The 215,911-nt window shown below is 40.4% G+C and overlaps 6 protein-coding genes and 3 long non-coding RNA genes across 14 annotated transcripts; 5 read left to right on the top strand and 4 right to left on the bottom strand.

Annotated features, from left to right (window-relative positions):
• Positions 1-384: 384 nt before the first annotated feature.
• Positions 385-44,675, bottom strand: LOC124279026 (tyrosine-protein phosphatase non-receptor type 1-like). Its single transcript, XM_046714818.1, is given in 10 exon segments — positions 385-2,475; positions 20,907-21,166; positions 21,478-21,636; positions 21,638-21,676; positions 26,548-26,757; positions 27,843-27,992; positions 29,933-30,031; positions 31,346-31,446; positions 32,482-32,590; positions 44,528-44,675. Coding segments are annotated over 10 exon segments (1,386 nt in total). The 5' UTR covers positions 44,594-44,675; the 3' UTR covers positions 385-2,282.
• Positions 44,676-46,120: 1,445 nt separating this feature from the next.
• Positions 46,121-58,397, top strand: LOC124279041 (homeobox protein Wariai-like). Its single transcript, XM_046714837.1, has 4 exons — positions 46,121-46,206; positions 52,122-52,278; positions 54,565-54,696; positions 57,433-58,397. The coding sequence occupies exons 1-4, from the start codon at positions 46,153-46,155 to the stop codon at positions 57,879-57,881; spliced, it is 792 nt and encodes a 263-aa protein (XP_046570793.1). The 5' UTR covers positions 46,121-46,152; the 3' UTR covers positions 57,882-58,397.
• An 18,062-nt stretch (positions 58,398-76,459) lies between these two features.
• Positions 76,460-119,231, bottom strand: LOC124279042 (magnesium-dependent phosphatase 1-like). Of its 4 annotated transcripts, none has more exons than XM_046714838.1 (8): positions 118,732-118,820; positions 106,861-107,078; positions 103,533-103,596; positions 97,681-97,741; positions 93,515-93,625; positions 91,238-91,345; positions 90,556-90,641; positions 76,460-76,733 (listed from the first exon to the last, which is right to left on the bottom strand). In XM_046714838.1, the coding sequence occupies exons 3-8, from the start codon at positions 103,564-103,566 to the stop codon at positions 76,639-76,641; spliced, it is 495 nt and encodes a 164-aa protein (XP_046570794.1). In that variant the 5' UTR covers positions 103,567-103,596; positions 106,861-107,078; positions 118,732-118,820; the 3' UTR covers positions 76,460-76,638. The 4 variants fall into 4 exon arrangements, with proteins under 4 accessions (XP_046570794.1, XP_046570797.1, XP_046570796.1 ...); XM_046714841.1 differs by having other exon boundaries at positions 106,861-106,998; positions 118,732-118,805; XM_046714840.1 differs by lacking the exons at positions 106,861-107,078; positions 118,732-118,820 and adding an exon at positions 118,976-119,231.
• A 22,772-nt stretch (positions 119,232-142,003) lies between these two features.
• LOC124279021 lies at positions 142,004-142,881 on the bottom strand. The gene is made up of 2 exons (XR_006899267.1): positions 142,739-142,881; positions 142,004-142,662 (listed from the first exon to the last, which is right to left on the bottom strand). It is a non-coding gene; the product is annotated as an uncharacterized LOC124279021 (long non-coding RNA).
• A 599-nt stretch (positions 142,882-143,480) lies between these two features.
• LOC124279043 (phenylalanine--tRNA ligase, mitochondrial-like) lies at positions 143,481-158,624 on the bottom strand. The gene is made up of 6 exons (XM_046714842.1): positions 158,508-158,624; positions 156,840-157,410; positions 154,664-154,823; positions 150,955-151,086; positions 144,613-144,773; positions 143,481-144,158 (listed from the first exon to the last, which is right to left on the bottom strand). Exons 1-6 carry the CDS (start codon positions 158,516-158,518, stop codon positions 143,874-143,876), a joined length of 1,320 nt encoding a protein of 439 aa, XP_046570798.1. The 5' UTR covers positions 158,519-158,624; the 3' UTR covers positions 143,481-143,873.
• A 179-nt stretch (positions 158,625-158,803) lies between these two features.
• Positions 158,804-183,217, top strand: LOC124279044 (LYR motif-containing protein 4-like). The gene is made up of 3 exons (XM_046714844.1): positions 158,804-158,905; positions 166,289-166,409; positions 182,440-183,217. Exons 1-3 carry the CDS (start codon positions 158,820-158,822, stop codon positions 182,512-182,514), a joined length of 282 nt encoding a protein of 93 aa, XP_046570800.1. The 5' UTR covers positions 158,804-158,819; the 3' UTR covers positions 182,515-183,217.
• LOC124279045 lies at positions 161,594-162,482 on the top strand. Its single transcript, XR_006899280.1, has 2 exons — positions 161,594-161,999; positions 162,128-162,482. It is a non-coding gene; the product is annotated as an uncharacterized LOC124279045 (long non-coding RNA).
• A 2,944-nt stretch (positions 183,218-186,161) lies between the features above and the next one.
• On the top strand, positions 186,162-194,991 carry LOC124279046 (protein phosphatase 1 regulatory subunit 3G-like). Of its 3 annotated transcripts, none has more exons than XM_046714845.1 (3): positions 186,162-187,873; positions 191,792-191,883; positions 194,341-194,991. In XM_046714845.1, the coding sequence occupies exons 1-2, from the start codon at positions 186,606-186,608 to the stop codon at positions 191,853-191,855; spliced, it is 1,332 nt and encodes a 443-aa protein (XP_046570801.1). In that variant the 5' UTR covers positions 186,162-186,605; the 3' UTR covers positions 191,856-191,883; positions 194,341-194,991. The 3 variants fall into 3 exon arrangements, with proteins under 3 accessions (XP_046570801.1, XP_046570803.1, XP_046570802.1); XM_046714847.1 differs by having other exon boundaries at positions 186,163-187,873; positions 194,626-194,991; XM_046714846.1 differs by lacking the exon at positions 194,341-194,991 and adding an exon at positions 194,116-194,332 and having other exon boundaries at positions 186,163-187,873.
• Positions 194,992-211,917: 16,926 nt separating this feature from the next.
• On the top strand, positions 211,918-214,092 carry LOC124279022. Its single transcript, XR_006899268.1, has 3 exons — positions 211,918-211,958; positions 212,424-212,526; positions 214,056-214,092. It is a non-coding gene; the product is annotated as an uncharacterized LOC124279022 (long non-coding RNA).
• The last annotated feature ends 1,819 nt before the right edge of the window (positions 214,093-215,911 follow it).

A 215,911-nucleotide genomic window follows, 5' to 3' on the forward strand; every position in this document is an offset into this window, starting at 1 on the left:
ACTCAACATCATCCTTCAATCTCTTTTCATTCAGCTGAACCTCATCTGCTTTGAGCATCATGTGCTACTATAGTCTACTGTTGTCATGTTTTGCAAATAAAAAACTGTCAAGTTGTTTCCTAGATACAGGGATTTACAGGACGCGGATTCCTGCGTCATACACGCATAATAATGGACAATGGACGCAACAAAATTTATTAGCGTGTCCACAGGGACTCAGACAAAGTCCAAATACTTTTTGTAAAAATTCCATTCAAGTGACAATAAGTTATCACTGAGTTTGCTACTAGCTGGGTTATGGTATTATTTGCAATTTAATTACTGTAATAATGTGACGATCATGATACAAAATACAATAACAGTACTAATAATAATATTGAAGTGTCTGGGACACACATTTTGTTGTCCAGGAACCCTGATAATTAAGAGTATGAGTCCAAGGGACACTCAAATGCAGGAGTCCATGTAAATCCCTGTAGATACAAAGCAAACTATCAATGGCCACTCATTGCCTTGTTAAAAACAAAAGATACCTTATACAACATATTGATGTCATTATGATTGAAATGAGATCACACTCAGGACTGCTATGAGTGGTGTGTACATTTGAGGGCCACAATATACTAACAATCCTAAATGATTTCACCACCCCTGTCAGAAATTTGTAACTTATGAGTATAACTGCAAATTAGACAAAAGTGTGTTAATAGTGTATACAAAATCATCCAAATTGAACATTGTTGTTCATCCTTTGAATTAGCAAATTCTGAGTGAATGGAGCTTGTCCATGAATAAGCTGGGCATCCTCCCAGCATAACACTGGCTTTATGTGTATGACAAATATTGTCTATTGAGAATGCTGTTAGTATTTACTGAAAATTAATGTGAGTAATGAAAACAATCTTGGGTAAAACAAATTTCATGGAAAATTCTCTTTCTGGTAATTCAGACACTTTCAGAATAACTCCACAACCATAAGATAAGACAACATTTTCAGCTATGTCCAGTCATGATTTGAAGTCACAGTGACTATCAAGATATTGCATATGGTAGAATACACTACACGTTCTATAAATCTCAACTTGATGTGGAGTACTAATGTGAGATGTTGCTCAGACAATAAGAAGGCCAACTGAACATAAAACACAAACAAACTGCCCTGGACATAAGGCATTGAGCCATGTAAATGCAATACAATCACATTCAAGAGCAGCTTGATATCAACATTATAAAATATAAAATTCATAACAATAATGAACAGTTTCCTTTCTCCCATATGCAAAACAGTGACATTTTGAGTTTGTTTGTCTATTCATGGAGCCTGCACTTATTTACAATTGTTGGTATGTACATAAGAAGCAGATATAGAAGTAAGTAATTTCATTATGACAAGTATCTCTACTATTTAATTCACCTGTTATCACTAATAGTGTCAAACAACTCCGAAGATCAAAGCTTAACACAAAGCAAAATGTTCTCCACTGAATCACAGTAACTTACTTCCATGAGACAAAGTATTTAACTAATGTAACCAAAGACTCTTCAGAATATTGAATGAGGTTCTTCATATGGTCCTACTACCATGATTATACTGAATGATACGTTTGGACACACTGAACATGCCTAATTTCCAGCCACACCAATCTCTACCTGGAGTGTTGAAGAGTATGTGGAGTAAACATGGGGAAGGAAGGAATGTGGCAAGTGTTTCATTTACCAGTACTGTGATTATTAATCTACAAAGTACATTCTTAAACTTACATTCAAAAGTGTTATTTTCATAAATAAGTTGTTATTCTTCTCCTTTGACTAGTGTCAACATTATGAGTAATTATGGCTAAGGAAAGCATGTCATATACTCTGCCAGCTGTGAACATCTAAGAATAGTGTTTCATCATGTAGCTACAGTAACAGAGTACATTGGATATATTTCACACTCGGTCCAGTAAAGGTACAATCAGCTGCCTTTAAATGACAATATTATGAGATATGATGAGTCCACACTGACCATGGCTTGGCAGGTCATAGAGGTACCAACTGTCCCTTACATCATGTGCAGCAGCAGCAGCAGCACCCTCCAGCTGGCCTGCAGAACCACCAATGTGGCTGGCCAAAACTGTATTCTGTAACATCCCAGCTGCTTGACATGTGCCTGATTTCTGTGTTGTGGTCAGTTGACACTACTGGGCAGTTGCTGTCTCAATTGCTCTCTGAGTCTCTCCCTAAGACTATGTTATATACAGTAGGCATTTTATGTGTCAGCTGGGGGGAGTCATTACCCCTCAGTATCTCCAGTAATACTTGTAAAGTAGGTAGCTCCCTAGCAGCAAGCCCAGGCCTAAACATATTGGCTGTAGGTAGCTCTTGCGTTTCTTCCAAGCTTCACTATTTTTCTGCCGTTCTTTCATATCCTTGATCTTCTCTTGAGTATGTTTCTTTCTTTCTTCACGTATTCTCTTCCTCACTTCATATGCACTGCAAACAAAACACATGGTTCTTAAGCACATGTTGTACAGAAGCATCAAAAGACCACTTCGACTGAAAATAGTGTGCAGGGCTGTACAAAATATATATATTAAAAATAATAATCATCATCTGTAAACCATAATAATATACTACACACAACAGAGCAAACAGCAGAGTCTGCTGTCACAGGCATTGATGAAAAAGTAGGAAAATGCATACTATTGTAAGCCACCATGGAACTGTTTGGATGACAACAACCTTTCCCTGAATGTCCCCAACTACAGACAGTTAACATATCATCATGCCTCAAGCATCACAGCCACTTACATCATTTCAGAAATAGCAATTCTGTAATATGATCATTATCAATGATTTTAAATTCTTTTGTGTGTGTGTGTGTGTGTGTGTGTGTGTGTGTGTGTTGAGATATACATAAATCAAGCGTTCTGTTCCAAGTAAAATCAATAGGTTTTAAAAAAATAAATATATATATATATGCTGAATTCTAGCTTTATTTCAGTTATTATTAAAGGTTACTGGTATCCAGAAAGTAAGTACACTTGCAGGTCACTTTCAGTCACTAAAATGTGACATTACTTCTTACTGTTTACCATATCCCTATTGTAAGGGATATCCCAACACAAGCTGAATTCGACGTTCTGGTGTTTTCGACGATTGCGTTGCTAACGCTATATCGGGGGAGTCATGCGCGATTGGTGAGCAAAAGCAATTTCATCGGCAGGGTGGATGCCCAGTCACTGCCGTGAGAAGTTGTATTGACAATTGAAAACCGGAAGTTAAGTTGTTTAAAAAGCAAACAAGCACCAATATTATTTACCCGAGATCGTTAATGACACTTCAGATGCAAAATCAATTGCCTTCATAACAAAAAATAGCAGGCGAAAATTCAGTGAGATCATTCGTCTGCTGGTGACAGACAATATTTAAATAGAAAGCCACGTTATCACAACACTCCCTCGCAGTGCGGAGCGAAAAGTATGGCTCATCGTCGAAAACCCATACAAAATCCACGGATGTGGCGAACGGCAACAGTTTCGCCGACACGATGTCATCAACCTTATTTTTGTAGGAAACACTTGATATTTTTGTGTGAAATAGATGAATATATCCTTTATCACCCAAGGTTAGTAAAATTAAAACTTCAAATGATATTACAGATAAAAATTACGTTTTTGTCTTATATCGTCGAAAACCCCTGATACCGGGATATAACAACTCTGATTGTAATGATCATCCATGTGTTGATAGAATAAGAGTTTGGTTGACACATTTGAAATGGGTGATCAATATCGAATAATGTTACAGAAGAAGAAAAACTGTAGTGACATGAATGGTTAATTTTGGTAAATTGCAATCCAAACAGCATTTTATAAAATACAAAAATATAAATCAACTGAATGAGGAAAAGGTGGTAATAATGTGCTGAAACTTCCTTCATATGTACCACATATAAATACAGACTCCACCTAAGTTTCCCAAGAAAGGAGTCTTCAACTCAATTTTGTCCCATTTATAAATAAAATTACACTGACTCAAGCCTTTCACCCTGGTCATCAACGTCAACTTCATTTTGAGGCTGTGGGAATCTGTGTTGGGAATTGCTGGCAGCCATCTTGATATATAAGGGGAGGTAATAAACAAAGGGGGACAATTTTTCACCATGCCATTGACCTCTTGAATTCTTGTTGGCAACAACTGGCATTTGTACATGAGCTATAAACACAACCCGTTTCACATAATTTCGGAGAAGTAGTTAGTGACTACACCAATTTTACTCCAATAATATTTCTGTATAGTGCAAGCTTGCAAGCTTAATGTGGGAGGAAAATGTCCATAGTGACTTGGGTCAGAGATGTTTCCAACATTGCTTAAACCAGGGGAACTAGTGTGGTTTTGGATAGTTACAACGTGTGAACTGGCTGATTGTGTAGATTGTTACACACAGTATATGGCCATAAGTGTCATCAAAATGGCTGCCGACGTTACATTTAAAAAACATATGTTTATTACATTGTGTTTTTACAGGTAAGTGAAGCAACGACATCAGATTAAATTTTTCACATATATTTTGGAGCATGTAAGGGGAAAAAATGTGTATACTCTTCCTAATTGAGGAAGAAATAACATACACTGTATTTCCTGTCGTCTGCTAGCCATGGCTGCAAAAAGTAAACAACTGACCCCTGACCAGAAAAATACCATTATAAATCTTCATTCAGATGGTAAATGTCAAAGATACATTGATGACGTACTTTGAATATCCCAGTCAGATGTCAGTAAATTTCTCAAACGTTTCCTTGATCGGGATGATATAGAAAACAGACCCCGAAAAGGCCGTACACCGTTGCACAACGTCCGTGCAGATCATACAAATATTCGTAGTGTGAGGGCTAATAGAAGGCTTCCTTACAGTTTTAATTGATAGATCACTCCCTCAAAAATTGTTGGGAGAAGATTACGTTCCCATGGGTTTACAAAAAGGAAAATTCAGAAGACCCTCACCGTCAGTCCCATCAACAGAGAAAAGCATGTGGTGTGGTGTAAACAGAAACTCAGTTGGAATGTTGATGAAATGTGATATTTGGTGATGAAACTCAGGTGGTTATTGAAGAAGTGTGTCAGTGTTTGGTGTAAACCTAACAAAATTTGGAGACCGAGTGTTTGGGTCAGCGAGGCGGCCGTAAAATATCAGTGTTTTGGGAGTGTGTAACGTTTAGTGGAGTGGGTGTTTTGATGCCTGTTGATGGCACAATAGACTCTACTAAGTACATTAATGCACTTGATGGCAACCTTTGGCCTGCTATTGCCAAAAATCTATTCCCAACAGATTACACCATGTCATTACAGCCAAGGGTCATATAACAAAATACTAAAAGATTCCAGGTCAATCAACATACGTAAATCAGTTTATTCGTCAAAAGTCAAAAACCTTTTCATACGTCCCCGTTGGTCATAATGCCGGCAGCCATTTTGATGACTCACTTATATTGCAGACTATGACAGCAAACAACATTACAAATGAAGTAATGTAATTTTCTGAGTAAAATTGATATTTTATACTTATCCTGACTCATGTATTATTGCTTGTCTCCTTCCTTCCCGAACATTAGTGGAACACTTGTATCTCTTTTTGAAGCTCCCTTCAATAAAGCAGACGAAAATCACTACTCACCACGAGTTGTCTCCCTCTCGGTTTTGGCGGAAAACGGCGCCAATCTGCCTTCCCACGCTCACTCTCTCTCCGAATTGCAAGCCCGACACTTAGATTTGCTGGGAAATCCAAAGTGCCTAGCGGGGAGGTTGGGAGGGCTTAGCTCATGAGTCAGGATAAGTATAAAATATCAATTTTACTCAGAAAATTACATATTTTTCCTTATCCTGACTCATGTATTATTGCTTGTAGAATCCTACAGATTTGGTGGTGGGTCAAGCCACTTCTGGATTCCAATTTGGTGATTTACGTCTTGCATACCCCCCTATGGGAACTTCCTGGTAGCACTTCAATTTACTGCTAGGCTCTGCTGCTGCTGTAACCCTTGCTTCCAGCTTTCTCTGATGGGGACCACAATTGTTAACTTTGGTCCTTGCTTCTGTTAACATTATATGTGGATTTTAACAACTCCATCTCTTGATGCATGCATCAAGTGGAGAAGCGACCCTTTTATGTAATGAAAGTACGCCCTTACAAGTACTGGGTCTTATCACTTATGCTAGTCTGTCTTAGACGTGCATATGGACTCTAAAGCTGTAACTCTCCTGAGTGTTGGCTTTTGCAAGTCATGTGATAAAAGGGCGAGACTGACTGTCTCAGCGCCTCTGTGGAACTGTCAATTGTTGTGCTACAACAAGTGGGCGAAATGGTGAATGCCAGAGACGCCCTCAGTGGCGATGTCTCTCAGGTAGTGGTTGGCAAACACCATGTCCTGATTTCCAGAAGCAGCCCTCCATTATCGTCATGATAGAGCAGTTTCCATGTAGAGCGAAAGTGTTGACGCCAGAGCTCTAATTTCATGTGGATTGAGGCTCTTGGAGGATCAAGTCCTGCTGCTTTGTAGGCCCGTGAGAATGACAGTTCTCATCCATATTGATATCGTGAGTGCGAGAGATCTCCGTCTGTGTCTCTGTCGATATAGGGATGAAAAGACGCTTTGAATTTTCGCCTCCTGGTCCTAGACCTTTGTAGGTAGACTTTCAATGCTCTTACTGGGCATAAGGATAGGTCCTGTGTATCCTGTGGCCCAAGGACTGATGATAGTGCTGGGATGTGGAATTGTCTGTCCGGGTTGACCTGGCAGTTGATTCTTTGCTATAAAGTCCCATCTCAGTCCCATATGCACGATGTTTCGATTTTCATCAAATCGCGGTCCTTTCAAAGTCTAGAGCATGTATTTCCCGACATCCTTGCTGCTGTTGCTAAGGCAATCAGGAATAGAGTTTTCTGTGCCAAGAACTCAAAAGATGTCCTATCTAATGGTTCATAAGCCGCCACTGGTGAGATGTCAGAGAACTATGTTGAGGTCCCACGCCGGAGCTTTAAATCTCTGTTGTTGGTCCTCCAGTTTAAAAGAGCATAGTAAGGCCAGTAACTCTGGTACCTTAGTCAGTTTTACACTCCCCTCATAGTGATAACTGAGCTCAATGCCGCTAGGTATGTTGAGAGTGTTGACCCTTTTAACCGCTTCGTTTGTCTTAGGTGACAAAGATAGTCCGCCACTTGAGGGTGTGTCGCTTTATGGCTGTGAAGCCTGTTTTCAAAGCGTAGGTCTCAAAGCTTCGCCATTTGTCGCCGCACAAGTTGCGTGTTGACTTGGCGTAAAGCTAGCGTGACCGCTTTAGCTGCTCTGGCGGAATATCCTCTCTTATTCAAGCACGCCTTTGATACGGTCCACGCTGTAGTAGCCGAACACCTGTGGGTTGCCGTGGTGCTTGCTTTGTGTGTGGATGTACTAGCAAGTTCGGCCCACTCTGGTAGTTGCAGTTGAGGCGGTCCTAGTTCTTGTATGAGAATGGGGAACCATATTCTCGCTGGCCAGTAAGGTGCGATCAAAATCAGTTGCAGGTTCTTCGCCTGTATGATTTTCTGCAACACTTTCGTATTAGAGCTGGTGGTGGGAACGCTGTAAGCGCTTAGTCCTTCCTAAGAGATGCTTAGAGCATCTGTTGCCCATGCTCGTGGATCTGGTATTGGAGAGACTAATGTTACCAGTTGATTGTTGAATCTTGTGGCAAACAAGTCTATTAGTGGCGCCTATCTCTTGTATGATCTGTTTGAAGATCTCTGGATGTAGCATCCATTCTGTTGGGGATGGCTGAGTTGGACGAGATAGTGCGCCTGCTATCACATTCTTGGCTCCTGGAATGTGGCATGCTTTTATGTGGATGTTCAGATTGTCTATTATGCTGAACAGTTGAAAGCAGAGGTTCAGAAGGTTTTGCCGACCTTGTTGATCCTTGTCTGTTTATGTAGAACGCCACTGTGGAGTTGTCCGTGTGTACCGTTAGATGAGCATTCTTTAAAATGCTGGTCCAGTGGAGTATGGCGTTTATCACTGCTTTCATTTCCAGCATGTTGATGTGCAGATCTTTCTCTTCTATTGTCCATTTCCCAGCTGACACTTCGTTGTCGAGGTGTGCTCCCCAACCTTGGAGAGATGCGCCCACATAGAGATGCGCTTTTGCACTGCTCTGCTAAGTAGGTGCCTCCGCAAACATTCGATCTCTGAGTCCACCATAGTAGATATGGTTTTAGTCTGTCCGGGAGTCCGAAGGGGTCCGGATCGTCCAGATGTACATTCACGAAGACCTGTAGTGGGCGTAGTTGTAATCTCCCTCTGCGCGTCATATCCTGTGCTGATGTGAGGAGACCCAACAGACTCTGCCACTGTCGGAGTGGCCACGGAGAGAGTAGAGCTTGCGATACCATCTGTTGTATCTTTAGCCAACGGTCCTCTGGTACTGTTATGCGGTTTTCTGTTGTGATGAGCCGAATTCCTAGGAACTGCAGGTCCTGTGTAGGCTCTAGTTCCGACTTGAGGAGATTCACTAGCCACCCTAGTTGAGTGAGAAGCCTGATGGTAAAGTCCAGCTGTAGTCTGAGATGATTGGGATCTTGATGAGCTTGAATCCCATCGCCTAGGTAGAACGCACTCGCGTGAGACCTCGATGATGTAGGTATGTGACTATGGGCTTGGCCACTCTTGTAAACAACCAGGGGGCCGATGATATTCCAAATGGCAGGACTTTCCATTGGTAGTGTCGTCCGTCTAGTACGAATCTCAGGTACTTCCTTGATTCCAGATGTATAGGAATATGCAGGTATGCGTCCTGTAGATCTATGCTGGCCATGTGGTCCAACGGACGGACGAGATGTAGTAGTTGTGGTAGATGAATCATGCTGAACTTTGCTGGTTTGCGTAGATAATCTCTGTTGAATGTCCTCATGTTGTAAATTAGTCGGAACTTTTCTTTGGAGTTTTTCTTTGGTACGAGGAAAACTGGGGAGTAGAATCCTGGTGAGATCTGGTCCTGGTCTATCACCTCTATGGCATCCTTCTCTAGTAGAGATGTGACCGCTTCTTGTAGCCTCTCTGTCCGCTGGGTTGCAAAGTTGAACCCCTGTGGTGCGCTTGTTAGTGGAGGGGCTGCTTGTAGTTGTATGTGATATCCTTCTCTTAGGATGTTGGATACAAATTGGATCTTGAAGAATTCCCCAGTTCTCCCAGTAGTGTTGTAGACGCCCACCCACTTGGGAAGGTTGAACAGGAACGGCTGGGGTGGAAGACTCCAGTCGTTCGAACCCGCCCTTCATCGCCTATAGCCTCTGGCACCTCTGGGTGCCCTGCCTCGTCCGGTCGCCCTCTATAGTTGCCGGATGGGCTTAATTTAAAAGAATCCTTTCCTCCTTTGGAGGTCCCCATTTCTTTTCTCTTGCTTTCTGGATGCCTGCAAATTTTGATTTGCCAGAGTAGCGCTTGGGACGCCTGTCTGATGACACTGGCTAGTGTATCAATGGACTTTATCATCAAGACTTCCCTAGATTCCTTTGTGACTTCCTTGGCAACCTCGCCAATCTCCCTGCGAAGATGGATGTTGTAGACCATGGAGCTCTGTACAGAGCCTTAGTGAAGCTGCTCACTCCAGTTACATGACGACAATAGTCCTTGTCTTCTAGCTAGCTAGGCCAATGCTGCTGATATGGATGATAGATGCTCTGACATAAATTGGTGGTCCTTTTCATGCTAGTAGGGCAGAATAAATCATCCGGTCTTCCTCTGCAGTAGAGTTCCTAAACTTGGTGATGAGCGCCTCATTAACTGCCCTGGATCTGTTAAGTCCCAAGAACATCCTTCTGGTCATAGTGTCTATCTGTGCCAGCTTTTGTCATCAATCTTGTAAGATTTGGTCCGGGAGTCGTTGATGATTTTATAGTTCTCATCTATTTCTTGTGCCTTCATGAAGGGGTCCATGTTGTGTAGTGAGAACTTCTTATGGCGCTGAACTGTGGGATATTAGGAGACTGGAACTTTGTTGCCTTCCTGAAGGCTGCGTCCAAATCCTCTGGTACTTCCCGAGATGGGATCAATTGGAGGTAGAGTGATTGTGTCCACATCATCGCCCTTCATTAGGTATGTGAATGCTTCATTCTCTTCCTTAGAGGGTGACGCTAGGTCCAGTCCATTAGCCATCCAATATTTTATCTCTGAGAGTAAAAAATATAATACCGCCATCGCCCTCTGTATCATGTCCACTGGTATAAGATCGTTGAATATCCTTTGCCTGGAGATCTGCGTGGAGATCTGTATGGCGACCTACGCGCGGAGGTGATGAGCTTCTTGAACCGGGGTAGCCTTCTAAGAGGCAATGTATTTCTATGTGGTGGTGAGCCGCTCTTCTAGTCCGGGATTGCCTTCCTGCGTTGTTGACGCCCTTGATGATAAATCAGAAGACCTTCGCAAGAGGTGAGAGAGATTTTGTTGAGGGTCTGAGTCCGAGACGTCTCTCTAAACCTTCTAGGAGGTGTAGGTTTCTTCCTCTGTGAAGTGGGTAGCCTGCGCGTGAAGGTTCTTTATTAGCCTCATCATCTGATGACGATCTATTCTGGTCTGAAGAGCGTGCCCTCCTTGAAGAGGATGTCGCGCGCGCAGGTTTGTTGACGCCATGTAGGATAGGTCTGCTCTTAGTCCTAGAGCTAGATCCTCTGGTAGGCCTCTCAGATGTATCATCAGTGTGGGGTCCTTCGTGCAGCACTGGATCCTCTCTGAGGTTGATGACTTGAGCATGAGAGCCTGGCTGTCCATCATGTGAGGTTCTTTCCTGCACGCGAAGCTTCTCCATCATTTCCATCATCTGTTGAGAGAATTGCTGCATGAAGGCCCTGGGGTTGAAATGTCTGCGACGACTGTAGATGATGTCGATCTGAGATGGTAGCGATATGGTCCAGGGATCGCTGTGCCTCATGGATCTCTGCTATCAGTGTTGAAGGTAACTCGGACTGCGAGAGAGGGTTGCTGACGCTACCGCTGCAGAGGCCTGCTTCCTTTCTTATGCTGTATCTCTGGGATGAGTATCAGCGGCTCATCATATAAGTCCTTTTCTTCCATCGGGACGATTTCAGCAGAAAAAGTCCTCGTAGTCTGTGAAGAACTCCCCAGTAGATCTGATTGAAGCCTTAGGGGTGTAAGGCTTCTTCTGCGACGAAGATGGCCTCTTCTTCTTCATATGGGTTGAGGAGTTGTCCGGATGTAGAAGATCTTTTCTTCGACGTAATGGCGGACCTCATCCCACGCCCATCTTCTGAGACGATTCGCAGGTCACTGGATGGAAGTATGTCGCCTGACAACGATAGACAGCTCCTTAGGGACTCAGCCGGTTTAGCCATGACTTGCAAAAGTCGCCTGGATTTATCCTTAGCACGCCTAAGTACAGAGAAATAATAATTATTAAATTCAATTTGTGTTAATTGCTGACATAATTTACAGCTTAGAGCTGGAAGTACATATTGTTGTGCAACTGGGGCACAATAAATGCGGTCTGCAGCAGAGAACCTAAACCTACAAACGAAAACAGGTTTTCATGAAATGTAAACAAACTGAACAATCACGTGAAACCGTGAATAAACAGTCAAATTTGCTAATAAATTTCAAACCATATTGTAGAAGGATACACCCTGAAACCTTATAAAGGTAACTTATAGGGTAATAACTAAGTTAGCAAAGGATATAGTGCCGTGTTGGAGACACAGGTGCTCTCCCAACCGGCCACTAGGGCGAAGAAGGAGAGAGTGAGGAGTGGGAAGACGGGTGGCGCCGTTTTCCCGCCAAAACGGAGAGGGAGACAACTCGTGGTGAGTAGTGATTTTACGTCTGCTTTATTGAAGGGAGCTTCAAAAAGGAGATACAAGTGTTCCACTAACGCTCAAGGAAGGAAGGAGGAATGAGTCAGATAAGGAAAAATAGCATAGGTGTAATGTTTATCATACAAAATGCAGTTCTGTAAGAGCAATACTTTGTCAGTTGGAATATGTGACAAATAAATTCAATTGCAGCTATGATATGTTTGAATTTGGGATATGTTTTGACAATTTACATCCATATCAGTTTCATTATAGTGTGGCAGAATGGATGAAATATCTGTGTTGATGAATAATAGCAAATTATGTTGTGGATATGTTTTATATCCTGATATCAGCAAGAATTGGGATAAGTAAGCACGTACACATGGGGTACTGTCATCAGGCTTCTCAATAGGGAAATGTTTTAATACTTGTCACATAATGTATGTATACTGCTTTTTATATTACATTTCATTTTATTGTAAAGACGTGTGGAAAAGTTGTCCCTTGAGAAAGAGCATGCTCCTGACCAAAGTTATAACTGTTTGCCCAAACATGTCCTGCCCTCACTGAACCAACTGGTACACATGCCACTCTCCGTCTTTGAGAAAGCAGTACGGTCCACTTGAATATGAGCAGAATGGAAGGGCCAGCCAGGAGACCCATTCGTTAAATAATGCTAAACATGTATTAAGTATAAAACATATTAGATATTAATATTATTAAGTTTACCTTTTCGTGCATTCCATATTGGCATAATGCTCGATAATCTCCAGGGTATACTAGTACATTCTGATAAATCTCTACCTGTGGAGTGGGATTTATCGGAACATATACCCTGGAGATTATCGAGGATGTATTGGTATTTGAACCACTCGAATTGAGAATGGGGATTTTAGACAGGTCTGCTACTAACATAATAAAGCTTTACCTGGATGTGAATATTGCTTTGGCTTCAAGCTGTGGTACAGTAATAATAGACAGATATGTTCAGTGGAATACAGAAAAACAGGTTGGAAGTATCCATGATGGATGGTAATAAAGATCCTATAACATAGGCTCACATTGACAATGTTATGGTGAGCTAAAAATTGATGAAAAACATGTCTCGATGTGGCTCTAATTATTGTGACCATGTCTAATGTTTTATTAGGTTATTCTGTAAACTCCACTTCTGAGATCATATATGAGTCATTGTCCAGTATCAGGATTAAAAAACCTCAATAAAACCGTCAAATTTTACCAGTGTGTTAAAAATCTGATTTCTCCTTCATTGCCAATATCTAATCTTACTTGGGAATTTTTTTATCACAAACAAAAGGACCAAATAATATTTATTTTTTCCTTTTTTGTAACAAGGGACATGCATTTTGTCATGTATCCAGGTGCAAAAACCTAACATCATGTGTCTGCTGTGCACTAAATTTTATGTAAAAAGGTATTGTTTCTGGAGTGGTTGAAAAGAATAGACCTTTTTCCCATTCCTGGTAGATGTTCAGGATTTTCAAGCTGAATTTTGATATAAAAAACAACCTTTTTCTCTTGTATTCAAGAAAAATGTCTTTCCTGTAACAGTTCCATAGAATTATGAAATAATTAATGACCCCTCATCCTGTGAAAGTGGAACTACATGTTATGCTTATTAACAACTTCTGGATGAGAGTGATGAGCATGTGGTGTTGTGTTCAAGACAAAATTTTCAAAGAAAATCAAGTTTAAAAGGGCAGCATTTGCGAGTATTTTTTATCGGTGTCTTTTAGATAACATCAATTATCAAAAAAATACCCAATTTCCCACAAGTATGTTTTTCTCTTTGCATTTGGAACCATAATTATAACATAAGAATGTTGTCTGAAATGGGAAAGGGACTGGTCATTATTTCTCTTAATTTACTCTTACAATTTGTCTTTCATATAACCAGACTTTTCTGTAACAGCTATTTTGTTATTGGAAAGACCTTCAGTGTTACTCTCAAAGAAACATCAATATTGATTAGTCACATATTCTTTTATGTTAATGTCAATGTCATTAACAGTTCACTTGTTGTAATGATCGAAGGTGTATGTATGCTGAGGCTGAAACATGTTTTACACGTTTTTGTTCGAATGCAATCATACTAATTTTTGTCAAAGGTCGTTATTGGAAAGACAAATTCTGTAACTGCAAAGACAATTCAATACAATTTGAAATAAACGTTATCTCTGGTAGGTCCTTGTTCATCTAGATTTGCTATGTGCTCATATTAGGACCTTTAAGATAATATTTTGTGTAATAATTCATATTTTCCCTAAAAAGTTGTATGCTATATGTCTTTCAAAAATAGCTGTTACTTAAAAGACTTATGTTGTAACTGCAAAGACAGTTTAATACTAATTTCATTTTTGTCTTTCTTTCCTGATTCATTCAGATGAGCATCAAATATATGAGATAAGATTACCTTATGCTTCACAAAGAAGTCTGTTCTAGAAACTTTGAATGCTTTTATGCACTATTTAAAGACTGTTATTTGAAAGACACTGTGTGACTGTGACTATAATAAATATGACATCGTAATGATCAGTCTGCAAAACCATCAAAGTGTTAACAACTAGTTTCCTATATAAAGTTAATGTGTCATAATCTGAAACAAAATTTCAATGAAATATTCACTTCTGTATGTTTCTCAGAACTGGCAAGATGGGTATGACAAATGCGGAGATTAATTTAAGTGATTGATTTGTTACTTTGACAGCTTGAGGGAGATGATCAAAACTTTGATACTTTTGTTAGTTGCACAGTTTTTTGATGATCAAAACTTGGATACTTTTGTTGGTTGCAAACCTGTTTGACAGTTTGAGGAATGTGATCCAAACTTGGATACTTTTGCTAGTTGCAAACCTGTTTGACAGTTTTATAAATTCGTGGCAATTACAGTCAAACTTGTTGTGAAATGAGTTTCTGAGTTCCTAGAAAACAAATTTCAAAATGGTAACTGCTACTTTTATTGTTGTTTATTCAAAGCACACTGTCTAAAGTTTTTATTGAACATCAGAATTTAATTCTTCTTTGTCTTCCATCAACTTGATCTGAAATGTCTTTCCAGTAACATTGACATGTCTTTGGGGTAACACATAGGCTAAGTTCCAAAATATAGACTATATATTTTGCACTTCAAGTGTGGTAAAATCAATACTTTTATAAATTGATTAATGTGAACCTATGTTATCTGCACTGCCATAGATGTATTCTTATCCTAACTCAAATATACGATTGAATTGTCTTCTCTGTAACAAACATGTCATTGTTACTCGCCTTATTTGGAGATATAAATGTAACATGTAACACTTACTATACAACTGAGGGTAACAGGCAAAAAACTATTCCTTTCACTACAGATAGATCAAATATATTTGCTACAATTAAATCGTTTTTCAAATATACTTGATATACTTTCTTTCCAATAACATTGGGTGTCTTTGGCATAACGATACTGTCTTTCATATAACAGGACTAAAAAGTAAATGTTTTATTATCTAAAGAGTAAGACATTGTCAGAAATGACTCAGAAATATCAAAATGTTCTCTTCAAATCACCTTCAGTGCAATGATTTTTGAGGGGAGACAGTTGAAAGGATGTCAAGAGTATTGCAAAGTACCCACAGATTTCACTTTTTCATCTGACACAGTATAGAACAGGTTTATTTAATAAAAATACAATTTTAGAACTGATTTTTTAAGTGTGAGTAACAAAATAACACATAAGGTAGATTTTACAATACAATATCTTTACATATCAATGTATTTTTAAGAAAAATGTGGATATTACTGTTGTTACAGGAAAGACATTGTGTCTTCGTCCTAATTAGTGTAATAAGTTTTCATAAAAATATGGGACATAATTAAGCCTCAAATACTATTGATATGTGAACCTTAACAACGTATCTTACCATTTGTGAAAATAAAGATTGACGATTTTGTATTTCAATTATGTTGTCTTTTGTACACCAAGTAGCTGCAACTTTTGAGAATGACTCATTATATACCAAACGTCAGCTTTTCAGTGTATTTCACAAAATAGCAATGAGCCAAAATGGCATTTCATATTGCAGCTGTTCTTAAAATCAGAAATCTGGGAGAAATTTAAGGCAGAGCCATCAACCTGTATAACAGGGCTAAGTGGAGGCCCAGTGTGTTTCATATTACTATATCATATTATTCCATATACAACCTACTTACTGAATTTCAAAACACAAACAAATGTTAGTGGTGTTGCGATTTATTGAAATAATCAATGATTGGTCACAGTGACAAAACAACCATTTCTCAGAATAATGAAACACAAATGATTTTGGAAAACTTTTTTAGCATTAAAACTATTTTTCATAATGTTTTTTTTAGCTGTGCGGTTAAATTTACATTTCATAAGCACTAGTAGCTTGTTGGTTGGTGAAACCAGTGTCAAGACAGCGTAAGTTTCAAATTCTATAGTACATGTACATATTTTCCGGAAAACATATGCTCGCATTTGTCAAACTTCAAGTTTCTGCATATTGGTCAAGATTACTAACTTATGTGGCAAAACATGTGGAATAGTCAGTTTACATAGAGGTTTTATAAAGTTACGTGTCTATATTACTTATTTGCATTTTCAGAACATTATTAGAGTATAGCAAGGTTTAGTTTTGTTTCTCATGTTAGTTCCTGTATGAGAATGACCAAAGAAAATGGCAGATACCATACACAGTAATCCCGGGCCAAAACCTTCACTCACAGGTTTAGGAACATTTTGGATTCTGCGCCACACAACAAACTGACAAGACAAAACAAAACTGTCCAATGCGATTTAGATATTTTAGATATGAATCATGCCATCTGTAAATTCTGTTGGATGTCATACGCTTATAAAGGTAAGTGTTCGCGGATTTTGTAAACATGTTTAGTCTCAAGCTCAAATTCCTTACTCTTGAGGTTCAACTAATTTTATTAAATATAATGTTCATGCAAATAACTAAAAAATATAACACGATGCATAGGGTTGGGCGATAATACCGGTTAACCGGTATATCGCAATTCGAACTTTGCAATACGATATATTGCGGTACACTTTTCGCGAACCGGTTCACCCGATACGATCAGCAATTTCCGTGACCATGATCGGTAAGGTTCGTGATGTACCGGTAGTTTAAAATACTAATAAGATTTGTATTTCCTTTATATCATTATACATTAATAGTTTTGAGAATGTATATTGGTCAATCACAACTGTGTCCTGACAGTGGCCAGTGGCATTGTTTCAAATGAAAGGAAGACAGTAATTTCATCACCGTAGTTAACCCATTCAACACCACAGACTGGAAAACAGGCCAAGACGTCACAAGTCCCCAGACAGTAGGCGCATCAAAATGGTATATAATTTTAGGAACCTACCTAACATATGATTCACTTATTAAATCTATCACTTGTCGGAAAATACTTATTGCATTTCAAATGAACATATATTATTGACAGAATTAGAATTATAAACTATTTTTCGCAATGTTATTGAAAACAAAAAACTATTCGGCAACGGGTCCACATCAAAGTTGTCAAAGAGCAATGTAGCGATGTTTCGAAGAAATAATGAAACAAACTGAATAAACTAAACAATAAAATCAAGAACAGTACTCATAAAAGTTGTCAAACGTACATCATAAGTTACTATTTTCCATCTTTTTGAGCGCGATCATGAAATGTATGCCAAATAACATTTTGGCTTTCGTCGCCTCGAACTTCATGCTTGCACACGATGTTTAATGCTAAAATATATGCTTGAAGCATTTTTGTCACAGGTCATAACCAAGCACGATCCGACAACTAAGTTCCATAAGGTGGTGATTTTGTGCGTAACCCCTTCAGAATAGGATGATTTTACCAAAAAAATTCGTCTAAATCTTTAAAGTTTTCATTTACAAGGACGGTATCCATTGCTGTAATAATATTGGTTGCCTTAGCTCACTTTCATGATTTTGACCAATCACAAGCCTTATAGCAGACATTCGTAACTACTCGTATCGTTCCGGCAAGCAAGATTGCAACTCGTACCTGGTACGACTAGTCTAGGAATAAGAAAAGCAAGATTTATGGATGTCAACTTCTTTATTGTGGACAACACGTCGTGTCATCTTGCTTTTCTTATGCATTCCACTTCTAAATGCCCTTCCAAGATTTAGTCTAGGAATATTTCCAAAGAAAGATAACTCTGAATTTCCAAACATGGCTACTCCTTGAAAGGCATGTTAAATAAGTTTCTTATGTCATTAACAAATATCAGTAAAAAGATAATTTTATAATCCCGGAACTAATAATGAAAATCGATAATCACAAAGAAACTATTTGACTCCATTCCTAACTACTCGCCTCTTTCAGTGACCTACGCTATTCGGCTTGTCCGGAATAACACGAATTGGTCATGAATGTATTTGACTCATTTCACATTTTACTACACGCGATTTTATTGGATTGCCACGATTTTTAGCAATAATGGCGTACTATACAGGTACGAGTCTTCTTGTAGGTCACGGAAAGAGGCGAGTAGTTACGAATGTTATAGCAGATTGTGGCGAAAAAGCGTCATTAGAAACCAATGTTTAACCAATAAAATCGCTTCTTACAACTGCGAAAACACTCCTGTTACTCCGTGTTATTTATAAAAACCTTCGGAAAACGGAGGTATTTCCCGCTGTTGTGTCATGTTACCGAGCGGAAAGCCAGTTATCGGGAAAAAGCCGTCCATACATATTATTTCAGATACCTTTGTATAATAATTTTCGTAAAAATGAAAATATAGAATAAAAAGGTAAGGGGATATTATGACATATTACAAATGGAAAAAAATCGCTGCATGTTTTGCTTCCTTCGTGGTTTATCTAGACATTATAAAGTGTACACTTACATTTTCATTAAAACTTAACTTATTTTAATTGTTATTGTATTATTTGAATACTATGATAAAAAATAACTTTCATATTTATAAATATGTTAGGATTACTGGTAAACCTTTCAAATGGTGCATGACGTGTAGCAGTAATAATGTTTTACAAGCTGATATTTTCCTTGATAAACATAGGCCTCATCTATGACCTCAGAGTCTCTGGGAACTCAGTGTCATGGCAGTAAAAGCCTCTGGTTGACTGGTGTTGAAAGCACTAAACCATGTGTCACACTTTCACAATATATTGCAATACGTATTGCAATACGGCAACACATATCGCAATATATCGCAATACAAAAATCTTGGCGATACCCAACCCTAACAATGCAGCTTGCAAGTAGCATGACGTATGATCCTTAAACTGAAAATCTTTTAATCTTCAGATAGGTAAGATGACTTTATTGTATCATGTGACATATATGACACTAAAATGAGTTCCAAAGAATAGAAAATGCTCAGGTATATATCTATGAAAATGGTTAATACTGTAAAATGGATTTGGAAATTTAAATCAGTAATAAAGTTGGAGGGACTACTATTTTAGTATTTCAAACACTAGATAATAGGAATAACTGCATAATGTTTCACTAAGAAACCAGAACTGTAACTGACCTATCCTATTTAAAAAAATGATTTATATACCAAGCTGAAGTGAACTGAGATGCTATCAAACATGTTGAAGTCATTTAAGAGTTGAGTGAGTAAGGTTTTACACCCTTTTAGCAATATCATGGCAGTGAGTGAGTGAGTTTTACTCCGCACTCAGCAATATTCCAGCTATATGGTGGTGATCTGTAAATAATCGAGTCTGAGGAGACAATCCAGGGATCAACAGCATGAGCATCAATCTACGCAACTGGGAACTGATGACATGTGCCAACCAAGTCAGCGAGCCTGACCACCCGATCCCGTTAGTCGCTTCTGACAACAAGCATGCGTTACTGAAGATCAATATTCTAACCTGGACCCTCACAGGTTTATCACGGCAGTGGACACCAGAAATGGGCTTCACACATTGTACCCACGTGGGGAATTGAACCCGGATCTACAGCGTGACGAGCGGATGCTTAACTATTAGGGTACCCCACCGCCCCTTAAGAGTTGTAGTTGGCTTAGTACCCTACACATTCAGGCTTCTATTTTTTCAGTTTTTGTTACAGTGGTTTGTTACAGTGATGATGCAAAAGCAGAGTTGGGGCATGGTGGGCGAGCTTGCTAAGGTGCCAGGCTAGTGATCCATCGAGCATGAGGTGCCGGGATCGAGCCCATCTGTGACCAGGTGTAAAAACCTTGGAGTCAACTTTGTGTACAGATTCTTGCCATGTTGCCACAACCCCTAGTGTACAGTACAGAACCCTGTGCACTTAAAAGAACCCACTAATCCGTTGGTAAATAACCAGACGGTGGCCACATGAATACGTGTAATCACCTATTGCGGGTACAGAAACGTGCAGTAAACTTGGACAAAGTACTGTGACTATGTGTCCCAGTCCACCCAGCTGTGAATGGGTACCTCGTAAGGATGAGAATGCTGCAATAACTCGGTGCGCCTAGTGGCTGCAAGAGTTGTATGATCCCCAGGGAGTTGAGATTGAAAATACGATGTGCCGTTGAGATTGACATCCAATGACTGTGGGAAAAATTACCAGCGCCTTGAGAATGTACTAGTTGAGTGGGTATGTGTACTATATAAATATAAAATAATAATAATAATAATACTTGTTCCATCAAAGAGGGTTGCTGTTTAAATACAAGTGCTTGGTGAAGTGCTAAGTTTCAGTGTTTAATCAGACAAATCATGTTGATCATTACTGAAACTGTCCATATCTCAAAAGGTGTCAGCCTGTTCTGTGAGAACTCACTTCACTTATTGACAAGTTGTGACTGAATTATTAGTCATCCATTTAAGGTCGCAAGATGCATCACTTTAAGTTGACTGAAAAATTTGCAAAAGCATTTTGTGCAGTTTGCAAATACAAACAATGAAACAGAGATCTACATGTTATTTTAACCTGAACCTGAACAACCTGAACAGGAAAGTTTGAAAAATGATGCAAACCAATCAATGAACCAATCTTCAATTACGCAATTTCAACTGATTCCCAACACTAATACATAGCTGACACTAGAATTCCTTACCTTTCTTGTTCTTTGTCAGGTGCTGAGTTACACAAGAGTCTTGTGGTGCCTGTCATGTCCATAAAGTCATCTTCATCTTCCTCCTCCTCATCATCATCATCACCATCATCATCATCTATCAGCTTATCCAGTTCAGCATCAATATCTTCCTCATCCTCGTCATTCATTCTTCTCAGTTTGGGAGGTAATGGTGGTGGAGAATCATAGACACCCCTCTTAGGTGACAGACTGGTAGTGCGCGCTCTGGGGGTGGGGGAGGACTGTCCTCATGGTCATTGTGGTTCTGAAAGAACAGATAATCCCAAAGTACAGGGTAAAACCAGATGAATCCAAAGTACAAAATAAAACGAGATAAACAAAGAAGCCTCAAAGGTGATTGGCACAACCTCATATGATTTGTCCTCAGATCTCCAGGGAAAGGTATTTTTTTGGAGTAAAAGATTGACAAAATCATACAGCAAGAAATTTCTTTAATACCAGTAGGTTTAAGCTGCGTTTTGTTTGTGTTTTTTAGCTTTGATGTAGTTTGTGACTGGTGACATTTATGCTTGCAGAACAGAGATTGAAATACCGAAAATTGCCCATGTCGTGAGTCTCTGACATTGGAGTTGGCATCTGACATGTTGAGTAGATGCTTCCCTCCTTCTATAATAGCCAGATAGGAGAAGCGAAGCTGATCTGGTGTCTGTATCAGTCCCATGCGGTATGACCGCATTTCAATCAGCATCCCCCCTAACATCTACACAATCCAGGTCTTGATTCTTCTCGATCTGAAGGAATGAACATTGTGTATCAGTTCATTGGTGCTTTCAAACAAAACAAAAACACTGTAAAGAAGACAGGATGAAAAATTATATAACCAAAACATGAAGCTCACCTTAAAAAGATTACATGAAACTTTTGAGGATCTGTAGACTGCGTAATCTTAGGTTACAATAACTAATGCTATTCAGGTGTTTCCTTTTCATGCAATGATGCTATCTGCACCTTCCCAACAAATCATTTCTTGAAAAGACGTATATACATGTACTATACAGAACATTCTTTATGAATGAAAAGATTTATGAGTCCAATAATTGTATAAGTTATCTGTCTGTCTTTTACATTGGTCAGCAGCACACCAGTCATATTACAGCATGTGTATAAATCATAAATGAGAACAGGCCAGCCAAGCCAGGAGTTGATATTACTTAATGTTCCAGCAATCTTAACATTTATGGTTGGAGAAAAAACAAGTTCGAAGAATGAGTTGCTTCTCTTGTAACATGACATCTTCGAGTCCAAAAGCACTAGGGACAAGGGACGTATCACACTTGTATACATGAGATCAACTCATCCGCCTGACATCATCACTGCCAGGTACTGATCACCAAGGCAACAAAACAGAATCATATTTGACATAAAACAACCTCTAATTAGAATACCCATAACCTAAATAATGTCTAAAATTAGCTCTTTATGGAAGGATCTGAATACTGCTGAACATATAAAAAAGATCCAGTAGTCAAGAAATCTGGAAATTGGCAGTGCAGTCCAGAATTCGCCTAAAATCATTGTATTGCATTGCTCTATTGCCATCAAAGTACTAAATGTGTATGGAATAAGATGGTATACAGCACTGCATTATAGTGAGTGAGTGAGTCCAGGTTAATGCTGCTTTTAACAATATTCCAGCTATATCACGGCGGTGGACACCAGAAATGGGCTTCACACATTGTACCCATGTGGGGAATCGAACCCGGGTCTTCGGCGTGACGAGCGAGCGCTTTAACCACTAGGCTACCCCACCGCCCCCACTGCATTATAATTGAACAGACAGGCCTGAGGTATTTCACAATGAGAATATGAAGTGCCAAGATGATGGTTTCTAAAGTAATGTAAAAGGTGAAATAAGTATCTTTCATTTTGCAGTGGCTTTTCTTTTAACTTCAATACAATAACAATTTAAAGCATAGATAAATCATGAAATCCAAATTGAAACAAAATAGTAAAATAAAAATATTTTTATATTTGCATCCTTATCCTGCATTACTCCTTAATGCATTTACTGCTTGTATTTTGACAGAAAGAACAAAGCTGTGAGAGGTCAAACTGAAAAAGAAGCTGTTCCAACCAGTTGTGAGGCAGACCTCCAATGTGACTGAAGTGTGAGGAAGCAAATCTGTTACAGCTGGGCCCTTAGACACAGTAATGCAGGATACAAATTATAATAACTATTGAGGTTTTACTAAAGTTATCCTGCATTACACATTAATGCATATGAATCAGACAGTATGGCAGTGGGTATACTCTATGACTGAAAACCGTGTCCAAACAGGTGTCAATATAAATCTCAATCCTGTCCAAAGCAAAAGTGAAAATGTCCCAGAAAAAGACAGCAACAGAACAATAGCTAGGCCATATAGTCTGAGTACACTTTCAGTGTCTTCCAACGCTACATTTCGCAGGTAGTGACTGGGAAATCCAGAAAATTCTAGGAATGACAGCTGAACAGTCTAAGTAAACTTAGGCTCAGTATTATTCGTTACACTGCCATACTGAGTCTAACAAAACCTTGTGGAAGGTCGCGTCAGGTAACCTTTGGCGACCTATGACCGTCCAATCAAAGGTGAGACGGCCGAACGGATTTAACCAATCAGACAATGGCTACTATTTAGGCTTCGGCGGGACTTACAAAATGGATTTTCTCGTCCCCAGTCGCCAACACTGATCGTACGGAAAATAGCATTCGGAATCGTTTGGGTACAAACTTTTTCAAAGGTAAAAGTTCAAAAGGTATGTGCAAATGTCCACTTTCGTGATTTGGTAAGCTGTGTTCTGATTGGTCAATTGGAAAGGTTACCTGACGCGACCTACCACAAGGTTTTGTTAGACTCAGTATAGCAGTGTAACGAATAATACTGAGCCTAAGTTTACTTAGACTGGGCAGCTTAAAAATCCTGACAGCAGACACAGAAATATTTCTTCATCTTAGCATCTATGATCTGCCCCTACCAAAGCTTAGAAGATGTGAGGTTATAAAAATATAAGCATCAAAAGAGCTCCTTGGGTTTCAGAGGCATGGCATTTTCTTTGCGGCTTTGTCAAATGAACCCTGCTGCTTTCAGCTTTTAATAGGGCAATTCATTGCCATACCAATGAGTACCACAAACCAATTTCTCGCTGAATATCAGAGCACAACCAAAGTCAGAGCTAACTCTTTATGGTTTTGATCTTCTGTAATATCTGGGAAACAGTACAGGAGGTGGAAAAACATACACTCATAGCCTTTCCCAATGTATGCGGAGATAACACAACGTTCAGACAGTTCATTAACAAAAAGAACCAAAATGTTCATTGAAGTAGGGATGTGAAATGAGTGTTTCCCTGATACTGCGATCTGTGGAAATGGCTAGTGGAGCATCCTTCAGACTTCCCTGCCATTGCATGATTGCCTGAATCAGAGCCTCTAATACTAAACTGTTGATGTGACAACTGTAGTGTTCATCAAAACATAGAGCCATGAGGCAGTCATGTCTTCCAGATGAGTGTCCCTTACACGGATTTAGCTCTGTCAAAGAGATTCCTCCAGAGATGTTCAGTCCCCATGTCCACCACAAGAGATGTGATCTAGGATGGGATGGCAGAGCAAAGGAGAAATCTGGGTCCTGACACCAGATAAAAGGAGTCAGAAACTGTTGCATCAGGTGTAGCTGAAGACCTGCCATTTTAGATCTTTAGGCAACAATGAAAAGCCAGCAGTAAATGACACTGGTCTTTTTAACCATTGATCCACTGGTGGAGAAAGAATACAAATTGGGCTGGTGAAAAACCACAGGGGGTCAAAGAAATTACGTGCCCCAAGGACATGATCAAGCCCTTTAATATAAATCTGGACTGGGGATCACCGCTTCCAGCCTGTCAGTCATTCAGTTTTGCAACCTTGGATAAGCTGAGTTGTGTGCTTTTCCGGGGAAGTTTCATATATTGGTCTGAAGGATCTCTCAGATGAGTCAGAATAATAATCCTGTGTATAGTCTGTTTTTGCTCAAAAGCGGACCGATGAATTGCAATATAACTTGAAAACTAATAAACATATAAAACTCAATCAAACGCTGATCATCATCAAAAACATCACACCAACTCTGTGATTTTTTTGCAGAATTTCTGGAAGAGCACTTCAATTTATGACAAATTGATGAAGTTGATATAGTGGTTCATTAGAATTTAGATTAGGCAAGTGTTGAGGGGAAAATCGCCCTACTCGGAGAAGGTGGAACACACTGAAGGTGCCTATGGCGCAACAGATTTTGAAGGCACTTGTAAAACATCTCAGGTTGGCCCAGAGGCACATACCTAACATCTGGCATACGTGCTTGCATGACAGCTGGCACCTGAGTCACTAGAGACACTGTAGTACTCACTGCTGCAGAGTGAAGCCTGTCAGGACCGAGAGCACTGCCTGCAGTAGACGCAGATTTGCAGGCGTATTTGCAGGCTTATTTCCAGGCATATGCCTTGAGGCAGAGTCATTAGAGGCCCAGTGATGCCAGGTTAGATAGCCAAGGATATGCATTATTTTCTGACCTCCTTGTAGGCATTGGAGGTTTAGATGGGCATAACGCCATCTTCTTACACTACCTGGACTGGAACTAGATAATTTCTTCTGACAGACCCACTGATATTTGTTAAAGCTAGGCAGAGACAGAGACACACACACACAAATATTGTACTTGGAATTTAGCAGACTGACTTGCAAATAATCGAGGTAATGAGGATGAGGATCTTTAGAAGATCTCTAGGAGTGTTGTTACCTCAACACTTTTGACAATGGAATAGCTAAACAAACCCAAATATGAGGAAATGGAGTGTTGCCGAAAGTGATTTTTAATTTTTATGTGCCAAATGATGCCTACATACAGGTGAACAAATACCTGCTTAACTATAAAAACGTGAATGAATTGTAATAAACACAAATAACAAGCCATGACAAGGATAATTAACGTGAAACTTGATTAACAAAAAACACACCAAAATCCAAGATGGTGAACAATAAACACACGAGAGTCTAAGACTGACCAAAGTCACCATCCCCAGCAAAACAATGAATGCTGTTGTATAAATACATGATAAAACATTAAACAGAAGCCAGTTCTTTGAAGAAAAACATATATAGGAACAAAAAGAAAAAGAGGCAATGGTTTGAAAAATTGCAGGAGCACTTTATTACAACTGCTTGGAGAAATATTTGGTTTAGCTGGACCTCTCACAGCTGTGTTCTTTCTGTCAAAATACTAGCAGTAAATGTATTAGGAGTAATGAAAGATCAGTAATGAAACATTCATCAAACTTGAAATCCTTTCTGTATATAAAATGACAACCGCCCCTGAAATATACAGTGCATCCACTGGGATACAGAAAATTTGTATGCTTGTTCTGAAATGCAAGCTGCTGTTGCTTTTATTTCAGATAAGAAACTCCATAATCTATATTGCATTAAGAGCTCTTGTGATATGGTTTGTCACTTATGATAGAGCACTGTATTCAATTTTATAAATTTCATGGCAACCCAATAATCTTCCTAACAAACCGATAAATGTCATGTTAATTCAACAATCCTGTAAACACCATGATGGTGGGAAATGTCAGAAAAACAACTAACCAGTACAAGGCATGAATCAACCAGACAGAAGGTTCCTGATCTCCCTATTCCAGCACTACAGTGTATCACTGCAGGCCCCACTTCAGTGTTGAGGGCTCCAGCTTCTCGCACTGCAAACAGGAAACTGAGGAAGGAAGTTGGGGATGCAGGGACACAGAAGTCAGGCCATGTTGTGTAGTGAAAGTGTAACACCTCTCGTCTTTCCCCTGACTAAAACACAAACCAAACACAACAAATATCAATCAAGATTACTTGTAAATTGCTTCATATAACAAGAGAGAGAGAGAGAGAGTGCTATTACATTACCACTGAACAGTAATGTCTGAGCTGTAAACAAATATGCATGTTTAGTTGCATCCATGCCTTTATGCAACACCTACACATCAGGCGACATTTTATTTTACTTGCTTCATGGAACTTTGTCAGTAGGACAGACAAAAATTCAAATTGTTTTCAGTTTCTCATTTAACTAAGACTGGTTGGCTGGTTGGTTAACGTGGGAATACAACTGTTGAGCAAAACAAACCTGACAAATCAAGCAGGAACACTATTTAGACTTAGAGATACTGTCTGCATTGCCAGTACAATCAGTTATGGTCACAAATACTTGTTTGTCTCCAAATACCTGACTACCTGAGCCAGTGATACACTGATAGCAACAAATCTCTCGTAAGCCTTGCTAACGAAAATAACTTGAATTCATACAGAAATTTTGGAGGGCACTGATAAAAAACTACCCACTGAGGTGACTCTGTTGGTGTTTCTTTGAAAATTATGACTCTAGTTTGAAAAACATGGTCAAAGGGAACTGGAAGAACCACTTTCCCCTTGTATAATAATGTACAGAATAGTTCAGCATTTGACTGACAGATGTCTGGGCTAGGAGAGTTTCAGTAATGTTTATATCAGGTGGCTAGTTTAAATAATCCTTGCAAACACACATAGCTTCTTTACGTTTTCACACAAAAATCTTGTTTGTATCTTAAAACTGATGCATAATTATGAATAGGTGGTCCTTGTTTAGCATGTTTAGTAATTACAGTAAATACCTTTATAACGAACTCTAAGGGAACACTGAAATCAGTTCGTTATATCCGTAGTTTGCTATTCACTTTTTTATATGATAATATAAGGTTTATTCAGGACTTTTAAAACAGTTTGCTATAGCCGTCAGTTCATTATATCCGTGTTCGTTATAAAAGCATTCTACTGTATTTGACAACTTTTGCCTTGTTAAAATTTTAGCAAAGCAAGTAAAAACATGTTGCCTAATTGAGACATTTTGACAATCTGACCTGCATATCTTCTAGGTAGAAGGACCGAACAGTGTAGTGAGCTCCTTCCTGTTCTCCATTTAGAATCACCTTCAGTTCTACTTCATCAAATACCATCTCATCTTCATAGCCCTGGTGAGATCCAAGGGGCCAGTATTGGTGGCACTTGAGCTAGAAGAGAGATAACTTGTTGTTGACATCCTAAAGCTAGTATATTAGTACCATATTACCTATAACCTTCAGCAGATGACATAGAATAGGTAGAGATGTGTGTTCAACACTAGCTTTTTCACATAGATCAGCTGTATGACTTTTATGGTTACTTATTATGTTGCTTGCTGTTTTGAATGTAGTTAATTTTGGCTGTCTCTTATCAGCATGATCAGTGTGCAGGAATCCTGACTACCCCTTAAACGTTCTAAATACAAAGTTTGTTCAATAACATAGGCCAGGTATAGTTGATTACAAAAAAAACACTGCTATTTTAGATTAGGCTTTGGTGACCATGTTGTCAAATATATAAAACATGGTTCATAAGCCGTTGAACATGTTCAAAGACAACTGTTTACTGTGTGATTGCAAACACAGATTTAGAGAAGATCTACCAAATATAACACCCAGATGATAGTGGCAGTCACAGATAAATGTGGTAATCCATGAAAAAAGGCCAAAACATTTAGCTCAGTAGTTTCCATCAACTTACAACTCAAAGTTGTCTGATGACTTGAAGGGAAATGTCAATCGCCTTGGTGCATCAACATCCCACAGAACTTGCATAATGAATGGACAGAAGTTGAAAAAATATTGGTTAGATAAAGGTGTGGAAGATAAAGTGATTTTGTTTAAATGTGAGGAATTGTGGTTGTTTAATTTGGTAATGCTTTTGTGTTAGAGAATATATTAAGGAACGAGATATGAGTTGAAGCTAATGATTTGAAAAAATGCCAATGGACTCAATGATAATATGTTGCAGTATGTACTTAAACTTTGTTGAACTCACATATGGAAGGAAAAGTGAAAGTGTGTAGCATTGCTACATTGCAGACAAAACATTATTTTATACCCCTTAAAGATATGAATTTCCCAAGTGATGTGTCCCTAAAATCAGCTATTTCAATCAGAGGTTTATCATGTTTATATTGTGAATAGCAATCATAATTACAGTCATGGTTATCAGATAAACATGTGTTTGTTAGGTGAACCACAAACACTATCAGGATACATCCAATCACATACTGCATCCACCAGTGGTGTTGACAAAATGATCCCAAACTAATTTGCATCTCATGGCATATATGATGGTAATCCAGTGTTCACGAATGGTTTTTCAAAGTAACAGGACATTGGGTCCTGTAAGTTTCAGATGTCTGTCTGACCCACTGAAAATTCACAGGACCCATAGAAGAAAGTTAACATTAAACACACATTTCAGATTTAACATTTCTTATATCATAATTGGCGTCGAAATTACTAACAAATGTAAAATTTATAGACAGCGAACAAGTGTGACAAATATAACAACTTCAGTCAAAGTCATTGTGAAATATACAGTCGGACACTGTTGCCAACGGGTTGTAGACTTCCATCAGACAGTCGGTGAATCTGCCAGATTTGTCCGAGGGTCAGACGCTATTCATGAACACTGGTAATCACGGTGAAACTACTCTGTCAGAATATTCATTTGGATAAATAACCACATCTGAAGTATTTAAAGACAAAAACATACCAAAATAAGTTCACTATTCTTACTTTGACATATTCTTCATATTTCACGAATGCAGTCTTCTTCATCTAGTTCTAAACATGTCAAATATTAAATTCGCAGTCAAAACAGATACACATTGAAGCTAGCCCGCTAGCTGTTCTCAGTTTGTCAAATGTTGATGGCTTAACAAGGACAGGTAGAAATGTCCAGGTCTTGTTGGTGTCTGAAATTGTTATAACAATTCAGGAAAGTAAATGTTTAGGCTAAAAGTTGCAATAAGATATAATCTTCATGTGCAAAGTGAACATTTTTTCACATTACTCATTCTGACTTGTCTAAGACGCAAGATTATAGATAATGATTAATGCACATCAATTCTCTGATAGATAAAATACATGATACTTACAGTCCCTTTCTCGATGATTCTGTTGAGCATGACAATAGCTTTACTCTTCTGTTCCCATATCATCTGCCAGAACTGTGGAGTTGTGTGATCCAAGGGGCCCTGTATTTGACAGATCAGTTTATTAGTGATATATAGGATATTATGAATCAGAAAAGATAAATAGAAAAGAACATTTTCTTAAAAGAGATTAAAAAAGGCTTTAATCAATGCTCTGAAGTATTTGTTCTGAAGAAGGTCCCATTTAATATGTTGAAACAATATGTAATCTAACTACCCATATAATTATTCATATGATGACTAGAAATAGCTACACTTGCCAAATATGAAACATGAGTGTAAATGATTTAATGCCAAAATGCAGACGTTTTAAGTTCAAATGGTTACATTGTGTCACCTTGCTCTTGACATTATATAGTGTATACAGTTACTGCAGGTCACCAGATACGATACCATACGATTATGGGAGTATAAGTTAATGTGACTTCCTGAAATAGTAGCTCATGTTGCCCTGAAACAGGAACTGGAGCTGTTTCTACTTGAGACGTGGAAGATTTGACTGTAGGCGGAAGATCTATGGCCGTTGTGTTTACCAGCTTAATACACATAAGTAACATTATTTGAAAGGACTTGAAGAATGTTATGAAGCTTTGATATTTTGTGGACATTACAAACACCCACTATACATAAATTATTTTTTACTAATTGTTTCTCCAAAAATGAAATTAAAGATTAATCACTTCTCAACTTATCATTTGAAATAATAAGCATGCCATTTAAATTCACACACGTTTTCACCGATGTTACAGTAAACTAGCGGTCCATGGATAATGAGGCTGCAATCAGTTCATGATTGTTGATAATATGTCATATTGGTGCTATCGTGGTTGGAGAGAAAAACGTACCCTCATGAACATGGTAAGCGGAAGTTGTACGCACATGGAATGGGGTAAAATAAGCAAGCCAGTTTGTTGACATGTGATCGTCCAGCTACAATAAGTATGATATTTAGCGAAACAAAATATATTATCCATTTTCTGTCAACTACACTTCATTTCGAGGTGCGAGTAGACACAATATGATTGTGAATTCTTTGAATAATGCGGACCGAAGTTGTAATTATCGGTAACTGCCAGTTGTCTGTGGTCTGAGTTTGCCGCAATTAGGACCCTATCACTGGGGGTTGGCTTATGTACGAAACATACCATTTTGACACTGATTCTAAGGGTCAAGTTAGGGGGTCGGATTAGCTATGGTAATATACGGTACATTTTCATAGTGGTTGGGTTTTTTCCACACATCTCTGCAACTTGTAAAACTGTGCTTAAGGAAACACACTGTGATGCTGACATCTGAAGCAGAGACTAGCTTTCTTCCACTCCCTTTGTCACATCTATGGCAACCTCTTAATCTAACCTGAGTAAGTATGTATTTCCTTCTGGCCTCTGTCACTTGAATGTAGTTAGCATTGATGTAGTCTGTGTCACCCTGGCTCAGCACAACTCGACTGTGGTCATCTGAATCACAATGGAAATAGTATATAGTGAGAAATATAGTCATAGTTAGCTGGTTACCACTCATAACCTACATAAATAGATCAATATTTTGGAAATTGCATCACATTTGTCAGTGTATGAAATAAGCCAAAAACCCAGCATGACATCTGGGCTGGTAACTTCAAAAACTTACCAGCCCAGAAGAGAATTAACCAGTCCTTCTTAAATACTAAATAGACAGTGCCAGTGGACTGCATTTGTTTGAGGACTAATGAAGTCAAGCAGCAGAAATGACTACAGTAAATACCTTTATAACGAACTCCGGGGGACCACTGAAATTAGTTCGTTATATCCGTAGTTCGCTATTCATTTTTTTATATGATAATATAAGGTTTATTCGGGACTTTTAAAACAGTTCGCTATAGCCGTCAGTTCGTTATATCCGTGTTCATTATAAAAGTATTCTACTGTATTTGAAAAATAAGGGGATAAAGATCAAAAAGGGTGACATTTCAACAAAGGTAGTATTTTTATACTTTATATTTTGATGGTTATTTTACAACTATGATAACTAAAATTGACATTGTAAATTCCCTGTAAATCACTACAGGAATTAGGGGCACTTATAAATTGCAGCAAAACAAATTCGAAATTTCCTTATGGTACTTCCCTCCGGTAATAGCAGAAGGCATCAGGTAAACTACTATTTAGCCAACATCATTGTTTAACCTTAATCTACAGAACTGAAGGTCCAGCCAACCCTCAAAAATTAATTTCAAGCATTGTTAAACATGCTAAAGGAAATATTAGGGTCTGTAAAGTAATCAAATGGTGGTGTGCAGAAAATTAGAAAGAAGAAAATTACTTAAATTACAACACCTTTGTCATTTTCTCGCCAAGAACAGGGTACAATCTTATTGGGAAGCAAAGTGTTTTTTCTGCATCTATTTGTGCATACTGGATGCAAATTTCTGCAAAGTATTTTCAATAAGACCACACAAACCATGAGTGACACTTTGTATATTGCCAGGATTACAAAGAATATGACTGACTCACATGGGCTGACATCTCTGTATCTGTTTTTATGTTTGTTTTCTGGCTTCCTTGCTTCTGTCACTCCAAATTTGTTGTCAAGTGTCTTTAAAGATGCTTCGTTTTTCACTCTCTGGGAAAAAACAAACATACACTACTAGTAATCCATGTTTGAAATAATATACTTACAAAGTTCAAAGGCTCAATAATTTGTTCTTGAAGTTTTTTATCAGTAAGCATGTTATGGTTATGTTGAAAAGATGATAAAAATATACAGAATAACATAAGTTCCTTCATAAAACATACTCATCATGTGCCTTGCACGGTAACTGAAAGACAAGTCACCATGTCCAATAATACAGTAATCTGCAGTTTAGAATGTTAGGAGAAGAGCAATAGCCATGGTCATCCAGTAATACCAGGGTAGTAATCAAGTTATAGCAATAGTGCGTTTAATAGGACTACAACAAATACACTATGAGGCAAATACAATACGTTTTACGAATGAATATGTAATTTTTAGAGTAAAATTGATATTTTATACTTATCCTGACTCATGCTCTTTTGCTTGTTTTCTTCTTCTTGAGAACATAGTGTAACACTTGTATCTCCTTAATTGAAGCTCCCTTCAATGTAAAATCACTAATTAGTACTCACCAAGAGTTGCCTCCCTTTGCCCCCTGCGCGTGAAAGGCGGCGCCACCTTCTGGCTTCATGCTTCACTCTCTCCTGATATAGCGAGCCCAACACTTGAATTTACAGGGAAATCCAAAGTGTTATGTGGGGAGGATGGGAGGGCTTACCTCATGAGTCAGGATAAGTATAAAATATCAATTTTACTCTAAAAATTACATATTTTTCCTTATCCTGACTTATGCTCTTTTGCTTGTAGAATCCTACGGAAACGGAGGTGGGAAAGAACAGAATACTTTGGATTTATAAAATTAATTAGTGATTTATATATATATAACTGTAATAACCCCCTAACGGGAACTTCATAATGGCACTGACTTAGGATAATTCCTCTACTATAAACCATAAGTTTATACATTGCCATAGATGGGGTATTACAATAATAATATACTATGATAATAGCAATAAAGATATAAAAGCGACTCCGACAAGGAGAAGCTATACAACTGAACATAATCATCAGTACAAGCTTAAGGCTGAGTAGACCTAAGCTAAGTATATAAATAGCCCTAAAACTCCGTAGAGTTATAAGCTAGATAATACTGGTATGAATATATACATAATAATCTCGTTAAGACTATGTGTTAACGATCTCACGAGGGACTGTCAACTGCTGTGCGAGGACCAAGGGACCGAAATGGTGAATACCTGAGACGCCCTCGGTGGTGATATCTCTCAGATAGTGATTAGCAAACACCATGTTAGATTTCCAAAAGCATCCTTCCATGATTGTATTTAATGAACAGTTACCGTGTAGAGCGAGTGTGGAAGGCAATGCCCTGATCTCATGGGGATTTGATGCTGTTGGAGGGTCGAGTCCTGCCGCCTTGTAGGTGCGAAGTATAACAGTTCTTATCCATATAGATATGGTGGTACGAGAGACTTCTGTCTGAGTTGTTGCCGATAAGGGGATGAATAATCGTTTGAGAAATCTTCGCCTTGTTTTGGAACGTCGTAAAAAGATTTTGATAGCTCTGACTGGGCATAGAGATAAGTCCAGTGTATCTTGAGATCCGAGAATCGAGGAGAGTGCAGGAATATGGAATAATCTGTCTGGTTGACCTGGCAATTGATTTTTGGCGATGAAATCCCATCTTAATCCCAGGTGCGCTGTGTTTTGATTGTCATTAAACTGTATCCTCTCATAATCTAGTGCGTGAATTTCTGACATCCTGGCTGCCGTGGCTAGAGATAACAGGAAAAGCGTTTTCTGTGAGAGAAATTCAAAGGTTGTCGATTCCAACGGTTCATAAGCCTCACTTGTGAGGTGTTGGAGCACTATATTCAGATCCCAAGCTGGGGCGTGGAACTTCCGCTTCTGATCCTCCAATCGGAAAGCACGTAGTAAGGCCAGTAACTCTGGCGTCTTGGTTAGCTTGACACCCGTTCTCATAGTTATCACAGAACTAAGCGCGGCAAGATATGTTGACAATGTCGAGCCTTTTAAATGTTTGTTTTGGCGTAGGTAACACAAATAATCTGCCACTTGTGGATGTGTAGCATCTCGCTGTAAATCCCTTATTTGCTGCGTAATTTTGAAACTGTGCCACTTGTCGTCGCATTGCCACGTGTAGAATAGCGTGAAAGGCAAGCGTGACTGCTTTTGCCGCTCTGGTTGAATACCCTCTCTTGTTTAAACACATTTTAATACAGTCCATACGTGAAGTTGGAATACTTCTGGGCTTCCATGCACCTGTTTGGTGTGTGGATGTACTAATAGATTCGAGCGCTTTGGTAGCTCTAGTGTTGGTTGTCCGATTTCTTGAAATAGAATGGGAAAAACCACGTTCTGGCTGGCCAGTAGGGGGCGACCAAAGTGAGTTGGAGGCTCTGTGTTTGTCTGATTTTCTGTAACACTTGAGGAATTATCGCTGGCGGCGGAAACGCGTATGCATTGAGGCCTTCCCAGGATATGCTTAGAATCCGTTGCCCATGCTTGTGGGTCCGGGACTGGTGATACTTAATGTCGGTAGCTGATTGTTGAAGCGAGTGGCGAATAGATCTACTAGCGGAGCTCCTATTTGCTTGATAATCTGTGCAAAAATTTCTGTATGGAGCATCCATTCTGTCGGTGACGGTAGATGTGGCCGAGAGAGTGCGTCTGCTAGTACATTCTTGGCTCCGGGAATGTGACATGCTCTGACATGTTAGTTGAGATCGTCGATTAGATCGAACAGTTGAAAGCTTAAAGTCAATAGGTTCAGTGATCTCGTTGAGCCTTGTTTGTTCACATAAAACGCCACTGTCGGTTGTCGGTATGAATCATCAGATGCGCATTTTGTAGAATGGTGCTCCAATGAAGTATGGCGTTGATTACCGCTTTCATCTCTAACATGTTTATATGGAGCTTGCTTTCTTGCTGATTCCATAACCCTGAAGCCGTCCGGTTGGCGAGATGAGCTCCCCAACCTTGGAGCGACGCGTCTACATATAGATGGGTTTTGAATTCCGGCTCTGCTAAACAAATACCTTCGCAGACATTCGACCTCCTGGTCCACCATAGTAGATGAGGGCTGAGGTGTTTCGGTAGACTGAATGGTTGTAGGTCGTCGAGATGTGCATTGATGAAGACCTGTAACGGCCGTAACTGTATTCTGCCTCTGACTGTCATGTCTTGGGCTGACGTGAGGAGACCCAACAGGCTCTGCCAATGTCGTAGTGGTAACGGAGAGAGTAGGGCTAGAGGAATGGTCTGTTGGATCTTGAGCCATCGGTCTTCTGGTACGACGATACGGTTGAGAGTCGTGATAAATCGAATGCCTAGAAATTGCAGATCTTGCGATGGTACTAGGTCCAACTTGAGTAAGTTTACTAACCATCCTAGCTGTGTTAGTAGCTTTATGATGTAGTTTAACTGTAGTTTGAGACGCTGTGGAACTTGATCTACTTGTATCCCGTCGTCGAGGTAGAACGCACTGCGTAGCCCTAGACGATGTAGATAGGTGACGATAGGTTTCGTTATCCTCGTGAATAGCCAGGGGGCTGATGATCTTCCGAATGGGAGTACTTTCCATTGGTAATGCAGCCCGTCTAGTGTAAATCGTAGGTATTTCCTGGATTCGGGATGTATCGGGATGTGTAGATATGCGTCTTGCAGATCTATACTGGCCATGTAATCCATGGGATCGAATCAACTGTCGTAACTGAGGTAGATGTATCAAGCGTTGGCGGTTTGCGTAGATAATCTCTGTTGAATATGCTCATGTTGTAAATGAGTCTGTATTTCTCCTTGGAGTTTTTCTTGGGTACTAGGAAAACTGGGGAGTAGAAGCCTGGTTCGACGTTTACTTGATCTAGTACTTCTATGGCCTGCTTGGTTAAAAGCGATGTAACAGACTCTCTTAACTTTGGTAGTTGTTGTGCCTGGAAGTCGAACTTGTGAGGGTTGACTGTCAGCGGAGGCGTGGCCTGTAGTGGGATACGATATCCGTGTTGAAGAATGTTGGAGACATAAGGGTCTTGTAACATTCCCCAGTTCTCCCAGTGTAGTTGAAGGCGTCCACCCACTTGTGACGGTTGTACTGGAACGGCTGGGGGTGGAAGACTCCAGTCGTTCCGAACCTGTCTTTCAACGTTTATAGTTGCGGGAACCTCTGGGTGCCCTGCCTCTTCCTGATCCTCCTCTGTAGTTGCCATATGGGCGACGAAAAGAATCTTTTCCCCTGGAGCTGGCCGTGCTCTCGGTAATCCAGTGAATTTAGATTTCCCTGAATATCTTTGTGAAGTCTGCCTGATGACGCTGGCTAGCGTGTCCATCGACTTAATCATAAGGACTTCTCTAGAATCCTTAGTGACTTCCTTGGAGACTTTCTCTATTCCTCCGTCAAAGATGGATGGGGAGGACCACGGGGCTGTATAGAGTGGAGCTGTAAAGTTCTCACCCCAGCTGCAGGAAGCGAGGAGGCCTTGACGACGAGCTAAGGTTAGCGCTGCTGAGACTGATGTGAGATGATCCGTTAGGAACTGCTGGTCCTTCTTTTGCATCAGTAGGGCCGAGTAGATCATCCTATCATCTTCAGAAGTCGCGTCACGAAATCTGGTGATAAGAGTCTCATTGATCGTTCTAGAAAAGAACGGCGTCTGCATCGTCCTCCTTCATCAGGTAAGTATGCGCCGAGTTACCACTCTTGGAAGGTGAAGAAAGGTCTAGGTTGTTTACCATCCAATATCGTATCTCAGCGTCTGAGAAAATGATGCCTCCATCATCTTCTACCCCAGGATCGCTGATGAGAGGTTGATGCTCTTCAGATGGTGGACTGTGTGCTTCTACCACTGTACCGGGTGACGTTAGGGGAGACCTGACTGTGGACTTCTGTGAAGACTTGTGTGGTGACCTGCGAGGAGATCGACGTGGTGATGTACGAGGAGATCGGTGCGGTGAACGGCGAGGTGATCGGCATGGAGAATGGCGAGGGGATCGTCTTGGTGAACGTCCTGACGATCTGCGTCTATGGGTTGACCTTCGCGGAGATCTGTGAGGTGAATGTTGATAGCTTCGCGAAGCTCTTGTGGAATCCCTCGATGTCCTTCTGGACGAAGATGATTTGGAGCCTGATAAAGGTGCCCTTCGCGAAGCTTCCTCTGCATCCGGTCCTGGGGAACGGCGACTTGACCTTCGCGAAGGCTTTCGTGAAGTCTGGTGGTCTGAGTCCGCATCTAAGGATGAAGCCGAGGTAGGTGATGATCTATCCCGCCTTCGCGAAGGCCTTCGCGAAGGCTGTACATCTGGGTCCTTCGTCGAGGTGGTCTGTGACTTCCTTCGCGAAGGTGGCTTCGTCGTGGCCGCTACGTTGACGGGGGGTCCCTCTGGGGTGTCGTCTGCGTTGGAGCCTTCGCGAAGGCTCAGGCCCTGGGCTGGTTGTTTCTCCAGTCTGTAGTGGTCCTCCATCATGATCATGATTTGCCGCATCAGTTCATCTGGGACGGTCTGCGACGATGTAGTCGGTGCCCTCTCTGCGATGTTAGCGGCGGGGCCCTCAGGGAGATCGTCCGACATCGGTGTAGACACATCAGGCTGCATGGCGATCTCTGCTGACGTCACTGTAGCTGTCACCGGTCGTTTCTTGTGGCGTAGGTCGGGGATGATGATCGGCTGATCATCGTAGAGGCCCAGTTCGGCGGCTGGAACGATCTCGGCTGAGAAGGTTCTTGACGACTTCGTAGACTTTCCCTTGGAGGTAGATGCTGCCCTGGGGGTATGGAGTCTGCGTTGAGTAGACGTCGAGGCCCTCTTAGACTTTGGCTGCGATGATGGGATGTCTGGGGAAGCAGGACGCTTCTTGGAGGCGGCGGACTGCATCCCACGCGCCCCTCCTCCGAGGGAAACTCTAGCGGAACACCAGACGGGAGGGGGTCGACCAACAGCAGCTGACTGGCTAGGGGTTCCGATGTATCGGCCATGTCTAACCCTTGTTTGCGTGACCTATCTGCTGCACGTCTCAAGACGCAAAGATGATATTTATTAAAAGCAGAATTAGATAGATTAATGCAGTAACTGCAACGTGAATCAAACGCACAAGGCGTAGAACAACTAGGGCATATTACATGCGGGTCAGCAGCAGAAAAACGTAATCTACAAATAGTACAGATTTTCATCAACGTAAAACTAGCTGAACAATCACGAACTCCCGTGAATAAACAGTAGAAATACGAGTAATTATCAATACATATTAATGAAGGATACTAGCTATACCTCTATAGTAACCTATAGGAGGTAACTAACTAAGAATAACCAAAGGATATAGTGTGTAAGGAGACACAGGCGCTCTCACATCCTGCTCACTGGGCGAAGAAGGAGAGAGTGAAGCATGAGGCCAGAAGGTGGCGCCTCCTTTCCCGCGCAGGGGCAAAGGGAGGCAACTCTTGGTGAGTACTAATTAGTGACTTTACATTGAAGGGAGCTTCAATTAAGGAGATACAAGTGTTCCACTATGTTCGCAAGAAGAAGACAAGCAAAAGAGCATGAGTCAGGATAAGGACTGACTGACTGACTGAGTTTAGTTTTACGCCGCTTTTAGCAATATTCCAGCAATATCACGGCGGGGGACACCAGAAATGGGCTTAACACATTGTGCCCATGTGGGGAATCGAACCCGGGCCTTCGGCGTGACGAGCCAACGCTTTAACCACTAGGCTACCCCACCGCCGTCAGGATAAGGAAAAATATATATCTTTGAATACAAGTGAATATGAATACTTTATGTTTAATATCAAGAAATTATAATAAAAAACATGTCATGTAATTACTTAAGTTGAAACATTTGATTAATACCTTCTACAAAGCAAAAAGAGCTATACATTGTAAACAATGCTACTTATCGTCTTGTAACAGAGCCGAAAGGGGCTTCAGCAAGATAACACAAGTGGCTTGGATATATTCCATTTTGCCTACCTTTCTTTTCTTGAAAATAGTTGAACAAGAAACTATTTGAAAGGAAAAACTCTCTGAACAATATTTGCAATTATTTGATTCTAGTAACCATGAATAATGAATTGAAGGGGCATGGTTTGATTCACCAAATACACGAGTGAATCTTAACAGGACTAGTATTTAACTATCACCAAAAAAATAAAAAATAAAACATACAAATTTAGTCCAGTGCCCTTAAACAGACAACAGAAAATGGTTTCTCTAATCTCAGATCATGGTTTAGAAACTAACACCAGTCTGACAGAAAGACACTGACAAGTACAATATTGGAAGGAAGTGACACCTCCATATGGATTACTGATGCTATCATTATTATGCTTGCTAGCATTGCAGCAAGTTCAGGCAGATGACGACATAGTGAATATTTTTTTATGATCAGTAAAATGAATCAATTAATCTTGCATGTTCTCAGTTCAGAACATGCCTCAGGTTTCCAGGCATGATATCAACAGAATTGTTCCTCAATCATCAATTGATGTATAACATATAAAAAACGAAATTTTCATTTGTGGAACATTTTATGAAAACATCCTGACAATTGTCACAGGTCATTTTCAGCAGCAGAAAATGGTACAAAAATGTATATATATCCCAAGGAAGACTCTCTTCAAAGAATTGAAAACCCCTTCAGATTGGGCTACATTTTTTCATTTTCAGTTATGAGTATTGTTCCAACAAAAAATGTCAAGTGAGCAGGATAAGGAGGTTAATGTCAAATGTTCTGGCTACAGGAAACTGTCTTGAAATTCATTACACTTTGTCAGTAATGGCTTAAACCCTGTGGCATCAGCAGCCACGATTATGCCTTTCTCGTTCTTTTCTGTGATCCCATACAATGTTCCCTCGCATATTTTTCTGTGACCCACATTTTCATGCGTACTTGTGACATCAAAGAATGATGCTTGAAGTTATTCACTCAATACTGTCCCATTCCTCACAGCTTGGCATCTTGTGGATCACTGTAATAATTTGTATGGGACGTAAACATTCATAGACACAATGCCTACCTTTTAGGTGTCTGTCATATAGCTCAACCTTTCTGTCCATTTGCGTAACGCCTGATACACAACTTAGAAATTTGAACTAAATTTAACAATGAGGCCGTTGCTCAATCAATCAGTACATATGTGACCTACAGCATAGATCACCTTCAGAAGGATTTGTGGGACTGTATTCTGAAGGGGTTCCAAAATATATAACAGTCTTTAGTTATGTTCTGAAAACCAAACCTCAAGGGAACCCAAGTCTAACTTATGGCATCTCATGGTTAGACTCATGGCTTGTCTCACATTTCTGCAATTTTTAGTTAAAAAATAATATACAGAGTTATGCTCTGAAACTAAAGCACAGGTGATGGGGCAGGTTTAGGTCTAGGATCAGAGTTGTTGAGGGTCTGGCGGATGGTTTTGGAAATTAGGTGGGCAGGGTAATTGTTGAGGGAAGTTAAAGCTTTCTTCAGATAGTTCAGTTCACTGCTGAGGGTGTCTGGATAGCAAATGGATTTGGCACGTTGGGTGAGGGTGGCAACTCCGATCCTAGACACAAACCTGCCCCATCACCCATCAGAATCACCATATCCTATCAAGGCCCTGTCACTCATCAGATTCCCTGCCCCATCCAGAACAAATCAAACATTGATGACACATTCTCTAGCGGCAAAACCATCAAGACCATCAAGCCAATGGCAGAGGCCCCAGCAGCGCTAGCCCCAAACCCAGAGGATGTATATACCAGATCCCCTGCAACTGTGGTCACCAATACCTCGAAGAAACCCTCAGACCCCTTAACACCAGACTCAAAGAACACCTGTACTCTGTCAACAAACTAGACTTGAAATCTGCCATCTCTGAATACATCTTCAAGAACTAAGATCACATCAGGCCAAATAAAAATAATGTTGTGGTTCCGATTACACCTCTTTAAAATTTAGGGTAGGTATGATTTTTTTTTTTACATATTCTTTTAGAAGGAAAGTACAAACTAATAACACATGTATCAATGTGTAACTGTTTATTCAATCAAGCTTGCGGGCAATCATGTTGACTTTCTCTATCAAAATGACCGATATCTGTCGGTGCCGGGAAAAAACAATGGTATCTGAAAGCTTATTTTATTCAGTCCGCTTAGAAAAAATAGGGTCGGCACCAGAAATCAAGGGTCGGTTGGGTAATTGGAACCACAACAAATATTTTTAGGCTTCATGTGGGGAGGCACCAAAGTCCTGTCCACCACCACAAACAACTGGCGACAAAGAAAACCAGTACAAGAAGCCACAGACATCAGGAGACACCTGCCAGCCATGAACCGTGACCAGGGAACCCAGCTGCCCAGTGCCTGGGACTTATTGCTTCGATCGTTGTTTGATTGTTGTCTATACTTATTAATTTATCAATCTATATCGGTGCTAATTTGTTTGTTCTGGCCTCAATTTATCAATGTCTATTGCGTTTATCTGTTACTATTACCTCCCATCTGCCCTTTGTCCATTTCCAATAATTTAATCCCTGCTTCCAGCTGTCCACTGTTCATCACCTATCAACATTATTTAACTGTTAAGTTTTGGTTTCTATTCAGCACTAATTAACTGTTAAGTGCTGGCTTACATTTGTCCTTTGCCAATCATACATCAACACCAGTTAACTGTTGGCTTCCATTATTTAGTGTGCATCTTTGTTGTCTTATTACTTTTCTTGTTCTTACATGTACATATATAATGCTCTCTGCCTCATACCATTCATTCACCCGATGAAGGAGTAATACTCTGAAACGTTGTGTTCCTCATAATAAAGAGGTTGACATCCATAAAAACTATCTTCCTTATATCTTACAGCTCAGTAATTGATCAAAAATTGATTGTAATCGTAAACCCCACCACAAGACTCATGTAGACAATAAAAAGGACACTGTTTTATGAGTCAGGAAAATGCAACTGTTTATGTCTTGATTTAAACAATACAATACAAAACATACTTTCTGAACGTTAATTTGATGGTTCATTTTTTTTATGAATATTGAATAGTCTCCAAAGTTCATCGACATTCACTGATTAATTGGCTGATATCTCAATCAATCACTCCAGCTCTAATTGACAAAGTAATGCAAAATCAATTTATTGTAATAAAAAGTGCTTCAATATAAAAAGGAACAGTGTAAAACGAAAGTGAAAATATAAGACATCAGATCAAAGCTTCATTATGATCACTTAAATTAGTAAGATCATGATACCCATTGAAGGGTTGTATCATGGCATGAAGCTTATTTTAAGACTTGGTTATTCTAGTTTTGTTGCCACATATTTCTCATGTTTTTCTGAATATGTTTTAGATCAGAACATGGAAAAGTACTGATGTATACTGACTTCTTCAGACAAGATTAAGCTGCAGAATCTGCTTTAGAATTTCCCAGAAAATAATGAATAAAAGACCTTAAGAAGAATGTAGTTTGTTAGCACTCTCCTTATTTATGTCATTTGACAATAAAACAGTAACTTAAGAAAACCCCATGTTTGGATTTATTATTGTTAACAATTGTCATATTTTAGCAAAACATCTGCAGATCTGCTACAATTGATAACACCAAGGTAAATCAAAGGCTGTCTGTTTAAAGATGTGTACATTGACACTGACATTGAATTTTGCTGTACAGAAGCAACATTTTTTTCTTAGGCATCAGAAAGCCTGCACCACAGAAAGTTCTGCATTGGGTGGGCGCAGATTTCTGGATTTCAATTAGCAGTGCGAGGAGGATCTAACTCACTGTGCCAGCTTGAACCTAAGCTTCCCTCATGATTAATCTAAGAAGCTAATAACCTGCCATGTGAGACCGCCTCTGTGGTGTAGTGGTTAGAGCGTGTGCCCGGAGACCGGAAGGTCGCAGGTTCGATTCCTGGCTGCGTCATAGCAAAAGACGTTAAAGTATGGTACTTGTTGGTCCCTGCCTGGCGCTCGGCATTAATGGGTACAACAAGGACTGGTCGGCTCAGAATCAGTATAATGTGTCTGTATGGGGTATTCATGCTGAACTGCGGCATGATATGTCAGTAAACTAGCAGTATAAAACCAACTTAAGTCTGGGCTAGTACAAGCAGCCACACATACATACAGATGCACATCATCATATGAGCGAAATAATCTTAATGGTGACGTTAAACCCCCCTTACCTGACCTCCTACCACGTGACCAAGGGTGCTATTGCAAATAACTAGTGCTTGTTTACCAAGTCATCAGCACCCAATAGATTACCTATTAGCACATGCACAGTAGCCAATTACTCTGTGACATTCCATGAAAATTCATAAAAAGATACAGAAATTCCTCAACTTGCACTGAACTTATTTGTTAAAAGCAGCTGCTTAACCACATGCTAATTCATTGCTCATCAAATGCTCATAAGGGGTGCCCAAACCAAAGGATCATAAAGGAAAGTTTGATCGGAAAGGGATACAAAAACCAAATGACCGTAATGGGGGTGTTTGATCTGGGAAGCTAAGAATAAAGTTGGGTATAACCTACCCTTATACTAACTAACCCTAAAGATCAAAGAGGCATGTGAGATCTGTGAAGCAAGGGCTTGACTCGCAGTTTGAGCGAATGAGTGCTACATTAAGCTGTCAATGCCTGCTACAGTAAAAGACAATGTGAACTTTCTAGTTGTCAAACCTGCCGAAATCTAAGGCTAGCATCCACAAGAACTTTTTACTTAAACTATAGTTACATAAAATGGTAAACTAAGTATAATAATTTAATGAAAGCGTTTCTGGTTGACGTGTTGATGAAAAGTGTAGCCAACGTTTGGGTGAGAAATCCTATTTCCATCTTCCACTAAACAGCAGGAATTTTAAGTGAAAGGAAACTTATCATTTCCTTGAAAGTTGTTGTGCCCGAGCATTAACATGTGAACGTATCAACCACACTAAATATTTCAGAGGTGCCAACAAAGAGATCAAACCTGGTACACTTCGTTCCATATCTTAGCGGAATCATAATCCAAGAACTCGTTTTCCAGTCTCGACATTATTGTCCTTGCCACGTGATTATATCAAGAAAAGAGGAACCGTTCCCACTCAGTTCGCTGACACCGGACGCTCGCTACGCCATGTCTGTACCGAGTTGAATATTCCAATTGTTTTGATTGGTGTAGGTATTTTTGGGTTATAGCTAAAACGGCACCACAGCAGAACGGCACCAAATTTGTGTGGCGAAAACGGCACCATATTGGCGAAAACGGCTCCTGATTTTTGGGCTAAAACGGCACCATATATAAAACAAAGTATGACGTTGACTCATGTTTTATTTCATTTCATTATAACATTAGCAAGATTAGCAACATATGAGTCATTCTCAAAATCCGTGCATATTTATGTCAGATGTTTGTATCCGACAAACTTAAGTCAAAATCAAACCCCAAAAATTATGGTAACTAACTTATCACAATATTTTTCTACACTTTACAGTAACAAGTGTAGGGAAACTATATTTTTATATTTACTTTACACCACCCAATTTTACTCAATGTTCATGTGTCACAACTCCAGTGGCTTATGTCACAGATGTGGCATTTGAATTTTTTTGTCTTTTTCATAAGCAATAAATATACAATTTCAAAACTCCATGTTATATTGTAAAACTAGATATTTTAATATATATGTACATGAAATAAATATTATCTTTGGATTTTTTCTTTTCAAAATGATGTTACAAATTTCAGGAAATGTCTAATAAAAATGGTAAAATATGAAAAATGAAATATCATTAAGCTTGCATAATATATGTTATGTATATTAAGAAAAATTATTATGTTATGTATACCCCAAAAAGAAAAAAAATCCCCATAAAACCAAAACTAACAAACAATGGGTTGTCTTTCAGTGGCATTTAGAAGTTGTAATATTGAAGTTCAAGATATTTTTATGGATAAACTTTTACTTTCATTAACGTTTCGAGACCATTCCAGGTCTCGAAACGTTGTGAGAGAAATTAAAAAGAAGTTTAATCCATAAAAAATATCTTGGAAACAATGGGTTGTTGTTATTTGCTTTATTTAACGTTGCACGCACAACTAAGGTATTTCGGCGACGGTAAACAATGGGTACATTTGTGCGTTTTAAAAACAATTTCATTTTGACACTGAGTTTGACACTGGGCGATTTCAGTTGAGTAAATGTACTTAAAACATCAAAGGTTGCGATGTTTTCACGCTAAATTGGGATGCCCTTTCCAATCACTGTCGGCACAGTAGATGTATTTACTATCTACACATTCTGCGATCCGATTGTCAGCTATGGGATGCCCACTTCCAATCACTGTCGGCACAGTAGATATATTTGGTTTGAGCACATTTTTATTTCGTCAAAGAAACCTGGATAGGCAAACAAGCCTAGTGGCTTATATAGACGCAACTCCATTATATTGTTCCAATAGCTGGATACATAATTGAAATAATTTGACAACAAAGAAAAATACTGTGACAAAATAACAGATTGGTGTAGGTATTTTTAACCTGTCACATACCGTTATCCATTCACTGCTGCCTTACGTCGAGAAAAGCACCGTCTGCTATGTAGTGTTGACAAAATGACAAGCCAAGAGGAAATGATCAAAGCTATAAAAAACAATGATTATACAAAGGTATTGCCATAATGTTTATCAATACAAAGTGATGGCAAATACGTACAGTATATACGACTTTGGTGATAGCCAAGCAGTTGCGTTCTACATTAAATGAATATTGAATGAACGATCAGCTGGTAATTTCAGATGTGTCAATAATTAGTTGGCAACCTTTGTGTATGCTGGTCCATGTGTGCGCAAGTTCAGTAAATAGTTAGGTCCAGACATATGGAAGACAACTGAATTATCGTGGCTATTGGTCATGTGAACATTTTCGTCAAAATTGTCAAGTAGCATCTTTGTACATTTTTTCAACTACTGACAATATAACTGTACATTGTATCCATAGTATTTGTTTAATCTACATATCTTCTATTCAAGCATTATAAAACTTCGTGGCATTCCTTCGTTGGAGATTGTCATTTACAAATGCCGCTGTAGAAAAGTTAGATGAAAAAAATTGCATTAATTAGCTCAACATGAAGTGAAGTCATTCAACCAGAAGAACATTATTTAAGTAGCTGAAGTAACTGGGCTTGCTGTTTCATTGTCACACTGGTTATTGCATATCTTTTCTCCATCCTGAACTGATGCCATTCAATATGAAGTGCTTATAACCTTCTTATTAAGTAGTAAAAGAAAGTTCGCTAGTTGAGTCTAAAAGTTCGACTTAATGAGGTTTGGTGATGGAAGCCAATGGAGGAAATAGGAGCAAAGCTAGTTGAACAAAAGATTTAGAGCAGAACTGGAATGGCAGTGTAGACTGACATTAAGTCCCAGAAATAAGGTTATCTAATGAAAACATATATATTTCTATGAGACAAAAGATATTAGCAAAAGGAGCCCAGGACAATTCTTAATTTCCAAAGCCGAGGCAATCAAGACTTGTGAAATCATTCTAGACTTGAGTGGGGCCCCTTTATTAATTTACACACTCATGGATAATTCAAACCTCCAAAGAGGTGCAAGACTAGAAACAGTAGTTCTGCATATTTGATTAAACCTTAAAGGCCACTGACCCAGAGCAATTTCCGTGGACTGGTTGTTGCTTTTGTTATTGTTTTTCTCCAATGAGTACCCGGATGATATCCCAGAATTCATGACTGGCTCGTTACCTCTGCTGCGCCACCCTCATGAGCAATTGATAGTATAAGTATAGACTGATCAACAAAGATGAAATCTTTTTTACTCAATAATCATCTGTTGATTTTGTTGTAAAATTATGTAGACATTGATGAATAATTTGGTTTCTTATAAAAAAATATTCACTTTGATGAAAATGCTGATTTTGATTTAAAATTTTGATTTCATAGTAATGTTGACTTTATAAAAATGTTAACGTAAATGGATGTAAAATTTGTTTTAAGAAATAGTTTGACCTTGAATTGGGCGAGAAGCCTGATACAATAGCATTGTTTGAAAGTAAGGCTAACTATGTACATGGGGAGTCTTGGGGAGTGAGCTTGGGTTCACTACTAGTCAATCTGAATGTTGTATTAAATGGAATTATTTTGATAACAAATGAAAACATTTTAAGTTTAACCATCTGCCAGTGGTAAAAAATGTTAGGACTGAAATCAATGAAGTCAATGTATCTCTATATATTTTGTCTTATAATCCTAATTAGTTTATTATCATATTTGTATGTATTTTGAAACTTAATAAAATGCACACAATCTCCTTATACTTAATGAATTTATAACATGATTGTAATATCTAGACATTTTATAGATTGCCAACGTGTATCATATTTCACACACACACCCTGAGTGCAACCTAGTGTATGTTGTCTGTCTCATTACACTTCACGGCAAAAAAAATGATTCTGTTGAATGCCATAACAAATAAATATAAACAAAATGCAAATATTAAAATTAAAACAGATGAAAGTTATAGCAACAATATCTGGGTATTACCTTGTTCGGGGAATGTATCAATCAATATCCACATAAAGGAATGAGATGCCATTCATCTGCAGCTGACAAAGTATCATGTCATGTTCCATGTCATGCGTCTTTTAACAGTCTAATATGCAAAAACGTGATCTATCGTTTCAGGTTTTTCACATTGGTATATAGTCCCTTTGGTCATCCTAGATAGCACACCTGGCAACTAAAGTACTGTCGGAAATAGTAAAAAAACTGTTTTTTCGCATTTATATCTACAGTTTAAGTAGTTAACATGTGAAAGTATGAAATATCTGTTAAACTAAGTTCGGCCTAACTACAGTCTCAATGGTGGGGAGATAGAAAATGTAGGAAAAGGACTTTACTGAGGAGAGATTAGTGCAGAAATGAATAATGCGGGGTTTTTTTAAGTCCAAAGCGACTTATTTGGAACAGACCATGGCTTTATGCAAATTAGTGTGCGATGATATTGTATTACAAAGGACACTTTTTAAATTCCCATTTTCAAATTAAATTTATTATAAATGATAGCTGATGTACAAAATAATAACTTTAATACTGAAACTATTAAGGATGTAGCTACCACGGAGTCTCACTGTCACTATAAAGAAACAGGTAGGAGGGGTTGTCTCAAAATCAAAACCACAACGAGTGTCGCAGACGGTGGTTGGTATCGGGCTGGGGGAAAGAGATAAGATAATCCTTGAGGGGAATTAAACTGTGGAAGAAAACAGCATGTCATAACAATTTACAAATAATATCCAGTCCTGTCAATCTTCAGGTGGTCATGCCACCTATATATTTTGAGACATTTAATACGATGGCTGATTTAAGCTTTTCTATGGGTATGGGTATCATCCTATTTTACATATCTCAACTGTCGTTATAAAAGAAAGACACGTAAGATGTTAATCAATAGATGAGACATGTTCAACACACAACATGAAAAAGCATAAAATATCATTGAGATGACCCCTTGTGCCTGTATGCAGAACATGCATTTCATGCCAGGTGAGTCGATGGTCCGTCGTCATACCTGGCTGAGCGACCTAATTGACATCTATAGTCTGATCTATTGTTTTCAGCAGCTATTTGTATTTTTTCTAAGTTTTCCCTGATTTTACGAGTAAATGTGCATTTCTGGATATCCTATTACTCATTCCACTGAATGCCCAGTTAGGCCGATGTGGGTTATTTTGACATATGCTATTTGCAATTGTGTAAATTTTAGGGATACAGAGTAACAGCCTAAAAACAGGTTTTTTTTCTATTTCCGACAGTACTTTAATTGCATGATGTCCGCCATTCTTTAAAAAAGTAATTTAGTTAGCCAATAATAAGCAATCAATCAGTATATTGGTGGTTAATCCTTTGAAGGAAGGACATTGTTTTTACAAAGAGACTTTACGACAGGGTGTATTCAGTATAGATTAGTAAATCTACATACATAAACACTACCTTTTGACAAATCCGCTGTGCAGGATAAAAGCAATTAATCAATCAGCGTGTTATCGGTTAATCCTTTGATCGATGTTTGTTTTGTAACTCAGCTGCACTTCCATGCGCATATTACATAAGATGTAATACATTTGCCTCATTAGACCTCAATTTATAATGAGGAGTATTTACTCCAGACACAAGAAATGCCAAATGGGAACCTTTGTCGGGTAATCTGAGTGGTGTTATCACTAATTATACCTGTTATGAATTCATTAACTGACCATCAAGTGATTTTATTGATGACAAATAATGTGTAGGTTTACCACCAAACAAGGGTTACAGCAAGAGAGTAGTAATTGGGGTCTAGGACAAATGCCACCCGGACAAAAACCACCCGGACAAAAGCCACCCGGACAAAAGCCACCTAGGACAAATGCCACCCAAATAAAAATATAAACCACCAACACAATATCATGTTTCCCAGATGTATTTGCATGATAATTCATTTTCATTGACACACTTTCATTATTGCTTTCATTCTCATCTTTTTTCATTTTTCATTCACACTTTCATTAATATTGCTTTCATACTCCTTTCCGCGATGAAACATATTCTTGGTTGTCCATATTGGAAGTGAAATGGACAGTTAGTTAGTTATTTGCTTTATTTAACGTCGCACGCACAACTAAAGTATTTCGGTGACGGGGAAGTACATTTATTAAGAAATGAGGGGGAACAAAAAAATTGAAATTTTGAAAGAGTGGTGTTACTACCCACAAAACAACAAACAACCAACAAAAAACAACAACTGAGTATTAAGGAAATTTGAATGGGAGGCAGAATTAAAAAGGTTAAAAATATGAAATAGGTAAAGAGTAATAGAGATTTGGAATTTAATATAGATGTAGTGTTGTGAATGGTTATTGTTATTATTATTGTATTTTTTTCAACCAACCCATGTTTAAAAACATATTTATTATGTGAATAGTGATAAACATATAAAAGGTTACAAAAATGAAGTTGATAAAAAGAGAGAACTCATTTGAATTAATTTGTGATTTGTCTGGTTATGGCGACATCAATTCGGCGTGTTTGGTGATAATTTTTACATTTTGTATTTCGTGTTTCTTGAATTTGAAACAGTGGATAATGTTTTCTTATTATTTGCCAGTTATAATTGAATTTATTTATTATTTTACTGTTAACTTTATTTGGTAGGTCTGTTTTGGAGTAAGGTATTTTTATTTTGTTTTTGAGTGGAGTCCAAGTTTGGCAGCTTGGTCTACCATTTCGTTGCCATGGACTCCGATATGTGACGGGACCCAGGTAAAATGTATTTGATTATTTTTATTTTGGTGGTATAGTATTCTTCTGCATATTTTATTTACATACAATCGTTAAAATTAATCCTCCTTGCTTACATCTTTTCATAACATCTCCTCTTAATGCTACTCCAACAGGCTAAGTAGTTTTGTTAACCAAAGGATTTATTCTATTTATCTCCCCATGTGCTTAGTTAGCCTTACTTTCAAAACAATGCTATTATAACAGGTTTCTCACCGAATTCAAGTTCAAACCATTTCTAAAACAAATTTTACATCCATTTACTTAACATATTAAAAAAGTCAACATTACTATGAAATCAAAATGTTACATCAAAATCAACTTTTTTATCAAAGTGAATATTTTTTTATAAAAAAACAAATTATTCATCAAAGTCTACATAATTTTACAACAAAATCAACATTAAAGTCAAGATTGGTGGTAATTGTCCTCTCTGCAATGGCAAAATACCTGGGTGGCTTTTGTCCTTGGTGGCATTTGTCCGGGTGGTTTTTGTCCGGGTGGCATTTGTCCGGGTGATTTGTCCGGGTGGCTTTTGTCCTGCTCCCTAGTAATTGTTGTATTGCATGCAAGTTTGATTGCCTGGAAAAAAAACTTATGGGCAGACATTGTTTTGAGGATACGAACAGAACTTCATTGTTACATAAGAAATATATATAAGCATTTGCTTTGTACTTAGTTAAAAACTGTATATACCTATGTACCTAAGTAAAATTTCAGATTTATATTGCAATGGCAATTAAGTGGGGTTGTTTAGTTTATGGATTCAAATATATCAAATGTGTGTTTTTGATATCATAGCATACGTAATAGACATAATATGTTTACATGATTAAATATTGAGGTAAAAAACACAGAAATAGGATCAAATTGGATCAGTCACTATACTATCCAAACATTTGAAAATCTGAAAAAGCCTACACTGCTGGGATACTTTATTACAATCAGACAAGAACTACGGGGGATGTTTTCAAATAACGGCATCTGATGGGCATCCACCCTTCCTAATGTCCCACTGATTAGGTTGAAGAAATTCTGCCAGGGTGGACAGTAGCCCAGTCGAGGGAGCAGACACTGACCAGTTTGCATCTAGGTTTTGTAATTAGACTGTTGGCTGGAAACAGTAATCGCTCTGGATCAGTGGCCCTTTATGAACTGAACCTGTTGTTGCTGTGAAAGGCAGCTGTGTTATATTTGTGCACACCCTTGCCATTGTACTAACAATTTTGCTTTGACCAACAGATGGAGGAGATGTTAAATAGAACATTGAGATCCTGCATCAACAAAAAGTTGAAGATACAAACAGAGGCATATATGGGTGTGATGTCCCCACTCTGCCTGGCAGTCATTGAGGGAGACCCAGCTGACACAACCATCATACAACTGCTACTTAGAAATGGTCAGCTGCATGCTCTATTGCATGAATTTTAAATTGCTATGGTGTTATTATTTCTCAGTAGTATACCCTCTGTACAGAAACCTGTATCTGCTTCAGTGTAGTACAGTGAAATTTAATTGTTATATTTTACCATTGATGAAGACATTTGGTAGCACCACTGCTGCTCCTCTCTTCCGTTTACAACAGCCAGCAGCTCTTCAGGTCCTCATGTTTGTATAAATTGAAGTGCAAGCTTTTTTAGTCATTCAAACAAATATGAGAACACCTACATATTGTCCCATACCACATTTATATATTATGTAACTTTGTTTCTTGAAACATATTGAAAACTGAACATCCCATGCCTCAAAATGTGATTTTAGACTGGCAAACATTTATGGTTGTGCTTGGGAGATTGGTACCAAGAACAGGTTTAGGTTAACATTTGGCAAATGACAAGGTCAGGTGTGACTATAAAGAGGATAAGGTTCACCCAAATGCAACAATGCACATACTTTCCATATCATCTGTGGATATGCTGCATACAAGGTTGACACTGCTGAATCCTGTCATTGCACTGGTTTAGTCACCAGGGCACAGATATGACTATTAAGAAAAGTGCAAAGCCTTTGGAGAAGTCACCAGATGGCTGCAAAAGGTGCCATGTGCAGATCAAGATAAATACCAGTGCTGGACAACTGTTATAGCATTCTGACAGCTTTGTGCCTAAGATTCACAACTGCAGATGTTACTTTGACTGAGTCAAATCATGCATATGAATATCAGTGCACAGAACCATCAAGAGCTGTTGGTATCAACAGGCATACAGCTGGAAGACCACCAGTTGGCACATAACATAACTGCACAGTGTGCATGGTGTTGAGCTTGGCTCTGCTGGGATAGGCAGCAGTGGTTGCAACATTTGTTCACAGATGAGTCATATTTCTGCATGCAGTTGATGATGGCCATGTGAGATGGTGTAACATTTGAGAACAGTTTCAAGATGCCACAGCATGCTAATAGGATCAGTTTGTTTGTGACTCAGTTATGGTGTAGGGAGGTTTCACTTTGAATCACAGAACCCCACTGTATCATGTCAATGGAAATCTGATAGGTAGTCACCAAAGGGATGAGATGATCCCTTGCTTGTTCTCCCTGCTTCGACAACCATTGGTTTTTGTGCAATGCTTCGGCAGTCATTGGACCTAGTGCCATACTCTCGGATCATTGGACTTGGTGCCACACTCCAGGATTATTATCCCCCACCACGAAGTGTGGGGAATATGGGTTTGAGCTCCAACCGTCCGAGATGATTTTCTCAGAAACCGTTATAAACCAAACTTGGTATGTGTTTTCTGGACATGAATGCCTTGATGGAAAACGTGTTACAATTTGTTACAGAATTATGGCCCTTGTCATGTGTTTCTGGACTTAGTGCACGGTATCCCCAATGGGAACAGATTTTCTCAGTAACCGTTATAGAAGGGAAACCAAATGTGGTATGTGTTTTCAGGACATGAATGTCGAGGTGGAGTTAAACAGGAACAGGGGTTAGGGGATATTGATGACCATGTCTTCGTGTTGGATCTGGTGCCGTACTTCAGGAAGATAGTGATAAATAATAAATATCAGAATGCAGTTGCCTGCCTATTACCCAGATTTGGTGCTGATCAAACAAGTATGGGACATACTGAACATGCAAATCATATCTCTGGTCACCCTTCATTAACCCTACAACAATGTACCAGTGCAGGATGGTCTGTGGAAAGCGATAAGAACTTAAAAACTTTGTCAGGTCCACAAGGAAGTGGTGCAGACACAGTGTCAGTTCCTTGGGTGGTCATACATGTTATTGACACCCTTGTCATTCGTGTGACTTTATGAAATACCACAACTGGTTTTGAAGGCAATATCTGGGTTACCTTTTTCATATATGACCACCAGATGTCTTTTCTTGATGGATAGATTCTATTAAAATCATCAATTTCTATCGATTGTATTTTGTCTCTTTGTGTCTCAACACAATGCATGGTGCTGCCATACTTGTTTGAATGAGTACAGGATTTGTAGTTTCCTCATATTCGCCAATCAGATGTGGAATATAACTGAAGTAAGCTTTCACACAAAGCAAAATGGGTTATTTATCACCGCGTATGTTTAGTCATTTAGCTGTAAAATGATGTGCTTGGTGTGGGAGGACAGCGTATCAATCTTGTATCCGAAAGAGCTGAGGAGTTTGCCAGTTTCAAGCTAAATTCATTGTTTTTCAGTCTATGTCTATATCTGAAAGACAACAATTGTTTACAGGGGCTAATCCTCGGAAACAGAGAGACTATCGCATTCCTACTATCCTCCCCATTATGACGGAGTACTTATCTCCAGTGTTCATGGCCATCAAGGAACAGAACATCGCTGTGCTCAAACTGCTTCTTGAGGCTGGTGGGTTTAGTTTCAGAACTTCATTTAAGAGAATGCATGTCATGTTCTCTTGGTACCTCCAAAGTAAAAGGGGCGGTGGGGTAGCCTAGTGGTTAAAGCGTTCGCTCGTCACACTGAAGGCCCAGGTTCGATTCCCTACATGGGCACAATCTGTGAAGCCCATTTCTGTGTGTCCCCTGCCATGATGTTGCTGGAACATTGCCAAAAGTAGCATGAAAACCCAACTCACTCACTCACTCAAAGTAAAAACATGTATGTCAAGATGTGTAAATATATGGTGTTCTAAGTATTTTTAAGATTTTGACAGTTAATTTGCCACGACATGTTTGTTCCTTCAAAATTGTGCTGTTACAGTTTTACAAATCTCTGGAAACAAGTACAATACTTATCATTTTCTTTATTTCGTCATTATACTGCTAGTGAAAAAAACATTTGGGTTGAATTTTGACCTGTGACCATGTTACCAAAGACCAATGTAAGTGGAACTTTGTAATGTTCTGGAGAAAGTGACTGAAAATCTTTACCATGAGCAGAAGTACTACCAAAACAACTGCCTCATACATCAGAATAGTAAAGCAGTTTGTGTCAGTTTATATACCAACAGAAAAAAGTAACTGTGCATAACATAAAATTGCGTAAAACGTTATAAAAATAACACTTATTCACTTTTTGCATGTTTTTTGACACCTGAAGTTCACACACTTGATATTGAAAATTGAAGAAGGTTGATTATTCTCAAGCCTCTGAATGTTGTGGAAAACATGTTAATTTAAAACTAAACTATAGTCTGTTTGCAGTGAAAACGTAGCGGTGAATTTCACTTTAAACAAAAAATGTAAATGTAATAAAGTGAAATTAAGATTGCAAATCCCCATAATTCTACCTTGCCAATTGAAAATTTAAATCTTAGAATTTTATTCAACTTAGGAAAAAAGTTGTTTAACAAACGATCATAGTTTCAAATCGCATATATTGGTTTGTATTACAAGGGGGTAAGCGCAGTTGTTGGAACAGTGAAACAAATGCACGTGCTGTACGTGATGAGCGTTAACTTAGACCAACCCTCCTTGTTCTCGGTATTTCATTTAATGTGCATACCCCCTTGTAATACAAACCAATAATACCTACTTGAAACTATGATCGTTTGTTAAACAACTTTTATCCTAAGTTGAATAAAATTCTGAGATTTAAATTTTCAAATGGCAAGGTAAAATTATGAGGATTTGCAATCTTAATTTTACTTTTTTTGATTTACTTTTTTGTTTAAAGTGAAATTCATCGGTACGTTTTCACCGCAAACAGACTATATGTGTACATCATGCCACGGCTTACAGAAAATCAGTGTCGCTGCGCCGTGGGTATGCTGGAGACTAGAATGGCCCAAAAAGAAGTGGCCAGACATTTTGGTGTCCATCGAAACATGATCTCATCTCTATGGAGATGTTTTCAACATAATGGGAACACACGAGAGATTTGCCTCGGACTGGCCATCCACTCGTGAAGTCATGTCAGCAAGACAACCAGATTCAGCTGACCCATCTAAGGAATTGATTCCAGATTGCCAGTTTGACTGCTTGGACCATTCCTGGCTTATGTCCAAACAGTTCCAGGACTGTACGGAACCAACTGAGGGAGCACAACATATCCAGCGCCGATGGCCTGCAATACATCTAATTTTGCTCCAACACCACCAACAGGCACGTCTTGCCTGGTGCAGACAGCATCTATGGTACGGGAGACAAGATTGGGGTGGTGTTTTATTCGCTGATGAGTGGAGATTCATCTGGACAGCTCAGATGGCAGGGCTAGGGTGTACAGACATCGAGGTGAATGGTATGTTTACGTGTGCATTGTTCAACGTCAACAGTTTGAGGCGAAAAGCGTTATGGTTTGGGGAGGAATAACATCTCATGGTCTGACACAACTTGTCATTGTCAATGGCAATCTGACTTATCTGTGATACATTGATGAGATCATTTTGCCTCATGTGCAGCCGTCCGTTCAAGGACAGAGACGTAACTTCATGCTTCAGCACCATAATGCCCGTCGACATGTTGCTTGTGTGTTGTGACAGATTTCCAGAGACAGCAGAACATTCTGGTAACCCCTGGCCAATTGCTTCTCCGGACATGTCCCCTATCGAGCACATTTGAGATGAAATGGAGCGACGTTTACATCAAACCCAGGATCAGCCATTGACGTAAGCTGAATTCCGGCAAGCCTTGGTTCAGACATGGAAGAACATTCAACAAGCTTTCTTTAATCGCTTAGTGTCATCTATGCGGCGGCATTGTCAAGCCTGCATCAATGCCAATGGTGGACACACACGATAGCGAATTTGTGATACTTTGGACACCACATCTCTTCAAGGGCGTGTCATGATGCGTAGTGTCAAATCATACAGATTTCAATATTATCCCCTGTCAACAGTTAAACAGTGATTAAGGAAAACACCACTAATCATGTTATGGCATAACATCAAATAATGCACAGTTACTTTATTCCAGTTGTATATTATAATTAGATAGTGACTCAGGATTGAAGTATTCATTACAAATATGTGTATCAGTCTTGCAGTAATTTATTAATTTGGCTTCTTAGAAATGAGCGTTCACTTATCGCTTTCTCTGGAACATAATAAATAATAAGGTCACATTTATTATTAAGTTTCCTTTATATATGTTATGCATGATGTCTCAAACATGTTCTCTAATTATCTGTGTATGTATTAATTAGGTGCAAGTGCAAGTGAAACCTCTCCAGAACTAAAAGTTCAGGAAGAAGAAGGGGGTTCAATGCTGTACTGTGATACACAAGAGACGTGTCTACATAGGGCTGTACTCATGAAAAATCCTGCAATGGTGGAACTGCTTGTCATGAAGGGTGCAGATGTCAATGCCTTAAATAGTGATGCCCAGACTCCTCTACATAGTTGTGGGTATCAGTACCACCCACAGGTGTTCAGGCATCTTGTGTGTGGCGGTGCTATGGCTGTCAGTATGGACCAAGAGGGACAGAGTGTGCTGGGCCTGCTGCTCAAACCACAGCTGTGTGATGGTGGTGTAGAGGTCTGCACCAGCAGGGAAATCCAAGACAGGATTGAGAGTGTTCACCTACTTCTGTCGGCAGGATATGACCTTCAAAGGGATACTCCTGTCAGGAGGATGTGGATGAAACAACCTTGAACTCGAACATCAGTGGGATTTGTCAAGATAAACAATTTTTGGTATTTATAACCCACAGACTTGCGAATCCTCCATCTCTTGACTTTTTGTGTTGTATTGCAATCAGACGTCTTTTGAGGTACAATTGTCATTTATCTGTTGTTGAATTTCTGCCATTGCCACAAAAGTTTAAAGACTACATTTTGCTAAAGACATATTGGAAGTAATATATTTGGTGGATGCAAACAGTATTTGAAGCACAATATTTGGTGGATGCAAATAGTACTGGAAGTAAGATATTTAGGGAAATAGTGTTGGAAGTAAGAATGTTTGGAGGATGGAATTGGTACTGGTGTAGATATCTGTGGTCGGCATGTTGTTTGAGCACTGTGCCAAGTTTCCAGTTTATGCTTCCTGAAGACCTTTGAACACATTAGATGTTTTCCTCGCTGGACAAAGGCAGGTGACCCTGTTTCTGTTTGAAACCATGCAGTGTTTGAATGGACTTAAGGAAATAAATTTGAAGTATCAATTAAAGGGGTGGGATTTTTTTCAAGTAACTCATCACTCATATCAAGCAAGTCTTGAATGACAGCTGCAGAATGTACAACCTATTCCACCCAAAATGTCTGATTTACGCATGTACTTCAATGGAAATGCAATCTCAGCAATCTATTGGATATTCCAGAATTATTTTGTGGTCAGTTTTCACATTTGAATGGACGTTTTTCAAAGTGTAGCGTGGAAGATAAGTTTGTGGAAGTTGCATTCTGACAGGCTAATGTTGACTTTATAGCAAACAAAATAATTTCTTTTTTCTTTATCAGACAATAGGTCCTCAAGATTTCTCTAACTTCACTTTGCATTAAATATACTTTGAGAAAACCCAGAGTATTTTTACACCATCCACACATCATTTCAGTCTGTCTGCAATTTCAAAATGTGATTTGTATATTGTCATAAGGCCAGACCAATTTTATTTCTTGTTTTATGGATTTTTGTCCTCAGAAAACCCTTAAGGCAAGACGGGGAAAACAAATAGAAATAAAATCGCCAGTCAAAGTAAATTTTTAAACTTATCCTATCTCACGACTTGCACCTCTCTCTCTTGCTTCAACTTTAGTGGAACGACTGTAAACTTTTTTCCATAGGCCTCCTTGTCCATTCGCCTGTGCACTCCATGCTGCTCTACTAAATTAGCTTCCTAGTTTCTAATAAAGCTTGCAGCATGCTCCACTAATTGCCCACGTGACTACCTTGAATGATCATTCTCTTTCTTGTCGCACGACGGTGTGGACGTGCTGTATATTAGGGACATTATTTCACCCGAACATCGTGGGGAAAACTGATAATCAGTCAAGGAAAAGGAAAGTTTGTGCTCAATGCAAGACGAATTATTCGTCCCTCGACCCTCACTCGTCTTGCAGTGACTGTATTGGACAATGTAAATGGAACAAACGATGTGGCAAGTGTAATTCACTAAAAGATGAGGATTTTAAGGCCTACCTTCGTGTTTGCTCCCGGAACATCGCCGATAGGGACAGGAAATCAACAGAATCTGATCCCACTCCCGCCAAGTGTATCAAGTTACAGCGACAGAAAATCGTACCTTCACGCAAGAGAGTGACGTCTGTGGTTCAAGAGGATTTTATGGACACTTCATCAGATTCTTACTTATCTGAGGTCGTTCGGCACCTATTACGTACGCATCAATCACCTCCTTCCATAGCGTCAGATCACTCGCGGGTGGTTGTGATCGATAATTCTTCGTCGCCTGTCCCATCTACACTACCAGGGGACCTTAGATCGACACTATCATCATCCAGATCATCGGTACATATCCCCTCGACTGTCTGAGTTTGTTTGGATCCTGGCCAACCGGGCTCAACCAGCCAACTGTCTCCCCACCGTTCATTGAAGTGGACAGAGCTGGCTACAACAGCGTCGCCGGGGGACGTTCATCATGAATCAACACTTCAGGTTTCGTCACCTAATCACCGATCCAGATCACCACATCATTTTAGATCACCACAACGATCTAGATCACCTTCACGATCCAGATCACTATCACAAGCCCGATCTAGATCACTGTGCCGATCAAGATCACCGGATCGATCCAGATCAGAGTCATGATCCAGAGCACAACTAAGATCCACATCACCTGATCAATCCAGATCACCTAATCGATCAAGATCACCCAAACGGGTCCAGATCACAACTTCGAATCAGATCACCGGACAGATCCAGATCACCGAACCGATCCAGATCACAACATCGAAGTAGATCACCAGACCGATCCAGATCACCATATGGATCCAGATTACAACTTCGAATCAGATCACCGGACCGATCTAGGTCACCTAACCGATCCAGGTCACAACATCGAAGTAGATCGCCAGACCAATCCAGATCACCAAACCGATCCAGATCACAACATCAAAGTGGATCACCTAACCGATCCAGATCACCAAATCAAGCCAGATCGCAACTGCAAACCAGATCACCTGTTCGATCCAGATCACCTTATAGATCCAGATCATGATCACAGTTTCTAGTTAGTGCATCGAATCGATCCAGATCACTTTACAAATCCACTTTACCAACCCAGGTCACCTATATGATCTAGATCACCTTAGAGCCATTGACCAATCGGGATCACAGTACAGATCCACATCTCATGGCCAATCCTATTCAGATGGTCGAACCAGAGCTCCAATCAGAACCAGATCACCAACTAGGACTACAGCGAGCCAGACTAGTTCTTTATATCATACAGGAGCACCTAGCCATACTAGGGAATCCAGATCACCAGCTTACCAACCTACTTTGGTACTTACCACATCGAGATCTCGATACAGTTCCTCTGACCAACGTTCGGGTGATCATTGCTCTGATACCACTAATAGGCCTACAGTCTCTTACGATGTTCCGTCTACACGCTCTGAGAATCCTTCGACTCACTCTAGGATCATAGCTGAGTCATAGGAACCTGATAACAATCCCACTCCTACAGCGACTCCGGATCTTAATATGATGATCAGGGTGCCGTTGTACAAAACAACCTTAGAGCTAAGGCTACCTTAAGTCTACGTTAATGAATGTGAGTTACGGTAACCTTAGCACTAAGATCGCTTTGTACAACGGCACCCAGGGCCATAACCTCAGCCTGGAACCAAATACAGCCTTCTACGCCAGCCCATCTGGCATCGGTAGCTCCTGGCTCGATTGATGCAGTCCAAATAGCCATGCCTGCATCTCCCCTTCACCCTGAGTTATCTACCCCTGGGGGTAGCTTTGCAGCAGTTGAGACACCTCAGGTACTCCTTTGGATTGTTGAGAAGCTCCAACTTCCCTGAGTACTTCAGCAGATGACCTGGATCACTCTTATACTCTTAGGAACCAGGATTGGTCTACCATCACCCTACCACCTCGACCTTGTATTCTGAAAGCATCAAGAAGTATCTAATAAAGTTGATAAAGAAACCCACTTTCAAGTCTCGATTGAACTGTTAAAGATACAGAAGTCACAGTTCAGGACTCATTAAAACAGCGTCGAACTGCACAGTTCATCCCTACCAATCAGATTTCTGCAATCTTTTTAGGTGAAGCATCCACTCAAGGCCGTGGCAGAGGAAACAGATCTGGCCGTGGTGGTTGCTCCGTCGCCCCAGGACCAACTCTGGCCCAGGGACCAGCCGGGGAAGCAGTGGCGACTTGAGACAATCATACGATTGGGACCTCCCACTCCCAGTCGTTCGATTTACAACACTCCGGTAGGTGGGGAGATTGCAGATCTTAAGCCCGAATTGGACCATCCTCAAAATCCGTTACATCACCAACCTGCTACTTCATGGCTATCAGCTACCCGTTATTGGCAGTCCACCTCTGGCGTAGCATCCAGCTCATCGCTCATATCCTGTGGACCAGCTTCAGACTCTGCAATCCACAATAGATGCGGCTATTAGACAAACTTCGCAATAGAGCTCCTAGGTCCATGCGTAGCCTGTCACTCAGGATTCTACTCCCCAATCTTCTTGGTTCCAAAGACTTCCTCATCAGCCTAGATCTTCAGGATGCTTATCTTCAGCCCGTTCGATACATCCAGAACACCGGAAGTACCTTAAGCCGTGTTCAGCGGGAATCACCTACCATTGGAAAGTCCTACCATTTGGAATTTCCGGCGACCTGCATGCTTTTACCCAAATTACCAAGCCAATAGCGAGCTTCCTCCACTTTCCAAGGGATCACCGAAGCTACATAGGCGATTGCATCCAGGCACAACAGGATCCGATCGTATTATTGCTTGCATCAGCTACACTTCACCACCATGCTGCTCAGACAGTTAGGGTGGCTGTTGGTATTGCAAAATCGGAACTAATACCAAGTCAGAAACTCCAATTCATCAGACACTGTTACGACACTTCGTCAGGGGATGATGTTAGGTACCTCAAGACAGGGTGGATAAAAAGATTCAGCAATGCATTCCTCCAGGACTGTCTCAGGCAAGAACCTTCACGACAGTGGCAGGGGCTACTGGGCCTTCTGGCGTCAGCTCAAGCCTTAGCATTACAGAGGCCGATTCCAACTTTCGGCCGACACAGTGATTTCTACGCCCGTACCTTCAGGCCGACAACCCCAAAGGAACTAATTTGCCTTCCAGAACGCCCGACCAGTCTTTCAATGGTGGCAGCAATGAGCGGAATGTTTCGCCGGAGTCTCTATGATGCCCTTTGCACCGACTCATTACCTATTCGTCAATGCATCCCTCATGGGTTGGGGAGCTCACTTCCTCGACCATCAAGTGGCCGGGCTGTGGTCATCTGATGAACGGGTACTTCATATAAACGAGCTGGAATTCAAGGCGGTAATTCAAGCCATCTCACATTGCGCAACAGAGCTTCAATCAACCAGTCTGTTGATCCAATCAGACAATTCGACAGTGGTTTGGTATATAAATCATCTAGGCTCGATGAATCTGCTACAATGGGTGATCACGTTCTTCCATCTCATTGACTCACTCAACATCGTAGCCAGAGCCAGACACATTCCGGGGGTAAAAATGTGATCGCCGATGCCTTGTCCCGATCCAACCCGACCGTCCCCGACAGAGTGGAAGTTACTGCCCCAGATCTTTCAGTCGATGATCTACCGTTATCCACGGCCTCAAATGAATCTGTTAGCCACAAGGTTCAACAACCAACTTCCAAAGTTAAATTATCACCAATCCCAGACTCCTTGGCGTGGGACCTCGGCTAGCGTTGGCAATATCATGGGAGGTCTCAATGCCCTCGCATTCCCCCTCCAGCTCTGCTACCAAAGTAATACAGAAACTATTGGCCACCAGCAACATAGCATACTACTGCTTTTGGTGCATCCTTCTGGCCAATGAGGAGTTGGTTAACGTCAACCTAAGAAGACTGGCAGAGCCAAAGCCAGTGCGGCTTCCAATGGGCTGACCTACTTCTTCACCCTCACTTTCGAGGACTGCATGCGGGTCACCTCAGACCCTCAATCTACCGTTGGTGGCGTCTTGGCTAAAGGCTACTCTGCCCGGTAGCCATAGCTATCACTTCAGCGTCGTACTACCCCGTTCCTTGTACGACAACAAGTGGAAGAAGTTTGAAGACTATTGCAAGTTTAGGGGAATTGCATCTCCCACTTCCACCTCGGCTCAGGTCGTTGCTGAGTTTCTCCAGCATCTCCGCACTACTAAGAAACTCAAGGGTACTATGTTAGCTACCTACTTAGCTGCCATCAACTCGGTTTGGGCTACCACAACGGGCACGAAGATTTATAGACTCTCTGACCAGTCGAGGAAGTTCAGACCTCCGGCCTGGGGTCTGTCCATCGTCCTTCGTCATATGATTTCCACAGGTTATGAACCTTTAGAGACAAGGACTCGAACAAGTGACATTCAAGACATTCTTCCTGGTAGTTTTGGCTACGCTAGCACCGTATATCTGAACTGCATAAAGCGGTGTCAATCCGGGTGCGGTTCGGAAGAAACATGGCAAGGCTTTCCTGGGTCTCCGCTGGGACTTCATTGCCAGGGCAACCGGACCGGATGTTTACCATTCCCCCGTTGTCAACCATTCTTGGGCCTGATGATAATGAAGATTTGACACTCTACACGTTTACCTTGCTGCCTCAAGGATCATCGGCTGACTCACCGAGCGCCTCTTCATACCCTTATCGAGGCAGCTTTAAAGAACTGAGGTTTTCGGACCACAGTGGCCTTCTGGATGCGTGCCACGATCCTGCGAACCTCCACCTTTGCAGGGTTGCCTCCTCCAGCCGCTTCCAATCCTCATGGGACTCGTGCACTAGCCTCGACGATGGCCCTCTATAGCAACTGCTCCTTGACCGCTATCATGGAAGGTTGCTTCTTGCGTTCTGAGACAGTCTTCTCTTCACATTACATGCAAGACCTGTCTGTCCCAGATGTCCAGGGACTACACCAGTTCGGACCTCATGTACTGGCTCAGCAGCTTACATTGGCCCAACAATGCAGATGAGGGACGGTTCCACATTCGCGTTACTACTTCCTTGTATATGCTGAATAAAAGTTGAACTGGATCTCAACCTTTTGTTCTCATTATATGGGTTTAAGAACTACTTCACTTGGCCTCCATACCAAGGCATCAGAATACGGCCACCTAGCGTGGCCCTACGGACCTGAGGCACAATCAGTATGACGATGCAGAGGTGTTCGACATTCACGCTTACTGACCTCTACGTCAGTGAAGTGTGACACTCCTGAATTCTAGTGGATTTCATTGCGTTCTGCCTCCAAAATTGCCGGCCACATCCTTTGACTAAGCTTAGGCAAAGGAGTGAGGATCAATTTGATGCTGCCCTGAACTGAACGTTAAACCTTGGAGATGCCGAGTTGTGTTTCTCTTTCACCCGCCCCGGTCGGTGTCTTCTTGAAGCAGGGGCTGGCCCGATTCTAGTTGCAAGACTTAAATTACGGGGGTACCTTGTAAATCGTGGATAGGCGAGGCTTACTTGCCAAGTTGCGTCCCTTGTCTTGTACAAGGTTGCAGCCAAACACAACATCGCGCGGGAGCACCCATCTCCCTGGGAGTCATTGTGCTTAGTAACTTAAATATAAGTAAGCCAAGGGTTTCCGGAGAACCCACTACAAGCATAGGAGTTGCGTGCATGCGTAACAGGCTTCCCTTGTACATCGCTATCTACGGTTGCCATCAGTCCACACAGCTCTAAGACCAGCTGTTCGCACTGTCCAGACAGAAGGGTAATCTGCGGCCTGCCGTCCAACTATGGGATAAGTGCAAGTCGTGAGATAGGATAAGTTTAAAAATTTGGAAATTTTAATATAAATTGTATATTTATATACTTATCCTATCTCACGCGATGGATGCCCGCCGGCCTCCCCACTACTCAGATTACAACGCTGGCTCCAAAGATGAGAATGATCATTCAAGGTAGTCCGCGTGGGCAATTAGTGGAGCATATTGCAAGCTTTATTAGGAACTAGGAAGCTAATTAAGGAGAGCAGCATGGAGTGCGAGTGAATGGACAAGGAGGTGAGTGAGTTATTATTTAACGTCACATCGGCAATATTTCAGCCATATCATTGACGAGAACATTTGATATTGAAATGAAATATGTGTATAATATAAAACACCTGCCAGCGAAGGGCAGTAAAACAACTAGAATATCACAATTAGATTTAAAACTAGTGTGGAAGGTTAAAACTAATAATAGCACTATTAGGACAATACAAGATAAAAACAGGCTATAGATGCGCCAACAACTGAAGGTCGATCCACCATACTAGGAGACCATGGGGACTTACAGTACCTTGGCTACCTGCATGGACCCTAGTTGGATTTACACCATCCCTTCAGCTGCTGGCGATTGTAAGAAATGTTAGCTACAATTAAAATGACAAAATGCTACGTTTAAAAAAATCCTGGTAAGTTTAAATTGACTTTGAAGTTTTGGGACTTACATTACCCTCTCAGGGGACAATAATTTTACAATACTTCAACCCCCTTGAGAGGAGGACAGCCACTAACAATCTAAGTTACTTATCAAACTACCAATCATTAAAAACACTAGCTATATACAGAATATATTAATCAAAATTCATTAATGAAATCAATTTCTTTTAAAAACCAAGAATTAAATGAAGATGAACAGAATTAAAAAGATCCTTAACAGTTTTAACATTGAAATATTTATCCCTTATGATGGAGAATTCAACACAGTCAAGCAGGAGATGCTTGACTGTGACTCTCATCACAAAGGGATACAAAACGGAGGATCTTCACCATTTAACAAATATTTGTGAGTATATATACCTTGTATATGGCCAATACGACATCGTCATGCATGATGACCTCTTCAAATCTGGACTGACAACCCAAGTAAGTGTAACCCGATATTGGGTTTTATTTCATGCAATTTATTAATACCTACTTTGCGTCCCCCTCTTCTTCTGCATCAGATCACGGATGAAAGTTCTAATGCTAGCTTTGTAATCAGAGTATGGAATAAGAAGTGGTGTCACAGATTTGTTGAGTGCTGCCTTTGCAGCAAGATCAACCATTGTGTTCCCAGAAATGCCAGCGTGGCTGGGTAACCAACAAAAGACGATGTCGCATTGGCCAGTAGTGCAAGCTCATTATACAATTCAATAATTTCTAATAAAAGTGGATGTTTACAAGAAAGATTTTAATAGCCTGAAGACAAGAAAGAGAGTCAGAAAATATTATATATTGTTTATTTTTGGGATGTCGTTGAAGATATTTAAGAGCAGCTAATATGGCGTTTGCTTCTGCTGTAAAATGGAGCTGTTATCTGGTATTCTAGAAGATATTGTTCTGGATCCAATGACCGTGGCACATGACACGGCGCCACCGTCCCTTGGACCCATCTGTAAATAAGGATTTGTGTGTGTATTATATTTAGTTTTTTAGTTGATTATATTCTTGTTTATATTGTAGTTCATTAGTTTCCGATTTCTTAAACTGTGTCAAAGTATAGGTCAACTTCAGGCCTAACCAGTTGCCAAGGAGGAGAAGAAAGAAGGCGGGGAAGGAGCTATATTTCCCCAGCTCAATGCCGGCGGCGGACAGGAATGGTTTAATTCTAAAGCCCAAGAGGCGGAACAAGAGAAGGTTTTTATTGTATAAATCCTCATAGACGGGATGAAAGATACAGTTAAATGCAGGGGTTAGACTTCGCTAGAATAAAGTTTAGTAATGTATTGTAAGGATAATTTTATCCCATTGTGTAAGAGAAGGCTCATCTGCTTCAACATATAGACTATCAATAGGAGAGGTTCTAAAGGACCCAAGACAAAGTCTTAGGCCTTGGTGGTGGACAGAATCAAGAGTTTTTAAGTTGCTTTTGCAGGTATTCCACCATATCTGATCGAGTTTTCATAATCAAGCTTCGAGCTGGGACCAATGATCGATATAGGTGGAGAAGGGTAATTCTTGATCCCTCCCCACCTTGAATTAGATACCGACTTTCAACAAATCAAAGCCTTCAGGCATTTAGTTTTTAGGGATTTAATATGCGGCAAAAAGTTAAATGGGAGTCGCTAAAATTAGACCCAAGAATTTGGCCTCCATAACAACTTTGATTGGAGTGCCATTTTAAAGATAGTTCTGGATCTTTATGCGCTTATATTTTCTACAAAAGTGTAGACAATTAGTTTTGGACTTGGAAAATTTAAAGCCGTTTTTCAAGACACCATTTATTTATTTTATTTAAACACAACTGCAATTGCCGCCTCTCAATAGTATGCATATTTTTACCGACAAGAAATATTAAAATCATCCACACAAAAGTGATCCATCAATTGAATCGTTTAAAACCTTGGATAAACTGTTTATCTTGATACTAAACATGTGACAGACAAAATACTGCCTTGAGGGACACCTTGATCCTGATTATAATGATCAGACAGGGTTGAACCCACTCCGGACTTGAAATTGTCTGTTTTTAAAAAACTGTGATATAAAGAGAGGCAAGCGGCCTCTCAAACCGAAAATCATGTAAATCCTTCAAAGATACCATGCTTCCAGGTAGAAGTATCATAAGCTTTCGAGATCAAAGAAAATTGATACAGCATGTTGTTTATTAATTATAGCATTCTTGACAAAGGATTCTAAAGCGTACCAGATGATCAATGGTACTTCTGATTTTCCTGAAACCACATTGAATATTTGTAATCAGGTTATTGGTTTCAAGATACCAAGTTAATCTACTATTATTCACCATACGTTCCATGGTTTTACAGACACAGCTAGTTAGAGATATTGGTCTGTAATTCGAATGGATCAGTATGATCCCTTGCCAGGTTTTGGTATGGGGACAACAATGGCATTCACATGCCGAAGGAGAGAAAATTTCCAGACGTCCATATTTTGTCAAATAGATCTAAAAGTGTGACCAGCGGGCATGGTTCAGGTAAGTGTTTCAGTAGCTGGTAATGGATATTGATCATCACCCGCTGCAAAGTGTCATGAGCTTCTGGCGCAAGAGCAGTATGTAGCAGCTCATGTAGTGAAAACACTTCATTATAATCTTCACCGTTATTTGATTGAAATTTAGTTTAGTCTTTTCCTGTTGTTTCCTGGTATTTCCTGAAACTCAGGGACATAATTTACCCGATGAAGAGATTTTGGCAAAGAGTTTAAGCCAATTTTATCACTGCAATTTTAGACTTGTCCAGTAATTGAAATTATCACCATCTTTAAGATGATGAACAGCAGATTTGGAACCTTTGCAGCACAATTGTTTTTGAACCATGTTCCATACTCCCTGGACATTGGCGATGCGATGAATTAATTTTGGAGACACTATAATTTCTCAAGATTGTCGATTTGTTTTGTTTAAAGGTCTGGACGCGCTTGCGTGAGTAATTTAAAATTTATTCAGGTTATGGACAGTTGGATAGATGCGTGAAATAAGCATCTGCCTTTTCAGCAGCTTTTCTGGCTTGCCACAGTCTATGTTCAAACTGGTTTTCCATTACATAGGGGTAGTAGAGGACTTTGGTATACACTCATCAGCTAATTTATTTAAAGGCGTCAGAATAAGGCCTCAATAGGATCGGTTATATCGCAAGAATATTCAGTTTTTAGTTTAGATGAATAGAAGTTTGAAATAGAGGGCCAGTCCGCCTTGGAAAAATTCCATCTTGTATAAGATGTAGAATCAGAGGGATAAATTTCCTGATAGGATAGTTGGAAAGTAGTCACTTCCACAGAGATCATTGTGGACTGACCAATCAAATTCATTCAGGAGAGGTTAGAGTCTGCAAGGAACAAATCTAAAGAAGAGTAAAGTGCGGTTGCAGGTTCACGGAGTAAGTCACTGGAATTGTCATTATATATACACAAGTCATTATTGGACATAAAATCAGCTCCAGTATTTTTACGCTTTGAGTGTTAGTGCTTGTACCACCACCAGATTGGGTTATGACCATTGAGGATCACCCATTAGAATGCAGAGATTGTGGGAAGTTAGGTCATAGAGGGGCTTGAAGATCAGACTGCTGGAGTACTGAAGAGAAGTGGAGGAATATACAGAGAGCACAATGTAAAGAAATTAGCGATGAAGCTGATGAGTCTAACTGCAACAGCTTGGAGATTAGTTATGGAGTGCCACAGGACTATGGATAACATCCTGTTTAACAAAGTATTGAAGATCAGCCGGTTGCCCTATCACCTGGAGGTGAAAAGAATGATAGGTATCGAACTGACGTAAATTAAATGTATCTGTCTGTTTCAGATAGGTTTCCTGAAGACAGAATGCTGAAGGTGTAAAATCTTGGACTAATAACTGCTAATTCATTTTAAATTAACCCTTAGTCCCTCTACAATTCCACTGTATTATATTTTTGGAAAAAACTATCTTTTTAGGTGGGTTGATTGGGGATCTACCCTTGCACTGTCTTGGAAGCGTCAAAAGCTATTGTGCCCATGGGTGGATGCTATCAAGACACATCCATATCCTCTAGTGACCAATTTATTATACATCTTTATCTGATCTGACCCTTTGGGTGCTTTCGATCTGGTTTTGAAGTTTCTGCTCTTGATTTGATTTTGGTCTTTCCGGTGTGTTTCTCTCTTTTCTTTCAAGCTGAGAACTAGTTGGTGGAATATAGAAGCTGGTGGAATAGAAGCTGGTGGAATAGGAGATGATTGTCCCTCTGCGAGAGGGTCTGCTGTGCAGGAAGTGATTTCTCCGATCTGAGTGTGACTGATCAGAGGAGAAAAGCGTTTAGGGCGTCAGAGTTCACCCATATCAAAGTCTGTTTGGCAGGAGTGTGAGGAAGTAAGAATAGTGTTTGTTGAAGAACTTTCTTTATGGGTTGGTACGGTTGATGTGCTTTGCGATGGAGGCATAGGTTTCAGTATGTTCTGTAGAAAAGAACAACTTTTGCTTCAAGCAAAGCTGATATTTCTGGTATATTTAATCCTGTTTATTTCCATCTGCTTTTTCCACATAGGACAATCTTTAGAAAAGATGAATGACTACCGTTGCAGTTTGGCGATTTTTATAACTATTGTCACAATCTTCTGTTACATGTGTATTCTCAAAGCACGTGAGCACATGTAACAGACAATGTCTGATTATTCACACCATGTCCATACTTTTGGCATTTAAAACACCGCCAGAGGAGTGGGATGTACATATCAAGCGTTCACATTGCAATAACCAGCCTTGATTGATTTTGGAGGATTTGGCGGAAAAGCGAAAGAGATAAGTGTTTGTTGGTACAGTTTCATTATTTTTCACGGGTGGTAAATCTTCTGACAAATAACTCCCTTGGTCCTCTCATCTCAGATAATCGATATCAATCTCCGTCATATCTGCAAAGAGGCGATCTCTGTCATTACAATCACCTTGCTAGTGTTTAAGGTTCTATGAGCAGAGACCAGAGCGGGAACACCAACAAGAGCATATCTGTCGATAGCAGGTTAGATTTGCCTGTGATTTCCTGTTGCATTCAATTAAAAGTGATCCTGAGCGCAAGCGCTTAACGGTCTTCACTTCTCCTGCTATGCCATAAACACCTTTTGAAATAGCAAAAGGATTCAGTTTAAAGGGAGTCTTATCCAAGGTCCTCAACAATCAAGAAACGTGGCCAGTAATCAACTGTAGTGGAGGGTCGATTGGTCATCATAGTTGTCAAGAGGGGCGTTTTGTTTTCTTAGAGGGAGTATCATTATTCCATGGCGAGTATATATTGATTCATCATCCGAGGCTCCCCACCCACCCACGGGTATCATAAGGAACAATGCTTATAACAAGTGGATTTCCGACTTGCAGCACCAAGGATACCCGGATGACATACTCAAGCAGAATAATTAACAAGTAGTGTAATCCACCAGATTGGCCCATGAGCCACTGCCCATGGAGTGCACGGGCGAATGGACAAGGAGGCCTATGGAAAAAAGTTTACAGTCGTTCCACTAAAAGTCGAAGCAAGAGGTGTGGTCGTGAGGTGAAATTGGGTTTATCGTCGTGCTTCGCTCATATGACGACGTGCATGCGTGTGTATGTGTATGTGCGGCTGCTTGTACTAGCCCAGACTTAAGCTTCAAAGCAAGAGAGAGAGGTGCAAGTCATGAGATAGGATAAGTATAAAAATATACAATCTATATTAAAATTTTCAATATTCCTTCTAAATACTCAAAATATTTAACTTTTGGCAATTTATGAAGTGTATATGGAAGTTCAAACATTTTAAAATCGACCAAACTATCATGATGTTATTTTACAAAACCTTTATTCAAAGTGTCATAAACTTTAATTTCTTGAGTTGGTTCGGGAACCTGTCTGTTCAGAATAAAAACAAACTTTCAAAAGTCGTAAACACTGCGTCTTAAATTATTGGGCTTCCTAATGAAAGTATCGGCAGTTGTTATGAGCAGCAATTTTCCAAAAAGGCAAACAGAATTTTAAGTGATCCTACTCACATACTCTTTTCTGAATATTCATCATTACCTTCTGGACGCAGGCTGCGTATGCAGACTTTTAGAACAAACAGGGTTCACCACTCATTTGTTCCAGCTAGTATTAGATGCATTAACAACAAATTCTGTGAATGACTTGTCTTTTAATTGTCAAAATTCTATTCAATATCTATGTTTGTGTACTAAATTGATGTATTTATATCCTGATTATTTCATGATTACCAATTGCAATGTTATGTATGGCTGCTTTATGAATGAAAAACTGGAGAACGTATGATGCAAAACAAATTTCCCTTGGGACAATAAAGAATTATCTTATCTTATCTTATCTTATCTTATCTTATCTTATATGGGGCAAAAAACAATCTAAAAACAAAATTTCTTGTATGTTTACATTTCTGGCCAATAAATACATTAGGATTTAATTTTTGAGCGGGGAAAATTAATTATTGTATTTTTTTCTTATTCTTGAAAAAATATGACAGGCGGATCTGTAAAACAAGAAATAAAATTGGTCTGGCCTAAATGTAAATAAATTTCAGTATTGATCTTCAGTAATGACAATGTATCAGATCATGCAGTGTCTGAGAAGATTCGAATTGTATCATTCATATACTTTTATGAGAAGAAATACAAGTTCAATTTCAATTTTGGTGCAATCCTCTAAAAGAAATGGTGGACATAAAATTCCCCATTTCTGCACAACATATATATATACTCAGCAGCAAAACAAACGTCAGTATGAATTCAAAATTAGATAGGCACTGTAATGAAATCATTACAGAAATGGACATAATAAGCGGATCAAAAACATTTTTTGTGTACAATATCTTGACACATCAATGAATAACTCAGCACAATTTCAAGACATTACGTGAACGTTTGCAGTCCATTTGGACTCTTGACTTCAGTATCTAGTGTGACCACCACGAGCAGCAATAACTGCAGCACAGCTTCCATGCATGGGGTGCACCAATCTATTGATGAAGGCCATTGGCACCTGGAACCACACCCTTGAGAAAGGCCTGGCGCAATAAATCGGCTGTGTTAGGCCTTGGTATGACATTATTCAGTCACCTCTGAATTTCATCCCAAAGATGTTCAATTGGGTTAAAATCAGGACTAAGGGCTGGCCACTGCATAATGTTGACACCGTTTTGCTGTAGGAAGTCCCGTGTAGCTCTGGCAGCATGGGCCCAGGCGTTATCATGCTGGGAAATGTTGTTCCGGTGACGCGCAAAATGTGGTATGACGTGGGGTCTGAGAGCTTGGTTGATGTAGTGCACCGCTGTAATGGTGCCTCCTCTCCCTGGACCAAGGTTCTGGAACACCACAGGACCCACTCTTTGGTTCAGGCCTATTCCACCCCATACCATGATGCTTGCACCTCCCCATGAGTTTCTTTCCATAACACATTGGTCTGAGTAACGCTGGCCACATTGTCTCATCTGTGAACAGAACAGTTCTCTATTGCCTGTATCACCAGTTTTGGTGTTGTAGGGCAAACTGTAGACGTACACGCCAAAGACGAGGGGTGAGGATAGGTCCACAGTAAGGTCTACGGCAATGGAGGTTCCCGCTGTTAAGACGTCGGCGTACTGTATCAGTACTGATTGGTTTTCCGTGTGTTCCCACTGTCTGGCGTGCTGTTTCGGATGCCTGCATGAAGGGTTTCTGTACATGCTGTCGCACAACATGGTGGTCTTGTCATCTTGTGGTGACACTGGTCTGCCAGTACGGGGGCAATCATTTGTGGTGTTGGTGGCCCGGAAACATTGCTGCAGCCTGTGGATGGTCCGAACGTTGACCTGGAAGTGATTGGCAACAGCTTGTGCAGTGTGGCATCCTGCTGATGCTGTAATGTGAATGTTTCAACCAGGTTTGGGGGTGCATTTTATAGGGCTGGTCCTTGTTAAGAGCACGTGCAGCATGAGAACTCCGTACCATCTCCGAGATCAGGTTGCGTTTTTGAGACCATTTCCTGGGTTCAATTCTGAGTTTGGGAAAGAATGTCTTTGCTCAGGTAAAGTAGGGGATGTAAAAAATATACAATCAAAACATTAAATGAGTTTACAGTTATCCGTTTCTGCGAAGGAAAATCCAAACCGACGTTTCTTTTGCTGCTTAGTATATATTTCCAATATCCTGTGGCTCAGAAAAAGATATTTCACTGTATTGACAATTTCATTCAAAACAACCCGAACATTTCTATTTGAATGCCATGAACAAGACATTCTGATTCAGGGTCATCCAGCTAGGTGAGGAACTGCAGACAACACAACATGTGATAAGCACACTTTGGCCTGTGTCCTGTAATATTCCAACTATCAAGCAGAGATACATGAGAGCTTCTCAGGCTTTATAGCACTCTATAGAAACGTCAGACTTCTTCAGTTTGCAGAGGCAAAGATATGATTAAGAAAAACACAGGACTTTATTACTTATTACTCCAACACACTGCAAAAGTACTGATTGAACATGTATGTAACCCAATGAACCTGGCACCTGGTAAATTGAACAATGTCATGAATATGGACACTAGATGTGATATACAGGTAGTCCTGTCCGAAAATCTAGACCCATGCATGTTTCGCTGTTAACATTTACAATGTACTTTGTTTTTAAGCAGAAAATAATTGCATGTGGTCATTGCTTAGTTACAGTATCATTAAAATATGCCAAAAGCACAAACATTTTCTTTTCTAAACACCATGATCATCAAAATTAATAATGATAGATGAAAAGAATGTAGGAAAAATGGTAACAGGAAAAAAAGTAACAGTTTAATATAAATACTTATATAAACACTTAATTAGCTTTGAGCTTTGATCATCTTATTTAAGTTGTTGTTGTTACTTGTTTTCACTGAGCAACTTCTCACCTATTCAGCTTATTTGATAGTATAAACAACTTTGTTAAGTAAACTATTCATCATAACCTGGTACGCTAACAGCATCCTTCCGTGTGGAAGACCATACAATGGTTCCAAAAAGACCAAAGTCTCACAAAAAACTATGAAACAACAAGCTGCCCTTGGGGTATGCCCAGAACAAAGAGGAAGAAGAATATGGAGTCACTCCAGCGTAGACTCAATTGTTTTGTTATACTTTGTTAATAAATAGAAAAACAAACAACTGAAAAAGTGTTTCTTTTTTTCCTGTTACTTTTTTTCCCGATCACTGATGAAAAAGGGACATAATCAGATGATAGACAAGTTTAAAATGAACAGATTAAATTTTGTTCTGGTATTTTTCTGTAATATCATTGTCTGGATCATGCTTTATAGCCATGTCAAACTGCAGTAAACTAATTAATGATTGCATTGAAGTAAAAGTTTTGAAAAAACAAATGTATACCATAAAAATATATATAAAATATATGCATTTAAGGTAAAGTGGGTAAAATAATTTCCCAACAACAATAGAGGTTCAACTGAAAGTATTAAGAAATATCTATATAATCCTTAAAGGTCACATGCAACGTAAAACACAACTTTGCAGATTCTGATACCTTTCGGTATGGACTTACAGTAACAAATGATCCAAAATGCAAATTCAACTGAAAAATGAAAAGTGATTTCAACAGCTGTGCTGCAATGCACTCATGGCGCATGCGCAGTGAATAGGTTCACGCAGCTTGGAAGCGGGATGTCCGGATTATAAGCAGGAGTAGTGTAATCTTAGTTGTGTACACAAGCAACAAATAGTACATAATCTACTCGATACATAAAAGAACCTTGTTAAAGATCTAGATCTACTCAGCTATGTGTCAACCAGTGAGGAGGCAGTGAGCACTCGGAGTAGGCTTTGATGTGAGTTATTTTTCTAATGTTTTGTTGATATTTCACAGTCGCGAGCTTTTTATATGTTATGACAGGAGATTACCGATTTAACTGTTAATATAATTTCATATGACCATTTCACCACATGTTCTTACCGAGTCACTTTCTCAGTTCGATACTTAACATCAACATCATTATTTAGCATTGTCAGAATTTCTAACTGTGATATAGATATGCCTCTGTCACAGACAAAACTCAATGTCTGTTTTATTGACACCTATGTGTCTGCCTGCCTGCCTGTCTGCTAATGACAATATGCGATACACAACTTCGATCACTGACCACATGCAATTTGAACTTAATACCCATCAGGCTATACACCATAAACAAAACGCATTGATTTATGGCTCGTGCACCCATCGTTCTGTCTCTGTCACATAATGTAATTACACAGACAGGCAGGTGTGATACTTGTACACATTACATGTTATGTCTGTTGATTGCAAAATGTTATACACAAAAAATGAGCATGTATTTTCAAAAACCCAACATCTCTATACACACACAAAGAGTGGTGATACTTGTACACATTACATGTTATGTCTGTTGATTGCAAAATGTTATACACAAAAAATGAGCATGTATTTTCAAAAACCCAACATCTCTATACACACACAAAGAGTGTATAGGCAAAGGAACCAGCCAATGAAAGACTTCTTTACATTTGAGTGCATGCCCACTTGCTCTGACTGGGTTCGGTATCCCGGGTGCTACGTTTCAAGGGAAGTAAACCCAAGTACAAAATATTGTACATTTGATTTGTGATTGTACGCTTATAATTTTGTTTATTTTTAATTTTTCATAATCGGCAATGCATATTATATGTCATGAATAAGTGATAGTTGTGTTTTAATTATGTTTTGTTTTTTTTGTTGCATGTGACCTTTAACCTTCAATCATTAACATACATTAAGCCTTAATGTTGATAAGCTTCATTCTCAAGTAAACTTGTAAAAACTAGGTAAGATAGTTATCCATGCTGTTGTCGGTTGAATTGAAATGTCTCTAGTCCTTCTTTGATCAAGGATTCTGTAACACCATCACTGACAAGGATGCTGGTCACACCTGAAACAGAACACAATACAGTTGTATCTCGAATTACAACACTGGTCATCCCTTAGACAGTAACATCAACTGTCACCCTTTAAACAGCTGCCTCACTTGTCCCCCCTTAAACAATCACTTCTCTTGTCACACCTGAAAAAGAGACAGGGGTGACTGACATTGGTCACAGGGTAATATATATATTGGTCACAAGGTCAGGCATAACAGTGGTGGCAAGGGAAATCATAACACTGGTCACATGGTTGATGTAATATTGGCCATTGTGTGTAATAAGTAGAAATGACCAAAAGGTAAAACTGGTCACAGAATAATAAGTACAACTAGTCACAGGGTAAGTGAGTGAGTGAGTTTAGTTTTACGCGACGCTTTTAGCAATATTCCAGCAATATCATGACAGGGGGACACCAGAAATGGGCTTCACACATTGAACCCATGTGGGGAAATCAAACCCAGGTCCTTGGTGTTACCAGCGACCGCTTTAACCTCTAGGCTACCCCACCACCTCAGCCATAGGGTAATGTGTAGGACTAAACACTGGGTAATGTGTAGGACAGATTATTGGGTGATGTGTAGGACTGATCACTGGGTAATGTGTAGGACAGATCACAGGGTGATGTGTAGGACAGATCACAGGGTAATGTGTAGGACTGATCACAGGGTAATGTGTAGGACGGATCATTGGGTGATGTGTAGGACAGATCACAGGGTAATGTGTAGGACAGATCATTGGGTGATGTGTAGGACTGATCACTGGGTGATGTGTAGGACTGATCACAAAGTAATGTGTAGGACTGATCACAGGGTAATATGTAGGACAGATCACAGGGTAATGTGTAGGACAGATCACAGGGTAATGTGTCACAGGGTGATGTGTAGGACAGATCACAGGGTAATGTGTAGGACAGATCACAGGGTAATGTGTAGGACAGATCACAGGGTGATGTGTAGGACAGATCACAGGGTAATGTGTAGGACAGATCACAGGGTAATGTGTAGGACTGATCACAGGGTAATGTGTAGGCCTGATCACAGGGTAATGTGTAGGACAGATCACAGGGTAATGTGTAGGACTGATCACAGGGTAATGTGTAGGACTGATCACAGGGTAATGTGTAGGACAGATCATTGGGTAATGTGTAGGACTGATCATTGGGTAATGTGTAGGGCAGATCATTGGGTGATGTGTAGGACAGATCACTGGGTAATGTGTGTAATACAGGGTAATGTGTGGGACAGATCACACAGGGTGAACTGTGTAGGACAGATCACAGATCACAGGGTAATGTGTAGGGTAATGTGTGTGGGACAGATCACTGGGTGATGTGGGTAATGTGTAGGACAGATCAGGGTAATGTGTAGGTGTGATGTGTAGGACTGATCACAGGGTAATGTAGGCCTGATCACAGGGTAATGTGTAGGACAGATCACAGGGTAATGTAATGTGTAGGCCTGATCACACTGATCACAGGGTAATGTGTAGGACAGATCATTGGGTAATGTGTAGGACTGATCACAGGGTAATGTGTAGGACAGATCATTGGGTAATGTGTAGGACTGATTCACTGGGTAATGTGTAGGACTGATCACAGGGTAATGTGTAGGCCTGATCACAGGGTAATGTGTAGGCCTGATCACAGGGTAATGTGCAGGACAGATCATTGGGTAATGTGTAGGACTGATCACAGGGTAATGTGTAGGACAGATCATTGGGTAATGTGTAGGACTGATCACAGGGTAATGTGTAGGGCAGATCATTGCGTGATGTGTAGGACTGATCATTGGGTAATGTGTAGGACAGATCACAAGGTAATGTGTAGGACTGATTCACTGGGTAATGTGTAGGACTGATCACAGGGTAATGTGTAGGACTGATCACAGGGTAATGTGTAGGCCTGATCACAGGGTAATGTGCAGGACAGATCATTGGGTAATGTGTTGGACTGATCACAGGGTAATGTGTAGGGCAGATCATTGGGTGATGTGTAGGACTGATCATTGGGTAATGTGTAGGACAGATCACAAGGTAATGTGTAGGACTGATTCACTGGGTAATGTGTAGGACTGATCACGGGGTAATGTGTAGGACTGATCACAGGGTAATATGTAGGACAGATCACAGGGTAATGTGTAGGACAGATTCACAGGGGAATGTCTAGGAATGATCACGGGTAATGTGTAGGACAGATCACGGGGTAATGTGTGGGTCTGATCACTTGGTAATATGTGAGAGTAAAGTAAATAATTTAATAATAAAGTACAGTTTAACGATGAACTATTAATTGTTTAGTTTTCATAGGCATGAAGACTCTTGCATTCAAGGCCATTGATGTAAGAACAGATCAGGGCAAAATTATACTTTATTACACGACACATGGGGGTAGAGCAAACTTTATTTCTGTTTCTAAGCTTCCAAATTGAAGACAATCTTTGTGCCCCCTAGGAACAGTACTTAATATCAAAGAAGTAAATTGAAAATCTTTAAACAGGGCTAACTGGTTGTTCTGTCCAAATATTGCACCCTGTTGTTCAGAGTGATAAGTATGTTTTAACATAAAAGGATACCACTAAAATTGTTTGTTTATGTTAACTGAGGTCCTTTTTATCCCATTGGCATATAATAATGCGGGGAATATAGTCAGTGCCATGTCTGTATGTCCATCCGTCCGTCAGTCTGTTTGTCCATTAGTAATCATGAGCATAACTCACAAAACGTTCAGTATGTTTCAGCAAAAACTGGTAGATATAGTATGACCAGAAATTATTCAGAATTTTAGGAATATGTTTAATTGGATTTCTAGTATAAACAACTACCTTGACCAGCTATCAAGTGCTTGGTTTCATTCAAGAGAGACATCTCAGTTAATCTTTTTTCATTAGTTTGTGAAGAGTTATCCCACTTTGTTTACTTACTAGCAGACGACATTTTCAGTGATCCTCAGTATGGATGATTTAGAGAAGAGGAAGTTGATTTTAGAGTATTATAACAAGGACATCAGATCAGCTAAAGTGATTTCAAGTAGAACAGGCATCCCTTTGTCCACTGTTTATCGTGTTTTGAAAAATATTGCAAATGGATATGGCACTGAGTACCAGGGAGGCGCAGGTAGGCCCAGAAAATTTACTGTCAGTGACAGGAGGTGGCTTGGTATTCTTGTTTCTAAAAACAAACGAAGGAGTTTAGAAAACTTAAAGGTCACATAAACCCTAGGGGGTAAAAATACATAAATCACTAACTGGCATCGTTATAAATGAAACCCCGTCATTAAAACTACTCATTTCGACCTTTAATTGACTTAAATCGACCTTTTTTGACAACAGTGCACAATTCTCACCCGCGAAAGAAATTTCAACCAATCAGAGCGGCGCGACTCTGTGACGTCATATGAGGAATAGCTTTGAGGGCCGATGCAGAATTCATCTACATTTTAGGGGGTAAATTATCTTGTTTACAGGCTTGTATAAACCTGAAATCGTGACAATTGTTGTGGAAAATGAAAGCTATATGTTCTCACAATCTACTGGCATTTAATTTTGTCTCCTGCTTTTGCCTAGTTTCCGAGTTACAACTTGTTTTCATAGACGCTTCTGTCACAATTGATTGGTGTCGTTAGGCCCTATTTGTATAATGACTGATCCAAATTGATCCCATTTCTGTGTTTTTTTTACCTCGATATTTAATCATGTCATGTAAAAATCTGTTTGTATTCTCAAAACAGTGTCGGCCCATAAGTTTTCACATGCAATACAGCAATTAATACTCCCTTGTTGTAACCCGTGTTAGGTGGTATAAACCTACACATGTTATTTGTCATCATTCACTTGATGGTCAGTTAATGAATTTATAACAGGTATAATTAGTGGTAACACACTTAGATTACCCGACAAAGGTTCCCATTTGGCATTTCTTGTGTCTGGAGTAAATATTCAACATTATAAACATCGATCAAAGGATTAACCGATAACACGCTGATTGATTAATTTTTTTAACCTACACAGCGGAATTGTCAACAGGTAGTGTTTATGTATGTAGATTTACTAATCTATACTGAATACACTCTGCCGTGTCGGTGTCTGCGTAAAAACAACGTCCTTCTTTCAAAGGATTAACCTGCAATACATTGATTGATTGCCCATTATTGGCTAACTAAATTACTGTTTTTAATGAAAGGCGGACATTATGCAATCAGTTGCCAGGTGTGCTATCTTGGGTGACCAATGAGACTATACACCAATACCTGAAAAGATTTATCACTTTTTTCAGATATTAAACTGTTAAAAGACACATCATTTGGAACAGTTTTGTGGATATTGATGGATACATTCCTCAAACAAGGTAATGGCCTGATATTGTTCCTATAACTTTAATCTGTTTTAATTTTAATATTTGCATTTTGTTTTTATTCATTTGTCGTAGCATTCAACAGAATCATTGTTTTCGCCGTGAAGTGTAATGAGACAGACAACATACACTAGGGTGTGTGTGCGAATTATGATTCACATTGGCAAACTATAAAATGTCTAGATATTACAGTTCTGTTATAAATTCACTATAAGTATCAGCAGATCGTCAGCTTTTATTTAGTTTCAAAATGCATAAAAGTATGATAATAAACTAATTAGGATTATAAGACCAAATATAAAGACGCATTACTGACTAGTATCTACATACTGGTGAGTGGACATTAACCATGTGAATGTAGCAAGAAATTTATCGCAAGAGTATTGTGACTTCGACCCCACCTCGCCGTGGAAGAAATCGTTATGTTATAAGTTGTGTCATGCAAAATCCTTTTGGTTATGATTCCAATACATATTTAACCATTTAGTAGAAAGTAGTTTTGATTTTCTAACTTGATGAAAACAAACTATAATCTCATTAATTCTAACAGACTTTACGATTTTCAAAATGGCGGGCACTCTGTCGGGAACATCCGCCAGTCTGTGGATAAATGCTATTTAGGTTTGTTTTCACCGAAAGTTACAAAATCAAAACTACTTTCTACTGGTAGTAAAATATGTATTTTATTGATGGCCAATAGGATTTTGCATGACATAGCGTGATAACATAACAATTTCTCTCCTGGCAGCCAGGTGGGTGTCAATATAATACTACTTACAATATTATTGTTACTTCGATTCACAACCTCACTTCCGAGGAAGAAATCGCTATGTTACAAGTTGTGTTATGGAAAATCTTTACGGTCATCAATCATATACATATTTTACCATAACTAGTAAGTAGTTTTGATTCTTTAACTTCCGTGAAGCCGATCTGAACACAAGTAAGATATCGCTTCAGGCTTCCACAACGCCGCCAAGACTCACAAACATAACCCATTTAGCACAAACTGCGGGTCCTGTGGAAATCTGTGCATGGTGACACCATCACCCGACTTCTAGGAGCAATTGACGACAAAGCAACGATTCGGCATGTCGTCGTTCATGTCGAAATCATCAAATGATGAGCGTGCTACACACTTTCTATAAAACTAACTGAAAATCGTTCCTCATATGACGTCACTGCAGTGCTCTGGCGACAGAGTTACGTAACCTGTCTGTGGTTTCGTTGGCGGGCGAGAGAGAAGCAGGCGACTTTTTGGCCACTTTTAATCGCTCGGTATTAATTAACCACAAGTTTTTAAAGAATAAATTTGGTTTTCCGCATAAGACTAACCACAAATCTTTCATATGTAATGGTTAAAAGAGTAACAAAAAACAAAGTTTAGTGGTTCTTTAAGGCTGGATATGATTGATAGAGGAACTGTGGCTGTCTGTAAGGAGACAATTAGAACTGAGCTGCATGCAATGGGTTGGCAGAAAAGTCGAGGAATTCCATCACCGATCATGAAACCTGAACAAAAGGAGCGAAGGTTGAACTGGTGCTTACAGCATAGAAATTTTAACTGGGACAATGTGATTTTCTCAGATGAAAGTTCTGTGTGGCCGTTTCCTAATACACTGAAATTCTGGACCAAACAAACTGAAAAACCTTTGTATCAGCGCCCAAAGTACAGTCCGAAAGTTAACGTGTGGGGTGGCATATCTGTGTTAGAGGCAACGCCTCTGTGTATTTGAAGGGAATATGAACAGTGAGTGGTACACAGATATTCTCGAGGACATTTACTTCCATCTGCTTACGTGTTCTATGGAAATTTTTGATTTTCCAGCAGGACAACGACCCAAAACATTGTTCAAAGCATTCACAGGCCTGATTTCGGACCCAAAATATGACATTATTAGATTGGTCAAGCTATAGCCTTGACCTAAATCCAATAGAAAATGTTTGGGGATTTATGAAGGAAAGTGTCAAAAAGAAAAATCTGACAAATATTGCTGAAATGAAAGAAGAGGTGGTCCGATATTGGGTCAGCATGGTCCACGACTTTCTAACTTCTTTGATCAGTAGTATGCCCCGCCGCATTGAAGCCTGCATTGCTGCCCATGGTGACTTGACAAAATACTAACTGTTCACCTGTCCTGAATCTGGAGTTATGTTCTGCTAATATTCATATTTAATACGTGAATAATGAGTGAAAATTTAAAAAAAAAATTACAATCTTTAAATTCTCAATAATTTCTGGTTGTACTGTTCATCATACAGAACCTGAAGGGGTACGTTTTGCTATTTATAGATTTTGGGCATTTTTATTTTATTGATTTCCATGGAAAAAATTTGGACTTAGTCTCCAAAAGGGGTGGATTTCGTTTCTGGAGCATAATTAGAGAACCATTCAATATCTTTCAACAGATATATCAAACAGATCCTGAAGAAGTGCCTTTTTGTATTTGCTGATTTTTGGCATTTATATTTTTTTTCGTTTTCCATTTGGTCTCAAAAGGGAGGGGTTTCCGGAGCACCACTCAAAAACCAAAAGACATTTTTCATCCAAACCAGGTACATGTATTAACCATGGAAGTTTAGGAATTTAATTTTTTTTAATTTGTTTCCTGTTTCCATGGCAACAAGTTTGACTTTGTTCATAGATTTGTGTATCATATCTCTGAAACTAATAGGTATTCTTTCATGAAACTGTACACAAACAAAGACCAGGTTGTCAAATGGTGCCTTGTGCTACTTTGGTTGTTAAGAATTTGTTTTGTACCTTTCCTAGTCTGTCATACAGACCCTGAAGCAAATATATGCAAGAAAGCCCTCTAAGTCTAGAAAATGTGGCAAGTCTACATTTCCACAGCTTCTAAAATTGAAGAAAGTCTCAGGACTCCTTTTCATTATATTTTTATTTGTTGTTTTTTACTATGAGCTTTTTTTTCTGTAAAATATGTTCACTTCAAAGACTACTGTAATCATATATATTTTCACGGGGTGCAATTTTCGCGGAAAGTTCACAAAAAACCTATTAGTGCAGTAGTTTTTTCGCGCATTTCAAACGCCTGAGTGATGGTGTCCATCACAAAGTTTTCACAACCCATAGACATGCAATGATCAAAGCTAGCCGCCATAATTGAATCATGTTTACTAAAACAATCAGAGAGATGTGGGATTATACTTGTGTCAACATTGTGATTTGTGACTGATGTAAGTGAGCTTCGTTCATTTTGTGATTACGAGGAATCAGCTATCAATTAACTGACAAACTGATTACAAACATTTGCTGATTGTGATCGCTATTACTAGTATACTAGTATATGCCTCTATTCCCTTGTATATTGTTTTGATGTTGTTATCTGAGAGAATAAACAAATTGCATGTTGTTCCTACTTGAGTATTTGTCATGACTTGACCATGAATATTTTGCTTGGTGTGATTATTGACGCACAATCATTTTGCGCTAAAAGCGAGAAAATTAATCCCACGCAAAAATAACTACGATTACAGTATTTGTATAGTCTATTCCTTTCCATGGCAGTAAGTTTGATTTTGACTCTGTTTATAGTGTTGTGTTTTTCAGGACCATATCTTGAAAGGTGATAGGTATTCTTTCATGAAACTGAGCACAAACAAAACAGTGCAGCTTAAATCCAGTAACTCTGCACACTATTAGGCTTTCTCTTTAAAAAGATTATGAAAATTGTGTTTCAACTACCTCCCAAAGAGATGTTTACATTGTTTGACATGTGCAAATGGGCATAATTTGAGAGCCAAAGTACTTGCTAGACACAGATCAGCACCACCATCTTTAGAAAACTACAGTTATTCTTAGGCACTTCATCTGGGCGAAAAGTGACTGCTCTACATAAAAATGACATTGGACATTTTAATAATTTTGCTAAATAGTGATAGGACATTCTTTCAGATCATTATCATATTTGAAGAAAAAACATCTGGGGGAAACTTAAGATGACAATCTGTCATAATCATGGATCTGAACTTTGGGGAGAATATGAATTTCATGTTACAGTCCTCATATCACCTTGCCCAAAAACTCAACCCATTCGTCCCATTCATTATGGACATTTCTTCAAGAAACTGTTTTTCAGATGAACATATTGCTCATCTTTACGTTTATCCTGGCCTGCAATATATAGACACAACACCAGGTAAATAATTTGACAATTGTTATTTCAGTATATACATGGAGAGAAGATCCGAAGTCACAGAAATGCTCCCAAATAGCACACTCAGGTGCCTATCTGCATTGCTGGTCCAAAACATAGGGGCAAATTGTTTTAGGCAATGGACATTGGTGACTAACCTATCTCTGTAGTAGGCGAAGACTCTGTTGGATATGCAATAGCACCCTTCCATGATGGTTCAAAGGGAGCAATTGCTTTGTAAAGCCATAGTAGATGCTAGCGCTCTTGTGTCATGAGGGTTGAGAGACAGACGGTGGTGTTAAGTCTCCATATGAGATAGCATTGAGGCTCACTGACCTGTTGACAGAAATTTACGAAAGCTACAGTCCTTAGTATTGTATAGGTTGAGCCTAAACGCCTTAACAACGACAGATCCTCATGATCTTCTACGCCTTGGAGGGATTGTAACCATATCTTGTATTCCTGGTAGCCAAGTATTGGCAGTGAAATCCAATATTTGACATACATGGATATCCTCCCTCGAACTGAATATGATTGTGGCTTAGGATAGTCCTTTAGAAAATGGTCCTTGATCATGGTGAAAAATATTATCTTCCGTAGCCAAAAGATGATTGTCTTTGTGGCATGTTGTACTTGAAGCCATGTCCGCTCTTGCCTCCTCTGCCATGGAAGGAACTGTTCTTGGATTGATTAACCTCCCTGAGATCTGGGTTGTTGGGGCTGAACTGATTGCTCCACTTAGAGCTTCTGAAGATGCTCAAGCTCCTCTGATACCTGGCGCTGGTCCTACCTCTTCCTATTTTTGCTGATCTCCTGGATGGCACATTTGAAGTGGGCAGAAGCATACCAGGGTTGTTGAAAGAGCCTAATCTTGAACCAATCATTCCAACTGCAGTAACAGATATTCCATCTTACACACATGATTTTTATGATGGATGAGTAATTAGTTTCAGGACATTTTCGAATGTATGTGCACATAATCATCTGTACATCATTTTTCTGTCTGCAACACTGAAGTGTGTATAAAGGATTCAAATGTCAAGCTCTGGAGCTCTACAGAAAGATTACAAACCAAGTGTACTTGCATCTGACAGGATGAATCCAGGTGGTTTGAAACCATATCTCTTCTGTCAAATAGTAGCAATAGAGTTGATGACCCTTAGATCGAAGGTCCAATCCGATTGAACGTTCTCGATCTGAATGTCGAACCTCCCTTTTACCCCTCAGTTCTCCGAGGAGACCAGCCAATCCTGTAAAACACTCCCGATCCGACTGTTGATTCTTTTAAAAATCTGTGTAAACCCTGAAGTGTTCATCCAAACCTATTGATCGCTCCTGATTTGATTTCCTGCAAACTGTTCCTACAACCTCTAATGTGATAGTTTACGCCTGTCAAGCACTCCCAATCTGACTGCTGATCCTTTCAAATATTAGTACTATCACTAAGGTGATTGTCTGATCCTATCAACTGATTCTGATTAAATTTTGATTCCTCCAGATCATCCCTATGATCCCTTTGATGAATGTCCAATCCTGTTGATTGCCCACAATCTGACTTCCTATCCACCTGATTGTCCAACTGCTCATCATTATTCATACAATCACTGTGGTACATGTCTGATCCTGCTGATAACTTCTGATCCATCTTTCAATCTTCCTGATCATTCATACAGACCTTATGATGACCATTGTTCCTGATTCAAATGATGATCCCCCTGTCATTCCTCCGTTCATTATCAGAGTATAAAACATAGCCTGTCCCACTGTCCTTGACAGGTTTTTGTTTTTGTGAAGGATGGGTTGGGATAAATATTTGAAAAAATAAACTTAACTTGGTTTGAACTTCATCTTATCTATTATTTTATAGTGTTTTAGCTTTTGGGACTGGCTGTGTTTGTTCAGGACTGGAACATTTTTTTGACAGCCAGTCCTTGGACAGGCCATATTTCAAAACTATTTTATACACTGTCATTATGGTGACTGACAGAGGATGACCATCCCTAGACCTTGAGACAGAACCCTAGCTTATTTCCTTTCTTGGAAGAACAAGTCTTTTCACTTGATTGTCTGCATGATCATGTGAAGGAGGAAGTTGACTTGGAACCTGCTTTTGAGGTTGGAATCACTGTGGATGCCATTCTGGTGAACATTTGGGCATTGTGGTCCAAAGCAAAGCTGGATCCAATTAATTTTTGTGTTAAACAAGGGATAACACAACCAGTAGAACCTTGTGTATCTGTTAGGTCTCCTTAAGTAACGTATTTGTTATGTCAACAAGTTTAATGCATAATGCATCAGCCTTAGTATATAGTGAAAATATCCTAAATAATAACCTTAGTAATGTAAACGATATGGCTAGGGTATCACTATCAGTGAATAAGTGGACGGAATATCTGTATATTATATCGTTTGTAAGAAGCAAAACGGCATGCCATTATTATTTATTTGTACTTCAGTTACTTGACACTTCACACTGACAATCTATTTCGATGAGTAATTAATCAGAGATATATTTTTCTCATCAAATGGATGTGGTTGAACCTTTTCACCACGCACTGATACAATAAAACAGCTTTTTGGTGTTTATGGATGGTTGACATCTCAAATACAACCCAAGGTTTTTTTAAGAACTGAATTTTAGGTCATGATATTCAGAATGATTAACGAGTAGAAAAAGGTGTTGAAGACAAGTTTTTCCCAAAATATGCTTTTGTTTACTCGGTCAGATCATGGAAAAGTTTGACCAATGTAATGTCATCAGTTGATATTGTAAATGATACTTGCTGGATACATCCAACATTCAGCTTGAACCATCAACATAAACAACTAAACATGCACACACCCAAAGATTTGCAGACCGTCTACAGATGTATCTTATCCACAGGGGGTAAGCCCTGTCTATGCTCAACCGGAAGTTGGTCATCATCAACTACCATTTCCTCGATAGACGGTCGATCCCGGTAGAGAGTGAGTCCCAAACTTTGTAAGATTTTGCTATTTCCAAATAGTAAATGTTTATGAAATCGACTTGTCTTATAAGCTGAATGGTCATGGATTATAACCCCTATATCATTTGGTCATGACACATTATATTTTGTTTACATTTGAAGCATGTTTTTACATGTCTTTCGGTGTGAATCGGAAAAGCCGAGAAATCGACCACTTTCGAAGTCTTTACAACATAATCAATCGAATTCATTTCATGTATTGTGCATTTTTAGGCTGAATGAGGTTATGTAGCTGCTGTGTCAAGAATTTAGCTTCTGTTAAAACATACAAACTGAGATATTAACAAAAACCAAAACTGTATGCATTGATGGTAGTCGCTTCATCACTGTACGGGTTGTTGGTTTCTTCTCACACAAAACTGTATTGGTAGCTATCCAATTCTGATTCGTTCCGTCACTATTACAACGAAAGGATATACTGAGATGATCTGTTTGTTTGCTTTCAATCATGGGTGGAAGTTTCCATTGCTATTATTGCGCAGGGAAATCAGAATTTTGAAACATTATTAAACATTTGTGTGAGCACCATCCACATAATGTCATCAAGATTTGCCAAAGAATATCTGATATTGACAGTAAAAAACAAACTTTAAACCAAATATTTGAAAACATAATCCCCTTAGAAATCCAAAAATGTGGCAAGTCGTGTACACCAGACCCAGTTACATTGACCTTGAGGGTTGAAGACATAGGGCCCCGTCAAAAAAGAAACAGAAGGTTGATGAAAATAACACTGACCACGACGTTGCGTGCAGCAAGACCAGAAGTCGCTGTGAAACAGTTGTTGATACAGAGGAGGATGTGACGTCTGACATCACTGAACTTCTTTCCAGGTGTCCTTTCAGCATAGAAAGAATCGAGACACCTTCCCAGGTTGTAGATTGTTTAACGTCATGACACAAAGTTGTCACAATGTTAGTATTTCTCCATTTTATAACGTTATGTCACAATGTAATAACAAATTTACGTTGAGGAAATGCTATCCTTTGGGCTCCTCACAATTTTATAACGTTTTTTATAAGTTGGTATCACAGAGTTTTCAGAGATTCTTCCTTCACTATTCAGCTACAGCTCAGAAAACACACGACCAAAACAACATGCAAATTGACAAATAAACATTGGAGTGAATTTCTGCTTTGTTTTTTATGTACTGTTCATTACTGGGAAAAATTATTCAACTATTAGCGTTAAATAGAATGTAAGACAACGTCAAATATGTAAGCATCAAATAATTTTAACCTTGTGGCGACGTACAAATGACGTGTCACAACGTTGTGGCCTGACGTTGTGATGTGTGATTTTATGTCCACAGAATAACGTTGTAACAACAAAAGCATTACGTTGTGACAACGTGAAATTGTTAGTTGGGTTGACACCTGGATGAAGTTCAACCGTTTGTTAAACCATGGAAAACTCCCTTTGGATAACATTGCTTTCCTATTGTTTGAAGACGTAATACAGTGGTATTCACTTGAAACAACAACGAAAATGAGATACAGAGATCGGATTAAACAATTCTGGAGAATCGGTCAAAAGTTATTTCACCGAAAATTTCTGTTTTATGAGTGGAATTAAAAACAGGTCACTTGGAAGAATAAGATTAAGGTGACTTAAAGCCAGAGGATTCAAATATTAACTTTGCTGTGCCATCAAGACACATTTTGGATAAGGTTGAAAACACATTTAAGTGCACAGATGGCCCAGTTATCATTTCTATCTTACTAAGATTTCAGAATATTTCAGTGGCATTGCTTTAAAAGTTTGCATAGATGGAAAAAGAGAAACATTGGACCAAATATGTCATTCAATACACAACTGCAGACTTCAAACCAAGGTCCTACCTCAGTTGATAAATAACAGGAAACACGTAACTACCGTTGTTTTCGTTAATATCTCAGTTAGTATGCTTTGACAGAAGCTAACATCCTGACACAGTGACTACATAACCACATTTAGCCTAAAAATGCACAATACGTGAAATGCATTCAGTTGATAATGTTGTAAAGACTTCGAAAGTGGTCGACTTTTCCGATTAGAGCTGAAAGACGCGTCAAGAAGTGCTTCAAATGTAAACAAAATATAATGTGTCATGACCAAATGATATAGGGGTTATAATCCATGACCATTCAGCTTATAAGACAAGTCGATTTCATAAACATTTACTATTTGGAAATAGCAAAATCTTACAAAGTTTGGGACTCACTCTCTACCGGGATTGACCGTCTATCGAGGAAATGGTAGTTGATGATGACCAACTTCCGGTTGAGCAAACACAGGGCTTACCTCCTGTGTTATCAAAACCTTGCTGGTCCACCTACCTATACTCCTCAATTCAATAATATTTCTTTGCTCGTCGTCAAAGAACAGCATGTCTTCATAAGGGATGCCACTTGCCATCGTAAACCTTAAATGTAGAGTCACACATTTGTCTTGACATTTAACATTTGTCAAGGAACTCATAATTCAAGAATTAAAAAAAAACCCACATAAATATGTAAGTGACATTTAACACAATTATACAAACAAACCAAAGACTTCTGTTTTCAAATGCTAGCTGCAGTCCCATTATTTGAGCTTTATATGAACCACGTGTATCTTCATGCTGGAAGTGACCGCCTCCGTGGTGTAGTGGTTAGAGCGTCCGCCCGGAGAGCGGAAGGTCGTGGGTTCGATCCCCGATCGCGTCATACCAAAAGACGTTAAAATATGGTACTTGTTGGTCCCTGCCTGGCGCTTGCGATAATGGGTACAACCAGGACTGGTCGGCTCGGAGTCGGTATAATGTGTCTGAGTGGGGTATTCATGCTTCACTGTGGCATGGTATCTCAATGGGCTAGCACTATAAAACCAGCTTAAGTCTGGGTTAGTACAAGCAGCGGCACATACACACATACACACGCATGCACGTCGTCATATGAGCGAAATATTCTCAAGTACGACGTAAAACCAATATTCACCTCACCTCACCTCACCTCATGCTGGAAGTTGTCTCGTGTTTACCTTCCAAAGTGTTTGACTTTAGATCCAGGGTAGATTTCTTTATATGTGAAGTATCTGTCCCAGTCAAACAGATGACACAATTCATGTGCCTCAGGAGGGGTTCTTGATCTGCAAATATCATCAGCTCATCAATTTCATGATGTTACACTCATGCCAGGAACTCGGTGAAATGGAAAATGCCCAGTCAATGATCATCCAAACGTGACTCAATCAGGAGATACTGCTACAAATAACTGCACCACAAAGCTAATCACTATCTGTGCCACTTCAGCAGATTAGCTGTATATTTGTGGTCAAACTCCGCACTCAGCAATATATTTGAGTAAATAATTGAGTCTGGACCAGACAATCCAGTGATCAACAGCGATGAGCACTGAGAAACATTGGAAGTTAATCACCTCGTAGGAAAAGCGTGGGTTGCTGAAAACCAATTTCAAATCAGATCAGCATGGGTTTTGATACCTTCACTACAGCTTACTGAACAGCTACTTAAAACAGTGGTTTTTGCTATAAACAACTGAAAATTTAAGGACAGGATTATTTACGATATATAGAATCTCACCCTTGTGTCTTTTGATATTTAGTATGACCAGAAATTATTGAGAATTTTAGGAATATCTTTAATTGGATTTCTAGTATAAACAACCGTGACCAGCAATCAAGTGCTTGGTTTCATTCAAGAGAGACAACTCCGTTAATCCTTTTTCATTTGTTTGTGAAGAGTTATCCCCCTTTGTTTACTTGCTAGCAGACGACATTTTCAGTGATCCTCAGTATGGATGATTTAGAGAAGAGGAAGTTGATTTTAGAGCATTATAACAAGGGCATCAGATCAGCTAAATTGATTTCAAGTAGAACAGGCATCCCTTTGTCCACTGTTTATCGTGTTTTGAAAAATATTGCAAATGAATATGGCATTGAGCACCAGGGAGGCGCAGGTAGGCCCAGAAAATTGACTGTCAGTGACAGGAGGCGGCTTGGTATTCTTGTTTCTAAAAACAAACGAAGTAGTTTAGAAAACTTAAGGCTGGATATGATTGATAGAGGAACTGTGGCTGTCTGTAAGGAGACAATTAGAACTGAGCTGCATGCAATGGGTTGGCAGAAAAGTCGAGGAATTCCATCACCGATCATGAAACCTGAACAAAAGGAGCGAAGGTTGAACTGGTGCTTACAGCATAGAAATTTTAACTGGGACAATGTGATTTTCTCAGATGAAAGTTCTGTGTGGCCGTTTCCTAATACACTGAAATTCTGGACCAAACAAACTGAAAAACCTTTGTATCAGCCCAAAGTACAGTCCGAAATTTAACGTGGGGTGGCATATCTGTGTTAGGGCAACGCCTCTGTGTATTTGAAGGGAATATGAACAGTGAGCGGTACACAGATATTCTCGAGGGACATTTACTTCCATCTGCTTACGTGTTCTATGGAAATGTTTGGATTTTCCAGCAGGACAACGACCCAAAACATCTTTCAAAGCATTCACAGGCCTGGTTTCGGACCCAAAATATGACATTATTAGATTGGCCAAGCTATAGCCCTGACCTAAATCCAATAGAAACTGTTTGGGGACTTATGAAGGAAAGTGTCAATAAGAAAAATCTGACAAATATTGCTGAAATGAAAGAAGAGGTGGGCCGATATTGGGTCAGCATGGTCCACGACTTTCTAACTTCTTTGATCGGTAGTATGCCCCGCCACATTGAAGCCTGCATTGCTGCCCATGGTGACTTGACAAAATACTAACTGTTCACCTGTCTTTGAATCTGGAGTTATGTTCTGCTAATATTCACATTTAATACGTGAGTAATGAGTGAAAAAAATATAAAACCTTACAATCTTTAAATTCTCAATAATTTCTGGTTGTACTGTAAAACATATCAACCATCCTGGGCAAGTCTCATTATTTTCAACTTTTATCAACTAATGTTGATATATCTGACAAGAAAAAACCACAAATGTACTGATCAGTGTAATGTCTTATTCCTTCATGTAACGTTCATTCCTAGGTTAGCACATGTAGCATTATGTAGGCCATGTTTCTATATCAGAACGAGGATCTCTATGATGGTCATGTGACCATGTACAGAAAAGGTATTAATAGCATGCATTAAGCTCATTACAATCAGTACACATTATCTATGAATCAACACTACACATCAGCAAATATATCTTACATGTGACTGGAATTGAAGTTCAATAATTATTGTATGTTTTGATTTGAGAAACTAAAAAGATGAAACACTTTAGAAGTATCATCAGCATAAGAAATACCGTGAAGCCACAGCCAACATGTAACCCTCAGAATGGAGGCGTTGGAGCACCCGTGGTACATCTGGGTAGAAGGAGACCACCTGCCCCTGCCGATCATACACCCGCCCATCACTGCAACAAAATCACACATGTAGTGTGTAGCCCTCAGAATGGAGGCGTTGGAGCACCCGTGGTACATCTGGGTAGAAAGAGACCACCTGCCCATGCCGATCATACACCTGCCCATCACTGCAACAAAATCACACATGTAGTGTGTAGCCCTCAGAGAGGAGGCGGTGGAGCAACCGTGGTACATCTGGGTAGAAGGAGACCACCTGCCCATGCCGATCATACACCTGCCCATCACTGCAACAAAATCACACATGTAGTGTGTAGCCCTCAGGGAGGAGGCGATGGAGCACCAATGATCCATCTGGGTAGAAGGAGACCACCTGCCCATGTCGATCATACACCTGCCCATCACTGCAACAAAATCACACATGTAGTATGTAGCCCTCAGAATGGAGGCGTTGGAGCACCCGTGGTACATCTGGGTAGAAGGAGACCACCTGCCCATGTCGATCATACACCTGCCCATCACTGCAACAAAATCACACATGTAGTGTGTAGCCCTCAGAGAGGAGGCGGTGGAGCACCCGTGGTACATCTGGGTAGAAGGAGACCACCTGCACCTGCCGATCATTGCAACAAAATCACACATGTAGTGTGTAGCCCTCAGAGAGTAGGCGGTGGAGCACCCGTGGTACATCTGGGTAGAAGGAGACCACCTGCCCATGTAGATCATACACCTGCCCATCACTGCAACAAAATCACACATGTAGTGTGTAGCCCTCAGAGAGGAGGCGGTGGAGCACCCGTGGTACATCTGGGTAGAAGGTCTCATGCCTATCTATGAGATTCACATGCCTGCACTGTACCATGGGGACAGCAGATCCACATGCCTGCACTGTACCATGGGGACAGCAGATTCACATACCTGCACTGTACCATGGGGGCAGCAGATTCACATACCTGCACTGTACCATGGGGGCAGCAGATTCACATACCTGCACTGTACCATACCTGCACTGTACCATGGGGGCAGCAGATTCACATACCTGCACTGTACCATGGGGACAGCAGATTCACATGCCTGGCCTGTAACATGGGGGCAGCAGATTCACATGCCTGCACTGTACCATGGGGACAGCAGATCCACATGCCTGCACTGTACCATGGGGGCAGAAGATTCACATACCTGCACTGTACCATGGGGACAGCAGATTCACATGCCTGCACTGTAACATGGGGGCAGCAGATTCACATGCCTGCACTGTACCATGGGGACAGCAGATTCACATGCCTGCACTGTACCATGGGGACAGCAGATTCACATGCCTGCACTGTACCATGGGGACAGCAGATCCACATGCCTGCACTGTACCATGGGGACAGCAGATTCACATGCCTGAACTATACCATGGGGACAGCAGATTCACATGCCTGCACAGTACCATGGGGACAGCAGATTCACATGCCTGCACTGTAACATGGGGGCAGCAGATTCACATGCCTGCACTGTACCATGGGGACAGCAGATCCACAAGCCTGCACTGTACCATGGGGGCAGCAGATTCACATGCCTGCACTGTACCATGGGGGCAGCAGATTCACATGCCTGCACTGTACCATGGGGACAGCAGATTCACATGCCTGCACTGTAACATGGGGGCAGCAGATTCACATACCTGCACTGTACCATGGGGACAGCAGATTCACATGCCTGCACTGTAACATGGGGGCAGCAGATTCACATGCCTGCACTGTACCATGGGGACAGCAGATTCACATGCCTGCACTGTACCATGGGGACAGCAGATTCACATGCCTGCACTGTACCATGGGGACAGCAGATCCACATGCCTGCACTGTACCATGGGGACAGCAGATTCACATGCCTGCACTGTACCATGGGGACAGCAGATTCACATGCCTGCACAGTACCATGGGAACAACTCAACAGATTCACATGCCTGCACTGTACCATGGGGGCAGCAGATTCACATACCTGCACTGTACCATGGGAACAACTCAACAGATTCACATGCCTGCACTGTACCATGGGGACAGCAGATTCACATGCCTGCACAGTACCATGGGAACAACTCAACAGATTCACATGCCTGCACTGTACCATGGGGCAGCAGATTCACATGCCTGCACTGTACCATGGGGACAGCAGATTCACATGCCTGCACTGTACCATGGGGACAGCAGATTCACATGCCTGCACTGTACCATGGGGACAGCAGATTCACATGCCTGCACTGTACCATGGGGACAGCAGATTCACATGCCTGCACAGTACCATGGGGACAGCAGACATACCTGCACTGTACCATGGGGACAGCAGATTCACATACCTGCACTGTACCGTGGGGACAGCAGATTCACATGCCTGCACTGTAACATGGGGGCAGCAGATCCACATGCCTGCACTGTACCATGGGGGCAGCAGATTCACATGCCGCCACTGTAACATGGGGGCAGCAAATTCACATGCCTGCACTGTACCATGGGGGCAGCAGATTCACATACCTGCACTGCACCATGGGAACAACTCAACAGATTCACATGCCTGCACTGTACCATGGGGGCAGCAGATTCACATACCTGCACTGTACCATGGGGACAGCAGATTCACATGCCTGCACTGTACCATGGGGACAGCAGATCCACATGCCTGCACTGTACCATGGGGACAGCAGATTCACATGCCTGCACTGTACCATGGGGACAGCAGATTCACATGCCTGCACTGTACCATGGGAACAGCAACAGATTCACATGCCTGCACTGTACCATGGGGGCAGCAGATTCACATGCCTGCACTGTACCATCGGAACAACTCAACAGATTCACATGCCTGCACTGTACCATGGGGGCAGCAGATTCACATGCCTGCACAGTACCATGGGGACAGCAGATTCACATACCTGCACTGTACCATGGGGACAGCAGATTCACATACCTGCACTGTACCATGGGGACAGCAGATTCACATGCCTGCACTGTAACATGGGGGCAGCAGATTCACATGCCTGCACTGTACCATGGGGGCAGCAGATTCACATGCCTGCACTGTACCATGGGGGCAGCAGATTCACATGCCTGCACTGTACCATGGGGACAGCAGATTCACATACCTGCACTGTACCATGGGGGCAGCAGATTCACATGCCTGCATTGTACCTTGGGGGCAGCAGATTCACATGCCTGCACTGTACCATGGGGACAGCAGATTCACATGCCTGCACTGTACCATGGGGGCAGCAGATTCACATGCCTGCACTGTACCATGGGGGCAGCAGATTCACATGCCTGCACTGTACCATGGGGACAGCAGATTCACATGCCTGCACTGTACCATGGGGACAGCAGATTCACATGCCTGCACTGTACCATGGGGGCAGCAGATTCACATGCCTGCACTGTACCATGGGGCAGCAGATTCACATGCCTGCACTGTACCATGGGGGCAGCAGATTCACATGCCTGCATTGTACCATGGGGGCAGCAGATTCACATGCCTGCACTGTACCATGGGGGCAGCAGATTCACATGCCTGCACTGTACCATGGGGACAGCAGATTCACATGCCTGCACTGTACCATGGGGCAGCAGATTCACATGCCTGCACTGTACCATGGGGCAGCAGATTCACATGCCTGCACTGTACCATGGGGACAGCAGATTCACATGCCTGCACTGTACCATGGGGACAGCAGATTCACATGCCTGCACTGTACCATGGGGGCAGCAGATTCACATGCCTGCACTGTACCATGGGGACAGCAGATTCACATGCCTGCACTGTACCATGGGGACAGCAGATTCACATGCCTGCACTGTACCATGGGGGCAGCAGATTCACATGCCTGCACTGTACCATGGGGACAACTCACCAGATTCACATGCCTGCACTGTACCATGGGGACAACTCAACAGTGAGTGAGTGAGTTTAGTTTTACGCGGCACTCAGCAATATTCCAGCTATATGGCGGCGGTCTGTAAATAATTGAGTCTGGACCAGACAATCCAGAGATCAGCAACATGAGCATCAACCTACGCAACTTGGATATGATGACAATAAACGTGCAACAAAAATCATGTACACAGATACTCACCATCTTTTTACGAAAGGGGGATCATGATGTGAGTCCACCCAAAACGGCCACAAGGTGTAATCTGGAAAAGTTGGTTTTAACATGTAAGTAAATCAATACAAATGAATTACTTTTGCCTATGTTAAATGATCCTTATCAATGATAATTCATTTGCCATAACAACTTTTGGGGGGTTGTGGTTTTGTGATCATGTGTAGGTAAGCATGTGTAGGTCTTCTTCTCCAAAACTAGATTACCGGGTACTCTTATAATGAACCTCACTCACTGGTCAGTGCCATACTAATTAAGTAAATCTTCCAAATTATCCTTCCTCATGTCTAGATGAATGTAAACTAGAAGAGCAAGTGTGGTTGTCTACGGTAGAACATTCATCAAAAGGTATCTTATATAGCTCCTTATCTAACTTAGATTTAAGGTTGAGTAAATATTTGGATATTTTAAATGATAATTGTTCACAGGCAGTGTTACGTTATAAAACAGCAAATCATAACTTACCCATTAAAACAGGCCGCTGGAGCAATATTCAAAAACGTGATAGAATATGTAAACTTTGTAATGGTAACGACATTGGTGATGAATTTCATTATTTATTTATTTGTTCTCACTTTATAAATGCAAGAGTTAAATATTTAAAGCCATATTTTTATTCCAACCCAAATTTTCATAAAATGTATACATTATTCAATAATAAGAAAGGTATTCTCAGAAAACTTTGTTTATTCTGTAATATTATCATAAATGTTTTAAGAATCTTCTGTAAGAATACTCCATCTAAATATTTCTATTATCTTTATGCAATCTATTTGCAGATAGATTTGCAATCTATCTATATTTATATATATATAATGCATTACTTATTCATCTGTTTATATGAAATACTCGACTGCACACACTATAACTTCTTTGAGTGGCATTTTAGAAGTTATTGCACACACTATGTGAATATATTTAATTGTAAGCATATGTGATATGATGTTATATGATGTGAATATCATTGTGATCGGAAAATGGACAAATAACAGTAAATAAATAAGACAAATAATATAAATAAATTCTTTAAAAAATGTCTTTTTGTCCTTCAACTACTTCAACTAGAAGAGTCCACTTTTAGATCATAGGGGTGCCACTAGTTTACCATTGCGTAATCAACAGTCAACAGACCATGAAATGTTGTTTTAAGACGAATTGGTATGAAGGCGAAATGAGAACATGCCGTACATGCTACCTATATTTGGCTAACAGTGAAATAATGGGCTTCTACCTGTGACTTCATGACAATCTGCAATGTACATTCAACTGTCACCATTTTTGCATGATGACTATTCACATCACTGTTAATGAATACGAGTATCTTGGTACATATATTGACAACAAACTGAATTTTAATGTAAACATAGATGCTATATTCCAGAAGCGTCAACAAAGATTACACCTCTTGCGTAAATTGAGATCGTTCAATGTTAATCAATCAATTATGTGTCTTTTCTATCTGCTTTATTCAAAGCGTTCTGGCTTTTTCTGTACAATGCTGCTATGGAACCTTGTCCCTAAAAGCAGAAACCGTCTCACCAGAATAGTTTTATTAGCCAGTAAAATTGCAGGTGTATCTTTTGCTAACCTAAATGAAATATATGAAGAAAGAGTTCTCAAGTCAGCCCGTAAGATTATATCTGATCCAGATCATCCCATCCACTGAGTATAAATTACTGCCTTCTGGGCACCGTTATAATTTACCCTGTTTTAAATCCAATCGTGCCATAAAATCCTTTGTTCCCAACTGCATTAATCTTTTAAATGATTCCTTGTGTTTGTCTCACCTTGTTAGCGTGTCATATGTGTGTTATTTATTGTATGGAAATAATTTAATCATTTTATCAATGTTTGAGCTCTCTACTTTACACCAAAATTCCCTCATGGGTAATAAAGAATTGTGATTGTCAAGAGGTAATCATTTCCTTTATATATTCATTCTAGGTCTGTCTGTAATTGTTAGTGTAATAATTATATCTAAGATATCACTTAATTCTGAATCAAGTAGTGTAAACTCACGTCAGTGAATAACTGCTATATGATCATGTATGATGTAAACATCATGCTTATCATCATAAACATCATTACAGCGGGTGAAAGACATTCATTATATTTCCTTTCATATAACACACTATATATATGGATTCATGGGTCGCTGATCATGCGCTTTATGTGTGACATCAGTATGCTATCACTTCATTTAGGGCACTCAACTGTTATCTGTCTGTCTGGCATGATGGCCGACAGAAATAAACATTTCATGTTGTCTTTTCACATTACAGGGAAATAAACCAATTTTAAAAGATACTTGTCTGGGACAATTAGAAGCATGACCCTGACAAGCTTGAAAACTGGAAGAAGTTTGAAAATATAGACATCTATAAGCCTGTACATTTGTATCAAGCTGATGGCTTCTACCCACAGCAATGGATCTGGGCAAGTGACCCAAAACACCTACATGGTTCCATTCAACCTGAAAACTGATGACAAATTAGTACAGAACCATGCAGAAATATAAAGGAAGCCTGAAAGTTAGAGACTACAGGTACAGATGATATTGTGACATAACCTGTGATGTTGCATCACATTAGCTGCTCACAATGATATTTACAATTGTAAATATAAGTTGTAAATACATATTTACCAATTCAAAGGTGGACACCACTTTTCAATGAGACAGTTTTCTTTAGCTTGACCTTGCATTGTATCAGCTGTATTCATTTTGAAAAAAGGTAATATGTTAAAGGGACACTGATCTAGGTGAGGTGAGGTGAAATTGGGTTTAACGTCGTGCTTGAGAATATTTCGCTCATATGACGACGTGCATGCGTGTGTATGTGTATGTGTATGTGTATGTGTATGTGCGGCTGCTTGTACTAGCCCAGACTGAACCTGATTTTATAGTGCTAGCCCACTGAGATACCATGCCACAGTGAAGCATGAATACCCCACTCAAACATATTTATACCGACTCCGAGCCGACCAGTCCTTGTTGTACCCATGAATGCCGAGCGCCAGGCAGGGACCAACCGAGCGCCAGGCAGGGACCAACAAGTACCATATTTTAACGTCTTTTGGTATGATGCGGCCGGGGATCGAACCCGTGACCTTCCGCTCTCCGGGCGGACGCTCTAAGCACTGCACCACGGAGGCGGTCAACACTGATCTAGAGCAATTCCCCAGGACTGGTTTTTGCTTTTGTTCAAGTCTTTCCCCCACGACTTCCCGGATGATATCCCAGAATTCTTGACTGGGTTGTGATCTCTGCTGTGCCACCCGCAAGTGTGATTGGTGGTATAAGTATAATATGTATATCCTTACACTGATCAACAAAGATGAAATATTTTATACTCATTCATATTTCCATCTTCATTACTATCATAACAACTGAACACAATTTTAAGTTTCACTTAATCTGCCAGTGATACTACATGTTAGAACTGAAAAAACCCAAACAAGTCAATGTATGTCCATATTTTTGTCTTATAATCCTGATGAATTTATTATTATATGTTTATACATTTTGGAACTTCATAAAAAGTACACACTCTGTATTTATTGAATTTATGACATGACTGTACTATCTAGACATTTTATAGATTGCCAATGTGAATCATATTTCACACACACGCCCTAAGAGCGACTTAGTGTATGTTGTCTGTCTCATCTAACTTCACGGCTAAAAAAATGAAGTGGAATGATTCTGCTGAATGCTACAACAAATGAATAAAAGCAAAATACAAATGTTAAAATTAAAACTGATTCAAGTTATAACAATAATATCATGCTATTACCTTGTTTGAGGAATTGTATCCATCAAACATCTACAAAAAGGAACGATATGGCATTCATTTGCAGCTGACAAAAAAATATATGTTCCATGTCTAATGTGCAAAAACGTATATAACGTTATTACTAGTGATAGTTATACCTGACAACTAGTTCCATGATGTCCACCATTCCTCAAAAATGTAACTTAGACAACAATGAGCAATCAATCAACATATTGACAGTTAATCCTTTGAAGGAAGGACGTTGTTTTTACACTGGTACTTTACAACAGAATGTGGGTGTATTCTGTGTACGTTAGTAAATATACATACATAAACACTAACTTGTGACAAATCCGTTGTGCAAGATAAAAGTAATTAATCAGTGTGTTATTCGTTAATCCTTTGATTTGCTGCTGATTTTTATCCCCCTGGCATGTAATGCGGGGGGATATAGTCGACGCCTTGTCCATCTGTCTGTAATCATTTTGTTTCCGGAGCTTAACTCAAAAAAAACGTTCAATATTTTTAAACAAAAATTGGTAGATATATCAAACAGAACCAAAGGTGGTGCCTTTTGCTATTTACAGATTTTTGTCATTTTTATTTTTCTCAGTTTCCATGGAAACGTTTTGGACTTGTCTTAAAGGGAGGGGTGGGCTTCGTTTCCGGAGCATAACTCAAAAACCGTTCTATATTTTTCTGCAAAACTTGGTAGATATATCAAACCGAACAAAAAGTGGTGCCTTTTGCTATTTACAGATTTTTGTGATTTCTTATTTTCTCGGTTTCCATGGAAACGATTCGGACTTAGTCTCAAGAGGGAGGGGTGGGCTTCGTTTCCGGAGCACAACTCGAAAACCGTTTAATATCTTTCAACAGAACTTGGCAGATATATGAGGCAGATCTTGAAGTGGTGCCTTTTGCTATTTACAGAATTTTGGCATTTATATTTTCCAAGTTTCCATGGAAACGATTCGGACTTAGTCTAAAAAAATCAAGCTGGACTGTTAGTAACTGTTGCATGATTTGTTTTTTCAAATATGTGGGGGCAGGGGGGATATGTAATCTTCTGATGACTCTTGTTAGTGGAGGGGAAGGGTGTCATCAATTTTGTTCACATGTACTAGGGGTGAGGGGGGTAATTGATTTTGTACATGGTATCAGGGGGAGTCACTTACTTTGTATATAAATATTAGTGTGTGTGTGTGTGTGTGTGTGTTTGTGGTTGCATTGCTTAGGGGTCGATGCTCATTGGAGGGTACGAACAGAACTTCATTGTTGCATACGAAATACATATAAGCAATTGCTGTGTACTAAAGTTAAAAACTGAATATACCTAATTACCTAAGTAAATTTTTAGATTTTCCTAGTAATGGCAAAGTGGGGTTGATTTAGTTTAAGGATTAAAATAAATCAAATGTGTGTTTTTAACATCATAGGTTAATAAACATCACATTGTTACATGACATGATTAATTATCAAGGTAAAAAACACAGCAATAGGATCAAATTGGATCAGTCATTATACCATCCACGCATCAGAAAATCCCCAAAAGCCTACACTACTGGGATACTTTATTACAATCAGACTAGAACTATCGGGGTATTTTCAAATAGCGGCAACTGATGGGCATCTACCATTATTATTGTCCCATTGTTTAGTTTGAAGAAATTCTGCCAAGGTGGACAGCTGCCCAGTCCCTGTGTCCGTCATGGTCGAGGGAGCAGGGACTGACCACCTGGTGTAATTAGATTGTTGGCAAGAAACATTAATCACTCTGGATCAGTGCCCCTTTAAATTTCATTTCCATTCCTGTAGCACATTTATGGATGTGGGGATGCACCTTGTTTTCGGGTCTTTAATCAGTTGTCTATGGATGTGCAGTCTTTCCCACAAGCACTCTCTTTGTCCAATATATTCCTTATGACACCCTTGGAATATTATAACATATATGTTATTTTTTCAAAATGAATATAGCTCATACAACGCAGTTTAAAGCTAAAAGAAATGATTACATCCACAGCATTTTATTGAAACCATTAAACTTACCTAAATCAAACACTATCAACCTTGGTCTGGCCATTTGTTCACTGTTGCTTGTTCTGTTTTACTACTGTAAATGAATGAATGTTTAAAGTTTCACACTTCAGAAAATGCAAAAGGATAGGAATATGTTGGATGCTTAATAAGATTACTTCCAAAGTTGTCTGTTTGACAGTGGGTGCTTCCTGGAGCCAGGCACTTAATACAAATACAACTGCTTAATTAACAGCAGACAAGAATCATCTCAAACCCTTTTCCTTTCCACAAATATATACTGAACCAGAAAAGAAATGTCACACCGACAGTGGTTTCTTAAGCACACACTTTAATTCACTCTAATTAACAATCAAAACAGAGGATTGAGTTCAAACTTGACAATTATGGTGAACACATTTTCGGGAATCACATTTACAGTTCACACAAACAAAATCACCAAAAATGGTATCATTAAGATACCCCCAAAGTCAGTGTTGTGTGTGGCCTCTGGGCATCGATTAAACCGTTGCATTGTCTGTACATGGAATGAATTAGCTGGTTGATGAAGGCCATAGGCAATTGCGTCCATACTCTGTGAAATGCTGATCGAGTCGAGCAGCAGTTGTCGCCCTTGGGTGGAGGTCATTCAGTCTTCTTTGAATGTCGTCCCAAAGGTTTGGTCTCAAATCCAGACTGAGTGCAGGTTTTTGTAGGGTTTAGATGCTATGTTGTCTTGGGAAGTCCAATGTTACTCTGGCAGTGTGGGCACGAGTGTTGCTGGAAGATGTGATTTCTGTAACGTCCAAAATGTGGTACAATGTGGGGTACTATGACTTGGTCAATATAGAGTGCAGCTGTCACGTCATTTCCTGATCCTGCACAGAGATTCTGGAACACCACGGTGTCAGCTAATCTGGTTCAGACCCATTGCACCCCATGAGTGAGTGAGTTGAGTTTTACGCAGCACTCAGCAATATTCCAGCTACTAGTATATGGCGGCAGTTTGTAAATAATCAAGTCTGGACCAGACAATCCAGTGATGACATGTGTCAACCAAGCCAGCGAGCCTGACCACCCGATCCCGTTAGTTGCCTCTTACGACAAGCATGGGTTGCTGAAGGTTAATTCTAACCCGGACCTTCACGGGTTCCACCCCATGAGTCTCTTTCAACAATACTATCACTGGAAAACAGTTCCCCACACCTTCACCATACTCTCACTCTGACATCGAATGTGGAAACACAATACTTGCTTCATGAGAAAAGAGCACCAATTTCGCCAATTTCGATGCTGAGTTGCCCATTGCAGTCGGTTTTGGCGGTGATGAGCGGTGAAGACAGGACTATGATATGGTCTGTGACAGCAGAGGTTTCTTCCGTGCAAACGTCGACACACTGCATTGGCACTGATGGGTATGTTGCCAGTCCCAATGGTCTAGCGTGCTGTTTCCGTTGCTCTCGGGAAGCGATCCTGCAGATGGTGGCACACAATCTGTCGGTCTTGATGTTGTGATGTTACTGATGTTCGCCCACTGTGTGGATGGTCTTGGATGCTGTTAGTGATGTGATACCTCTCCTGCGGTCGGTAGATTGTCCTAACATGAACAATAAAATGATTGGCTACCCTCCATGCTTTCTGGACAACTTGCAATCGTCCCAAGACTTGGTTCCTCTGATCTCTCGTAAGTCGTGCCATGTCGATTGTGTCAAAACCAAAATGATTTCAGGCGAGTTTGGGACTTGCTTTCATTGGCAGGGTTGTCACAATATGCACGTGCATTTTCATTTTCACAAATATCATATGGAACCTTTTATGTAGTCTCCCTTTTTAGGTGCGTTTGGTCGATATGCTTTTTCATCAGAAAACACACTGATGTTGGTAATAACTGTCAATTTGGATTGAAAAACATGTTAACAAAACGATACAATCATAGTAAATACACAATTTTGTAAGAACAAAATATTGCATTTGGTTTTGAAAGGCAACGTTTCTTTTGTGGTTCAGTATATATCTGGTAGACCACTATTACACAGCAAAAAAGGGTATGAACTGAAAACTCTGACCCACTTTTCCAGCTGTTGGTTCTAGATTTCACCATGTATTGGAATTTACCTAGTGAGCAACAGTATGTTAGTCTTACTTTGGTACGTTTTGTTTATGGTTACACTGTCCACTGACAATAAATGATGATTCTCCTTATGAATGTTTAGTCAGTGAGTTAAGATTTCAAGTCACATCAGCAGTATTTCAGCCATATACTAAATCAAGGTATAGATTTATAGTAATAAAAAGTAATTTTTTTAAAAGCCTGTCAACGAAGGACAGAAAAACAACTAGATTATCACAGATGTATATCTAAAACTAGGAATTAAATCTAAAACATTTTAACTATAGATGACAATGCAATATAAAAACAGGCTATAGATTGCCAACAACTGAAGGTACATCACCATACTAGAGACCATGGGGACTTACAGTACATTTGCTTCCTGCATGGACCCTAGCTGGATTTACACCATCCCTTCAGACAGTATTTTTGGACAATCCAGCCATAAATTAAAAAAACATATATACAGCGGTTTAAAATAGTAGGATGCTTAAATTTACTTTGTTTTGTGACTTACGTACCTATGAATCTTTAGTGTGCATTTCACAGTGACTGACACTGATTGTACATGAGCTCCTATTTTCTACATACTAAGGCCCTAAAAATAAATGTTATGGTTCTGATAACAGCTATCTCAAACAATTTGGTTCCATAGTTTAGGATTCCATTTTTTCCTTCTTTTTTACAAATAATAGTTTGTAAAGTATGCCATTTTGTCAGTTAATTATGAATGGAAAACATCAGTTGGGAATGAAAGTGGGCTTGTCAAAACACCTAGACCTAAACCCAAAACAAGGATCGTTTGCCCCTAAAGACTGCCAATGGAGAGCACTGGAGCCTTACGCAGGAAGCGATATAGCGAGACAGCAGGCGCGCTATAGTGTGATAATTGCTCCACAGCAGGCAGGCTTTGCTGGCTGGGGCTACGTCTAGAATACTGCATTCAAGCCGAGAAAAAAACCAAAACATTCAGAAAATGAGAAATCTTTTGTTTGAAATGATCTGGTAAACTGTTGATGCTACAACTCTATTTCGTTAAACCCGGAAGTGTTTCCTCAAAAAGTTAATCAGTGAATGGCTGAATGTTGTCATGATACTTCAATTCATAAACCATTGTTTACATGTTTGCTGGTTGTAGGTAATGTTTTCCTCCTGAATGTACACAAGAAATACCTCAACAGATCAATAGCAAACCCTTCTCCTACAGGTGTCACTGGCATACGAAGGGTGATGGCCTCAGACCACAGTTACCTAACATGACCCCGGAAGGAACATAGCAGAACATAGTGTCTTGGTTAGATTGGCTGTTCAGTCTGTGCTTAATTTTTCAGGGTGACACGTGATGGCTGAGATTAGACACCAAGTTCACAGGGGGTATTTCACAGGCACCTTTGCAACAATCCATTTTCTACTTTACAGTTTTTAAGGAACAACCCAGATTTCACGTTCATGGTTTGTTTATCCCCCACCTTTAATAAATGCAACATGTTAAATATGAGAACATAACATCCTTCTCCACATATTTGGAATCAGAAAATAATGATATTGTAACATTCTTGCCATAAATGTCTCTTTCAAATGGCTCCTCGACTGAAGCTAACGTAGCTATCGCGAAAAAGTTTGTTTTACTCCTGATATTACACAAGTGATGACCACACGATGCTTTTGATCACTTTTATAACAAAATAAGTCCTATTCAATGTCCTGGGTGAAGTCTTAATGCTTATTTCTTTACATTTAGTGAAAAATATGGCAAAAAAATAGACTACACTCTGATGGTTTTGCACCGATACTGTACTGGGAATTGGTATGCATGTATTTTAACAAAGTCACTGTTACAATGGGTTTTCTTGAATTTTCAGGCTAAATGTATGTGTACTACATTTCTCCTATTACTGATGGCAACTTTCCATTCCTGCTCTTGTACTCTTGTTTCGGTCTTTGAGACTATTATTTCTCATTCTATTGACGCTCCTCCAACAAACGTTTCAAAGGTACGACAACGAATTTTGGATTGTAGCACTGGTAAAATCAAACTTCAGTCTAAAAACTTTCAAAATATTGTGCCAGCTGATCCAATGAGAAATAACCAGACATGTATTCCTGATTGCGAGCTGCTCACAGTTAAAATTTGAGATATTAATCCACCAGTGGAAGCACCAATATACTTCACTTGAAAAGTTGTCTGACGAATCTGTCAGCTATGAATCAAACACTGTTTCAGAAATTCCAAACACTGATGGTACAAATAAGGTTGAATATGACGATGACTCACTGATAAAAGAAATCAACAAATTATTATCAAGCATTATTCAAACTATACAGATGGAGTAACTGTGATGTAATTAATAAAAAAGTTGTCGGATAATTGAATCTAAACCATGTGCATAGTTATGACTTCAAATTTACCTGCAAAAAGTCTTTGAGAAATTGGACATTTTAACCATAAATTGTATATTTAAATACTTATCCTATCTCACGGTATGCACCTCTCTCTTCGCTACGACCCATATGTGGAAACGTACTGTAGGCTAAGTTGAATCAGATCTTCTGGCCTGAGGACAACTTGACCTCTGCCCCAACTCCAATAGCAGGATCTATCAATCATCTCTATAAGCATGCAGATCGCTCAGATGATCATGTGATATCCCATTACTGTCATTCTCATCTTGGAGCTTCCAGTAATCTGTGATGTGGGGCAGGTCGGGTGGGAATCCATCGCGTGAGATAGGATAAGTATATAAGTATACAATTTATGGTTAAAATTTCCAAATTTTAAACTTATCCTATCTCACGGTATGCATTATCCCACGGTTGGATGGTTGGCCGCAGATTACCCTGTGTCAACTCAACAACCGTGACGTCACATAGCACAAGGAGGCCTGGAGAAAGCACCAACTCCCGATATGCTAGCTCCGAACTTGTGATGGGTTGCTTCTAAGTGGTAACCCCTTGGCTTACATGGCACAAAAACTCTAGGGAGTGGGTGGTCCTGAAATTAATGTGGTTTTCAGGCTTTCAGCCGCAACTTTTGCCAAGCAAAAGGACGCAGTTTGGCAAGTAGGCCCCGCCTCCCCACGATTTATCAGGTGGCCCCAGTGAAGTAAAGTCGAAGACCTTAATCTGGACAGCCCCTGCTTCAGGAACCATCCCCTACAGACACATGCTGGAAGGTGCTGGAAGGCGAGGTGAAAGGGAGAACGGCCTGGTTGCTCAACTCGTTTAAAGGAGAATACAAACGAAAACAAAACTTTTGATATATTGTAAAGGATATTCTAAAAGTCACATTCCGTGATTAAAATTGAACAAAAAGTTTGTAAAATAGCAATAAAAACACAAAAACGTACTTGTATTTCCGCCTATTACGGAAACACCCGACAGTTAATGAGCAGAGGGGGTATCACGTGACATGGCGTCATAAGTGCCTGTTGCTGATGGCTTTCTCTTTGATTTTACCTCACAACTTAACAGTGTCCGTGGATTCTGAAGCAGTAAAAGCTGTTCCTGGTGTCATTTCTGAAATGGATGTTAGACCGTATCAATACGATCCGATTTTACATCTTGCAAAACAATCTTCCACTGAAGATGAAGAAGAAGAATCAAGCGAAACGGAGGCGCCGCTTGAGGTCAAAATACATCTAAAAATAGACCATATCATTTAACAAGATTACTATTTGTCAGCAAAATGTCATACAGTTCCAGCCAGCAAACTCACCCCTATAAATATATGACCAGTCACTAAGAATTATTTTTAAAAAAATGTGATTACAGTTCATTTTGTGTCAAATGGGTGACTGTATGGTGTCTGGGATTTAAAAACAAAATAATTATGCTTCAGACGAGGGGAAATAAAAATTATCTGCTTCAAAAATTACATTGGAATTATTTTGTTGAAAAAAATTAGGATCCTAGTTCACATTAATAACGTATCAAGTCTCGATACAAGATCCACGCCTGGTCGACGCAGATAAGTTATTTCCCGAAAACTGGTGATTCATATAATACTAGTCAGGACAACGTATGTTTCCCCATTGTTTGGTTATGGAAATAGTTATGGTACTCTGTCATAGCCTTAGAATGACGTGCGTAATTGGACAAAATGGAAAAATATGAAAGCAACAAAGTACTTCATGATTTGCCGTTGTATTCGGAAATGTTTCCAGTTGACTGCATCATTTAGGGCTCCAAACCGAAAAGAACGTTATAGCGAAACATTTTCAAGCTCATGTGAAATCACTTACTGATTTTGATAATATAAAAAAAATTATTTATCATGTGTACCAGTCTAACTGCCCCAGCTACAAAATGCCCAAGCAAATTTGGTCATTCATTCTAATTTGTTCAAATTTATTTATAATGATTGAATATATGCTGTAAATGCATAGTTTTTGTCAACTTATTATGATATTATGTTCTTCATATATAAGTTATTAGGAAGTATTATTTCTGATAAAAGTTTCATTAGTAAACTCATAACTATGTATTATTTATGAGTTTATGAATAATTTATATGAAGAACATTATATCAAAGTTGACAAAACTATGCATTTAGCCCTATATTTATTCATTTTAAATAAATTTGGTCATTTTGACTACCCAACTGGGGCAATTTGACCAAATGTGCTGGGTCATTTTGTAGCGGGGGCAATTCGACTGGCACCGGACTTGATTTAATTTATGTTAAAAATTCCACTGACAGTAAGTTGTTACAGAGAATGATGGAGTATAAATGAATCTCGTGGATACTTTTCCTTCTTCAGCCTAGCTTGGGGATTTCCATACCCCATGCGTGCATGTCTCTTTCATATGCGTCCGACTCGGAATGACCGGCGCATTTCTCCTGCCGAAATCTGTAATTTCACTTGGAAAACGGATTAAATGGTGGTTCTTTCCCCATGTTCGATGATGCCGTGCATCCTCAGCCAACGCAATACACCACCGTACCATTTAAAAGAACGACAGAAACAATACGATTTGTACTACTGTAGCGCTTGGTCTTTGGCAATATGGCGGACTCCAGGCACATCTGACGTCATGAGCGGAAAGGTTACGTGGGTTCCAGCCGAAATATGCATAATGGCCAAAGCTGAGATTTACAGAAACTGATTTCGCGATTAAAACATAATTATACATAATTTTTAATTGAAAATTTGGGAATATGTTTCTGATGACTTTATCTTTCACCCAGCAAATTATTGCAATTCACTCGTATTCTCCTTTAACGTTCAGTACCAATCCCCCTAACTTACCAAAGGTGAGAAAGGACTTAGGAGCGGAACGCTTCGAAAACTTGTAGGTAATCGGAATTCAATTGATAATCTACCCGATCCACTTGTTACATTTGACAGTCAGTTACTTTTTGTTTTGCATTTGCTTTTTAACGGTAAGTCAGGGTATGCAAGTCAGCAACTAACAAAAGTGTTTCTGTAATTTCCTTTGCGTATTTGGGAAGCTATAGATATATTTCAGTGCATATTTTGTAAATTTCAATGAGTGTTTTACGCAGATAGGCAGCTTATCTAGACTTCTGTAAACAGATTCTTATTTCCTTTGACTTCTTCTCTGTGATCGTGAGTTGACTGACCCATGGTGTTGGTTCATTTACTGGTGTTATAACACCTTTGGACATAGGTCAATCAAGTTCTGATTTCAGCCTTGGATGGAGTGCTAAAGGCACTCTTTTGTCATGCTTTACGACTGACTTCACATTTTCTTTCACTTTCAGGTTTATCAGTGCTGCGAAAGCTCCATCCACTACAGAAGGAAAGTCATTAGTTACAGAAGAGTCTTTCTTCAAAGGAGAGCAGTCATTCTTCACAGGAAAGCAGTCATTCTTCACAGGAAAGCAGTCATTCTTCATAGGAGAGCAGTCCATTTTCACAGTAGGGCAGTCCCTTTTTAGATCAGAGGAGATCAGTCATTCTTCACAGCAGAGCAGTCAATTTTCACAGGAGAGCAGTCATTCTTCACAGGAGAGCAGTCCATTTTCACAGTAGGGCAGTATAGATCAGAGGACCCTTTTTAGATCACAGGAGAGCAGTCCATTTTCACAGTAGGGCAGTCCCTTTTTAGATCACAGGAGAGCAGTCCATTTTCACAGGAGAGCAGTCCCTTTATAGATCAGAGGAGATCAGTCATTCTTCACAGGAGAGCAGTCAATTTTCAAGGAGGGCAGTCCCTTTTTAGATCAGAGCAGTTCTATGCAACAGCACAAACGAGGTCTATGTTTTCAGGATGAACAGTAACCAAGTCCATTTGTTCAGCCGCTCGAAGACCAATTAAAGGTGTCAGCTGCTGTTCAACAATAACGGATTAAACAGAATATCTTCTCTTATTCTTTGAGTTCTTCACTGACCACCGAGATGTTACAAGAGGAATAATTTCAGTATTATTCGACATATTAACTTTTTTCACAGAATGCTTAATTTCTGCATCTGGCACGTAATTTCTGGATAGAATGTTTACTGAAGCACCTGTGTCTACTTGTAACACTTGATCTTTTCCATTGATTACCATGTGACACTTGATTTGTTTTGATCTGTTCACTGAGTTGATATTTTCTTCATCAATCTCATGTGATAAATGTGAAGGCTGGACACACACACTTTGTGGGACTAGAGTGACCAAGAAGTATGAGGAAGCGGAGAGGACAGGTTCCCCTATACCCTTTGCATGCACCATCTGCAAAGAGACACTCAGGGAAAGCAGTCGCATTGACCACTCATTTCCTGGACGTGTGGAAGCATGATGACAGAGATAGTCGGGATAGTTACTTTTGATGTCAATTTATCTGCAATCGACAGTGTCCCCAATGAAAATACCCTTCACAGTGGAGACACGCAAAACCTCTCGGACATACTTGAAGAAGACATTCAAGAAAGGTACAGACTCGTGCCAGTTATATTGGGCCTCTTCCAAGATCGCGTCAGCTGTTTACATTGGTAACTGCAAATTCAAAGATTAATATGAGGGGTTTATAATAAAGACTGACCTTTAATATATGGCAAGATGTCCTTTCATAATCCGGGCTGGTATTGTCGAATACAGTCTTTGTACATAGTCTAGGGAAATGTTTTACGATATGGTAAGGAGTTCGTCAAAAAGTTCATCGGTTGTAGTAATGACTTTCCTGGTGTTCTGTAGCGATCGTTTCAATTTTAGCCAAACATTCTCAATGATATTTAGGTCCAGAGATTGTGCTGGCCATGATAAGAAATTTCATTCATTTTCTTCGACGTAATCTTTCACTCTGTGGGCCCGGAACATGTAACTGTTTTGTGGAAAGTGTCTGGCAATCACGGGCCACAAACTGGAATCCAGTATATCAATATATTTGTCAGCATTTCGGACAGAAGGTTTCATAGTGTCATCTTCCCAAATAAACTGTTATTATCCCCAATTACCACCTGTGGCTCATCTGAAAATATCACCTTTCTCCAGAAATTTTTTCACAGTATTATTTCTCATTTCTCTGCACCATGAGAATAGTTTTTTCCTGTTAATTAATGTCCTTCACAGCTATTTTCTTTTTGGCAACACGGTGAAATAACCCCCACTGTGGAGAACACGCCGCCCTCTGAGAAACAGCATTTTGTCTGCAGATATTAAATTCGGGAGTAATTTCCTTCAAAGTCATCCTTCGGTGCTTCTTTGTTAAACGATATGCCCAACATCTCAGAAATCTTTCGTTGACTTGATCCATTTTTGTGCATTTGTACAATAAACTCTTTGACATCACCCCCCAATTCTCCACTTTTCCGTCCCATGGTCAAATATGTCGCCGTACCAAGATATAAACAAGCAGATGACAATTTGGGCAGCATCACGTGACTCCTAAGTTACGAGACACAGAACATGATGTCCTCATGTTATCTTTCAACTTCAAAGTTTTAGATTTTATGCACGCATCAAAATGTTGCATCGAAACACGTCGTAATCTGTAATCCAGAAGTGGCCCAATATAACTGGCACAAGTCTGTACATATTATTATGAAAAACATTGAAAATTTCCCTTGATGTTTTCAGGTTGGCACAGGAGCCTGAATGCAAAAGTCGGGAGCAACAGCATTTATGGAATATATTTAATCATTTTAAATAAATTGGGACATTTTGATATTATCCCCCTTCCCCTGGGTCATTTTGACCAAATTTGTTGGTGCAATTTTACTGGCATCTGAGGCGACACTAAAGCATCATGTCACATCATTAATATAGGAATTGCCGCAGTGACGTCATTGTTTTGGTCACGTGACCCCCACCAAAGCGCATCCGGTAGGCAGAAAGCATTGCGAGAACCATAGATTCCAGCACGTTCAAATCGAAGTATTGTCATCACTTTTTCTTTGAGTTGGAGTTTAGTCGAATTCGTTCAGTATGGTAATATCATGTGTTGTTGTTGGATGTGTCAACCGTTTCAAGTCAGGATCTGGGGTGAAATTCCATTGAATACCGAAAGAAAGAAAAGTGGCTCAAAGTCAACAGGAAAAATTGGACCCCGGATCAAGTGGAATATATTTCACTTTCTGTCAGGCTTCATCTTATTATTTACTCTAGAAACTAAATCGGAGAATGAGCTTTTCGAAAGTAATGGAATGTTATTGTCCTGTTTTCGATCATTGGTCATACAGTGGATTTGATTAGCAATTGTGTATATATTTAGAAAATGCGGTGGAAATCAGCCATTTGCCATTTTAGAACATAGATAATACTTATAATTCCATCACAAAATTGAAGCTGAAAACAATTTCATTTACTGTAAATTATTTCATATAGAACCTTGATGACATGTTCTAATTTCATTTATATTGTATTACATTATTAAACTTATTTTAAAGTCTTATATGATACCATGTTGACAGGTTCTGCAAAGAATGATCCTACTAATCCAGACTTCATTCCTCATATTAATATGGGTTATGAGAAGAAAGAATTGGCTACACCAGAGTCTGAACAGGTCAGGTTTCAGAGGGTCAACAGAAGGAATGAAGACAAATCAAGGAGGAATAAAGAACTTGTAGAGATGAAAGATGCTGCCTCTGTCCTGATGGAGATGTCAACAGTGACAAACAGAAGTGAACATCTGAATGATTCTTTGGAGTCACTGGTTCCCCTTGATCATGTTGATGATAAAGTAAATGAAACAGGAGCAGGTGCTTGTTATTTTGCATTATGCTATTATAATGAGTGACAATATACATAATTGGGGTGGTTAAAATACAGGGTATACACCTCACATTGACTCTATCCAAATTGAATTATGTAAACATGAGTAAACATGTTTCTGTATACATTTGTTCAAATTTGCTTGTAATAATGTACTTTACTGCCTTCTTTGAGTGGCATTTTAGAAGTTGGGAAGTACAAAATAGAACAAACTTTATGGATAACAACTTCTTTTTATTCGTGTGAGTGCGACGTTTCGATACAGATTCTTGTACCGTTGTCAAGCATAATGGAACATGAAGAAGGGGGGAAGTGTATATATACTGGATGTAACAATGTAACAAAGAAAACAACATAATTAACATAATTGGCTAGGCAGAAAGCTGATGAAGCCAGAGAGTAGACAAAGGACAGGCGTGGAAGCCAATGATGTACAAATAATAATGAGATGTTTATACAGCAGAGTTTATACAGTAGATTGGGCTTGGTGGATGAGTGCATCATAAGCGGATGGAATGAAGTATCCTTGGTCTCGGTTGATGGTGGGCTTTTGGCGTTTGATGTGGATGGCTTCGGTTAGCTATCAGTATCCCATCCTCAGCCACCCTATGCCCGAGCAACTGTCAAGATCCATAAGAATCCTGTGAAAACTTGTCTACTAGTCTGCTCCCGTGATACGATGTTTTACAATACTGCCCAGCACCTTACCAAAGTACTCTCTCCTTTAGGTAAATCTGCCAACTCCTTCATCAACGACTCAACAGACTTCTGCAGCAATTTACTAATGTACCTAGAGAAGAAGCGCTCCAAGCCTTACGCCACAGAATTGACAAACTTCAACACCAGCCTCTCAACCGACTCCATCATCAGCCTCACCTCAACCTGCATCAACTCCACTTACTTCACCTGGGGGGACGAGATCTATGAACAAATTCATGGACTTCCCACGGGCTCCCCCTTATCCCCCCATCCTAACCAAAATTTACATGACGGACCTGGAAGATAAAGCACTAGAAACTGCACCCTTCAAACCCACATGTTGGTATCGCAAAGTGGATGATACCTTCGTCATCCTCCAACCTCAGCAAGATCCCACTCAGCTTCTCACCAATCTCAACAACCAACATCCCCGCATCAAGTTTACCATGGAAACCGAGCAGAACCAGCAACTACCTTTCCTTGATGTCCTTGTGTCCCGCACCTCCTGCAACCAACTCCAGACCACTGTACTGACTGACTGACTGACTGATTTGGTTTTACGCCGCTTTCAGCAATATTCCAGCAACATCACGGCGGGGGACACCAGACATGGGCTTCACACATTGTACCCATGTGGGGATTCGAACCCGGGTCTTCGGCGTGACGAGCAAATGCTTTAACCACTAGGCTACCCCACCGCCCCCCAGACCACTGTATATAGAAAACCTACCCATACGGATCAGTACATCCACTACAACTCCAATCATCCACCTAAAGTTAAGACCGGCATCATCTCCACGCTAACCAGAAGGGCCAAGAACATCTGCTCAACTAAACTACAAGATGAAATCGAACACCTCAAGAAAGTCTTTGTAGAAATGTAACCACTTTCCATCCCAAATAGTCAACAGAACCATCGCTGCAACCCTGTCACCTCCTACCAAAAGACCCAAACCAGATTCAGCCCCCATCAAGATATCCATCCCCTACATTGGCAAACCGTCACATCAAATCAGCCGTCTACTAAAACAACAAGCTGGCATAGATACCACCTTCTCCGCGTCCTCCAACCTTAACAACATTCTCCATGCCAATGGAAGAAAACCCGCCACCGTAAAGAACAACAGCCCAAAATGTGTCATTTACAAAATAAACTGTGATTGTGGGCAGAGCTACATAGGCGAAACTTCCCGACCCATCAACACCCGAGTGAAAGAACATCAGACCTCTGTTACCAATTCCGACAGCAAATCAGCCATTTCGACCACATCAAAGCAAGCCCCAATCATCAAATAGAGTGGTCTGACATCACCATTCTCTCTAACAAACAAACAGACTTCACTAAACGCAAGCTCACTGAAGCCATCCACATCAAACGCCAAAAGCCCACCATCAACCGAGACCAAGGATACTTCATTCCATCCACTTATGATGCACTCATCCACCAAGCCCAATCTACTGTATAAACTCTGCTGTATAAACATCTCATTATTATTTGTACATCATTGGCTTCCACGCCTGTCCTTTGTCTACTCTCTCCCTCTTTCAGCTTTCTGCCTAGCCAATGATGTTAATTATGTTGTTTTTTTGTTACATTGTTACATCCAGTATATATACACTTCCCCCTTCTTCATGTTCCATTATGCTTGACAAAGGTACAAGAATCTGTATCGAAACGTCGCACTCCAAATAAAAAGAAATTGTTATCCATAAAGTTTGTTCTATATTGTATCCTTGTGTCATGTAAGTTCGATCACTTAAGAACTGTCGCTGAATTTTCAAAGTTATATTCCTATAATCTTATTTTCAAATCTCTTACCTCTAAACTTGTTTATTTATGTCAAACATTTCCAAAATCAAGGTATTTTTACTGCTTTTCACAATCGTGGCATGGCCGCCCTCTCACTGTCAACACAACTGACCCAGAAAGCTACGTCACATAAGTTCGATCATATGATTGGCTGGCTTGTCACGTAAACAGGATGACTTGTAGGGGCGATTTCTTGTGTCAAATTCAGAGTTAGAGCAGTCCCAAGTAATTTTATGGTATTTATGTCCATGAAAGCGTTCATTTTATGTTTCAATACTTCTAAAAGCGATGAAAAGTCACAAATATTCAGCTTATATAGAAGTATTATGCGGGGATTTATTCTTCAGGCTCATCGTGACAGGCATCAAACCTCAGAATGTAGACAAACACCACGAACTGGCTTGCAGAAACGTAAATGTGTTCTGTGCTGACATGTAGGGTGGGTACATTGTGCCAAGGTTGTATTTATCAATGAGGCAATAGCTCGAACTTCATCAGGTACAAATTCACGGAAATTCTCATAAAGCATTAAGTTTTCTATAAGAAATGGCCCTCACTTGTTTCCAAAGTTTTAAATTTTTACAAGGATATCACGTGTCTCGACATGTCACAATTAGACCAGCAACGTAAACAAACAGAAGACAGGGTGCTGTTAATTTACAAGCGTGTGAAATAAGTACTGTTTACATTTTATTGGAGCTGATAAAGTTACATTATTGATCTAGGGTTAAAAAGTAGTTGTTCGCTGAATATGAGCTATAACTTACGTTTGGTAACTTGACACGAAACATTTTCCGGTCCAAACGAATAAAAGTGGTGTCACCAGAAGATCAAAGCTGCAGATATCGTAAGTTATCGCTACGTATTGCGACAATTACCATTCAAAATGGGCGATCGAAGTTACATGACGATCGAACTTATGTGACTTTACTGCCATTGTTAAAGTACCATTTACACTACAGTATTCAAAATTTGCTGTTTACTTTCAGATATACACGACCCATGCCTGAAGAAAATCGCCAGTCTACAAAGGGAGAACAGACAGCTTTTAGATGAATTGAGTGTGCTGCAGGATGAACTGAGAGAAACAAGGAACAAACTTGGAAGTGCTAAATTAGGAGATGCCTTCTTAGCAGGGGGGATAAGAGATGCAAGGACTGTCTTTTATACTGGTATCCCAACACATGCTGCATTTTTGTGGTTGGTGCAGTTTTGTACCTCTGTTTTGCCAACATCCATGAAGCTGAACCCTGCAAGTGTTCTAATGTTGGTGTTGATGAAACTAAGACTGAACACAGCTGATATGGACTTAGCTTACAGGTTCGGAGTCTCGCGTCAGCATGTCAGTGACCTTATCAACTCTAGTTTAGTTTAGTTTAGGGTACAAAAAAACTTCATCTGTCGACACACAAACTTCAGCCCGTTCTGTTCAAAATATTGTCTGCAATTACCGTGAACCTTGAAGCCTGGGTTGTCCCAAGAAAACTGTACAGTGGAAAATGGGTTGTTACGACCTTGTGAAGTTCAAGGCCGTTTAGAGTGTTTGGGCCCGAAACTTCCGGTGACCATTGTTGACAGTGGATAGATCTACAGCAAAGTTGAGATGGTGGATCCAGGCCGATATATTTGGCTGGCGTTTTCTATTCTCGCGGTACTTACAGATATCGGCTGAAATATAACACAAACAATTCTTACCGTATGAATGCTTGATGTTTTTTAAGGGAAAGGCCTTCTGTATCTAACAGCTGCTATCTGCTATATAGATCCATGAGGTGACACTCGTGAGCCCGCCCTAAGTGACAAGTGGCAGGTTGGTCAGTATGCAACAGGAGAACAGCCTACGAACGATATTAATTATGGTGGACTGGCATGCCACTGTAGATAGCAAAGAAGGAAAATATTTGCGGTCTGCGGCCTGATTCGTACTCGGGAAAATCGCAATGGCAGTTGTAAGAAGTAGAGTAACTTCCCTTGAACTGCTCATTCCAGTGGGGATTGACTGGTTCCCGGATCCTCCGAACTTACTCAATCCCCCAAGTACTGTAAACGTACTTATTTTCGTATGTAATATACTTACGGAAAAAAGTAACTGTACAAAACATAACATTGTATGAAATGAATGTTATTTGAAAAGTTATAAAAATAACCCTAAATAAACATGTAGCAAAGCACTTTAATATTGTATGAAATTTGATCGCGTGGCACGTGCACAAAAACATGTAAAACACGTTAATTTCAACCTAAACTTTACTGGCTACAGTAGCGAACAGTTATCGCCAATACATTGATCAGTTATTACACGTGCGCAGCTCCGGTCATTTAAAATTCCGGGGTTTCCCCACGCTAGATATGACAACAATAATTAAGGACAGCAAAAGAAAATTCTTCACGGCAAGTAACATAAGAGAAAAATTAAAGATAAAGCTATGAACCCTATAAACATGTTTTAACTTAGTCGGGGGGATGTCCCACGACCTATATAATAGCAAATTCAAGTTAAAGAAACACTCAAATAGTAACACAATTAATCATTCGAGGGTACTGTATGATAGAAATATATAAAGTACTGTCGGAAATAGAAAAAAACTGTTTTAGGCTGTGACTCTGTATCCCTAAAATTTACACAATTGCAAATAGCATATTATGTCGAAAGAACCCAATTCGGCCTAACTGGGCGTTCAGTGGGATGCGGAACACGATATCCAGAAAAGCATGTTTACTCGTAATATCGGGCAGAACTTAGAAAAAATACGAATAGCCGCTGAAAACAATAGATCAGACTATGTAGATGGCAATTAAGTCGCTCAGCCAGGTATGACGACGGACAGTCGACACACCTGGCATGAAATGCACGTGTTGCCTACAGGCACAAGGGGTCATCTCAAAGATTTTTGTGCTTTTTCATGTGTGTTGACTATGTCTCATCTATTAATAAACATCTAACGTGTCATTCTTTCATAAAGTTTACGTTGAGATATGTAAAAGAGTATGATACCCGAAAACCATCTAAACGCATCGTAGTATATTGGTGGCATGACCACCCGAAGATCGTCACGACTGGATATTATTTGTAAATTGTTATGATGTGCCGTGTACCTCCCGAGTATAATTGCCCTAAAGGATTATCTTATCTTACCTGATATCTCTATCCAGCCCGACCCAAGGTTTTGCTTTTGAGACGACCCCTCCTATCTGTTTCTTTTTATAGTGACAGTGCGACTCCATGGTAGCTACATCCTTGATAGTTTCAGCATAAAAGTTATTATTTTTTACGTCAGCTATCGTTTATAATGAATCTACGCCTAATTTCAAATTGGGCATTTAAAAAGTGTCCTTTGTAATACAATATCGTCGCACACTAATTTGCATAAAGCCATGGTCTGTTCCAAATAAATAGCTTTGGACTTTAAAAAACCCCGCATTGCTCATTTCTGCACTAATTTCTCCTCAGTAAAGTCCTTTTTCTCCGTTTCCTATCTCTCTACCACTGAGACTGCATCTTAAAATGGATAACATCAAATAGCTAACAGTTACTTTATTCCAGTAGTATATATGTTACAGTGAATATGTCAAATCAGGAAATGTGTAAACTTCCTGGAATATTTAGGAAATGTGTGTACATTTCCTGATTCACTCAGTAAATGTACACATTTCCTGAAATTTTCAGAAAACTTACAAATTTCCTGATTTGAGGGCCTGATTTGTTGACACATTTCCTGATACGAATTTTTTGCTATCAAATAATACAGCTTCGATTTAAGGGACAAACAAAATTATCAATTTACACGAACTCATTTATTGTGGCAATTCAAGCTTGAATGACAACGGCTATTACAATTACGTCCTGCTTTGTAACATTTACTGCTTTGTCCCCCTTACGAGGGACGGGCCCCAGCATACTGACACACTGGCATAATACTGACTGACTGACTGACTGAGTTTGGTTTTACGCCGCTTTTAGCAATATTCCAGCAACATCACGGCGGGGGACACCAGAAATGGGCTTCACACATTGTGCCCATGTGGGGATTCGAACCCCGGGTCTTCGGCGTGACGAGCCAACGCTTTAACCATTAGGCTACCCCACCGCCCCAGTTCATAATACATTTCAGGTTTATCTTCAAGCTCGTTTGTATTTTCATTTCTAACGAAGCGATTTCTAAGGGCTTGCTTCGACCACACCCCCGTTGTGTGCGGACATGAAGTCATCCATTTGTGTCAAGATCGTTTAGTTGAGAGTGAAAATCGGTTTTCAATGGACTTGCAGAAATAACAATAAAGAATTGGTAGGTGTCATGAGTGGTGCTCGATAGGCCAATCGTCCATGATTATGTTTACATGAAGTTTTAATCGATTGCATGCGATGGTAGCGAAGCGATAGGCAAAGCAGGCGGGTGGGGTGCACAGAAGTCATGATGTATTGTACTGTGAAGCATTTCGAGTCAGGGGACATCTCAAATTTTATATATTTTCTTAAAATCTTTAATCCTCGCAAAGACTCGAGGGTCTGTGTCGCTGACATCAATTTTTTGCAATGTTTGAATGAGTTTGGGATCAAAACTCTATTTGAAGGAAATGGAGCGAGAGGACTATTTGCCTCTGGTTGAACCATGCTTATTAAATAAATACAATGTTATGCCTGGCTGATGCTATGGGCAATCTCGTAAAACACTGAATATTTTTGGACGAAATCATTCCATATAATAACTAACCTCTTTTTCATAGCACTCAGTACTTCACCAGTCATCAAAACATGTACTAGTATACCAGCAGTATCGAGAATATACAGAGATGTGTCGCAATCGAGAGAAATCGCAATGCAAAATCTATACAAGTGTCCAAGGCAGTCCACATTAATCTTCGTCAATAACCTCATCACAAGGCAGTGGTGTTGGGTTTAAGCAGTAACCCTTGCACCTGTAATTAAGCTACTTGGAATTCTCTTCTTAGAACAACTGCAGTTGGAACCACAGGGACGTGTCACGCTTAGAAACAGCGTTAGAAAGACATATAGGTATATAGACCCTTCCCTAGTACTATATAAAAGGCTTATTCTAAGCGTGACACGCCCCTGTGGTTGGAACCTAGTCTTGAATGTGGGCAAGCACAACTAACGTCAATGAGAAGATCGTCAGGGGGCAGCAGGTTTGTCATTGATTGTTGCAACGATAGTGCCATCCACAGTTTGGAATCCATATTCATGTATGTCCAACATACGAGGGCCTGTGCTTTGCCCCCACAATATCACCTGACTCCACAATCTCATTAAAATCAGATCTTGCTCGAGAGAGGCCATACTCACGGCCAAGGTTACCCGAGAGATGTTGCGTTTAGTGAGGAATTGGATTTTGAACATGCACATGTATATTGATCTAAACCCGATTTTGAGTGAAAAAGCAGTTACTTGAACATAGTCGAACGTTCCAACACCCATAGCTGATTAATGATTGAGAACAAATTTAGAAGTAGGACAAGAAAAGAATACATTGTAAGATATGTTGAGGGTAACACGCGAGTATTTTGAGATGGTAAATATCCTGTATTAGGAGCAAACAAGTGTAAGTTATGGGGCTGGACGAGCTAAATAAATAGAGTTTATTCCAAATACAGGTATTTACATTTAGAAATACACAAGATAGAACTATACTCTTGAAGCATGACCTACTGTCTTCTTAATTGAAGTCCAGTCCTTAAGTATGTGTATCAGGGTGTAAATATTGTGTACTTTAATGCAGCATTAACTTAGGAAATCATTTTTATGTATTTCACGTAGACACCAAATTCTGAACATGGGTCGGTCGGTCGGTCGGGAAAAAAACCCCAACTTAGTAAAGACAAAATTATAAAATTATCTGGTTCTTGAACTTGTGGCAGCGACTGATTAGAAGATAAACATTGTATATGACGAGGCGGTACGTTTTAGGTTCGAGTCGGCGGTGTTGGAATGAAAAAATAATGGGGGGTGGGGATGGGGTGAACCGGCAATAAAATTAGAAGAGAAATCAGAAAATAAAAATGCTGCCCTTAGTTAGACAGTTGAGGTAAGTACGGTAACAGCCCTTTCAACTAACCTGAACACTCCCTCCTCAGTAGGGTTGTAATAGTAATCCTCTGTGTGTTCCAGCAATAATTTGGCCAGTGATTCCCAGTTCTGTTCTGTCTGTAGAATGCGACCAGATATTTCTGGTCTCTGCTGCATCTCAACTCTGCATGGTCATCATAGCTCTGTAACAACTTGCGCTAAGTCAATTTCGATATTTGTTTATTTATACCAGCCACGCAGAGAAACTGCACACACATAGGAAATCAAATCATATACTGGAACTACCCAAATACAGATGTAAACACAGTAATTAGTAACTTGAACACATATGCATGTGCTACGTACGTTTAGTGACGTTGGTGGTTTCGGTATGGGCACGTGCAATACGTTTGTGCACGTGCATCTCGATAAACCTCGTACAAAACCTGCTGTAGATTTGCGAAGCTCGGTTGTTTGGTGTTTGATAGTTCAATAAGTTAAACGGATTACCAACAGCACACCATGCCAAGAACCCGCTAGATAGCGCCTGTGTCTTGGCAACAGAGTTGCAGACAAAATGGCAAGCAATTCCACTAAGTCTTGTCTTCCATGCCCATATATACTATTGGTGTTGGTGTTGTTGTTGTTGGTGGTGTAGGTGTTGTTGTTGTTGGTGGTGGTGTTGGTGTTGTTGGTGGTGTTGGCGGTGTTGGTTGTGTTGGCATTGGCGGTGTTGGCGGTGTGGGTGTTGGTGGTGTTGTTGGTGGTGGTGTTGGCGTTGGCGTTGGTGGTGTGGTGGTGTTGGTGTTGGTGGTGTTGGTGGTTGTGGGGTGTGGGTGTTGGTGTTGTTGTTGGTGGTGGTGGTGTTGTGTTGTTGGTGGTGATGGTGGTGGTGTTGTTGGTGTGGTGGTGTTGTTGATGATGGTGTTGGTGTTGTTGGTGGTGGTGTTGGTGGTGTTGTTGTTGGTGGTGTTGGTGTTGTTGGCGGTGGTGTTGGTGGTGCTGTTGGCGTTGGTGTTGTTGGTGGTGGTGCTGGTGTTGGCGTTGGCGGTGTTGGTGTTGGTGTTGGTGGTGTGCGTTGTTGTGCGGTGTTGGTGTTGTTGTTGGTGTTGGTGGCGTTGGCGTTGTTGGTGGTGTTGGTGGTAGTGTTAGTGTTGGTGTTGGCTGGTGTGGGTGTTAAGTGAAATTGGTGTTGTTGTTGGTGGTGGTGTTGGTGGTATTAGTGTTGGCATTGGCAGTGTGGGTGTTGGTGGTGTTGGCGGTGTGGGTGGTGTTGTTGTTGTTATTGGTGTAGGTGTTGTTGTTGTTGTTGGTGTTGGTAGTGTGTTGTTGTTGGGTGGTGTTGGTAGTATTAGATGTTGGCATTGGCAGTGTTGGTGATGTGGTGCTGTTGTTGGTGGTAGTGTTAATTAGTATTAGTGTTAGTGTTGGCAGTGGTATTGTTGAGTTGGTATTGTTGGTAGTGTTGTGTTGTTGGTAGTGGTGTTGTTGGTGGTATTAGTGTTGTTGTTGGCGGTGTTGTTGGTGGTGTTGTTGGTATTAGTGTTGGTGTTGTTAGGTGGTGTTGGTGTTAGTGTTGTTGTTGGTATTGTTGGTGGTGGTGTTGGTGGTGTTGTTGTTGGTGGTGTGTTGGTGGTAGTGTGTTGGTTATTTATTGGTGTGGGTGTGGTGGTGTTGTTGTGAGGTGTTGTTGGTAGTGTTAGTGTTGTTGGTAGTGTTGGTAAATTGTGTTGGTGGTGTTGTTGTTAGTGAATGTTGGTGTTGTTAGTGTTGGTGTGTTGTTGAAGTGTGAGATGTGTGTTGGTGTTGGTAGTGGTGGTGTTGTTGGTGGTAGTGTTAATTGTTGTTGGTGTGTTAGATGCTGTTGTTGTTGTTGAAATTGGTGTGTGTGTTGGTGTTAGTGGTGTTGTTGGTGTTGGTGTTAGTGTTGGCAATTGAATGGGTGTTAGTGGCGTTGTTGGTGTTGGTGTTGGCGTTGTAGGTGAGTGTGAGTTGTGGTTGTTGTTGGTGGTGTTGTTGGTGTTGGTGGTGGTGTTGTTGTTGTTGGTGTGGTGGTAGTGATTAGATGTTGTTAATTATTGTAGTGTATTGAGTGTTGGTGTGGTGCTTGTTGGTGTTGGTGGTGTTATTGTTGTTGTGTGTTGTTGTTGTTGGTGGTGTTGTTGGTGTTGGTGTTGTTGTTGGTGTTGGTGTTGTTGTTGTTAGTGTTGGTGTGGTGATTGGTGCTGTTGTTGTTGGTGAATTAGTATTAGTGTTGTGGTGTTGGCGGTGTGTGTGTTGTTGTTGGTGTTGGTGAAGGTGTTGTTATTGGTGGTGTTGGTGGTGCTGTTGTTGTTGTAGAATTGGTGTTTGTGGTATGTGTGTTGGTGTCTTGGCGGTGTGGTTTGTTAGTGAGTGTTGTTGGTGTTGGTATTGTTGTTGGTGGTGAATTATGAGTGTTGTTGTTAGTGTTGGTGTTGTTAGCCGTATTTGGTTGTGTTATTGCATTAGCGGTGTTGGTGATTAGTGTGAATGTTGTTGGAGTAGTGTTGTTGGTGTTGGTGTAGGTGTTAGTGTATGTGTTAGTGTTGTTATGTGTTAGTGTTATTTGTTGTTGATTGGTGTAGGTGTTGTTGTTGTTTGTTATTTGTTGTTGTTGTTAGTGGTATAGTTGTGGTGTTGTTGTTGGTTGTTTAAGAGTGTTGTTGTTGGTGTTGGTGGTGTTAGTGGTGTTGGTTGTGTTGGCATTGGTGGTGTTGTGTAATTGGTGTTGTTGTTGTTGTTAGTGTAGTAGTGTTGTTGTATTAGTGTTTGTGTTGTTGGTGTTGGTAGTGTTATTGTGTGTGTAGTGTTGGTGGTTGTTAGTGTGGAGTGTTAGGGGTGTTGTGTTGAGTGTGTTGGAATTGTTGTTGTTGGTAGTGTTGGTGGTATTAGTGTTGGTGTTGTGCGGTGTTGTTGTTGTTGTTGTTAGTGTTGTTAGTGTTGAAGTAGTGGTGTTTGGTGTTGTTGTTGGTTGTTGTGTTGGTGGTGTTGTTGTTGGTAGTGTTGTGTGGTATTAGTTGTTGGCAGTGTTGGTGTTGGTGGTGTTGTTGGTGTTGTTGTGTGTTGGTGGTATTAGTGTTGGTGTTGGCAGTGTTGTTGGTGTTGTGGTGTTGGTGGTGTTGGTGTTGGTAATTGGTGTTGTGTGTGTGTTGTTGTTGTTGGTGGTGTTGTTGTTGTTGTGGTGTTGGTGGTATTAGTGTTGGTTGTTGTTGTTGTTGTTGTTAGTGGTAGTGTTGTTGGTATTAGTGGTGGTGTTGGTGGTGTTGTTGGTGTTGGTGTTGTTTGTTGTTGATTTGTTGTTGTTGGTGGTGTTGTTGTTGGTGTTGTTGGTGTTGTTGTTGTTGTTGGTGTTGTGTTATTGGTGTTGTTGTTGTTGTTGTGTTGGTGTTGGTTGTTGTTGTTGTTGGTGTTGTTGTTGTTGTTGTTGGTGTTGTTGGTGTTGTTGTTGTGTTGGTGGTTGTTGTTGTTGGTAGTGTGGTGGTGTTGTATTAGTGTTGGTGTTGTTGGTGTGGGTGTTGTTGGTGTTGGTGTTGGTGGTGGTGTTGATGTTGGTGTTGTTGTGTTGGTGGTGGTGTTGGTGTAGGTGTTGGTGCAATTCCACTAAGTCTTATGTTCCTGCCCATATATACTATTGGTGTTGGTGCTTTGTTGTTAATTGGTGGTTGTGTGTTGTGTTGTTGTTGTTGTTGGTGGTTGTTGGTGTTGGTGTTGTTGTTGGTGTTGTTATTTGTTGATGTTGTTGGTGTTGTTCATGATGGTGTTGGTGGTGGTGTTGGTGTTGGTGTTGATTGCAGTGTTGTTGATTATTTATTGGTAGTATTATTTGGTGTTGGCAGGGTGTTGGTGTTGCAGTGTTGGTAGGTGTTGTTGGTGTTGGTGGAGTTGGTTGTTGTGAGGTGGTGGTAGTTATGTTGTTGTTATTAGTGTGATTTGATTGTTGTTGTTGGTACATTGTGTGTTGGTTGTGTGGTGTTAGTGTGGGTGGTGTTGTTGGTGGTGTTGAGTGTTGAGTTTGTTGTGTTGGTGATGTGTTGTTGTTGTTGAATTGTTATTGTTGTTGTTGTTGGTGTTAGCGTTGGTGGTGGTGGTGTTGTTGTTGTTGGTGGTGTTGTGTGGTATTAGTGTTGGTATTTGTTGGTGTTGGAGGTGTTGTTGGTGGTGTTGGTGTTGGTGGTATTAGTGTTGTTGTTGGCGGTGTGTTGGTGGTGTTAGTGTTGTTAGTGTTGGTGTTGGTGTTGGTGTTGGTGGTGTTGTTGGTGTTGTTGGTGTTGTTGTTGGTGGTGGTGTTGGTGGTAGTGTGTGGTGTTGTTAGTGTTGGTGTTGTTGGTGTGGGTGTTGTTGGTGTTGTTGTTGGTGGTGTTGTTGGTGGTATTAGTGTGTTGGTGTTGTGGTGTTGTTGTGTGGTGTTGTTGTTGTTGGTGTTGTGCGGTGTGTGTTGTTGTTGGTGTTGGTGGTGTTGTTTGTGGTGTTGTCGTGTTGTTGGTGGTGTGTGCTGTTGTTGAGTGGTGGTGGTGGTGGTGTTGGTGGTGGTGTTGTTGTTGGTGTGGTGTTGTTGTTGTTGGCGGTGTCGGTGTAGGTGTTGTTGGTGTTGGTGTGTTGTTGGTGTGTTGGTGTGGTGTGTTGTTGGTGTTGGTGGTGGTGCAGGAATTGTGCTGTTGTTGTTGTTGTTGGTGGTGTTGTTGGTGATTGTGGTGGTGTTGTTGTTGTTGGTGGTGTTGGTGGTGTTAGTGTTGGTGTGTTGGCGGTGTGTGGGTGTTGGTGGTGTTGTTGGTGTTGGTGGTGTTGTTGTTGTTGGTGTTGTTGTTGTTGTTGTTGGTGGTGTTGGTGGTATTAGTGTGGGTGTTGGCGGTGTTGTTGGTGTTGTTGTGGTGTTGTTGTTGGTGGTGGTGGTGGTGATAGTGTTGGTGTTGGCGGTGTTGGTATTGGCGGTGTTGTTGGTGTTGTTGGTGTTGTTGGTTGTGGTGTTGGTGGTGTTGGTGGTGTTGTTGTTGGTGGTGTTGGTGGTATTAGTGTTGGCGGTGTTGGTGTTGGTGGTGTTGTTGGTGGTGGTGTTGGTGGTATTAGTGTTGGTGTTGGTGGTGTTGTTGGTGTTGGTTGGTGGTGTTGTTGTTGGTAGTGTTGGTGGTATTAGTGTTGGTGTTGTTGGTGTTGGTGGTGTTGGTGGTATTAGTGTTGGTGTTGGCGGTGTTGTTGGTGTTGTTGGTGGTGGTGTTGGTGGTATTAGTGTTGGTGTTGTTGGTGTTGTTGGTGTTGTTGGTGTTGGTGGTGTTGTTGTTGGTAGTGTTGGTGGTATTAGTGTTGGTGTTGTTTGTGTTGGTGGTGGTGTTGGTGGTATTAGTGCGGCCGTTGGTGGTGTTGGTGGTGTTGGTGGTGTTGTTGGTGTTGGTGGTGTTGTTGTTGGTGTTGGTGGTGTTGTTGTTGGTGGTGTTGGTGCTATTAGTGTTGGTGTTGTTGGTGGTGGTGTTGGTGGTATTAGTGCGGGTGTTGGTGGTGTTGTTGGTGTTGGTGGTGTTGTTGGTGTTGGTGGTGGTGTTGGTGGTATTAGTGCGGGTGTTGGTGGTGTTGTTGGTGTTGGTGTTGGTGGTGTTGTTGGTGGTGGTGTTGGTGGTATTAGTGCGGGTGTTGGTGGTGTTGTTGGTGTTGGTGGTGTTGGTGGTGGTGTTGGTGGTGGTGTTGTTGGTGTTGGTGGTGTTGTTGGTGTAGGTGTTGGTGCAATTCCACTAAGTCTTGTCTTCCCTGCCCATATATACTATTGGTGTAGGCTTTGTTGTTGGTGGTGGTTGTGGTGTTGGTGTTGTTGGTGATGGTGGTGGTGGAGGTGTTGTTGATGATGGTGTTGGTGTTGTTCGTGATGGTGTTGGTGGTGTAGGTGTTGGCGGTGGTGCTGTTGGCGTTGGTGTTGTTGGCGTTGGTGTTGGTGCTGGTGTTGGCGTTGGCGTTGGCGTTGGCGGTGTTGGTGTTGGTGTTGGTGTTGTTGGTGTTGGTGTTGGCGTTGGTGTTGGCGTTGTTGGTGCTGGTGTTGGTGTTGTTGTTGGTGTTGGTGGCGTTGGCGTTGTTGGTGGTGTTGGTGTTGGTGGGGTGGGGGGGGTGGGGGTCTTTGTGGGTTGCACACTTCATTTTCACGAGAGTTCCAATGGTCACTCAATACCCTTTCAGGACAAAGGGGGCACCCCTGCAAAACCCCCACCCCCACCCCCTTGGATCCGCCTATGCAGTGCAGTGACATTATTTTGCAAAGGATTAGAAAGGAAGCAAAGATAACATGTGTTTGCCGATATCATATGTGTTAACCCTAATTCTTTACAGCCCCACCACAAAAATCCCTCACGAAATGATTTGGCAAACATCAGTGTGCTGTTGGAAAGTCAACAGGGCGAGGGGCATATATCAACATGGCCTCTCGGCGATGTCGCCAGGCATATCAGTTTGTGTATATAGTTTCCGACAGGTCCAGATGGGTTTCTAGATGGACCAGGTCCATGTAAGCGACCTCATATAGCCGTCCATATCGAATGTCACGCCACGTGAATAAAATGACCGTTGCAAATTAAAACGTGCCATGGTCAACACATTGTGACAGGTAATTAAAGAACACGTTAGAAGTGATGATGAGATAATTACTTGGACAACATGTAGCAGCACGTCTGGTACTGGTGTAGATCTCCGGGAGGGTTCGCAACCCTGCAAAGCCTCACACATCCCAAACGAGAAGCATGGCAGCCTTCAAATCACCATTCGCTCGATTCCTGGTCTATACTCTGTGTACTGCCGTGTATCAACACTGTTGTAAGTATCCATACACTCTGTGTACTGCCCTGTATCAACACTGTTGTAAGTATCCATACACTCTGTGTACTGCCCTGTATCAACACTGTTGTAAGTATCTATACACTCTGTGTACTGCCCTGTATCAACACTGTTCTACGTATCTACACTCTGTGTACTGCCCTGTATCAACACTGTTGTAAGTATCCATACACTCTGTGTACTGCCCTGTATCAACACTGTTGTAAGTATCCATACACTCTGTGTACTGTCATGTATCAACACTGTTGTAAGTATCTATACACTCTGTGTACTGCCCTGTATCAACACTGTTGTAAGTATCTACACTCTGTGTACTGCCCTGTATCAACACTGTTGTAAGTATCTACACTCTGTGTACTGCCCTGTATCAACACTGTTGTAAGTATCTACACTCTGTGTACTGCCCTGTATCAACACTGTTGTAAGTATCTACAAGCTGTGTACTGCCCTGTATCAACAACAGTATTATCTACACTCTGTGTACTGCCCTGTATCAACACTGTTGTAAGTATCCATACACTCTGTGTACTGCCCTGTATCAACACTGTTGTAAGTATCTACACTCTGTGTACTGCCCTGTATCAACACTGTTGTAAGTATCTACACTCTGTGTACTGCCCTGTATCAACACTGTTGTAAGTATCCATACACTCTGTGTACTGCCCTGTATCAACACTGTTGTAAGTATCTACACTCTGTGTACTGTCCTGTATCAACACTGTTGTAAGTATCTACACTCTGTGTACTGCCCTGTATCAACACTGTTGTAAGTATCTACACTCTGTGTACTGCCCCTGTATCAACACTGTTGTAAGTATCTATACACTCTGTGTACTGCCCTGTATCAACACTGTTGTAAGTATCTACACTCTGTGTACTGCCCTGTATCAACACTGTTGTAAGTATCCATACACTCTGTGTACTGCCCTGTATCAACACTGTTGTAAGTATCTACACATTGTGTACTGCCCTGTATCAACACTGTTGTAAGTATCTATACACTCTGTGTACTGCCCTGTATCAACACTGTTGTAAGTATCCATACACTCTGTGTACTGCCCTGTATCAACACTGTTGTAAGTATCTATACACTCTGTGTACTGCCCTGTATCAACACTGTTGTAAGTATCATACACTCTGTGTACTGCCATGTATCAACACTGTTGTAAGTATCTATACACTCCGTGTACTGCCCTGTATCAACACTGTTGTAAGTATCTACACTCTGTGTACTGCCCTGTATCAACACTGTTGTAAGTATCCATACACTCTGTGTACTGCCCTGTATCAACACTGTTGTAAGTATCTATACACTCTGTGTACTGCCCTGTATCAACACTGTTGTAAGTATCCATACACTCTGTGTACTGCCCTGTATCAACACTGTTGTAAGTATCTATACACTCTGTGTACTGCCCTGTATCAACACTGTTGTACGTATCTACACTCTGTGTACTGCCCTGTATCAACACTGTTGTAAGTATCTACACTCTGTGTACTGCCCTGTATCAACACTGTTGTAAGTATCTACACTCTGTGTACTGCCCTGTATCAACACTGTTGTAAGTATCATACACTCTGTGTACTGCCCTGTATCAACACTGTTGTAAGTATCCATACACTCTGTGTACTGTCATGTATCAACACTGTTGTAAGAATCTATACAAGCTGTGTACTGCCCTGTATCAACACTGTTCTACGTACTCTGTGTACTGCCCTGTATCAACACTGTTGTAAGTATCCATACACTCTGTGTACTGCCCTGTATCAACACTGTTGTAAGTATCTACACTCTGTGTACTGCCCTGTATCAACACTGTTGTAAGTATCTACACTCTGTGTACTGCCCTGTATCAACACTGTTGTAAGTATCTACACTCTGTGTACTGCCCTGTATCAACACTGTTGTAAGTATCATACACTCTGTGTACTGCCCTGTATCAACACTGTTGTAAGTATCTATACAAGCTGTGTACTGCCCTGTATCAACACTGTTGTAAGTATCTACACTCTGTGTACTGCCCTGTATCAACACTGTTGTAAGTATCTACACTCTGTGTACTGCCCTGTATCAACACTGTTGTAAGTATCCATACACTCTGTGTACTGCCCTGTATCAACACTGTTGTAAGTATCTACACTCTGTGTACTGTCATGTATCAACACTGTTGTAAGTATCTACACTCTGTGTACTGCCCTGTATCAACACTGTTGTAAGTATCTACACTCTGTGTACTGCCCTGTATCAACACTGTTGTAAGTATCTATACACTCTGTGTACTGCCCTGTATCAACACTGTTGTAAGTATCTATACACTCTGTGTACTGCCCTGTATCAACACTGTTGTAAGTATCCATACACTCTGTGTACTGCCCTGTATCAACACTGTTGTAAGTATCTACACTCTGTGTACTGCCCTGTATCAACACTGTTGTAAGTATCTACACTCTGTGTACTGCCCTGTATCAACACTGTTGTAAGTATCTACACTCTGTGTACTGCCCTGTATCAACACTGTTGTAAGTATCTACACTCTGTGTACTGCCCTGTATCAACACTGTTGTAAGTATCCTATACACTCTGTGTACTGCCCTGTATCAACACTGTTGTAAGTATCTATACACTCCGTGTACTGCCCTGTATCAACACTGTTGTAAGTATCTACACACTGTGTATTCTGCCCTGTATCAACACTGTTGTAAGTATCTACACTCTGTGTACTGCCCTGTATCAACACTGTTGTAAGTATCTACACTCTGTGTACTGCCCTGTATCAACACTGTTGTAAGTATCTACACTCTGTGTACTGCCCTGTATCAACACACTGTTTGTAAGTATCTACACTCTGTGTACTGCCTGTGTATCAACACTGTTGTAGCATCTACACTGCTGTGTACTGCCCTGTATCAACACTGTTGTAGAAGTATCTACACTCTGTGTACTGCCCTGTATCAACACTGTTTTGTCAAAGTATCTACTCTCTGTGTACTGCCCTGTATCAACACTGTTGTAAGTATCTACACTCTGTGTACTGCCCTGTATCAACACTGTTGTAAGTATCTACACTCTGTGTACTGCCCTGTATCAACACTGTTGTAAGTATCTACACACTCGTGTACTGCCCTGTATCAACACTGTTGTAAGTATCTACACTCTGTGTACTGCCCTGTATCAACACTGTTGTAAGTATCTACACTCTGTGTACTGCCCTGTATCAACATTGTTGTAAGTATCTACACTCTGTGTACTGCCCTGTATCAACACTGTTGTTGTAAGTCATACAATCTGTGTACTGCCCTGTATCAACACTGTTGTAAGTATCTACACTCTGTGTACTGCCCTGTATCAACACTGTTGTAAGTATCTACTCACTGTGTACTGCCCTGTATCAACACTGTTGTGAAAGTATCTACACACTGTGTACTGCCCTGTATCAACACTGTTGTAAGTATCTACACTCTGTGTACTGCCCTCTATCAACACTGTTGTAAGTATCTACACTCTGTGTACTGCCCTGTATCAACACTGTTGTAAGTATCCATACACTCTGTGTACTGCCCTGTATCAACACTGTTGTAAGTATCTACACTCTGTGTACTGCCCTGTATCAACACTGTTGTAAGTATCTACACACTGTGTACTGCCCTGTATCAACACTGTTGTAAGTATCTACACTCTGTGTACTGCCCTGTATCAACACTGTTGTAAGTATCTACACAGTTGTAAATATCTGTGTACTGCCCTGTATCAACACTGTTGTAAGTATCTACACTCTGTGTACTGCCCTGTATCAACACTGTTGTAAGTATCTACACTCTGTGTACTGCCCTGTATCAACACTGTTGTAAGTATCTACACTCTGTGTACTGCCCTGTATCAACACTGTTGTAAGTATCTACACTCTGTGTACTGCCCTGTATCAACACTGTTGTAAGTATCTACACACTGTGTACTGCCCTGTATCAACACTGTTGTAAGTATCTACACACTGTGTACTGCCCTGTATCAACACTGTTGTAAGTATCATACACTCTGTGTACTGCCCTGTATCAACACTGTTGTAAGTATCTATACACTCTGTGTACTGCCCTGTATCAACACTGTTGTAAGTATCTACACACTGTGTACTGCCCTGTATGAACACTGTTGTAAGTATCTACACTATGAATGAATCAATCAATCAATGAATGAATGTTCTTTATTTCCACCAATGGTTTGGAGAGTTATACATCCAGTTATGTATATATTTTTAGAGCATAACACATATTTGTGAAAAAATAGAATGTTCAATAATATTTGAAACATTCAACAGAACATAAGAAATGATAGCTCTTGGCAACAGATGATCACTGGGCAATATGTACAAAGCACTGCATGCTATTCTTATAAATACAGAATGCTGGCTAAGTTCCATGCACTGATGCGTTTTGCAATAATGCTCATGAACCTAGCCCAGCTATCAAGGGTCATGTCCTGCACAACCAGAGTAATGGAACCAAGGTATGTGAGGATTTTAACCTCGTCTTCAGCATCTTCGAGTCTCATATACGTGTCAAGAGACACGTTATCAAACAGATGCTCGCTCAGTGCGTTCCTGTTTTCTACCAGCTTGTCACAGTATAGGAGTTGATGTTTTACAATGTCCTCACTTTCAGTCTCGCATATAAGACACAGTCCAAGTGTGACGGTCAGTATACCCAACTTTATCAGAGCATAGACAGGAGGGGTGGCCATGTTATACCACAAACACAGGTTCCATAGACGATGAGGAGAGAGGCGTGTATGAATGGCACCAAATCGCTGCATATTTGGACGCTCTTGGAGTTTACTTCTCCATTTAGTGTGTTCGTGGTGGCATATAGCCTTCTGTACCATGGAATTCCATATCTTTTTGCATGGAAATTCTCCTGTTGTCATGAAGGTGTCAATGATATCTGAAAATCCATATTTGTGAGCTGCATTCAAGAGGTCATGGGCAATCGATCTTGTACTTTTTACCACAGTAGACATATATTCCGCGAATCTCAAATACAAGATAGGCTTCACAATACTGGTACTGGCTGAGCGACAGAGTCGGCCCCAAAACAGGAGCTTTGATTTATCTACTCTGCCTTGCATTGACCATAGTCCTAGCACCTGAGCTGTAGCAACTGTAGGAGATCTCTTGTGGAGGTTCTGGACTCTTCTAGCAAAGTAGCGCTGGACAATTTCCATTTCATTCATCTCAGTGCTGCTGATATGGCTCCATAGCTCACGTGCGTAGAATGCAGAAGGAAAGATAACTCTCTGCCAGATATTGGACGATGACACAGGGTTTAATCCACCAGCTCGTAATCCTACATCTCGGATTGAGTTTATTGCTCTTCTCGCCTTGGCACATGCACGAGTTGTCCTTTCTCTTGCTTTCTCTGTATGCATGATGGATCCCGCATACACAGTGTTGGATTTGATTGGCAGTCTTACATCCCCGATTCTGAAAACGGGTTTGTTGAGATATTTTGTAGAATTTGTGAAGGACAGGACACAGCTCTTAATGGCGTTGTATGTCATTCTCCAACTGCAGGCATATTGGTGGATCTTGTTAAGAGCCATATTGAGACCATGTACAGTAGTACTGACGACTGTGGTGTCGTCAGCAAGTAGAACTGTCGGGATGTGATTCGTGCCAATAGTTAGTCCACATTGTAATTGGTCTAGCTCCGAAATAAGGTCATTGATGTAGACTAGAAACATCCATGCCGATAACACTCGCCCTTGTCCTACTCCTTGGTGGATGTGAAAAACATCACTTGTCATCCCGTTGTACTTTACACAGGCTTGTGCTTCTTTATATGATTGCTGGATTAGATGCCATGAACGATCCTTCACACCAATAGTGTGTAGTTTCAGGAGGAGTCCGTCGTGCCATATTCTGTCGAAGGCGCCATGTATCAGAAACCCAAGACTGCACATGTGGGTATCAACGTGAGGATACAATTCATTTTGTCTATACCTGCCACAAATACAATAATATCAGAGAAACTATGTACTTTTACATACATGGGTATGACGTGACATCAATACTTTATGGCCATAGTTTAGTCAGCAGTTCCACAAACATGGGCATCCTGCAATCAGTTCACGACTGCAACATTAAAAGCAAACGATTTGATCAATTATAATTCATGTAGAAAGGATAACTGCATTATCATTTGTTTTCACAGACACCACTGACTCCAAAATACTGGCTTTATCTACTCCGTTTGTGCAAATGTACATTATGTTTAGCACTATCTTGTAGAAACCATTTACCAGTTGTGTCAACTCATTACCTGGAGAGGTACTTACATAAGCAAGATTTGCTTTTTTACCGATCCAGATTTCTTTTGAAATAAAAAACCCCAAAACATAACTCGATATTTCCATTACCCATGCTGGAAACTCATCTAAGTCAGCCCGCCCCCACTGACTACACATGCGTGCTGATTTCAGGCGGCCTCAAATGCTACACCTGTCCACAAACTTCATGGGTGGACCCAGTCTCGGCTAACCTGAACTGTATGGCGAACAGCACGGAACAAACATGTCCAGCTGATGAGGTAGGAATATCTGTAACCGGAGATGATATGTTCCTGTAGGATGTCAACTACATCCAACATGTACACCACAATGCTGATTAATGTTTAACGTCTTTAATGTACACAGAATAGATGCTACAGTGTGACGTCAGAGACAAGGGGTGTCACCGTTCGAAAAGGATGCACAAGGAGTGAACGTTGCCTCGGAAACCGAATCTGCTGCAGTCAGGATTTCTGTAACGCAGGATTCGACAGCCGTGAGTTCTGAGAAAGATTCGAGAAGACCCGCTTATTTATCACTCCGCCTATTTATCAAACACCGCTACTTATGTAACCAGTTCTATCATTCTTGTCAAATCTAATAAAGGTATGTAACGTCACATAGACGTCTTGACCATACCAAAAATACTACCTTGACCGTTAGGGTAAGGACAGTCTGACTGTTAGTGTTAAAGAGCATCTTATGGGGTAAGGACACACCGTGACTGTAAGTGATAAAGAACACGTTCTGGTGTAAGCACAGTCTGTACCTGTTGATGATAAAGCACACGTTCTGGTGTAAGCACAGTCTGTACCTGTTGATGATAAAGAACACGCTCTGGTGTAAGCACAGTCTGTACCTGTTGATGATAAAGAACACGTTCTGGTGTAAGCACAGTCTGTACCTGTTGATGATAAAGAACACGCTCTGGGGTAATGACAGTCTGTACCTGTTGATGATAAAGAACACGCTCTGGTGTAATGACAGTCTGTGACTGTTGATGATAAAGAACACGCTCTGGGGTAATGACAGTCTGTGACTGTTGATGATAAAGAACACGCTCTGGTGTAAGCACAGTCTGTACCTGTTGATGATAAAGAACACGTTCTGGTGTAAGCACAGTCTGTACCTGTTGATGATAAAGAACACGCTCTGGGATAATGACAGTCTGTGACTGTTGATGATAAAGAACACGCTCTGGGGTAATGACAGTCTGTGACTGTTGGTGATGAAGAACACGCTCTGGGGTAAGGAATGACCGCGAGGCTGGCAGATGACAAAACTCATTGCGTTAGTAACCTCTTCCAGGACCACAGCTTTCAATGTAACCAACATGATGTGTATCTGTTCATGCAGATCTAAAGACTGGTCATGGGAAAGCATGCACTGACGTCTCTCAGTGCGTGCAAGGGGAAGGGAACATGGTTTGCAGTGCCAGCAGTCTCGATGGCGCACCCAAGGTATGCCACTGTGAACAGGACAGGTACAAGTTCGGAGCCGTGTGCAGAAGCAGTAAGTGAGTGAGTGAGTGAGTGAGTTATTATTTAACGTCACATCGGCAATATTTCAGCCATATCGTGACGAGAACATTTGATATTGAAATGAAATATATGTATATTATAAAACACCTGCCGACGAAGGACAGTAAAAATACTAGATGATCACAGATATATATATAAAACTAGCGAACAAAGCTAAAATATTCCAATTAAAGAAGACAATACAATGTAAAAATGGGCTATAGATCGCCAACAACTGAAGGTAGATCACCATACTAGGAACCATGGGGACTTACATTACCTTTGCTACCTGCATGGACCCTAGCTGGATTTACACCATACCTTCAGCCATTGGCGTTTATACCGAAAATTAGCCATATAGTAAAATAACAAAAATACTACGATTAAAAACCTGGTATACTTAAATGTACTTGAAATGTTTTGGGACTTACGTACCCGCAGAAGCAGTAAGTAATTACAGAAACCTAATGCACGAAGGAGAACAACATGTGATAACTTTTTATGGACCACGGTCCCGTTTCAGAAAAGTATCATAGCGCTACGACTGCCGCATGACAATATCATGCATGTTCACGTTCAGCCGTGTACCGTCCCATTATCACTATTACAGCATTATACGCTTCCAACATAGCCAGTATTAAATTACATCAAACTAAATAGGATATTGGAAAACAGCAGATCTAAGGGGACCCAAGATCCAGAAGTACGTCATAAATATAATCATCGTAATAAACACGTAACACGGACAATGTATAAACCAACAGAGAATGGTAACTGTGCTTCTTTCCTCGGCTTATTTGTCAATTCCTTGTTATAGTTCTGAAGAGAGTCTGGGGATTTATGAGTACCTGTATATGAAATTCATGCATTTCAAACTTTGTCTACAACTGTTTGTGACAATCCACGTTTAGTTTACGTGTCCTACACATCACCATTATGTTGTTAGCTGTTCAGTTATGCTTTTAACTAAATCCCCAAAATCATAATATATAAATAGGGCAAACCCTTTCCACATTCATAAGGAATCTCTGCTAAAATGTTGGAGAGTACAATTCCAACAGTGTATCAATCAGTGTTTGTGAATCACTGCCAGTCAGCAGTGTTTAATACTCCCAAAATTCCAAGCCAGACAGCCGGACTGGTAACTTTAAAAAATGACCAGCCCGGATACAAACTTGCCTGTCCGGATTTCAACAATAAAAAATCACCCACCATGTACCCCACCATTGCAAAACATCAGTGTGGTCGTTAGTCATTTTCAAAAGGCGGGGTTCGAACTCCCCCTCTGGATCCGCCACTGTACCATACCATGGGTCAGTATCATGTTTGTCTCCACAATATTGTTCACCATAATCTCATAGACCAGCGAATCGAGATGCTTCAGTTTTCTGTTATCCTTGCCTAACAGAAGTATTCATCTTGTCATCTTGGTTTCACATGAGATGGACTGATCCCATTTGGGCGAGAAAAACACTGTATTGTAACATGTCAGCCCGCCAAATCATGTATTTGATATCTCCATCAAATGTCTTTGACGTTATGCTTTTAATATTCAGGTATTCTCAGTGTCTAAAGCAGATGCAGCTATCCCATTGTAAAGTGTTACTTACGTCTTCGAGGAGATGATCTTCTGCAAAGACGTGTTGAAAGGCGACATAATAGTCATTATCTTCCAAGCTACGGTCCATTCCGTTTTACATACTGTGCTTCATATCTCGTTAATATATTTTTGGATTGCGCTCATCAACCTACACTAACATCTCGTCTCTGAGATGAGCACTTTTTACAGAAAAAAGCGGTTCCTAGATTATCTTCATAAAACATAATATACAGTATAGAAAGGAGCCCAGTCTTTCTTCATGTTTAGCCTTAATCTGGACTTACCACGTAATGAAGACTTGCATGGTCTGTGTTGGGATTATGTCAGTATAACAGACACTTTATCAAACATACGTGAATGAATATGAGTCAGTCAGCTATACTAATTATATACGAAACATTTAACTAGGGGCTCGTTAGAATCATAATAAACACTGCATGTTTAATAACAAATAATGGTGAAATAATGATGACATCCAGTTGCCTATCTCAGCAAAGACAGTTGAAGCCAATAACAGAGTATTCTTTCATACACAGTGAGCCGAGTGGGTGGACATTGTCTTGAAGATGAACACTGTCTTCCGTACAACTCTTTCTGTGAGAACAACCGATGCCGCTGTGGACACTATTTCTACGCTAACGATACAGTCTGTATGATCAGTGCGTGTCCCTTTCTACATGTCTTGACATAGCATGCGGGACCTAAATGTAACCATCTCCAGTGTTTTCCTGTAGTATAGTATGACCAGAAATTATTGAGAATTTTAGGAAAATGTTTAATTGGATTTCTAGTATAAACAACAACCTTGACCAGCTATCAAGTGCTTGGTTTCATTCAAGAGAGACAACTCCGTTAACCCTTTTTCATAAGTTTGTGAAGAGTTATCCCCCTTTGTTTACTTGCTAGCAGACGACATTTTCAGTGATCCTCAGTATGGATGATTTAGAGAAGAGGAAGTTGATTTTAGAGTATTATAACAAGGGCATCAGATCAGCTAAATTGATTTCAAGTAGAACAGGCATCCCTTTGTCCACTGTTTATCGTGTTTTGAAAAATAGTGCAAATGAATATGGCATTGAGCACCAGGGAGGCGCAGGTAGGCCCAGAAAAATTGACTGTCAGTGACAGGAGGCGGCTTGGTATTCTTGTTTCTAAAAACAAACGAAGGAGTTTAGAAAACTTAAGGCTGGATATGACTGATAGAGGAACTGTGGCTGTCTGTAAGGAGACAATTAGAACTGAGCTGCATGCAATGGGTTGGCAGAAAAGTCGAGGAATTCCATCACAAAGGAGCGAAGGTTGAACTGGTGCTTACAGCATAGAAATTTTAACTGGGACAATGTGATTTTCTCAGATGAAAGTTCTGTGTGGCTGTTTCCTAATACACTGAAATTCTGGACCAAACAAACTGAAAACCTTTGTATCAGCGCCCAAAGTACAGTCCAAAATTTAACGTGTGGGGTGGCATATCTGTGTTAGGGGCAACGCCCCTCTGTGTATTTGAAGGGAATATGAACAGTGAGCGGTACACAGATATTCTCGAGGGACATTTACTTCCATCTGCTCACGCGTTCTATAGAAAAATTTTGGATTTTCCAGCAGGACAACGACCCAAAACATCGTTCAAAGCATTCACAGGCCTGGTTTCGGACCCAAAATATGACATTATGAGATTGGCCAAGCTATAGCCCTGACCTACATCCAATAGAAAATGTTTGGGGACTTATGAAGGAAAGTGTCAATAAGAAAAATCTGACAAATATTGCTGAAATGAAAGAAGAGGTGGTCCGATATTGGGACAGCATGGACCACGACTTTCTAACTTCTTTGATCAGTAATATGCCCCGCCACATTGAAGCCTGCATTAAATTGCTGCCCATGGTGACTTGACAAAATACTAACTGTTCACCTGTCTTTGAATCTGGAGTTATGTTCTGCTAATTAATATTCACTTTTAATACGTGAGTATTTAAAAATTACAATCTTTAAATTCTCAATAATTTCTGGTTGTACTGTAATACATAAACGAACGTGTAGTGCAAACTGTATACAATGTCAATGAAATGTAGGAGAACCAAAAGTGATGCGCGATCTGGTGTATTTATTGTCACCTCACTCTTATTTCTCCTTAGAAGTTGGTCTGTCTGCATGGTGCACCGAGGACATTCAGTGTCGACCCGAGCACTCCCAATGTGACACTGGAGCTTGTCTGTGTAAACCTGGCTTTGACACATTGTTCGAATCAGGACAGTGTTCAGGTAAGAGTCATACCGACATATTTGTCAAGATATATATACAGTACGAATGTCAATATATTAATTTGTTCAATCCAGTAACTGACACGTCATTAAATTTCCTTCAGCATATTTTGAAATGGTCACACTATATGACGGTGGTCTGTAAATAATCGGGTCTGGAACAGACAATCCAGAGATTGACATGCATCAACTTTATTCTCTTAGTCATCTCTCACGATACGTATTGGTTACTGAGGATCAACTCTATCCGGATCTTCACGTATACCTTTAGTCACATAGTCCTTCCTTCAAACTGCGAGCGGGTTGTCATCAATAATGTGCTTGTTCTAAAAGTTTTAAACCATAGAGGCTTTGAATTCCATAATAAAGTTTATGTGTTACCTTTCGTAAGTTTTGGTCAAGTTCTCTCAGTGATGATGAATTATGTTGTCTTTTTCAGCGAGTGCAGGGCTGAAAATGCCATTCTTTGTACTGTTTCTCATGTTGGTCATCTGCGTAATGTGACTACAGCTTAAACACGTCCCACCACCACATCCTCTTGATTCATGTCATCTGTGCAATGTGACTACAGCTAGAACAGATCACAGCTACCTCCTCCTGAAGCCTGTCATCTGTACATGGTGTGTCTGCAGCTGGAACACATCACAGCTACCTCCTCCTGAAGCCTGTCATCTGTATGTGGTGTGTCTACAGCTGGAACAGATCACAAGTACCTCCTCCTGAAGCCTGTCATCGGTACATGGTGTGTCTGCAGCTGGAACACATCACAGCTACCTCCTCCTGAAGCCTGTCATCTGTATGTGGTGTGTCTACAGCTGGAACACATCACAGCTACCTCCTCCTGAAGCCTGTCATCTGCGAGGTGTGTCTACAGCTGGGTGTCCTCTGCAGCTGGAACACATCACAGCTACCTCCTCCTGAAGCCTGTCATCTGTATGTGGTGTGTCTACAGCTGGAACACATCACAGCTACCTCCTCCTGAAGCCTGTCATCTGTATGTGGTGTGTCTACAGCTGGAACACATCACAGCTACCTCCTCCTGAAGCCTGTCATCTGTATGCGAGGTGTGTCTACAGCTGGAACACATCACAGCTACCTCCTCCTGAAGCCTGTCATCTGTATGTGGTGTGTCTACAGCTGGAACACATCACAGCTACCTCCCTCCTCCTGAAGCCTGTCATCTGTACATGGAGGTGTGTCTACAGCCACAGCTACCTCCTCCTGAAGCCTGTCATCTGTGTGTGTGTGGTGTGTCTGCAGCTGGAACACATCACAGCTACCTCCTCCTGAAGCCTGTCATCTGTATGTGGTGTGTCTACAGCTGGAACACATCACAGCTACCTCCTCCTGAAGCCTGTCATCTGTATGTGGTGTGTCTACAGCTGGAACACATCACAGCTACCTCCTCCTGAAGCCTGTCATCTGTATGTGGTGTGTCTGCAGCTGGAACACATCACAGCTACCTCCTCCTGAAGCCTGTCATCTGTATGTGGTGTGTCTACAGCTGGAACACATCACAGCTACCTCCTCCTGAAGCCTGTCATCTGTATGTGGTGTGTCTACAGCTGGAACACATCACAGCTACCTCCTCCTGATACCTATCTCCCTGAAGGGAACAGTAACTCTTGTAAGCCTGCTTACACTTTAGACATGTTTACAGTTGACATCATTTTTATTATTCGTAACAAATATTGAATGCATACAATGTAGCACACTGTAAATATGTATAAATGATGTAAATATGAACTGTATGAAGTACTGCTTATGTATTGGTTGTCAAACACTGACTGTTCTGCAGCTCAGTGCGACAAATGATGCTTCATCTTACCAGCATATATAGCACTGTTCTTACCAATGAGCACTTCATATAAAGAGTAATCAATATATCCAACAATCTCCTTACTGTTATTGTTAATTATCTGAGAGGCTCTGCAGGGCCATGAAACAGCTAATAATATTAACCTGGTATCAAATCTAGACAGGATTTTCTAAAGCAGACACAGTTTATTGCATATCACACTTTAGTTTAAACACATTCCTTGAACATCATCTAATTTCTACACCCAGCAATTGCACAGCCTCTCTTTCAATCTTGCTATGCATGACATTGACCTCTTCCTGCGTCAAGGTTTTCTCCATATGTCGATAGATGATACGGTAGCAGTGACTATGTTGTTGCTTCTTTGGATGAAAGAATTCATCAACAAGGCTGACCTGCTCAACAAGGTCACCACCAACTAAGCGCACAAGGTCATAGAAATCATTCGGTGTAAAGTTGTCAGGAATCCAGAATGAAATGTCGTTTGTACACTGTGGATACTGGCTGACTGGCTGCAAGCAGACAATAGTAATGGGTAAAGAAGTACCAAAGTACACACAAACTCCATCAGTCACAATCAACCTCTTCTTGAAGTTGCAATGTCAGATTAGAATTTCATAGTTTTATTTATTTGATATGGAAACCCAGTTTCTCATATGGCACTATCAGTTTATCTAAACATAAACATATCAATTATACTCACAAAATATGAATCTGTCTTCATAAAAATAAAGAAAAAAAACAAGAATTGTTCATGTTTCTTTCATGAAAAACAAAATGCCAATTCAAACATTGCATCTTTAAAGCAATTAGATAATTCTAAATCATGATATGCAAAATCAATATGAACACTTACATAAATTGCGGCCACCTGTAGATGAAAAGTCCTACTAACTACATCCTTGATGTTACCTTTCTTCACCCATGATACCATTTCTCAAACCTCATGTATACTGGCTTACTCACCTTGTATGTGACCTCAGCCTCAGGGTGAAGCCCAGCAAACTGGGATAGGAATCCTGAGTCATGACTCCAAAATAAGCGTATGTCCGGAATGGAGTAAAGAATCATTGCTAGCCTCTCCAAGCCCAAACCAAATGCCCAGCCAATCTTGTCTGCCGTACTTGCTGGAATCACAATCATACATGAAGTTATCCCCTGTATCAAGCTTCCTCAGTCATGGGCCTCCGCAGCTGTCCTTCGCCACAGGCTATTTGCAATGTAACGAGGATACAGATCATCTAGGAAATTTAAAACATGTGAAACTACCTTTAGATATACTTCTCCAGGTTCTACTTCACTTTATGTGAATGGAAGACAGCAGTGAACAACATAATAATGGTGACTAGCTCACCTTAACAGTACACTTAGTAATTTGGACAGTAAGTTACTTTCAGCAATGAAATTAAAATGTTTACTGCAACTAGTTATCAATTTTTCCTAATCTGCAACAATAAATGCAATATTTAATATTTCATAAGGATGGTAACAATTAAATTCCTACCTTTACAATTATGCACCACAACCATTACAAACACCCTATAATGTAATGTTTTAAACTTCCTTGCAATGCAAAACACTCTTGAAACAATGCCTTGTGATGTAAGTCATCAAGGGTGCATACTCCTCTCAGGGATCTGTCATCTCTACATGCATTGTCACTGAGGAAGCCCAGTAATGTTGAAAGTTTTCAATAACTGTAAGCACACATTCCACAACATTGGGTGTCCTGTAGATTAGGGAATTGGTTAAGAGTGCCAATGGCATCAGGATCATATGTAAGTGCCTGCAGACTAAAGCAGTGGGATACTATGTTGACAAGTAGCCTTCGTAATTGTCCATGATACATTTCAATAAGGTCTTAGGCATGACAACATTAATTAGCTCAGTCGATGAGCTGCTGCTCTAACAATCCCAAGGTTGCACGTTTGCATCAGACATTTTCACAAAACTGGTTGTTTGTCCTAGTGAGCTACAGCTCACAGATCATGCTCACAAGAAGCTATGGTGCTCTATTCTAAAGGTGCATCACAATTAAGTTTCAATCTGAGTCTTGTCTGTATATCTTCTGGGATTATTGGTTATTTTAATTTTCATCAAATTGCTCTAAAAAAATTGGATTTCTTTCATGAAACTAAACTTCCTTCAGGTGACAAACATACTGTTTCACAAACTGTAAGTGTCACCAACCCAAGGCTATCTTTTCTTTGGGTCAGGAGCTAGTAAAATACATCAGAACTAGTATGTCTAGTATACAAACACTGTACAACTGTACAATGCAAGATTGTAGAATATTTCAATAAGGTATAGCATCAATACCTGTAATCTCATGGTGATGCCTATAATAAGGCAGCATCATCTGAGCAATGTGTAAAGTGGTGGTAGAGCTGTGTAAAGTGTTGGTAGAGCTGTGTAAAGTGGTGGTAGAGCTGTGTAAAGAGGTGGTAGGGCTGTGCAAAACGGTGGTAGGGCTGTGTAAAGTGGTGGCTGTGTAAAGTGGTGGTAGGGCTGTGTAAAGTGGTGGTAGGGCTGTGTAAAAATTAGAGGTGGTAGGGCTGTGTAAAGTGGTGGGTACAGCTGTGTAAAGAGTGGACGGACGTGAGTAGAGCTGTGTGTAAAGTGGTGGCTGTGTAAAAGAGTGGTGGTGGGGCTGTGTAAAGTGAAGGTGGTGTAGAGCTGTGTAAAAGGTGGTGAGTAGGGCTGAAAGTGTAAAAGTGGTGGCTGTGTGTAAGAGTGGTGAGGTAGAGCTTTAATAAAGTGGTGGATAGGGCTGTGTAAAAGTGTTGAGTAGAGGCTGTGTAAAAAGAGGTGAGGTAGGGACTGTATGCAAAACAGTTGGTAGTAGGGCTGTGTAAAAGTGGTGGTGGGGTTGTGTAAAAGTGGTGGCTGTGTAAAGTGGTGGTGTAGAGAGCTGTGTAAAAGTGGTGGTAGGAGGGCTGGTGTAAAGTGGTGAGTAGAGCTGTGTGAAAGTGGTGGTAGGGCTGTGTGTAAAAGTGGTGGTAGAAGGCTGTGTAAAGTGGTGGTGGGTAGGTGGTGGGAAATTGTAAAAGTGGTGGTAGGGCTGTGTAAAGTGGTGGTGGGGCTGTGTAAAGTAAAGTGGTGGCTGTATGAAACTGAGTTAGTGGAAAAGGTACAGTGGTGGCTGTATAGTGGTGGTGGGGCTGTGTGTATAGTGGTGGTGGGGCTGTGTATAGTGGTGGAGTAGGGCTGTGTAGCAGTGGTAGACAGTAATATGTGATTGAGTGGGGCTGGTGTAAAGTGAGTGAGTGGTGTAAGAATGTGTGAGTTGGTGGGGCTGTGTAAAAATTAAGTGGTGGTAGGGCTGTGTAAAGAGTGGTGCATTAGGAGCTGTGTATAGTTAATGGTAGGGGCTGTGTAAATAAAATGAGTAGGGCTAATGTAAAAGTGGTGGCTGTGTAAAATTAGTGTGTGGTAGAGGCTGTGTAAAAGTGGTGGTGGGGCTGTGTAAAAGTGGTGTTAGCCAGGGCTGTGTAAAAGTGGTGGCTGTGTAAAAGGGGTCACGTAGAGAAGTCACATAAGTGAAGTGAGTGGGGGGGGCTGTGTAAAATTAATTGAGGTAGAGACTGTTAGTAATAGAGTGAATTGAGTAGGGCTGTGTATAAAGTGGTGGGTAGGAGGGCTGTGTGGAAGTGGTGAATACTGACTGTGTAAAGTGGTGCTAGGGCTGTAAAGTGGTAGGGCTGTGTATAGTGGTGAGTAGAGACTGTGTAAAAGGTAATTGAGTGATGGGGAAGGCATTGTAATGAGTAATTGGTAGGGCTAGTATAAAGTGGTCTTCAATGTAAAAGTGGTGTAGAGCTACTGTGTAAAATTAATTGGTGAGAGACTGTGTAAAAGTGGTGAGTAGGGCTGTGTAAAAAGTGGTGGTAGGGCTGTGTAAGTGTGTGAAGTAGGGCTGTGTATTGAGTGGGGCTGTGTAAAAGTGGTGGCTATTAATAAAAAGTGAGGTGGTAGGGCTGTGTAAAGTGGTGGCTGTGTAAGAGTGTGTGAGTAGAGAGCTGTGTGTAAAAGTGGTGAGTAGAGGCTGTGTAAGGAGTGGGTGAGAGTAGAGCTGTATAAAATTAATTTGGCTGTGTTAAAAGTGATGATAGAGCTGTGTAAAAATTGAGGCCAGTAGAGACTATTAATAAAAGTGATTGGTAGAGCTGTATACAAAATTGGTGAGTAGGGCTGTGTAAAGAGTGGTGGTAAGGCTGTGCTTAAAAGTGGTGAGTAGGGCTGTGTAAAAGTGGTGGGGTAGAGCTGTAAAATGTAGAACTAATTAGGTAGAGGCTGTGTAAAAGTGGTGGCTGTATAAAAATTAGTAAGGCTGTGTGTATGAGTGGTGGAAGTAGGGCTGTGTGTATGAGTGGGTAGTAGGGCTGTGTGTATATAGTGAATTGAGTGGGGCTGTGTATAAGTGATTAGTAGGGCACAAGTAATAAAGTGGTGAGGTGGTGTAAAGAGATGTAGAGTTAAGTGGGTAGGGCTGTGTAAAAGTGAGGTGAGTAGGGAGCTGTATAAAGGAAGTGATGGGGCTACAATGTATAGTTATGGTAGGGAAGGCTGTAAAATAATGAGTAGAGACTGTGTAAAAGTGGTAACAATGTAAAAGTGGTGGTAGAGCTGTGTAAAAGTGAGGTGAGTAGGAGCTGTGTAAAATTAATTGAGTAGGGCTGTGTATAGAAGTGAGTAAGGCTGTGTAAAAGGTGGTCAGAGTAGGGCTGTGTAAAGTGGTGGTAGGGCTGTGTAAAGTGGTGGTAGGGCTGTGTAAAAGTGGTGGTGGGGCTGGTGTAAAGAGTGGTGGTGGGAGCTGTATTGAAGTGGTGGTGGCTGTGTAAAGTGGTGAGTGTAAAGGGCTTGTGTAAAAAGTGGTTGTAGGGCTGTGTAAAGTGGTGGTGGGGCTGTAAGAATTAAGTGAGTAGAAAATGTGTGGGAAGTGGTGGTAGGGCTGTGTATAGCTGGTGTAGAAAGTATCAAAGTGGTGAGTGGAGGCTGTGTAAAGTGGTGGTAGAGACTGTGTATAGTGGTGCAGTGGGGGCTGTGTAAAGTGGTGGTGGTAAGGCTGTGTAAAAGTGGTGGTAAGGCTGTGTAAAAGTGGTGGTAGGTAGTGAATGAGGTAGGGCTGTAATAAAGTGGTGGTGGCTGTGTAAAAGTGGTGAGTAGAGCTGTGTAAAGTGAGTGGCTGTGTAAGTGGTGGGTCAGGATGTGTATAAAAGTGGTGAGTACTGTGTAAAAGTGGTGAGTAGAGGGCTGTAAAAGTGGTGGTGGGGCTGTGTAAAAGTAATGGTAATTAGTGGCTGTGTAATGTAAAAGTGGTGGTAGGGCTGTGTAAAAATTAAGTGGGGGCTGGCAAAGAGGCACAAGCTGTGTAAAGTGGTGTAAAGTAGGGCTGTGTGTAAAGTGGTGAGTAGGGCTGTATAAAAGTGGTGAGTAGGGCTGTGTGTAAAAGTGGTGAGTAAGAGCTGTGTAAAGTGGTGAGGTAGAGCTGTGCTGTAAGTGGTGAGTGGAGGAGCTGTGTAAAGTGGTGGTAAGTGGTTTGTGTAAAAGTGGGTGGCTGTGTAAAGTGCAAAGTGGTAGGGCTGTGCAAAGTGGTGGTAGGGCTGTGTAAAGAGTTAAGTAGTGGGCTGTGTAAAGTGGTGGCTGTGTAAAGTGGTGGTAGGCTGTGTGTAAAGTGGTGGTAGAGCTGTGTAAAAGTTAATTGGTAGAGCTGTGTAATAGTGGTGAGTAGGGCTGTGTAAAGTGGTGGGTAGAGGCTGTGTATAGTGGTGGTGGCTGTGTATAAAGTGGTGGCTGTATATAAAGAGTGGAGTAGGGGCTGTGTATAGTGGTGGTAGGGCTGTGTATAGTGGTGAGTAGGGCTGTGTATAGTGGTGGTGCTGTGTATAGTGTAAAAGTGGTGGTAGGGCTGTGTAAAGTGGTGAGTAGGGCTGTGTATAGTGGTGGTAGGGCTGTGTAAAGTGGTGGTACAGCTGTGTAAAGTGGTGGTGTATGAAAAGTGGTGGTAGAGGCTGTGTAAAGTGGTGAGTAGGGCTGTAATATATAGTGGTGAGTAGGGCTGTGTGTATAGTGGCTGTGTAAAGGGGTGGTAGAGCTATGTATAAAGAGTGGTGTGGGTACAGCTGTGTAATAAAGTGGTGGTGGTGGGGCTGTGTAAAATAGTGGTGGTAGGGCTGTGTAAAGTAGTGGAGTAGGGCTGTGTATAGTGGTGGTACAGCTGTATGGAAGTGGTGAGTCTGGCTGTAATAAGTAGTGGTAGTAGGGCTGTGTATAGTGGTGGTGGAGCTGTGTATAGTGGTGGTAGTAGGGCTGTGTGTATAGTGGTGGTGTACAGCTGTGTAGTGCAAAGTGGTAGGAGCTGTGTATAGTGGTGGTAGTAATCGTAAAGTGGTGGCTGTGTTAAAAGTGGTATAGTAGAGATCGTGTGTAAAAAAGTAGGGCTGTGTAAAGTGGTCGGTACAGCTGTGTATAGTGGTGGTAGGGCTGTGTATAGTGGCGGTAGGGCTGTGTATAGTGGTGGTACAGCTGTGTATAGTGGTGGTGTGTAAAGAGTGGCATGTAGGGCTGTGTGTATAGTGGTGGTAGGGGCTGTGTATAGTGGTGGTAGAGCTGTGTAGTAAGCCGTATAGTGGTGGTACAGCTGTGTATAGTGGTGGTGGGCAGCTGTGTATAGTGGTGGTAGGGTTGTGTAGTGGTGGTGTGTAAAGTGGTGGTAGGGCTGTGTATAGTGGTGGTAGGGCTGTGTAGTGGTGGTACAGCTGTGTATAGTGGTGGTACAGCTGTGTATAGTGGTGGTGTACAGCTGTGTAAATAGTGGTGGTACAGCTGTGTATAGTGGTGGTAGGGGCTGTGTATAGTGGTGGTACAGCTGTGTATAGTGGTGGTAGGGCTGTGTATAGTGGTGGTAGGGCTGTGTATAGTGGTGGTACAGCTGTGTATAGTGGTGGTACAGCTGTGTATAGTGGTGGTAGGGCTGTGTATAGTGGTGGTAGGGCTGTGTATAGTGGTGGTACAGCTGCGTATAGTGGTGGTGTATAGTGGTGGTAGGGCTGTGTATAGTGGTGGTACAGCTGTGTATAGTGGTGGTACAGCTGTGTATAGTGGTGGTGTATAGTGGTGGTAGGGCTGTGTATAGTGGTGGTACAGCTGTGTATAGTGGTGGTGTATAGTGGTGGTACAGCTGTGTATAGTGGTGGTGTATAGTGGTGGTAGGGCTATGTATAGTGGTGGTACAGCTGTGTATAGTGGTGGTGTATAGTGGTGGTACAGCTGTGTATAGTGGTGGTAGAGCTGTTATGGTCAGCTGACCTGACTGGAGCAGCTCCTGTTCCATGATACCACAACCAAGAACTTCCAGCCATTCTCCTCCGAACTTTATTTCCAGTTCCCAGGACGGATGGGTGAAGGGAAAATAACTATCTGTCCAGCGCAAGTCAATATCTGTTGTCAACAAGAAATGAAATCTATATTAAAAGGATGAAAAGCTTAAGAACCGTGAAGATACACAGATAGTCATATGACAGAAACCTTTTCTATGACTACATGCTCCAGCTCTCCCTAATATCTCACTTGTATTCCACACATAAACATATGGCAATATCACATCAGAGTTGGTACAAGTGGGGACAGGGTGAATATCTGGGGTCAGTTTCAAAGCTTTGGGGCCACATTCTAAGGGATCACATATAAACCTGGACATGTGGTTTGTTGATGCAGGATGACATCTTCAAGAAATGTTAGTCACACACAAGATGTTTCACATGGAATGTTTCTCAGATGTAACATATTGCAGCAGCAACATCATCAGGTGTCACATGTTTAGCCTCTACAGCCTGTAGAAGACCACTGCCATTAGCATGTCTCTTCAAGATACTCATTCTAAAATTAGAATGTAGCTTTGTCATTACATAAGATTTCACACAATTTACACCAAGCTGATATGTTGTATATATATGAAGTCTCAAAGCCATGTTCATTCAACATTCTATCCTGCCTTAATGTCACCATGGTTACTGTCAGATGCGCAGGCCAGACCATGTGTGTATCACTTACTAGACTGACTGACTGAGTTTGAATTTACGCCGCTTTTAGCAATATTCCAGCAACATCATGGCGGGGCACACCAGAAATGGACTTCAAACATTGTACCCATGTGGGAATCGAACCCGGGTGTTCGGCGTGAAGAGCGAACGCTTTAACCACTGGGCTACCCCACTGCCCCATATCACTTACTACAAGTGTACAGTATAACTGACAAACCATGATATGAAAGACTAGGCAGTACATATCATAATATATTTGGAAAATACTGATATATTGTGTTTTTCTTAAATTACGCTTATCTTCGTTTTGCTCAAAATGTTTACATAAGTAAGAAAAATTGACAAGTAAAACAATACTATACAATAGTATAAGAAGAACAACTTTTTCCTGTGATAAAAATGCGAAAATATGAAGCTGTCAAAATTGTGAGGGTTAAGTTTTTTCATTTCGGTTCATAACAAATTACAGATGAAAGAATGCATTTAATATGTTGTCATGCATACCACAAATCATGTTTGAATCATTATTGCAATCAAATTACAAAACAAAATTTAGGCCAATAACCATCATTTTTGCCAAGGTTGACCATATCTTTGTCTGTGTTTGTCATCTCTTGCCCAGCCTGAATGCCATTTCAACATGAAATAATCTAAAGTTTCCTTATCTCAATCTTCCCTGCTGATGTAGGGATTTATGTCCTGAATTCATAAAAAAACCTGCTCTTACCTTAGCATACTCCTATAGCAGGTCAGCTTCATCTTGCTTTATCTACATCTATTTAAATCCCAAAGCAAAGCGATTTGACCTACATCTAAAAATTGACTTAATGACTAGATTATCAACTTACCTAAATTGTAAAATTACACAAACTTACACAATTAGTGAAAACATAATATATTTCTATTTCTGTTTACATTTTACCTGCTCACTCTTGTGCTGGCTGTAGCTATCAATGAGGAACACATAAAATATCCCAGATGGCCTGACATTTGGGTGGTGATTCTGACATGCCAAAGTCATTTGAAGGAGAAACCTCTTGGGTATTTTCAGAACTATATCTTCTATATGTGCAAAAAAACTGAAAACTCATATCTGATTGGACCATTTGTGACTTTCAGACAATGAAATGTGATTTGGACATATGCAGAGAATGTCGGGACATTTACATCCATAACTGAAACATTTGGTGCAATAATATAAAATATTTTTCAAACCGTCCTTTAGTCTTAAACTATAGGAAATACACTCATCTACATGAATGTACCTTATGCCCATCTAAGTGTTAATATTATAAGCCAATCAACAAATTATTGCAGTAATAATGTGAGACTGCAGCCTTGGCAGAACACAATTATATGTACAGCTATACTGTTTCAATTTCAGCATACATGAAATTTATTAAAACATTCCACAATCACCTCACACCTGGGAAAGATTATGGGTTGCCTACACTTACGACAAACAGACTTATTCTGTTTTGTGTATCTAATTGTGTATCTAAATATAAGACAGAGTGTTTTGAGTTTAAGGCTACTTCAAACAGCATTGCTAATATATCGTCAGTTTCATGTGTGAGAAAAGAGCAGAATGATGCAGAAATGAGATGTTTACCAGTTAGGTGAATCCCATGAACAAGGGTATGGTCCTAACAGGTGCCAGGCTTTGTGATACCCGAAGAAAGCAACTCTACACATCAAATTGAAGCAACTTTGAGGAATTGACCACCTGTGCCTCTTTACTGAAACTGTACTAGAAAGGGAGGTAACTCTTCCATTCCCATATCAACAGGATGAGTACTACCTAACGTGAAGTAGGTCAATTCAGAAATTGGAGATTGTTCAGATTGGAGATAGGAAAAAAGTCAGAACTCACACACAGAATAGTGGGCTTTCCTGTTTGACAGGCACACCTTATTCAGTTATTGCGTAATGTCCTCCGTTGTATGTGGGTTCAATGACGGTAAATCCAATGTCAGTAGTTGGTCCAAAAATAACAAGACAGGGTTTAAGTTACGGTTAAGTTAGAAATCTGTCTTCAAATGCAATAAATCACTTCAGTAGATAGAACATCACATACCTTACTCAAGGAAGGGTGACTGGTGAGGGAATATAAGGACATGTGTTTCAACTTATAAATCATGTATAACTGATAACCATGCATATGCACCTCAGTATTATTCGTGTGGTAAAAGAAAATTTAATATTATCCATACCAAGTTGCATTAGTCAGTTAGTTGTTTGAACTTTGATTTGTACAGAGTTGGAATGAAAGCTGATCCTATTTGTATATGTGGTGATTTTATTGAGAACTCGTATGATTATCTGTTTGAATGTCCATTGTACAAACAACAAAGAGTTAACTTCATGTTATAAGTTAAGCGCATTTGTTCATCAGCAGGTATTTCAGTCGACCTTAAACTTTTGTTAGAAGGAAGTGCAGACCTATCATCATGTGAAAATGTAAAAGTATTCAAGTTAATGCAATCGTTCATTAGTGAGACAAAACGATTTGTGTAGCATATTGATATTATTCTGTATAAGCTCTATCGCTTTTTACTTATTCTACTTTCTTGTCCACTATCTGTCATCTTTACTTGCGGGAATCTAAATTACCTATGTACATACCAAGGAGAGGGTATTCTAAGTTGGAGAACTTGTTCCTAATCCTTTTCTCAGTGAATAAAATATGTTTAAAACAAAAAAACAAGGACATGTAGTCACTGCATCAACTCATGGCCACAACAGAAATCTGTCAACATTCTAAATTCCTTTCTTGGAGATATCACATGAAAATTATTAACTATGTAGAGCACAATTAAGTACTGAAAGCAAAGATTACTGTTAATGAGGCAGATCAATATACTCAAACCTAACTACTGACACACCAATATGCTACAGAGTGGGTTTCTTTCTTGCATTGTTATGTCAATGATAATAATGCCAAAGATACATAAAAAAACAAAATGGAATCACACCATTTCCAAAGAGGCTAATGGTCAAGTCTTGCAGTGTTTTCTTGAGACTGTGTTCAACAAGTTTAGCAGCATCAATTGTATGGAAAGCCTGTTTGTCAGCAAGTCGCTTCCCATCTTCAAACAAGCACAGATTTGTTGAGTCTGACACATCCTTAAATAACTGAAACAGAATCAGGTTTATTTGTTAGAAAGGATTTACCCCTTCAACATAGAGCTAACCAATACATTCCTGTGATACTCTGGACACATCAATGATACATGGTTCACATACTGACTTTGTGCTGCAGGGGGATTTCATTAAATTGATATTTGTGCAAGAGATGTTGTAATAATGAAGCAGACAACTTTATGGACTTTATAGTTAACTTCTTGTTTGTTGCACAAAGTGGTGTTTCAATGTAGATTCCGACACTGCTCTATGCAATAAAACAGAAGTTGCTATCCACAATGTTGCATGCCAATCTGACAATGATAAATGTACTATATTGTACAGTTTGACACAAATATACTACTCCATGAAAGAAACGCATAGCACAGATTTTCAGGTCGGGTCTTTTTAGGATGAATCGCAACATTAGTTACTTTTATATTTTGGTAACCAATACCTCATTGAAAACAATTGATGAAACGCAACCCAAACAGATTTTTAGGAATAAATGTCACATAAGACATGGGTTTACAAAACTTCACATTTTTGTCAGACACATGCACTTCGTGCACAATAGGCAATAAAAACAAGGTTCTGGTTTTGTTAGTGACAGTTTTCAAACGTGTAGTTGCAGTGTAAAGTCATGCCTAGACTAACTGAGGCTCAACAGAATAATGCAAATGGACATTTGGAGGCTGGTGAATCACAATCAGCAGTGGCAAGGTGCCTACACGTATCCCAGAGCACAATAGGAAGACTGTGGCATCATTTTCAACAGCATGGGACCACACAGGATAGACCCCGGATAGACAGGTCACCACGCCCACCCAAGACAGATTCATTCGTTTACGGCACTTCCATGACAGATTCCTTACGACATCCTCTACCACAACCTCATTGCTTGGGCTCCGGAGAATCTCAGACCACACAGTAAGGAATCGTTTACGTGAAACTGGTATTTGTCCCAGAAGACCAGCACGTGGAGTCATCTTCACATGACAACATCATCAGCTACGGCAATGGTGTGTCAACATCATGTCAAACCATCGGCCATGGCCTATGCAGAGATGGAGAACTGTCATTTTTAGTGACGAGTCACGGTTTCTACTGAGACGTCCAGACAGGAGATCACGCGTGTAAAGACGTCATGAACGTTTTCGTGCAAACTGTGTTCAGGAAGTCGACAGATTTGGCGCAGATAGTGTTATTGTGTTATTGTGTTGGCGGGCATTTCATACAGTGGTAGGACAGATTTTGTTCACATTCAGGGGAATCTCACAGCTCGATGTTATTGTGATGAGGTCATCAGGCCACACGTCATTCCGTTCATGAACAGACAAAACGTCATTTTTCAACATGGTAATGCTCGCCCACATACGGCAAGGTTGACTATAGTGATCCTGGCACAGAACAACATTCAGGTTCTTCCATGGCCTTCATGATCACCATATCTTAACCCAATTGAACACTTGTGGGACGAACTGGATAGACGGGTGCGTCGACGTCATCCACAGGCACAGACTCTTCCAGATTTGTTTTTGGCGTTGTGAGACGAGTACCAGAACACTCCCAGGACTGCCATTCAGAATCTGATTCGGTCCATGGGTAAACAGTGTCAGGCTGTGATTGGCTCTAATGGTGGTCATAATCACTACTGATTTCGTCAGACCTGCACTTCATTTACAGTGCAATGTACTGTTTACCTTGTCTACACTGTCTGCTGTAATCATTGCAGTAACTTGTTCCATGTGCAGGTCACCTGATGCTCATATTTTCACATAAAACATTGACAACAGTCTGTGCTATGCTTTGAGTAGTATAGTTTCAAATGCATGAACTTGCTTCATTTTTTATATTATTTGGTAATTTGATTAAAAAACATAGATTGTCAACCTATTTCTCATCTATTTCTGCCCAATCTGCCCAACAATTAATCTGTTTGTGTCATTTGAGACATTATTTACAACATTACTGAATCATAAGGAAGGCATTGACAACAACAAACAAGTCTAAAGCTTGAAAAGTAACCTCAAACTCTGTGAAAAGCCGGACACCTTCAAGCTGATGGAATGCTGGATAATGACTTGCATCAATTTCATCTCTCCTGTATACATCTCCCACAATAAGGAAGGCATCTAGTCCGGACTTCATCAAATCTCTCTGATGTGCTGAAGTATGCGCCCTTAACATGTATTTGGAGTTGATATAATAGCTGTCGGACCTTGATCGACTAACATGGTCTAACGGCACCAATAAACTGTCAAAATTCTGTTCAAGGGTCACAACTGGGCTCAGTTGATCATATACTGAAAATATTGGATTACTTCTGCGATTTATGTAGTTTTTGTAAAAGAAGTTTTCTATTCTTCTTTTTATCAAGTTGAGTGGATGATGTTTTTGCATGTGCAGATTCTGACCAAGTTTCGAAAGCAGTCCTTGATTAACATTGGTCCAGTCATCTGTACTGTAAACTTGGCCTGCTATGTCAATGGTGTGTGGTGCATGTTTCCGACTGGGGCCTGTGTCACTGGCAAGTCTCCTCACAACACACACAGCATCCACTCTACCACACAGAACAACATGTAGTGAGCGCTGAATCCTGAAACAGGAGCAAAGAAGGAAACTTAGGGAAATAATGGTCAAGTTGTCAGAACATCAAAACTGGTTGTGCAAGTGGAATGATTCAATCATACTCAGAATACTGACTTTACTATGGAATGGTTTAAATACCCGATCAATAAAGATATTGTCAGGATGTCCTTACCAGGAAACCAGTAGATTTGTAGTCTTAGGAATTGTTTGATAGTTTATCTGACCATATAGTTGGTGGCTTGTTTAAACTACATATGATTACATATCATATTCTTTTTCATGCCTTTTCAGAAATTGTTTCCGAAGTATTGACAAAGTTTGTTTGTTGTTTAACACTACACTCAGCAATATTCCAGCTATATGGCAGCAGTCTGTAAATAATCAAGTCTGAACCAGCCAATCCAATGATTGATATCATGAGCATCAATCTATGAACATTTGAGTGAGTTTAGTTTTACGCTGCTTTTAGCAATATTCCAATAATATCACGGCAGGGGACACCAGAAATGGGCTTCACACATTGTACCCATCTGGGGAATCAAACCCGGATCTTCGGTGTGATGAGCGAACGCTCGAACGCTTAAACACTAGGCTACCCCACCACACCTATGAAAATTTGAGAACATCGAAACTAAATATATTGATCATTTTGAAGTTCAATGTCTCAGCATTACTATTTATAAATGAAAGAAATCAAATTATCTCCTTTATGAACAAACTTATCAATTAATAACAGGCCTACTTACTACAAGTGATCATCAGAGTATCAAAAACTATTTGTACAGTTCTTTCAAACTGTCTTATCAGGGAGCCACATAGTTTTTGCTATTTTATCTTTGAACCTATATTGAACTGTATATAACGGATGATATATTCACTCATTTGAATATTTGGTCTGTCTTCGTCTTCAATGTCATAATCTAATGGGCTGTTTCAGCGCTGCCCCATCTCACTAGAGACCATATAATATAATATTATATGGTCTCTGATCTCATAGATCTCATCTAATCGTAATCGGCATCATTTATGTGATGCGTGTGTTGTGAATGATACATTTTGGGAATTGTCAGTTAATGAAACTAAAATTATATGAACAAGACGTGCCTGGGGAACATATTGCGCGTTCACAGGGTAACAGTGTAGATTTACTCTGATTAAACTCGTAAACCTGTATCCGATTGAGGTTGGCAATTTACTTCTAAACTTAACAGAAGTAGTCAACTGTCTTTTTCACGACATTCATATAAATCGTGTTAGTGTTATTAGGTCTATTGTCGATTCTTTCAGAATGGGTTATGGCATTACAATGACAAATATTGTTCTTAGACTTGCCAATTATGTAAACCGACTGCATTTAATGTCGTAAATAAGAATTCTTCTGAAAAAGAGTTTACTTTTGAACACTTCCGGTACAAAATGGCGATCACCACAAGACCGCAGGCTTTGGCTCTCTATAGATCTTTATTGCGCGAAGCAAGTAAATTTACAGAATACAACTACAGGTAGTTCATTTTCCTTAGGTTCCTTTACGATCCTTAGGGTTAGGATTTAGGGTAAGGTTATGCCACCCTTTACGACCCTTAGGGTTAGGGTTAGGCACCCTTTACGATCCTTAGGGTTAGGGTTAGGGAACCCCAGCAGCGCTAATTAATCTGAAAAAAGTGCGCCCGGTAAAGTGCAGTACTCCCTTGAATGTATATTTAGGGTGAGGTATGCATGTTAGTTTGTAATTTTGGTTTTTTATGGGGGTGGGGGGTACGGGGTGAGGAAGGGTGTGGGGACTAGAGTAGAGTGCACCTTACCAGAGCGCTGTCTCGCTATATCGCGATAATAACATCATATATATCCCGGTGTCAGGAGTTTTCGACGATGTAAGACAAAAACGTAATTTTTATCTGTAATATCATTTGAAGTTTTAATTTTACTAACCTTGGGTGATAAAGGATATATTCATCTATTTAACACAAAAATATCAAGTGTTTCCTACAAAAATAAGGTTGATGACATCGTTTCGGCGAAACTGTTGCCGTTCGCCACATCCGTGAATTTTGTATGGGTTTTCAACGATGAGCCATACTTTTTGCTCCGCACTGTGAGGGAGTGTTGTGATAACGTGGCTTTCTATTTAAATATTGCCTGTCACCAGCAGGCGAATGATCTTACTGAATTTTCGCTTGCTATTTTTTGTTATAAAGGCAATTGATTTTGCATCTGAAGTGGTATTACTGACTGACTGAGTTTAGTTTTACGCCGCTTTTAGCAATATTCCAGCAATATCGCGGCGGGGGACACCAGAAATAGGCTTAACACATTGTGCCCATGTGGGGAATCGAACCCGGGTCTTCGGCTTGATGAGCCAACGCTTTAACCACTAGGCTACCCCACCGCCCCTGAAGTGTTATTAACGATCTCGGGTAAATAATATTGATGTTTGTTTGCTTTATAAACAACTTAACTTCCGGTTTTCAATTGTCAATACAACTTCTCACGACAGTGACTGGGCATCCACTCTGCCGATGAAATTGCTTGTGCTCACCGATCGCGCATGTACTCCCCCGATATAGCGCCAGCAGCGTAATCGTCGAAAACACCAGAACGTCGAATTCAGCTTAGTTACAAAAACAAACATTGATCAAAGATTAACCGATAACACGCTGATGGATTAATTGCTTTTATCCTGCACAGCAGATTTGTCAAAAAGGTAGTGTTTATGTATGTAGATTTACTAATCTATACTGAATACACCCTGTCGTAAAGTCTCTTTGTAAAAACAACATCCTTCCTACAGAGGAATACATTGATTGATTGCTCATTATTGGCTAACTAAATTACTTTTTAAAGAATGGCGGACATCATGCAGTTAGTTGCCAGGTGTGCTATCTTGGGTGACCAATGGGACTACACACCAATGTGAAAAACCTGAAACGATAGATTACGTTTTCGCATATTAGACTGTTACAAGACACATGACATGGAGCAGGATTCTTTGTCAGCTGAAGGTGAATGGCATGTTGTTTCCTTTATGTGGATATTGATGGATACATTCCTCGAAGAAGGTAGGATAGCCTGATATTATTGCTGTAACTTTAGTCAGTTTTAATTTTAATATTTGCATTTTGTTTTCATTTATTTGTTATGGCATTCAACAGAATCATTTTTTTTTTTTTTGTGACATATGATTCACGTTGGCAATCTATAAGATGTCTAGATATTACAGTCATGTTATAAAATCATTAAGTGTAAGCAGATCGTGTGCATTTTATTAAGTTTTAAAATGCATACAAATATGATAAACTAATTAGGATTATAAGACAAAATATAAAGACGTTCATTGACTTCGTTATATCAGTCCTAACATTTTTTACCACTGGCAGATTTGTTATTAAAATAATTCCATTTAATACAACATTCAGACTGACTAATAGTGAACCCAAGCTCACTACTCTCCCCAAGACTCCCCATGTACTTTGTTAGACTTACTTTCAAACAATGCTATTATATCGGGCTTCTCACCAAATTCACTGTCAAACTATTTCTAAATCAAATTCTACATCCATTTATGTTAAGATTTTTATAAAGTCAACATTACTATGAAATCAAACATTTACATCAAAATCAGCATTTTTATCAAAGTGAATATTTTTTTAAGAAACTAAATTATTCATCAAAGTCTACATAATTTTACAACAAAATAAACATAAGATTGAAATATTATCGAGTAAAAAAGATTTCATCTTTGTTGATCAGTCTATACTTATACTATCAGGTGCGCATGAGGGTGGCGCAGCAGAGGTAATGTAAACAGTCATGAATTCTGGGTTATCATCCGGTATTCACTGGAGAAAACAATAACAAAAGCAACAACCATGAAATTGCTCTGGATATGTATGAATATTTTAAAATGACAAATATGTATGACTTGTGATGGTTCATCTTCTAAACAGTGTTGCAGTTTATGGAAAGAAATGATGATGATTTGGATATAACAAATGTGATTTACTTCTGACAAAACAGCACATGGATAATTGAACCAATGATTTATACCCAAATTATGGACAACCCATACACATTTGTAGTAAAATGGATAGCAACCATACAAAATGAAAATATGTATGACTTCAGTGGTTCCCTCTAAACGTATCGTTTGAGATACATGTGTTTTCAGCTGACCAAATGAATTCATAGTAAAATAGCAACCACTGTTATACTCAGTGGCCCTGAAACGATGTTTGAGACATGTTTTCAGCTAAGACTATGTTTGATTTGTTTTTCTTGTAACACTTAAGCATGTTTAGTAGTCCAATCACCGACTGTGTAAACTTCTCAGACCGATTTCCAAGCCTACTAGTACTAAGTTTAAATAAGAAACCAACAATATCCCACCTTGGCTAACTGAGTTAACGCAATGAATTTAATCCTAATTTAAGAGTATCAAAGGGAGAATGAGTGTTCATTAGTCATTCATTTTATACTAGGAACAAAATGAATGTCCTCCAAAGATTGAAAGAATGAAATGGTATTGTGTGTTACATGGAGATGAGAGTGCAACAACAGTGCGACATCTGCAACTACTGGCAGCACTGTGTATTGGATCAGGTAAATATCTGATATTTGTTCATGTTTTTTTAACAACAACTTTTCAAAACCATATGAAATCTAAAAATACATTGCACATAAAAATAACTGTATGATAACAATTGTATATTTTTTGTTATTTTTCACAGGCATTGATTTGACAACATACCGGCAGTTCATCAGAGGTGAAAAAGAAATAGAGATCAGATGCTACGAAAAGAATGAAGTCTTGATGACTCTCTTGTACTTGAGATAGAAATATCTGAAATGTATGAATGAATGAATGTTTGAAATGTATAATGAATAAATTGTGTAACAAATGAATGTTTGAAATGAAAAATGGATAAAATGAATAACAAATGAATGTTTGAAATGTATAATGATTGATTGATTTTGTCAGAGACCATTTATTGATATATGTCAGTATATGGTCTCTGATTTTGTGAAAGAATAGTGCAAGGAATATATTGTTATCACAGGGTTGAATAAATCATTATAAGAGTACTAAATCTTTTGTCTTTTTATACAGTCTATATTGGTTTATGAAATCCAGTTTCAGATATGATGTACATGGGTACATGTCATCTAATTTGAGTATGAATCATCCAAAATCTTGGTTTGATTCCAAATTTGGATACAGGTCATCCATATCATAATTATTGGATACAGGTCATCCAAATTTGGGTAAAAGGGCCGACCTAAAAAGATATGAGTTGTCCAAAATGGGTATGAAGCTGATGAGAATTTTGTGTAAGAGTTTGCCATTTTGTTGGGTACAGATCTCTGTGGATAAGGATCATCTAGTATCCATATCAATATGAGCATCCTCATAAGAATTTCAATATCCTTAGCATAGTAAACAATGGTAAGAGGGATCCAAGTACTTGGCCAATACAAACATAGGTGGAAGAACCTGTAGACAGATGAGGAATGTATAACTCTATTCGTTGAACTGGAAGTTGGTCCTTCTTTTGCCTATTTTTACCCATTTAAGAGTCTTGCTGTTTTGAAGCAAATGAATTGGACACAGAATATGATGAAAACTTTCCCAGTGTTGGTGTAATTGTTTCTAATTGTTGTAAAAAGAGTAGAACAGATAAGCACTTACAGTGTGTACAAATATACTTTCATAGTTATGTGTTTGTAATCATGGTAACAAAAAGTCAGATATTTCACTGTTATTGTGCTAACCATTGGAATGAGTGAGTATGGTAATGCACTGTTTTTAAGCAAAATTCCATCAATGTCACAGTTGGGTACACTAGGGCTGCAACAATTAGGTTCGATTCATTGAAAATAGAATCTTGACACCTTAGTTTCAATTTTCGATAACCATTATCACTGTTTCCATTCGATATTTGAGTACTGTTCTGTGTTTGAAAATAATATTTTATTTGTTTGAAAAAGGTTACATCATTTATATTCCTGATTTCCTAATCAAATCTTGGAAAAGGTTTTCAGTGTGATATGTTTTGTTTAATTAATAGACTCTGAAAGTTAAATGAAATCTGATGTTTTTACTTGTATGAAGAATCGCATAAAAAATGATCGACTCAAGGGTCCAGTATCAAAAATCGAATTGAGGTCTGGGTGAATCGTTGCAGCCCTAGGGAACATCGGAAATGGGCTTCTGGCATTCTGCCCCTGTGGGAATCAAACTTTGGTCTTCTGTATGATGAGTGTATGCTTTCACCTGTAGGCTACAACCATGCCCCATCACCAGTGGACAACAGGTGCAGTCAAATGCACACTTGTGCTAATATAGGAATAATGATTGGTGTTGGCTAAATTGTCCTTTTAAGTGATAAAATTGACCCAATATTAACTAAACAGGCGAACTCATCATTGAGCAAAAGATGCCTTCAGGGTAATGTCATTGAATATAAAAATGCAAAGGGTTTATATTTTTTCCTGTGAAGTGGCGGTGGGGTAGACCAGTGTTTAGAGCGTTCACTCATCACACCAAAGACCCGGGTTCGATTCCTCAGATGCGTACATTGTGTGAAGCTTGGTGTTTGGTTACTTTGTCTTTTACTGATGGCTTGTGCCATTTGGGTTTGTCTAAATTTTGGAGTGTATAAAACAAATGTAGAGTAATTTCATCAGCACATTTTGCGACTTACACATGTTCCTCAATGATACTAAGCCATGTTTCATTATTACACTGTTTAAGGGAAGTATACCATATTCTTTGCAATATTGACTACCGGTATGTTAAGATTGGGTATGAATAAGGTATTGGGCATCAACTGAATATCCCTGTTAACTAGACTACAGCCCTGTGACATTATCAAGTATTGATTGCCCTTGCTGCTGTACATTGTATCTTATTCAAGTTGTAAGCTGACATTGTTTGGGAAGTCAGTGATTACCTCCCTCAATACCTCTATAGCACACTACTTTTATTTAGGCAGCTAGTGAGCAGTTATGGGTAAGCCTAAAGCTAACGCTGTGACATCCAGCAGCTGACTTAAATGGGTAAAATCCTGTCTGACCAGGCTGGGACTGTGATATGTTGAAAGGAAAGAAACGAAAACAGTATATGTGTTTCTTCTACAGTAGTTCACTTTATGTAATGAATGAGTCGTGCCATTTCATATGGTTGTTTTATGCCCTTATATCAACCAATTAAAACTTGAAACAACTCATGGTTATGTTGCTTTGCTTTTTGTTTATAAGATTTGAAGTGCTGCATCAATGGATACTTGTATTATGTGTGTCATGTTAAGTCACACATTTGACATTGGGATAATTAATGTATACTACATATTTCCGTTATATGAATTTGTACAATTGGATGTATCCTGGATCACTGCCAGCTTCATGCATTATTGAACAATAATCATTATGAATACATTAGATGCAAGGCCAAATATATATATGTGCAGGGTACAATTTCACTTTCTTTCACTACCTGCACCAGCTGCAACCAAGTGAATTCATCAGGTTGCACCATCAAATATGGCTGCACCATGCAGTGAATGATCCCATCTACCGGTATGTCACTGACAGCAGACAATTCCATGTCTGCAGTTTGAGAGGGGTACTCATGGCCAATAGCACTATGTCCAGAACTGCTCACAACACTGCATGTCTTGAGGAATTCTTTGAGGGATGGCTGCTTTTTAACTGACATTTTCATTTATAAATTCAATTTCTTTTCCACTTGAAATCAACCATCCACCTTCACAAGTGTTGCATTACACAGTGACCTCTGACCTTCCATGAAATGTAACAAAATTGTGTACACTGTGTGAGATCTACATGACTGATTTGTGAGAATGAGAGCAGACTTGTTTACAGTTTTTACTTCTGGTAGCTGATTCACATGATACACACAACAACAAAAGACTTATCTAGTATGAGAAATTTATCTTATAGAACTGCTTACATGCAGTGATCGAAATAATTTTCAATAATTGTTGCCTGCCCACACTTTTGACTCATAAATTGCATTTGTTTACAAAAACAAACAAGTATCATTGTTTCATATGGGAATAAGTTCAGCAAATTAAAAACAACAATCATGTAATGAAATACTCAGTCACATCCCCAGCCTGTGACATTTGAAAAGAGCCTGTTAAACTTGTAAATCCACTTATCGGTTTACATCATGAAATGATATATTTTCTGAAAAATTTTAATAGGAAAGTTTAAAGCAGTACCCGCCTCAAATATATCTTCTCGCATGTTATTCATACGGTGCTTCCAAAAGGGAGGTATTTGAAAATAGCAGCCAGACAATCGGGGGAGAATGGAGATTTTTTTCAGGCAGCCCGACAGGAAAATTGCCAGCCTCAGGGAGGCGGGCAGGCCATTATTTCGATCACTGCTTACATGCACTTGTGGTGGAAAATGTTACCTGCACTGGATGCATCCAGAGAATAAAAGTTACGTGCACTAGTAATAATTTACCTGCACTGGTGCAGCCAGGATTTTGCAAAATCAATCCATGATGCGTATCCCAAACATATGTTGATAATATTCATTATATTCATGGTGTGGTGGTCTAGTGTGTATGTGCTCACTATGTCAAAGTCTTGCACTTTATTCCCCACAAGTGAGAACCCATAACATAGTTGTCCATCATAACAGTGTTGGAGTAAAATCATACTTGTTCATTACAGCCGGAGACAAAGTAATAGCTGGAAATCGCACAGTAGGTGAAGTTCACTGCCCATGGTTACTGGTTTGTAGATCCTTGAGCAGCTTTCTTGAAGCTCTATTAACTACCATAATTCCCTGCATGCATACCACTATCTGCAGAAGCAGATACACATACATCTCAAGCCCCCCATCTTCTATTGCAGGATGTATGCTTGGAGGAAGACAAGAGACAGTTTTAGAACCAACAAGAATGTCACTGATCCTCAGCAAATATCGAATCTCCTGAAAGATGCTAAAGAAAACCTAAGCATTATTAAGCGACAGGTGAGAAGTTAATATAGCTTATAATATTACAGTATTACATACATTCAGGTAGTAAATATTTCAAGGTTAGAAATAATTGTCCCTTAGAGTAGAAAATAATTTAGAATGCTTGCCATCTGAAAGTTCAACTTCAAGTGAGCTTGTCTAAACAATATGTAATGTTATTGTTTATTCTTGTGCCTGATCTATCGGTCCCATCATACACTATATTGCAGAGGTATTTCTTCATGGAACACTCAGCTGTATTTCCTCTACTTGGTATATGACTGTAGACTATATAATGACATGCGCACCATACACGACAGGCATTAAGAGCAGACATCAGTCCATGGTGTTTGGGTGTGAATATGTTATCAACACATTGGATCATACCAAGAAAAAGACGCAAGGGGTGTTGGGGATTGTTTGACTCTCTTTATTTTTGTACTTTTGTACTTATCTTTGCCTACTCATATGATGCAATGAGAAATTGATGCATTAGATATAGGTTTGGACTCTCTCTATTTTTGTACTTTTGTACAAAATTGAAAATGATGCATTAACCCTTGTCCTATGGAGAGAAATGGACCCCAAGGCTATACATATTGTGATAGAATCGTTCAGTGGTAAACTATCTTAATAGGACGTCGGGTAATCTTCATTGACCATTTTTCCTTTTAAAAATCAGGTTTAAGATATAGAAAGAATTTCCATTATAGTTGTATTATTGCACATAACCTACTGGGGACTGATGGGGTCCATGCAGACCCCACTGACAAATCTTTGACCAGCATTTAGAATTGCTCCTGGCAATCAGATTCATTTAACCTTTTCTGCTGGTCTTCTGTGACTTGTGTGCCTAGAGCACATTCTACATGGATTAACAAAACTTATTTGAACTTATGCAACGGGAGCTTGGTGGTGATTACTCTGATGAAAGTGATGGTAGATCTGATGAAGATTATCAACCATCTGAAGGATCTGAAAGCACAGATTCCTACTGTGACCTGGAAGATGACACTACTTCCGACCCCTTAATTACTGAACTTAGACTGTCCCAGTGGGTTAACAAGGTCTGAAATTCAACCAATTAGCACAGAACCACGCAAGCATGATTCAACTGATCGGCACTGCTGACTGTTCAAAATTCGATGCATTAGGCCACAATCGACTACCTGACCTTGCCGCTTCAAATAGCAATGGTTTGTGTGGTGTTCGTGCTTACAGAATTCAAATCTGATTTTATACACTCTTTATACACTTTTTATACGCTCTTTATACACCTATTTATATGCTCTTTATACACTCTTTATACACTCTTTATACAACTCTTTGTAAAACTCTTTATACACTCTTTATACAACTCTTTCGGTGGTAGTGAATGTCAGCTGAAGCAACTGATCAGGTTATGAAAACATTCAAGATACAATATATCTACCTGACTGCCACGTAAACTGTCTTAACCAAAGAAAGTAATAAAAGACGTTGGAAACACTCTATGTAATTAATTGACTAACCAGCTAAACAGATTAGGTCCACTTATCGGCATCAACTAAGTTAAATTCTGAATGATTACAATGTGTTGATAGTTTAAACATCAGTTGGGGCGGACAAGGTTATTCAGGCTCACATTCTGTTAACCTAAATTCACTGAGCATTCCTAGAATCACAAGCAGTACATGTGGGATCCTAGAATCACAAGCAGTACATGTGGGATCCTAGAATCACAAGCAGTACATGTGGGATCCTAGAATCACAAGCAGTACATGTGGGATCCTAGAATAGCAAGCAGTACATGTGGGATCCTAGAATAGCAAGCAGTACATGTGGGATCCTAGAATCACAAGCAGTACATGTGGGATCCTAGAATCACAAGCAGTACATGTGGGATCCTAGAATCACAAGCAGTACATGTGGGATCCTAGAATCACAAGCAGTACATGTGGGATCCTAGAATCACAAGCAGTACATGTGGGATCCTAGAATCACAAGCAGTACATGTGGGATCCTAGAATCACAAGCAGTACATGTGGGATCCTAGAATCACAAGCAGTACATGTGGGATCCTAGAATAGCAAGCAGTACATGTGGGATCCTAGAATCACAAGCAGTACATGTGGGATCCTAGAATCACAAGCAGTACATGTGGGATCCTAGAATCACAAGCAGTACATGTGGGATCCTAGAATCCAAGCAGTACATGTGGGATCCTAGAATCACAAGCAGTACATGTGGGATCCTAGAATCACAAGCAGTACATGTGGGATCCTAGAATAGCAAGCAGTACATGTGGGATCCTAGAATAGCAAGCAGTACATGTGGGATCCTAGAATCACAAGCAGTACATGTGGGATCCTAGAATCACAAGCAGTTCATGTGGGATCCTAGAATCACAAGCAGTACATGTGGGATCCTAGATCACAAGCAGTTCATGTGGGATCCTAGAATCACAAGCAGTACATGTGGGATCCTAGAATCACAAGCAGTACATGTGGGATCCTAGAATCACAAGCAGCATGTGGGATCCTAGAATCACAAGCAGTTCATGTGGGATCCTAGAATCACAAGCAGTTCATGTGGGATCCTAGAATCACAAGCAGTTCATGTGGGATCCTAGAATCACAAGCAGTACATGTGGGATCCTAGAATCATGTGGGACAAGCAGTACATGTGGGATCCTAGAATCACAAGCAGTACATGTGGGATCCTAGAATCACAAGCAGTACATGTGGGATCCTAGAATCACAAGCAGTACATGTGGGATCCTAGAATCACAAGCAGTACATGTGGGATCCTAGAATCACAAGCAGTTACATGTGGGATCCTAGAATCACAAGCAGTACATGTGGGATCCTAGAATCACAAGCAGTACATGTGGGATCCTAGAATCACAAGCAGTTCATGTTGGATCCTAGAATAGCAAGCAGTACATGTGGGATCCTAGAATCACAAGCAGTTCATGTGGGATCCTAGAATCACAAGCAGTACATGTGGGATCCTAGAATCTAGAATCACAAGCAGTTACATGTGGGATCCTAGAATCACAAGCAGTACATGTGGGATCCTAGAATCACAAGCAGTACATGTGGGATCCTAGAATCACAAGCAGTACATGTGGGATCCTAGAATCACAAGCAGTACATGTGGGATCCTAGAATCACAAGCAGTACATGTGGGATCCTAGAATCACAAGCAGTTCATGTGGGATCCTAGAATCACAAGCAGTTCATGTGGGATCCTAGAATCACAAGCAGTACATGTGGGATCCTAGAATCACAAGCAGTACATGTGGGATCCTAGAATCACAAGCAGTTCATGTGGGATCCTAGAATCACAAGCAGTTCATGTGGGATCCTAGAATCACAAGCAGTTCATGTGGGATCCTAGAATCACAAGCAGTACATGTGGGATCCTAGAATCACAAGCAGTACATGTGGGATCCTAGAATCACAAGCAGTACATGTGGGATCCTAGAATCACAAGCAGTTCATGTGGGATCCTAGAATCACAAGCAGTTCATGTGGGATCCTAGAATCACAAGCAGTACATGTGGGATCCTAGAATCACAAAGCATGTGGGATCCTAGAATCATGTACATGTGGGATCCTAGGATCCTAGAATCACAAGCAGTTCATGTGGGATCCTAGAATCACAAGCAGTACATGTGGGATCCTAGAATCACAAGCAGTACATGTGGGATCCTAGAATCACAAGCAGTACATGTGGGATCCTAGAATCACAAGCAGTACATGTGGGATCCTAGAATCACAAGCAGTACATGTGGGGATCCTATGTGGAATCCTAGAATCAAGCAGTACATGTGGGATCCTAGAATCACAAGCAGTACATGTGGGATCCTAGAATCACAAGCAGTACATGTGGGATCCTAGAATCACAAGCAGTACATGTGGGATCCTAGAATCACACATGCAGTACATGTGGGATCCTAGAATCACAAGCAGTTCATGTGGGATCCTAGAATCACAAGCAGTTCATGTGGGATCCTAGAATCACAAGCAGTACATGTGGGATCCTAGAATCACAAGCAGTACATGTGGGATCCTAGAATCACAAGCAGTTCATGTGGGATCCTAGAATCACAAGCAGTTCATGTGGGATCCTAGAATCACAAGCAGTACATGTGGGATCCTAGAATCACAAGCAGTACATGTGGGATCCTAGAATCACAAGCAGTACATGTGGGATCCTAGAATCACAAGCAGTTACATGTGGGATCCTAGAATCACAAGCAGTACATGTGGGATCCTAGAATCACAAGCAGTACATGTGGGATCCTAGAATCACAAGCAGTTCATGTGGGATCCTAGAATCACAAGCAGTACATGTGGGATCCTAGAATCACAAGCAGTACATGTGGGATCCTAGAATCACAAGCAGTACATGTGGGATCCTAGAATCACAAGCAGCACATGTGGGATCCTAGAATCTAGCAGCAGTACATGTGGGATCCCTAGAAATAGCAAGCAGTACATGTGGGATCCTAGAATCACAAGCAGTTCATGTGGGATCCTAGAATCACAAGCAGTACATGTGGGATCCTAGAATCACAAGCAGTCACATGTGGGATCCTAGAATCACAAGCAGTACATGTGGGATCCTAGAATCACAAGCAGTACATGTGGGATCCTAGAATCACAAGCAGTACATGTGGGATCCTAGAATCACAAGCAGTACATGTGGGATCCTAGAATCACAAGCAGTACATGTGGGATCCTAGAATCACAAGCAGTACATGTGGGATCCTAGAATCACAAAGCAGTACATGTGGGGGATCATGTGGGATCCTAGCAACAAGCAGTATACATGTGGGATCCTAGAATCACACAAGCAGTACATGTGGGATCCTAGAATCACAAGCAGTACATGTGGGATCCTAGAATACATGTGGGATCCTAGAATAGCAAGCAGTACATGTGGGATCCTAGAATCACAAGCAGTACATGTGGGATCCTAGAATCACAAGCAGTACATGTGGGATCCTAGAATCACAAGCAGTACATGTGGGATCCTAGAATCTAGAATCACAAGCAGTACATGTGGGATCCTAGAATCACAAGCAGTACATGTGGGATCCTAGAATCACAAGCAGTTCATGTGGGATCCTAGAATCACAAGCAGTTCATGTGGGATCCTAGAATCACAAGCAGTACATGTGGGATCCTAGAATCACAAGCAGTACATGTGGGATCCTAGAATCACAAGCAGTACATGTGGGATCCTAGAATCACAAGCAGTACATGTGGGATCCTAGAATCACAAGCAGTACATGTGGGATCCTAGAATCACAAGCAGTACATGTGGGATCCTAGAATCACAAGCAGTACATGTGGGATCTAGAATCTAGAGTACATCACAAGCAGTACATGTGGGATCCTAGAATCACAAGCAGTACATGTGGGATCCTAGAATCACAAGCAGTACATGTGGGATCCTAGAATCACAAGCAGTACATGTGGGATCCTAGAATCACAAGCAGTACATGTGGGATCCTAGAATCACAAGCAGTACATGTGGGATCCTAGAATCCTAGAGATCACAAGCAGTACATGTGGGATCCTAGAATCACAAGCAGTACATGTGGGATCCTAGAATCACTGGGATCCTAAAGCAGTACATGTGGGATCCTAGAATCAGCAAGCAGTACATGTGGGATCCTAGAATCACAAGCAGTACATGTGGGATCCTAGAATCACAAGCAGTACATGTGGGATCCTAGAATCACAAGCAGTACATGTGGGATCCTAGAATCACAAGCAGTACATGTGGGATCCTAGAATCACAAGCAGTTCATGTGGGATCCTAGAATCACAAGCAGTACATGTGGGATCCTAGAATCACAAGCAGTACATGTGGGATCCTAGAATCACAAGCAGTACATGTGGGATCCTAGAATCACAAGCAGTACATGTGGGATCCTAGAATCACAAGCAGTACATGTGGGATCCTAGAATCACAAGCAGTTCATGTGGGATCCTAGAATCACAAGCAGTACATGTGGGATCCTAGAATCACAAGCAGTACATGTGGGATCCTAGAATCACAAGCAGTTCATGTGGGATCCTAGAATAGCAAGCAGTACATGTGGGATCCTAGAATCACAAGCAGTACATGTGGGATCCTAGAATCACAAGCAGTACATGTGGGATCCTAGAATCACAAGCAGTATCATGTGGGATCCTAGAATCACAATCACAAGCAGTACATGTGGGATCCTAGAATCACAAGCAGTACATGTGGGATCCTAGAATCACAAGCAGTACATGTGGGATCCTAGAATCACAAGCAGTTCATGTGGGATCCTAGAATCACAAGCAGTACATGTGGGATCCTAGAATCACAAGCAGTACATGTGGGATCCTAGAATCACAAAGCATGTGGGATCCTAGAACATACATGTGGGATCCTAGAATCACAAGCAGTACATGTGGGATCCTAGAATCACAAGCAGTACATGTGGGATCCTAGAATCACAAGCAGTTCATGTGGGATCCTAGAATCACAAGCAGTACATGTGGGATCCTAGAATCACAAGCAGTACATGTGGGATCCTAGAATCACAAGCAGTACATGTGGGATCCTAGAATCACAAGCAGTACATGTGGGATCCTAGAATCACAAGCAGTACATGTGGGATCCTAGAATCACAAGCAGTACATGTGGGATCCTAGAATCACAAGCAGTACATGTGGGATCCTAGAATCACAAGCAGTACATGTGGGATCCTAGAATCACAAGCAGTACATGTGGGATCCTAGAATAGCAAGCAGTACATGTGGGATCCTAGAATCACAAGCAGTACATCTAGAATCACAAGCAGTACATGTGGGATCCTAGAATCACAAGCAGTACATGTGGGATCCTAGAATCACAAGCAGTACATGTGGGATCCTAGAATCACAAGCAGTACATGTGGGATCCTAGAATCACAAGCAGTACATGTGGGATCCTAGAATCACAAGCAGTACATGTGGGATCCTAGAATCACAAGCAGTACATGTGGGATCCTAGAATCACAAGCAGTACATGTGGGATCCTAGAATCACAAGCAGTACATGTGGGATCCTAGAATCACAAGCAGTACATGTGGGATCCTAGAATCACAAGCAGTACATGTGGGATCCTAGAATCACAAGCAGTACATGTGGGATCCTAGAATCACAAGCAGTACATGTGGGATCCTAGAATCACAAGCAGTACATGTGGGATCCTAGAATCACAAGCAGTACATGTGGGATCCTAGAATCACAAGCAGTACATGTGGGATCCTAGAATCACAAGCAGTACATGTGGGATCCTAGAATCACAAGCAGTACATGTGGGATCCTAGAATCACAAGCAGTACATGTGGGATCCTAGAATCACAAGCAGTACATGTGGGATCCTAGAATCACAAGCAGTACATGTGGGATCCTAGAATAGCAAGCAGTACATGTGGGATCCTAGAATCACAAGCAGTACATGTGGGATCCTAGAATCACAAGCAGTACATGTGGGATCCTAGAATCACAAGCAGTACATGTGGGATCCTAGAATCACAAGCAGTACATGTGGGATCCTAGAATCACAAGCAGTACATGTGGGATCCTAGAATCACAAGCAGTACATGTGGGATCCTAGAATCACAAGCAGTTCATGTGGGATCCTAGAATAGCAAGCAGTACATGTGGGATCCTAGAATCACAAGCAGTTCATGTGGGATCCTAGAATCACAAAAGCAGTACATGTGGGATCCTAGAATCACAAGCAGTACATGTGGGATCCTAGAATCACAAGCAGTACATGTGGGATCCTAGAATCACAAGCAGTACATGTGGGATCCTAGAATCACAAAGTACATGTGGGATCCTAGAAAGCAGTACATGTGGGATCCTAGAATCACAAGCAGTACATGTGGGATCCTAGAATCACAAGCAGTACATGTGGGATCCTAGAATCACAAGCAGTACATGTGGGATCCTAGAATCACAAGCAGTACATGTGGGATCCTAGAATCACAAGCAGTACATGTGGGATCCTAGAATCACAAGCAGTTCATGTGGGATCCTAGAATCACAAGCAGTACATGTGGGATCCTAGAATCACAAGCAGTACATGTGGGATCCTAGAATCACAAGCAGTACATGTGGGATCCTAGCAGCAAGCAGTACATGTGGGGATCCTAGTTCATCTAGAACAAGCAGTACATGTGGGATCCTAGAATCACAAGCAGTACATGTGGGATCCTAGAATCACAAGCAGTACATGTGGGATCCTAGAATCACAAGCAGTACATGTGGGATCCTAGAATCACAAGCAGTACATGTGGGATCCTAGAATCACAAGCAGTACATGTGGGATCCTAGAATCACAAGCAGTACATGTGGGATCCTAGAATCACAAGCAGTACATGTGGGATCCTAGAATCACAAGCAGTACATGTGGGATCCTAGAATAGCAAGCAGTACATGTGGGATCCTAGAATCACAAGCAGTACATGTGGGATCCTAGAATCACAAGCAGTACATGTGGGATCCTAGAATAGCAAGCAGTACATGTGGGATCCTAGAATCACAAGCAGTACATGTGGGATCCTAGAATCACAAGCAGTACATGTGGGATCCTAGAATCACAAGCAGTACATGTGGGATTACAGGATAGAATCACAAGCAGTTCATGTGGGATCCTAGAATCACAAGCAGTTCATGTGGGATCCTAGAATCACAAGCAGTACATGTGGGATCCTAGAATCCTAGAAGCAAGCAGTACATGTGGGATCCTAGAATCACAAGCAGTACATGTGGGATCCTAGAATCACAAGCAGTTCATGTGGGATCCTAGAATCACAAGCAGTACATGTGGGATCCTAGAATAGCAAGCAGTACATGTGGGATCCTAGAATCACAAGCAGTACATGTGGGATCCTAGAATCACAAGCAGTACATGTGGGATCCTAGAATCACAAGCAGTACATGTGGGATCCTAGAATCACAAGCAGTACATGTGGGATCCTAGAATCACAGCAAGCAGTACATGTGGGATCCTAGAATCACAAGCAGTACATGTGGGATCCTAGAATCACAAGCAGTACATGTGGGATCCTAGAATCACAAGCAGTTCATGTGGGATCCTAGAATCACAAGCAGTACATGTGGGATCCTAGAATCACAAGCAGTACATGTGGGATCCTAGAATCACAAGCAGTACATGTGGGATCCTAGAATCACAAGCAGTTACATGTGGGATCCTAGAATCACAAGCAGTACATGTGGGATCCTAGAAAGCAGTACATGTGGGATCCTAGAATCACAAGCAGTACATGTGGGATCCTAGAATCACAAGCAGTACATGTGGGATCCTAGAATCACAAGCAGTACATGTGGGATCCTAGAATCACAAGCAGTTCATGTGGGATCCTAGAATCACAAGCAGTACATGTGGGATCCTAGAATCACAAGCAGTACATGTGGGATCCTAGAATCACAAGCAGTACATGTGGGATCCTAGAATCACAAGCAGTACATGTGGGATCCTAGAATCACAAGCAGTACATGTGGGATCCTAGAATCACAAGCAGTACATGTGGGATCCTAGAATCACAAGCAGTACATGTGGGATCCTAGAATCACAAAGCAGTACATGTGGGATCCTAGAATCACAAGCAGTACATGTGGGATCCTAGAATCACAAGTACATGTGGGATCCTAGAATAGCAAGCAGTACATGTGGGATCCTAGAATCACAAGCAGTACATGTGGGATCCTAGAATCACCAAGCAGTACATGTGGGATCCTAGAATCACAAGCAGTACATGTGGGATCCTAGAATCACAAGCAGTACATGTGGGATCCTAGAATCACAAGCAGTACATGTGGGATCCTAGAATAGCAAGCAGTACATGTGGGATCCTAGAATCACAAGCAGTACATGTGGGATCCTAGAATCACAAAGCAGTACATGTGGGATCCTAGAATCACAAGCAGTACATGTGGGATCCTAGAATCAAAAAGCAGTACATGTGGGATCCTAGAATCACAAGCAGTACATGTGGGATCCTAGAATCACAAGCAGTACATGTGGGATCCTAGAAATCCACAAGCAGTACATGTGGGATCCTAGAATCACAAGCAGTACATGTGGGATCCTAGAATCACAAGCAGTACATGTGGGATCCTAGAATCACAAGCAGTACATGTGGGATCCTAGAATCACAAGCAGTACATGTGGGATCCTAGAATCACAAGCAGTACATGTGGGATCCTAGAATCACAAGCAGTACATGTGGGATCCTAGAATCACAAGCAGTACATGTGGGATCCTAGAATCACAAGCAGTACATGTGGGATCCTAGAATCACAAGCAGTACATGTGGGATCCTAGAATCACAAGCAGTTCATGTGGGATCCTAGAATCACAAGCAGTACATGTGGGATCCTAGAATCACAAGCAGTACATGTGGGATCCTAGAATCACAAGCAGTACATGTGGGATCCTAGAATCACAAGCAAGCAGTACATGTGGGATCCTAGAATAGCAAGCAGTACATGTGGGATCCTAGAATCACAAGCAGTACATGTGGGATCCTAGAATCACAAGCAGTACATGTGGGATCCTAGAATAGCAAGCAGTACATGTGGGATCCTAGAATCACAAGCAGTACATGTGGGATCCTAGAATCACAAGCAGTACATGTGGGATCCTAGAATAGCAAGCAGTACATGTGGGATCCTAGAATCACAAGCAGTTCATGTGGGATCCTAGAATCACAAGCAGTACATGTGGGATCCTAGAATCACAAGCAGTACATGTGGGATCCTAGAATCACAAGCAGTACATGTGGGATCCTAGAATCACAAGCAGTACATGTGGGATCCTAGAATAGCAAGCAGTACATGTGGGATCCTAGAATCACAAGCAGTACATGTGGGATCCTAGAATCACAAGCAGTACATGTGGGATCCTAGAATCACAAGCAGTACATGTGGGATCCTAGAATCACAAGCAGTACATGTGGGATCCTAGAATCACAAGCAGTACATGTGGGATCCTAGAATCACAAGCAGTACATGTGGGATCCTAGAATCACAAGCAGTACATGTGGGATCCTAGAATCACAAGCAGTACATGTGGGATCCTAGAATCACAAGCAGTACATGTGGGATCCTAGAATCACAAGCAGTACATGTGGGATCCTAGAATAGCAAGCAGTACATGTGGGATCCTAGAATCACAAGCAGTACATGTGGGATCCTAGAATCACAAGCAGTTCATGTGGGATCCTAGAATCACAAGCAGTACATGTGGGATCCTAGAATCACAAGCAGTACATGTGGGATCCTAGAATCACAAGCAGTACATGTGGGATCCTAGAATCACAAGCAGTACATGTGGGATCCTAGAATCACAAGCAGTACATGTGGGATCCTAGAATCACAAGCAGTACATGTGGGATCCTAGAATCACAAGCAGTACATGTGGGATCCTAGAATCACAAGCAGTACATGTGGGATCCTAGAATCACAAGCAGTACATGTGGGATCCTAGAATCACAAGTGGGATCCTAGAATGGGATCCTAGAATCACAGCAAGCAGTTCATGTGGGATCCTAGAATCACAAGCAGTACATGTGGGATCCTAGAATCACAAGCAGTACATGTGGGATCCTAGAATCACAAGCAGTACATGTGGGATCCTAGAATCACAAGCAGTACATGTGGGATCCTAGAATCACAAGCAGTACATGTGGGATCCTAGAATCACAAGCAGTACATGTGGGATCCTAGAATCACAAGCAGTACATGTGGGATCCTAGAATCACAAGCAGTACATGTGGGATCCTAGAATCACAAGCAGTACATGTGGGATCCTAGAATCACAAGCAGTACATGTGGGATCCTAGAATCACAAGCAGTACATGTGGGATCCTAGAATCACAAGCAGTACATGTGGGATCCTAGAATCACAAGCAGTACATGTGGGATCCTAGAATCACAAGCAGTACATGTGGGATCCTAGAATCACAAGCAGTACATGTGGGATCCTAGAATCACAAGCAGTACATGTGGGATCCTAGAATCACAAGCAGTACATGTGGGATCCTAGAATAGCAAGCAGTACATGTGGGATCCTAGAATCACAAGCAGTACATGTGGGATCCTAGAATCACAAGCAGTACATGTGGGATCCTAGAATCACAAGCAGTACATGTGGGATCCTAGAATCACAAGCAGTACATGTGGGATCCTAGAATCACAAGCAGTACATGTGGGATCCTAGAATCACAAGCAGTACATGTGGGATCCTAGAATCACAAGCAGTACATGTGGGATCCTAGAATCACAAGCAGTACATGTGGGATCCTAGTCACAAGCATACATGTGGGATCCTAGAATCACAAGCAGTACATGTGGGATCCTAGAATAGCAAGCAGTACATGTGGGATCCTAGAATAGCAAGCAGTACATGTGGGATCCTAGAATAGCAAGCAGTACATGTGGGATCCTAGAATCACAAGCAGTACATGTGGGATCCTAGAATCACAAGCAGTACATGTGGGATCCTAGAATCACAAGCAGTACATGTGGGATCCTAGAATCACAAGCAGTTCATGTGGGATCCTAGAATCACAAGCAGTACATGTGGGATCCTAGAATCAAGCAGTACATGTGGGCAATCACAAGCAGTACATGTGGGATCCTAGAATCACAAGCAGTACATGTGGGATCCTAGAATCACAAGCAGTACATGTGGGATCCTAGAATCACAAGCAGTACATGTGGGATCCTAGAATCACAAGCAGTACATGTGGGATCCTAGAATCACAAGCAGTACATGTGGGATCCTAGAATCACAAGCAGTACATGTGGGATCCTAGAATCACAAGCAGTACATGTGGGATCCTAGAATCACAAGCAGTACATGTGGGATCCTAGAATCACAAGCAGTACATGTGGGATCCTAGAATCACAAGCAGTACATGTGGGATCCTAGAATCACAAGCAGTACATGTGGGATCCTAGAATAGCAAGCAGTACATGTGGGATCCTAGAATAGCAAGCAGTACATGTGGGATCCTAGAATCACAAGCAGTACATGTGGGATCCTAGAATCACAAGCAGTACATGTGGGATCCTAGAATAGCAAGCAGTACATGTGGGATCCTAGAATCACAAGCAGTACATGTGGGATCCTAGAATAAGGCACATGTGGGATCCTAGAATCATGTGGGATCCTAGAATAGCAAGCAGTACATGTGGGATCCTAGAATCACAAGCAGTACATGTGGGATCCTAGAATCACAAGCAGTACATGTGGGATCCTAGAATCACAAGCAGTACATGTGGGATCCTAGAATCACAAGCAGTACATGTGGGATCCTAGAATCACAAGCAGTACATGTGGGATCCTAGAATCACAAGCAGTTCATGTGGGATCCTAGAATCACAAGCAGTTCATGTGGGATCCTAGAATCACAAGCAGTTCATGTGGGATCCTAGAATCACAAGCAGTACATGTGGGATCCTAGAATCACAAGCAGTTCATGTGGGATCCTAGAATCACAAGCAGTTCATGTGGGATCCTAGAATCACAAGCAGTTCATGTGGGATCCTAGAATAGCAAGCAGTACATGTGGGATCCTAGAATAGCAAGCAGTACATGTGGGATCCTAGAATAGCAAGCAGTACATGTAGGATCTAGAGTTAGTGAGTGAGTGACTGAATTAAGGTTTATGCTGCTTGTAGCAATATACCAGCAATATCACAGCCGGCAATACCAGAAATGGGCTTCACACAATGCCCAATGTGATCTAGACTAGCAAGCACTACATATGGGATCTATAGTCCGTTTGTCTCAAAAGCGGACCGATGAATTGCAATCTAACCCGAAAACTAATAAACATATAACACTCAATGAAACGCTGATCATAATCAAAACATCAGACCAACTCTGTGATTTGTGTGCAGAATTTATGTCCTAAAATTAGGACACAGCCAGGTGTTAGAGAAGCATGTGCACAAGTGCCGAAAAATTTAAGGATTCATTAACCTGTGCTGTGCCATCTCCATCCTTTCTTGCACATCTGGCTGTCCCTTTGTCTGCACTCCTCCCTCGTGCAAAATAGTGAACTGTGTCAATATTTAAATGATAGTTTGTTAAACAACTTTTTTAATTTTAGGACATAAATTCTGCACACAAATCACAGAGTTGGTCTGATGTTTTGTTTATGATCAGCGTTTCATTGAGTATTATATGTTTATTAGTTTTCGAGTAAGATTGCAATTCATCGGTCCGCTTTTGAGCCAAACGCACTATAGAATAGTAAACAGTGCATATGGGACCAAGAATGGCAAGCAGTATATGAGATCTGGAATAGCAAGCAGTATATGGGATCTGGAATAGCAAGCAGTAGATATGGGACCTAGAACAGCAAGCAATATATGGAACCAAGAACAGCAAGCAATATATGGAACCAAGAATAGCAAGCAATATATGGGACCTAGAATAGCAAGTAGTACATATGTGATCTACAGTAGCAAGCAATACATGGGACATAGAACAGTAAGCAATATATGGGACCTAGAATAGCAAGTAGTACATATGTGATCTACTGTAGCAAGTAGTACATATGTGATCTACAGTAGCAAGCAATATATGTGATTCTAGAACAGCAACAAGTACACATGATTCTAGAAAAGCAAGCAGTAAATATGGGACCTAGAATAGCAAGTAGTACATATGTAATCTACAGTAGCAAGTAGTAAGTATGTGATCTACAGTAGCAAGCAATATATGTGATTCTAGAAAAGCAACAAGTACACGTGATTCTAGAAAAGCAAGCAGTATTCTTATGATTCAAGAATAGGAAGCAATGTGTGACTGATCAATCATTTAGCAAGCAGTAAATGGGTCCGTAAATAGCGAGCACTAAATGGGCGATCCCTAAATAGCCAGCAGTAAATGGGTTATCCCTAAATAGCAAGCAGTAAATGGCTGATCCCTAAAAATAAAGCAGTAAATGGCTGATCCCTAAAGAGCTAGCAGTAAATGGGTGATCCCTAAATAGCAAGCAGTAAATGGCTGATCCCTAAATAGCAAGCAGTAAATGGCTGATCCCTAAATAGCAAGCAGTAAATGGGTGATCCCTAAATAGCAAGCAGTAAATGGGTGATCCCTAAATAGCAAGCAGTAAATGGGTGATCCCTAAATAGCAAGCAGTAAATGGCTGATGATCCCTAAATAGCAAGCAGTAAATGGCTGATCCTAAATAGGAAGCAGTAAATGGCTGATCCCTAAATAGCAAGCAGTAAATGGCTGATCCCTAAATAGCAAGCAGTAATGATCCCTAAATAGCAAGCAGTAAATGGCTGATCCCTAAATAGCAAGCAGTAAATGGGTGATCCCTAAATAGCAAGCAGTAAATGGGTGATCCCTAAATAGCAAGCAGTAAATGGCTGATCCCTAAATAGCAAGCAGTAAATGGGTGATCCCTAAATAGCAAGCAGTAAATGGGTGATCCCTAAATAGCAAGCAGTAAATGGCTGATCCCTAAATAGCAAGCAGTAAATGGGTGATCCCTAATTAGAGAAAGCAGTAAATGGGTGATCCCTAAATAGCAAGCAGTAAATGGCTGATCCCTAAATAGCAAGCAGTAAATGGCTGATCCCTAAATAGCAAGCAGTAAATGGGTGATCCCTAAATAGCAAGCAGTAAATGGGTGATCCCTAAATAGCAAGCAGTAAATGGGCGATCCCTAAATAGGAAGCAGTAAATGGCTGATCCCTAAATAGCTACCAGTAAATGGGTGATCCCTAAATAGCAAGCAGTAAATGGCTGATCCCTAAATAGCAAGCAGTAAATGGGTGATCCCTAAATAGCAAGCAGTAAATGGGTGATCCCTAAATAGCAAGCAGTAAATGGGCGATCCCTAAATAGCAAGCAGTAAATGGGCGGTCCAAAAATAGAATATGTGTGATCCTGAAAAAGCAATTCATACACAAGTGATCCTAGAACAGCCAGCTGTAGACATGTTTATATAGTGAGGTGTGTATTGCAGGTGGTTGTTGGTCAGCTGTATGGTGAGGGCAGACTCATCATTGAAAGTAGAAGCAGCAAGTTCCCCCCTGGATAGACATCAAGTACCACTGGTCACTGCCATGAACAAACGGAGGAATGTGTGCAGACTGATTACTGATGGTCACCGCAGTGCTCGACAGGGTGTTGTGACACCTTGACACAGATTCAGGAATACAGAAAACACTGTTCAGCTGATAATAGTTGATGATTGATGAATGTTGTGAATTTGAGTTTGTTAGAATTTGTCTATGTAACAAATATATATGTATTTATAATAGAGGATGATCCCTGACTGCTTAGGTCAGGCCTGTAATCCTCCAGTGTGTAATGTTGGTATGTGTTCTGTATTCCAGATATACAGTCTAATGTAAGACTTTATAAAAATGTTTCTTGAAAAACTTTTACTTTCACAATTCTACTGAAAACAAAATGCATGAGTCAAGAATATTACTTATGTTTTTTGCCAAGCAGGAGTGAGTGAATAAGTGAGTTTAGTGTTACGCAGCACTCAGCAATATTCCAGCTACTGTATATGGTGGCGGTCTGTAAATAATTAAGTTTGGATCAGACAATCCAGTGATCAACAGTATGAGCATCAATCTTGCAATTGGGATACGATGAGCCTGACTACCTGATCCCATTGGTCACCTCTTACTTCCAAGCAGGAATACCCATGAACACAGAATATTGTTATCTGTACAATACAACTGGAGACAGTAATAGTGTACAACATTTTGGCAAATAAAAGTGCACTTACACTGGTCCCAAAGAAAACACTAAAACTCTGTATTCCCTCAACCTGTAGTGTCAACCAACGGCTGTTTAGTCTGACCACATGGCAGGTTTTTTTCGGACCTTGTGTGACAAGAATCCCTGTAGTGTGAACGAACAGGTACACTGGAACCACCTATAGTCAATAGTGTCTTCTCAGCAGCTTGACAAAAAATGTACAATAAGGAACAAATGTAACCAACATTAGTAACAAAACATTGAGGAAAACTTTCATGATATATCTCAGCCATTTTTGTTGCCCAAACACTTTATATTTCATTATTGAGTGCCCAATGTCTTCATTACCCTCCCCAAATATTTGTATTATTTTTATGAAATGAGAATATATAACAATTAGTAAACTTATGTTTTGCCACGACATTAAAACATATCAGGGGTGGTGAGGAAACCAATTGGTTACAGAGTGAGAGAGGAGGTTGGCCATTGGTTGTCTGTGACCATCAGGGTATGGGGTTGAGCAGGCACGGTCTTTTTCCTTCTGCCCAGCCTTCTCTGCAAGCGTCCTAAAAGAAACAAATTTATATTTAATCAGGTTCACTGGGGCTCCTTTTGAATTTAAATGGAGTTAACTGTTTCTGTCCAAATTATATGTTTTTATATGACAGAGAGTTTTATTCACATTGCACATGCTTTTCCGTAAAATCATCATGACACCCCCCCAGCCAGGGGGTCAACTTTTGTTACACAAACACAATTTCTCGTAATCTCCCTTCCCACTTCAGCGGCCCAAAATAGGACAGTTTGTAAAATTCACTTTGGACTGTCCAACAACTGTGTTATGTCTTACCTCACCTTTTAATTAGCCAGCTCATAAATACCACTCCTGTTGATTGTTGACACTTATGCGGGTTGTAACCACATGATCAATACTTTGCGATGATTTACAACCAGCCTTACAGACGTTTCTTGTAAAGGAAACCTTTAAGTTAGCGTCATCACTGTACGTGATTTTGCTAATTGTATAATTTCACTCAGTATGAATTAGCATACATGCAGCGATCTTTGTTAGTCGTCTCAGGATTTCGTGATTCTATGAGAAGGACAACAGCGCATCGACAATTATCAATTTCTAACCCATAAATGAATCTTGCATTGTTTCACAAAGCAATGCTATCTGTAACCAGAGACCATATAAAAAGATATGTGGTTTATGCTGTATCAAACTGTCATTCACAATACATGTATGCCCATTAACGACCCAGTTTTACAATCATGTCAGTAGATGAAAAGAAGTTAACTCATGTCTCGCAGACTTCATACAATCTCACCTCAGCATACCGAGATAGTCCAGGGACAAAATAAATTTGAAAAGAGCCTGTTAAACTTGTAAATCCACTTATCGGTTTACATCATGAAATGATATATTTTCTGAAAACATTTAATAGCGAAAGTTTAAAGCGATACCCGCCTCAAATATATCTTCTCGCGTGTTATACATACGAAGCTTGCAAAAGGGAGGTATTTAAAACTATCAGCTAGACAATCGGGCTGGTGGAGATTCTTTTCAGGCAGCCCGACAGGAAAATTGCCAGCCTCGGGCAGGCGGGCAGGCCATTGTTTTGATCACTGCATAGGTGGTGGTGGAATTGGGTTTAACGTCGTGCTTGAGAATATTTCGCTCATATGACGACGTGCATGCGTGTGTATGTGTATTTGCGGCTTCTTGTACTAGCCCAGACTTAAGCTGGTTTTATAGTGCTAGCCCACTGAGATACCATGCCGCAGTGAAGCATGAATACCCCACCCAGACACACTATACTGACCCCGAGTCGACCAGTGCTTGTTTTTTCCCTATTAATTCCGAGCGCCAGGCAGGGACCAACAAGTACCATATTTTAACGTCTTTTTGGTATGACGCGGTCGGGGATCGAACCCGCGCCCTTCCTCTCTCCGGGCGGACGCTCTAACCACTACACCACGGAGGCGGTCGATCACTGCATAAGGGACCGTTCATAATATATGGGTTTTGTGGTGTGCGTGTGTGTGTGTGATGATTTTTATTGAGAAGCATGTACAATGTGAATGACACCCCTCCCTCACTAAAATTTATGTACAAAGTAAGAGACCACTCCCACTTGCATGTGTACAAAATCAATGACACCACCACCCCGACCCCACCCTCCCCATCGTCACACACAACACTCACTTCCCATAATTTTTAAGCATTAGTATTTTAATATTTTCATGTACAATATTGCTGACCCCTTAAATAGAATGAAATAAATACCAAAATATAAATATTAAAACGGAAAACATTCCAACAAAAACAAACATTGATTGACATTATATCTTTATTACAAGGTGGACGTTGGGGTCTCTGTCACAATGAATAACACAGAGATGATGAATTCAAGTTTTCTTCACGGCAATGTACATTAGTAAATTAATGTCAAAACATGTGAACTGTGTTCAAGTGCAGTGACCGTTGCTGAAAATTACACCAAAGCAGACAACAAAAGACCCGACTCAAACTTTACTTCGACGTGAACGGTTCTGAGAATGTTACCGTGAGAGGACCGTTGTTTCACCTTGTCTTATTGAGCCTGCCGTACAGCTGGCTGGGTTGAAATCGATAGTGCTTGATGTAACATCGCTCTGTGTGAAACGGGGTATGTATGTGTGTTTGTTATTACAAATGTTGTATTATCACATGAAACATGCCTAGCTGTAGTCAGGCCGCGTTTCTAGCTCCAGCTTTCAGAGACCCTATATAATAGGATTATCATTATTATATGGTTTCTGCTGATATTTATATGATCGTTTCGGGTACGACGCTGTCATCTTACCACAACATTTACTTATACCTAGTGTTTTTTCATCGAACAAAACATATCACAGTGTCTCAAGGGAAATTGGCCACCGAACACAGCGATTATATTGAGTCATCAGCTGAGACTGAAATCCACGTGGCAATGTTTACATCTGGTACCCTTTGCCCTATTGACCTACAGGAGGTCAGGCTCTGTGACGTCACTTAACCTTAGTGATGTATTCACGGCCGTAAACTCAGTCGAATAACCTTCAGTGACTTTGTGAAGGAAGTATGTACCCTTCATTGTTGGAGGGTCACAGTGTGATACAGTATACAGTGGGGGAGCCACAGTGAACGGCTGTACAGTCTTAGAGGGAACATGACCGCCACAGCGAGCCGCGGCCGTGTGTATCAACAAACCCTCGTGCGAGTCGAGTGACCTTGAGACTGTCAGTCAGCTGGCTCAGTGACAGTAGCAAAACTGAGGATTATGAAATCACTAGCGGTGTCAGGTTTGTGGTGATGTTTCATTTGATTTCGTTCTTGAATGGAAGCTGATATAAGAAACATGTATTTTCTTACTCTTTCATACAGTAGTCACAATGCATTGTGACAGCGAGGATGACATGACTGTCTTTCTTCCGCGTAATCTTTCCTATGTGCGGGATAGCAGTTTGGACGAATATAGTGTCAGTTCGGCATTCGTGCAGAACCCTCGAGAACGCCTAAGAGACTGCATTGAGTGCAGTGAGTGCATGCATCTGTTGGAAGCGATGGCCGAGGAGGGGGGAGCCGCGAGCAAGCAGGAGATGCAGGACTATGGGTCGTCAGTGGACCCGGAGGAGAAACCAGTGACTGAGAGGCAAGCCTCATTAACAGAGACGGTGGGCTCGGATACTCCCAGTGAAGAAGGTATTTTCGTGAATGTAATCGATGATGAGTTGGATCATTTTGCGAGTGCTATAAATGGTGGGCACGAGATCGACGATCATTCTGGTGACTCTGTTTACAGTCCCGATGGCTCTGACCTTGGAGATACACAGGAAGGTCATAAAGAGCGACTCGAGGAAGCTGTAAAAACAATTGCTAACTCAGATTTTATTGCTAAACCTGAACTCAAAATAAAGATAAACGATCGACCATTTCTGGAAACAACAACCGAGGAAGCTTTCCTGAAGTTTGTATCTTCTAAAAGTCCCGTGTATGAAGATAAGGAATTTAACTTTTCGCGTAGTGAGTTAAGGAAGTCATCTTCTCTCAAGACTAACAAAACTCCCCCCGGTACACCGAGCAGAAAGAAAGTTGTCCGTTTTGCGGACGCCATGGGGTTGGATCTAGAATGTGTGAGGAACATTGTCAACGTAGACACCCCGCCCAAAGTGCCCGCGTCTGCCCTGGCGGACCTGCGGGTCGGACTTGAGGAGGACAGACGTGGAATGGGGAGCAGGTTTCTCACTGCCTGCTTTTCCCAACCAGGGGCGTCAGAAAACTTCATGAAGAAGGTTCTTGCTCAAAAGGTTAGTTTGGAGAATGCCGTCATTACAGGGATGACAATTACAGGGGTGATTCGAGTTGCGAACATTTCCTTCAACAAAATGGTGCGTGTGCGTTACAGCACTAACAACTGGGCCACCTTTCACGACATAGCTGCGTCTTATGTGCAGAACTCATGCGACGGACCCACAGATAGGTTCTCCTTCAGTATTGTGGCGCCAGCCAATTTCGACGTGGGATCCAGGTTAGAGTTCGCCGTGTCCTATGCTGCCAGCTGTACCGTTTTCTGGGACAACAATGAGGGAAGGAACTATGTATTTGAGTGTTTTGCAAAGACCGTCCCAACAGAGGCAGAGAATTCTTGGATGCACTTTTTGTAAGTGATAATTGACCGAATGTGTTGAGGTGGTATATATGCTTCTCACATCGTTGACCATGTTGGTTATAAGTGTAGACATTGATCAAACGCTCTAATATAAGAATGTAATTTCCTATTGTGACATGTGAGATGATCTGATTTGGTACCGTTATGACCGTTAAGGTAGAGGATGAATAGATTCATATGCTGTTTATGTTACATAATATACAAATATATAATATGTATGGGTGTATCTGTATTTGGTATGTTCTGTTGAGTTTCCTGATATGGAATATTTTCATGTGGTAAAGATGTTTGATGTTTATCACATTTCTCTCTCACTGCTAGATAACAGTGTAGAATATCCACTTGCATATTATTGTAAGATAGTTTGATCGTTTGCTTAAGGGTACACATTAGTAAATAACAACATAGTAATACCCCGAGTCTTGTATATGTGTATTTGCCCCTGCTATTATGTATATACTGTATTACAGACAGTGGGTTGGCCATGTATCTAACTGATGAACAATGTCATGTCAGAGCCTGTCAAGAGGGCGGGGTAATGCCGCTACCTGTTCCACAGATAACTTGCTGTTTCAGCCGATCAGTAATACACTTGTCATGTACACTATTGGCATATTGAAGTGCTGACCGCTCGATAATATACCAGTACCAGTCCACCTGTGACTAGACATCGCCTGAACAGTGTCCATATAGGTTATCCTTGTCTGTATCCACTGTGTGCTGCAGTTCCTTTGAAGACATGGTAGGCCTTGTAACTGCACAGGGCGTGTCGTACAGTAATAGCATGATGTAATAGCTTGTGTCGAGTGCTCCTACCCCACCTCAAGGGTTAAATCACGTCAGTCTCTGGTGGATTCTATTTACCGATTACGGAATCCTAGCTTTATAGAGGACGTAAAATGCGAGGGTCTGTCAAGTGTTACTATAGCTACTGTTATACACCTGTCTGCATGAGCTACACAGTGAATGCCCTGCCAACAGAAGGTAGACTGGTACGCTGCGAAGTACATGCCGCCGCCGCTGCTATAAATAGGCGCACGTTTTGTACTGGACGCCAGAGTACGAGCGGTACAGCTGAATGTACCATGCAAGGTTTATTGTAAGGGACTGCCTCTCGAGACACCTTCATGAAAGGACACCAGGTGTTCCAGCTATTGGGAAGGCCGTCACTGGCAATACAAATCAAGGACTATGTGCAAAGTTGAAATTAAAAAAAGGTTGCCACAGCACTCACTAGCTAGCCACCAGTTGTAAACAGTATCATCAGGCATTGTATATCAATCCAGATAATAGCTTTTGTATATGTTTGCCATGGAAACCAAAATGATTTCCAAAAGAAATGGTCCTGTGACCATAAGGAGAAAATGGTGGAAGTATTGTCCAAGTTGTTCCAATTATTATGATTGGATGTTTATCATGATTAGGAAATTTGGTGACTATATCGTAATAAGTGTGTTTTTGTCTACTTTTTCCAATAATCTATGACGCCAGTTTGGTGTACATTTAACTATTGAACCCCTGAAGGTCCGGGTTAGAACTGATCTTCAGTAACCCATGCTTGTCGTAAGAGGCGACTAACGGATTCGGGTGGTCAGGCTTGCTGACTGGGTTGACACATGTCATCGTATCCCAATTGCGTAGATCGATGTTTATGCTGTTGATCCCTGGATTGTCTGGTCCAGACTCGATTATTTAGAGACCGCTGCCAAAAAAGCTGGAATATTGCTGAGTGCGGCGTAAAACTAAACTCACTCACTCATTTAACTACTGCCCCGAACTAACGTCATTAAGATGTTATATATAACTAAAGGGAGCTACTAAGCATTTCGTAGGTGACCAAGTAAAGTTCATCGAACCATATTTTTGAAAGTACAGTGTGATGTAGAATGTAAGTTTTTTAGACTTACAAAACATGGACTATTTTATTTGGGGATACTTGAAGTATTTTATAACAAAGTGTATAATTTTAATGATGGTCCTCAATTTTGACTCACTTTAGTTTCTTCCATATTTAATTCGATTAACTTTTATCGAAGTGTATCACTTGTCCATGGCAATACATCGGCAACAATTGTGATGCCCCAACCTGTCGATAGTACATGTGGATTCCATCCAGAAAAAGTTCATTTATATTTTTATGAAACCAAGTTCATTTATAAGCACATCCCACTCATATGGGATAATGAAGGGAAGATACGCTGAATGACGGTAAATACTTGCATATGTTCTAAACAGTGGGGCGGTGGGGTAGCCATGGTTAAAGCGTTCGCTCGTCACACCGAAGGCACGGGTCGATTCCCACATGGGTACTATGTGTGAAGCCAATTTTGGTGCGCCCCCGCAGTGATATTGCTGGGATATTGCTATAAGCGGGCTAAAACCCACCTAACGTGGCAGTGGTTGTAAGAAGACTGCGGCAGAAGCACTGTTATAACTAGTTGCAATACTAATGCAACAGGTGTATCCCCGCTTCCCTTAGTCACCGTGAATCGGCAAATATTAGGGTTATTCTTAACCTGTGAACACAAAGTGCCGTATTCCTGTCTTATTATAACCCTTTATATTTGGTGTATGTGACAGCACGGTGGAATGTATGAACGTTCCACAAGGTTGACTTCATGTTCTGTCTCAGTGAGAAACAATTATGTACACAGTGTTCTGTCTCAGTGAGAAACAATTTTGTAGACAGTGTTCTGTCTCAGTGAGAAACAATTATGTAGACAGTGTTCTGTTGTATGGACAAATCTGTTGAATGGAAAGATCGGGGAGGTAGGTGGCCGCCTGGTCGCCTCGTATTCGGACAAGGTAACATTTGGTATTTGTGTTTCCCAGATAGTTCATCGGAATTAAGCAGGTAGAAGAAGGGGACTGGTCAGTTCAGAGGCAGTATACCCAGTTGGGTGGCCGTGCTATACTGGGGCATGTTATCTTAGTGACTTAACACTATAAAACCACCGGCATTACTCCATACTGGTACAGGCGGCCACAATGCACGTCACAAGGGAAGTGCACTGATCTTGAACGGTCCCATTTCACTTCACCTTACAGCTGCCACGCTTTCTTTTGAACTCATTTCTTGTGAGTGACAGTGCCTTGGTGATTGTCCACGTCTTCTCTCCGGAGGCAATCATCGGAGGTGCAAAGTAGAGCCACCATTTAGCTTTACTGAAATGTCGCTTGAAAAAGCAACATTATATATATTTAATGTTCTATTAATGCCAACTTGCCAGAGGTGTGCGTCAATGAGAAGGAGGTTTAAGGGCATACAGTTTGGCCGTGTTACTGTACACGAGGCGGCTCGTGGACATTGGCAGTTGTTTTCGTAATGTCTGCCTTGTCTACAAAGACAATCGTGACAGACAAATTGCAGTGTCTTGCCAGAAATCATGATATTTGTGTATATATTGGCTTCAGCCTCACACGGCTTTGGTTTCGTGGACTTGATGTGTTGTAGTTCGATAGTTTCATGCGAACATGAGGTGTTTGAATGTTCTGATTCCAAATGATTTCCGACAACTAACCCTTGCCTTACGGAATGGGTTGAGAAGTTTTTATCATGATAAACAAGTGATGAAAGGGTACAGTTATCATGATACACATGTATACCAATACTGAAAGGCTACACTATTTTCATGATATAGCAGTGGTGAAACAAATTCAGGGTATCCCTTGTGGCGGAGAGGCAATCGTGGCGGCAAGTCGGTGTTGTCGTGGTAGGGATGGTGTTTTGATGGCGTCAAAGTAGACGTGACGGGTTGGTTTCTTCGCTGGGAAACAGCTGTTCATTACCATGTTTCAGAACAGGTCATGCACACATACAATGCGGTTTCATGATCGTACAGAAATAGTGGAAAGTTGATACGTACATGCTGTGACGCCATGCCAAGATTGTTATGACTTACGTTTCAGAGCGGGTGTTGAGCCAGACCCGAGGCCTGAGTCATCTGTTCATCTGCAGGTCCCCTCCTGTTGACAACAGAGGCCGCCCTTGCAGTAAGCAGGTCCGTGGTGACTGCATGGCGTGACTGATAGCCCTAACCCCTTTAATGTGCAGATGTGTACTAATGACAGACAATATCCCTTGTAACGGCTCTGCTTTCTTGGACAACTTTCGCATATCACAGGAGCATGTGAACACGTGAAATACTCCCACCGCTTTATATATTCATGTGTGTGTGTGCGCGCGTGCGTGCGTGTGCGTGTGAGCGTGTGGGTTTTTTTTGGTGGTAATCGGCGTATTGGATGGAAAACTGAAAAATATGCTGGCGGATAGGGAAAGAAATGTTCTTTGAAGGTTGGGGGCATACCTGCAACTGCCGGACGTACATCTGTATGGACGTTTTCAAGCATTTGGGTTATGTGTGACCTTGTTAAAATCCTTCTACACTTGCCAGGGATGTATAGCAGTTACCTCCCCTGCCGTGCTTCCCAAATTGTTTGGTGCTGTTCGTCCTGTTTGGAGGAGAGTCACAGCAGTGCCCACCATTTCATTCTCTACGTAATTCTTCATGTATTCAGTCGCCGTTAATCTGTGTAATTAAACAACTGATACGTGAACCGTTGTTTTCAATCCAAGGCGGTTAATCCGGAAATTATATAAATCAGGTTCTTAAAGTTGCTGTAGTTTAAGGGTGTGACTGAAAACTTTGTTGGGTTTGAAAAGCTATTAAATCCGCTAGTACCGTGACTTCTGACCCCAGTCCCAATATGCCCACAGTATGGTTTGATGCTGAAAACTGGATGCTTGAAATACCTTGACTAGGGACCTATTTACTTAATACAGGGTAGACCTGTCCATACTGATCTAACAGTGGAATCCCATTGGGAAATAGAAACACATGTTTATTGAAAAAAACATTTGAAACCTTAACGAGTGTTCATGTTGTATTGTCAGCAAGCAACAATTTAAACATAGCGATGCTAATATTGCATACATAGCATTACAGAACACCATCGGCGTTATCTATCGGAAATAAGACCAGTTCCTAATGGGACTAAAACCGTTTTAGTAACCCAAGTAGGGGACTAGGCAGGTGACCAACCATCATACCTCACTCACTGTTGTGTTGGGATCTTTGCCACAATATAACCAGCTAGTACACGGTGTGGTAATGAGTTATGACAAACTGTTGTAGCTGACGATTGACAGTGCTGGTCGGAGACTATACAAGGGTTCCTGACCGGTTATACTTGGGTGAAGTACTTGGCAGTAAGTAGGTTTCATACTTAGCCATACTGTTGTGCTATGAAACGAATTCGAGTACACTATGATAAATCTTGTCGTTAAAGCCAGAATAATAAGGTATACATATCGTTGTATTTAACTGTGCTGTGAAATCGAACCAGTTCGTATTAAGACAGTTTGTTGTTTCTGCTGTTTCCTTAGTACTCTTTGTATTGAGGGTTTTCTTCTTGTTATCTTCTTGTTGAATCTGCTTGACGAGTTGTTGATGGCGGACCCGGCATCCTGCGACATCCCGTCCTCAACCCCATCCTGTGCAATATCACAGCATCTATTGACATTTATATCATGGTGTTGACTCTTGCATAATATTAGTCTTATTGGTATGTTTGTTGTTGAACAACTAATCTTTGTCTTATTAATGGAGAAACCCCTTTTGTTTCCATGTATGTTTTTTGTTGCTTGTATTATTGTTAAATCAGGATCTCGTGAATTCATCCTTTGCCTATAAATAATCTCGGCCTCTAGGAACCAGAGTATATAGGTATTTACCGTTAACGCTATTATAGTTATCTATGTTCACGTTATCATTGTTGAAGATGCGTCAAGAATTACGTTCAGCCGAGTGTGTACAAGTACCAGTTTGTTACTATTTATAAAAAACTCACTCAGCACATTGCAGCTATCACTATGTGTGATGTATCACCGATGTTTTATATCTTTCACCTCACCAGACCGACGGTCATGTGAGCTTTTGTTGATCCTCCTTGGTATGGCATAGTCTTCATTGTTTACAGCATTATGAATTATTACCGTGGTTCAACCTTTACACCACACCGCTCTCTAGCCTGCCACCATGTTACATCAAATTATCTGCTGTGGGTATGGATCTTTTGCACCAGTTTTTCTTTAACTAAACATTATGTCTGTATCAAAACAACGTTGAACTGTCAGTTCACTGACTGTTCTGATGTGGTGAGCTACAGAGCTTTGTTGCTTAATTTCTGTACAGTATATTTCTTCTTTTCATATTTCCGGTAACTCCTTGCAGAATGTTTCACTGAGGCGACACGACTCAGTGTAGTGACCCTTAGTGCAAGCATCCATGATTTGCCACACATAGTGTTGTGGTCATGGCTTTTCACCCAACATGTGTATGTGGGGTAGGAGAAGGTGAATGGAAAACTAGAATCTCATTTCTTGCTCCAGGAAAATATTCACCGTTATATGAAACCGTTATTTTTGGAATAACATATATTGTGCTGTGTTAATTCAGTAACTGTAGACACGAAGAGGAAGATGCTAACAACATGAGATAACGGAGGGTCCGGGCTAGAAGGATATACAACTATAGACATTATTGATTACATGAACGTTTGAATGTTTTGTGATATACTGAGTCTGCAAGATATACCTGGAAGGTAATTCCTCTTGTGCGAGTGTCATTCTGTGTATCCATTCAATCTATAAATCTATGTTTGACTGTGATACTAACGTTCGACTTGGGATGGTGCGATCAGGATGCTATATTTTCACTTGGAATTGTTTTTGTTGCTCTCAGCTGTGATACAGTGTCTGGTATGGTTTACAAAGGACTGTTGGACATGCTTTCCCGTGTGAAACACGTATCACTGTTCTCGCTATTATATCATGTGCGTGTGAGGACATGGCTGCCTATGTGTCACCACTACTGGAGGAGGAGGAGGAGGTCTCAAGCATGCAGTGAGAGCCACTGTATCTGTGTCACAAAGAATGCCGGCATTGTAAATGTTCCTCACTCCCCATACATCCTACACTATTAAGTAAGAGGTTATACATGTTGAACAGTGCCAGGAAATGGGTTATTGCACCAAGTACTAGTACTTTGGTATGTGAGACCGGCAGTTGCCGTTCTCCAACACTGCAATCAATAAAACTGTTTGTTGAATTACGTGTCTTTGTGTTGTGTTGACGTTTGCAGTTGCACCAGCAGCGGTTTTATGCAATTGTGATTGTTAACCACGAAATAATAATGAGCAATACACACCTTATAATTACATATCTAATCGTCCGCATGTAGAGTGAAAAGAATGAATGAATCCGGTATGTGTTTGCTTAAGGTACGCGAGTGACGTGACGTATGTATGCTGATCACAGTCCACGTCAGACCACACAGACGGGTTACATTTTGCAGCAGATCCGGCCTTTCACTAACATTGTATTGCGAGGTATTTCTATTTTATTTGGCCCTGTGCATTTGTAAAATAACAAATACATTCATATACATGATAGATATAAACAAGGTTATCGCTTTCTCAGCCAAACAACAACGAACGTTTTCATGACGCTTCCAAGGACTACCTCCTCACAATCACAACGCATACTACCTTAAAGGATAGTGTGGGAGGTAGAGCCGTGCCCTGCATGGATGAGAGGATAGTGTGGGAGGTAGAGCTGTGCCCTGTATGGATGAGAGGATAGTGTGGGAGGTAGAGCCGTGCCCTGTATGGATGAGAGGATAGTGTGGGAGGTAGAGCCGTGCCCTGTATGGATGAGAGGATAGTGTGGGAGGTAGAGACGTGCCCTGTATGGATGAGAGGATAGTGTGGGAGGTAGAGCCGTGCCCTGTATGGATGAGAGGATATTGTGGGAGGTAGAGCCGTGCCCTGTATGAATGAGAGGATAGTGTGGGAGGTAGAGCTTAGTGTTGGGAATTGGTTGAAATCTCACAATTGATGATTTCTTCATTACCAACGAACAATCATCGAAAAAAATTGGTTAGCGTCATTTTTCAGATTTTCCTATCCAGGTTGTAATTACAGATATGTATAACATGATGCAACTTTGCTACTTTAAAGTGATGACTGATATATCATGAACATAAACTTCCTGGAGTCTTAGAGAAATATTCAGTCATGACTTTTCAGATAGTGAAGTGAATTAAACACGTTTTCAGGCCCTGACAGCTTCTAAGATATGTTCCATTGTCAAGTATTTCAAAGACTAAAACTGACTGACTGAGTTTGGTTTTACGCCGCTTTTAGCAATATTCCAGCAATATCACGGCGGGGAACACCAGAAATGGGCTTCACACATTGTACCCATGTGGGGAATCGAACCCGGGTCTTCGGCGTGACGAGCCAACGCTTTAACCACAAGGCCACCCCACCGCCCTCAAAGACTAAAACAGTAGTTCCAAAATCGTTTATGTTCAATAATGAGAAAATGTGATCGATTGCTTGGTCGTTTGGTCACTGCGACCAATCTCCGATTATTTCAATTAATCGGAACACCACTAGTAGAGCCGTGCCCTGCATGGATGAGAGGATAGTGTGGGAAGTAGAGCCGTGCCCTGTATGGATGAGAGGATAGTGTGGGAGGTAGAGACGTGCCCTGTATGGATGAGAGGATAGTGTGGGAAGTAGAGCCGTGCCCTGCATGGATGAGAGGATAGTGTGGGAGGTAGAGCTGTGCCCTGCATGGATGAGAGGATAGTGTGGAAGGTAGAGCCGTGCCCTGTATGGATGAGAGGATAGTGTGGGAGGTAGAGCCGTGCCCTGTATGGATGAGAGGATAGTGTGGGAAGTAGAGCCGTGCCCTGTATGGATGAGAGGATAGTGTGGGAAGTAGAGCCGTGCCCTGCATGGATGAGAGGATAGTGGGAGGTAGAGACGTGCCCTGCATGGACGATGGAGGATAGTGTGTGGAAGTAGAGCCATGCCCTGTATGGATGAGAGGATAGTGTGTGGTGGCAACTAGAGCCGTGCACTGTATGGATGAGAGGATAGTGTGGGAAGTAGAGCCGTGCCCTGTATGGATGAGAGGATAGTGTGGGAGGTAGAGACGTGCCCTGCATGGACGAGAGGATGGGTGTGTGGAAGTAGAGCCCTGTATGGATGAGGAGGATAGTGTGGAGGTGAGACGTGCCCTGCATGGATGAGAGGATAGTGTGGGAAGTGCCCCAAAATGGATGAGAGGATAGTGTGGGAGGTAGAGCCGTGCCCTGCATGGATGAGAGGATAGTGTGGGAAGTAGAGACGTGTGCCCATGGATGGATAGTGTGGGAGGAGAGGATAGATAGTGGAAGGCTGAGGCCCTGTGTATGGTGAGAGACGTGCCCTGTATGGATGAGAGAGGATAGAGGTGAGGAGACGTGCCCTGCATGGATGAGAGGATAGTGTGGAGGTAGAGACGTGCCCTGTATGGATGAGAGGATAGTGTGGAAGGTAGAGACGTGCCCTGCATGGATGAGAGGATAGTGTGGAAGGTAGAGCCGTGCCCTGTATGGATGAGAGGATAGTGTGGGAGGTAGAGCCGTGCCCTGCATGGATGAGAGGATAGTGTGGAAGGTAGAGCCGTGCCCTGCATGGATGAGAGGAGTGTAGCAGAGACGTGCCCTGTGGATGAGGATAGTGGAAGGTGGAGCCGTGCCCTGCATGGATGAGAGGATAGTGTGGGAGGTAGAGCCGTGCCCTGTATGGATGAGAGGATAGTGTGGAAGGCGGAGACGTGCCCTGCATGGACGAGAGGATAGTGTGGTAAGTAGAGCCGTTTGTAGCGACCAGAACTGGGATACGACCAGAACTGGGATAAACAGTCCACAATTTCGTAAAACCCTATTTACTGCAGTACTGCTCCCGGTTAACTTTGCGCGGAATATGATTTAGTTAATGTTTTTGTGAGGAGACACTGAAAATTATCAGTTACATATTTCCATATTCCTCTGCAAATATGTAGCTAACATTTAATTTTCCAATATAGGCTGGAAGCACCTTAAGAGTTTCTAATTATTTTTGTACTCGTCAGTTATTCAATCGTTTATATCGTGTGGCAATTCCCACTCAAGCAAACCTCTCATGGTGTACGACGTTTCATTTTCATTAACTGTGTTGTTTTATAATGCAAGCATCATGTAATTTACATCACGTAATAAATATCATATAATCGGCCACGTTAATGGAAATAGTTCAAACACCCCATTGTGTTCTGAAATAATTCTGATTTTGTCGTAATTTGCTATGTAACTGTGAAAAAATGTCTGTATTCAGGTGTTTGTGACCGAATTTGCTGCATTTATACATGATCCTTACTTTAAGTTGGTTGCATAGTTCAGCTGTATTGGGTACGGCTCAAAGCTGAAGCGAAACAAATCACATTTGGGGACCGTTTATAATTATGGCTGGGGGTGTGGGGAGATGATGATTTTAGGGAGATAGAGAGAGAGAGCAATTTTGTACGTGACAAATTTTAAAACGATGCTTAAACATTATGGGAATAGTGGGGCCGGGGTTGGCGGTCATTGATTTTGTACTTTACATGCTGCATGGGGGTGTCACTTACTTTGTAAATAAATTGTAAGGAGTGGGTCATTCACGTTGCACATGCTTCTCCATAAAGATCAGCATCACACCCCATCAATTATGAACTATCCCTTAGATAAAAGTGTTGAAAACAAAATATTGTAATTATCATTCAAGCTGAAAGGCGTGTGTGTGTGTGTGTGTGTGTGTGTGTGTGTGTGTGTGTGTGTGTGTGTGTGTGTGTGTCGGATATATAACTTCCATCACAGAGAATGAAAGGAGGGAAGGGCGTATATAGGATATGTTAATAGAAGAGGCCAAACCTTTTCCACGTCGATAAGTAATATCTACTAAAAGCAGAGTCGAATGTACAATTCTGACTATATCATGAGCATGTATTTGTTTCAGCAGTATTACAGGTGTGCGATGTTGTTGGTAAACAGTCATTGATTGTCATCATACGACATCTCACAGAATGAAAGTCGGGAAGAGTGTATATATCGGATATATAACTGACACCACACAGAATGAAAGTCGGGAAGGGTATATCGGATATAAAACTTACACCACACAGAATGAAAGTCGGGAAGGGTATATCGGATATATAACTTACACCTCACAGAATGAAAGGCGGGAAGGGTATATCGGATATATAACTTACACCACATGGAATGAAAGGCGGGAAGGGTAAATCGGATATAAAACTAACCCACACAGAATGAGAGACGGGAAGGGTTTATCGGATATATAACTTACACCTCACAGAATGAAAATCGGGAAGGGTCTATCGGATATATAACTTACACCATACAGAATGAAAAGGCGGGAGGGGTATATCGGATATATAACTTACACCACACAGAATAAAAGTCGGGAAGGGTATATCGGATATATAACTTACACCATACAGAATGAAAGTCGGGAAGGGTATATCGGATATATAACTTACACCATACAGAATGAAAAGTCGGGAAGGGTATATCGGATATATAACTTACACCTCACAGAATGAAAGTCGGGAAGGGTATATCGGATATATAACTTACACCTCACAGAATGAAAGTCGGGAAGGGTATATCGGATATATAACTTACACCTCACAGAAGAATGAAAGGCGGGAAGGGTATATCGGATATATAACTTACACCCTCACAGAATGAAAGGCGGGAAGGGTATATCGGATATATAACTTACACCCTCACAGAATGAAAGACGGGAAGGGTGTATCGGATATATAACTTACACCCTCACAGAATGAAAGGCGGGAAGGGTATATCGGATATATAACTTACACCTCACAGAATAAAAGGCGGAAGGGTATATCGGATATATAACTTACACCTCACAGAATGAAAGTCGGGAAGGTATATATCGGATATATAACTTACACCTATACAGAATGAAAAGCGGGAAGGGTATATCGGATATATAACTTACACCTCACAGAATGAAAGGCGGGAAGGGTATATCGGATATATAACTTACACCTCACAGAATGAAAGGCGGGAAGGGTATATCGGATATATAACTTACACCATACAGAATGAAAAGCGGGAAGGGTATATCGGATATATAACTTACACCTCACAGAATGAAAGACGGGAAGGGTATATCGGATATATAACTTACACCATACAGAATGAAAGGCGGAAGGGTATATCGGATATATAACTTACACCTCACAGAATGAAAAGTCGGGAAGGGTATATCGGATATATAACTTACACCTCACAGAATGAAAGTCGGGAAGGGTATATCGGATATATAACTTACACCTCACAGAATAAAAGGCGGGAAGGGTATATCGGATATATAACTTACACCTCACAGAATGAAAAGACGGGAAGGGTATATCGGATATATAACTTACACCTCTACAGAATGAAAGGCGGGAAGGGTATATCGGATATATAACTTAACACCACACAGAATAAAAGGCGGGAAGGGTATATCGGATATATAACTTTACACCTCACAGAATGAAAGGCGGGAAGGGTATATCGGATATATAACTTACACCTCACAGAATGAAAGGCGGGAAGGGTATATCGGATATATAACTTACACCCTCACAGAATGAAAGACGGAAGGGTATATCGGATATATAACTTACACCTCACAGAATGAAAGGCGGGAAGGGTATATCGGATATATAACTTACACTCACAGAAAAAGGCGGGAAGGGTATATCCGATATATAACTTACACCACCACAGAATGAAAGTCGGGAAGGGTATATCGGATATATAACTTACACTATACAGAATGAAAAGCGGGAAGGGTATATCGGATATATAACTTACACCTCACAGAATAAAAGGCAAGGAAGGGTATATCGGATATATAACTTACACCTCACAGAATGAAAGGCGGGAAGGTATATCGGATATATAACTTACACCATACAGAATGAAAGACGGGAAGGGTATATCGGATATATATAACTTACACCTTCACAGAATGAAAGACGGAAGGGTCTATCGGATATATAACTTACACCTCACAGAATGAAAAGGCGGGAAGGGTATATCGGATATATAACTTACACCCTCACAGAATGAAAGGCGGGAAGGGTATATCGGATATATAACTTACACCTCACAGAATGAAAGACGGGAAGGGTATATCGGATATATAACTTACACCCTCACAGAATAAAAGGCGGGAAGGGTATATCGGATATATAACTTACACCTCACAGAATGAAAGACGGGAAGGGTATATCGGATATATAACTTACACCTCACAGAATGAAAGGCGGGAAGGGTATATCGGATATATAACTTACACCTCACAGAATAAAAGGCACGGGAAGGGTATATCGGATATATAACTTACACCTCACAGAATGAAAGGCGGGAAGGGTATATCGGATATATAACTTACACCTCACAGAATGAAAGGCGGGAAGGGTATATGGGATATATAACTTTACACCTCACAGAATGAAAGACGGGAAGGGTATATCGGATATATAACTTACACCTCACAGAATGAAAGGCGGGAAGGGTATATCGGATATATAACTTACACACAGAATGAAAGGCGGGAAGGGTATATCGGATATATAACTTACACCACCACAGAATGAAAGTCGGGAAGGTATATATCGGATATATAACTTACACCTCACAGAATGAAAGGCGGGAAGGGTATATCGGATATATAACTTACACCTCACAGAATGAAAGGCGGGAAGGGTATATCGGATATATAACTAACACCATCACAGAATGAAAGGCGGAAGGGTATATCGGATATATAACTTACACCTCACAGAATGAAAAGTCGGAAGGGTATATCGGATATATAACTTACACCATACAGAATGAAAGACGGAAGGGTATATCGGATCGGATATATAACTTACACCTCACAGAATGAAAGGCGGGAAGGGTATATCGGATATATAACTTACACCTCATACAGAATGAAAGGCGGGAAGGGTATATCGGATATATAACTTACACCTCACAGAATAAAAGTCGGGAAGGGTATATCGGATATATAACTTACACCACACAGAATGAAAGGCGGGAAGGGTATATCGGATATATAACTTACACCATCACAGAATGAATAAAAGGCGGGAAGGGTATATCGGATATATAACTTACACCTCACAGAATGAAAGTCGGGAAGGGTATATCGGATATATAACTTACACCCTCACAGAATGAAAGGCGGGAAGGGTATATCGGATATATAACTTACACCTCACAGAATGAAAGACGGGAAGGGTATATCGGATATATAACTTACACCTCACAGAATGAAAGGCGGGAAGGGTATATCGGATATATAACTTACACCACAGAATGAAAGGCGGGAAGGGGTATATCGGATATATAACTTACACCTCACAGAATGAAAGTCGGGAAGGGTATATCGGATATATAACTTACACTATACAGAATGAAAGCGGGAAGGGTATATCGGATATATAACTTACACCTCACAGAATAAAAGGCGGGAAGGGTATATCGGATATATAACTTACACCTCACAGAATGAAAGTCGGGAAGGGTATATCGGATATATAACTACACCATACAGAATGAAAGACGGGAAGGGTATATCGGATATATAACTTTACACTCACAGAATGAAAGGCGGGAAGGGTATATCGGATATATAACTTACACCATACAGAATGAAAGGCGGGAAGGGTATATCGGATATATAACTTACACCTCACAGAATGAAAGACGGGAAGGGTATATCAGATATATAACTTACACCTCACAGAATGAAAGGCGGAAGGGTATATCGGATATATAACTTACACCACACAGAATAAAAGGCGGGAAGGGTATATCGGATATATAACTTACACCTCACAGAATGAAAGGCGGGAAGGGTATATCGGATATATAACTTACACCTCACAGAATGAAAGGCGGGAAGGGTATATCGGATATATAACTTACACCTCACAGAATGAAAGACGGGAAGGGTATATCGGATATATAACTTACACCTCACAGAATGAAAGGCGGGAAGGGTATATCGGATATATAACTTACACACTCACAGAATGAAAGGCGGGAAGGGTATATCGGATATATAACTTACACCTCACAGAATGAAAGGCGGGAAGGTATATATCGGATATATAACTTACACCTCACAGAATGAAAAGCGGGAAGGGTATATCGGATATATAACTTACACCTCACAGAATGAAAGGCGGGAAGGGTATATCGGATATATAACTTACACCTCACAGAATGAAAGGCGGGAAGGTATATATCGGATATATAACTTACACCTCACAGAATGAAAGGCGGGAAGGGTATATCGGATATATAACTTACACCTCACAGAATGAAAGACGGGAAGGGTATATCGGATATATAACTTACACCTCACAGAATGAAAGGCGGGAAGGGTATATCGGATATATAACTTACACCTCAGAATGAAAGGCGGGAAGGGTATATCGGATATATAAACTTACACCCATACAGAATGAAAGGCGGGAAGGGTATATCGGATATATAACTTACACCATACAGAATAAAAGGCGGGAAGGGTATATATCGGATATATAACTTACACCTCACAGAATAAAAGGCGGGAAGGGTATATCGGATATATAACTTACACCTCACAGAATGAAAGGCGGGAAGGGTATATCGGATATATAACTTACACCATCACAGAATGAAAGGCGGGAAGGGTATATCGGATATATAACTTACACCACACAGAATGAAAGGCGGGAAGGGTATATCGGATATATAACTTACACCTCACAGAATGAAAGGCGGGAAGGGTATATCGGATATATAACTTACCACTCACAGAATGAAAGGCGGGAAGGGTATATCGGATATATAACTTACACCTCACAGAATGAAAGGCGGGAAGGGTATATCGGATATATATAACTTACACCTCACAGAATGAAAGACGGGAAGGGTATATCGGATATATAACTTACACCACACAGAATGAAAGGCGGGAAGGGTATATCGGATATATAACTTACACCACACAGAATGAAAGGCGGGAAGGGTATATCGGATATATAACTTACACCTCACAGAATGAAAGACGGGAAGGGTATATCGGATATATAACTTACACCTCACAGAATAAAAGGCGGAAGGGTATATCGGATATATAACTTACACCTCACAGAATGAAAGGCGGGAAGGGTATATCGGATATATAACTTACACCTCACAGAATAAAAAGGCGGGAAGGGTATATCGGATATATAACTTACACCTCACAGAATGAAAGGCGGGAAGGGTATATCGGATATATAACTTACACCTCACAGAATGAAAGGCGGGAAGGGTATATCGGATATATAACTTACACCACACAGAATGAAAGACGGGAAGGGTATATCGGATATATAACTTACACCTCACAGAATGAAAGGCGGGAAGGGTATATCGGATATATAACTTACACCCACAGAATGAAAGGCGGGAAGGGTTATATCGGATATATAACTTTACACCTCAGAATGAAAGTCGGGAAGGTATATATCGGATATATAACTTACACTCACACAGAATGAAAAGCGGGAAGGGTATATCGGATATATAACTTACACCTCACAGAATGAAAGGCGGGAAGGGTATATCGGATATATAACTTACACCTCACAGAATGAAAGGCGGGAAGGGTATATCGGATATATAACTTACACCATCACAGAATGAAAGGCGGGAAGGGTATATCGGATATATATAACTTACACACTCACAGAATGAAAGACGGGAAGGGTATATCGGATATATAACTTACACCATACAGAATGAAAGGCGGGAAGGGTATATCGGATATATAACTTACACCATCACAGAATAAAAGGCGGGAAGGGTATATCGGATATATAACTTACACCTCACAGAATGAAAGGCGGGAAGGGTATATCGGATATATAACTTACACCACACAGAATGAAAGGCGGAAGGGTATATCGGATATATAACTTACACCCTCACAGAATAAAAGGCGGGAAGGGTATATCGGATATATAACTTACACCTCACAGAATGAAAGGCGGGAAGGGTATATCGGATATATAACTTACACCATACAGAATGAAAGGCGGGAAGGGTATATCGGATATATAACTTACACCACACAGAATAAAAGGCGGGAAGGGTATATCGGATATATAACTTACACCTCACAGAATAAAAGTCGGGAAGGGTATATCGGATATATAACTTACACCTCACAGAATAAAAGGCGGGAAGGGTATATCGGATATATAACTTACACCTCACAGAATGAAAGACGGGAAGGGTATATCGGATATATAACTTACACCTCACAGAATGAAAGACGGGAAGGGTATATCGGATATATAACTTACACCTCACAGAATGAAAGGCGGAAGGGTATATCGGATATATAACTTACACCACACAGAATGAAAGGCGGGAAGGGTATATCGGATATATAACTTACACCCACAGAATGAAAGGCGGGAAGGGTATATCGGATATATAACTTACACCTCACAGAATGAAAGGCGGGAAGGGTATATCGGATATATAACTTACACCCACACAGAATAAAAGGCGGGAAGGGTATATCGGATATATAACTTACACCTCACAGAATGAAAGGCGGGAAGGGTATATCGGATATATAACTTACACCTCACAGAATGAAAGGCGGGAAGGGTATATCGGATATATAACTTACACCTCACAGAATGAAAGACGGGAAGGGTATATCGGATATATAACTTACACCTCACAGAATGAAAGGCGGGAAGGGTATATCGGATATATAACTTACACCTCAGAATAAAAGGCGGGAAGGGTATATCCGATATATAACTTACACCTCACAGAATGAAAAGTCGGGAAGGGTATATATCGGATATATAACTTACACCTCACAGAATGAAAAGGCGGGAAGGGTATATCGGATATATAACTTACACCTCACAGAATAAAAGGCGGGAAGGGTATATCGGATATATAACTTACACCTCACAGAATAAAAGGCGGGAAGGGTATATCGGATATATAACTTACACCACAGAATGAAAGGCGGGAAGGGTATATCGGATATATAACTTACACCTCACAGAAATGAAAGACGGGAAGGGTATATCGGATATATAACTTACACCATACAGAATGAAAGGCGGAAGGGTATATCGGATATATAACTTACACCTCAGAGAAAAAGGCGGGAAGGGTATATCGGATATATAACTTACACCATACAGAATGAAAGGCGGGAAGGGTATATCGGATATATAACTTACACCATCACACAGAATGAAAGGCGGGAAGGGTATATCGGATATATAACTTACACCTCACAGAATGAAAGGCGGGAAGGGTATATCGGATATATAACTTACACCTCACAGAATGAAAGGCGGGAAGGGTATATCGGATATATAACTTACACCACACAGAATAAAAAAGGGAAGGGTATATCGGATATATAACTTACACCTCACAGAATGAAAAGGCGGAAGGGTATATCGGATATATAACTTACACCCTCACAGAATGAAAAGGCGGGAAGGGTATATCGGATATATAACTTACACCTCACAGAATGAAAAGGCGGGAAGGGTATATCGGATATATAACTTACACCTCACAGAATGAAAGGGCGGAAGGGTATATCGGATATATAACTTACACCTCACAGAATGAAAAGGCGGGAAGGGTATATCGGATATATAACTTACACCTCACAGAATGAAAGGCGGAAGGGTATATATCGGATATATAACTTACACCTCACAGAATGAAAGGCGGGAAGGGTATATCGGATATATAACTTACACCTCACAGAATAAAAGGCGGGAAGGGTATATCGGATATATAACTTACACCTCACAGAATGAAAGGCGGGAAGGGTATATCGGATATATAACTTACACCATACAGAATGAAAGGCGGAAGGGTATATCGGATATATAACTTACACCCTCACAGAATGAAAGGCGGGAAGGGTATATCGGATATATAACTTACACCATACAGAATGAAAGGCGGAAGGGTATATCGGATATATAACTTACACACACAGAATGAAAGGCGGGAAGGGTATATCGGATATATAACTTACACCCTCACAGAATGAAAGGCGGGAAGGGTATATCGGATATATAACTTACACCTCACAGAATAAAAGGCGGGAAGGGTATATCGGATATATAACTTACACCTCACAGAATGAAAAGCGGGAAGGGTATATCGGATATATAACTTACACCTCACAGAATAAAAGGCGGGAAGGGTATATCGGATATATAACTTACACCATACAGAATGAAAGGCGGAAGGGTATATCGGATATATAACTTACACCTCACAGAATAAAAGGCGGGAAGGGTATATCGGATATATAACTTACACCTCACAGAATGAAAGGCGGGAAGGGTATATCGGATATATAACTTACACCTCACAGAATGAAAGGCGGGAAGGGTATATCGGATATATAACTTACACCACACAGAATGAAAGGCGGGAAGGGTATATCGGATATATAACTTACACCTCACAGAATGAAAGACGGGAAGGGTATATCGGATATATAACTTACACCATACAGAATGAAAGGCGGGAAGGGTATATCGGATATATAACTTACACCACACAGAATGAAAGACGGAGAGGAATTTTGTTACCCAGTCGGGCTACCTATGCCTGAAAGTTACTAGCCCACAAAATAATTCACTAGCCCGAAATTTGAATGTAGAAACTGAGCAAAAGATTGCAAAATAGATGAGAATAAGATAATGTCGGCATGGCATGGGTTTATTATAACTTAACAAGTCGGAGAGAGTGAAATATTTACAAAATGACCCTGAATTGGGTGTGGGATGGGTGGTGCGGGAAGAGAATGGTTTCTTTTGTTGTATTGATATGCTGCATTATGCATGCAGATGCAAGTCACATATATCTTCATAGCTCTTCTTCTTAAGTGCCTTAATCATAAGCCAATGCTCACACACCATTTCACTTTAGACATATATACCTGCTGGTATTTCTATGACCGAAACCATTTATAGGCATTTTTCTACGGTCTATTACTGAACATTCCTATGGTTGTTGATTTGCACTGGATATAAGTTGGATATCCCATATATTTCCACATACCTGCTCCTGATCTGCATAACCAATATTTTATTGAAGAATACCAAGTAGTCCAAACTACTCATTATCACTATTCTTTCACAATTTATAGATTTCTATATTGTAAGAGAAACAATTAAAATCACCTACACTTTTACCGAATATCTTAAGATATTCAATATCAGTAACATATGTGCCACTATGCTGCTTCATGTCATACCCAAATATATTTCGCCTTGTAGGGTATCTGACAAAAAAAAGAATCTTAAATAGAGTAAGCAATAAATACACAAATGCTGGTCTACTAATGTTTCATTAATTATTATGTGCATTATATACGAAAACATGCCATATCTTAAAAGCTATACATTTTCACTGCATTAAGATGGAATTACATTTGTCCCACCTGTCCTTGTGCACATGGGTGATCCAATGCTTTGTACTCTTGGCCATGTGACCTGATCCTGAATAAATTTCTTGTTCTTGTTCTATTTTATTGTTCTTTAATACATAAGTTTTGAAGAAATCAGCTTTAGAATGGTATGCATTTAAAATATTGTATAGAATGAAATGAATGTTATTTCCACAGAAAACATCCAGAATTTTTGCTTAATTGTTGTGATTGAGCACACAGTACATGACATTGTTGTTCATTTTAACAATGGAATACTACTCAAAAGTGTTTGTTTTTGAAGCTGCATCATAGGTATGACATACCTTTAGCCATGAGGAAGTTAATGGAATGATAGTCATGGAACATAAGAAACTGTAGACTTGTGCTGCAATCTAAGAGCTCAATACTTCAGGCATATTCCTGTAACCTATTAAGATTGTTAGATAGGTTAGAAATGGCAAGCATTACTTTTCATAATTACCTTTCCCATCTTCAGTTATAACTGCACACTTATAACTACATGTATATTATTCATGTTTTTCTTCAATGCTTTGTTCTTGACAAACAAGTGATAAAACCCCGAATATATAATATATTTTAATTCATTTTATCAAATTTAACAACCAAAATCACTGTCAGTCTATCAAATGTCAAAACTTTTCAAGGTAAGAGCTTACTCCACAGTCCTTCTTAAATTTACTTGTCCAATAGTATACATATTAATCCAAATTCATATTTAATACCTTAATGGGTCACACTTTAACCTTTCAACATATTGTATACATGGGTTAAAATCAAGACAACATTATCTGTTTACATGCATTACAAAATTTATGAAATTACCTAACCATATACATTCCCATCCAAATTCATTCACAGAGTTACAAATTATTTCACAAATATTATTATTTCTCCCAACAAAATGTCCTATATGAGATAACCACCTTGCTCAAATAAACAGTAGGTTCTCACACCTTTCATAGAGTCAGTTCCTCCTTGGAATTCTTGTTTCAACAATCTGGTGAGCAGCAGCAGATCTGAACAGGAACAGCTACTCAGTAGCAATTAGGGAAGCATATGGTGACATGTCTGCACAGTCAGTGCTAACTCAAGCTGGTCTCTATTCAGTTGATTCAGCCATTAACAGACAGTTTTAACCAATTCCACTTTCACCAATTCAGTTCAAGCAAGTCTAGAAACAGACAAACACTCATATCCAAAGATGATGGCAATTCATTGATTATAATCAACCTGTGATATACTAGTATAGTACATAATATTATCTGTCAAATACTGAGTTTGCTTTCTGCAATACACATTACAATGTTTGCAGCAAAAGTGAGAAATACAAACCCAGATATGACACTGTATAATTGTATACCTGGACTCAGTTGAAAACAATGAAATGTGACTGTTTTTATAGTACATCTACATAACATAGCATTCAAGTGTAAGAAAGCATCTTCTTTATTGGGGAGGTAACATGTAAACGGTGTGCATGTGTTTGGTGTAACAGATATGCTTTGTTATATACCAAAATGTACTGTGCATGGTTGGCAGTATTAACATACTAGTAGGTAACATGTAATATATTCATCTCACCTTGATGTTATCAGAGACCATATAATACATTATATGGTCTCTGATTTTATGTAGCAAAACACTCTTAAATATTTCTATTTCAAGATTATATTAACAAAGTATTAAAAGTGATGTAAAAAGAATTCCACACATACACACAACTTTAGTAGTAGCTAATTAAACTCCTTTATATACATGAGACACCTAAACCAAACTGATCACCCAATGGGAACAACATTTGTGTTTGCTCTTAATTCTTGCAGTTACTGTCATGTGTCAAAATGAATGTGTATTCCCAATTACCCAATCACAGCTGCTGTAAATGCCACCAAATTAGGCTGTGAACTGTTTGCACCCATTTCCTCCCTCAGATGCCAAGACCCCCTCCCTCCTCAACCCATCCCCAGTGTCAGTGTCTAACTGGTACCTAGTTGAGGGTTGATGGAATTAATTAAGAGTGTTAGAACATTTGACCTCTGGGTTTATAACCAAAGGTTTCAGAATACCTTTATCAGATAGTACAATGTTTCCTTCATGAACAGTTGTCAGAGTACAGGTACTGATATAGAAATAACTTCAAAGAAGAAGAAAAAGAAGAATGGCCATCTTCACCTGAATGCTAACACAAATAGGTAAGTTAATATTTCATTTAAATTCTACCATATTTATGACCACTGACTGAACTGTTCTGTAATATCAGCCTGCAATGATAAAAAATACTGTAATTTACCATTTCTTGCAATTTTTCCAATTTATTTTTGTGTTGATTGTTCCCCACTGTTATACATTCCTTGTGAAGGAAGTATTATTATCATGTATCATTGTTGTTATTTGTAATTATATATATGGATGGAATTTCAATGATACTTGTATGAGAAATTCTGTCAAGTCTATTTATCCTTGGCATTATCCAGTTAAAAGGACAAAGGTGGGAAATGAAGATCTATTGAAGGTTTGAGATTATCTCTTACAAATGTATACATATTTTCAAAAGGATGACCCCATGTGTTTTCAAAATTTGATAATAGTAGTAACATGGGGCTTGAAATTTTGTTTTTGACCCCTCAACTGATTTAGGAAATTACCACACTGTATAAATATTCCAGTAGCTAAATGAATTGGAATCTTATGACCTAAACTATGCTTGAAGTGAATTGAAACATGAAATGTTACACTTGAAATATAAAGAAAAACACATATAAATTTATCAAGGAATTATGTGTTCCCAAACCTGATATGAGTGATATGGAAAATGACCTTTCAGATACATTGATGATTTATTGAGTGATTTAAAGAAAACACTCATTGAGCAAGAAATAATCATTACTGAATTTCAAAACAGTATTAGAGAAAACTTTAGAAATGTCAATGAAGGCATGTTATCAAGTCTTTAAAAATATATACTATACCTTGGAGAAACAACACAGAAGATGAGATACACAGAAAACTGATATGACATAGAATGCAATAGTAGAATGAGAAAAAAATATCCAAGAACATCTCACAACAAAAGAAACTCAATTAGGAATGATACACTACACAATTTTAGAAGCACTCCTAATGAAAACTAATAAGGTTCCTGGGGTGAGAACAATATCCAACGATTCATAAATTCTATGAACATATCCTAAGAAACTGAAGTACAGTCCTCGACTTTACCCACCAGTCTAATAGCCAAGTCTGGTAAAATTTGTTCTTGTCAAGTAAGAGCACACCCACTTCCAGTCCATAAAGTGAGACAAAAATGCTGAAAATAATGCCAATTTACATTTTCAGTCCAGCAAACTTGAGAGACTTTAGCACAGACTGCAAGTACAGTAACCAAAGTTAAAGGGTGCCAGAAACAGATATATCACTCATCTAGCATAACATTTAAGGAGCTATTTTCTGTGTACTGTAGACTGAATAATGTTATCCTCCTTGGCATGAAAAATATTCTATGTATATGGTGAAATTGAATCTACTAAAAAGAAAATTTTGATTCAAGTACAGAAAATAGCAGCGTTCAACTTCAGAAACTATGCAAGTTCCAAGAGCATTCTTTGAGAACAAGGTAAGTACGCAAGATGAATAACAATATAGATATTTTTTACTGTTTTAGCATTATAAAGTGTCATAATGTAACAAGTTTATAGGAGTTGTTTCTGCACAGTGTTCACTGTTCTTTCTCTATGAGGTGAATCTTGTCATGTATCGACAGAACCTAATACAGGGAAACTTCTGGTAAGAAAATGTAACATGTCTAGCCTGTTCCCATATCCTTGTTCCATGTGATTTCTGCATTGATGTGTAGTTATGTTACAGACTAAACCCAAGAAGTTCTCAACAGCCTAAAAGTTAAATGCACATTCATATAATTCACCTTTGGTATAACTTACATTAACATAACTAAATGAAACTGCCATTCCTATTTATTCTTTAAAATTTTCATGGTTTATAAGAAATGAGGTAATTAGTAAGTCAATGTTTCTTCAACCTCCCCTATGTATGTCTAGCAAAAAGTGTTCTCTCCTTACAGTGGCGACGGGAATGGGTGTGGAGAGAGTCACACAATGTTTCTCCAGAGATATCTGTATCAGGAAGTAAAGGCAGGATTTGCATCCTGTTACATACCTGTAAAGGTAACGGAATAGTTAATGATAAGATACAGTGCATGAGTGAAGATGTTAAGTTTAATGTTACACTTTTTAAGTGTCCCAAATACCAGTTTGGTAAAATAAATGTTTCATATAACTAAAATTCTCACTCCTCTTCAATCACTCTGCTCCGCTCCCATCAACTCACTCCACTCCACTCTCCTCCCCACTCCACTTAAATCCAGTCATTCCCTCCACCCACTCCGCCTACTATGCTACTCTCACTACACCTCTTACCTCGCTCGACTCACTCCGCTCCACCCACTACACTACTCTCACTCACCCTCTTCCCTCGCTCGACTCACTCCGCTCCAGTCACTCCACCCACTCCACTACTCTCACTCACCCTCTTCCCTCGCTCGACTCACTCCGCTCCACCCACTACACCCACTACACTACTCTCACTCACCCTCTTCCCTCGCTCGACTCACTCCGCTCCACCCACTACACTACTCTCACTCACCCTCTTCCCTCGCTCGACTCACTCCACTCCACTCCACCCACTCTTCTCACCTCACCTCTTCCCTCGCTCGACTCACTCTGCTCCAGTCACTCCACCCACTACACTACTCTCACTACACCTCTTCCCTCGCTCGACTCCACTATGCTACTCTCACTCACCCTCCCTCAGCTCCAGTCACTCCCACCCACTACACTACTCTCACTAGACCCTCTTCCCCTCTCGACTCCTCCGGCCCAGTCACTCCCCCACCACGCCACTCTCACTCCCCTTCTCTCCGCTCGACTCCACTCACTCACACTCCCCCACTTTACTCACCCCTCTTTCCCTCGCTCGACTCACTCCTGCTCCACCCACTCCAACCACTATGCTACTCTCACTACACCCTCTTCCTCGCCTCGACTCCCTCCGCTCCAGTCACTCCCACCCACTACACTACTCTCACTACACACCCTCTTCCCTCGCTCGACTCACTCTGCTCCACCCACTCCAGCCACTATGCTACCTCACTACACCCTCTTCCCTTGCTCGACTCACTCCGCTCCACCCACTACACTACTCTCACTACACCCTCTTCCCTCGCTCGACTCACTCCGCTCCACCCACTACACCCACTACACTACTCTCACTACACCCTCTTCCCTCACTCGACTCACTCTGCTCCACCCACTCCAACCACTATGCTACTCTCACTAGACCCTCTTCCCCTCGCTCACACACCCTCCGCCCAGTCACTCCCCCACTATTCCAACTACTATTCTCACTACACCCTCTTTCCCTCACACCACCCACTCCTCTCAAGTCAACTCCACTCAACTTCTCTCACTCACTCACTCACTCACTCACCCAACCAATCTCTCATTTCACTTGCACCACCCACTCCTCTCCACTCCGCTCTTGTTCAATCCACTCACTTGGCAACTGCCATTCCAAGTTATTCAAAGTACTTTCCATGGTTTTTAAGCATGTTGGTGGCCATTTTCTTGAATGTTTTTGATGTAGTTAGTTAATGCAAACATGGTACATTGATTATGTCTTTCTGTTTTCTTCACAGTACAACACCACACCACACTTTGTACGAAGCAGTGAAAGAACCATGTCATTTTCTGATTGAAAAATTCAAGAACTTGAATTACAAGCATCTCAACAATGAAAGTTCAGAAATGGAGTCCATCCCAAGTGTTTGTGACTGTATTCAGTTTTGATACAGAGGGGCAGAAGGGCAAGAAGGCTTATGTTAATATCTAACTCTGTAACTGGAAAAGTGTAAATGGAGGAATGACTGAAAATACGACTTTTAAAGCTTTGCAGATGCCATATCTTAATTATATTTCAAAGTTACCATGTGCAGATTTACATGTAAGAAATGGAAATACACTAAGCTGAAATTCTTAATTTTTAACTAATATTATTAATCACATGCATTTGACCAGAAATGGGATAATGCCTTTAAAACCCTAAAGTTTATGGAATTTCAAGAAGTTTTCTTGGCTGATGATAGGAAACAGCATTTCAAACCTACAAGTAAACTATCAATGTACTGGATCTATAATACAAATGTTCAGAGATTTTAACTATTATTATGAATCACGTGCCTTTGACCAGAAGTGGGATAATGCCTTTAAAACCTACAGTTTAAGGAATTTCAAGAAGTTTTCTTGGCTGATGATAGAAATAGCATTCCATACATACAAGTGAATTATTAATGTACTATTTTACAGGAGATTTTAACTATTATTATTAATCACGTGCCTTTGACCAGAAGTGGATAATGCCTTTAAAACCTACAGTTTAAGGAATTTCAAGAAGTTATCTTGGCTCATGATAGTAAATAGCATTTCCAAAGTTACAAAGTAAGTGAACTAGGTCAACAATTCAAATTTTCAGAGATTTTTAACTATTATTAGTTATCATATGCATTTGACCAGTAGTGGGATAATGCCTTTAAAACCTACAGTTTATGGAATTTCAAGAAGCTGTCTGGGCTGATGATATAGATTAGCATTTCAAACCTCTGATCAAATTATGAATGTTCTGGGTCTATAATTCTATTTTACAGAGATTTTTAACTATTATTATTAATCACATGCCTTTGACCAGAAGTGGGATAATGCCTTTAAAACCTACAGTTTATGGAATTTCAAGAAGCTGTCTGGGCTGATGATAGTAAATAGCATTTCAAACCTACAAGTAAATTATTAATGTACTGGGTCAATAATTCAAATTTTCAGAGATTTTTAACTATTATTATTAATCACGCGGCCTTTGACCAGAAGTGGGATAATGCCTTTAAAACCTACAGTTTATGGAATTTCAAGAAGTTTCTTGGCTGATGATAGTAAATAGCATTTCAAACTTACAAGTAAATTATTAATGTACTGGGTCAATAATTCAAATTATCAGTGATTTTAACTATTATTATTAATCACATGCATTTGACCAGAAGTGGATAATGCCTTTAAAACCTACAGTTTATGGAATTTCAAGAGGTTATCTTGGCTGATGATAGTAAATAGCATTTCAAACCTACAAGTAAGTTATTAATGTACTGGGTCAATAATTCAAATTTTCAGAGATTTTTAACTATTATTATGAATCACATGCATTTGACCAGAAATGGGATAATGTCTTTAAAACCTACAGTTTATGGAATTTCAAGAAGCTGTCTGGGCTGATGATATTGAATAGTATTTCAAACCTCTGAGCAAATTATGAATAAACTGGGTGTATAATTCAAATTTTCAGAGATTTTACTACTATTATTATAATCACTTGCCTTTGACCAGAAGTGGATAATGCCTTTAAAACCTACAGTTTATGGAATTTCAAGAGGTTATCTTGGCTGATGATAGTAAATAGCATTCCAAACCTACAAGTAAGTTATGAATGAACTGGGTCAAAAATTCAAAT

Source organism: Haliotis rubra, unplaced genomic scaffold (genome assembly GCF_003918875.1).
Source record: "Haliotis rubra isolate DU_JTF1 unplaced genomic scaffold, ASM391887v1 Scf245, whole genome shotgun sequence".
NCBI classification, from domain to species: domain Eukaryota; kingdom Metazoa; phylum Mollusca; class Gastropoda; order Lepetellida; family Haliotidae; genus Haliotis; species Haliotis rubra.

Coding starts and splice junctions, on each gene's coding strand:
- LOC124279043 (XM_046714842.1), bottom strand. Junction 151,087..154,663: donor CATTAGCCTCTTTGGAAATG/GTGTGATTCCAT, acceptor TGTTGACAACAG/ATATTGACTTGCGCTGGACA. Junction 144,774..150,954: donor ACAGGAGCTGCTCCAGTCAG/GTCAGCTGACCA, acceptor TTGTGATTCCAG/CAAGTACGGCAGACAAGATT.
- LOC124279046 (XM_046714845.1), top strand. CDS start 186,606: ATGCATTGTGACAGCGAGGATGACATGACTGTCTTTCTTCCGCGTAAT. Junction 187,874..191,791: donor AATTCTTGGATGCACTTTTT/GTAAGTGATAAT, acceptor CTTACGTTTCAG/AGCGGGTGTTGAGCCAGACC.
- LOC124279042 (XM_046714840.1), bottom strand. CDS start 103,566: ATGGCCAGACCAAGGTTGATAGTGTTTGATTTAG. Junction 90,642..91,237: donor AAAGTCAAACACTTTGGAAG/GTAAACACGAGA, acceptor TCTACATTTAAG/GTTTACGATGGCAAGTGGCA. Junction 76,734..90,555: donor TATTGAATTGAGGAGTATAG/GTAGGTGGACCA, acceptor GTTCTGTTTCAG/GTGTGACCAGCATCCTTGTC.
- LOC124279041 (XM_046714837.1), top strand. CDS start 46,153: ATGACAAGCCAAGAGGAAATGATCAAAGCTATAAAAAACAATGATTAT. Junction 46,207..52,121: donor AAAACAATGATTATACAAAG/GTATTGCCATAA, acceptor TTTGACCAACAG/ATGGAGGAGATGTTAAATAG. Junction 54,697..57,432: donor CAAACTGCTTCTTGAGGCTG/GTGGGTTTAGTT, acceptor TGTATTAATTAG/GTGCAAGTGCAAGTGAAACC.
- LOC124279044 (XM_046714844.1), top strand. CDS start 158,820: ATGGCGATCACCACAAGACCGCAGGCTTTGGCTCTCTATAGATCTTTA. Junction 158,906..166,288: donor TTTACAGAATACAACTACAG/GTAGTTCATTTT, acceptor CTTCTATTGCAG/GATGTATGCTTGGAGGAAGA. Junction 166,410..182,439: donor TAAGCATTATTAAGCGACAG/GTGAGAAGTTAA, acceptor TGTGTATTGCAG/GTGGTTGTTGGTCAGCTGTA.